This window comes from Synchiropus splendidus, chromosome 2, assembly GCF_027744825.2.
Source record: "Synchiropus splendidus isolate RoL2022-P1 chromosome 2, RoL_Sspl_1.0, whole genome shotgun sequence".
Taxonomy (NCBI): Eukaryota; Metazoa; Chordata; class Actinopteri; order Syngnathiformes; family Callionymidae; genus Synchiropus; species Synchiropus splendidus.
In genome coordinates, this window is record NC_071335.1 from 39,311,715 (window position 1) to 39,596,926 (window position 285,212).

Genomic DNA, 285,212 nt, shown 5'->3' on the forward strand with positions numbered 1-285,212 from the left:
GTTAGAGTTTTCAAGTCGACACAACGACTAGTTGACTCGTCTTTACAACCCAGATTGTGAGAACCGAGTCCTGTCAAGCCACCTTCTTGTGAGGGCGTTTTGGCCTGTCCTCACAAGGTTTAGAGGGTTTAAACGTCAGTAGAAGTAATTTATTGTGATCGGGTTTAAGTTTGGCACAGAGCCCTGGTTGAGGTTAACCATTTGTTTGTTTTATGGAGGAAGACAGAATCCTTCCATTTCATCAAAACCAAATTAATTGAATTTTTGGCCAGAGGTAGAGTGTCAGCTGGGGGTGAACGACAACATGGAGTTTCTGAATGCGCTGATATTAGCCTGAATTATGGAGAATTATGTGAATTAGGAAGAGTCCAGAACCATGTCTGGACCTTGTCATGTAAACATCTGCTCTGCACTTCGCTCTCATTATTGCTCTGCATGTGATAATGACTCATCTGTCATTTCAGTTAGGTCTCATCAAAATTACATTCCAAATAATTTGTTATTCAAGCTTATTCAAGCAAGGGTAAGCAACACTCATAACATTTATACCTATTTTCTTTAGTCTGCATTCCTAACATGTTCTGCCATAATGGAAACAGACATTGTCATAATTTTTTGTATGTAATAAGTATGTAATATTTGTATTCATGGTTCTATGAATGGGCTATGTGTCATAAAATATTGTAGATAATAATAATAATAATAATAATAATAATAATAATAATAATAATAATAATAATAATAATAATAATAATAATAATAATATATTGTGATATATTGTGATATACTGGTGATTATTCATAATTTACAAGGGAATATTTTCTTAGGATATACTCTGCACTAATATAGAGTCAGACTTGAATACATTAGTTCTTGTGCTTTGATGCACAACAGCATTCATACACTTCTTCAGTTAAACTAGTTGTTCATTAAACTAGTTGTTCATTAACCATGATTGCTGTGCACCAAGTGCAATATAGTTGTTATAGTTGTCTCTGTACATGACGATTCAACTTCAGTTGAGCTGGAAGGTCTTGCTCTTCTATCTTGATGTTTTCATTATAGTGTACAGAACCAGAGTCAGGTTGGTATACGACAATTTTATTTTTCATTAAGAAATTATTTAAGATAAGGATTTTTCATGAGATTATTGAATAAAGGCCCTTATTGTATACTTGGGGTCACCAGTTATCTAATAATGTACCAGACTGAGTACAGGTATGAGTACTGACGTATGACTTACTGATACTGTGAACTGATGAAGTACTTCATAACACCATTACAAAAAACGCTGATTCCACAGAATATAACGACAGTAGGCATCAGGTGCTGTCATGAGAGAGAATTTGACGAGTACGAATACAGCAAAATAGGCCAGCATCAGTGTGAGTATTGATGCTAGTATAAATGTCGGGTTGTCCCTAGTCATCACTGTTGCTGCTGTGATATGAGGAATTTCCCCTCTGCGGGACAAATAAAGGATATCTAATGGTGTTTTCATATTTCTTTAACAGTCCAAAATCCCGTAGTCAGACTCTCCAGATAGCAAGGCAGAGTGACCTTGGCAGCAAGCCGAGTTCCATTCTTGACATCATGGCAGAAGAATGGAATGACAGAGCAAGATCCCAAACAAGTGTCAATATAGGAGATGCATTTACTTTACTTTCTACTGGACTTGTAAGTCAATTTTGTGTTCACTACTGTCTCTGTTGTGTTGCCAAATCATGAAACAAATGTGTACATGCTTGTTTGTGTTTGTGTATGTATATATATATATATATATATATATATACCTCAGTCTCATAGAATGAGACAGGTGTGCCAAATGGTCAATAGATACAATAGATTGATATTTCCAGTGTCTGGACCTGCACATAGGTCCAAAGAATCTGGCAGGATCTCATGATATCTCCTGGATACTAGGCTATAACATCCCCTGTCGTCCTGGACTCTTCTTCTTGGTGGACACTTCTCCACTTGTAACCAATTAAACAATACAGCTGAACTGAAAGACTCAGACAAACATCAACAAAAGTTTAGAAAAGTTTACAACTAGATTGTACAGTTTACTGAAACAATGTCTGTCCCCATCAATAATAAACTATCTGATCATCATCATAAACACTCCCATCTGCCTGATTTAATCCCAAATGGGCACAGAGTTTGAACTTTGAGCCACTTAATGTCTGTAACATGTTCACATGTTCCAATATAGTGATTAAGAAGCTCACTGATTTGGAATAAAGGAATTGCTCAGTGCTCCCTCCAGTCCAGATTAGGCAAAATAAAGCTCATGTCCTTTTGCATACAAACCAGCTCATATGTGCACATTGGATAATGCACGCTATCTTAACTTCTTCCACAATGAGGTCAGTTAACATGGCAGGTTTGTGTGTGCATGATGGGATAACACACAGTTTCCTATAGAGCCAATGGTTGTGGGCACAGGACTGTGTTTTTTCTGGGGTTTTTTTTGTATTTTTTTGGAAAGATTTGGCGGTGTTATCAGCAAAGCAGCAGGAAGGTTGTGCTTCATACAGACAGCTGCTCCTCGTTATACATGACAAAGAACAGCTGTTTGTTTTGCACATTATTGGGAACAAGCATGACATCATGAAGTACCAGGCAAAAAAACAAGAATTCTATTAGCCCACTTTAAACGCCTTAGTTTAGCAAAAAAAAAAAAAAGAACGTAAAATCAGTGTTTTATTTTCTTTTGACGACCAATTATATTGAGAATGCATCAGTTTAATTACAAAGCAATCATATCAGTGCACTTTAGTGTTGGGGCTACAGTTAAGACAGCATTGAGACCAGAGCATAAAGTAGTAAAAAATAAATATGTCGCCACTCCGCCCCATTCGTCTGCGTCTCTGTTTGTTCTGGTCCCAACACAGTCTTGACATGGTCTTGACTGTAATACTACTTACTTACTTATGACAACCTCTCTCGCCTTGATGTTAAATTTGAAATAAAATATAACTGTGTTCAATTGAGATTCTTTATATAGTTAAAGACTTTGCTTTCTCGTTTCACATTGTTAAATTCTCAATTCTCCACCAGGCCACAATCATTCCAGACATAGCTCAGCGCAGGAATCAGAGACCAAGCGCATATGGAACCCAAGTGTGTGCAAACCAGCAGCAAGCACACTCGACAACAAGAATAAAAAGTAAAGGTCCCATATTAAACCAGTTTTCAATCTCCATTGTGTTTTACTTATTTGTGTAATCGATTTTCCCCAATAAATAGACCACCCTCTTTCCTCTAATTGATCTGCTGTGATGTCACAGAAACCCCACAACTCAGGAGTTAAAAAAGATGCTAGTTCTTGTCACCCAGCTACCCCTGGTCAACTGTAAGCTGCTACCAACGTCACACAGACAGTACAGACAGTGAGGAGCATTTTACAGCCATGCTCAGCTGCATTTACAGGCGTCATGGAGAACCATTCGCACACAATGAAGGCGGTTCAGACCTGTCTGGATCTGAAACTCTGACTGAGGTCAGAATCTGAGCAGCTTTTCACTGAAGCTGGGGATGTTGTGATTTTGTCATGTACTAATAACCAATAAACTCCTTTAGGTTGAATAAAACAGAACCTTTTTGTGTCCATGACGAGAATGAGGCTAAATACATGAACTGAGGTGTCTGCACTCGTAAACAGGTGCAGTCAACTTCATATTGAACTGCTGCGTCTGTGTTGTTATTTACAAACCACAATATATGAGCATGCATTGCTCTGCAACACGTCTTCCTTCATGTAAAATACACCGTCATATGTGTGGGTCTAGCTGAATATGATGTAGATAGAAATGCTCATGCTGCTTCAGTGGCGGGAGTTTGTTTGGCGTCACATGATTTCGCAAGAAGAATAAATTCCATGTAAAAATGTCAAACCAATAATTATTTTTATTAACAACAGGTTCATTTCAGTTATTAGCATCTTCCAGTTCCAGTAATTGACATCAGCGATCATTTGAAACACAACAATTCTTTAGTTATCAACTTGATCTGAGGGATTGAAAAGGAGCAGAGAAAAGAAAAGGTCTAAAAATACCCCCCATTCTTTATTATTTTCTTTTCCCTGACAGTTTTAGCATGCTCATGCTCCATGTTTCTAGTTCTTTGTACTCTAGCTCATCATTTTGTAAATGTTTGATATCCTGAACTTTATTCAAACTGTATCACTTGAGAGCTAACTTATTTCTTTCAAGTTCTGTATGGCATAATACTTAGGAAACTGTCTTCTATGTCTTCTATAAAGCGTTATACAGATGGATTATGATGTCCAATGAAAATACAAATAATGTATTAGCGATGACACCTTTAAATAAAGTCGAACCAATTACACTAAAATGTATACTGTGAAAAACCGCTTGTAGAACTGAACTTCCAAATGTGACAGTTCTCTACACCACCACGTTGCCACGCCCTTTGTGTGACTACTTAGTGGACATGCTGCTTCACTGTTACCTCAAGTTTGGACACAATCATGTTCAGAACGACAGTGTCGTCAGATGCTCCTGAACATGAATGTGGATGAGTGAATCATAAATGATCATAGAGAACAGTCTGTGCGATGAGGAAATACATTTGGTGAAATTATCAGTGCCTCAGAAGTCTAATATGTGTGCACTTGTGAATGACCCATTCCAGTTGACTCCAGGGCAGGCCTGGCCAACCTGTGGCTCCCGAGCCACATGCGGCTCTTTTCCCAGTTTCATGCGGCTCTTCACCAAACTTTGTCATTCCCTAAACTAAACGTATGGCATTTGTTTCACCTGTTATTCATTGTCCTTACATATTTGTAGGATCTGGCTATTTTCAGCAACAAAGTAAAACAATGTGGCTCTTAGCCTCTAACTGGTTGGCCACCCCTGCTCCAGGGCAATATCTTTCTACGCATCTCAATCACTCACATAATCCAGTAAAAGCAATGAATATTTTAGAAGTGTTTTGTTTTCAACTGAGTAGATATCAGATTTCAAATAGGTGATTTTTGTCCATTGGAGACTCCCATGGGTCTCGTTTTTTGGACATTGGGCCACATCCCATTTGTGTTGTCTTTTCCTTGTTCCTTGTTTCCTTGTTGTTAAATTGTGCACATTGGACTGTGCTCGTGCTATGCCAGTTTCCACTTCCTGCTCTCTTCACGCTCCTCTGACCCCTCACATTAAAAAAAAAAAAAAAAAAAGAAGAAACACTGAACTAAACAGTACCTGGATTGGAGAGGAATTCATTTTCACGAGTAACGTTCAAGGTGGTTCCGAATTAAAAGACTCGAGTCGACAGCAGTCTGTCGAATGGTGAATGTTTTTATTCTCCAAGAACTCCCCCAAAACCAACATCCTACAATTAATATGAATGATATATAAAAGTACCAAAATACCAGAATATTTCCAGAATAGTGGATCACCATAGTCGATCAACTTTCCATCTCCTACAAGCGATTTGTGCTAGTTTGCATATAGTGGGAAATTATCACGCAGTTGAGTTGAATTTTACTCTGGATGAATGTAGAATTTAATACTTACTTTTAATACAACTGTGAGGGAGGGTTAACTATCTTAATGTTAAAAAAGACTGTGCAGTTTTGACCAAGTTGACACTGGTGTATCAACACCATTTTTCAATACCATGCATAATCTCTGAAATATGAATTCATTTTAGTGCCTTATACTCATGCATGCAAGCACACACACAAATATATGCAAAGCTGAAATGACACATGGACAGCAGTGGAGAACCATCAGCAAGCAACCATGGGGAATTAAGAGGGGGTATTAAGATGTCTCTCCAGGCCATAACCTCTCTAAATGGTCTTCTGACCTGTTGTCATTAATTATCTAATAAGGTCCATGATAACAGGCCTGTTTAGACTTCAGACAGGAAAAGGCAGCAAAGGAGGAATGGTCTCTGTGTGCATGTGTGTGTGCGCACAGGAGAGTTTAACATGTGGTTTTTGATGACAACTATTTAAAGGTGTCAGACTGGAGCCACAGCAAATTATCAAAGGCACTCACACATATTCAAGTGTGTGTGCGAGAGAGAGTGAGAGCGAAAGAGTGAGTTTAGTTGTATCGGGTTTCTCAGCCCTAAAATGACCTTGCTTACTTTATGTCGCAAAAAAGGAGCCCCAGTAACTACTTGGGATCGTCACACTTGGAGAAAACAACCCACAACATTTGATGATTGTCAAATGCTAATACATTTTTAGCACTATAGCCTCTCATGAAACTGAAGTCAGGTCAGGGTTAGCCTTTTTTTTTGACTGTTGAGTAACATTTTTTGTCTTTTCATCCTTTTTTTCCCCCGCACAGCAAAAATGCGGATATCATGAACTAGTGTCCCTCGATTGCTCACAGCGAACCCCCTAATTGCACCTGGCGCCTTTCGTTTGTGGCCTTTGCCCTGGCATTTCCAGCCATGGCATTAATTTTTTTTTTCTTTTTTTCAAATGAACTTAAGGGATAAAAATGTGTGTTTATTTCAATTTAGAAAAGAAGTTGTAGTAAACAAATACAAATAGATATATTTTGCTTTTAATTATCTTTAAGTTTACTTTTAATTCTGTCATTGAATCTCATACACTTACAGATTAGCTTAATATCAAAATAGAATTTTAAATGTTTGTAAGTCCAAACTGAGACAATATCTTGCAGCGTTTAAAAAGTTGCTTGGTGAGGTTCCTGTTTACAGGGAATGGTGTGTCATCTAATACCATGATTGTTCCCAGGTCATATGAATATGCATTAACTGAAGAGATCACAATTGCTCTAACGCATTTTGCAGCCCTGTGTTTAGAACTAAATTACTGCGAAATATATGAACATGGTTTTATGAAATATATGAACACTTTTACCATCAACCAAGGTGACGTTTCATCTTATGAACACATCTATAACTCTTAAACCACTTTAAATCTTAAAATGGTTCACACGTGTAAAAATAGTTACCTCGGTGTAACTTCATTTCTATGAATACGTGCAGAGCCCTCTAATGGGCTTTGCTATTGGTTTATCCACTCCGAGGCTCTGTCTCATGCCTGAGAATTCTCTCATCTAATTGACTCTCCACCCAGGTAGGCTCTGCATCTCCCTATAAATCCCCCTGTTACACAGCGCTTGTCTCCTTTTAGGAAACTCAGGGGAAACTCCTGCTGGGAGGACCGTAAGAGGGCCCCTCACGTATTCACAGAACTGAAGTTACATTCAGGAAACTATCATTTCTATGTCATACGTGTCTTGCCCTCTAATCCACTTTGCTATTGGTTCAACACCTTGGCAGAACCGTAGGGATAATGGCCCTCACCTGAAGGACCCGCAGGGTCAATTTACACCAATCGATGAAAAATATATATACATGTCCACCTCAAGGAGGTCCCGTGATGCTCTGTAGAACATATTCTACTGCCTTCTGCAGCAGTGTGACACTTAAAAAAAGATGAATATGGCTAGGTAAGTCATGGGATGGCCAAGCCCTAAAGAACACAAGATGTTAGGATTGAGATAGAAATTATATGTTTGCGTTCATACAGTCTTACAGTTTTCCAAATTTTCAAATGCAGTGTTCGTTCATAGTGATAGCGAAGGGACTGTTTGAATTTAGTCCAGAGTCAGAACCCATACTGGAAAACTTCATTCTGCACATACTAAAAAATTCGAATGTCACTTTCACTACCATAAAAAGCTCTACCAGCAGTGACGTCATGCGCTTGAGATTCACAAATGAGAAATACTGCTTGCATGAACAATATTTCTTGCTTGTTGTTCAGGATAGACTTCCTGTTTCCAAACAGAGGCATTTTCTTTTTGCGACAGCTGGTCTGTGTAGGTGTGAGCCTGTTTCCCTCTCCCAAAACAAGATTCGGGTGCCGGGCAGATGCATTCAATAAAGACCAAATATAGATGAAAACAGTGATGAATTGTTTTCATATCTCCTTGTCACAGTTGGAGGCAAAGAATTTGTATGATGTGAGGCAGCTATATGGGCTACAATGTTGCCATAAAAACAGTGCAGAATCACATAAAGTCCCCAAGAGCTGTCTGCAGAAATGATTTTAGTTTGGCCGATATGAATTGCTTGTGTGTGGTTTTGTAGTTGTATCACGTAGCCAAACATCACATCTGTTTCCGTGGATTAAAATCAAGCAGAAACAAGAGTTAATGAATTTGATGCAAGAAAAATATACTTTTAACCACTGCTTCAACTGAAAAAAAATCAACAAAATTATGCACAAATGAACAAGAATACATGGTCAGGTGGGTTGCATTAGGGATATCGATACTAATCCCAATTAAGGTCTAACTGAGAAATCCTCAGCTGAACAAAGCGACTAGATCTTTACCCAGACACCAGGTCCCTACCAGATGTCTGCAACATTTGTACTTCAGTTATCTTGACGCAATTTAAAGGAAGTCACCAACAATGTGACTAAGGACATCTATCTCACACAATTGTATTGTTTATACTTCATATTAATTCTTTTATAGAGATTCAGCAAAGGCAACAATGACATCGCATTGTGGCCTACAAGCAGTACAAGTGTGCTCAATATCAGTGAACCACTGCAGTGAGATGTTTTAGTAAGTTTGCAATATATTTTTTGTTTTGTTTCCAATCAGATCAAATAAGGACTTGGAAAAAAACATAAGCAACTTACAACATCTGCCAAAGAATGTCTTTTTTGTGTGCATTCAATCAACAAAGGATTCGAACAAGTGTTGGAAAGTCCTTTACATTAGGAAGCAACAACTAGAAAAGGGGGTGCAAATGTCCATCAAGAAGCTTCAGTCCACCCCAACACAATCTCTCCATAACAGATAACAATCATTTAAAAAAATAAAATAAAAAAATCCAATTATCCAATCTGACAGAAATCTTAACGTTGAGCAATCTTTTAAACCCTTCTGAAAAATCAGTTAAAATAATCCACGCTATTATCAGGTTCACTCCCAAAATTGATGTGCGGATCTTGATGTATATAGAAGGTTAATACTTGCTGGGTCAGAGGAGTCCCTTTACACACACGGCGTGTGATGGACTGCAAAACTTAGCTGGGGTTGGTGGCGAATCACTACAAGAGCTCATTGACTACCATTCAATGCACAGTGCACCTGCAGGTTCTGCATGACCCGGTATAGGGGCATCCCATCCCATGTGCATTGACTTCTTTTGGCATCTGACATCGGTGTTGACCGATGCTAGGCATCATGTGACATCACCGCGAGCTGTTAGGTCCCCCTTGGGCATAGACAGCAGGCTACATTGTGGTTCCACTAGTGTGCAAGGGCATATATAGATTCGTTACCATCGATAGTTTTGTCAGCGGCAGCTGTACCTGGCTTAAGACAGTGATCGCATGGTGGTCATCCTGGAGGAGGCCAGGTAGATCATCAGGTACTGGAAGTTATTGTGTCTCAAGTCAACTTCCCAAGTCTTTAACTGACAAGTCAAGTTGAGCTGACTTTTCCATTGTCTTTGATTACTGTGTTATTTTCTGTTTATTATTGTTTATAACTTTGTTCTTCTCATGATGCATGATGAAATAATTGTTGACGCCAATTTTGCTGGTTCTTTTAACCATGTGGAACGCTGTGTCCTAAGAAGTAAACGAGAAATGCAAACACAGAGAGCACAAGAAAAAATCCAAATCCCTGCCTGATCTATGATTGAAATCCATGGTCCATCAGTGAAGTCACATAGCTGATGAGCTTTATTGCAGTTTTATCAGATTATTTCATCAAGTGATGGATGCATCCTATGTGCTAGGACGTTGATTTGTGTAGCAAGTAATATGGCTGGTACTTTTGTGTCTACTGAGGCTTTACCGATGAGCCATTGACTCTTGAAGCCTCGTAACAGACGGTACCATGTGACCATTTCATTTGTTGATTTAGGCAACATCTAAACTCACCAGAGTTGCCCCATATTCAACAGCATCTACGATGTGGAAGATATATGACTGAGGTTTTACAAGACGAGCATTGTGTTCCCACCAAGATAACACAATCTTTTTTTCCTTGATTGAGTGGCAGTGAAAACATATGTGGCAGTGAAAACCCTGACTCAAACCAATGCAAGTTGCGCTTTCCTGCAGCTCTGGAACGAGTCCAGGTTTCTGTACCGAGCTTGAATGAGGCTGCACACATCATCACTCAGTAGTGCAAGAATGCAAATTTGCACTATATGCAAATACTCTAACAAAGGATGACAAATACAAAATATCAGTGTTGTGTTGACAGTCACAGACAGACTTAATACATGCTTAGTATTATTAAAGGGCAGAAAAAACAGTATAAAGTCTACCGTGATTAAATGCCCTCCATAATTTCCTGACATGATACTGTTAATTGATTGCATTTCAAAACAATTTTCAACTGATATATGCCGTTCAGAAGGCCAACTTGCCTTGGGATCTTGATCAATACATGAATGTACTGGATGAATTTTTATGCCTCTATTAAATCCAGGAGGAAGCATTCTAAATTGGCAATAAATAAAATTAGGTTACTCCATTTTTACCATTTTATTTTTAAGTCACTTTATATGTCTAAATAATTATCTAAATAATTACCAATTTTTAAGTTGACTACCATTTAAAAAACCAGCAACTTCAAAAAGTGTATTGGAGTTCCTTGCTGTAGCTCAGGTGGAGAATATATACAGTATGATGCTCATCAGCAAGGCACAGCACTTTTGTTCCCTCCACCTCGATGCTGGCTTCTCGTGGTCAGATCTAGGGACAGTCTGGTCACCAATAATGGCAATCCTCATTACCATTTATTCACTTCATTAATGCTGACCTTGACCACTTCTGAATTCAAACGATCAATGAAGATTAGGGATGCTCTGATCGATCGGTCACTGGTCATAAATTGGCCGATTTCGGTGTGATCTGTGAATGCCGATTACTAACCATCATTGCCGATCACAACAACTGATCACGTGTGACAGCCAGCACTCTGATAAAGCACCACTGGTTGAGATGTCCCAACTCGCTGCTCACTTGGCAGCAGTGAATCAGCTCTGGAGGTTCCGTCTATCTGTCATTTAAAGTTTGCATCCTGCAGCACATGCACGTGAAAATGCTGTGCAGGGACGCACGTTAAAATTTAATATGCCATTTAAAGCACCAGCACTTGACGGGGCATGGAGAGTTTTCCGGGCTCACGAAAGTGAGACTGCTGTTCTTCAGCAGCAGGCAGCTACCACTTTGCAGTCCGAGCATGACATTCGCAACGTCACGCAAAATGCCCAAGAAATAAACAATAATTTCACAGAGCTAGATGACTTGCCTTTCTCAGGTATCATTTACGTGGAGACGAAAAAGACTGAATACAGCGCTGTTGAGGAGTCGGGTATAGCATTCGTTAGCCACCGGAGTCTGAAACCTTCATAAATGCAGTGCTCTCTGTCACAGAGTCCCGCTATGTAAATATTTCAAGGACAAAGCCTCTGGAGATTGACCAAAACTGTGACGTCTCACATCGAATTACATGTTTTTCAGTCGTCCACTTGACAGAACAGATGTTACATTCTGCAAGGTTTTTCTATTTTTTGCCTCTTTGAAGAGGTGTATAAAAATGTGTCTGAATTAAATGTAATGGTTCATTTTTTCACATCATGTACACATAAGGTCTCATCATTTTGACACAAATTCATTGTCAAATCCATGTGATCGGTATCAGTGATCGGCAGCAAAAATCCTGATCGCAGCATCCCTAATAACGTTTTTTTTTTTTTTTCACGCACTCACACAAACCTGCATTTTATCTTTCAAGAACATGAAATTACTGACACCAAATTCCTCTTCCTTCTCATTAAGGTAAACCACAAGGCAGCAGGTAGCTACTCGTCTGTGCGCTTCTATCGTATTGTGGCATACGTTTCAAAATAATTCTGCAATGTTGGGTGACAGCCAACAAAGGTGCTTTTCAGTCTTTAGTCCAAAGAATTATCTGACCTCAAAAAGAACTGTCTGATTCTCACTCCTGAAGCTCCTCCTCATGATGAAACCACATCAGTTTCAAGTACCTGTTTATTCTCCTGAACTCTTTCATCAAGTCAAGTCTTACGATTAGTAGTTGTATTATTTGTTAGTAGTTACACAGAATTTATTTGTACAAAACCATATTTTTCAAAGAGAAACAAACTCAATTAGTATGACCTCAGAAATATAATTGTATCAGAGAAAATATAATCATATGTAGAGATGTATTTTTTCACAAATGGAGTTTCAGTCTAATCCACTGCTCGGTTAAGTTTTCGGCATAAATGTCGTGGTGCAACATTTCACCAACTTTCAGATATGCATAAAGCCTCGACTGGTCTTATCATAGTCAACAAGCACATAGTGAAATAATTGTTCAATTAATTATAACTTACCATGAAAGTCTGAGAAATGTGTTCATCTTGCAGGTCTGATAAAAAAACAGTCTGACCATCACAATGTGACGAGTAAAATCAAGTTATCAAACCACTTAGAAGAACATGAATTTTGTCATATGCCTATTAATGATGACATTGGAGTTTAAATTACAAATGGAAATAAGTTGATATAAGCATTAAATGCATTGCAAATGCAAATGCATTAAATCAAGTGGTGACAACTGGTCCACTGAATTTCTTTTAAGTGTACATCAGATGATGTTGTTATTGTTCGTTTTTAATGGTCGGAATTATGATTGTCATCATTGTACTAGAGGTGTATGAAAGCCAACAAAGGGCCATTTTCACGGCATGTTTTGAAAATGTTCAAAGATGATGTTGTTGCATGTGATGTGTTGTCAGACACCTTTAAGATAGTGTATGGAAGTTGTGGGCCTGTCCAAGGGAAGATACAATATTTAGCTGCATACATTCTCACAGAGCCAACAGCACTGTCATAATGACTGCTATCAAGTATCAAATGAGACAGACCATCTTTGTCCTGCACCATGACACCTGCAGTGTCAAATCCACTGTCATATTGACGTATCAAGTGTAGAAACATAAAAATTAAAAGTACCGCCATGGACAACCAAGAAGCGGTGTGTGACTTCTGTTGAAAAACAATAAGGTGTTGTGGCAACACAACAAACATGGTGAAACACTTTAGGTTAAACCATGCATTTCAATACGATGCATAAATAAAGTAACGTGATAAATTATCTAAATAATAATAATATAATAAATAATAATAATTAAGTAGTAGTATGTGTATCACTGAAATAATCTCACCCATCCTACCTTCGTCCTAGATTACTTCATGTAAGGATTCCTTGGCAGTTCCCCATTTAAAGTCGATTTTTTTTAATTATACAGTGCAATGACAATAAACATATATATTTTTGTGGCAAGAACACCAATTAAGCTACCCGACCTGAGCAAACTGTCAGTGAGATACCAGGGAAATACTGCAACTTCGGTATCTGCCGAGAGTCTTTTCAAGGCAGGAGAGGTTCTGAGTAAAAAAACGGAACAGACTAAAGGGGGAGACATTAAATATGCTATTGTTCCTTAACAAAAACCTGTGCGTGAGGGAACATTGATAATATTGAATGCTGTCATTGTTTTCATGTTAACATGTTTATGTTGAATTACATTTATTGTGTTTGCTAATGATTAAAGAATTATTTATTTTAATGTTTTATTTTTTCAGAGTGAATAAATGAACAAGTTACTCATCCTTGTATTCTTAAGGAAGCTATGATTAGGTGTAGTCACATTCGTGTAGATATCGGTATTGGTATCGGCATCGCCAGAATATTTCTCAGTATCGGATCGGAAAAGGAAATCAGTGGAATCGAACATCACTACTGTATATGTGAGTGTCTGTCTGACTTGCTGCGCTCCTTCCCAGGTGGTTGTCATTGGCTGACTTCAGCTGTCAATCAACGGCAAACCTGAAAGGGGGTTTGTGATTGGCTGGTCTACACCATCACAATATATCAGATCTCGTCTTGGCTATTTGACACTTCAACGCTAACATAGTTGTTATACATTCCTCCAACAACGTATCACAAGAGAGTTCCAATATATGGCCTCAACACTAAATGTAAGATCAAAATGGTACCCAGTATACCTCTGTCTGAAATGCTGTGTACTGTGCAAATCACACTATACAGATACTGTCTTGTTTGTTTAAATGTTTTGTAAACAAAAAAAGGTGAAAATGTTAATACACAGTAGCACTTTATAGTGTCCTTTTCGTTCATTTACCTTCTCTTCCGCCACATAGAGTTGGAGGAGACATTTGTTTAAGGGCCTCAGAGGTCACTAGAGTGCCAGAGTGACAAATAGTTTCTTTTTCATGAATTACAAGAAGAGTAGAAATCAGTAGAAATCACAGAAATATACAATTCAAAAACCTCCAATCTATGTATCAAAGATTCTTTTCAGAACCAGATGGGATTAACGATGAGTGCAGATGCCGTCAACATAAGAAGTAACAATTCTCAGCCGGGACTCTTAAGTGAGTGTGTCCTGTCGCCAGTATAGCCTCAGGCTTGTTGTGCTACCTCATTAAGCCCTTTCAGAATTGCCAGACCACCCTCATGCACACAAGCGTGCATACTGCTCTGACAAAAGAAGTCATACACAGCTGCCTGTTATGCCTGATAGAAGATGCGATTACTGTCCAAGTCTCTCATGTCCTTGACTGAGAAGCTGTTCACACACACAGATGACCTGTGTGCTAAACGCTGATGTGATCATTTTTCTTCATTAGTGTTTAACAGATCCATGAGGGTTGTAGAATGAGAGACACAATGACTCCTTGGAAGCTTAAACACATTACTGACTGACTGACTGTAGACGTAGTGGCAAAGAGGTGGAACACTCCACCATTGTGAGAAAGACCAATGTCTTGTTCGTTGTTTTTACATTTTGTTGTGTTTCACAGAAAAAAAGAGAGATGAAGTACAGATGGATTTAACATTATTCAAATAATTTAGTGCGATATGTTCACATTTGAAAAGTTTTCTCACTTTTCACAAATTAGACATCTGTCATTGTTTTTTTCAAAGTTGTTTTTTTCTTTTAAAGTTGTATTTATTTAATTTTTTTAATACAAAGAATCTGTCTCTTAGAATGCATGCACCACTAACCTTAACATGGCAGGAGGAAAAAATGTTGGCACAGGAAACCATATCTGACATTATCGAACAGCTTACCAACAGCAGTACTAAAAACCAAACTACTGCTCTTTTTATTATTTCATCTCATGCTTTGGTAAACGGTCGATTAAAAAAAATGAATGGAGCAGTAACATAAAGGATCTCCAACAGACACAGAGGACTCCTCCAATCATCGTCGAAAATAAATTATTCTTTAATGATTAACAACCACTATGAATGTAATTCATACATCCGGATCCTTGAGGGGGCTGTAAGCGACTGGCTGAAGGAGGGAGATGGAATTGTGGGGTGGAACTTTAAGGATGCTGGGAGCTTTAGACGAACAGCAGAGAAGTTCACCACACAGTCCACCTCTAATGGACGGATGAAGCGAGGAGGCAACTTTCAGGACTCACCTGCAGGTGGAGGTTATGAGTCGATAGCCTTACTCTTCGCCCAGGTTGGTAGTGTGGAGCTGGAACCTGATGCCTATCCACCAGACATTGATTTCTCTGTGCGGTATGAGAGACAATAGTTCTGGAGTGCAGTTCTGACTGACCCTTAGATTTTGGGTGGTCTCCGGAAGAGAGGCTGGCAGATGCACTGACAGCCTTGCAGACAACCCGCAAAACTTGAGATATGAACGGGGATCTGAAACAATGTCTGAAGGGAGTCCACGGTCCTTAAAAACATGAAGCACCAGAGGTCAGCAATCTCCATTATCGATGGAAGCTTCGGCAGGGGAATAAAATGAATCACCTTGTTTAAGCAATCCACCACAGTGAGAATCATTGTATTACCTGCTCACAGTAAAGACAGAGACCGTGGGAGAAGCAGTGGCAGTGCTCCTCAAGGGTAAGCCGGGTGTCACCGTGTTTTATGGGTTCAGGATCAGTTGAGCAAGCCTCTGGAACAGGTTAGTTGACAGCTGGAACTCATGGATCAGTATGAGTACTCTACAATGCTCGAATAACCTCTTGTCTATCTGGACGCCCAAACAAATTATCACCACCAGTGACTGGGGCTCGTGACTGTGGCTTTGAAGTTCAATATATCCTTTGATAATGGAATGAGGCACACACATTTTGAACGGCTATACACTATTTTAAGGTTGATATATGAATAACAAGTTGCATGTCCAGGCTAGACTGTGCGACCACCCGTCTAATTAAGCACAGAGATTGAGAGATTGAGAGTACAGGGACCTGACGCAGGACTTTGTGGACTGGGGCTGAGAATCTACCTCTAGGTCAACGCGGGTATAACCAAGGAGTTGGTGGTGGACATCTTTAGTTTAACAACTGGACTGGACCAACAACAGAGGTGCACTTTTCCCATAAAGGCAAAGCAGACTTCTAAGGACGTCATGTGACGACATGTCACATCCCCACTCTCTCCCATGATAAAACAGCAATCTAGGCAACAGAACAAACCAAAACCTTTTTGATTCATTCTTTGCTAGATTGGTTTTGAACCACAAGATGACAGTTAAACTGTAAAGCAAACATGATGGTGACTTTTGGTAGTGAAGTTTTGAAAACGTGCAAAAAGCGGACATGAATATTGTGTCGTGAATTACCGTTATTTACAAACACTGATCTGAAATATGTGTAAAGGAGTAGAAATTATAATGGTTATAACGGTTGTTCACTCCCTTTCATTCTCCGTATTAAGTAAGCAAAATTATTGACTGGGTTGAATGCAATATATCAACTGGAAGACATTCACACATCTTCCTGAAGAAATACATGTTGGTTCAGCATAAATGTTTTTATTCTAAAGAAAAAAAAGTCTGTCATCAGTTGTGTGCGAATAATTTTTTATCAGGTTTAGAGCCAAAAAGTTGTGCTCACACGATGCACTGTTGACTGGGAGGGCTATGGTGATTTTGCTTTCACTTTTAAGTCATAGCAAACGTTAAGCAGTATCATAACTTGGTTTGAGGCTGAGCTTAATCTAGGTAGTGCAACCAGTGCAGTGGAGCTTCTCCTCCGCTTTTAGCAGCTACTTCGTCATGAAGTCCTCTTCATCTTGAGTCACGTAGTTGTTGTTTTACAGATGGTAGGGATTGTGTGTGGGACTTAGTCGAATAGGACACTGACGTTGTTCCGTGGCGGCAGGTTAGATTTGAGAGAATGTTATAAATAGTGCAGGATTTTTCATTATCTTTTTTTTAATTACTGTCTTTCTTTTTTTGGGTCACATTTTTTTTGTTTTTATTTTTTATTTTTTTCATTTTTTTATATTTGTCAGATGCAGAATTGGAAAGGTTGCGCAAATAACGGAACAAAAGAGACCATTAAAAGCAAGCAGCCTGAATGTTATTTCAGAAATTTTAAAGTAAACACATGCTGCTGCTCGCAGACCTCTCCTTTTAGACAGATGTCAGAAATACCTGAATCATTTCCTGCTCACTATCACTCAGGTCAGAGCGCAACAAAATGAACTCAAGCAGAATGGACACATAGTGTGTAATGATGCACCCATTGTGTGGAGCAGTGATAACGTTACGGTTTTCAACAGCAACAACATTCAGATATGGCCAATTCAGTGTCACATTATAGAGCTGTCAGGAAAAGATTTTCAAGAAAACATGTATACTATGCCTTTTGTTTGGAAGCAGTAAGTCAAAAATGATCACTTTTTAGACAGCTTCTTCATCACAGCACTGAAACAAAGAATTAGAAACTGTTAGATTTCAATGGTGATAGCTCTAAGATTATTGCTATTGATCAATGCTGTCCATTCACCCACGTGTAAGGGTCACGAGGGCACCAAGGTCATTCTGGAAAGCTTCTGAATCAAGGTAATTTTGGTTGTTTTATGCACTACCTGCTGTCTTGTTTTGTGATACTGGAATCATCTTTATTTGTTTTTGCACATGCACATGCTCCTGAATACCATCAAAGTAACTCGGATAGATTTTTTTGACTGATGCACTCGGTTTGTGGATTGGTTGATGGAAAAAGCTGTGCGTGTTCACATCAAGGCTCCATGAAAGTGGATGTACAATGACCGTAAACGCGGTATGTCAGCGACAGGAGCCGATGGACAGAGGCAGCTCAACAACTCTCAACAACTTGGTATTTAAGTAGCTCTGTACACCAGAAAGTGATCACGGAATGTAAATTCATTTCCATAGCAGTGTGTAGGCGCGACACCATACTCCACCATGTTCCACCACGCCGTGCTTCAGTCACGACATCAAATTCCATCGCACACCACTTCAGAGTCACGATCGCGCCTTCATAAGTTACATAATTAACATTGCTTTACATAATTTGAACATACATGTGTGATTGAAAATAGAGAAGAATGAGGAACAGGTCTGATCACATGGCACCTATTCCTACTTTTCCTTATTGTCCTTATTTTGCTGTAAGCTTTTTATTTTTATTTTTGAAATGTAAGCTTTGTTTTTCAGTGTTACTCTCGTTGTTGGTCTGTGTCATATACTTGACGTTATGTGTAATTTCTGTCTTAACAAATGTGACCAGTCTGCTCTGTAAAAACATTAACCACCACCATTTTTTCAATGACTTCACTGTTGTATCCCCTTCATGTATCGCCAAATCAATACAATTCTCCACCGGATGTTTTCTGTGGTAATCAATGATTATACAAATGGGTTGGTCTCTTGAATGTTGATGAAAAAAGAGCCATCATTGCAGTCCAGACATGAGCGACGATGAAGGGGAAGATTTGATTGCCGTTCATTTAATTACTTTGGCTTAAAGATAATTAACTGCCAGTGAGCCCCAGTATGGTTTCATGCCAAGAAAGAGCACGGAAGATGTTGTTTGCAAGGAGGACTTTTTTAGAGAATTAGAGAGAGGGTAAAAAATAGTTGTGTCTTGGTAGATCTACAGAAGCTTTATGACTGCAGCACCCTTTCAAGCATGTGATATTGCAAATGCGTCAAGAAAAAAAACTGTCTCAACCAGGGAGAAACCTAAAGAGAACCAGACTCTTGGCAGGCAGTCTATACATTTCATGTGCAGCCCTGCTCAGAGATGTTTATTGTCACATGTAGGCCTAAAGTAAAGGGGGAAGTGGAAAAGATAAAGGGCTGAGGAAACTGGGGTGTCTATATGTTTTTGTGTGCACGTGTGTATGTGAGTATATGTGTTTATATTAGTGGTGGGACTTTAACAGGTTAACTACGATTAATTAATTACAACATTATTACAATTAATTAATTACAGAAAAAAATGTAATTTAATTTAACAGTTTGCTCTCCAGACAACACAGAACCTTTGTAAGTGCACAAGGTCCACTGATCACACAAGACACGTTGCAGCTAGGATGATAACAACAACAACAAACATGGAGGAATCCCTGAACAAAAGCAAACTAAAGCAAGATGGATGCATGTCTCTCCCCTGTCAGTCTGTTTGAAGGTGATTTGAAGATGGAGATTAAAACAGAAAAGGGAGTACAGGCTGTAAATATCTCTCCTGTCCTGATCCTGCTCAGTGACATCTGTTAATGGAGGCTACAACTGAGATCAGTTTAAACTGAGCTCCATATGCTTTGTTTTTTCTGCATCTGTGCATGTCTGGCAGGCAATCACATTAAGGTCGCAGTGCACTTCCAAAACCAAAAATGTTTCCTGTATCAAAACAATATCTACTGTACGTACACTTTAGCTCTAGGGAGTTATCCTTTTCCCTGTGAGTGTGCATATGTGTGTGTTGTTGAAGGAAATGAGACATTGGGTGAAAGTAAGTGGACGACTGAGGCATTGGGGTAAACATAATTGGCATAGAAAACAGTAAACGAGAAAAAATTGCTCCGTGTGTGGACTGAGAGTGTCTTGTGGCTGGGAACTTCAACCATTCCAATATGAAGACTGTGCTTTCGGCCTTTCACCAGCATGTGGACTCGTGGGGAAGACCCTGGACCTGGTCTACACCAACATCAAGAAGGCGTACAGAGCTGTCCCTCGTCCTTACCTCGGCTCCGCAGATCATCTCTCTGTGTTGCTGGTCCGTGCATACCAGCCCCTGCTCACTAGAGAGAAACCAGCGGTGGAGACAGTGAGAGTGTGGCCAGAGGGAGCCATGTCAGCCCTGTCCGTAGCAGCATGTTCAAGGATGCTGTTATAGACAGTCAGCAAACAGACGTGGGGGTGGCTACATCCAGTGGTGCATGGAGGGGGTCACAGTCAACAAGACCATCGTCACTCGGGCCGATCAGAAGCCTTGGATGACGAAGATTATTATGATTATTTAATTTTATTCAGAAAATAATTCCAGTTTAATCCAGAGATCAGCTGGAGGAAGTGTGTTTGACGATTACAGCTACATTACAGGGATGGCGGTCAACCATTACTCTGAACGGCTCTGACTCGTCAGTTGGACTAGTTGATCGGTCAGTACAATATAACCGTCTGAAACGGCTCCCATCAGTTACCTGTTAGGTTTGCCTGTTCTTCTCCATAGTAGAACCATAAGAGCAACAGACAATGTAACCAGACCTGGTCCTTTGGCCCAAATCCTGAGTTTGACAGTTCCATAGGTAGATGTTAAAACCTTTTGTCAATTCTGACAAGTTTAACCATTTCAGGATGAAGATTCATAATTGGGTCATGATAATATTTGAGGATGAAGACTTCAAAATCATAATTATAAATGGGTTTAAGTTTGGTTCAGAGTCCTGGTTAAGCTTAGTCATTATGTTTAGGGCAAGAGGCTGGGGAAAGCATTATGTCAAGCATTGTGAGGCCCTCACAATGTCCACACAAGGACAGAAATACAAGTGGGCATGTTTTGCCATACTAGTGACTACTTAGTCTTGACAAGCCACCTTCTTGTGAGGACATTTTTCTTTTTGATGACATTTTGGCCTATCCTCACAAGGTCCAGAGGGTTCAAATCCCAGTAAAAGTAGTCTATTATAAATAGGTTTAACTTTGGTCCTAACTCCTGGTTGAGGTTAGCCATTTGTTTTGGATGGTTAGGATGAAGGCAAAAGGCTGGGGAAAACATTATGTCAATGAGAGATCCTCACAAAAATTAGCAAAACAAACGTGTGTGTGTGTGTGTGTGTGTGTTCTTGTACTTCTATCTTTATGAGAACCAGTATGAGTGTCATTCAAGGAGGCAGGTTAGGTAGGTCTTTAAACCTCACTTTGAGGGTTAAAATTTCAAAATAACCAGGATATCATAATTTGGTTTTAGTTTGCTTCAATGTCCTGCTTAAGGTTACCCATCTGTTTTGGATGGTTAAGTTAAGGGTGAGAGCATGGTGAGAGGAAAGTGGTATAGCAATGAGTGCCCTCACAAAGATAAGAAGTGTGTGTGTGTGTGTGCATGTGTGTGTGTCATGACACCCACACAGCTGCATGTAAATTAAATGGTCTCTGATTTACTTCACTGCAATTTGTCTGCTGATGTCTGAGGCTCAAGAGACACACAGAAATGAGTGCGTGATATCTATATTCTTTATTGTAACATGGAGAATAAATACACTGTTAACTCCTTATTATACAGTACGTTTGTGATGAGCGTCCCAGCACCATCATCTTGCTGTGAGAACACCGTAGACAACCCTTCAAACATAGAATTAATAATCATATTGATCTAATCTAATCTAGATATAGATACTACAACATGGGTGTATAAGGCTAGCAATACTTTTATTCCAACAATTGCACAATGAGCATTTACAAGTAAAATAAACCATTAATCAGAATGCATGTCCCTAGCAGCAGTTATCTGATATTTTCAAAGTTTCGTTTTTGTTCGTCAAATGTGCAAGGAACTTCTCTCTCCCTCTCTCACCGTGTGTGTGTGTGTGTGTGTGTGTGTGTGTCTTTATCGCGCTGCGATTGTGTCTCCAGGCTCTCGACTCTTCATGTCATGTAGGGCGGACCAAGTACACCACAGTACGTTTGGTGATGGAGGGAAATCATAATCCCCTTGAAGGTGACCATGACGATGTGCCTGTGATGACACAGCCTGAGGGCGGGTTTTTCGGTGCAGTGTGACCGGTGGGTCAGCAGCAATTTGCATACCGGAGATGTAAAACAGCTTTCTTCTGAAGAGACGTGGAGATTGTATTGAAACATAAACATCGAGGAAGGAATTGTAAGTTTTACTTAACGCTTGCTGTATTTGCTAAGGACTCGCGCGCATGTGCGGGCGCTTTTGCGCTGCGATGAGTTTGGTGTCCGGGTTTCCTCAACACCCGGCCATGCACCATCACGACAGCCACCACTACTCGCTACATGCGGCTACAGCGACTCGTTGCCAAGAAGACAGTGCTGCGGCTCCTCAGTATTTCACCAGCTGGTTCATCAGCCGCGCGGACATGCCGCCCACTGAATACAAGTTTGCGCCTGGATACAGCCCGGACTACCATGGGAACAACGGCGCCGGCTCTAACGGAGGCCTGGACTCGCACTACCATCATCACTACGGGCCCACAGCTTTGCTCTCACATGGGGTTCGTAACTCAGAGACTGGAGCGGCGATCGGGCTTCAACACCAGACACATCCCCGGTCCGTAAAGCGCAGACCCACGGCTAACAGGAAAGAGAGGCGACGGACCCAAAGTATTAATTCGGCATTTGCAGAGTTGAGGGAATGTATTCCTAATGTTCCCGCTGACACTAAACTCTCGAAAATAAAGACATTAAGGCTGGCCACCAGCTACATCTCCTACCTGATGGACATCCTTGACAAGGACGGTCAACAGGAGGATACACACGCTTTTAAGGCCGAGCTGAAGACGGAGGGGAGACGACAGAGGGAAGCGGTAAGGCAGACGGACACGTTGATATAAACTTTGGCGAATACTCAAATGTGTGCTCCACCCATGAACAATTACTGAGTTGGAAATTACTTCAAATCAAAGATCAAAGTCGTTTGTTGTGAATTCGCACAAAGTACAGAATATATGTGACATGGATGATGGATATTACGAGTTTTCAAACATTAAATAATGTGCACTAACGGTGCACGTGTCGTAATGATTGAATTACGGAGATCATACAACTACTTACTTGATATGTATTAGTTCAAGATCTCGCGCGCGCACACACACACACACACACGCAGTGGGGGCACAGACGAACTGAAGAAAAACACTACTCTTGAGGTTATAATGGTTAAAAAAAATGTGTCGCCCGGATTATAATAGAAACATACCAAATCATGGATTCAGAAGTAGATGTATATGGATAATTTGGTGGTGAAATTGTGGATTGTGATTGTGATTATTTCAATGAACGTAATAGCAGTCTTGAAACGATAAATCAACTACAGAACAACAATGTGTTCCCTTTAACTCGTACTGGATTCGACTATTTTAATTCAGGATTTATTCAAATTCTATCACACGGAAGCAGCAAGTACCTGAACACATAAATATTAATGCAAGACTTCTCAATAGATAAAACAAAGGACATTTTAAAATGAGAACACCATTGGAAAGTATTTTCGGTAAGATGAAGTTTAAGTGTGTATTATAGCTGTAATTACAGCAATGACAACCAGTGATTTAATTACAAAAGAAAACGTGTTTCATGTATTCAATAACGTAAATTATCCCCGTAATAATAACAACGTTGCCTATCCCGTCCCGACAGTGTAATATATATATATATATATATATATATATATATATATATATATATATATATATATATATATATATATATATATATATATGAATCCTGCGCGCTGCTTTATAATGATCGTAATGTGCGTGGTCACGTCCTCCGCAAATATTAATAGCAATCACAAAAATAGCAATTATTTAAAGTCACCAAATGTATTCACTTAGCGTTACCTGAACGAAACATTTCGTTTAATTGGAGGAACCTCGGATTTTGTACACAGCATTTTCCAAGGACGAAGTCGGAAACGAAAACATAATTGAAAACAATTTAATGAAAATATATGTCCTTTCATCTTCTGAATATATGATCATGTTTGTCCCGCTCTTGCCGTGGCATGTCTTGACAACGTCTCCTCTGAGGTAGGCTTGCTTACTGTCCAGTAGAAGTTTTTAATGCGAAGTGACACTCTTTACGTTATTATTGGCTGAACCTTGTTCTTGGCAGCGTCCCGTTCTACACAAAATTGACACGAAATTAATTTACTTTTTAGACGCATATATTTAATAATGGATCTCAATGAAGGTAATTCAACATATACGAGAAAAAAATGAAATTACCAACACAATACAAGCTTCTCTCGCGTTCATCGTAGCGCGTTCCTTTTTAATCTACGTGCAATAAGATGCTTACCTAAAATGGCTTTGACACGCACACTAACGTTCTTCTGTGTTCTTAGGTGGACATTTTAAAGACAACATCGGCATCGTCGTCACACGTATCCTCAATGCCAATGGGTGATAAGAAAACGAAAGGAAGAACTGGATGGCCCCAGCACGTTTGGGCTTTGGAGCTTCATCAGTAGTTTTCAGTCGATCATTTAATTCCACGCTGTTTTCTTTGGGATCCAAAAAAAGTGTTGTCTCTGTGTTATTATTCTTTGTTGAACTATCTAAGAATTACTGCGGCGTCTGATGTATTCACCGAACGACCACCAGCGTCACCCTCAACAACAGTTGATAATAATACTAATAATAATTTGTGGAAACAATATATGATCAATTATAAGACACAAACACACGTGCGTTCACAAGCCTATTTTATTATTTAGGCAATTTTATGTGCAATCGACAAGCTACTGGAAACTGGACATTCATAAAATGCAGTTTGGTTGATACAGAAATGTGTTTTTCTTTTTCTACTGCTGTTTGTGTTGCTGTGTTCTGCGTCCTCACCCAAAATTCATTATAAAATGAAGACTTAAAATTGAATTGCGTTTTTTGTTGTGCAAGGGCATGTGCCGAGTCTCTCTCAAACAAGTTCATGTCTCTTTCAGGAGTGTTACATTCTCACTTAGTCACAGGTGCCTTACTGTGTACCTTGAGGGGGCTGCCTCTTGGCATGTAATGACATCTATTAAGCTTACAACAGTCAAACTGCAAAATACATATGCAATGACTGTTTACTTCTTTTTAAAAATGTATGTGCACCACCAACATGGATCGCTCCACCCAGTCAGGCTGTCATAGTTAGGAACTGGATTTTTGTTGTGACATATGTAGATGTTTATGATATGAAATAAAATGCTGTCCTACATAACTGGCTTAGTTAACTTCATTAAGGAATGTAAATTTGGACACTAGATCGGTGACATTCTCTCTGTCAGGAGCCCAGTCATATGCTCCGCCACTCCATTCATTCTACTGTAACTCCGTTCTACTGTAAGTACCATCTCACCATACAGTACCATACCATGTCAGTACAGTAGAAAGACATTTAACAAAATGAGCATGGCATAACTTGCAGATTCAAGGAACATATATAATTCTCGTTCAGCTATAAGGGCTTAAATTACGAAAAAGAAATGAGAAATATGTTTCTTGTTCATAAACCATGATCTCTTTCTCAGTTTCTTCACCTGACCAGCATGCTGTGTGTAGTCACTGCACTAGCAGCAACCAAGTGTCACTCTCATGTCTCTCTCATGTGCACACTTAACTTCAACCTCAAGCATTAAGCACATCTCCCTCTCCTTTATGCTCACTGTGACCAATCATGCAAAACCTTTGACGAAAAAAAGAGGAAAAAGAAAGAAAGAAATCTTTGGAATTTGGAACATGTTTATGACAGTCCTCTGCTACTTTCCAAACATTATAAACAAGACAAGACAAATAACGACAACAATAAATAATGGTCAACAGATTCACTAACAATAAACTGCCACAAAAACATCTGGCTCGCTGGCAAATTCAGTTCCAAACTAACCTGTGTCCCAAATGGCTTATAAAGATGAAGTTATGGCCAGGGCCTTATTCCTCAATTGGGTTACCATGTTGTGCAGGATTAAGAAGCTCTTTCTATGTTCCAGAAACCGCATTGCTGCTGTATTCGCGACTGCATTTCTGACTGTCCCAGCAAGCCTGCAGTCAGCTGTCCGACCGGCATCCCCTTCCTTTGCACTTCATGTCCCTCACACAGTGCCGTGTCAAGCAGGGTCATCTGGCAGGCTTCATATCCCTCCTTCATATCCAGGCACCTGAAGAAAAGCAGAATTTTTTACATTCTTATGCCCACCCACAAAAGAAATGCCACCTTGGCCGGCTGCCTGGTTCACACTTACCTAAAATTGGGCCTGCTGATAGCTTTCTTGTATCTTTTGCCAAGTTCTCATATGCAGCATTTGGGGTGAGGGTTTCAATACGTGCAGCATTTTGTGACATAGAAAAACATGGTTGGCGATAGGATGAGGACCCGAAGAAGACTGAGGGCCCTTGGGGTCAAGAAACACCCCGCCAATGAGCAAGGATAGGAAATGGGATGTTGCACGCCAGTTTACCACAAAACAGGAGAGACAAATAGGCCAAAAAAGGGCGGTGTTTTGCTGCTGAAAGACACAGCATGTAGATTTTTTTTTTTGCTGAGATGTGACAGAAATGGCAGAAATTTGAAAACGAGTGAAAGCCTGGAAGACCAAAAGAGGGTAGATCATTTCATTTATTGGGATAGTTGTTCCTCTGCTTTGTTCTGCTTTATTTGTTCCTTCGTTCTACTGCAGGTGGCGTTTATACCTCTCATGCCCTTGTCTCATTTGAATTGTGTACGTCTTTCCTGATGCATGCACTTTTTCTAAATAGCATATACTGCCATCTAGTGAGTCTGGCGTGCAACAACAAGGGTCTTTCTTTCATTTTAGTCACAAGTTGGCTCGCTCCTGGCTCGCTTGTGGCAGATCTCCTGACTCACCTGATACACCAGGAGTTGCAGCGACATTCTCAGCTTCGACAACAAGCAGTGAAGTAGAGGACTTTTACTTTTCATAGTTCACTGCCAAAGTTGGGTGCTGGATTATAGACATCCCCTCGGCTCGGATTATTATTATTATTATTATTATTATTATTATTATTATTATTATTATTATTATTATTATTATTATTATTCTACTCAGGCCTGCACCATTTTCTATTTCATTATCACATTGCCAGCTTTTGTGTGAGTCTTTGTAGGCTGACGATGATAAATGAAAGAGAAAGTTGTTTTGTGATCTAGTTTAAATCACTTCACAAATTTCATGAGGTCTGTACGGTGACATGCACAGCCTATCCAACACGGTCAGCAAACTCCACCGGGGAATAATAGCACTAGCAACTCATCTAACTTTACAAGCACCTTATAGAAAATCCTTGACCAGCGGGTGGCTCCTGGCTGAGAACCTGCCAAAGCCCTCATGTCCCGCAGTGATTGCTGGAGCGAACACCCCGGGACCTGATCTGCCCCCGCGTGTGTCAGGGCCCATGGCACGTCTGGGAGTGGCCAGGGATCTCCTCCTGACAATTTGACCTAGTCCGGAAAGTAGACTCCCTGAATATAAAATATTTTGGCTATGGAGCACGAAGTACACTTGCACAAAGACAACATTTTTAATTGCCTGTTCAAGGACTAGGTTAAAAAAATAGAAACAGATAACCCCTGCACCACTACTATTTCAATGGCTTTATTTTTAACCAGCAAACATATGCGTCCAGCAAGGTGAAAGACTTAACTCTCCGAATAGATAAAATGAATGGCACAATTGCAGCGAATGTGCTGTTCTGCATCATAAAAACAAACCAAGAACACTTTTACTTGTTACCTCAGTCCTTCTTAGTCTTCAGTCCAGTACAGGTGGTTGTAACGCAGCAAGAGATCCTGTTCTAAGTGGTTACCTGTCATGCAGTGTGAAGTTAGCGTTATTAATTTCATATCACATTTCAGAACAAACTGAATAAATGTGTGTTTATTTTACATTGTATTCTAATACAAACTGCATTAAAATGCACCACCCATAGCATGTCATCAAAACAATAGATCCAGTTCAAACTCTATACTTTTACTTAATACGAAGGAATTAGTTAATGATGAGCACAAAGGCAGTTTTAGCACATTTAGATATGATTATTTGTGCTTGTGGGTAAGTTATTTTGTCATCAACCACCAACTTCAGTTGGCGTGGTCGTCAGTTTAAGAATGAATCTCTGGTAACACCAGCTTACAATGCATCAGCTTGTGTGCAAGTGCACATAAAAACATAGTAAAAGTCATAGCAATTCTGCATCGAAAACACTAAAGTGACACATTAGGCAGGCAGCTAGGTAATCACAACCAAAACAAGGTACCTGCAGTCACTTTCAAAAAGTCACTTACTTGAATGGACAGGTTGAATGTGAAGCCTTTCTAACTGGAGAGCAGCTCGGTTCCTGGGAAACAGAGTTTGCTTTGCGCTGTCACCTTTTTCCCATCCCTTTCCTCTTTCAGTTCAACCTGGTGCTTGAATTTCCAAGCCAGAAATACATTTCTACCTGTTTCTACACCACTGGCTCTGTTGTACCTGCTCCAAGCTCATTGTGCCAGACACAATGTAAATAGGACATTAACATGAGTCAGCGTGGGCTGTTTTAACTGCTGTGACAGAGACTGCTACAGCTGTCATATGAAACGTCAAAGTACTACAGAGTAATTTCATGTTCAACTATTTTTTTTATTTATTTATTTTTTTTTATTGTTTTTTTTGGCAGAACACAAAACAGCAAAACATGATATCAAGGCCATGAGGTGAATTCTGCCAAATAACAGAGTAGAAAGAAAAAGAAGAAAAAAAAAACTAACAAAAACAAACCACCAACCCTCTCTCCCACCCTCTTATGGTACATTAAAAATTATGAGCATTGAGACAACCAACGCGCATGGTGTTTAAGCAGAAAAAAGTAATATTAATGATCATGCAAATATACAGAACAGTAGAAAATAAATTAATAAATAAATGACAAATAATTTGACCTCAGTGTACAAAATTATGGAAACCCACCTAATTGTCAACAGCTTCTGGTTCAAATGTAAATTCTATTTTATTGATTAAAACAAAAAAAGGTTTCCAAACTTTATTGAACTTCTCCAATTGTCCACGTATAGCCAGCCTAACTTTCTCTAGCTTCAAAAAATATAGAACATCTTTTAGCCACTGTGTGTGTGTAGGAGGTAGATTAGATTTCCGTCTTAACAATATTAATCTTCGAGCAAGAAGAGTGGTAAAAGCTATGGCATCTTTTTGTACGGAGGAGAGGCTGAGTGAAGGTTGTGTGACCCCAAAGATGGCTGTCAGTGGGTTTGGTGGAACTATGATACCTGTCAAATTAGATAGAAAAGAGAAAATCTCTCGCCAATATTTGGATAAATGTGGGCATTCCCAAAACATGTGGATGTAATTTGCTGGTGTTTGATGACAACGATCACAAGAAGGAGACACATTCTTAAATATTCTTGCCAGTCGCTCTTTTGTGAAATGAACTCGATGAAGAATTTTGCATTGAAGAAAACAATGTCTCGCACAAATAGAGGACTTGTGCACTCTCCGTAATATTTCACTCCAAGTGTCTTCAGACACTTCCATTCCTAAACTAGCTTCCCAAGTTGTTTTATAAATGCCCAATGAGCTGGATCTAAGTGCCTGTATATTAAAATAGATAGACGATATAGCACCTTTAAAGGATGAAAGAGCACTCAAAAATATGTGAATTTCAGAGTCAGTGGGTAAAGCCGGAAAGCAAGCACATGTTTTGGAGACAAAACTTCGTACTTGTAATTATCGAAAAAAATCCCTCTGAGGCACAGAGAATATATTGACTAATTGTTGAAAGGTGGCAAATGTCCCATCTATGAACAAGTCTTTGATACATTTCACTCCCAGTTCGGCCCATTTTGAAAAGGCATTATCCATTAATGAAGGAGGAAATAAATGATTGTTATTGAGTGGGCATTTAGTGGACACTGATTGAAAGCCAAAGTAGCGACGAAACTGCACCCATATTTTCATTGATGACCTGACAATGACATTACTCGTATACCTGGAAATAGATGAAGAAATATGGGAGTGCAACAAGGATTGTAGTGAGGCTGGGTGTACGGAGTGTGCTTCTATAGTAAGCCACATCGGTGGATCTTCAAGAGAGTTGTACTGAATCCAAAGATTTAAATTCCTTAGGTTAACCGCCCAGTAGTAGAATTGCATATTTGGAAGCGCCATGCTTCCCAACTCTCGAGCTCTTTGAAGAGACTGCAGCTTTAATCTCGGTGGCTTTTTGTCCCAAATGAATTCTAAAATAATGCTGTCTAGTTTTCGAAAAAAGGAACGGGGAATAAATATTGGTATGCATTGGAACAAATACATAAAACGAGGCAAGATGTTCATTTTTATTGTATTGATTTTGGCCGCAACCGATAATTGCAAAAGAGACCATCGATCAAAATCATGTCTAGTTTGAGCCAGTAGTGCACTGAAATTTCTTTTAAATAATTTATTATATGCATCTGTGATATGAATACCTAGATAACAAAAGCCTGTCTTGGCAAGTTTAAATGGTAAATTTGGCGAGGAATCATCTTCTGATAATCCATTGACAAAAAATAACTCACTTTTCCCAAAATTCACCTTATATCCTGAGATTTTACCAAAGGAATCAAGAATTGTAAGAGCCACTGGAATAGACTGAGCTATATTAGACGTAAATAACAGCAGGTCATCGGCATATAGAGAGATCTTAGCTTCTACTCCATTTCTGGTAATTCCTGTAAATTCTGGGTGACAACGGATTGCAATGGACAAAGGCTCTATGGCAATGGCAAATAGAAGGGGACTGAGTGGACATCCCTGTCTTGTGGATCGTTGAAGTGGAAAAGAGGCTGAGTGCAAGCCATTAGTCCTTACAGTAGCTTGTGGTGAGGAATACAGTAATTTAACCCAATTTATAAAGTTAGAGCCAAAGTTAAATTTCTTCAAAATGAAGAATAAATAATTCCATTCCAACCCGTCGAATGCTTTTTCCGCATCTAATGAGACAAGAGCTTCCATAGAAATGTTTGAATGGCCATTATACAATACATTAAACACCCGCCTCAAATTAAAGAAAGAATATCTACCACGAATAAAACCAGTTTGGTCCATTGATATGATTGAAGGCAATACGTCTTCCAGCCGTCGTGCGAGCAGTTTTGAAAGTATTTTATAATCTGCATTAAGTAGACTTATTGGGTGGTATGATCCACAGAATAACGGATTTTTCCCTTTTTTTAATAGTAAAGATATAGTAGCCTGGGACATGGTATGTGGAAGAGAACCTTGATCAAATGATTCAGTAAAAACCTCAAACAGCAGCAAAGCTAGTTTGTCCCAAAATATTTTATAAAATTCAGATGGAAAACCATCCGGTCCTGGGCTCTTGCCAGATTGTAGGGATTTTACTGCCATTTCAAGTTCTATTATTGTAAGTGGTGATTCCAATTTTTGAAATAAGTTTGAATCTAGAGTAGGAATAATAAGTTGATCACAAAAAGCATCTAATTCAGTTATTGTAGGGTTGACCTCAGATGTGTATAGAGATTTGTAAAATTCTTTGAAACTATTATTAATTTCTGTGGTATCTGAAGTTACCCCTGATTTTGTTTGAATTTGAGGAATTAATTGTGAAGATGTTATTTGACGGAGTCTATGGGCCAATAGTTTACTCTGTTTGTCACCATGTTCATGAAACGTTGATCGAGACTGTAGCAATTGCTTTATAACGTGTCATCAGTGAGTCATACTCGGCTTGTAAGATAATTCGCTTTTTATACAAGTCAGGTGATTTTGATATTGAAAATTCTTGATCTAGCTGCATTATTTGTTGTGTTAGTTGATTCAAACTCTGTTTCCATTTCTTTTTTTTGTGTGTCTCAAAGGATATAATCTCACCACGTATATAAGCTTTCATAGTCTCCCAAAGTAAGGAAGGAGAAATACCACGGGTCCTGTTAAGTTGTAGAAAGAGATCTATGCGATTTGATATCAATTCAACAAATTCTTTTTCTAGAAGCAGAAGAGGATTTAAACGCCAAGGGGTGCGTACTCTCAGCAATTTTTTAACATATGTATTCATGGATAAACATGCATGATCTGATAAAACTATTGGTTCATATTTGCATTCTGATATTAAATTTAAGAGACGCTTATGGACTAAGAAAAAATCTATTCGGGTATATGTATGATGGACAGGTGAAAAAAAAGAAAACTGTCTTTTTAAAGGATTCAAAGTACGCCAAGGATCTATCATTCCAAATTCTTCCATGAAACTTCAAATTATTTTGGCTGATTTAGAGATTGAAGTTGGAGTACTGGATGATCTATCCAGACTAGGATCAGCCGTATATCTGGATGTCTACGCTTCACAGGACTGAAAGCCGCATGCTGCTTGGCCACCGCCGACGTAAAGTCCGGGAAAATATGGATCCTCTTCTCTCTGTACATCAAAGGTGAAGCTTTACTTGCACTTTGTAGAATCAGATTCCTGTCTTGGAATCGGTTCATCCGAACAATAAGCGGGCGAGGAGGTTCGTCATGTTTCGGCTTGGCACGCAACGTGCGGTCAGCCCGGTCTAAAAGCGGCTCCGTCTCCAGCCCAAGCAACTCCTGTAGTAGACTGGCGATGAAATCAGTCGGGCGAGGTCCTTCTGTCCCTTCAGGCAATCCAATGAGTCTGATATTGCTCCACCTGGAGCGCGCCTCCAAGTCCTCACATGTCTTTCTCAGTGATTCGACGTTGTCTGTCAATGAAGTCACCTTAGCCTGTAGCTCCGCCAGCTTGTTATCATGCTCATTAGCACACCTCTCCAGTTCGTCGACAGTGCTCTTTTGTGTCATGAGCTTCTCCTCAAAAGATTTCACAGCTGACTTGACTTCTCTTTTAACAGTCTCCGCAATGATGGTTTCAAATTTCGAAATAATTTCAGACCACATATCTTCCAAATCCCACCAATGAAATCTGTAACTAACAGAATACAATCACTCAGAATTTGTATTCAAAATACGTTGGTACATGTATTCCATTTCTCCCCTACACTGGCTCAGTCAACCAGCAGACACGGTTGTCGGTTGAACATCAACTCGTATGGTGAGTAACCAGTGACCAGTGTTTCTTGTGCAGTTGTGTGCATCTGTTAGTGGTTTGACAGGATTGCCGTGTGAATCGTGCTGTCCTGTTTCTGTTGAAAGGAAATCCATATCAACAAGTTCAAGCAGTCTGGAGGGTTTGATATTGACAAGGGGTGCAGCTCACAGGTTGTGCTTCTTATTTAATGCATCTCTCATATTTCATATTTCAGTACATATATTTCAATATTTTCTTCCTCAAGATGTGACCCACATTGGAAGATGGGTGACAGAGTGGTGACACAAAAGTTGAAAAAATTAAACATTCTTGTCCATTACATACTGAGGTCATTGGACAAAAAAAAGTTTGGGAATTTATTTTTTAAAAAACAATGTACATAAATAACCATCATGGATAGTGCTGGTTGGATAAGTGACATTTTCAAGCTTTCAAAGAAAACAGATCCATGAAGATTGTTTAAAAACTTCCCTATGTTAACTGACTCATTAGTAGTTCTGCACAGATTCATTTCCCATTAGCCATTACACAATTCCACTAAAAGAAAAGAAGTATATCAAGTAACATAATTTGACACTGACGCCTGCTCAATAACTCAGATGTCACTTTTGCTTCAAGTAAAATGAGCAGAAACATTGAGAAGGAACGTTAAATTCCCAACACAAAAATGCCATGTGTCTACTGCAAGCAAGCCTACCACCAACGAATGAGAAAACACTGTACTTACTACGTGTGGCAGAAATATGGTGTCCTATTTGACACACAGATGTGTACACACATACATACACATTGACACACGGGCATGCACACACCCACACAAAGCTACCGTACATGTTGCCAAGAAAAGGATAGGCTGACTAGGAGAACAACGATTAAAAAGCGAATGTAATCAACTTGAAAGTGAACAGATAGTCCCCGTGTCTTGGGCACTGGTGGAAACGGCATCGAGAGTGGGATGATTCATGGTGTCTTCTGTTCATTCAAAGCACAATTCACTTCAAAGCAGATGCATTTTCAATAGGAAAACTATTCTGTCTTTGTGACATTGTTCTGTGTACAAATAAAAAAAAAAAAGTTTGTGTCAGCCCCTGTTATGAGGACCCAACAACGAGTCTGATTACATTTGGAACCTCAACTGTTGTCTGGGTTCCACTCAGGCAAAGTTGGATGGTTAGCTGTATGCTGGGCACCTTCTAATAACTTCAAGCCTGAGTTGAGTTCAAGTACCAGGGTGGAGACGCAGGCTGTTTGATATATAACTCTCATTTGTTTAGCCCACAAAGGATAAGCACATTTGCAGATGCCTGGGCAAAGGACAGAGAAAAAATAGACAGAAATAATTGGATAGAAAAGAGAAACAGAGCCAGGGAAAAGGCAGATACACATACATTTCAAAACCCAAATCATACATCCCAGCTCCAGTGTGTCAGGGTGTTAAAGGTGGCACTGGAAGTCATCTGTGTTTAAAGTAGGTAAGAATGCTTTCCTGACAGTCAAAGTCTAAGGGATTCCTCTATGTTATCTCTTCCCAATCTCACTCTGCCGAAGAAATTGTATATTGTTCACATTATCTGCAAACTCAGGATACTGCTCAACAGACAAGACATAGTAGCCATCGTACCCCAAAACTTTTCCACTGCTAAGCAGCTGCCTCTTTTCTCCCTCTGTCCACAGGCGAACGCCCTCCTCTCCATCCCTTACTCTTTGCAGCTCACGACCCCATGCATGGGATAGAACCCTTTGCCTTGCATGCTCCAGTATCCGTGCTTTCTCCTCATCTAGTGTAGTTCCATATCGGATGTGAAGCGACAGAGAACCATACTGCATTTCAACATCAGCAAAACGCCGGGTTCTGCCATTCATCACTGTTGTGGACTGAGACACTGTTATGTTGATGCCATTTTCCAGTGAGCGCCTACCAGAGGTGAGGTGCAGCGTGCTTAGATCACTGTCAGGCAGACTTGTCTTGATGAAGTAGTGGGTGTCCCTGCCCTCGACAGTGAAATGTAGATCTTCCAGGTAAAAAGCGTTGTTCAAGACAGAAGCTACTTTGATGCAGTCCTCATTAGCCACATTCAAGGAATTGGTCACAACTCGGCCCTGGATGACAGCTAGCATTACCCCCTTGCCAATGAGAGACTTGACAACGGCGAACCACAGCCAAGGTTTGTCATCATCCGAAGGATGGCAACCTGAGTGAAGCGGTGCGATTCGTTCGAATGACAGAAAAGCACGAGATTGACTGGTCACTTCCTGCTGGACGCCCGAGATAGACTGTGAGGGGGAAAAAAGTGGTCAAATGGCATCAAGGAAAAATCACAAAGGTTTGATAATTAGTTCTAAAGATTACACTCACTGGAAGATCATCCCAAAGCTGGCTCTTTCTCATCTCTAGCGGAGGTCTACTTGGATCATATTGAGGAACTGGGAATCCTGGGATAGCGTTGTGGAGATGGAATCCAAATGTTACCAACCAGATGTTAATATCTGTGGAAGAAGTAGGAAGATATTAACACCTTTGACTGTGAAAATGCTTTCATGAAAATATTGTACCGTTAATAATTCAAGCTATCGTTACCTGTTAGATACTCTTTGACCTGATGTACTTTGCTGATTGGATTGTTCCCTCGAAACATGTACAGGTTAAATGGATGCGGATCTTTTCCCACCCGTGTCCATGTGCTGATGTCTGGAGTTGTCCATCTTGCAATACACATTGATTTTGTTTTAGACACAAAACATCAATTGCAAATACGAATTATGCAATCAAATAAAATTCCTGCCCACCTGCCAGCAGGTATATCATAGTCTCTGTCGCCAAAATGTAGCAGTCTTGACAGTGGATCATATAACCCACCGTGGAAACCAATCACCAGCACAAAGTCTGGATTGGAATCAAAATACACCTCACCGTACGATGTGTATTGCACCTACACACACAAACACAATGTTTTTTTTAGTATTGCTACATTGAGGCAAGAGCAAACCCAATCTTGCTTCCACAGTGGCAATAAGGATTATTTTAAGTGGCATTTTTGTTCTATGCTGATGCCGAAATCAGCCTTCAGCATTTTATGTTGACGCCCAGCCGTTTAAATGGAATAAACATTTTCCTGTGAGACATTCCAAAAGGGGAATTTGGGATTTGGACATGATCAGGGGGTGATGATTTTAAGTTCTTTACACAACAACAAGTTGGATGCCACTTGGTCTATATAGTCCCTTTTATGTCTCCCCTCCCCTACTGATGGTAGATTAGAAGTCACAGAGACTGAAATGCATGGCTGTTTGAGGAGCCTTTTACATACTAATACACCTCATGCTGTATAGAGAGAAAGGAGCACCATCCCATGGCAAACCTAATCTTCGTCTATCAATGCTTTCCTCATCCTCTCACCCTTAACTTCCAAATTTCCACCATCCAAAACAAATGGCCAACATTAACTCTGAACCAAAGATATACCCAATTATAATAATTACCGTTACATTTGACCCTCTAAAACCGCAAAATTTCATTGCCTTGTCAAGACTTGGAAATCACCATTATGGCAAAACATGACCACAACAACACTCATTTATTTCTACACAGCAAATGCCAAAGTGCTAAAATCTCAGAGTTTTGATGGCCAGAGTCGAATTTATCCTCTTTGGTGTTAAAGCGGCCCTAATTACAGCAGTCGGGGTTCACCAGGGGCTGCGTGGGTGTTATCTTATGTCTTATTATCTTATGTTGGTATAGAGTTATTGAAGTGTGTATTGAGGGATGACGAACTCCCCCAGAGTACATCTGCTGGTTGAGACTACCGTCCGCATCTAAGCTTAAGTTTTGTTTTCGTAATTGGGCCATTGCTCCTTTCCATCGGTTGATTCAAGTCTTGTGACGCCATCCTTCGGTGTGATGGCAGAGAGTGGCGTTTGACGAGAGGAAAAACAAGACGACGAGACACCGATGGATAATTGTAAGTGAGAACGCTGAAGATTCCTTGTTTTTTTCAGAAGACAAACGCGACTGTTGACTTCAACTTTCTGTAGCTAATTTGCTGTAACAATAGTGACATCAAACTTTAGCATATTGGCTAACTTTGGCTGTTGGTACTGATATTTCCCGCTACGTTTATCCCGAGCATTAAGTTCTGCATGTTGATATGACTGGTTTATATATATTAGCATGTGTGGCTTATATCAGGTGCAATCCCAGTATTCAGTATTCAGTATTATTGTATTTTACACGGACATGCAGTGTTTCTTTTGACATTCGCATGACCCAGTGCGGCTAATTATTAAGTTTGCAAGTTAATACGCAGTTAGACAATGGCGAAAACATTTGCCATGATCTCAAATGTCACCAGTTTGCATGACATTTCAAGCAAGACTAAACTAATATTGCTTTGTGCAGTGAAAGACGTGCAACAATGCTTTTCAAAGTGCAGTACAATGGAAAGAAGTGGTACATTAAGGACAGATTAAGTCTCAGACAGGATCATCTGAATGTAAATATCTTCCATATCTCCAGGATTTACACCGGTAAAACCCCACAAATACCAGAAAAAGTTTTTATTAATGTAATGAGGAGACATTTTATAACAACTTCTTAGAAGTCAGACTTCAGCTGAAGTTCCATGTTTAATTCTTCAGAATGAATAGTGTGGAATTTTTTTTGGTGATGCAGGAGTTTCTTTTCTGTGTGACCCCATGTTGAGGCTTCTGATGTATTGTGTCCTAATGATTTTGTTCGTATCTTACAGTCAGTTGGGACAACAAGAAAAAACATCCAGGAATACTACATTGGATGGAGAAATCCTTGCCAGGTCGCCCCGAGGTACATTATGTGTTTGGCATCTCCTATGACCAGGCCTTAAACAGCATGTACACATTTGTGCAGACCACCATCTACATCATGAAGTTATGGACCTTAGGGCTAAGATCCTCAACTGATGCTTTGATATAAACATTGAAAGATGCTTTGTTTCAGTGTACACTTTTTTTTATTTTGCGCTGATTTAGAAACTAATTTTATGTTAGGTCAAGTTGCAATCGTTTTCATCATTGGCATGAGTGAAACTATTTAAAAATGAAAATATAGTGATTTCAAGAAGCCATTGTGTTGAGTGGTCATTCCTTAAGTTATGGTAATTCACAGTGTTGGGTGTCCACCTGTTACAGATGACATTCTTATTCTCCAAGTGTATAATAACCAGCTCTCCAAAGAGCTACATAGCAATGATTTGGAATATATTTTTTATAGTGGTGGGATTAATTAATTACTCGTAATTCACGCGTTAAAATATTTTCATCACATTTAATCGTTTTAATTTAATTTAATTTAATTTAACAGTTTTCTCTCCAGACAACACAGAGCCTTTGTAAGTTCAAGGGTTCCTGGTAATCATAATTAATGAGTTAAAATATTTTAATCGCATTTAAGCATCTCTTTGCTTATGTTGAGGGATGTTTTTCGCTACACAATGGTCAGGGTTTCCACTACTCTGAATGTATTTGAAATTCTTATAAAATTTAAATTCTTATATACATATATATACAAATATATTCAAGACATTTAAAGAGTTTTAGTTTGAATAAGGTTATATAAAAACTTGAATATAGCCACGACCCACTCACACACCTGTTTAAGCAGCAATCCATTGTTGTTAAAGACTGCCAGGGGGGTTCCAGTGTTGTCACACGCAATATAAAACTCATTTCCGCTGCTGATCTCCATGGCAAACACGTGACCCTAAGCATGACAAACATAAAGTCATCACCTCTTAAAATATAAAGAATTCAAAATGAACTCAATGTGACCATGGTAAAAGACAACAGTTCAATAACAATAAGTGTGTGACATATTTCATGTACATAGAAATATTGACTGAGTTGCATGCCATGTATCGACCAAGAAGTGTTATATAGTGACAACACAAATGACAAAACCTGTCACTTAACACATTTCCTACATACCCAAGGATTGAAATAAACATTAAACATTCAAGACTGAAAACAGATGCTTCTTTGTGTGTATCATGACATTTACCTGCAAGTCATAGTAGAGAGTGGTTATTTCGGTGCTGGAGTGATTGTAGATGTGAGTGATCCTGGTGGGGTAGTTGAGGTCAGCGTAGAAGAACTGCAGGTGCTGACCTAAGCTGTTTCGAGATGCAACTCGCCTGCTTAAACCGTCATACCGGTATTGAATGGTCCAACTGGCAGCTTTACTGTAGACTCTAACCAAGAGACCTGAAGCAATAGAAAAATCTCTATGGATTTCCCTCCTCACTTTCTGATCCATCCTCTTGTAAAGAAACACAGTCAAGATTCCAATGAATAACTACAGACCAATCTTTAAACGTATTAGTTCTTAGCTAAGGTCTTATACAAAAAAAAAATACTGTCTTCTCAAATTGTAGAATTCATAAATCAGTTTCAGTAAAGGACATCAGGCGGAAACAATCTCAGAACCAGTGACCTTCACTTAATAGCAAAATTTTAAAACTGAATTCTAATTCTGTTAGATGAGAGTGCAGTGCTTAACAATGTTGACCATGGAATTTTAATGGCCTGCCTTCACTCCAGAGTGGGAATCGAAGACACTGCTCTTAGTTGTTTCCTAGTCTAAAATCAAACCTGTGCTCTCACATGCCGAGTTAGAAAAAAAAAAAAAAAAAAAAAAAAGAAAAAAAATTTTTTTTAAAATATATATATATATAAATATATATATATATATATATATATATATATATATATATATATATATATATATATATATATATATATATATATTCTCACCTAGCAGCAAGGGAACAGACTCAAACAGACAGCAGCACACCACCCAAGTGTATAGCTTCTCTGCACTGGCTCCCTATCCACTTAGAATTGGCTTTAAGATGTTATTGATTACTTTTAAAGCTCACCTTATCCTGGCCTTCGACCACATTCTAGGACTGCTCACCCCATACGAGCCAACAAGGACCCTCAAAAACTCAGGTGAGTGACTATTTTTTCCTAAATCTAGACTTAAATCTAGAGGTGACAGAGCCTTTTCTGTCAGAGCTACTCAACCCTGGAACAGTCTCCCAGAGGAGATCTGACAATTCTCTGCTGAAAATTCACTTCTATCGGCTTGCCTTTCCTCCAAACATTTTGTTTGTTCCAACATTCTTGATAGTGTATGCTATGTTTGGTTGTTGTAGAAGAAGAAGTTAAATTTACATACAAAAATATCAATGTTGATCAATATCAAGAAAACTATGACTGAATGTGATCAATCATGATTACCATTTTTACTCCATTAACAGCACTGTTCAAGATTTATTCATATTCTTCTGGTAATTCTCTTCACCAGATTGCTGTAGCCTGTTGCAAGAGAGGCTGGGGACGGGAAACAGCCTGGACAGGTCGCCAGACAGTCAGGACAAGCATCTTCTCACATGCACCTATGGATAATTTACACTCACCATTTCTGTTAACAAGCACACTGTTTGTTAACAGAATGTTTTAGTATGTATAATATGCATTATATGCAAAATCAACACAAAGCTCAGATGGGTGATTTTTGTACCAGCAGCAACATAAGGAAAAACAAAATCCCATAACATGAGGGTCTTTGGCAACACTCCAAAACCTAATTTTATGTCAATTTTTATAAACCCTACCCCAAAACACCAAATACAGATGAAGAGAATAGATCTAGATTAGATGTCTTTTGTATTCTGAGACCAGCCTCGAGGAACACTAAATGGTTACCTTTGGAATTATACTCAAATATTTCAGCCCCTCTTTGTCTGAGAAAGCCATCCTCATCCAGTTTGTACTGAACATCTCCCAGGCGGGTTATTCTGTCTCTTAGGTCGTAGCGGAGAGGGGTGAGACGACCACTGATCCCTGGGTTGAAGAGGTGTAGGTTTCCATTTAGATCATAGTTATACCTGTAAAATAAAATAAAATAAAATAAAATAAAATAAAATAAAATAAAATAAAATAAAATAAAAAAGTGTATATGTATAACAAGCCAAGTATGAACTTCTGCATCACTTTACCTCCACATCATCTTTTCATTTAGGGAGACCGTCTGGAGCTGTCCATCAACATCATATTCATAACCATATTTGGTGGTATTGGCAAAGGGTCCAATCTTGATTTCCCGCTTGGTGACACGGCCCATGTTATCATACTGAATGGTGATCCAGTACATTAGAGATCTAAAGATTTCATACTGAATCTCCTTGATGCGACCATGCTGGTCAAAGTGTTTGGTGTATGTCATCGCTGCTGTAGAGATGATCTGTAAAAAAGAAACACAGTGATCACTTGGAAAAAAGGCACTGTAAGGTGCCTTTGACTTGTGGCAAAGACTTGGGCTCTCAGTTATTGGAAGATTAATTCTGTTTTTAACACAGTTTTATTAAGGCTTGCACACACATATATGCAGGGGTTTGTATCTTTCGTGAGGTTAAGCTATGAGAGAGCAACAAAAAGTTTGAATATAGCATTCAGGCCTGGTATAGATTCTAACCTATATGTTATGTTGATGTGAAATAACTGCAGTTAGCGCTTACCATGTTAATAGACGGTTGAATACAATGCAACATATAGAAAAGACCTGTCACACATTTGTTTACAATGGTGAGATATGAATGGGTCCACACACATGCTTGATAAATGGATTTATCAAGCACGAGCTACTTATAAAAAATTGCGAATCCTATCTGCAAAACTGACACTGGTGTATAAAAAAGGGCTTCTCTGGGATCAAAACAATGTAAAAGCCCCAGAAATGAGCATTAATAATAGTAGCATTTGTAATAATTAAGACTGTATCCAATTGTGCTCCACACACAACGCTTAAGAGACATGAACCATTGATGAATTCACATTCCAGGAGGTAACCAAAACAGAGCAACATTAATGTGGATGAATCAGAGACCAGTTTTTGATACTCGTACCTGATTGATGTCGTAATAGATGACTCCAAATTTCCCAAACTGCTCTACCTTGCCCGATATATCATCAAATTGGTAGAGATCAATAGGGAGCGGCGTCTCATTTATCACTGCCTGCATGCTTGTAACTCTGAAGTTGTTGTCATAAGTGTAGTCAAAGCGGGCATTCACCATCCCATCCTCACTGAAGCGAAATATCTGCCGATCCACCAGGGGGCCTATGTGCCGATAGCGAATTGAGCAAATGAAGCCTTCGCTCTGCAAGTTGACGGTCTTCAGAACGCCAGCAGATTCATCATACGTGAAACTAACACGGGTTGAGTCATAAAGGATTTCTGCAAGCTTGTTCTGATGAAAGAAAACACACAATTTGACATTTATGGGGATATGACAGTACATAACAGTACAAAATCACATTTATATAAAGGTCGACTATCCAATGTCTTTCCAAAGATGTGTTTATACGAGGTATCTTTTTGCTTTCATAATGAACTTTGTGGCTTAAAAAAAAACTACCTGTTTGCGGTATTTGTACAAGATGCAACGGCCAGTTCCTAGATGTACAACCCTGAGGAGCTAGAAAAAGAATACATCATGTTATAAACAAAAGTCAAGTAATCAAGCAATCTGACTTGACTTCCTGTCGCGGAGCAAGGAACACACCTGTCCATCTTCAGAAAAATCAACCGTCACTGATGCGTTGCTCTCTGGTGGAGTGTAGATGTTCCGGTAATATCCAATGGAACGTATTGTCTGCATGACATGTCGAGCCACATTGGGCATTGTGACAGCAGCGAGGCGATGCCCTGAGCCGTAATTAAATATGTATTGGTTCTGGCTTTGCAGTAGCAACACTGTTGACTGTGAACACAGAGGAGAAACTTGTGGCTACAAGATGGCATTGATGGATTTTTTTCAGTTTCAGTTTAAATCAATGCAGGTTTGCCAAAAAATGTAAACCCAACATATCATATGATAAAAGGGGAAATACCACGAACCCACCTTTGCTACATCATTTTAATGATTTTGTTTCTTATTGTCGTTAAACAGATTCCTTACATTCTTCATCCATCATGCTCCCTGTTTCTCATCCAAACATGCCGAAAGCACCTGAGTCTGGCCTCCATTCTTTGACACCAAATATCTCCACATGAGCTGACCCACTGGTTTCTAATCTTGTGCATCCGAGTCACTCCCAATGAAAAATTGAGCGTCTTCCACTCTGCCTCTTCCAACTCTTTTTGTCAGTCTACTGTCTCTAAACCAGTGATTCCAAGCTAAAAAATATAGTACTATCATTCAACTGACAAATGAATAGAAAAACAGCCAATATTTGTTGTATATTGAATTTGCTTCAATTCAATATTGAACTGAATTTGCTTCTTCCCGAACATTTAGTGTATTCCATTGTCTAGGTCAGATGTGGGCAATTAAATTTCCTAATGGGCCAGGTTATATATTGCGACCATGAGGAGGGGGCATCAAACCCAAAGAAAGGACGGTGAGTGAAAATCAGAAATTTGGGTTTGCTGTGTTATATTTGATTTAAACCACATTCCATTTAAAGATTCTCCACGTGTCTCATACATTTCAAAATCTACTTTGAATTCAGATGTATTTTAAGAAATGCTCCGCAATTAAAAATAATCAAACGAGAAGTTATGTTTCCCTTGCATCATAATGAACAAAAAACAATGTACAAGACAAAAATGTCACAGACAACAACGTCAATTTTATAGTTTTAATCTGACTCCAGGAGGGCCACATAAATACAGTCCAAGGTTGTCAATGGAATGGTGGCATGATATAATGTCTGAATACGCTAGATGCCACTTGACTCACTATAAACAAGAGTGCACTCGTCCCACCAGATTTTAAGCAAAATCATATCTTCTTCTAGCAAACTTTATGACATCAACAAAGTGTGTGTGCATTTACAATGAATACTTTTCAGAACATATTGAGTCTTGTACATAAAGCAACATACTGCTGTGGACAATAGGGATCAATATAATTTAAAATGACACTTCATCAGATAGGTCTCTTCAAATTTGGTGATGAGATGCATCAAACATGACATTTATATAGATTCCAATGGTCTTCAACAGCACTGCATTAACATGCACCACTACAAGTGATTCTGACTAGCTGTCAAAGAAAAGGATCTTCTGACCATGTCATGGCCCTATTCCAATGATTCCCATAGGCAGAGAGTTTAAACAGCAAACAAGTGTTGGATGCTGCCGTTTATATATGTGTATATATATGTTGTTGAGGCACATACTGTCGAGCCACATCATGTTGTTGTGCACTGTGTACTCAAATTTAACAAGAAACATTTAATCTTTTTTTCCCATTTTTGAGGAGTCTGAGATTTCCGTCCAGATAAATGCTCTTTACTGTTAATACACATAAATGGATCTCACTCTATACCTTATCCTGGTGAGTATAGCTCCACATCATTCCATCGGCAAACACTCTGGAGATAATCCTTCCCTGACTGTCGTACTCCCATTTTTCCGTTGTTGGACCCCTCTGCAGGCTTGTCACCTGACCCATGCTTGGGACACAAACAAACACAAACACAAGATGAACCCAAATTCTAATGTAATCAAAAATATGCTACAAAAACTTTGTTTCCAGCTCACCTGGAGTATGTCAGGTTTATAGAAAGTAGTTTACTGCTGGGTACCCAGAGGATCGGGTGGCCCTGCGTGTCATATATGATCTTGAGCAGAAACTTCCGGTGATCATCATAAATTTTCTCTGTCCTAAGGGTCCGATCATAATCCACTGACAAAATGTTTCTGCCGTTCACCTGAAAATGAGAAACCAAAGTCATTAACAAAGCAAATGGATCTAATTTCTGTTGCAAAGCATTACTTGATATATGCATCAAAAACAGCCCAATGTGTTTTAGAATTATCATCAGAATTTTCCTCAGATAAAGGTCTGTTATCTTTAAAATGTACAGTACATAACTGGACAAAACTGCAACCCTAAAGAAAAAGAAATGTGTTTCATTATAATTCACATATCAGGCCTTCGACAAATGATAGTTCAGCTTCAAATATTCAAAAGTCATTTCGGTCGTCATCTTTGTGTCTTAATTCATTCATTTTTATATTCAGTTTCTTGAAGCGCTGTCAATCGATTCAATTTTATTATTTTTTGCATCTGTTGGTTTTTATTAGTTTTTAATTTTCATCAAATTCAGTTAATTTTAATTTGTTTTTAGGGTGGGTTGGCTAGTTCTAATTACTTTCAGTTTTTGAAAAAATTGGAAAGATGGCATTTATGCCCAACTACCGCCATCACATTAGTCAGCATTGTGGGTCAGGTCATAAACACAAGTGACGTTACAGGCTTGACATACCGCACCTGGCCACCACTGTCATAAAACCAGCATAGGCGAAGTAAATATCATCAAAAAAAGTGCTTGACTAGATGACAAAAACCAAGGACAATTGTGCTATAATTTTGAAGTGTTTTCACAATGCGGTTTCAGTTAGTGATCATGAAAAAAAAAAAAGGTTTTATTTTTATTACAGTGAACAAAAATGATTTGCAATTCTAGCTTGCAGGAGCATGACTTTTGGGAACCAGCATTTGTCATTAGAGCGGCAGACACAGTCAGATCTCATCATGTCCTTTATGGCATACAATAAATCTACAAGGTGGACTACAAGTAAGCCTAGAGTTGTTCTTGACTTATACGAGAACAAAAACTGACCATTCTAATTAACAAAGAAATTATTTTGGGAAACAGGGCTGCAGAGCATGTTAGCCTATCAGTAAAGCTACTCGTAAGTGAAGGTCCTCTTGGATCATTTTTGGTTCCAAGAAGTACCAAAACAAGACAAAGGGTCATTCAAAATACACATGCACATTATTGAATGTCAAAAAAATTCACCTTAGTTAAAGCGGAACTAGGTAGTTTTATCAATACATGCTTTTTGCTGCGACGCTGGTAAATGGGTGTAATTGCAAGCTGTGGTAAAGCTGGGTCTCCAGTCCCGCCCCCCTATCCCACGTTTATGTTTATGAAGAAAAGCCGTGGCAAAACGGCAAAAAATGTAATCATGACAATGACAATATACACAACACAGTCAAGCTTATACTTGCAAAGGGAACTCTGCAGCCAGCGAGGAGAGCCAGGATCCAGCAAGAGGCTGAAGCAGCAGCATGGCCGACAAACCCAGATAATAAAAGTTTCAACTGCAGTTTCAACTGACATTGGTGACAACAAACCGCTATCTGCCAGTTATGAGAAATAAATCTATAGATGCAGCCGTCATCACGGGTCTGTCTCCTTCACATGTCCGGCTGGAATGCACTACTTAAGTTTGGTGAGCAACGGACCTCACTCATAGTGATGTTTCTTTCAGGATTCTTCTGTGAGAAACATACAGAAAGCCATCATGTTCATCTCCACCTGCATGATGTGTAATGTGCCAAACAATGTTTCCAATTAAACAAAGTGGAAACATGGAAAGTGCATCTCCTTATTGGAGATGTACTGATAACAGTACATCTCCAATAGAAGATAATTTTTCTGATGGCCTGGCAGCTCAAATTTAAGCCGTGGTGGTGCACAACCATTGTTTATAGCACTGTAGAATAATGAAGATGAAGGTCAAGCTTTTTTCCTCTCCAGCATTTTTACATCATGACTCGTAAGGAGCATACAATGATCAGAGCGTGAGCATCAAAACGTCCGTTCACACTTTTATTTCAAGTTGACTGTGGAAACAGATGTCACAGTTAGAAATGATTCTTCTTCAATAAGAACAGTAGTGATGATGAAGTTTGGCGCTGGTCACGTCTCTCACTGGCAGGTCTGCAGAACAGAGGACTCAGCTGCAGCATCTATAGATAGAAGATGTAGCATGCTACAAACCCGATGGACCATAAACACGGCTAATGACGGTGAATCAACTATTTTTTCTGTCAGATAAATGCTAGTGGATGTTAGAGGCTAATGTTTGAGCTAATCCATTTTGCTGTCTATATCTACATTGTACTGTAATAAGCACAATAAAATGAGTAACGGACACTTACAGGTTTGTTAGCATCTTAAAAAGAAGTTCCCGACATTTGATAACACACCCATGACCAGCTGTAAGCACAAAGAATGACTTAAAAGTCGAATAGAAACAACAAGCCTTTCGTGGCTCTCAGTTTTTGCCATGTTGTAAATGCATCTCCTATATCGACTGTTGTCCGGGATCCTGCTCTGTCATTCCATTCTTCGGCCCTGATGTAAACAAAGGAACTCAGCTTGCTGCCGAGATCCCTCTGCTGTTCTGCCGTTAAGTGTTGTGGTGGGGGTGCGGTTGGGCTGTATTTTTGTATCTAAATGTTACACATTGTTGCTTTAAGATACAGACAAAGAAAAGACTGGAGAAAAAGTGAAAAGCTGGTTGCACACTTACAGATTTTGTTATACAAACTCCTGCTAGCTTTCCACCAATCACATTTATTCATCATTTTTTTTTATCCTGCCTATTAGACAGAAATGCGGGCATAAATAAATGTTACAGAAATTAAAGTAAACAAATACATGAATTAATAATATGGGAATGCGACACCTTGTTTGACGTGTTGCCGTGTAATTGTGTATTCCGGGTTCCATTGTATTCTTATAATTAATATGAACTCTACTTTCTGAAGCACATAATTTTTCACAATACTTTTTAAACTCAAGATTAATTTTAGAGGGGTCAAGTATTAAGTCTCCATTTTGTGATTTAAGTATATATATATATATATATATATATATATATATATTACTATTGGTGTACAACACTGCAGACTCACAGGGTCGGCATGACGCACTCATACATTTCAAGTGAGTTAATTCATAAATACACTCCGCGATGTTCTCAGCAATGGCTCAGTGTTGAGTGACTGCAGCAGATCTAATTAAAACTTTCTGGTCAGTATGTAGCTATAATGGGATCCCGGATGTTAGTATCTGCGTCAGTCCGTTGGTCTGGTGAAATTAAGCAGTTATTCCGACAGAAGGATGTGTATCATTCTTCATGTGTTCTCATCATTGTTTTAATAAAGCAACACTGTTAACAACTGTCATCACACTCTCCTTACCCTGAGCTTTCTTCCATAGACACTGACTTTGCCCCTGGCCTGTTCCTTGCGGAACCGCCACTCCACCAAGTTTTGACCATTCTCCCCAGGTAGAGACATGTTGCGTCGTGCAACTGTTGGGCTTGCTGCACCTGAATTAGGAGATGAAAACAAAACAAAACGAAGTTAAAACATAAACCATAACAAAATCACCTATTTATGCATATACAAATCAACTATTTATGCATATACAAAATGAATATGGTCCATAATGCAACTTTGAATTGCAATATTTATATGAGCAACATTAGACATATTTTACTCAAAAGCAATGTTACCTGCTAGTATATGTGGCTCCGTCTGAAAGTGTGTGTCCATCCCATTCGCATAAATAACTCGCAGTGACTGGTCTTTTCCAATCCGATAGCTATTTCGAAGCTGGTCTGTTGTAGTGACAAAGTAGAAAGCAAGACAAAATGTTTTAAATAAGTCTCTGGACAATCAGGTTCTTGTATTCCTCTGCTTCTCTCAATGGCCAGTATGATATACAGTATATTGAAATGGGCTTCCTTTAAAATGCTTTGTATTTCAGTTGGTTTGATTGGTGCCGAATAGACACCTGATGAGAGTAACCCCCTATCCATATCCTACCCCAGAGCCACGGTGTTTATTTTTATTTGGTTCTATGTCATATATGCTTCGCCCTCTAACGGCCTTCGCTATTGGTTAATCCACATAGAGGCACTGGCCTCGGCCTGGGACTTTGATTGATTGGCTCTCCGCCATGATATCTTCACCTTCTACTGTCTCTTTTTCATCCTCCTCGGGCAAAACAAGCAGCCAGCCTGGGCCTAAGCGTCAGGCCACTCCCTCTGCCCAGTTTTTCAATAAAATGTCTAAACGCTACTCCCTCACGAGTGTGTTTATACATTGTCTGACAGTTTAATTGCGGTTCCCCCCGCTAACTCCACTCCCTGTGACAGGGAACTGACGTGTGCATTTAACTCTGTGTCCCAAGGCCTGAGCGAACCCACACCCAAGGAAGCGAGGCTAAAGCCTGGCCCGCTATTCTCATCTGTGCATTGAGCTTCTCATAAAAGTACCCAGCATACACCAAGTGATCAATTTGCTTCACATACATCTTGGAACTCTGGATGTAACCCCAGACACGCTCTGTCAGGGGTCTCGGCATGTTTTCCCTTGATAAATAAAGGGAAAGGTTGGCTAACACCTGATGAAGCAACTGTGCATTGCCATCTTGCTCAAGTTCTGAGTTGGACTCCAGACACGCTCTGTTTAGGGTCACTGCGTATGCTTCCCATACGAGGCCAACTACAGGTCATCACGTTGACTGAAGGAAGTTTACAGTCAGTCACTCCCACAGGTTGGAAGCTCAACAGCCAACAGTTCTGCCGTCGTCCACCCCCATTCGACGGGATTCTCGCCTGATGAGGACACGCCTCTTGGACGAGTGTATGACGGTCCTGATGGAGCTAATCCCCATCATGTGGAATCAGGTGAGAGCCAGCGAGGTGATGACACTCTTGGGTCCCATAGCAGCGGCGCACCCAGTGGTGAAGCTGGGCTTGCATGCCATCGTCTCCACCCGGTCCGGGACAGGAACAAACGACAATGCCTGTTAACTCAAGCCCATGCAGGGGCCACTTTTGCAGCACATCAGGGAACAGAAACTCGCCAAACAGCCCGAACACAAGATGGTTTCCGCACCTGGTCAGCCAGATGGTGGGACCTCCAAGGCCAATCCCGTATGTTACCGTAGCATTGATCCAAACTGGAAGAGTGTGCCGAGCCCACCCGGTGATAGGACGCCCACTCTAGGTTTTTGCTTGGTGCTAGATGGATCAGGCCTCCTGTAAGGAGTCTAACTCCGAGGTGGAATCTGCAGGTGGTCCTAGAAGGCGTGCGTAAACTTCCGTTCGAGCCCCTGGCGGAATCTTTTCTGGACGCTTTGTCTTCAGCTTAACGGGTGAGTGATCTGACAGCATTATCAGTCAACCCTAACTGTATGTCATTTGGTGGGGGAGGGGACTCAGTAACCCTTCACCCTAACTCTGCTTTTAGACCGAAGGTGATCACCTCGGCGTACCGGTCACAAGTGATCATCTTGAGGTTGTCCCATCCTCCCCCTCATCAAAATGAGCGTGAGACGAAACTGCATCTTTTGTGTCCAGTTTGTGCCCTTGCGGATTACGTTGACAGAATTGGGGCCTTCAGACTGTCGGACTGACTGTTTGTCTGTCATGGTGGGAGTCTGAAAGGGAGATTGGTTTCTTCTGAGTGGCTGGCAAACTGGGTGTGCTCAGCCATCAAGAAGGCGTATGAGGCCACAGGAGCTAATGTCCCAGAGGGCCTCAGAGCACACCCCACAAGGTCTATCTGTGGCTGTTTGGCGGAGCTTCCATGCAGGATGTCTGCCAGGCAGCGTCCTGGTCATCTGCATCGACCTTTCCTCAAGTCTGCTTGACATGGTGGACACCTTAGTTGTCCACACTGTCCTTTCGAGAGTGTCAAACACCTCGTTCCTAAGGTATGGTCTTGTTTCTTACTTAGGCCATGCTGGGAGGGAGCTAATCCCAACGGCCTTCACCGTGGTTTTTAACCAACAGTGAAGGCTGTTGGAGGGCGAAGCACATATGACATAAAATCCTGATTACCTAATGTAACCACAGTTCTATGAATATGTGCGGAGCCCTCTAACTGGCTGCCCAGCAGGCCTGTCTTCGGTGGATGCGATGGCCATTAGAGGGCATAGAACTGCGGTTACACTAGGTAACCAGGATTTCACTGTGTTTGTTACATTTTCATTGAAACCACTACTTGACAAACCCGATCCGACTCGTTATTATAAATATAATTGTAATATAATTGTACTATATTTTTCAAGTTCATAGCATTTTTGGTAACACATACAACTATCATGCTGTCATTCAGTGATGTACTTATTTTGGAATCATAGAACGCACAAATAAGGGATCAAGTCATCATCAATAACCTTTTTCCGAACAGAAAACACTAACAAAGGGACGGTATATTTATTCTTCATTCCACTCCATTTCAATCCTGATATCACATTTAACAAGTTCTTTGTCCAAATGTGGAATTATAACAATATCACTACTATAGGACGGATGGGACGCGGAAGAGTTATGTGTAGTTTGTGATAAACAGGTTGTAAATCTCAGGGCAAGCTCCAAGGCCAGGCTTCATGTTACAGTCAATTGAGATTCACTGGATGTGGTTCACTGATGCAGTAAACCTCCAGAGCATTGAACAACACCGTGGTTGCACCTGCACTGGTGCAGTTGTGGCTGCTGGCATGTGTCATAGGAACATTCAGATGCTGCTTGGACCCCTTACCTTGTACCAGAGTGTAGAAAGCGTCGATGGATGACAGGTTGGTTGTTATATAAACATTGTCATCTCTCACTGATGTCTCAATGTCCACAGTAACAGTCCCTGAAGACATGTCACCATGTAGATTCGTTACCACACCCGTGGGGAAGGTCACATTTGTAAGACGGCCCTCGTTGTCATAACTGTGGAATAGATTTTTAGGAAGGAGGTGCAAGAATTATCACTCTTCACTTAAACATTCACTTGATGATCAATAGGTGCATTCCATATGATGTCCACACCCTGCATACTTTGAACATTACAACGTTCCAGAAGGACGTTCACTCATGAGGCTCAACCCACTAAAAGTTGCAGGTTCGGACAATGTTTCCCCCGTCAGCATATAACATTGTGCCAGCCAGTTAACTTCAGTGGACTTTTCGACTCATCCATGCAGTCATTTCTAAGCCTGCTTAAATTCTCCACCATCCTTCCTGTGTCCAAGAAACCAAGAATTACAAAAGTGAATAGGCTGGCAAAGTCTGTAAAGGAGAGTCATGGAACTCACAGCCCCTGCATCTCTTCCCCCTTCTGGAACTTGGTACCACCATGACCCCTCAAAGTGGGTGTCCCAGTGTTCCGGAACATATTTCATATTTGTCTTTGCTGAACTATAACCAATATATTAAAATGATGCTAAAATGATGACCTTATATAAAGTTATACAAAGTATTTGAAATATGTAATGTTGGAATATGTTGCAAAATACTTTTGGGTGGCTGTATTGGAAGTGTAGTGGAATACATTTTCACAGTAACCCTCCCAACATTGCTGATTCCTAGTCTGGGGATCTTTTTACTGAGAATGGCAATAAAGCTATTCTGATTCTGAAATTATTATGTCAATAAAAGTGTGTTGGGATTTTTATTTATTTATTTTTTTCAGCCATGTTACGGCAATGTACTTGTGATGACATTTTATTGGGAGGGGAAAAAAACTTAAGTACAGCTTACGTACTGAATGATAAAAAAACAGCTTTGTATCTTACTCATAGAAAGTTGTCCAGCCTATTTTGGTGCTCTTTGTGGCCAGTAAGCCAGTGTTGCCGTGGCAGGTATAGAAGACCAGCTCTTGACCATGAGCACTAAGAGACTTCAGGCAACCATTTGTTCCGACTGTCAACCAGATGACCTGTACCATAGTGAGACAGAATAAAGTGAATAAATAAAGTTGAAAACATACATATTTTCTTTTATTATTTAAAGAAAACCCACTTGATTATTTGGAGCAACTACACGCACTGGAAGCCTGTTAGTGTCTCTGCGGATACGAAGCGTGTTCCCGCTGCTGTCCGTAACTGCAGTAACATCCTTTTCATTGCTAGATGGGATGAGGCAGCAAGTGCAACAGAATCATAAGAAATAGTGTGCTGCTGTATACTGATTTGAAAATGCAAACCAACCTGTAGGTAAAATTGTATTTATAGTCACCCGTTACAAGTGACAGGGTGAACTGGTGCGTGCCATTAGAGTCAAACACATAGAGCTCTTGAGAAGATGGAGATGCAACTTCATAGGAGTCACGGAGTGAGGCCAATGAACCTGATGGAATGGGATATAAGGAACGTTACAAGTGCTGATGATGATGCTCACAATTATTCAGATACCAAAATGTGTTTTTTTTACACACATAAATATGACATTTCATGGTTCATGATTTAAAGTGTAATATATGCTGAAAAGCAGTGATCCAAATTTAAAATTCACTGATAGTGTAACAGTCAATACAGTGTGCCACAAACATAACCACTTACCCTTTGAGTGGATATTTATTTTTTTCCATTAAATATTTGATATCACTATTTTGAGAGGCTGTTACTTGAAAACGGTTAAAGGCGAAGGTATACAGTGAAACAGAACTACTGTAAGACCCAAAGTAATTTGCATATTATGACAACCCCAGGGACTGGCCATAGTCAATTACATAACTTTTCTAGCTTTATCTGATTCACTAGTGACCACCTTCCTAATCTTTCAAGCAAAAACGATAATGATGGGTGGCATCAAGCAGGAAATATTCAATGACACTGCCAATTAAGGAACAACAGTGCTAGGTGTTTTAGACAAGAGAATGTAAACCAAGCACTAGAGCCTACAGTGTTGTCCTCTGAAAGCACAAATGTATTGCGTACAAAATGGCCTGTATTTGTCTGCTGACTGTTGAGCTGTGGGAGAAAAATCAAGATAATCTGAAATAAAACTCAAAGAAAAGAGAGAAGTGGGGATCTTCTATGTATCTACACCCTCACAAATTAGCCATTTCCAGCCGGAATAGCGATGTACATATTTTTTAGATTAATTTATGTTGTCCCTATCGTTCCAAAATTCTAAGAAGGTAATTATGCAGATCTTTGGGAAATAGTACTATATATACTCATAGTGCTAGTTGGCATTTTGCGCACAGATATGTAAATGGCCAAACAGACACTAGTGGAAAATGTATTTTACTGTACCGTTATTTATACACGCAGTGCATTATGGAGCACATATATTTGCAGCACATCATTTAATGCGTAATTCATTAAATTACAGTGTTATCCATGATTATCTGTGAAGAATAATATTTCATCATAATGGAAATATCATCACAAGTCACATGACACAAGAAAACGTATATTTTTTTGATGGTGTGTAGGGTCCATAACACAGGCAAAAACAAACAAACAAAAAAAAAATCCAAAACGAAACAAACAAACACAAATTAAATCAATTCCAAAGCGCGACATCTTATAAACATCATTGGGACCCTAAAGCTCCTTTAGCATACTTAGAAGAAGCAGGCATATGTTAAGACATCACAGTATGCTGGGCACAAAATATAGAGATACACACCAGTTGGCTTGTTTTGTTGGATTGCCCGAATACGGATGTTTCCTAGGTCAGCAACGTACAAAGTCCCATCAGGGGAAACGACCAAAGAAGACGGACAGTTAAGACGGCTGTCTTTGGCATAACCATCTCCCATTTGGTAACAGTCGCAGTTAGCATCGTTCTGCGACAGAAAAAAATGAGTAAATAGGGGGTGACATGAAAGTTTCTCAGTACATATAGCAGTGGTCACCAAACTGTTCCACTAAGGCCTCCATGTCATTCTGTTTATGATATTCATTGTTTGAATAAACATGTACCTTGCAGTCACAGTCAGCTGGTGCACCAGCCAGATGAGTAATTTCACCATCCGTTGACACCTTGCAGAGAACACATTGGAAAACATTATGGAAAGCATAAAACTCTTGTTAAAACACTATCCGCTTCTGTTTGTCAATCTTTACATTGGGGTGTAAGAAAGTTCCCACCGGAAGCTGTTTAGCTCAAATGTACCTGACGAATACGGTGTGTTTTCTTCTCATTTGTTTCTGCAATGAAGAGGACTCCGCTGTAGGACAATGCAATTGCTGTAACACCCTCCAACATGGTCTGTATAGCTTGTTTTCCCAATGAGTATTCTATACCGGGTATTTGGCAGTGCATGGGACGCCCTGCCACAATACGGACCTGTATATCAACAGAGACATGCAGTTGAAAATGTTATACAATAATACATTCAGATTATTATTCGTCATATGTTCGGCAAATGCATTTTTAACTTTCCGTTTGTGTTAATTGTCTCTTACCATCCATTGTGTTCGTGGGTCTGTTTTGAAACATCAGCAAAACATATACATAGTGTTTGAGAAAAAACAAAAAAACAAAAACTTTTTACTGTGAAAGCCACAAATAAATGAATGCTCATCTCCTGTGACACATTGTAAATACCTGGCAAATTCTGTGACATTTGTATGTCCAAAAAACAACATGGCAACATTGCATACAATTCAGTCTCGATCGCTTCTTTCATTTCACAGAGATTAAAAAGGAGCCTCTGATTCCCAGTGGTTGTTTTCATTTGCTTTGTCAGAGAGTTCCACATTTTTACCTCCCACCACTACAATGTCTACAGTGTGGACATAGTATATGGTTCGAATCAAGGAGTACGTGTAGACAATACCTGCTGATTCTCAGTAATCTGAAGCACCACATTGTTGTCCAGGACGTAGATGGAGTTATCAAACGGATTGATGGCAAGATCTGTTGGCCATTCCAAACGAACCTGGACAAAGAACTGCGCTAAATAAACTAGAAGGGCATGCAAAACAGTGCATACTGCCAATTTGACACAGCTCCAACAACACACATAAACCAACTTATCAATGATCGATCGGCCACCAATAATGATCAGCCGATATCAACGTGATCATTACCAATCACAAAAAAAGACAGTGACAGCTGCCACTCAGATGAAGACCCGCTGGTTGTGATGCTTCTGCTCCTCCCAACTCGCTGCTCACTTGGCAGCAGCATGTCTGCTGTGGAGGTCTATCATGTTAAGTTTGCAGCGTGATATTCTCAGATGTTGTTTACATGGAGACGGAAACTCCATCGCCATTTTGCAGTCGGGTGCAGCGTACTTTAGTCACCTGAAGCTGAAACCTTTGAAAACGCCAGTAGAGGAAACTTTCATAAATGCAGTGCTCTGTCTGGTAGTCCAGTTAGCGCTCGTATGTAAATATTTCACGGACATAGAAAAGTCTATTGTGATTCACTAAACTGTGACGTCTCACATCCAATTAAAAGTTGATGCATTCTGCAAGGTTTTTCTATTGTTTCCTCCTTTAAGTGGTATATAAAAACACGTCAGAATTAAAATTATTTAATGGTTCATTTTTTCACATAATATACAAGGAAGGTCTCATCATTTTGACTACAAATTCATAATCAATTCATGTGACTGGTATCGTTGATCAGTGGTGATCGGCACTATGGCTGATCAGTATTGGTGATTGGCAGCAAAAATCCTGATCGGAGCATCTCCAAATACAAGTGAATGGTAAATCCTTCAAATAAAAAATCCAGATGATTACTTAAGTTTCATTTGTTTTTGAGTTATTCTGTGCAACACAATTGTGTTACAGATGTAACTAGATCATGTTTAATGATAATTATGTGCATTATTATTTGGTCATATTCAGAAAAAATCTTAAACAATAAAGCAAAAGCGAGTTAAGCTCATATGCATAAAAATGTTCATATTTGTAAAAAGGGGACTGTGGGATTTGGAAGACCAATGGTCCACACACGGACAGATTTACTAAAATTGGGCCACATGCATTGGATTTTCAAAGTCTTTATTGATTTTGTATTGTCAAAGACCCTATTTTGTCTCTGGTGTGTGCCGATAATCTCATCCTCGCACACCACACACATTAAGATTTTGCCTCACCACCGATCAAACGAAGTAGAAGCATCATAACAAGCCACTCATAACAGTGCCGGTTGTGTTTAACTGAAGACTCCCAAAAGAAAACAAAAATATAAACAAAATAACAGGAATAAATTTTTGGCCAGTGGAATAAAAGTTCCCACTTGCTTACCGGACATCTGAAGGAATGGAAATAGATATCAAAATCACTCCCTTGTTTCATTGTGGGATCACTGGCAACATTCCATTCTACATTATAGTTGAAATCGGGAGTAGGCAGCACTCACCACACACAAAAATAATGAACATGTTTAAAATTTGTGACTTGTTTTCGGAGCTAGGTATCAGGAGAAATTCGCTCTTAACTCACCAACATTGTCTAATTGGATAATATTTTAAGAGTTCAGATTATCAGGTGTCTGGCATACTTGGGGACGTCAAGTCAAAAATCACGAGAGTAAAACCACCCAATAATCATGTGGCACCCTTAATAGTTTGCACATACTTAAACAAAGAAAAATGTATGAAGCAAATAACCAAGATCTTAAAAAGGGCAGAATATAATGTGTGGCCAGCAGTACCATTTGGTACCATACTGGTACTTTTCTGCAATTTTTAGTGTGTTTACAGGCTATTTATTGTTTCCTGAAAGAAGAAAATGCAAATCCATATATTCACTACGCACTATTAGAGTTATGAAGCAATGTCGTAGAAATGGCATCTTTATTTAGCATGTTCTGAAGGTAACATTGTATATGCATAACTGTGCAGAGCTGTGGACTGTTATGACTTCACAATTTTTATGACTCAAGAACTATTCATTAATTACTTTCAGTAACAACCTTTGTGCCCGGATGATTATTCTGTTTGTGTTTCTCTGGACTGATATGCTGCAAAGCATGACAAACTCTGATTAAGATATAGTGTCTTCCACAGCTTTCACCTATTGTACACACAATCTCCAATTCCTTCTCCTTCTCATAATTTTGTGAAAAGAATATTTGAATTACCTGTGTTATGTGCATAGTTGCATCACAGGTCAAAGGTTGGGCAGATGTCAAGTCATGACTGCCCAACAAGGTAGATATTATTCCATTTTGATCCACTTTCCTGATCATGGTCCCATCCACGAAGTAGATTAATCCATTTTTGTCAACTGCAATTCCTACAGTAAAGAAATAACAACAGATGATGAAGGTTTTAATTTATTCTGCCTTGCCATAGTGCTGCATGGGTTTTGCACTGCTTCAGAATCCACTGTCATGTCAACAATACATGGATTGTTTCCCTTAAAATAAGGAGTGTACCTTTGGGTCCAAGCAGCTGTGCTTCTGTTGCTTTCTTGCCATCTCCACAATGTCCCTCATCAAACGGTGGGCACTGTTCACCTGTGCCAACCACCACTTCTACATTGCCTAACAAACAAGACAATATTGTGCAAGACAAAAAAAAGAAAATGGCACCAAGTCACAAACAGGGAATCCTTACTGATTAGGTCTTCAGCACCACTCAGTACTTTTGGTCTGTAGATTTTCCTGGAGTTGGTGTCGGATGCATAGAGCTGGCCAGAAATTGGGTCTATAGCCAAGTAATAACGATGAGCTGGATTGTTGCTTTGGTGGTAGGAGAAAAAAAAACAACAACTAAGAATCGTAGTACCTGCAACAGTAAAGAATCTTAAATAGAAGGATTCTTCCAGCTAGACAGTTCAGTGCATTCATTTTTCCACTTTCAATGGCACAATGGAAAACCATTTTAAATGAGTAATTCTAAATAATACAGATCAAGAATGCATTTGATGTTGACATGTGAAACACAGATAATAATAAGTCTTATCATGTCCTAACTGCCATGTACACCCGTGGAAATATCCATGTTAGTTGAATCCTGTTCACATTTCTTACAGAAGATGATCACAGCCAATTGAACAGAATTCGACAAACAGAATTCACATACTTTGTGAGTGAAAATGAGAGACAAGGAAACCAAATTTTAAGTACTGTATACCCATGGTTGCACATATTGCTCATGAGTCAATCATAGAGCTCTAGGCATGTGGGCACAGTTTAAGCCATGCCAATGGAGAATGGAGCAAGGGAAGTGGCAGGACAATTAACATATTTTACTTCTTCGTGTGATTTTTTTTCTAAACTCAAATAGATGTGGAAAGTCACAGCCATCAATACAGGCTACGTTCGGACTGCAGGTAGGAATTGTAGTGTACCTGTAGTGTAACGTCTATACCTCGTTCCCTATGATAAATGATTGCATTTGGTGATTGCGCCACCAAAGTCCAACCCGTTGAGCAAACTTCACAAACTTCCAATACAGGGAGGAAGAATTGTGAATAGGGAACAAAATATGAGGGATGAAGTATTGATGACATAACTACTGTATCTTCACAGTTTCAAAAACTAAAAATAGGAGGAACAGAAGCTATATTCCACAGCTAAACCTTTGCTCTGACGGAAGGAATGGTAAGAACAAGCCAATTCACCATGGAAACAATGACTCCAATACATTTCCATTCTGTTGACATTGTATGTAATAAAACAAGAATTAAAACTCTCGCGCCGTCAGTTATGTAACTGACAAGTCAAGTTTGTAACCTGAAAATCTGAAACCTGACCAGTTGGACAGTTTTTCCGATTCGTTGTGAAGCACCCTTCGTTGGAAGTTTTGGTATTTTTGTTGGACAGCTTTTTGTATCTCCCCTCTGGTGTTCCCTTTCTTCCTGTTTATTTTTATTAAACCGCCATTTCGGATCTTCATGTGGGTCCAAGCCTTGGGTGACCTTAATACATTTTTTCCAGACTTCTAACACTCAAACAGTGTAAAATGTAGAATAAAATGTCCTCAGTGGTTATGGGAGTAGAATGAAAAGATTGAATTATTCACTCTTACCTATGTCTGAAATCTTTGTTTCTTAGAATGAGCAATGGTGAAGGAAGAAGAGATAAAGAGTTAGTGAATAGTTAATGTTTATGATTATTACCTTTGTCCACAGAATAACATGAGATGGACCACGAACGAACGAACGAAGTGATTGGGTTCTTTAATAATCAGACCATTCACATTAGTCTTACCTCACCTGTAGGGTATTTATTAAGTTTATTACATGGGGTCTATGATATATTCATTAAACCGCGAGTAAATTTATGTAAACCTCTAATTCTCCAGGAAAGCACCTTATCTCATGTTCACTGCTACCTTTTCAAAATAGTTTTACTCACACACGATGTTGTCGCTGCTACTCAACTGCTAATTTCATTGTTGAAACCAAGACGACATCAGCAAGATTTTACTCTCACCTACCTCAGCTCCATGACACTCGTCACATTACCAGAAGGAAAGATCCTCCTGATGTAGTTGAAGTCTCCCACATAGATGCTTCCATCTGCTCCACAGGCCAAAGCTAACGGTGCCAGCAGCTTGTTACCCTCTGCCTGTCCATTACAGCTTGGACAAGAAATGCTGCGTCGTCGTCCATTTCCTGTCATCAAAGATTCATTTGAAAACAGGCATCAACTAAACAGTCAAACAAATTTGATGACTTTTATGTTCTCAAAATGACAATCTCTACTTCAAATTACCCATAATGCTGCTGATGACTGGGGGCTGCTGGGAAATAAAAACATTTTCACCATTTCCTTTGTACAGGATTCCTGTGTAGTGTTTCAGAGACAAAATATTACACATGGCACAATGGAGAAAAGGTTTAATGACATGAACATTAATCACAAGAAAATGCCTACCTGCTTGCAGACAAAATCCAAATTAAAATTAAAAAAAAAAAAACTAACAGACAACAACTAACTAAGAACTAACAGAAATGCTTTTTTATTGAAACTCTGAACTGCCTTGTTTGTGTTAATGCATGATCACACTATCGTAGAGGAAAAACACATTAATACGTTGGATGTAGGATGACCAGAGACCCCTGAGCTGATTCTCTGACAGCACCTGCTTCACAATGGACGGACGCTCTCGTGCTCTGCGCAGCTTCTTACGAAGCCAAGGACTGTCCTGACCATTTAGAAACTGAACTGATGTTAATTCATCTCATTGAGTTTGGCCTGTTGGCCAGACTGTCGGATCCACTTTTCGATGACCTGCTTTTTACCTGAGCTGTTCGCGCTTCTATCAGCAGTAAAAGAACACCCACGTTTATAATATTCAATGCAATGTGTGCACGTCAGGTGCATTAGACAAGAAATATCACTAATGGTTGAATCTGAATGAGAATCAGGATTAGAATCAGAGTCAGCTTTATTGCCAATGTCAGTGAGGATCCCACCAACAACGAAAGTGCTTTGGAATAACATGCAATAATAACCAAAAACATAACAACAACAATAATAACACATTATGGAGTTTCAGACATCATGAGTTGGGATGGAGGAACTGTGATTCTCCTGAAGCCCATGATCATCTCCACTGTCGTCTGGGAGTTCAGATCCAGGTTGTTGTGGCTGCACCAGGACTCTGTGAATGCCTCCTTGATGTTTGTGTAGACCAAGTCCAGCATATTCTCCCCTCTAGTAGAAATCCACATGCTGCTAAAAGTTCAGGAGCACAGTCTTCATGTTGGCCTGGTTAAAGTCTCCAGCAACAGAACCATGTGACAAGAAGTAACGTGGTCTGGACGACAATGATGCTGGTGTCCAGGTCCAGATCAGCTGGCAGACCAAACACAATCACACCAGGGTGGAATCCTGACGGCTGCAGTGTGATGGAGAGCTGGAGGCCGTGGATATAATGTCGGCTTGTTGCGGACACGTACAACAGGAGCCTGAAACAGGATTCAGACTTGAAACAGTGGTGTGATGCAACATGTTGATAAACACTTGAGGAAACTGACCAATGTTTTTTACACTCAACAACACATCCAGGGAAGCTTGAAATGTTTTATTCAGAGTGAAACCAAAGCGTTTCTTCCAACTTACGTTTCTCAGAGATGGAAAAGGAGCAGGGAGAAGAACAGTTCTCATCAGTCCTGCCCCTCAACACCACTTTTCCTGAATTTTCCAATTCATGATTTTATCATGAAAGAACAGAAAAGAAAATCCCTTCTTTACACTCTGGGATGACCAACAGCAGATCTCTCCAGAGGTCACATGCGATATCACCTCAGAGGTTTTCTTGGACCGAAGATCTGTTTCACCAACTGCTGCATCCACCTGAGAAATAACGAGAGAAACATCATAAGGAGTGAATATTTAAAAATTATGAACTGCTGCTACTCTTCATTAGAGATCACTGCATCAACTGTCCTCACCTGGTCCAACCTGTCTACACTTTCCTATTCACCTCTTTAATTCTGTCCATCAGTCTCTTAAACTTTAACTTTTCACTTCTTCTACTCCCTCACCTTCACCAGGCTTCCTGCCCCTGTCTCTCTCATGTACACACATTTATTGTTCTGCATCTACAGAGCTTCATTCCTCTCCTTTCCAGCTCATACTTCCACAGCTTCCCCTCTCACCACGCCATTCCCGGTGTAGTCTTAGGAACCACTTGAAACCTTCCCAAACTCCTTCCTGCATACCTCACCACTTTCTGTCCTCATAGTGGCCCTTGCATGCCTCTTCTCTTAGGAACTCTGGGAAGCTTCCTCTTGAACTACAAAGAGCAGTGTAACTCCTGACCTTCTCTGTACCTTGCTATAAACAGCCACAGTGTAAACACCACATGTCAATGTTCTATGTCCTGAGGTAGTCTTGGAAGACCTGTCCCTCTCCAGACAAAGTTTGCATCAGTTATAGAAAGGTGCATCAACTAGATCAGTGATTCTTAGCCATAGGGCCGGAGCACATGGTCGGACCACGAGTGCCTCCAAGAGGGCCACTTATTTTGGTTTCCACCTCTGGGCCGTGAGACGGTCAGTTTTCATACATAAGCCACGTATGGCGGCAGTATTGTGTCACTGAATTGACTTGACAGCTGCAAATCTGTGATAGTTAACAACTATGGAGAAGTTCCTAAAAAGTGATAAAGTGATGCCCCCCCAACAGTAAAAACTGTTCACCTAAGCACCTGTTGAAGCAGTTTTGAAAATTAATTAGAACATCTTATGGCGATACTTTCATTTACACTTTACTTGTATCTTCCTCAGAGTTTCAATAAATTATATTATTTTTATTTTATGCTATTTAGACATGGTTTAATCGTTTGCATCAAGTTTTATTTTTTAGTAAATTTGACATGACTTGCACCTGGTTCTGCTGCTGGTTGGACTTTTCTATGACAAACATTTGCATGTCATTTCACAAGGTTTTGGTTCGTTTATATGTGAGTAGATTAAATATGGTTGTTGATCACAAATGAAAATAAGAGTAATGAATCAGTTCTGTTACTTGAATAGGCCCCGGGCCCATTTGTTCTGGGAAAAGTGGGCGCCCTGATCAAAAAGGTTAAGAACCCCCTGAACTAGACCATGTATAAATAGTCTTTCTATCTTAGTGAAGACCGCGAATGACATAATGCTTTCCCCTTGCCCAGCCTCCAATCCTTCACTGAACCATCCAAAACAAATGGTTAACCTTAGTCTTGCTAAAATCGCTCGCTTTATGATGACCTGGTTCTTCTAAAGTTATTTCCCTTCAAAATGAAGCTTGAAGAAGCGAGGACCTGCCAATGCAAAAATAGAACCTAAAAAAACTCATAACGCTACACTGGCACACAAATACAAGGTTCTACAACGGTATTAGAGCACTGAAATCATTTATGTTAACATCGGTGCAGTACAACTTACCTGCTCAGTAGATCCGCTGCTCTCTCTGTCCCTGGGGTCCTTGAAGCGTCACGCAGTAGCATAGTAGCCGATGACAATGCCTGTTTAAAAATTAGTTGACCGTACCTTCGTGCGTGTGAATGCATGCACGGGGAATAAGTTTCATATATTTCCACGAAAATGTGGCGCATTCACTAAATTGATTCAGACAAATTTAAACCTATAAAATGCAGGTCCATATTATGAGTCTGCGCTTGTTTCTGTTTCTTGTTCTCTCGTGAATTTGTCGGGAAACAGAACGGAGAGCACTCGGGAACGGGAGAATGAATAAGAACCATAATCGAAGTAAATCTGGTGAAATTAGTGACTCGTCTGGCTGTCATGCTGTAACACGGGTCAGAGAAGCTCAAATAAATTGCAGCAGTGCAGCGTTATAGCGTATGAATGAATTTTTTTCGTGGTCCTCTACACGTAAAAAAAGCGTTTTTCACGACTCCATGCACAACTCAATAGATTAAATATTTGTGACCACATGAACAAATTGCCTTGAGACCAGGTTCGGAATACACATCGTACGGTAAACCAGAAATGCTGTTGCCTGAAATGGTCGCCCACAGTTAATGTATGCAGGGCCTCAGTTGTTTGGTGAAAAAAAAAAAAAAAATCATTTGAAACCAGTTTCCCAGCAAGCTGTTGATGCCTGCAAAGTGCACTGTCCGACAACTTCCTGCATGCACCGTCAACACCAAATGAAGGAGTTGAGTTAAACATTTTTCGGAGCACTTGCATTTGTGCAGAGCTGTAAAATTGTGTTGTTAAAAACTGTAAAAGCAAATTAAACTACATGAGAACAGTGAACCAAAATAGATGCTGCAATACTGATATGAAGGTGGACTGAAGAAAACACAGGCATGCCTTAAGTGTATACATTTTATATTCTCTACCTCAACATTGGTTCAATTGACAGTTTTTGACTGGTGCATAGCTTGTTTGAGAAAAGATAAACCACAAACTAATTTAAAATAAAATGTACTTCCATAATAAATAACGGAAACTCTGACTTTCTGCTTGGGTAGTAGGGCTGGCATCATACAACCATAGCACTTTCCTAGTTGTTGGCTTTTTCACTTCATACACTTCCTGAATGCTTTATGGTGTGATGAAGCGTTGCTGAAATGTGTCAGACATTTTAAGATTGGCTGCTGAATGATCAACTTGTGAGCAATTCTGTGTGAAGTGTGGCTTTCAACTGTTCCCTTTTTGGGATTGAATTTGTGCACATGCGGTCTAAAAAGTCAACCAATTCTTCATACTTCACCAATCACATCCTCCTTCAGACCACTGTTCACAAGATCGCTTTCGTCTTTGCTGATGAACAAAAGCAGTCACTGAAACATGCCAGATGACACATATTGTTCACCAAATACCAGAGCAACCACGAAAGCTGGTGCAAATACGACCTGGAAAATATTGTCCTGGAATCCTTTGTAAAGAATCTGACCAATGTATTTACAGTCTTCATCTTTCCTCTTTGAGGAAAGTATCAGAATTCTCTGGTTGGTTTGTTTGCTTTCAGAGCATGGGGTTGAAAACACAGAATCAAGTGGCTGACTGGTACTTGTGGAAGGTGGCATGGGTGTTTTTGAGGTATACAAATGGATAGACAGTGTCAGGGTCCAAATGCCAAGCCTGAGGTTTACCAACATAAGGGCCAACTGAGAGCTCAGATGTGATGGACGAGGGTGAGACATCATTGTCTATCTAGCAAAAGACTGTGTCATTTGCTCTGTGGTTTTCAGTTCTTTTTGTGCAAAGATAAAATCTTAGCATCCCTATTTTGAGGAGTGAATAAAGCTCTCTAACATCTTCATCCAAGACAGCTTCTTCTTGACAATCCACAATGTCAAAACTGAAGTCTTCCACTTTTCTGTTTTTCGATTGTATGACACAATATGGCAGCTTTCTTTGACTCTCTGTGAAGAGCAATACTTCTTTCCACCTCCTTTTATCTTACGCTGCTGTTTTCCTTCATGAAGTCAGCCCAACTCAACTCTCCTTGTTCGTCTCTGTGCCCAAAAAACTGTCCTCAAGACAATTTCATATTCAGTTTTTACCTTGACAAAATCCAATGTAAAAACATCGTAGTGTCCATTGTTTTGTTATGCATACTGAATGTTTTGAAAATAGACAATGAAAATAGACATGTTCACAACACCAGAAGGGGGACACTTTGCGACATTAAATGAAGCATAAATAGCCACTATAATCATATTTATAACTCTGTTTACGTGATAACATGATGTCTCTGGCACATTGGAGGTTATTTACATGTTCAACCATTGGTTATATTGGTTGTCTAATGCAGCTGCATTGAGTCATGTGCACACATTAAATTGAATGGCGTCATTAGAAGCGCAAACAGCTCAGGTAGGAAGTAGGTCATCGAAAAGTGGATCCGCTTTCAAAATACAACACCATGTGCCATCTGATTTTACACTTTTTTCAACCTGCGACAAGAGCAGGTCGCCGACTAAGCATTTAAAAGCCAGACTGTCCAACCAACAGGCGGGTGAATGGCCACCTGACTTTAAAAGATTCAGCTGCAGTTTCTGCTCTGCAGCTGACTTCAGACTATAGCTAAATTGCATGAAATTAATTAATGACATGTGTTTGATATTGTCTACTTACTTTGTCATCCTGGAGCTTCTCAATATGGTCTTCTGACAGTCTCTGGCCTATCAAGAAGCTGCACAGAGCGCCATAGTGTCCATCCATTGCAAAGCAAGTGTTGTCGGAGCATCAGTTTGGGGGTTTGTGGTCACCTCACATCCAAAGTAGGAACTGTTTTTTCTTTTTTTTTTCTCGTTGAAACTTTCTTGTACAAAAGTGTTACTTTCAAGAGCATACGAACGTGATTATTATTCCGAATGAACATTTTATTTTTGTACGAACAAGATGCATAAAAAAATAACATACCATGGCATTTCAGACCTGTAGTTTTAAGACTCAAATCAAATCAATGATGCAAACTGTATTTTCATTTTCTTCTTTATCACTGCTTATTCAATGAGAGAATTAAAATTAAGAAGAAAAACACATTTATGATTTGATTTTCAAATGTCGCAACGGCAAATAAAGCTGCATATTTTAATTCATAAATAAAACAAACAATCAATGGTTTAAACTGCATTTTCATTTTCTTTCTCATGATGGTTAATTCTGTAAAATTATTCAAATGAAAAAGAAAACTACAATTAAGATTTATTCGTCAAATGCTACAGCAGTAAATAGTTCAGTCAAAATCAATTTGAGTTCAGAAATTTGAAATCTTAGAGATTTTTTAAACTTTTGATTCTTCGCTTTTGCCAGTGAGTGAATGTGCTTTTCAATGACAGAAAACCTGGTGTGCAGGACTCCGACGATCTACCATTTTATTCATGACATATCATCCCCATATCATCATAACTAGTGAAATGGTCAGGGAATCGACTGATGGAAACTGTATGTCTTCCGCAATAAATTTGGATCATGAGTTACAGAGTAGTAGATCTTGCTCCTCGCTGGAACATCAATATGAGAGGGAACCAAAATTTTAGACCAAACATGAACGCTGCATATTATAATTGGCCATTATAATTTCTAGTTGACCAGGATGTTCTCTGCAGAGCGGTGAGCGACACCATTTGAAGTAGGCATAAATGATCGACTCCATCATACAAATGAGAGTCAGAACCTTCCGCGATGGCTGTGGCTTCTTTCCTGCGTAGATACTCGACCCAAGACTCGGCGTACTCTGGGGTAACAGTTCGCATTGGCACTAACTACAAATAGCCTTGTCAAAAGAAGCATCTGGTGAGGCTTTAACACTAAACCTGAAAGACATGCACGTTCTCTCATGTCAGAAATATTAGCAGTGTTAGATTGACTGAGGTTAATGCATTTTTAACGAGTGAATTTCGACAGCCCTAGTTGTAAATATAGTTTACAACCATGACAATACTGAGAGTTGCCAGCGATCTGGCGCATGTGCAGTGTGTTTCATTTCAGTTCCACTTCAATATTGTGGTTATTTTCAGTGATGCTGTCACATGTAATTGTAGCCTCAGTGATTCCACATTTCTACCTCTAGGTGTGACATAACAATCCTGCTCCAATGAGGTGATTTTGTTTGGGCCCTATTGCAAGCAATGCAAAGTAATGGACAGACCAAACAAATGCTTGAAGCTAATAATCTATGTTTTGAAAAATCTCAGCTCGACATACTGTACTCAAAAAGCCTGATAAAACACAACTTTTAGTTCAGTGGAGACAGAAAGTGAATTTGAGCCATAAAGTACAATTCAGAAAACATGCTTCCTGTCTCATTATATAATTCAATGGCACTGAGACAGTTTGAGTCTAGTCGTATTGTATTAAGTTGTGTGTAGCATTCTTACCTTCTTGAACATCCAGGATGTGATGTTTATCCAGTGTCCATCCTCCGATGTTGGACGCATCAAGCTCATATCCTTGTAATAGGGCAGTTCTTTTTTCCCAGAGAATCAAATCTAGACATGATTCATACTCAAACCCTACAGATACTGACAAACACACACAAGTACTCAGAATGACACAAGGAGAAGAAGCAAGGGTCCTCCAGTGACCAATGTAGCGTTCTTCTAGAATCAACAAAATATTTGAAAACAACAACACCTGTTTCCATTTTGTGTTTGAGGATATCTCAGACTACAACCTTGAGATTGGAGCATTTAATCTTGCAGTACAATTCATATTTGACCAACATTTAGAGAAATGACAGGTTGGACTGTTGCACAGACCTCATATTATGAGCCATGGACAGATTTGTCTGATATTTTGGAGGAGTCACATTTACATGTATCAAGATGTGTGTGATCACCAAGACTGCCTTTATTATCATTTCTCACTTGATCATGCAACCATATTAAAGCTGCATTTGCTTTTTCATTAATGTAAATTCTGTATTGACAGCAAACTTACCCACAGCTTCAGTAAGCCCAAACACACGTTGACCATACGCATCCGTCTTGTCCCAGATGAACGAGTAAGACAAGTGTGGTTGTGCAGGGAACCACTTTTGGAATAGCCGACCCACCACAGCTATCATTAGATGAACCTAGAAAATGGAGGAGATTTACCTCTTCTGACAAAATATGACCAAAGACCACCAGGATCAATCCCAATATTTATCAGTAGCAATGTAATGGACATGATAACGGACAAGTCGCCAACTACCAAGTGATATGCCAAAACTGTACTGAATAACGAACATAGCAACATGCAATGTTAAATATTTTATTTTTAATTGCATAAATGTGGTGATAGTTGTTTTCAACTTGGATTTCATTTTGAGTGCATGAATTACTTTAACAACAGTGTTTTAGTGCATCAAATCATCCCTGAAAAAAGTTATAATGAAGGATTCTTTGGCACGTTTTTCTGTTCTTGTACTGCATTTTCTTGCACATTGTTTTCTAAGCTCTTATGTATCGTTTTTTTTTTTTGCACTTTATAATATTTCTTTTTAATTTATTGTGATATGTTCTGTACAGAGCATGTTATGAACATAATTTCTCTTGGGTTTAATAAAGTTTTCTAATTCTGATTTTGATTCTGAAATGCATTATCTGTACATCATACATCTGTCTGTACAGCAAATAAGATGAGAATCACACGTATCACCTTCATCAGGTTAAATGGAATGGACAACCGGGTCATTGTCACTTTGAGGACAGGCCTGTATCCTGGAGCTCGAGAGCTGAGGTAGACCAGTTTCAGTTCACTGCCAGGAATCAGAGTCTGCTCTTGCAATACCTACAATGGCAATCACATAAGACACTCCTGTGGAATATGGACAACTGAATTGTCAATATTGAGAAAAACAAACAAACAAACAAACAAACACAACATTTAAAGTCTTGTGATAATTGACAAACAAATAAAAACCCACCAACACACCCAATAGTCACTAACCCACCAACTTAAACATTCATTGTAGAAATGCCAATCATCAAGAGCATTTGTTCATACCTGTGTTTCAGGAATAATGGGTCCATCCTCAGGAGAGCTTCTATAAAATGTGGATAACGGGGAAACTACGATTAGAGAGGCGGGTCCGATGAATCCACTCAGGTCACAGCTGGGAATGTCATTCTCCTCCTGTACACATTTTCATTAATTAATGAAATATTGACTGCTTTATGCATCAGATTTGCAAAGTAGACACTCTTGGCTGACGTTGCAGGCCTTTTCTTAGTTCTTCTTAGTTACCAGAAATGGACTGGTCTTGATCTCAAAACCACTTTTTTAAGGATCTTGGATCTTGTCTCGAATGCATTTTTACTTTTTACTGGTCTCTATCTTGGACTGAACTCTGAGATTTCTATTCAAGACTGCTCACGACCAATCCAGAAAATTGTTATAATTGGTAAGCATAACTGGTCAGGCCAGCAATGTTGTATGGTTCGGAAACAGAGGCACTGAGGAAAAGACAGGAGGCAGAGCTGGAGGTAGCAGAGATGAAGATGCTGAGGTTCTCTCTGGGAACGACCAAGATGGATGATATCAGGAACCAGTATATCAGAGGGAGAGAGATTTATGGATCTGGTGAAGGAGGACGTGAAGTTTGTAGGTATGAGAGAAGAGGAAGCAGAGGACAGGGTGAGATGGAGGAATATGATCCGCTGTGGCGACCCCTGAAGGGAGAAGCCGAAAAAAAAGATGAAGAAGAAGAGGTTAGCATAATTGATAAAAGAAAGATTCTAACTTTTTGTTCAAGTTTGTAGTGTTTTTTCTTTGATATTTATCAGGGATTTCAAACTGATCCTGTTGGTCTTGATCTCCAAATGTGTCTTGGCTCAGTCTTGATACTCTCCAGCCTTAGTCTTGGTTGGAGTAGTCTTGACGAAACACAACTTCTGAGTATTCAAACTTTAAAGTAACCAGCACAGATATCAATTAAATGTGCAGACCAGTGTCTCTGTATTGGACATAGTTGCTAGTTGAGATTATGAAAATGAAAACCACTTGGCCATGTTTTTATTTATTTGAACTACATTATTCACATGTAAATCTTTGGTGTTGCTGTTGTGACACAAATAATTCCCCCATACTTAATTTGGAGGGACAAATACAGGATATCAAATCTAATGTAATGTATGGAGTTGAACTTACTTTTTTCATTGCCAGTGTGTCCATCACGTAGAACTTGTTCCATGGTACCCACACAGTTCTATACTGGGTGAGGAATGGAGCACGTTCAAAACTCAGTGTCAGTGATGCTCCACCATTGGCCAGCAAATCAAACCTGTACCACAGAAAATATTAACAGGAGCATAAAACAAGCCAACACGTGTTAAAGTATGTTAGATATTATGTACAGGAGGTCAGTAAAAGTACTACAATAATACTACAGTAGTACTACAATAATTAGTACAACACTACTTGCTATAATGAATGTAATTTACAGGGGGCCCAGTAGAGTAGCTTCACACCAAAATAAAAATGGACACTTATATTTTCATGATCATATCAAATTTACATCATGGCCACCAAATGTAAACAGTTTTTACAAGGCCAATGTGCCATAAACCCTGCATCCGCTCTGGTTTCAACGACACTAAAAGACAGACAGACAACTTCAGTAATGGCTTTAGCAGGTTCCATAAGGGAAATTAGGAATAATATCAAACACTGAAGCATTTAGTCCATCTTAAAGAAACCTCTTTGTTACCAATGACCTAATGGACTGATGTGTCATCTTAGTAATGTGCTTATTGCTGCATTTACTGACTTAAGGACCACAGTTTCTGTGGAATGTTCTCCTACTCTCTTAATCCATATTTTTTTCTCCTTGTTGTCATCAACAAAAAGTTAACTACTCTCTCAAAAGTGTTTGGTTTGGTGTTTTCAGAGACACAGCTCTGGTGGAAGACGGGGAGATCAACAATCAGAACCAGTTCAGATCCATGTGTTCAAAGGAGATTATTGTCAATTAAAAAAAAAAAAAAAAAGATAATCAAGTCTTGCATATGAATAGAACAAGCTTCACAATGAGCTTCAAAATAACAATTTTACTGTTTGAATGTTCAATACACACATTCCATCTTTGCGCGTCACTGTGAATCCATGTTCAGGGTAGTGGACAAACGACACATTGACTCCAATCAATGGGGTGCCGTCTGCCGTCAACACCTGACCTCGAATCACTGACACCAAGCTAACAAAAAAAAGAGAGACAATTAGGTTTGGAGAGCAATTAATCCTTTGCAATATTTTGCTTTTGCTGCCATTTTTGAAATCATTATATTTTCAAAACCAGAAAACAAAAACAAAAACTTTTTTCTGTCAAGTCCTTCGAACACGCACACAATGCAGGCACAAACACGCACGCTCGTACACACCCACGTTTGTACCTCTATTTTGAAGGGTCCGCTCATTGCCATTATGCTTTCCCCAACCCCTCACCCTAAACCTACGCATCCAAATCAAATGGCTAACCTTTATTAGCGGCCTGCTTCACAAAGCCGGTTCACCTAAGGCGGCGAGTCATCCAACTCTGATCTGCACAACGTTTTTTGGATTCTGAACAGGGGTTAATGCTTCGTTTAATCAACCTAAAGTCAAAGTTGATCCGCAAACAGCCCATTTTTGAGGACGTCAAAAGCCCTCATCAATGGAACACAGATTGCAGGATTCACCATTGCACGGTGGTACAGTTTTCAGACACTTAAAATTTTGACACATTTAAATTTTACCATTCCATTTTTTTTAACACTAAATTCTTGACAGTTTCAATATGACAATTCTCAACATTGTTGGGACCAAAGTCAAATAACAAAAAATGTGTTCAAAACTGAACAAAAATAAATAAGCCATCATCAAATGAATATTCAGTATTCCTTTAGTCTGGGAAAGACATAAATTCTCAAAATCTTATTATTTTCACGACAATATAAATTGTCCATGTTTAGCAAGTGGACGATAAGCTGGAGAGGTGGAGATATGCCATAGAAAAGAGAGGAATGAAGGTTAGTCGCAGTAAGACAGAATACATGTGTGTGAATGAGAGGGAGCCAAGTGGACAGATGAAGTTACAGGATGTAGAGATAAAGAAAGTGGGGGACGTGGGCTCAACTGTCCAGGGCGATGGAGAGTGTGAGAAAGACGTGAAGAAGCGGGTGCAAGCAGGATGGAATAATTGGAGAAAAGTGTCAGGTGTGATGTGTGACAAAAGGGTGTTGGCAAGGATGAAAGGGAAAGTGTACAAAATGGTGGTCAGGCCAGCAAAGTTTTATGGTTTGGAAACAGTGGCACTGAGGAAAAGACGGAGGCAAAGCTGGAGGTAGCTGAGGTTCTCTCTGGGAGTGACCAGGATGGATAGGATCAGGAACCAGTATATATGAGGGACAGCACATGTCAGGTGTTGAGGAGACAAAGTCCGAGGGGCCAGTTTGGCCATGTACATAGGAGTGATAGCCAGTACATTGGAAGGAAGACGTTGATGTTGGAACTGCCCGGCAGAAGGTTAAGATGAAGGCCAAAGAGGAGATTTATGGACGTGCTGAAGGAGGACATGAGGTTTGCATGTATGAGAGAAGAGGAAGCAGAGGACAGGGTGAGATGGAGGATGATGATCCACTGTGGCAACCCCTGAAGGGAGAAGCCAAAAGAAAAATAAAGACGATAAATTATCAATGTTTCGTCCCAGAACATTTGGGAAGACAAGCTCAAATGTGTCTCCTGTTTAAGTTTGACACTTGTGACAAACTTTTATTTTTATTTTTATTATTTTCATTTTTAAGTATTGACGAAATGCATAGAAAGGACTTGTTGCTGTAATATGCAATTTAAAATTGATAAATCATAATCACAATATAAATGAAATTGGGAATTGGACAATGAATCACGATACATCACATATATATATATATATATATATATATATATATATATATGTATATATGTATATGTATATATATATATATATATATATATATATATATATATATATATATATATATATATATATATAATTACAAAATTAATCTCAATTAATTGCAGTTTAATGGTATTACAATATCTGCCACAAGACGCCACATTTGTCAATTTCATTGAATTTGGTATATTACTGAATCAAATGATGGACTCATACATACATTTAAACAACAAAATATTGTTTATTTTGCATCAGTTTGACAATGGCACAAGTTTTTGTAAAACCTTTTTTAAACTAAAGCTCCTTTAACGTCTTGAAAATATATTCAATATGAATTTCAAATGATTAAATGCCATTAAAATATTTTAACACTATTTATTAATTAATCGTAATGAACTCATTAAAGTCCCGCCACCACTATATATATCATTCATGTTACCTTTTTTTAAATGGGTTTTCGCCAAAGATGACATGTGTGGATTCTGGCCCAACTAAGAAGTGGACGCGTTGGTAGAAAGACCTGGCTACCTGAAACATGTATAGATCACTGGAATTCAGGATACAAAAATCATTGCCAGTAGCATAAGAAGACATTATGACATATGCCTACTTGCTGCACGGCCAAGGTGGATGGGGACTTCTTGAGTATCTCCACAGGTTCAGGTGACCCTCGACAGGATAATTCATTCTGACAAATGGGCTGCAGACAACAGTCTGGATCCATACAGTCCTCTAATCCATCTGAAACACACACAGACTGCTTGGAAGGATGTCCCTTCGACGAGTGATTCTTAACCATAGGGCCGAGGCCCAAGTGCCTCTTAGAGGGCTGTTACCAACTATGGAGAAGTTCTTGAAAAGAAAAATGATAAAGAAAGTCATGCTGCCTCCCCAACAGTAAAAGCTGCTCATGAAAGCACTTGTTGAAGCAGTTATTAATTCTTAATCTTAGTTCTGAACACAAATGAAACCTGGGCCCATTTTCATGGAAAAGGTGGGCCCCGAGATCAAAAAGGTTAAGAACCCCTGCCTTACACAACTGACTAAGGAAGATGACCATTTTACCCGGTATATTCTGTCATATAAATCATCACAGTATGTGCAACACAAAAAGAAAGCAAGATACACTGGAACGATATGCTGGAACCACACCGCAAAAGTGAACGTGACAAAGGGAATGAAAAACTGAACCAAGATGTATCTGACACAGAAACAGCAAGATTACTCTGGAGAAGAGACTTAAAAGAAACTGATAGCAAAAAAAGATGGCACTGGGTCTTCAGCTGTGTGTTGCAGGAGCTCTGTACCTCCTTTTCCCACTTTTCCTATTTGCCATTGCACATAGGCAGTTTTCATTGTTCTTTCTCAAAGTAGGTAATTTGGGTGGGTGCACATGGGAAACCTATTTTTGTTACACTTGTATTTATTTTTGCACTTGTTACTTTCACTTTTTGGATCCGCGTTGGGGGGGCCTTCAGCAACGACTCAGAGCATGTGAAAACGTACACACGAGACAACACTCCATGGTCTCTGTGGTCCGGCTCTGCTCTACGCGGATAAACCTGATGTGCCCGCAGTGATATGGAGGAAAAGATGAGACCAGGCAGCAGATGGAGCATTGGGACTGTAGTCTCTTGTGTTTCTCTGAGACGTGGCAGAACTGAACTTACAGTATACCAGACTTTTCACACTTGCACGCGTGGACAAGGGTGTAGACATCTCCTGCCCAGTGGACTTTTATGACTGTGGTGGCCTCAGCGTTCTCCTGTGGGTCTGGCCCCGGGCAGCACAGAGAAGGAAGAGACTTAACAAGCTGGACAGGAGGGCCATTTCTGTCCCAGGCTGTGCATTGGACTCTGTGGAGAAGGTGAGTGAGAGGAGGATGTTGGCCAAGATCAATTCCATCATGGACAACAGCTCTCACCCACTGCACCAGAGCGTAGCAGCTCCTTCTGTGGACGACTGAGGCACCCTCGGTGCAGGAAGGAGCGCTAACGCATCCCCACTGCTGTCAGACTACACAACTCTACTCTGAAGTTAACACTGCATAGTTACCAGTCTGATATTGTGTAATGCACATAACACGCCACGCCATGTCGCACGACGACATTGTATATTTGTCATGTTATGACTACCTATTTGCACTAACCACTTACTTATCTCTGTTTTTTGCACTACCAACTATCAATCTATCTAACTGACCTGACAGTAGCACATTGCACAACATGACAGGACATCACACAGAAACAAGATTCTATTCAGTTACCGATAACCATAACTTTTCAATCTCTGTAGAAGAGATGTTGACTGCACAGTATGTAATGCATATGAAGCAACGTGAATGTCGTGGTGTGGGTAATACAAATGTCAATTGTATTTACATGTATGAGAGAAGATATTATATAACATTCATTCATTCATGCTGTGGTATGAGATTGTCATTTGAAAAGTTGATACTGATTTTTGTATGCTGATGTGTGACAAAAACCATGATAGGAGTTACACAACACAACTATCACTATATCGGTACCACATTTTACTAATTTGGTTTTCCCCCAATGTCTGACTGATTATTTTTAATAGGCGTCCATATATAAGTTTCTGCTAGTCATTTTATTGTGTTTACTAAACCATAGTGGAGACATACTAGCAAGGTTAACTCCGACGTTAGCCGCTATTGGCTAACATCTGTGGCGAACATCCACGGCTAATGTCTGCAAGCATTTGTCATACAGAAAGATGAGCATTGCTGTTTCAATGCCACTAGTAGCGTTGATGGACTATCTGGTTTGGGAAACTGGGAGATCATGCCAAGTATCACAACTGTGTCCCAGCAGCTGCCGCAGCTGACTCCTATGTTCTGCAGACCTGCACCAAGCTGCTGAGAGACACGACCAGCGCCAACATTTGCATGTCCCTGGCAATGGTTCTGGAACTTATTGAAGGAGACTATTTTCTAATTCTGAGGTCTGTCTCCGCTGTCAACTCAAAATAAAAGTGTGAGTGACATTTTGGTGTTCACGCTCATCAATGTTTGTATGCTCTGTAGATGATGTAATAAAGTTGGGCAGGAAAAATAAGCTGCACCTTCATCTTTATTTATCTATGTTCACATTCTTTTGTTAATAAAGCAATTTGTGAATATGCAGTCGAAATAGTTAGTTGTCTGGGTCAGTCGCTCTGTCAGCTGCTTCAGCCTCTCAAAAGATCCTGGCTTTACTCACTGGGTGAATGACTGAGTTTGAGTCCTGATGTCGATGATAGATGTTTCTCGAGTTCCCTTTGCAAGTATAAGCTTGACAGTGTTGTGGATATCATGTTCTTCTTCTTCTTTTCCTTTCGGCGTCTCCCTTCAGGGGTCGCCACAGTGGATCATCTTCGACTCACTCCTCTGCTTCCTCTTCCCTCAAACCCACAAACCTCATGTCCTCTTTCAACACATCCATAAATCTCCTCTTTGGCCTTCCTCTCAACCTTCTGCCTGACAGTTCCAACCTCAACATCTTCCTATCAATGTGCTGGCTACCACTTCTCTGTACATGTCCAAACAATCTCCATCTAGCCTCTCTGACTTTGTCTCCTCCACACCTGACATGTGCTGTCCCTCTGATATACTGCTTCTTGATCCTATCCATCCTAGTCACTTCTAGAGAGAACCTCAGCATCTTCATCTCTGCTGTTTCCAAATCATAAAACATTGCTGGCCTGATCACTGTTTTGTGCACTTTCCCTTTCATCCTTGCTGACAAACTTTTGTCGGACATCACACCTGACACTTTATTCCAATTATTCCACCCTGCCTGCAACCACTTCTTGACCTCTTTCTCGCACTCTCCATGGCCCTGGACAGTTAAGCCTAAGTATCATCATGGCAAACAAGAAGGGGTTCAGAGCTGAGCCTTGATGCATCCCACTCGTTCTTGAAGAGGGGATCATCTCACTCTTAAAGACCTTAAATGTTCGAGTCAAAAAGTCTACTGCCACCTCTCCTTAACACTTCCACACCTCCACAGGTATATCATCAGTGCCCACTGCCTTTCCACACTTCATCCTCTTCAATGCCCTTCTCACTTCAGCCTTACTAATCTTTGCCACGTCCTGATCTACGATGGTCACTGCTTCTACTCTTTGTTCTCCCTTTTTTTCTCATTCATGAGCTCGTCAAAGTATTCTTTCCATCTCAGCAACACACTTCTGTTATCAGTCACTTTTGCGGGACCTCCCTGTATTCCTGTCTACTCTTTTCTGTTCTCTCAACATACCATTTTTTCTTAGCTAACCTCTTCCTTTGTACACACTCCTTCTTCATTCCACCACCAAGTCCCCTTATCCACTTTTCTTCTAGATGACACTGCAAGAACTCTTCTACCTGTCTCCCTGATCACCTCATTCATCTGGAAGTCCTTCTTGGCCACTAATGCCACCTTCAATCCCTCCCTGAAGGCAACACAAGACTCTTCCACTTTCAGCTTCCAATCCTTTGTCTTTTGCTCCGCCTTTGCCCTCTTCACCTTCCTCACCACCATGGTCATCCTGCACACCACCATCCTATGCTGTCTGGCCACACTCTCACCCACTAGTACTATACAATCACTAATCTCCTTCAAGTGACATCGTCTATAAAAGATGTAATCCACCTATGTGCTCCTACCTCCACTTCTGTAAGTCAACCTATGCTTCTCTCTCTTCCGGAAGAAAGTATTGACCACATCCATTTCCATAGTTTTTGCAAAGTCTACAACCACCTGACCTTCAGTGTTCCGATCTTGGATACCAAACTTTCTCCACTTCCTCGTCATCTTTGTTTCCTGCACCTGCAACGTGTCCATTGAAGTCTGCCCCAATGAGCACTCTCACCTGTGGGGCATAAGCACTAACAACAGTGAAGATGACCCCTTCAATTTCTAACTTGAGAACGATCACTCTGTCTGATACTCGGTTCACTTCTAGAACATTCCTGGCAAACTCTTCCTTCAAGATGACTCCCACTCCATTCGTGCTCACGTTGGGATTCAAGTTAATTCAGCACTTTCAGTTGCCCATACTGTAGGTGTCAATGTGTCAGTGAATGGTTATTTGTTGGTCTGCATGTGTGCTGCCGTGTGATGAACTGGCAATTTGTCCTTGGTGCGCCCCACCTTTCCCCCGCGCCCCTCCTCCGGAGGACAAAGCGAAATAGAAGATTTATGTAAATCATTAGAATCATCAAAACTATTTACAGTAGTACAAGAGCAAGAGTAAAGATAAATGGGGACCATTCAGATTATTTTTGTCTAAGGAGAGGAACCAGACAAGGTTTATACCGTGCCATTTATTAATATACAATATATAAATTAAAAGGTTTGGAAAATTGTCTTGCTATTACCTAAATACACCCAAAACACAGGTTCTGACCTTAAGTGTGACCCTTCCCTTAGTCATCAGAAATGGTGATTTATGCATCCCTTTGGTTAGATTTGGATTTATTGTTTTGCTATAATTTCTCACAAATAAAAGAAATAATAATAATATGAATAATAATTTTGTTTCTGTTTACTCTGCTGCTTTGATTGAAGTTGCAGGTGTCTGCCATCTGCTTGAGTAACGGAGTAATTACATCAGGCGTCAAATTTGGAGCTGGTCTAACTTAAATGCTACAATGCGGTCCATTGCAACTTCGGCACTCAAAGCTTTAAGTATGGCAGGGTAGAGCTGCCATTTAAAAAAATTAAGTAAAATAAATCAGGTATCATGTTATTTCATGACACTCTCATATAAATTACGTGATTATGTGATAGTTAAGTCTTATGTAATAACGTGATAGCCCAGCATTACATAAAAATGAAAGAAATGGACTCGGAAACACTCCATGAACACTTCCGGGTTGGTAGAAGGTAGCGTCCTTTGAGTAACGGCTTGCTTGCTGAGCCAGATTTGGATGCAGACAAACAGATGAGGACTCAAAGGTGTTCTTTGGAGGACATTTCCAGCTCGGTACTAAGATACTGCAACCATGACATGGACATGTGAAACACCAAGGGGACGGCACAGCAAGACAATGGTATGATTTGTTTAGTTAATTCTGAGTCATAGCTCTGAATAAAATAAACTGAGACTTTCTTGTTGAACAAACAGTTTGCTGAGCAGAGCTCTCGTTCTGTGTTTTAGCTGTCAAGTTTGTTAACTGAGCAGATCAACTGATCTTGCTCGTCTACATATGACTACTTTAAGGACTGCTACCAACCGGAAGTGTTAACAGAATGTTTCTGGGTCGATTCATCATGTAAAAACGTATACTGAACTATTAACGTTTTTACATGAAACTGAAGCATTGTCCGACTTCCATCTGCTCATACATACTAGACTCGACGGCCGAGCAGAACATGCACGTTCCAAACAGAGTTCTGCTGCTGTTTATGTGTGCATTTTCACGCAGTTTGTGTCACAAGTCTGAAAATTTTCTTGGAGAAATGGCCTCATAAAAATAAATAGGTGGAAATGGTAAAGGGATATTTAAGGAAGCCATTTTGTATTTGTATTCCTGTACATCAGTTTTTATAATTATTGTATTTCCTCCTCCCTCTCATTCTTTGGAGAATTTCTTTTTTTCTCCTCTTGTATTCACCTATAATTGGTTCTCAGGGTCCTCAGAGTGCAGGGAATCATATAGGGCAGTATTTGAGACCATCACTTGTGGTGAAAAACCTATGCAAATAACAAAGGTGTGGGCCACACACTGGCTTTCAATTGAACCTGCCATTGTGCGTACCTTGGACCAGTGGGAGGAGCTCAAGTTGCACTTCAACACCACAAGGTCAACGGAGCACTGTTACATGGCCGAGGTCTTGTACAACATCTACAAGGACCCTCAAAATGTACTGTACCTGACAGTCCTGAGTCAGTGCTTAGAGAGGTGCAGCAGGCCATAAAGGCCTTTGAGGGAGAGGAGACAGACCCAGTGAAGCTCCTTGATTGCCTCATTAGTCTGATCAAGTCTGTCAGCAGCAGAGTGCGAAATCCCTCAGCAAGAGTGGATGTACTCACAGAACCCATCGATGGGTTTATAAGTCCCAAACCATATCTTGGTTACCTTTTTGAATCAAAGGCAGCTGAGGTTCGTTTGGGAGAAGATAAAGTGAGTGAAGTCAGGAAGAGGTGTATAAACTTCCTCATCTCCCTGACCAACGAACTTCGGGAGAGACTGCCCAACAACATAAAAACACTGCAGGGCATGTCAGTGTTGGAGGGGTCTCTAAACCACAACAAGGGCTTTGGAGAAATTTTGAGCACGATCAGGCTCCTTGGGTATTCTCCAAATGAAACTGACAAAATAGTTCAGCAGTGGCAAACAATCCATCACAGGACACAGTGGGCTTTTGGACTGAGGTGCATCAGTTCAGGGATGCGGATGGCAGCAACCTCTATGTGCGCTATAGCCTGAAGTTGGTGTTTTGCGGCAGTTTGGCACATCTGCTGCCTATTCATTCTAGGCAGCACCTTCTGCTGCCACAGGCGCAGCATCATCTTCCCATTCCTTGTGTGTTGACCCCGGTCCACGTTTGGCTTCCGGCGCCCTTAGTTCCTATTATTGTCTGTCTGTATTATTTATCTGCCATCTACGATTAAATCTTTAATTTAATCTCGAGTCACTGTGTCTTCGAACGAGTGACTGCTTTTGGAAAGCTGTTTTTGTGGAACTCCATCTAGTTTTCCCTGTACATTTTGTAAATAGCCTCTTTGTTGCATTTTTTCCACTCTTTGTAAATAGTCACTGAGATCACTGCACTTCTGGGAGAAGACTGAGTTTCTTTAGACTACAGGATCATTTTTTTTTTTTTTGGAGTCTGGACAAGAACCCCGTGACTCAAATAATATTTAGTGCCCTTTATGCAAGAAGCCTTCAGCTACTTTAAATCTGTTCTCTTTTCCTCTCCCATCCTTGCAGCTCTACAAATGGTTTGATCATCTAAGATTCGAGTGATGTACGTGCAAGAGTCCATTGCAATATATGCACTCAACACTAGATGGGAGAAAGCCTCACACAGTGGACCTTAAATCTGTCCTGTTTGTGGGGCGCTAACCCTGTGAATGGTGGTAAAGTAGATGGAATCAGTCTGCCGGTGAGGAAGTTCACAGATAAAGAGCCATTGCTACTCACTGTTGACATGCTATTAATGTTCACTTATGAGAAGGGTCAGCTATTTGTCCTTCGAGTTCACTTGAATATTAAATTCAGCAACCACGGAAATGGAGAGGGATCATTTTAGTCAGAACATTCAACTAAAAGAAAAATCATTTTATTAAAATATTTACGTATACAGTACAATCACATATAAAACTGAGGGGAAATTAATTTCAAGGTTATATTCACAGATACAGTCATCCAGCGACCACTCCACTCTTAACATTGAATCTAAATTGGAGACAGAAGCAAATATACTGTATCTCTTAAATGAAGAAGATCGGCAAAATATTTGCATGTATCACTGCACCAGCTCCAGCTCATGCCAGAATTTGCTTAGAAGGAATTTGTTTAGAAAAACATGATACATATTTTTATAACTCATGGAAGAACATATATTCTTAGTGACAGGACCGAGTCTGGAAAATGTTGACAATGCAATCATCAATCAGTCAATCATTTCCACAAATATTGAGAATGTCTTCTACAAATGTCTACTGGCAAGATAATTGAGAAGAACTTAATCCTGTGTTGGATTTTAACCATGAAAGCAATTTTAGCTTAGTATATTGATGCAATATACCCACTAATATTGCCAGAAAGGACAAATACCTAATTAAAGTATTACTTATGGCAAGAGAAAAGGCAGTGACAAAAAAATGTCTGACCAAAGAGCTCGAGGAGCAGAGGGTGGTTGTTAGACGCATGTTGAAAATAGAGAAAAGTGGGAAATTTTTTTTTTGTTTTGTTTTGAGAAATGCCTTAAAATAATGTCACTGTTGCTTAGTAATAGACACCCCGAATAGAAAATAAGTGTTTTCAAGTCCTTTTTTATTGTTTTATTTTTATACATTAATGTTCTCTCGGGGACTGAAAGTAGCCGCCAGCAGTAAGTGTAGCTTTTCCCTGAAGGTTTTGATGATTGTTTTGTAAATGTTGTAAAAAAGGAAAATTTAATAAAAGTTGAATACAAAAAAAGCAAACAACAAAAATAGAACAACATAAGAATAATTGTAAAGCTAACAAATACAAATATGATATCAATGATGATAGCAACAATCAAATGCAATATACACCCTCAAATCAATTATTTAAATAAATGCGTGTACACAAATGTGGTCCTTTTATGTATTTTTTTTAATTATCTTTTTGTGCTCTCTGTGTGATGTTTGGTACAACAACTCAAGTACATGCTGACATCTGAGAACTCACTTTTTCTAGTACCCAATAAGAGAACATAAGCAGTACATAAGTTCGAAAACAGCAGTGTCTTTTTTCAGCTGCGTCAGTTGAAAGCTGAAAACAACACATATTTGGGTTGCGAATCCGGTATTTGAACATAAAAAAACATCTTGTAAGATAACTGTGCAAGGTCTCTAACTAATCAAACCATTCAGCAATTGGTCAAATATTCAGCGCATGAATAAATCAACTTGTTGGGCAAGTCAGCTGGAATAGAAGTCATTGTGATCTGCCATTGGCACTATCTGCTAGGACGCACACACATTCGGCTGATAGGAGCTCCCACCCCTCTGTCAATATGATTGCTTAGCGCATCTTCCAAAAGGGCTGGGTATAATATGCACCCAAAACGAGGAGGAGGGAATCGACATGGAGTGAAGAGGGACAGAACAAGTTGGTAAAAGAATAGTCGGGAAATGCAAATGTGGCAAATAAATCTGACATAGGGATTTCCTTATTTATATTGACATATCAGTGTGTATTCATTTCTTTACAGCCAAATAAATTTATGTCAATTTGACCATATTTCAAAATATAATTCCACTCTATCCTGTTGGTTTTATGGTTGGATTTCCAATTCCTTCTTTGTTATTTAATTGCGGCAATCCAGGCATTCCACAATTCAGATGCAGTAGCCGGCCTTGGTTGGTTCAGAAAATATGGTAAACATGCACACACAAATAAAGTCTCACACAAAACATACCTCCTTCGTTGTCCTTGCCATCTGTACAGAGTGTTTCCATCTGTACATGACACCCAACTCCCCTCCAGCCTGCTTGACAGATGCAGCGCCATCCATTTGACTCCAGGGCACATTGGCCATTATTGTTGCAGAGACCAGGGCAGCCCTCTATGCAAATGGAAAAAGAAAAAAAAGCAATCGTCACAGTGTAGGGGAAGGAGACATCAAAGGTGGAGGCTGACATTATAGGTGAAATATGGATTTTGAAATTTTTGGACTTTAATTTAGCTCTAATACATTGATAATGAGACTCAATTGAACTGTAACGGCCTTGACTACTGGTATTTGATTACAACACATGGCATGTGATACGTTTTCATGCGTTCATCTCTCTAAATCATGACCTCACACCTACGTGCACTGAAAATTGGAAATGTTTTGGGCTATTTTTTAAGACATGCAACTACTATGTATAGGTTAAAGGCAGCTGTCGGAAACCAATGGCTAGTGAGCCAGATGAGGCTCTTTTGATGACTGCATCTGCGATAGATCTTTTGGCCTGACTCTGGCTTAATCCAACATCTTCTCTTAACGGACCCAGCACTTGTTAACACGGCACTGACATCAGGGCTCAATGAAACTGACAAAACAGCCTCCAAAATGGTAAACTTTGGTCTGACCCCAATGTTGTGTAACCACTGCAGAAATAACATTGGCAGTGGCACCGCCGATTTTGCGCATGGCAACTAGATAGATATCCTGCTGCCCATGGGTCGGATTCATCACAGCAGCAAAGGACTAAGTACAACATATTTGCGTTATATTCTCCACAATTCCTGTGAGAGTCAAGGAAGACATTGATGGACACTGTGATGAAAGTGGATGATGTCACCGACTAGCGGTGATTGATTCCATTTAGTTGTAGCCAGTAAAGATATGTACGCCTCATGGAAATGCATTTTATATGAGGAAAATTTTTTGGCTCTCACGCAAGGAGGTGGCCCTTGTTTTAAAGGGAGGGGCCATGAGAGGAAATTGCGAAACACAGTTTAAAACAAAAGGTATATATTTCAGCTATATATTCGACTGTGTCACATATAAAATTGCTAAAAGATAGCGGTTGTTGTCACCTAAACAGTAAAGGTTCAAACTCCCCCCTTGGTTTCATTCTGAAAAGTGCTGTCGAAATTAAGTTTTATAATCTGGGTCCTTGGTTTTGCAGCTGCTTCCACCTCTCACTGGATCCTGCCTGTCTTCACTGGCTGCATGACAGAGTTCCATCTCTGATGTTGAACGATAGATACTTCTAGAGTTGCCTTTGCAAGTATAAGCTGGGCAGTGTTGTGTATATTGCCATCTATGATTACATTTTTCGCTGTTTCGCCACAGTCTTTCCTCATAAACAAACGTGGAATGGGAGGCGGGACAGTAGAGCCAGCTTGATAACATCTTGCAATTACACTCATTCACCTATAGTGTCGCCAAAAGCGCATTTTCTCATCCTACCTACAGCTGCTTGAACAAGTTGCTTCTTGAACATCTTTGAGTTGTTAAAAGTAATTATTAAAACAAAAAATTTAAAGAATAACCAAACAGACAAACACAATGACTGTTGTATGTTACATATCTTCCAAATGTATACTTTTAGTGTAAAGAGAGATGTACAAAGTAGAGGCACAGAGAGCAACATACAAATCAGACAACACTGTTTTATATTGATTTATTTTTTGATTTGATTTTATATTGATTGATTTAAGATTTTGTTTCATTGCATCAAGTCATGCATCTGTCTATGAGGAGAGTCACTCATGATGTCAAACTGCTTAGCTGCAGTGTGCTTCACCATTTGTGCTGTGTTTTGGAGCTGACAAAGATTAAGATGAGATTTAAAACCATTTAATCCAGGTCTGTGAGTCTGTATGGATCCGAAATATGTGACTACTACAAATGGGTGACGGTTGTTTGATATATTCACCTTTGTCTCCCTCATATACGCAGTCCACATCACAGGTTCACAGGGAGTTTTGAGTCTGTACTACTGCGATATTTGCTCTCATCTCATTAACTCTCTGCCAGGTGAGGACCCAGCTCTAGATAATCAAGGCAAGGAGAGCTACGGGTCATGACAACATCACTTCCTGGCTTCTCAAATTATGTGCAGAGCAGCTGTGCGGAATTGTCCAGCACATGTTCAACCTGATCTTGAGGCTGGGCATCATCCCTCAGCTGTGACAGACATTGTGTCGGGTTCTGGGGCCAAAGTCCCTGCTCATGAAGAACCACTACAGGCCGGTAGCTGTGACATCTCATCTGATGAAGATCCTGGACAGACTCATCATGCCCACCTGCATCTACTGGTGAGCTTCTTGATGGATCTGCTCCATTTCTGACATCAGAAAGCTCAGTTATGCTAGTGTGGACACCCACCTCACAAATTGGACTTTGGAGTACATCACCAGTATGGGAACCGGGGGCTCCTTTCCTCTTCATGCTCGACATCACACACTTCGCCCACAATACATAACACCTGCCAGTACAGGGAGATAACTGCAGGCTGGTTCCAGAAAAAAGCAACACCTATGCAGGCTCCAATACTCTCCACCTGCACCTGTGGACATCCTTGGTATTGTGTGGGTTTCATTATACAAGAACCCGCGTGTTTACCTGGATAATAAACTGGACTAAATGAAAAATTCAAGAAAGGGCAGAGCAGACTGATCCAGATCATCTATTTTTTGTCTATTGTCTTCTTTTTATGTTGTTGATTCATTTACGCTGGCACTTTGCAGTTGTATAAAAGGTGCATAATAATGAATCTGTCACTCTTAGAGCCCGCTGCTTATTTGCATTTTACGTTATGTTCCTTTCCCATCGTTCCTTTTTCCTTGTGTGTGGAGTTAGTGTTCGGTCACTGTTCACGTTGCGTCGTGGTTCAGCAACACTCATGCATTTAAGTAACTGAGCGGAAGTAAGTTGAGTCGTCCTTATATTAAGCATGATGTTGTGTGGATGCACGTTTGGTCGTAGTTTATGTGTCCAAAATGTCCGTCACCGAGTCCCAGTATTGTGTAGTCCCATGTCGGTCGCTAGGTGTCGACATTATACCGTTTATAAATCTGTGTTACTTTTGTTTGTGTGTGGATTTAGAAATGTCTGCATCCTTGTTAACTAGTGTTATTAACCTGACGTGAGTTGTGATTTCTTACTTCATTACAGACTAATATTGATGCTTTGCTGAGTGCTGCGAATAAGTAACATTGAATCAGGACCTTCTCCTCATCTCTTCAACCTCCTCCTGTATCCTGACCGATACACTATCTTGAACTGCCGTAGCACCTAATTGAAATCAATGCAACCATGCCTGTTTATTGGTCCTTCAAGTCGGACACAGCGTCCAAGATGGATTCAGATGGAGAGATCCACCCTGTCGTCAGACCTCGGTGACGAACACGTCCTCTTGCCAGACTTCTAGACTTTGAAGTGGAGTATGCAGGCCTCCCTCACAGTGGACATATGGGATTAACATTATCACTTATCACTTATGAGAGAAGATTCATCGTATACAATGCCCTGCTATTCAAACCCTGCTCCCTACAGTGGACTTTCAGGGCATGTTGCTCAACCAGAGACCCCTCGACGAACCCCAGCTCATCTTCAGGGAAGAGACTGGTACTGTCCTGATAAACCTTCACTTTCCTACTCAAGTCATGAGCCCTATTACTCCGAGCTGAGAGCCATCCAAGAGGAGAATGCTAATGCATACACAACAAGTTTTTCAGTCTGGCGTGAGAGCACTGGACGAGATATGGTGCGAGATTAAAGAGCTCCTCCAGGTGGCCTCTTCACTGAAAGCCGACATTGGTCAAGCTGCTAAGCCAAGCTGGGGGAGCCAAGACCTGTCTTCGGGAGTTGTCAATCCTATAGAGCTACAGATGAAGATGAGGAAGAGAACTGGCCTGATCCTCCACCCTGGCCTTCTGCTGAGACCGACCTCTACGACGGCATTCACAACCTTCAGATTGATCATCGACGACCTGCTGGTTCAGTTTACTATGCTGACAACTCTGCTGTCTACCCTCCTCCCCTCCATCGCTGCTGAAACCCGGCCAACTGGATCTCTCTGCTGGTTCTGGATCCTTTCCCTGAAGACAACCAACTTCCTCACAGCCACAGCCTACTCCCTCCTACCCAGGCCGAACACGCCCCACGTCTATACCAGCCTATCAGCTTCCAACAGTCTATGCAACGGCACCCAACGCGGGTCGTCATGTGCTTGAGCAGTTATATAGAGGCCCACAGCGGACCATCCCAAAGTTCCTGCACCATGACCCAAGTGAGTTTGTGAGGCTTCGCATAGCTTTGGAAAACCATCTGCCAGTCGATGCTACTGAACTCTAAGTACCAAGTACTGGTTGATCATTTAATGTTTGATGAAGCCAAACTCATAGCTGATGCTTATTTGAACTAGCCAACCCCCTACACTCACACAATGATGGCCCTACATGACAAATTTGGCCAACCTCATCACCTGGCTCTAAGAAAAATAGTGAGCGTATTAAAGGCCCCTGAAGTTAGGCATGTCGGCCTGTTGCAGACCCTGGGACCTGAAGGTGAAATTGAACTGAACTGTGGCTCTCATGTTGCTCAATTGCTGAGCAAACTACCTCCAGAACATTCGTAGACACCAGTGCAACCAGGAGCTGCCCAAACGTTGTATGAGCTGTCAGAGTGGCTCCGTTATGAGTCATGGTGTCAAGGATTCGATAATCAGCTCGGGGGAAGAGGAAGTCGAGATAGAAGCTATGCTAAGAGTGAGAGCCCCAAGAAACAAACAACTACAATCCTGCATGGTGCTGAAGAGCCGCCAGGGCCCCCCATATAGCCAGGTAAAGATCAGTAAAGAACCGAACTAAGACAACAGCCTACTGGGCTTACTGTGAGAGCACAGAGCATTGCTTCAGTCAATGCAATGATGTCGCCCAGCTTCCCAAAGATCAACTGAAAGAATGGATCCGGGCTAATAATCGGTGCTGTCGATGTGCTCGGAACCATCAAGCAGCACATTGCGCACTGAAGAAAGCCTGTAACATCTGCCAGAAGAAACACCTATTGGCCCTTCACGAAATAAATACAAGAGCAACAAGTGGGAGCATGAATACTGCAGTTAGAGAAGAAGCCTGCCTAACTAGTTGTACCTCAGATGCCCTCTACCTTGACCGAAATTGAACCAGGAACAGAGTCCTATTGAAAGTTGTGCCATTGCTCGTACAGTATGGAAGCAAACTCTGGACATGTTTGCCATTCTAGGTGATGGGTCAGAGAGAACTATGCTTCTCCCTGCGGCAGCTAAGTTCTTTGGTATGAAGGGCCTTCCTGAAGATCTCCTACTGCAGACAGTACGTCAGGATATCCGGGTGCGCCATGGCCATACAGTGTCTTTCAGCGTCTCCCCAGCTACCAACCCTGAGAACAGATACACCATTGAAGGAGCATTCACAGCTAGCTGTCTCAGCCGGCCCATCCTGTTGATCGTCTGCAGAGGAAGTTGGGCCTGCAACAATCCAGATGTTCTGAGTCACCTACCTCGTGAAGCCAGGTTCAGAGAGCCTCGACCTGTGGCTTGCACAGGACAAGTCAAACCCCCTTAAGTCAACACTTGGCCTCAGTTGGAACTGGAGACACCCTGAGTTACAAACACCGGCCAGTGACCTATGAGATCCCCACCTTGAGGAACATCTATTGAGTCCTTTCCTCTCAATATGACCCTTTAGGTCTCCTGCTGCCCTTCTCTACTTGAGCCAAGCTCATTATTCGGCAGCTGTGGGACAAGCAGCGCAGCTGGGATGATCCCAACCAACCTCCTGAGCTCCTACAGGCCTGGTTGAGCTGGGAGGCCGAACTGCAGTCCCTACCCACCGAGAGAAACACTGGGGGCTCATATTTAAATGTATGACCACCAGAGCTGTGCACCTGGATCTCCTTAATAGCCTGGATGCTGATGCTTACCTGATGGCTTTGCGGAGATTCATTGCAAGACAAGGTACTGCTGCAGAGGTGTGGTCAGACAGAAGGACCAACTTCAAAGCTGGAGAAAGAGCGCTTTTTGTTATTTATGCGTTGTGAGTAACCTCTGAGTGCGTCTTCTGTTGTCCCCCTTAGTCAGGTTTGTTATTAATCACCTGTTTTCTGTTTTCAGCTTTTTCCCTGCCCGTGTTTCCTCACTCCTGCGTTTGGTGTAATGTCATCAAGCACCTAGGCCTGCAGACTGTTTTGAGAAACATTTGTGAAACAATGGGCCGCTCTCAGGAGCTCCGTGAATTCCAGTGTGGAACTGTCATAGGATGCCACCTGTGCAACAAATCCAGTCATGGAATTTCCTGACCCCTAAATATTCCACAGTCAACAACAGCAACTCAGCCACAAAGTGGTCGGCCATGTAAACTGACGGACAGGGGTCAGGGCACATCGGAAGAGGTTGCCGATTTTCTGCACAGTCAATTGCTGCAGAGCTCCAAACTTCATACGGCCTTCTGTTTAGCCCAAGCACAGTACACAGAAAGATTTATGGAATGGGTTTCCATGGCCAAGCAGCTGCATCCAAGCCATATATCACCAAGTGCAATACAAAGCGCGCGTGGTGTAAAGCACGCCACCACTGCACTATAGAGCTGCACTATAGAGCAGTAGAGACGTCTTCGCTGAAGTGATGAATCACGCTTTTCCATCTGGCAATCTGGTGGACAAGTCTGGGTTTAGAGGTTGCCCGGAGAATGATACTTTTCAGACTGCATTGTTCCAGGTCACAGACAACACCATGTTTAGAGCCAAGGTCCTGGAGATGCTGGAGAAGCTGGAGGCGAAGATGCTGTCTATGCAGCTGAACAACCACTTCCAATCCAAGCAGTGTATCCTATCAACGGCCACTTCTACCAGCGCCATGTCATTTACAGTCAGACAATAAATCTCCCTCTGGCGGCTCCCTCCCGCCTTGAGTGCATTGATCTGCACCTGCACCGTGTGCTTCCGATGAGGCGTATCAGTGCACATCTGATGGCATTTTTGTGTTGCACACCCGGAAGCTCTGGGTGTGATCACAGATGTGCGCTGCCGGGTGCTGCTACACATGCTGCAAAAGCATACGTATACGTTATGTGCAAAGCCCTCTAACTGGCTGCCCAGCAGGTGTGCTTTCTGTGGCTGAGTTCCAAAAGGGGCTGAGCAGCGGAAGACAAAGATGTTATAGGTGGTGGGTGGTGCCTATCTGGGTGGTGAGCAAATCATTCGAATTCTCAGGCCAAGGACAGTGCCTAGATGTGGATTAACTAACATGAAGGCCGTTAGAGGGCTGTGGACATATTCATAGAACTAAGCTTTTTCTCATGCAGGGAAAAAGTGCTAGCACTCAAGCACTACTACAGGTCTTTCTGTGCATGTCCCAGAATCAAATTATATTATAAATCACCTTTAGTGTCACTAAGGAGAATAAATGTGGACTGACCAACATGTTGAATGTTTTCTCATCCATTTATTCTCGCAGTAGGGCTTCACAGTATTCATATGTCTCATGTGGAGGAACTATGTAGCATTACTGTGTGAGCTCATTACACTCTGAATATCTGACATGAAATGTATGGATGTACTCACAATGTGGATACAAATGAGTGGGCTGAGTGCTTTAGATTTTTTTCCATTTTTCAGTACGCTCAAACTTTGGTCCCTTAATGCATTTTGGCCTTCATTCTCTACTGCATGGCAGCAGTGAGTGCAGGTTTTTATTCCAACCAGTAAACTTCACACCAATCAGGTGTCCAAAGACTGTAATCAGTTGATCATGAGTCCGGTGCCGTTTGTTTCAACAGCCCCTTAACTGTGTGTGTTTGTTGGAACAAAACTCTGTACCCACTGTAACCCCTTTGTGGATCAGTTTGAGACCCCTGCTCCACTAACACAGTGACACATCCACCCACGCGCACACATGCGTTCATGCACTCATGCAAACAAGTGAATAAAAACAAACATTTTTACAAGTTGGACTTACTACAACTTTGCATGAATTACCTTTATATCCTTAAAAAAGGAGAGGGCACAAGGAAGAACGGAAGGAAAATAAGGAGGGGAGTGTCAATTGCACAAACCAACGTTGAATGAAATGAAAACCATGAGGAGGGTACAAAGAAAGGGAAGACAAGAGGAGTGGCAGCCATGCGTACAACATGTAATAATAAGTTAATATTTTTCTGTTTATGAAGACCACACTGGTGTTGTGAAATAGAAGTACTACCAGACAAGTAGAGCAACAGAATAGAGACAAGAAATTCTTCAAACTGATGTACACTCTACATGACCAGCATCACATTGCATGGCGACTAGTGCAAGAAGCTGTTGATCAATTGGAACTAATTGATACCAGTATTTAATGTAAACTGGTAGGAAAATGCTTTATTTTTTGTTTAGTAATTGCTCCAAATTCTGTAGCAATAAATAAATGCTCTGCATGTACACATTTAGTCATTTTCCCAGCAAATAAAAAATTACGGAGAAAAAAGTCTAAACTTTTGCATATTTTGTTCACTTGTTCATGTTAATTTGAGTCAACAAGTATAATTGTTTTTGAAAACAAACAAACGAAAACAACGTATGAAATCATTTTCGTGGACAAACAAAAAAGTTGTTGAAACACTTCAAGCAAGGATAATGAGAACAAGACAGACACCTATGGCCATGGAAACAGAAATTAGTACAATACCTTTAACTCTAACATCCAGATTGTGTGCTTTTAGAAAGAAAAAAGGGGATAGAAAGAAAAACAAGAACCATCAATGGCCATTTTTTTTCATTTTTGTGACAAAAGATGCATAAAAACTTTAAGTGGGTTAAACATAGAACAGTTAGGTTCTTGAAATATTCTAGTCTTGTTTTAGATCAGCATATATAACAGAAAGTAACCAATGGCCACTTCTGTGACCTCATCAGACATCTGTGAAAGCTTACCGATGCTTTTAGATCTAAGTGACACTTCTGATACCAATCATGTGATCTTTCTTCTAGATCTTTCAGAAGCTCTCTTCACAGACTTGCCCTCGAAGTCAGTTGCTGTTTACATATGACTGATTGCGTGTCACTGTTCCTTACTGCCACTGTCAGGAAGTCGCCGACTGATACGGACAGCTGTTAAAGGAATATTAGGTGATGGGTGGTACGTGACCCCCCAGAATTGGAGACGGGCCGATTTTTGTCCTACACCCACAAAAATATCGCAGTGATCTTAACTTGTGACTTCATATGGAAAGCAACACAGTGTGCTGCCACTGGCCCGCCTCCTTCTTTTCAGCAGACAGCAGTTAGAGCAGCAGACAGCAGGCAGTCTACTGACAGAAAGTCCTCTAATCAAAGTAAAACATTTAGTAGGGAACATTATTATTATACATTACAAGAATATATCATGAAAGTTGAACAAAATCTTAGAATAAGTAACTTCAACATTTACTCTCCCATTTAATAACGAAATGCATAATAGCTGCCTGACTAGATGGAACATGCAGAGGCATGTAGCGCATCAGGCCATTCAATGCAGTTTTAAAACACTGTCTGCTGCTAAGCAACGTAGAAGATGTGGTTTAGAGAGTTCAGCCTCCTGCTTGACACAACACAACACAACACAACACAAGCTCTGCTTGAAGACAAGCTCTGTCAGATGAACGTGCCTGACTCCCTGTGCATGTGGGTTACGGATTTCCCGACCTGCCGTAGCCAGTGTGTGCTGTCTTGGACACACGGACTCTCATCATTGGGTCACCTCAGGGCTGTGCACTCTCTCAGAATCAGATTTATTATCAACTGGGAAAGTGCTTTGGAAAGTGCAGTCAAAAATAAAATAAAATAAAATAAAATAAGATAAAATAAAATAAAATAAAATAAAACAAGGACAGATCACAATTTCATTAATCTCACGGCCAAAGGGATGAAGCTGTTCCTGTGATGGGAGGTGAAGAGAGAACAAACAGTCCATGACCAGCGTAAGAAGAGTCGGCTCTGATCCGACCTGCACGTCTCTGGGTCCTGGAGACATACAGGTCATGAAGAGGTGGCAGTCTGCAACCGATCACCTTCTCAGCAGAATGCACAATGCACTGCAGTCTGTCCTTGTTCCTGGTGGTGGCGCTGCTGTAGCAGATGCAGATAGAGGAGGTGAGGATGGACTCGATGATGGTTGTGCTGAACTCCACCAACAACTTCGTAGGCAGACGTAGTTTCCTTAGCTGCCGCAAGAAGAACATTCTGTGCTGTGCCTTCCTGATGAGGGACCTGATGGTCAGCTCCCATTTGAGGTCCTTGGTGATGGTGGTTCCCACGAAGCAGAAGTCCAGAGTCCACAACGGGAATGGCTGAACCAGACAACATGAGAGGTGATCCTCCTGAAGTCCATGATCATCTCCACTGTCTTCTGGGCGTTTAGCTCCAGGTTGTTGTTGCTGCACCAGGACACCAGCCGATCCACCTCCCTCCTGTAAGCCGACTCATCTCCATCTGAGATGAGCCTGATGATGGTGGTGTCATCCGCAAACTTGATCAGCTTCACAGACTGGTGTCTGGAGGTGCAGCAGTTGGTATACAGGGAGGAGAGCTATGGAGAGAGAACACAGCCCTGAGGAGACCCGATGTTGAGGGTCAGAGTGTCGGAGACAGTCGTCTGCTGCCGCACATGCTGGTCAGAAACTGGTCAGAAAGTCAGCGCAATGGCTCTTATCCCTGTACACCAACTGCTGCACCTCCAGCCATGGGTTTGAGGACCCGTACCGGATTCTTTCAGTTAAGCCTTGGTCACTTGAAAGCCAAAATGTAACCCACAAGCTCACAAAATGAGTAGGAAACAGCCATTTCTTTGCAAAGGGGAAAAGGCCCAGTGAAGAGTCATAGGAGCCGACTTCCAAAAAGAAGACAGTTTTTTAACAAACAATGACATTTAAGATGCTGAGTTCTACACAGCTATTATCGAGTCTATCCTCACCTTCTCCATCATGGTGTGGTCCAGCAGCGCCACCTCCATGGACAAGGGCAAACTACAGCGCATTGTGCGTTCTGCTGAGAAGCAGATCGGTTGCAGACTGCCACCTCTTCAGGACCTGTATGTCACCAAGACCCAGAGATGTGCAGCTCAAAGCCGACCCCGCTCACCCTGGTCTTTGACTGTTCGTCCCACTTCCCTCAGCCGTCAGTCTGATGAATTTGTGATCAACCCTTGTTGTTTGTGGTTTATTTATTTATTACTTATTTCTATTATTTTATTATATTTCTTTTTTTTTCTGTTCACTACTGCACGATGTACCAAAGCACTATCCTAGTTGGTTGGAATAAAACTGGTTCTCATAAACATCTATAGATTAAAAAATCAATTATCTCCTTTTCACAACTAGCCAGATTCAGGGACACGGCCGGCATCATTTTTCAATGATGCAACATGACATTCTTAGAATATGAAAAGGAATGCAGACACAATACTTGTGTACAATACTGTCTCCAGCTTCATATAGCATGTGAATCTGACATATTTAGTAATAGTAGCATTAATATTGATGTCAGCATTGTTAATAATAATTGCCTATAAACAAGGACATTCTTTTTTCTTCTTCAAGTTCATTGCTATGGAAAAATCACAAAAAGCTTGGTTTGGAAGAGATTAACATAGTGCATCTTAAATACAGTGACTTTCATTTAAATACAACTCAACTGGATTAAATCCAGCAATTCGCACCAATGCAATGTAACACTCAGTGAAGCATCGTATGTTCCTCAGATTTTCACACATAATACTCCACAACTGAAACTCATTCATGTCTTTGACATATCACACCTGGAAAAAGAGGGATTGGTTACATGAAAGTTCTGCTCACCAATGTTGCAGTGCTCTCCTGTCCATCCCTGGTTACATTCACACTTTCCTTCCTTACACGCTCCGTTTTTGCTGCAGAGAGGTTGGCAGGCCTTCTGGTCACACTCCTTTCCCATCCAGCCTTCCTCACAATGGCAAATGCCTCCATGGCATAAGCCATGGCTACCGCAGTCAACTTCACACACTTCTGATATGGGATAAGGAGAAAAAAAATACAATCTGTCGCATTCTCTGTTGTTGAAACAAACTGAATGTCAATAGAATATGATAGAGAACACAAGTTCACTCATATCACCAGATGTTAACAACGTGCACTCATCGCTAATTGGAATATATAAGAAACACTCTTCTTGATAACAATAGAGAGGAGATTACAAATGATTCTCCATATATGCGACCCAAGGGGCCAAATTGGAAAATCAGAGATTTCACCTCTGCATTTTCAAGTGTGTGATTTTTGAAAGCGTGATGCAAGTTCATGTCAACGATTTATATTGGCCTCCATCCCTATCACTTTGGTGTATTACACAAGTCCTGACAAACTCTCCTTCTCCATCCCCATTTCAATCAGAGCACTTGTATAGTGGCAACACCATCATGATTGCATGAGCTATTGTATTTTCGTCTTGTATTGACACACATTTGACTGATTTATTCTCTTGCATTACGTGGTAGACTGTGAGGTGATATTAAATTCCGTACAGTGAGTCAAACAAAGCTGCCTAATTTACATCTCCTCATTAAATGTTCGCAGGGTTCCTCATGACGTGTACACAGCAGATAGTCCATGTTTCAAATTTTATCACGATCCTCCGATATTTATATCAATATCAAGGCATATCGATTTTAATATTATTTGTGACATTTTGTTGATGTTTATTGTTGTTTATTGTTGCACACTTCCAGAAAAGGGTATTTTGTATCCCTACAGTTTGCATACTACTTTATGAACATTTTTACAAAATGAATGAATTTCAGGATTATTCCAATACATATGTGCAGATTAAGGTAAATGTCATTCATTTGCCCCCCAGGGGAGAAATTCAAAATGATCAGGATCAAGCTGTTCACATTTTCTTCAACATCTCTTGATTTTGATTCTATTGATTGCATTTAATCTGGAGTGTAATAAAGTACTGTATTTGATTGTTCCATGAAGATTCCCTCCATCCGTCAGATTGAGTGGTAGTTTGCAGAGTTTTCTTCATTTAATCGGCAATCTCTTCACCTACTTCTTTGGAGCATGTCTTTAACATAGAATGTAGTTTCATTTTTAAATTCCATCAGATATACGTATAATGCAGATTCTGCTTTGGTAATAATGTTATCATATGACTGCATCAATAATTTAATTTAAGTTTCTTCCTTTTTTTTTTAGCAACCTAGCTGACATATGTTCTTGACTATTCATTTGTATGCTTTCATTTTTTTAACCAGATCTTTTGAGTTGCTCATGTCTGAGAGATGTGAGCTTCTTGCAGAAAGTGAATTTGAGTTTTTTCCTTTTTAAGCTTATTCGTGACTTTTGATCTCTTGACAGATTCATTTACATTTGGTAACAAGAGCTTTATGGTTTTAGTATTTCGTAGATGTTTTTAGGTCGATCAGGCTTGTAGTAGGTCCCACAACCCTACAATAATAAGTACACAATATGTACACAAAAAACATCTGCCAAAGAGAGACGCCAACAACTCTGAACTCTCTTCACCCATTGTGGGGGTAGTCGAATAGAATAGAATAGCCTTTATTGTCATTGTAGCAGATGATACAATGAAATTCAGTGGCATCTCCCTTGTGCAACAGCATAATAATAAAAAAAATAGGTGGTAATAAAGTGCAGCGCAGTGTAAACAAAAGATGCTGATATGTACAGGAATTAAAAAGTTAAAAAGTTAAGGAGGTAGATGTAGTACACCTGAAGTTACCACTTCGTGGCAGCACCTGGAGGTAGGTATAATGGCTGGGTGTACTGTATCTCCCTTGGTGTTCACCACACCAATGGAGGTCATAATTCCGGCCTCAATATGGGTCGTAGGAAGACAAAGACTTGGCTCTGGCCAGCGCCTCCCTCCCCTCAGAGCCTTCATGGATGACATCACCACCTTGCCTAATACCATCCCATGCACCAGGAGGTTGCTCAGAAAACTGGAGGAGAACATCAGCTGGGCCCGTATGAAGATTAAGCCATCTAAGTCGCGCAGCATTTCAGTGGTGTAGGGAGTGCTTGCAGACCTGTGTTTCTTCATCGGAGACGATCCAATCCTAACTGTTTCTGAGCAACGAGTCAAAAGCCTCAGAAGCCGCCATGATGAAAGCCTGAAGTCTAAAGATCAAGTGAAGCAACTGCGCAACGACATCAACACAGGCCTACTGGCAATTGACCATACCCAACTACCTGGGAAGTTAAAGTCCTGGTGCTTCCAGTTTGGTCTACTACTATTATAGCCCTTGGCAGTCAATGAGGTGCCGATCTCAAGAGTAGAGAAGCTGGAAAGAAGGGTCACTGTCTATATCAAGAAGTGGCATGGAGTTCCATGCTGCCTTACCACCAGAGGCCTTTACGGAGACAGTGTCTTCAAGCTGCCCTTGACCAGCCTTACGGAAGAGTTCAAGTGTGCCAAAAGTCGTCTGCAGATGACCTTGAACGTATCTAAAGATTTGGTGGTTAGGAAGAATGCACCAACCTTGGCTACAGGATGCAAGTGGACACCAGCAAGAGCAGTGGAGGAAGCAACAGCAGCTCTAACACATGCTGACATTGTGGGGAATGTTCAGAAAGGAAGAGGAGGTCTTGGCCTAACAGCTAACCGTCCACCTTGTAGAAGTGCCACTGCACCAGCAAGGAGAAAGATCGTGGTGGAGGAAATGCGGCGTCAGGAGGAGGTGGCAAGATGGGCCAAGGCAGTCACCCTTGGTAAACAGGGCCTGTGGACACAGTGGGAAGGAGTCGAAAAGAGGAAGTTGAGCTGGAGGGACGTATGGGCCATGGATGCGAGAAGCCTGAGCTTCGCCATCAAAGCCACATACGATGTCCTTTCAACACCTACCAATCTTCACCAGTGGTTTGGTGAAGATCCTGCGTGCTCCTTGTGCACCAAGCCAGCCTCCCTCCATCACATACTCAGAGGATGTAGAACCAGCCTCACCCAAGGATGGCATACTTGGCGCTACAACCAAGTCTTGCTTCTACACTGGAGAGGAAACGATCCAGCATCAATGACCTACCTGTGTCAACAACTAATGCATGGAGAACTGCTTTTGTCCGTGAAGGGGCCAGAGCTTGCAGGAGCAACTCTACACCATCAGAGAGAAGCCAGCTGTGGCCAGCATGGGACTGGAAGATGCTGGCAGATGCCGGCAAACAGATGGTGTTTCCCCCAGAGATAGCCATTACCACATTGAGGCCCGACCTAGTGCTCTGGTTCCCTTCCTTAAAAAAGGGTATACATAGTTGAGCTCAAGGTACCCTGGGAAAACTCCATGGAGGAGGCATATGAGTGGAAGCACCTGCGGTATTCTGAGCTGGCCACAGCAGCTAGGCACCGTGGCTGGGATGCGGAAATCCGCCCAGTAGAAATTGGGTGTAGAGGCTTTGTGGGAACATCAGTCATGAAACTTCTGAGGGCCCTAAGAGTCAGGGGCCGCAAAGGTAGCTGAAAGAAGTAGCCAGTAGCTCTGGCTGAAGAGGAATGACCTAAGTTGGGTCCCCAAGTAGTATGACAGGTATCCGGTCAGCCAAAGCGGCTCATAATTGGTCTTGGGATGCAAGCTCGGGACTGATCATCCTGCAGCTGGCCGCCTCTGGACCGGGCGTTTAGTGTTAAAGGCCAAAACACCCTATGACCCGGAGGAACACTACTGATGATGCATACCCATACATTTTATCCCTTCTTCAAGCATACCATCCTCCAGTCTCCGACAACTTCACCAATTGCATGTGCTCGCACAAGAATAACATCTCATTCTGTGTTTTATGGAATCAGCTGTGATGTGGATGCCAAGATATCTAAAAGAGTCCACTCTCTCTACACATACACCGTTGATGAACAGGGGTGAAGGAGCAGCTCTGTGCTTCCTGAAGTCCAGGATACGTTCCTTGGTTTTGGCAGTGTTCAGTGTCAGCTTGTTCAATGAGCACAACTCTTCCAGACAAAGGACCTCACTCCAGTAGGCTGCCTCACTCTCCCCTGCTATCAGACCCGCTGTCACTGTGTCGTCAGCAAACTTGACGATGGTGTTCTCAGGGTGGGCGGGGCTGCAGCCGGATGTGTACAGGGAGTAGAGGAGTGGGCTCAGCATACAACCTTGAGGAGAGCCGATGCTGAGAGTGCGGGTGGATGAGAGGTGGAGACCAAGTTTTACACGCTGGGGCCAGTTCATGAGGAAGTCCTTTCCAGGCGCAGGTTGGAAGTGGGATCCCCAGATTGAACACCTTGGAGACCAAGATGTCTGGGATTATGGTGTTGAATGCAGAGCTGTAGTCGATGAAGAGCAGCCTGCCGTAGGTGTTCGGATGCTCCAGGTGGCTGAGTTCTGTGTGGAGGGTGGTGGCTAAGGCGTCCTCTGTGGATCTGTTTGAACGGTATGCAAACTGGCGCGGGTCCAGGATGGGGGGAGTCAGTCTTTGATGTGGTGCAGAACCAGTCTCTCGAAGCACTTGGTAATGATGGGGGTAAGTGCTACAGATCGATAGTCATTGAGGCTGGTTGTGGAGGGCTTTTTTTGGGACTGGAATGATGGTTGCGGATTTGACGCAGGTCGGAGTGGCAGCTTGGGCAAGATTGAAAATGTCGGGGGTTGTTGCTGCGAAGGTGTTCCTCCACTGTTCGTCTGTATTCAGCTTTGGCCTCCCTGATGCCTCTCCTCAGATCATTACGAGCGGCCCTGTAGTAGGTTCTGTCGCCAGACCTGAAGGCTGTATTTCGTGCCCGGAGGAGCGTGCGGACCTGGCTCGTCATCCAAGGTTTCCGATTTCGATATAGCCGAATGGTCTTATCCACACTGACGTTCCCAAAAGGCGTATTTGATGAAATCCACTACAGTCTCTGTGAATACAGCCAGGTCCTCATGGTGGAAAGCATCCCACTGGGTAACCTCAAAGCAGTTCTGAAGTTGGGGGAGGGCATCCTCAGGCCAGGTGGTGATGGTCCTAATTATGGGCTTCCTTTGATGGCAGTGGGGGGTGTAGGCTGGGGTGAGGAGCAGGGAGAGGTGGTCAGACAGTCCCAGGCGGGGGAGGGAGGTGGCTCTGTATGCATGCTTGATGTTGGAGTAAACATGATCCAGAGTGCTTTCCCTTCTAGTTGGACAGCTGACATGTTGGTGGAAGTTTGGCAGAACAGTTTTCAGGTTTGCCTTGTTAAAGTATCCTGCTATGATGTGGACACCATCAGGGTGAGCCCGTTGTTGCTTGTTGATGGTGTGTAGGAGCAGAGAGAGTGCTGTCTTTACAGTAGCGTCAGGTGGGATATAGACAGCAGTAATTATTACAACAGTCAGCTCTCTGGATAGGAAAAAGGGAGAGCAGTGTGTCTCCAGCACCGTGCTGTTGTTACACCAGCCTTCATGCACGTAGATACAGAGACCTCCTCCTCTGCTCTTACCGGAGTAAATGTTTCTGTCTAAGCGATATAGCATGCGGCTGGGAAGCTGCAACGTAGCGTCGGGAATCTTAGCATGGAGCCAAGTTTCCGTGAATAATAATACGCAACAGTCCCAGACGTAGCGATTACCCGCCAGTTGTAGCTCCAAATCGTGTGTCTTGTGAGTCAGGGATCTTGCGTTGGAAAGGTAGAGGCTCTGCAGCGAAGGTCTGAGTGGCTGCTTCTTTAGCCTAGCCATTAGCCCGGATTGGCAGCCCCGCTTTTGTTTACGCTCCTTCTGGCGTTGCAGCGCCTGCCATGTCCGACAACAACCCACGGAGATCCCACTGGTGAAAGTTGGTGGAGATGGTCAGTTGGTGTTGTAATCCAATGTCCATTAGTTCCAAACGAGTATAATGTGAGGGAAAACGTACAGCTGAAAAGCAGTAAAAACAATGGAGAGCCAAGAGCCGCTGCACTCGCGCGCGCCACCACCAGTCCCACTGTAGTAAATAACAGTCACTTGGCACCAGAATATTGATATCAATCATCCCTTCTCTGCCTAACTTAGCGGTTTATGAACTAAAACTTACTGTATTACCAATAGATCCTCACTCCCATGGTCTCATAAACTGCCTTTTGGAAAGTTGCCTTTCAAGTTCTATACTGACGAAAAAGGCAGCCTTCAGCGTTGCATGTTGACACTTTGGCTGCACGACTGCTGCGTGAAGAAAGGGTGGGGTTAGGGTAAGCTATAGGATGCTGCTCCATTCATTCTACATTTAATAACGTGTCACATTGTAATGTAAAGCCCATCAATCGGCCGCATGGTGTCACTAAGGAGGAGAGCCAGTTAAGGGGTGATAAATCCCAACTAACATCCAGTCTGATTCTGTGAAGAGAGCTTCAGTATGTCTCCCCATTGTATGGAAGTGAAACTTTTTTTTTTGCTTCCCCAAGCATGATACTCCATGTGACCCCATGCAACGCACGACCCACATGCGTGGAACATTACACTGAAGGAAACGTCAAAACACCTATGCGTATGCTTCAACACGCAACTCCAAAGGCTGCCTTAGTCGTCAGTACAGGGTGATTTGATATTACACCAGACCAAATTGAAGCTCATTTCCCCTGTATGTCTTGATTCAGGTGGATTTGTTATCCCTATTTGTATTGTTGTTCTTACGTTACAACTCAGTGAGTCGTTGTTAAATTATTTCGTATAGTTCTGGTTTTAGGTTGGTGCACTGAGCGGAGGTTCTTTCCCAGCTGTAATTTTTGAGCTTCTGGGGAAGAAGTGTCTGATATTTTAATTTCTCTTCCTCAACCATGGTAGTTGCATGTCTTGTGTGATTTGGTTCGATGACTAATTTTGTTTGTTTGTTTTTTTTTAAATTTATTTTATTTTATTTAAATTTTTTTACAACACTGAAATTAAATGTTGCAAATGAGTTTTAATCACGCTTGAATTATCAGCAGGCTAGACAGTGAGAAAAATGTCCAAAAATCCAGAATGTGGCTCAGTTTGCAATGCATCATTGAAAGGTAGATTGATGGCAAGGCTGGACAGAGAAGGAGCAAAACAAATTTTAATTCAAAAGACTGGTTTTGACAATGTGTTTTTTTAATTGATAGTTTGTTTTCTTGGTAGTGCCTAGTATTCATAATGCTACTATACATGGTGCATAGTTATTGGCTCAATTAAGAAAATGCTCCTAGAAGCTGAAAACTTGGGCGGCACAGTGGAGCAATTTAAGAAGGTACAGGGTTTGAATCCAGCTCCGGACCTTTCTGGTTGGTGTTTGCATCTATATCATTGGCACAGGGAGACATTTAATAAAAAAATAAAATAAATGAATAAGCATCTGCTGGCATCTGCTGGCCGTGATCGTAAGTCGAGCAGGTCGTAAGTCGGATGTTACTTGTACTCCAGGTTCCTCCCAAAGACATGCTCACTAGTTCCAGATAGAATCCAACACTCCCCAAACCCAAAACTCTGAACATGACTATGCTGTGGTTAACTTACGACGTATGCATGTGCATTATCTCAGTTGTCTTTGTTTTTAGCAGATAACCTATATATTTCAAGCTGATTATGGTTCGATAAGAGTCACTGCCTGCTGGTGCAAAAAGTTGTGATTTACTATACGTATGATACGAGTAGTCGACTATCTCTCAATTCGCATTTGTAATTTCTGTCCTTGCACTGAGAATTGGAACAAAAATTTGCAATGGTCTGATGTGCAAGACTGTGCAATGATGTGCAATGAATACAAAATGGCTTTAACACATGGTGAAATCGGGAGCCAAACATAAGGAAACTTTTTACACACAAACTGATCATGGCCATCAAGAGGGTCTCTCAAAGCAGTGACATGGATGCATCAAACATTTATTTCAATTGTCTCGGATTATTAGTTTCAATGTAAGCTGACTCTTTTGAAGCCGATCATACACTGTTCACAGTGATGCCACTTTACTCTTCTTTTTCAACAAACCTTCCTGCAAGCTTCAACAAACTTGACGTGAGGTATGAGACAAAAATTGACAACTGAAATTAATGTCTAATGTTTAGACAGCCTACTGACTGAGAGAGACAAATATATACATACCTAAAGAACAGTCCGGCCCAGTCCAGTTCCGGTCGCATTTACAGGTAATGGTTTCTGGGTCGTGGGTACCATGACCTGAACACTGGTCTGGACACATGGCCTTGGCAATCTCACAGCTGCTCCCTCCCCATCCAGGTTGACAGTGACATTGTCCGTGAATACAAATTCCGTGAGCTGAACAACCGGGGTCAATGCAGTCCACTGGGCAGGAAATTATTTATTAATAGTTTATCAACTTTCATATCAGTTCTCGAGCAGTTCAATTAATTAATGACGAGACCTCCAAGGTTGATTTCATGTTTTGCTCAGAATTTTAATTTGACAAGATGACGAGAAATCAACATCGTACAACAACTCTTTCGTCTGTTATGTAGTTTTATTCAAAATATATTTTGGTCACCAAAAGTATCATCCTCTACTCCAGGGGTTCTTAACCTTTTGGAACTTGGGGCCCACCTTTCCCAGAACAAATGGGCCCAGGGCCCATTCAAGTAATAGATCTGATTCAGTAGTCTTGATTTCATTTGTGGTTTATAACCATATTTAATCAACTTACATGGAAACAAACAAAAACTTTGTGAAATGACATGAAACCAAGTGATTATTGCAAAGATATTGGTCATAGAAAAGTCCAATCAGCAGCAGAACCAGGTGCAAGTCATGCTCATCAAATTTACTGAAGAAAAAAACGAAAAAAAAAAAAAAAATACACTTGATGCAAACTGTTGAGAAATTTGGAAAAACTGAATACAATTCGGAAATAAATAAATAAATATATATATATATGTATATATAAAATTTTCACTGTTGGGGTCGGTGGCATTATTTTTTATTATTATCACAGATTTGCAGCTGTCAAGTCAATTCAGTGACACACTACTGCACGTGGCTGAGCATCTTGTGGCCCTCGCAGCTCATAAGTGTAAAACAAAAAACTTCTCTAGGGGTGGGCCAACGGCCAAACCATGGGACCCGGCCCAATGGTTAAGACTCACTGCTCTACTCCATACCTTCCTCACAGTTGTCTCCTTGATATCCAGTGTTGCAAATGCAGGCACCCATGATGCAGATGCCATGTCCTCCACAGTGGATGTCGATGCACTGGTTCGATGATACGTCACATTCAGTGCCTTTCCAGCCACTAAAGCACTGGCATCTCCCACGGGAGTATTGTCCATTACCACTGCACAGTACTGGACAGGCAGCTGGAGGAAATAGAAGCAGGTTGATGTAAGTAATGGTTTGTTAGTCTGCTCTTTAAACCCACAATACACATGTGCATTACATCCACAAAGAAAAACAAAATACTCTGTAGGTATTGGTCAAGAGGAAACCTTCAGCCCACCTCCGCAGACATCTGCAACCTGGAACAGCGTCCACATGAAACAGGAGTTTGTCACTATATTGTTCCTTATCTTTGCACACTTGGTTAGTTACATCACTCACAGACGAAGCTCGACGTCCTCTTTAGTCCAACCAAGCTGATATGAAGAAGTTTATTTCAATACCACATCACATATACAACAATTCTCCCATCTCAAAGTGATCTGAGTGGTCAAACATGAGCTGTGAGAAGAATTCATCTAATAATTTCAGCCCTTTTGTAATGCATTGTCTTTGTCAGTCAGCTATAGATATTTATTAATGAAGTCCATTTGGATTTCCATAGTCCTGTAAGTCAACTTAAATTTCGATTTCTCAATACACTAAGAGCACATTGCTTGATTAATGACATCCGCTGATAGCGGTGGCCTCCTCTTCCGCGTCCCCGATTAGGGTTCACTGATCGCAGACACACTCCTACAGGCAGCGCAATTGCTTGCTACAACTCTCATCACCTCGCATCAGCTGGGGGCCGTCAGCAAATTCTGATTTGGTCAAAGTATGAATGTAAAAAAAATAAAAAAATAGGAGAGAGAATTGTGAAAAGATTTTTCATCACAATAAACAAAGGACTGACAATTTTAATAATGACTTGGGGACTAAAATATGACTAAATGATCATTTTTTCAGATCATTTGTAATTGTCTTCAATAGCGTCAAGGAAATGTGTACACGGTCCATCGTAAAAGTAAACTGTGACACATGAAATACATTGGGGACAGCAAACAGACGGCTCAATTTAACCACTAAACAAAATGGGCAGCAGTCTGTCAGACACAACCGGGTTCTGCGAGAGATGTGTGTGGCCTTCCTACCAATGTACTGGCTATCTCTCCTCTGTACATGACCAAACCTTCTCAATCTAGACTCTCTGGCTTTGTCTCCTAAACACCTGACAGGTGCTGTCCCTCTGATATACTGCTTCCTGATCCTATCCATCCTGGTCGCTCCCAGAGAGAACCTCTGCATCTTCATCTCTGCTACCTCCAGCTCTGCCTCCTGTCTTTTCCTCAGTGCCACTATTTCCAAACCATACAACATCGCTGGCCTGACCACTGTTTTGTACACTTTCCCTTCATCACACCTGACACTTTTTTCCAATTATTCCATCCTGCTTGCACCCGCTTCTTCACCTCTTTGTCACACCCTCCATTGCCCTGGACAGTTGAGTCTAAGTACTTAAAATCCTCTACCTTCTTTATCGATACATCCTGTAACACACAATGGAACTCCTTCTGACCTTCTCTGTACTTCTCCATGAACATCCTTAAAGCAAACACTTCATCTTTAGTGCTCTTTTATTGGCATGAAGCCAAACTGTTTCTCACATATGCTAACTTCTGCCCTTGGTCTACTTTCCACTACTCTTTCCCACAACTTCATCACATGGCTCATCAACTTAATCCCTCGATAGTTGCCACAACACTGGACATCTCCTTTGTTCTTGAAGATGGGCACCAGCACACTTCGTCTCCACTGCCTTTCCACTCTTCATCCTCTTCAATGCCCTTCTCACCTCAGCCTTACTAATCTTTGCTACGTCGTGATCTACGATGGTCACTGCTTCTACTCTTTGTTCTCTCTTATTTTGCTCATTCATCAGCACTTCAAAATACTCTTTCCATCTTGCCAACACACTTATGTTATCAGTCTGAACATTTCCCTCTCTATCCTTGATCACCCTAACCTGCTGCACGTCCTTCCCATCTCTATCTCTCTGCCTTGCAATCCTGTATCATGTCATAGGCCTTCTGTTTGGCCATTGACACTACCTTCTTATGCTGGGCCTCCCTGTACTCTTGTCTACTCTCTTCTGTTCTCTCAACATACCACTTTTTCTTAGCTAACCTCTACCTTTGTACACAGTCCTGCACTTCGTTCCACCACCAAGTCTCCTTGTCCACTTTTCTTCCAGATGACACACCAAGAACTCTTCTACCTGTCTCCCTGATCACCTCAGCGGTATTTGTCCAGTCATCTGGAAATCCTTCTTGGCCACCCAAAGCCAGCTTCAATCACTCCCTGAAAGCAACACGAGACTCTTCCTCTTTCAGCTTCCACCACTTTGTCTTCTTCTCTGCCTTTGCCCTCTTCACCTTCCTCACCACCATGGTCATCCTGCACACCACCATCCTATGCTGTCTGGCCACACTCTCACCCACTGGTACTTTACAATCATTATCTCCTTTAAATGACATCATCTACACAATATATAATCCACCTGTGTGCTCCTACCACCACTCCTGTAAGTCACCCTATGCTCCTCTCTTCTGGAAGAAAGTATTGACTACAGCCATTTCCATCCTTTTTGCAAAGTCTACAAGCATCTGACCTTCAGTGTTCCTATCCTGGATACCAAACTTTCCCATCACTTTCTCGTCACCTCTGTTTCCTGCACCAACGTGCGTTTGTAAAAATAGATGTTTTCAGCTTCTTTACAAAGCAAGTTGTTCAGTCAGTCATTGACATGGTGTGTCAGCAGGGGAATGGGTTGGGTGTGGGACGCCCTGTTTCAAAATCCTAGCTATAAGCAGGATTTCAAACTGTCGTAAAGTGAGTTCCACGTCACTGCCCACCATCCCACGTTTATTTGTTCATGAGGTAAGACTGCGAAAACAGCAAAAAATGTCACCACAGATGGCAGTATACACATCACTGTCAAACTTAAACTTGCAAGGGGAATTCAAGAAACATCTGTCATTCAACATCGGGAATCGAACTGTGGCAGAGAAAAAGTCACAAGAACCACTATTCCCCAAAACCACTGATAATTGCTAAAAGATTTTGATTCCTCAATAGGAACCAAGAAGAAGGGGAGTCTGTATCACAGTTTATTAAAGAGGTTATTGACTGAAGGTAACTTGAGATTGGAAAAGGCTTTTGAGATCAACATGTCAATAGAAATTGACATGTTGAGAGCTGTTGGAGAGAAGTCCAACAGCTAAGTACATCCGTCCAAGTGCATACGGTCACATAGGAGACCATGAAGAACACCGCACCTGGTCAGCAATGTTACCGCTGTGGAAAAGCAGGACATCAAGCATCAGAGTGTTGGTGTAAGGGCTTGGATTGTTAAAACTGTGTTTACAATGGTCACATTGAACAAGGCTGCAGGAAAAAGATGCTCAACCCACCAAAGGAAAAGAAAAGAGGATTTTTCAGAACCAAGACGAAACATGTGAATCGGATGGAACAGGATCACGGTGGACTGACTGATTCAGATGATGATACTGTACACATTTCATCTGTTATGGATAGTGATGCTGATCACACACCACTACTGGAGAACAAACTGGTTCGCATGCAGGTGGACACTGGTACTCGCGTCTCCATGATATCTGAGAAAGTGTACAAAGAAAAACTGCATCACCTTCCCCTGTGGGAGACAAGGCTCAAGTTGAGGACATATAGTGGCGAGCCTGTTCCAGTGTTAGGAGCGGTGAATGTGAAAGTAGAGTACAACCAACAAACAGAAACTCTTCCTCTATAGATCATTGCAGGAAACCACCCACCTTTACTTGGACGCAGATGGCTAAAGAAGATAAAATTGAAGTGGCAAGAAGTATTCATGATGAGCGATGGAGAAACAAGTTCTCTTTGGGAAGTTTTGAGAATGCATCGTCAAGTAGTTGAGATAGTAGATAGCATGAAAGATATCAAGGTCAAGCTAACAGTTAAGCAAGGAAGTACAAGAAAGTGTCTGAAGGCGAGACCAGTACCTTACGCTATAAAACCAAAATTGGAAGCTGAATTAGAGAGGTTATTGAAGTGTGGAGTACTGAAACAAGTCAGAACCATTGAATGGGCCATGCCTATAGTTCCTGTGTTAAAAAAGGACGGAACCTTAAGAATCTGTGGGGACTTTAAAGTTACGGTAAAGCCAGTGTTGACAATTGTTAAATATCCATTACCTCCCATAGAAGACTTTTTCTCTAATCTGGCTGGAGGTCAGAAATTCTCCAAGAAAGATATGTCTCATACTTACCTCCAGATGCATGTAGAGCCTCAGTCACAAGAGCTGTTAACTATTGTGACACACAATTGTACAGATTGTACAGATACCAGAGACTTCCTTTTGGTATCACGTCTGCCCCAGCATTATTCCAAAGGGCCATGGACCAGATTTTGACCAGTCTTTTAGGTGTACAGTGTCACTTGGACCATTTACTCATCACAGGAAAAGATGATCATTCTCATCTGCAGAATCTGGAGGCAACCCTGAAGCGACTCGAGGAGTACGGATTGAAAGTGAAGAAAGACAAATGTGATTTGTTCAGGCCGTCTGTCGAATATCTAGATAATATCTATCTATGTGATTGACAGCACAGGTCTCCAAAAGTCACAGTTGAAGATGAAGGCTATTGTGGATGCTCCAGCCCCGACAAACGTGAGTCAGCTGAGATCTTTCCTTGGGATGTTAACTTACTATGCTAAATTTGTTCCAAACCTCGCGAGTAAGTTGATGCCACTCCATGAACTGTTAAACAAAACATCAAGATGGGAGTGGACAGTAAAATGTGAAAAGGCCTTCAATGAAGGACGATGTTGTTCTGCTGGCGACATCGGACCGGGACCTTCAGCATGCACTGGGGCGGTTTGCAGCGTGTGCAGAGTGTGAAGCGGCCGGGATGAGGATCAGCACCTCCAAGTCTGAGGCCATGGTTCTCGACCGGACTGTATCACTCGGACCCTCAACATCAGGTCTCCTCATGGCTGTGTTCTCTCTCCATTGCTCTTCTCCCTATACACCAACTGCTACACCTCCAGCCACCAGTCCGTGATGCTGATTAAGTTTAAGGATGACCCCACCATCATTGGGCTAATTTCAGATGGAGATGAGTCATCTTAGGGGCTTTTCACACTGCAGGTTTTGTCTCGGGTGGCCTGAGTTCGATTCGCCTCCCTGCTGTGCAGCTTCGCACCTCTGCGCTTCAGGCGATGTCCCTTTTTTTCTCCTCAGCTGGCCACAATGACACACATCTACAGGAAGTCGCCATGAGTCACGTGACAACCCACCACCAGCTTAACATCATTATTTCTGTCAATTCTTAGTTCTACGAGTCGTCATCACCTCAGATATTAACTGATGATGGACCTCTGCCACGGCTGCACAGAATGTGACGTTTCACAGCCAAACCTAAACATGAAAGAGTGTTGTCATGTTTGAAATAGCAGAAAAAAACTGCGTTATACAGAGCGTCTTGATTGACTCATCATTTAAGTACAGCTCCATCAAACATCCGCACAGTCCTGGACCACTGCGCTCCTGTTGCCAAGCACAATTTTCCTGCAGCTCTCAGCTGCACACCGCTGTGTTCTGGGAGTTTGAGAAGTTGTTTTTGAAATATGTTGTCTGCCCAGACATCGATCAGACCCTTTTCTGGCCAGCATTGATCATGTTTGTGTGAAGTTGTGCTGTACACGTAGTTTCTGGCATCTGGTGCCAAGTCGCCTGAGGCGAGAAGCTCACTACCCGCTGAGAGTTTCGCGAGAAGTGCAAGTGCAGCTCTGCAGCCGGGATCAAACCCGACTTGCTTGTGTTCACATCTTGGACTTTTGAGCCGAAAGAGCTTTGTCTCAAGACAGAACCCGCAGTATAGAAACGCCCTTACAGGAGGGAGGTTGACTGGCTGGTGTCCTGGTGCAGCCACAACAACCAACCCACAAGACAGTGGAGATGATCAATGACTTCAGAAGAATCATGGCTCCTCTGTCCCCTCTCATGTTGGCTGGTTTGCCCATTCCCATTGTGGACTACTTCTGCTTCCTGGGAACCACCATCGCCAAGAACCTCAAATGGGAGCTGACCATCAGGTCCCTCATCAAAAAGGCCCAGCAGAGAATGTTCTTCTTGCGGCAGCTAAGGAAACTACGACTGCCAACGAAGTTACTGGTGGAGTTCTATGCAGTCATCATCAAGTCCATCGTTACCCCCTCTATCACTGTGTGGTACAGCAGCGCCACCTCCAGGGACAAGAGCAGACTGCAGCACATTGTGCAATCTGCTGAGAAGGTGATCGGTTGCAGCCTGCGACCTCTTCATGACCTGTATATCTCCAGGACCCAGAGACGTGCAGGTCGGATCAGAGCCGACCTTTCTCATCCTGGTCATGGACTGTTTGCCCCTATTCCCAGCGGCAGGAGGCTGTGGTCAATCCAGACCAGAACCTCCGATCACAGGAACAGCTTCTTCCCCCTCGGCCATCAGATTGATGAATTTGTGATCAGTCCTTATTGTTGCACGTTGCTTGCTTAATAAGGCTGATAAAGATTCTGATTCTGAGTAGACACAAGTAAGCCCCACTCTCACCGCAGATTTGAGTGCATGCTACACCTTAGCTCTTGCCTCCTGGTAAAGCGCTTGGACAGTGCATGTTTGTCGTACGCCCGCTGTATTGTATGTACCTTCTTCTTCACCCTAATTTTCAGCTACTTGTGCTTGGAGTGCCCCCAGAATGCTGGACGACATCTAAGACGATGAAAGAGTGGATAACAGCTGTACTGAATTAATAATAAAAAATTGATACGCAACAAGATCAGCTCCCATGATGTTGTGCAGTCCAGTCCAGTCAACCAATCGCAGTTGTTGATCGCTACAATATGGCCTCCACAGCCGGTCAGGTGAGCAGCACAGCTCTCCGAAGAGAAGTGGGAAAAAGACAAAGCTGGAATACATGCAGACAAAAACAGCACATTTTAGCACTTTAATGTCAACAAAACGCCCATAATTTCACTGGTCTGAGGTGACGCAGTTCAATCTTAGCAGCATGAGGCTCGTTTGCCCGCAAAATTCCATAATATAGTGATCAACAACTGGAAGTCGCTGCTACTCAGCTTGCTGTTGAGGGTGATGGCACCTCTTGTACTACTGCATTCTAAACGGTCGAACAGGATGGATAAATCGGAATGTAGTCAGAGAAATTGCAGTTCTATGTCATACGTGCTCTGCCCTCTAACGGGCTTCGCTATTGGTTACCTCCACTCCGAGGCTCCACCTCTCCCCATAAGACCCCCTGTTCGCATTTATGTGTCCTCCTTTTTCACTCAGCCTGAGAGTGTATCGTGATCATCATCGGATACTTGGAAGTATGGAGACTTTGAAACGCTACAATGTGTGTAAGGCACAGATGCCTGAATTTGACGACCACGCCATGTGTCAAGTGCATTGCCATTTTTCATCTGCGTGATTTGACCTCTTGTCCGGCTTGTGTGGCTCTGCCTGCTGACGAGCGAGAGAAGCGAGCGTCCATCGTGGAGGACAAAACCAAGGGATCCAAGAAGTTCTCCAAACCATGGGATGAGAACGATGAGTCGGACGAGAGGAGAAGAGAGAACAGGAGAATCCAGAGTCCCTCTTCACAGAGGAGGACGACGACCCCAACGGCAACGCCAGACCTGTCTTTAAGAAGGCTGTCACGAGCCCTGGAGGAGAGATGCCGCCTTCCCCAGATGATAAGAAAGTCGCCGATTTTTCCTACTCCATCTACGGCCCTGGGCCGACACTCTGTCACCATATGTCCTAAGATGGAGTCCCTCTGGAAACACTCAGACTTGGACATGAAAAGGCCCCTCTCATTTAAGTTATCGGTAAGCTGACTGTGTGCTTGGTGTCACTGATGGGGTGAGACGTCAGGAGCGACTTTCATCTTCCACACTTACCGGTAAGAGACCGCTCACACCACGGCCGGACGAGGGCGTGTCTTGCCGCTCGACGAACAAAAGCTAAGCTAACGAGCGCAGGCCGCCCACTATATTGGCTCGGTGTCCGTGTCACTGAAAGTTCGACCCGTTTTTGGCCCTGCGACCCCGGAAGTAACTGTGACGCATCCAGCCGATTCTGGCAGCCATTTGCAGAGACCAGCGGTTCGTCACAACGCTGTCACCAACGTCACTGCGGCACAAGGTAAAAAGCGACCACTTCAAAGCGGCACTTTGTCACTTTCTTTCTTTTAGAACTAGATTAAAGCCTCAAAGTATATCGAGTGAGGTGTTACATGTTCACCAGCACTTTCATGGTGGGCCCCCCGTGTGTGACGAATTCGGACGGGCTTTCTACCAATCCAACCGTCCCGCAATTGACTTCCACGGAGAGTGGGCGGTCCGTTGCGGTCGACTGTCACCGTGGATGGACAGGATGGTCAAGCGTGGCTATGCCATGCAGTTCTGCCGGCAGCCCCTATGTTTCGCTGGGACACGATCAAGTCCCCCCTCTCCACAGGAGAGAGAGTGTTTAAATAAGGTACTCGCTGCCCTCCTACGTAAGGACGCAGTGGCCTCAGTAGCCAAAGAAGAGGAGGAGGAAGCATTTTACTCCGTTATATTCAGGATTCTGCTCCTGAATATGACATCTGCAGAAATGGGGGACAAGCCCAGGTTAGTAACATTGTTTGGACAAGCCAGCCAGGATCTCACATTCTGGGACTCGGCAGAACGACTCAGATGCATCCCACGTCACATAAACGTGCAACTCCACAGTAGTAGCATATCTGAACGGCTAGGGTGGGGTGAGGTCCCCAGCCCTTCACCGAATGACAGCCAACATTCTGCGCTGGGCGGACAGACACCTTCTGTCTCAGAGAGCCCGACATTGAACCTTGAACGTCAGAGCAGACAGGATGTCCAGAGGGGGAGTTCTAATGGATGAGCGGGAACTCTCCCAGCATATAGTGGAACAGATCTGGAGACAGTTTGGTGTTCCTGTAGCGGATCTCTTTGCTTCACGAGCGGATGTGAAATGTCCCCTCTGGTTCTCTCTGAAGGCGTCACAGGGCCCTCCACTGGGGGTAGACACGTTTGCTCACCCAGTCTGGCTCGAAGGGCTGCTGTCCGCTGCTGCATTTCCCCCACTGCAGTTGATGCTCCCACTGCTGCACTGCGTGAGGACGCAGGGTCTCTCTGTGTTGGTGGTGGCACCAGAGAGTCCAGGCACCAGATGGTTCCCGGAATCGGCGACGCCGAGAGTTGGGGACTTGGCAGCTTTGTCAATCAACCCGACATGTTTGTCTTTTGGGGATGATGGGGATTCGTTCACCCTCCGCCTGAACCCATCTGATATCCCTAAAGTGATCACATCAGCTTTTAGGTTAGGGGTCATCTCTTTGAGAGCCTTTTCCCCTCCGCCACAACAGGATGAGCAGGCGGCGTGTTTGCACCTGGTCTGTCCAGTGAGGGCCCGGGGGGCCTATCCGGACCGTACCAAGGGGGTACGAAAGTCGGAGAGACTTTTCATATGTTTTGGTGGTCAGTCAGCCGGGAGGGCGGTGACCACACAGCGCTTAGCTCATTGGATCTGGGCAACCATCTCTGCAGCATATGAGGCCAAAGGAGCGGAGCCTCCAGCTGGGTTGAAGGCTCATTCGACTAGAGCCATCTCAACGTCAGCTGCTTTCTTCAGAGGTGTTTAGATGCTGGACATCTGTGAAGCTGCATCATGTGCATCAGCTTCCACGTTCGCCCGAGCATATCTCAGGGATATGGCGTCAGGGTCCGTGGCCCATTCAGTCTTGCAGACGGTTTCAGGGCCACCTTGAGGTGGGTCACTGATTGTGTTTGGCTTCTGTTTCGGCTGGTTCTTCGGTTGAGGGCCATGCTGGGAGGGAACTCATCCCTACGGGCTTCACCGAGGTGTTAAACCAATAGTGAAGCCCGTTAGAGGGCAAAGCATGTATGACATATAAATAATAGTTACTGAACGTAACTTCAGTTCTATGCATACGTGCGGAGCCCTCTAACAGTCTGCCCAGCAGGCACTGTTCTCTCTGAGTTTCCAAAAGGAGACGAATGGTGATGAACAGGGGGATTTATGGGGAGAGGTGGAGCCTTCCTGGGTGGAGAGTTAAGCCAATCAATTCTCAGGCACGAGGCGGAGCCTCGGAGTGGTTAAACCAGTGATTTTCAACCACTGTGCCGCGGCACACTAGTGTGCCGTGAGAGATCGTCAGGTGTGCCGTGAGAAATTATCCAATATCACTTTTTTTTTATTAACATTTATTAATAATTTTCTGCAAATATTATGTCATTGTCCAGTGTCCGTGCTGTAAAGGCTGGCAGAGTAATGTAATATTTGTCCGTGTGGCAACACGTAGTTGATTGCTGATTGTTCCTCCAAGAGAATTAGTGATGCACCTGAGAGGCCGTGGTGACAGTCATGGAGAAGTTTTTAAAAAGGACAACTGCAAACTCCGAACTGGGCCCTGGACAAGATTCTGACCCGGATGAAGGCCCTAGTATGAGTGGTGGGAAAAAGAAAGCAAAGACGGTGAGCTCAAGGCAATATAGTGAAAGCTGTCTTTCGTTTGGATTTACTTTCACCGGGGATGAGACGACACCTATTCCGTTATGCCTGGTGTGTGGCGAGAAGTGATCCAACAGCGCCAAGGTGCCAAGCAAGCTTAAACGCCATCTCCAAACGAAACACCCGTCGCTTCAAAACAAGCCGATAGACTATTTTGTTCGCCTGCGTGTAAACACAGAGAAACAGGCAACGTTTATGAGAAAAACCACAAAGGTAAATGAGAAAGCGCTCAAAGCTAGTTACCTAGTCGCCGAACTTGTTGCTAAATCAAAAAAGCCGCACACTGTGGCAGAGACATTAATACTACCTGCCTGTAAAGCCATTGTCAACTAGATGCTCGGCCCTGATGCGGTTAAAGACATAGCTAAAGTCCCGCTCTCTGATAACACAATTGCCAGGCGTATTGATGACATGTCTACAGACATCGAAAGCCATGTTTTGGAAAAGATACGCATCAGTAGGAAATTTGCGTTGCAAGTTGACGAGTCTACGGATATTAGTGGACATTCTCAGCTCTTGGCCAATGTGCGTTTTGTGGATGGAGATGCCATTAGAGAAAACTTCCTATTTTGCAAGGCACTGCCAGAAAAAACAACTGGAGAGGAAATTTTTCGGGTCACATCGGAATATCTTGACCAGGGAGGACTTACGTGGGAAAACTGCACAAGTGTGTGCACTGATGGAGCTGCAGCCATGGTCGGGTGCAACAAAGGCTTTGTGAGTAGAGTGAAGGAAAGAAACCCAGATCTGATTGTCACGCACTGTTTTTTGCACCGTGAGGCCCTCGTTGCTAAGACTTTACCAGCAGAACTGGTTCCTGTGTTGGACGATGTGGTGCGCATAGTGAACTTTGTAAAGACACGACCTCTGAAAAGCTGTATATTCGCATCTCTGTGTGAGGAAATGGGAGCGGAGCATAAAGCCTTATTGCTCCATACGGAGGTCCGATGGTTGTCGCGCGGTAAGGTGCTGACCCGTGTGTATGAGCTGCGAGAGGAACTTAAAATGTTTCTGACAAATGAGAGGTCTGATTACTCAAATCTGCTTGCAAGTGATGAGTGGTGCGCAAAACTGGCATACCTGGCTGATATATTTCATCATCTTAATGAACTGAACACAAGGATGCAGGGCCGAAATGAAAACCTGCTTACAAGCACAGATAAAATAAATGGATTCCATTTAAAGGTGCACCTCTGGCAACAACATGTGCAACGTGCCAACCTGGAGATGTTCCCACTCACAGACAAACGGCAAAGCAACACTGCTGCACTGTCTGAGGTAATAGGTAAACATTTGAAAAGTCTTGAGGAGAAGTTGTCATTTTATTTCTCTTCAGCCTCCACTGAATGCTTTGACTGGGTTAGGGACCCATACAGCTCGGCATCAGTTGTTGGAGAGGACATGACTTTACAAGAGCAGGAGGAACTAACTGAACTGAAACAGGATCGTGGTTTAAAACTAAGATTTGCTGATCTTCCTTTGGACAGTTTTTGGTTGACTGCTGCCAAGGAGTTCCCCATTCTGGCCAACAAAGCTGTTCTGACATTGCTCCCATTTTCCACAACATATCTGTGTGAGCTGAGCTTTTCAAGCCTAACTGCTATAAGAACTAAAAACAGAGAGAGACTGAGAGCTGTTGAAGAAGAGCTTTGTGTGTGTCTTTCTTCTATTCCTGCCAGGATATCGGCTTTGTGTTCATCTAAACAGGCCCAGGTTACACACTGACTGAGTATAAATAAATTGAGAAATTATATTGTAATTAAATATACTATACAGAGTGTCATTTTGTAACATTTTTGGTTAGTGGTGTGCCACAAAATTTTTCCAATGTAAAAAATGTGCCGTGGCTCAAAAAAGATTGAAAAACACTGCGTTAAACCAATAGCGAAGCCCGTTAGAGGGCTCCGCACGTATTCGTAGAACTGAAGTTACGTCCAGTAATTCAGTAATTATTTCCTCACAAGTGTGGCTAGGATTTTGCTGTCTGAGCTCTGATGTCAGAAATCCATTCAAATAGCACCTCTGTCATAGGTTCCTGACCCCTGTCCTAGCATGTCTTGATGATGTCACTAAGTCCTTATAAAACTTACAAAAACTAAATAAAAAAATTCACGTGCTCATATTCTCTCGCATATGAACTTGACAACTCCGCATAGCAAAACCGGGCTCCTCAATGCACAGAGTGTGCGCGCTAAGCACTACTTGGCACAGAAGCCGCTCAGACAAAACAGTATGAACTCCAGAGCAATGATCAAAGAATGATTGAGGTATTGGCTAGACAATTGTTGTAAGTGCTCTTGATACCTCACTTTCACCATTGAAAGTCTTGGCACTGTTATCAGTGTTGTGTGTGTCATGTTCTGATTTTTGCTTCATTGAATCACCATTTAAACGAACCAGTGCGGCGAGGCGACCCTTCGCAACATTCATTTATATGACAACTATTGATAGTCATCAGGCGTTTGTTACTCAAAGTGCAGAGATCCCAAACAATCTGAGCACAAACAAGGCTTTTCTATTGATCTGGAGTCACTGTCCAGAACTTAATCACGCTGATGGGGTGTTATGTCACTGACCGTCCTCACTAAGACAGAGAGACTAATGTGTGTGTCTGTGTATGTGTTTATTGATATATGGTCTAGTTGAAGCACCTTTCTCTAAAACCTTAACTCATTTGTTTTCACTTCTGCTTCCTCACCTTCACCAGGCCTCCTGCCTCTCTCTCTTTTGTACACCCATTTATTATTGTGCATCTACGGAACTTCATTCCTCTCCTTTCCAGCTCATACTTCCACAGCTTCTCCTCTCACTACGTCATTCCCGGTGTAATCTTAGGATGCACTTGAAACCTTCCCTAACTTCATCTACCTCACCACTTTCTTCCTCATTGTGGTCCTCGCATGCTTCTTCTCCTTGGAACTCGAGGAAGCTTCCTGTTGACCAGAGTAACTCCTGACCTTCTCTGTACCTTGCTATCAACATCCACAGTGTAAACACCACACTGCCGACACATTTCTATCTACGCCGCTCGATATTTCGAGGAGGATCACTGTAAAATGTGTGAATTTTATATATCATATAATAAATGCACAAGAGACATGCCGAGTGCGAACCAACAACCATGTGACACACAGGGATATGCCTTAACAGCTATACTGCCGCTAAGTCACATGACCAGCTGTTCAGGCCACACAGCCTTACATATTTGCAGGATGTGGCTCTTTTCAGTAACACAGTAAAACAATGTGGCTCTTAGCCTCTGACTGGTTGGCCACCCCTGCTGTATAGCCTTAAAGAGCATGCTGCGCCGTACATAAGAAGACATTTTGGATCAGACCATCGTTTTGCCAAGGGCAATGATCGAAAACACACTGCTGCTGACCATGCATGGTATCTGATGGTATCAACTTGGTCAAAACTCCACCATAGTCATCAGACTTGAATGAGTGGATCTATTAAACTCAAATGAAAAAGAAATGAAATAACGGAGCATTGAGCTTCTGTATTAAAATGAAAAGCTACAGATACAACGGCACACCACCATTTGCAAGATTTGACAATGGAAATAGCATGAAGAAGTTGTCTTATGAATCCAAGTTTGCCACAGACGGGATCCTCAGGTAACCTATTCCTGAGACATGGGACTCTTCACTGAGTGGAGGGATGATGTATGGAGCCCTAAGTTTACATTTTCAAAGTTTACAGTATTCAAAGACGTACTGGGAGTTGGCTGGAACTGTGGAAATGCTCCGACTGTACATTCTACAAGATTTCAGATGGGGAGAACTGATAAAGCAATAACTTAAAAGTGGAGCACCATCATTATTAGGGGCTTACTATATCACAGAAAAGAGGATTTCAACACGTGAAACTAGCATGAGTCAGGACATATATATATATATATATATATATATATATATATATATTAGTAAACCTTTTATTTGTTTCTGTCCGAGGCAAACACTGGGCTGAACACAAACAAGATGGAGGGCTTACTTTTGAGATCAGGACTAGAATGAATAGAACTAAAACTAGAAAAAAATACATCTTTTGCTCACAAACCTCGGGTGCAGTCTGGGCCCAGAGATCCAGGAAAACACTGACACACTCCAGAGACACAGTCCCCATTTCCATGACAGTTCTTCGGACACTCCAGCAACGACTCTGAGTGAAAGACAGAGGTAGTCTTGTTTTAATTGCTGGCTTGGATAGTCTATGGCATGGGTGTTATCAACAGATCCCATCACCCCACTTCCTCTGTGTCACTCATCTGGCACTGCACTGCTGGCTCTGTGCCTTACAAGAGTGGTCCTCTCCTGAGGATGCCATTTTTGACACTCACACACTTGTAAATGTACACAAATAAAAGATGTGGCTTGTACTCACCTATGACGAGTGTGTTGTAAGACATTTGCTCCATGTTGCAGCCGTCATTGTAAAATGCCAAATGCCAGATGCCAACGTCAAGGAACTGTATGAATCCGGCTTCATGAAAGGTCACTGATCGAGCATATCGCACTCCTAAATATTCCTTATCATGGCCGCCAATGCCACCAACAATTTTCTCTTTTGAAGTGAAACGACTGCCATCCAGCAGTTCCACAAAGTCATACTAGAATGAAAACATAAATAAGTTACAATTGGTATAGAAAACCATTATATGGTAGAGTCCAGGAGAGCAGATGTTTCATTTGATTTTTGAACTGAAGGGGATGGACATGTCAGCAAATGAGTTCTCAATGAGTAATTGTGTAATTTAACTAGCAACCCAGTACTTTTGTAGTAGCCTCTTGGCTACACAGTCAAGACTTGATCGTGATCAATGCCGTTGAATGGCCGACCGACGTAAGCGGATTACTACACCTCACGCCAGCGATACAGAGAAAACGACAGAGGGAAAAAGAAAGAGACTACGACACCCACGATAAGGAAAAGAAAGCAGATCGCCTTAACCCCGTGTTGGATTACTGTACCCTCAAAGAAAAAAGACGCATACTATTTTTTGTCTTTAAGCAATAAAGTTGATTTATTCATTGTATTTTAAGAGTACAGTTTTTTTTTCCCAACACGATTACACACGATTAGAGGTTACAGGTTTTTCCATGAATTAATAATTTCAGATTTTCTTGTAATGCTCTTTACAAACCGACAGGGTACTGTTGTATTGTTTGGATGGGCAGACGCCTCTTTTTCCCTTGAGATGTTGATATTTTTCATCTTTATACCGTCCGAGTGCTTGCTCAAAAGATAATCCGCAGCCGCGTTGGTAGAGATAGTAGATGCAGTGATGACCGCAGAAGTCTGATGGGATATGTTGCAGCTGAGCATCATGATACTTGATCTCTTGAGAGTGTTTGTCCAGAAACCTTAGAATTGATACGGGATAATGCGAGAAGTGGGGTGGAAGACCAAAAGAATGCAAGAAAGTGGCCTTCCCATCTTTTTCCAGGATTAAAGCTAACCAATGATCGCCCGGTTTATGGGAGGGGTGAGTACTGACGACAAAATAGGCAGGGGTTTTGAATGTCAAAGGGAATTGATTCGAGGCCGACACCCCGCAAAACTCATACCCCAGCATCGCTTTCAGAATTTAGGCTGGAAGGCTTTGGCGGGGATCTGTCTCCCATCTTGACAGAGAGCCAGTTATTCTACATTCTGATGGTGCAAATTGAACGGAGAGAGATCTCTTTTTCCAGTGAAGGTGTCATGATGCAGTTCATCTCAGCAAACTTGGTCAGAGCATGGCTCAAGAGACGGAATGTGATGTTTTTTGTTGCTTTCAGGAGGACGTCCGATATCCAACCGTCCACCTCCTCCTCCTCTTTCCCCATGGCTGGAGATGGAATAGTCTGGGTGAGGAGAGGAGAAGGATCCTCAACCATCGGATCGGGGGTCGCCCACTGATAGTAGTTCACAGTCAGATCATCTGAATCGGATTCGAACGCGGGTCCCTTGTTGCTGGATTGGGAATAAGCTATCCCCAACACGGGGTGGAATGGCGATGAAACATGGGCCTCAGCGCTCATGGTTGAAGCGGGGCCCAGATAGGTGGAAACTAGTTGTCTTTTCCCTCTCATGCTTGGTCCGAGTTCACACCCTGTGTACGTGTGGAATGGAAAATCCATCTTGGGTGATGGTTTTTTATAGTCGTGCGCCGTACACGGGGCACACATAGAGCGCTTAGTGCACGTGTTACAAAGGAGGTGAAAGGCCGTAGTCTGAAATAAAAGGGAGGAGTTATGAAGAGAGAGAAAGTAAGAGAGAGAGAGAGGGAGAGGAGGTGGATACAAAAAGAAAAGTGCTTTTTTCACCATCAGAGTATCATTCCACTTCCAGCTACTGTTGAACGTCTCCACTCTCCCCGCTATTTCCTCCATCTTGTCGATCCACACCGACATCAGGATGCTCAGCAGAGTACAGAACATTCCGCATTTAGTGTTGAAGTATTCCAAGGTCAAATATTCTTCCTTGATCAATGACGGGTTCGTTAGTCTACGAGTAGCTTTGTAGAACCAACGGCCTGATCCAGAGTTCTTACATATCCAGACAATAGCAAATTCACCGGGCTCTTTCTCTTCTGCTCGAAACTTGGGGATCGCCAGCCGTAGAATACTCCAGTCACTGGATGATAACACACCTTGATAGGTCAGCGGCGTCAGAAGCTCTTCCACCTTCAGTTGGTGCAGACGCAATTCACGCGCCTCATACTTGAATACGTAGCCCCATTTGCCTTTATGACCGCAGGACTCCCAAGACCATTCCTCCTGAAGAACGTCGGTCGGCGGTGGCGACTGGGTTCTTCGAAGATACAGCATAGATTTTTTCGGGGCTCCTACCGGCTCCTCTCTGACCGTCAAAGATGTCTCATTGATAATCGGAGTTTTGTTTTCCGAAGCCATCATCTTCCATCTGTTTTGCGGCTGTTGACTCGCGGTCATGGTTCCCACACACACACACACACGCCCACCTTGGCGGTGGTGACTGGGTTCATCGATGCACCCACCCATCTACACACCTCATACACTTTTTATTTCTATTTCATCTCTTTTTTTTTCTTCATATCCACATCGTTTTCACTATCACTCGATATCATTTTTATATTCACATTATTTTAAGAACTTTATATCAATTTGATATTAAATGTATATTAATTTTATATTAAAGAGACAACTATAACCTTAACACCTGTCAAGTTTGACGAATTGTCAGGTATTATATTTTTTCATAGAGATTATAAAGAGTTACAGAAAGGTGCTTCAACTAGACCAGACCAGACAATAAAACAGTCTTGGTGAAAAATTTAGAAAAGATGAATAAAACTTAAGTTTAGCTGCCAAATATTGTATTATTTCCAATTAATTTTCCCCTGTTAAAAGGGTTTTGGGTAGTTTTCTTCCCACTCAAGTAATGAGAAGGTTTTGCATTATGTTATTATTGTTTTAATCATTGATAAACAGGAGGGAAATGTAAAAGAAATTAACCAAACGTTATGTTATCTATGATTAAATGTCACAATGTCACTGTGCACTGCTGAAGAGAACAACTGGAAACTGGGCCGACTAACCGCACGTTGTGGATGAGGCGATTCAAGTGTAGAAACACAGATTGTGAACACCCGGGCGAGAGATATTGAAACCCTCCTGGTAATTTTCCATTGTAATATGATTCGTAATCTCTTGCTTCTAATCTCAGATTTTTTTCTTCAATAAAAGATCAAGGAGGGTGAGTGCTCACTGTCAGTTCCACGACGTCTGTCTGAGACTCTGGTCTGCAGTAGCGCCTCTGACCATCGTGAGTGAAAAAGACAATCTTGACTGGTCAGAATTCTGTGAATTTTGAATTGCTATTGAAGACTAAAGGGGGAGACAGTAAATATGCTATTGTTCCTGAACAAAAACCTATGAGCGAGGGCTGACAATGTTGGATGCTGTGTCTACATATTCAGTGTTTTCATGTTAACATGTTCATGTTGAATTACACTGATAGTGATTGTTAATAATTAAAAAAATGAATGTCTTATTGTTTCAGAGTAAATAAATGAATAATCAAGTTACTCATCCTTGTATTCAAGGAAGCTATGATTAGGTGTAGTCACATACATATAGGTATCGGTATCGCAGATACCAGCCCGAATATTACTCAGTATCGGATCGGAAAGGAAATCAGTGGAATCAAACATCACTAACTTCTAGCAGTGCCAGAATGTAGTATCGGGGTAGTTTAACCAACAATGTTTGTCGCCTTATGCTATGCCTTCTGTGTCGTGAGTTTGTTGCGAGTGTTTATGTAGTTTACCTGAGTGTGTGAGGGGGCAACACTCTTACGTCCATACACTCCAACAAGAGCATCTTTCTGAAGAGAGATGTTGAATTTCAAGAACTGGGGTTGGTCAATATGCAGCTGGGACCTCCAAAACACACCTAGGTGATGCGTGAACAAAGGTATCAAATCAATTTTCATTTTGCTGCGACATAACAGATTCCAACATTGACCCAGGCATGGAACTTCTAGAGCAATTTCATAATGAATATTTCAATATGATTCATTACATGGGGTTCCTCCAGTTGGCATTTTCCTGGCCTTGTGCCCCACAATGTGGTTGGGAGTATATTTCAAATAAAGAAATTAAGAAACTCACAATCAAATGTCTTTAAGTCTCTAATAGACCTTGTTGTCACAATGAGAGAAGGCTGTAACAAAGATAAGGAAAAATGGCAATGTTCTAAATTAGGAAAGGAAAAAAAAATGCTGATTTGCATCGGAGCAGACAGAAAAATTAACAGAGGTGAGAGTAGGTCAGTTGAAGTCATAGCTATTCTCAAGCATTTACAAGTTAAGTCATTAAATTATATCGTTGGAAGACAACCGTCTTAATGTTTTAAGACCCAGTATTTTCTTGAGTTTCATTTTTTGAAATTTGAGATCGGAATTACTTAGATGGACTAATAACTGAACTTTGGAAAGTTGTTTTTGCAAAGAAGAATGACCTTGTTATAATTTACAATTACTATCTGGCCTCAGGCAACTCGCTAGATGCTGGAAACTACATGTACAGCTCGACTCCACACAAACATGATGAATGGCAGCATGCTCTGCCCTGTACCAAATGTCTATGTCCCCTCTGACTTGCTTTGCATAGGAAAAACAAGTTACTCACAGTAACAAATTGATGGCGATCGTCACAGTGACTGAGAGGCTTTTCACTCTGCGGTTTCTGTCTGGGGTGGCCTGAGTTCAATTCTCTCCATGCTGTGCAGCCTTGCACCTCTGCGCCATCCTCACCTCAGATATGAACTCATGACGGACCTCTGCCACGGCTGAAACGGAATGTGGTGTTTCACAGCCAAAACTAAGCATGAAAGAGTGTTGTCATGTTTATTTTACAAGAAAATAGTAGAAATAAACTGTGTAATACAGAGCACCTTGATTGATCTATGTCACTCTCAGGTACCAATCCAGACGTCAAAAATGATCAATGAGTAGACTGGTGATCTTCAATAACTTGGGAAAAATCAGCGTCTTTCCTCCTCGTAGTCCTCCTTACTGTAGGCAGCATGAATCATTTAAGCAAATCTGTTTATCAGCCTAATAAAGGCGAAAACGTGAGTTCTATGTCACACTGCGCCGCCCTCTAAGGGGTTCACTATTGGTTACTTCCACTCCGAGGCCCCACCTCGCCCCTCAGAATCGAATGATTAACTCTCTGCCCAGGTAGGCTCCATCTCTCCCGTAAACCCCCTCATAGCTGCTGCTCGTCCTCTTTTTTCACTCAGCCTGAGTTAGTATCACCATCGGGTGCTATTGGATATATAGGATTTTGCAATTTAAAGGATGGAAACTTCAGCATGAACAGTTTGCAAGGGTGAGTTGGCCACGTATTACACTCACGATGCTTCCCGGCGAAGAGCCAGACAAGCAGACGGCCTCCTTGCTGTCAGGGCAGTCGGCTCAGTCTGCCTCCCCTCCACCAGCCATGCCAAGGACGGGCAAACCGAGTCCGCCCCTATGAAGCCCTGGGAGGACTATAATGAGGAGGACGTCCATAGGGTGTTTGTTGAGGAGGACCCGCACAACCTCTTTGTGGACGCGCCAGAGGAAGAATTCGATGAGCTGGACCCAGAGCCCACCGTCAGACCGGCAGTCCATATGTTCCCTCTGGACGACATGCCCGGGTTGTTCAGAACAGCAGTCGAGCGTCTGGGAGAGAAGATGCTGTCCTCTCCGGTGGAGGAAGACGAGGAGGACTTCCGGACCCAGCGCATGACCACAACGTGCCCAAAAATGGCGACGCTCTGGAGGCACTCTGAGGTGGACAAGTCCGCTAACCTTCTAGTCACCCGCCTCAGCTTACGCCGCCTACTGCAACGTGGAGAGGGTGGACTGGAGGAAGGGGGTCCCCTCCCTGGGCGCGGAGTGGGTCTCCTCCCTTGGTCCATCACATTCCCCGGCCTATCGTCGAAGCACACCCTCCCGGCAGAACATGACCGGCTAACGTCTGTGATGGCGGACAGGAGCTTCGCGTGTGACACTCAGGTCGGATCCCTTGATCGCCTTGTTTTTGGCAAAATTTCCTTTTCGGAGGACGACATCCAGGAAGTCCAGATCTCGGCGGCTGGACTTCTTAGGATGTTCCAGGCATTGTTGAAGGACGGGGAGGCGTGTGTGCGCGGGGCGCAGATGACCATGTGCAACCTATGGCTAGTTGGGATGGGGCTGAAAGAGAGTGAGCGCCGGCTTGTTATCGGGGCACCCATAACGCAAAAGTCACTTTTTGGCGCAGTGGAGGAGCTGGTGAAGCTTATGGACGGTGTTAAAAAGCCCAAAGGTGTACTGGACGAATTCCTGCAGAAGCCATCTCCTCCAACCTTCCCTAGCAGGTTGGCGGAGCGCAAGAGACCGCGCAAAGTTTGCAGCAGCAGCAGCGGCGGTGGTGGGGAGTCGTCAAGAGCAGGACCCTTTCCAAGGGGCTCTGGGCTGACCAGACCAGGTCCCTACGAGAGGTCCAGGAACGTCACACCAGAGACCGGGAGGCTCCAGATCGAGGGGCAGAGGCTTCCCGACACCCCCGAGCATAATGTGAATAAAAAATAGAGAAACTATGTTGGTGTCGCTTATACTGCTCTGATGTCCGTCCGTGGTTCGTACTACTAGCTCAGGGTTTCACCAGGGCTGGTTAGTAATGTGGGTAATTACGTCTACACGCTTGCAAGACCCGGAGAGCTGCAGCATCTTGCTGGGTAAGAGACTCACGAGAGGAGGGGGCTTGTGTATGAGTGATGAAAAAAGCTAAGCAAACTGGTGCTATGCCGGAGACCCACCATATTGGCTTCGTCAGTGGTAAGTGTAGTCACCATTTCATGCATCTCCCGTCTCACAGAGCGGGTGCGTAACATCCGGGACGTTCGGGCGGCCATTTGCAGAGTCCAGTGATGCCTCACCTCCCAAGATGCAACACCAAAGATGGCGGCACTTTTACCAGCGAGACCCGGCAACAACGCAGTTTGTGCAGCGGTTTCTCCCTCAATAAAGGCAGAAAGGTTGGATGTTACCTGCGTTATGATCAGGGGGGTTGAGACCCATTTTTGATCTCAGGGACCTAAATTACTATATCGCACGGTGGTCATTCACAATGCTGACGACCCGAGTTGATACAGTGCGTCAGACACGGCGATTGGATGACGTTGATTGATCTGACAGACACTTATTTTCATGTTCCCATCCTTCCCCGTCACAGGCAGTACCTCCGTTTTGGGTGGTGGGGAAAATGTTTTCAGTTCAATCGACTTCCGTTCGGATATTCTCTGGATTCCATTGGATTCGCGGGGAAGGTCGGCTCTGCTATCGAACGAGAGGATGGCGTCATTGATGGAGCATCTCGGCAAGGTATGGGACAGCCCCTCAGTGAGGACGCACAAAGCGATGTCACTGCTGGGTCTGATGGCTGTGGCGCATCCGGTAGTGAAGTTGGGGCTGCTCCACATGAGACGACTTCAGAGCTGTTTTGGTCGTTTGTCATTGCATCATTGTCAGGGACAAGCACAGACGCTTAATACTGCCGGCACAATTGGCCTGTTGGGACTCCCTGGGTCTGACGGAGAGAGGTGTGAAGCTGGGTTGCATTCCACGTAACGTTCATGTGTTCACGGACGCGTCTCTAACAGGTTGGGGAGAAACCTTGGGTCAGGCCAGTATCGGAGGGACTTGGACGGGTCCCCCGCGACAGAATACATGTTTTGGAGCTGATGGCGGCGGAGAAGGTCTTTCATCATTTCTCACATCTGGTGGCAGGGCAACATGTCTCAGTCAGGTCAGACAACTCCACGGTAGTTGCGTATCTGAAGCGCCAGGGCGGCGTGAGGTCTCTGGCTCTTCATCGGGTGGCTGCCAGCATCCTGACGTGGGTAGACGACCAACTAATGTCACTAAGGGCTCGTTATGTCCTGGGCCTCCTGAACGTGGGAGCGGACAGAATGTTGAGGGGGGGAGCTCTCATGGACGAGTTGGAGCTCTTGCAGGAGGTGGTAGAGATGATCTGGGATCGTTTCGGTGTCCCAGTTCCAGATGTCTTTGCTACTTGAGCAAATGCTAAATGTCCCCTCTGGTTCTCTCTGAGATCGTCAGACATCCCAACGTTGGCGGTAGACGCATTGGCGCATCGGACGTGGCCGGAGGGTCTTCTCTACGTTTTTCCTCCTATATGACTGATGTTGCCACTGTTACACCGTGTGAGGATGCAGGGTCTCTCGGTACTGGTGGTGGCGCCGGAGAGTCCGGGCACCAGATGGTTCTCGCATCTGGTGAGTCTGACAGTGGGGACCCCTTGGCCTGTTCTAGACCTTACAGGGGTATTGTCTCAAGCTGAGGCAAACCATCCGCTCTCATCCCATATTAGGTCATTCTCTAAAGGTTTGGAAATTGAAAGGGTGAGATTGGGCTCCCTCGGATTACCTCAATCGGTGGTGGACACAATACAGAGTGCTAGGGCACTGTCCACCACTAAAGCATACACCTCACTGTGGAATCTGTTTTGAAAATGGTGTGAGGAGAGACACTTGGTGGCATCATCATGTCTGCTTTCAGGGGGTCTGGTCTTCTTGCAAGACCTCTTTGATAAGGGACCGGCAGCAGCGACGCTTCATGTGTTCACTGCTGCTATCACTGTGGGCCACCAGGGATATGGATGTTTCTCGGTCAGGAGCCATCCAGTGGTGAAACACTTTGTATTGGGAGCGAGGAGGATTAAACCTCCAGTCAGGAGTATCTTCCCACACTGGAGTCTTCAGGGAGTGTTGGATGGCTTGTGTGGTTCACCTTTCGAACCACTGGTGTTGGCCTCATTGGAGCTTTTGAGTCTGAAGACAGCCCTTATTTTGGCTCTTGTCTCAACTAAGAGGGTGAGTGACTTGGCTGCTTTGTCAGTGAATTCACCCTGCATGGCTTTTGGGGCAGACAGAGATTCTGTTACTCTGTGCCCTAATCCTGCGTTCAGACCTAAGGTTATAATGCCTTCTTTTAGGTCAAGAGTGGTGTCTTTTCGGGCCTTTTTTCGTCCTCATCATCAAGATGAGAAGTCTGCCCGGTTGCATCTGCTATGTTCGGTGACAGCTCTGGCTTGCTATGTGCTCCATACTCAGTCTCTTCGTCGTTCGGACAGACTGTTTGTATGCTATGGTGGTCGTTCTGCTGGGATGGGACTGTGGCAGCTCAGCGACTGTCACATTGGATCTGTAATGCTATTGTCAGGGCTTATGAAGTTCGGGGTTGATTGAACCTCTGGTGGGGCTGAAGCCTTGCCCTCTAACGGGCTTTGCTATTGGTTACATTTATCAAACTTCCATACACATCACGAGTCCCGGACCGCTGCACTCCCGTTTCCGAGTTCTGACAGTCTGCAAAGTTGTTTTTGAACAATGTTGTCCGCCCAGACAGTGATCAGACCCCTTACTGCCTGGCATTTATCATGTTTGTATGGAGTCGATAAAAATGCATGCATCTGCTTTTCAGTGTAGAGAGCGTCTGAACCTCTTGCCCCTGTTCTGGCTGCCTTTGTCATCAATGTAGGATGCAAAAGTCCAGTTCCCCAGGTAACAGCATGTCTCTTAAAACATCAGTAATATACGCCTGGAACAGAACCACAGTGGTGAGGTCCAGTAGAAGTGCCTTTCCAATCTGGAGGTCAGTTCAGTTACTCAGTTTGGTATCACACTCAGAATTTCCACTGACATGGCCATTTGTTCTGAATTGTGTAGCACATTCCAGCCACTACAGTTGAAACTGGACCCACATGAACAGGATCAAACGCCTTATGAAGCTCAGTGCAGAGAAGGATAACAACAAATGGTTGAAAAGTATGTTCAAGTTGTCAGTATATCTTCTCTGGAAAGTTCTGAAGAGTTTTGGGTTCAGAGCAGGTTTCAAAACTCAAATCGAAGTATTGTACTGCAGCATCTTGAAACTCTGATTTTCCTGGATTTTTAATACACTCCTCAGATACACTCTCCGACAAGAGTTACTTTAGCCTACAACATCTGGTTTTACCAGGTTTCAATGAAAGTGTGGTTATGAATATAATTCACTTTGACCTGAAAGTGCAATTTTAATACTATGAAATGCCACAGTTTTGTGGGCGATTACTCATGTAATTTTTAATTCTTTTGATGTAATGTATGCAAAAAAATATATGTTGACTCCATTGCGTGTTTGTATGTGAGTGTGCATAGCCACAAACCCGGCGGAACATCTTGAACAGTTCGTCTCCCTATGTCCACTTCACCTGTGTCTATGGTGTTGTTCTTGACAAGATAAATTTTACCTGTTGACACACAAACAGCAATGTGAGTAACTGTTCCACAAATTCCAAAATATGAAGTTGTAGTCAGGTGGTGAACATGAACAAGTTTGGGTCATTTTTGGCTGGCTTAAAGAGGATGATGCTGATTGCCACATCTGAGACTTCAACTCGTCCAGTTCAGCTAATGAGACAGTGTGATCGCCTCTCAACCAGAAAGTTGTAGGTCTGTGTCCAGCTTGAGGCAAGATTAATGAAAATGTGCCTCCACTTATAAAAGGCAGAGAATCTGACCAGACATATGGGTTTGCTTTTTCATCCAATTTGGGGTTGCTTTTCACCCAGCAATTTTGATAGTGAACACTCAGCAAGGTAAGTCTCAGGCAATTCTCCGTCATCTTCCTTTGCTCATGCAGCAGTGACCCCCCCTTCTGCGGTTTGGTATTTTTCCACTTTACGTCCTGGAACTAAACATTTCAGCTTTGCAGGAAAGATGATGAGTCCCTTTGTCTTATTTCCTACGTACTTCTTCCTCAGTCATAAAATTATTTTACTGATGACAAAACTGAGATCTAATATTGTCACGTCCGCATCTTTTCTGTTTTTTGCTTTGTGTTCTCTCCGCGCCCCTTCCTCATGCTTTTATGTTATTACCGTCTCTTGTTTCCGTTTCCCTTTCACTATCCCACTTTACAGTAAAACGCAGCTGGCATTCATCATCTCATCAGTCCTCCCGTGGATAGATTCCTCCCGTCGCCAGCTACATTTGCCAGTTGGTAGATTTTCAACTCTCCACACAGATGCCTCTCTTAAGACTTCTGTGATCTCATTTTTGAACCCTTGAACTTTCTAAATTCCTTCCGCGCGGAATCCCTATTCTGTCGCCGCTCAGCGTTCTCCCGTTCTTCCTTGCAACTCCTTTGTTTACCCTCAACCCATCCCGCGTGTGAGCCGCTTTAAGTCTCACTTTCCAGTTATAAATAGATCTGCTAAGTTTAACCCTCATGTGGTGTGAGTGTGAATAGCCACCACCACCGAGTGCTTTCTGCTAATTGCCACCTGCTCGAGCTTAACTCCTAGTGTGTTTTCTGTTCTCCCATTTTGTAGGCTTGTGATTTCTAATCCGCCTTTTCTTGTGTTCCAGATTCTTCCCTGTTCCTGCGCCCTTAGTTTCTTCATAACTTGTCTGTGTATTTGTTTGTGTATATATATATATATATATATATATATATATATATATTTATATATTTATATATATATATATATATATATATATATATATATATATATATATATATATATATATATATATATATATATATATATTTATATGTATACACACATATAATCAATTAAATTGTTAACTTTAGTCTCGATCCCGTGTCATCTGTCGACCAGTTCCACGAAAGCACTTGGGTCCATCCTTCCACGAAAGCATGTCAAATATAGTTTAATAGTAACCGTTCAGCTGTACATTTAAGCTGTCTTCTTTTGATGTGTTGCAAACACAAATTAAGCGAATCCATTATTATTATTATTATTTTTAATTATATTCATGCATTTTTTACACCTTTATTTTGACTTGATTTATTTCCTGAATGGCTGTACATGTTCTTTTCCTAAGACATACTTTCATGCTGCAGCATTTGAAAACCGTAGAGATAGATCTTTATTTTTCAATTACGCTGTGTTTTCATTCAGGATCTCAGACTTTTTAGTTTCATTTGTTGTGAGAAAAATAAATTCACCATTGTGTGTAGACACCAGGAAAGAGTTAATGGCTGTCACTCTCCGTCCATTTCCGCTCTCAAAGGCTCCATTCATCTCGCTGTCATGTAGCTGCCAGTTTAGTCCAAATAGATGCATGGCTATAAGAAGTTGCAGGAGAAAGCAAAGAGACACATGAGTGAGAAGGAACACAAGCAACAAAGAACCATAAAAACATATTGATTGATATGCCTCCTGGTCAGTTTCAGGAATTTTCCTGCAACCCATCCAGGGTAAATTTTGGTTTATGCTCATCAACCACATTCGAAAGTAAGCTGCTCAGGCCTGATGAAGACTACTGGCCAATTTAGTGACAATACTAGTTACAAGAAGTTTCTTTGACATGTTTTTGCATTGTAAATAGACACGTACTCTGTTAGTTTTAATTATGGAGTCAGGATAACTGAAAATATGAAAATATGACGTAATTTTGCTGCTAAGTTTGGCCTTTAGACCATCCCTAACTTCAAGTGTTGAAACATCTCCAGTGTTATTTGTTTCAAAATAGAGTGCAGTTTTTTCTTCAATGTATTCCACAAATATGAAAGTAGAGTGTTGTTAAAACGGCAATGAGTGGGTCTACTCTGTCGAAAACTGAGGTACGTTCCATCCTGGAATTCGCAAATACGCTCCCCGCAGCTTGGAGCAACTTTCTAACACACAAGGAGCACTTGAAATATCCAGCACAAGCGCCACCTTGTGTAAACATAGGGCTGAGCTCTCTGAGACAGAGAGCTGATCGCTGTTGCTTTGTGCTGTTCTTACAATTTTAAAGGAGGAAGCTCAGTCTGTGTAGTGGACTCATTGTGCCTCCCAGAGTGGCTTCCTCAGTGTAATTTTCCTGAAACACACGTCTCACATCTTAACAAAATCAGTTTCTCAGCCACACTATGGCTAATCCCGTGATATTTCGCGTTAAACCTTAGAACCCGTTTAACCATTAAATGCCACTATTCCATGTTTGCAGAAGGCATCAGCTTCCACTGACTACACAAAGTTCCAACACCATGTGGGTCATGATAACAAGTCATCCCCAAGAACATGCATCAATCTCTTCCTTTACATAGAAAGCTCTGGCTTACTATGTAAAAGCTATCCAGCCTGCATCACCAGCATCATCAAGTTTTGGCCTCATGCTACTATCTGACTTATTAAGCAAGGTTAGGAGAACATGACGGCTAATTTCTTTTTCTGTGAAATTAATCTGCCTACCTATATATATATATATATATATATATATATATATATATATATATATATATATATATATATATATATATATATATATATACATATATACATATATATATAGATCCATACCTTCTCATTGCATTTGAATTAACACTAAATTGTACCACATAGGTTCAGATGTGTTACATGTAATGGCAATTTACCCAGTAAGCAACCTAACTGTACTGTTAAAACAATAAAAATAAAAATAGTCTTCACCCTCGGAGGAAACTTTGAAGCTTCACACTGCTTTGTGGACACTTGGTATAATGTTGAAATGTGGTAGGGTTTTTTGCCTATTGAAGGATGTATACATATATACATATATACATACATACATCTTCAGTTAACCACTACTTAATCCTGTTCCATTCTTTTGTCTGTTAGTGTTTCTGTTTGTAAGTGTGTTCTGTTTGAATCCCAAATGTGCAGTGATAAGAATTTGCTACAATTTAAACTTTGGCACATCTAGTTGCTATGTACTATGTACTACATATACCGTTGAAATGATTAAACATTTCATTCTGTATAATACAGTTCCATCTTAATCACTGAATATTTCTACTTTGAGTATATAATTAGACTTTTTTTGTCTTTAATGGAAAACACTGAGAAAGTGACATACATGGCTGTACATAATGTGGCAGTATAGCATGCACTCATGATGCCTCTTTATGTGGGTCAGCTGCTATTTGATGTAAGAACACACTTAGCATGTATTATAAAGTAATATATCTTGACCTACACGGTATGAGTTTGCGTTCAATTTCCAGACAGAGGAGTCATCTACTCTGAGCTGCAGATGTAAGAACATGGCTTTCACAAGTATACAAGCAAGGCTTTCACTTATATAATGGAAAATTATTGTTATTGTTCAGGCTAATGAGAAGTTACTGGTAAACACTGCCTCATTGTTTTTGGTTGTACCATTTCTCCTTGTTTTCAGAACTCTGAGAACACACTGAGCATCTCACTGATGCTCAAGGTTATTGCTACATTCTTGCTTGTTACCTGCAATGTTGTTGTCTACCCCTCCTGTCCAGTGATTAAAGTAATGCCCGGTGACAATGCCTCAGTGTGAGTGGCCACTTCATACTATGAACATTTATTCTCACTCTCTTTGCAATGATTCTTCAGTAAATATTCATAAAAGACAATTCTTTCTCTTAGATCTTTATTGCAGTCCGGAAATTCAAAAAAACTTACAGTACAGTTTTTGTTTACTTACTGGGTAGATTACCATGTATTACATAGTTAAACATCTGAACCTACATGGTCTAAGTCTGTTTTTATTTTCCAGTCGGATGAGTTATCTGCTCCAACTGGTTATTATATGGAAGCAAGAAAGGCTTTCTTTTACAGTGCATTACATAGTAACATATCTGGACCTACATGATATAAGTTTGTGTTCAGTTTCCAGTCACGTGAGATATATACTCCTACTCCTATACATGCAAGAACATGGTTATTACATGGATACAAGCAAGGCTTTATTTTACAATTTACAGTATTTTACAGTTTTTTGTTTGTTTACTGGGTAAGTTAGCATGTATTGTCTTTTTCATTTACTGGGTCGATACTGGCGAATAATCCCCCTCCATCTCACCCTGTCCTCTGCTTCCTCTTCTCTCGAACCTCCAAACCTCATCTGCTCCTTCACCACATCCATAAATCTCCTCTTTGGCACACTTCTTGACCTTCAGCCTGGCGGTTCCAACCTCCACATCTTCCTACGAATGTACTGGCTATCTCTCCTCTGTACATGTCCACACCATCTCAATCTAGACTCTCTGACTTTGTCTCCTAAACACCTGACATGTGCTGTCCATGTGATATACTGGTTCCTGATCCTATCCATCCTGCTCACTCCTAGAGAGAACCTCAGCATCTTCATCTCTGCTACCTCCAGCTCTGCCTCCTGTCTTTTCCTCAGTGCCACTGTTTCCAAACCATACAACATTGCTGGCCTGACCACAGTTTGTACACCTTCCCTTTCATCCTTGCCGACACCCTTTTGTCATCACACCTGACACTTTTCTCCAATTATTCCATCCCAGATATTTCATCCATGCTATATGTCTTGTACTGTAGCATATTTGACAATAAAGTTACCTAACCTAATCCTGCCTGTACCGCTTCTTCACCTCTTTCTCACACTGTCCATCGCCCTGGACTCAACTGTCAACTGGATTATAAGTACTAAGGCTCAACTACCGTAGTACTTATAATCCTCTACCTTTCTTATCTCTACATCCTGTAACTTCACCTGTCCACTTAGGTCCGTCTCATTGTTTATGTCTAAATATAATCGTTAACTAAGAGTAGAGAAGAGGAATTCAATGTTTCATGTCTCTCGTAGAACCCCGTCATTTTATTTAGGGGGTTAAATAGAGGCGTCTGGCTGCTGTATCTCAATAAATGATCATTTAGTCATATTCTATTCTAGAAATCATGATACAAACTGACAGTCCTTCGTCTTGTGTGATCAAAACCATTTTCACAATTTTCTTTTCTAAAATGGTAGTTTTTTTCTTTGCCTTATTGAAGATTTCACGTTTTAGAATTTGTTGATGGTCCCTAACTGATGCCGGGTCGTAGCATTAGTGCAGCCTGAGTGAGTGTGTCCGCGATCAGTGAATCCTAATCGAGTACGTGGAAGAGGACGCCACTGCCAGTACCAGAGCGGATGTCCGTCAAATATCCAACTATTTTCACCACAGTGTTTCACCAAGGCGGCAGCGCAGCGGGAGACCAGCATGTGTCTTCTTATGAAAGTGGTTAATACATAGTAATGCATCTGTTTTACAACATATTAACGGGGTAATAATCTATTAGGGGACTGTAGCTACTTGCTTATTACTATCTTATATACAATTACCAAAAGGTTACCACTGACCACATTTACGTAGTATTTACATCTTTATTATTTCTGGGCTGTCATTTAACTGAGAGGCCATCATGTCACTGAGAAGAGACATCTGGTAAGGCACCAGCCAGTTGTGCCAAAACTCCAATTGCTTTACAATTTGTTTGTAATCGAATTTTATGTTGCATGCAGTTTTAGCAACCTACACCATCACCCAGCTGCAGAGTCAGTGACAACAAAATTACCATCCGCTGTTGGCAAAATCTGAATCTGAATGTCAGTGACTTCCCAGGAATTAAACCTTACAATGCGTCACTCTATGATTTCGCATTGCACTTTTTCCCTCCAGAAAAAAAAAAAAAGATAAATTTTGCACGACTTAAATTCTGTCAGTATTATTTTGGGGTGACGCTATGTGTGTGATGGAACACATGTAATGAGATTTGGTCAAGGATAACACAACACAACAATTAACATAGGCCTGAAAATGTATTGAAGGAAGATTAGAATAGACAGAAACAGAAAAGGATATGTAGTTATAAGGAATTAAGATGACCTTGTCTATCTCTTTGTAAGATCTGCTTAAATATGTGGTAATTCATGATTCACTTTTACTTCAACTAGTAACTTCTGTTTTGTGTTTCTCTCTCCCACTTGGTTTATGGCACATGATTGGAGTCAATCATCTCAACTTCATCAAGAGCTCATAAGCACCTGGACTGCAGCAACGTGTGCCAGATCCACTCCATTTCTTCTAGGGCTGGTCGATTATGGCAAAAATGATAATCGGGATTATTTTGATTCATATCATAATCACGATTATTCAAACGATTATTGAACGACTCAAGATTTAGCTGCGATTAAACTTTCAAACTTGATTGAACAATGAACTACAATAAAACAATGTGTAAAATTGAAATAATAATTTAACAGTTATATTTAACCGTCTTCATGTAGGTTAAATATTTCTCTCTAGAACTGTCGCCAATCAGTATGGTCAGGCTTCAGAGAAAAGAGGAGATGGGACTCAATTCTTCGAGCTGAGCAGGCACTTGGCAGGGACGCAAAGATGTGATGTCATATTCCAGGTTTTTTATTCATTGATTCATGATAGAAGAAGTCACTCATTTTATTATAAAATGTACATATTTAAGTGCTCTTCCTGCGTCTCAGCAGCATGATGAATGACAAGGAGCGCCTGATTTTATCACCCCATCTCAGGTTGAGCGCAAGCGATTGTTCTTATGCATTTATCCATTTCCAAATAATCACAGATTTTTGAAACATCGCCAACAAGCAGCTAGCATTGCTGTTGTGATTGTGAATGCTGGATGAGCGTTGCTCCTCTGAGGTTCTGAATACCATGCCGCCGCTGTAGAGGCAAAGGAGTTGGTAGCTAACAGTGGCTAAAATTAGCGTCCCCCACTCCATGTAAATAGAGGCTCAGGCTCTCTCGCTGAACAACGCTGATCAACCTGTGCACAAAGATAAAACTTGGTAGTCTCCCTACAGGGACAGAGTTGGTCCCACGAGCAAAAAGATGTAACTTCACTCAGATCTGATTACCTGACCTGGTAGAGTATGTCAGATTTGCGCCTTGATGAGGAGTTAATCTAGTAAGTACTTTCTTGACAAAGACCTGCACTCAGGTTCAGTATCTTTTTACATAGAATGGACTTAGGTGCTGAACAGCTGACAGTTCAGGAGAAATGGATGGCAAAGCAAAGTTATGAAATTTGCAAGAAGCAATAAACTTTTGGAGAAGCAGTTGAGAAATGTTTAGAAAAAGCGCAGCCAAAAATCATGCTGATCGTAAAGTTGGGGTTTTCATGCTATCTTTAAGCTTACTCAAAGATATTGCTTATCTGACCTTTTATTCACAAACTTACCAAAGAAGGATTCATTCAATGTCTGACGGGCCATGCACCTGGATTAATTTTGACCTCAAATAAGCCATTTCTACTGCATTAATTCAATATCATTTACTCCATTGTCTGTGAGTGCCTGTGTATGTACCGTGCCCGTGTGTGTTCATTTGTATTTACCTATACAACAACAGAGCATAATTGTGAGAAGCACAGACAGTCCAACTGCACTCAGGGCTGTACACCTGAAAAGAAAAAAAGAGAAACAACAAAATCTGTTAATACCAGATAACAAAGAGGATTTCTATTGCCTCATTCTGGTACACTCTATCTAGAGGGATTGACAAAATCACCGCAGAGCTGTCGACAAGCTTCCCAACTTATTTTTCTTCCAAGTCATTAACTGCTGATATATACAACAATACAGTAATAATATAATTATAATGAATAATTGTGATTGGACCTCATGGAATGAAGAGATATGATCATCTCTTTTAACACCAACGGATATGACACGATGGGAAGCAGCAATTTAAACAGGCAAAATTTTGGTACCAGCATGTAATGGGTGCAATAGAGGGAAACACTTTGCAGAAGTACCCAGTCTTGCAATTACAGCAAAACCTAGCTAACAAATTGCTGCCTCGGCATTTCTCATATCTAATGAAATACCTCCACACCGCAGAGCGGTCATCACCAGGCGATCGCGCTTGGCCATGGTTTTTGCTTGCGTGGTCTGCAATTTTACAGCAACAACAATGTTGCTGCTACTCTGACACCTTGTTTTGTTCTAGTTTCAATGAATACTCCTACTGTATGATCAAGCGCAAACAGCTTTCATCAATGTCCCTTTTGACAACCTTCACACTGAAGTACTTCACCTCAGCAGAAAGATCAAGCATTTGAAAATTACTTTAAGAATGGCCGTTCTTCATGGAAGCAAACAACTCCCCAAAGTACAACAACATCTCTGTACCTTGCAGGGAAAGAGCTTAAGGAATGTTATAAGTCAAACAATCTCTTTTTCCACTGATTGGAAAATGGAAAGAGTACTTTGAAGAACTGATGAATCAGGAAAATGAGATAGAACAAATAGTAGATGTAGAAGCCATTGTAGATCATGACTTAGCAAAGATTAGTCAGGCAGAAGTGAGGAGGGCATTGAAGAGGCTGAAGAGTGGAAAGGCAGTGGGCCATGATGATATACAGGATGTTCATGGCGAAGTACAGAGAAGGTTAGAATGAGCTCCATTGTGTCTTTGCGGACCTGGAGAAAGTGTACCAGTGCCAAGGCAGGAGTTGTGGTATTGTATGAGGAAGTCTGGAGTGGCAGAGAAGTATGTTCGAGTGGTGCAGGACATGTATGCCAGGTGTAAGACAGTGGTGAGGTGTGCTGCACGTGTAACAGAGGAGTTCAAGGTGGAGGTGGGACTGCACCAAGGCTGAGCTCTGAGCCCCTACTTGTTTGCGATGGCGATGGACAGGTTGACAGATGTGGTTGGACAAGAAGCCCATTGGACGATGATGTTTGCGGATGACAAGTAGAAGATAAGATGGAGAAGTGGAGGTTTGCCTTAGACAGGAGAGGAATGAAGGTTATGAACACGTGTGTGAATAAGAAGGACCCAAGTGGACAGGTGAAGTTACAGGATGCAGAGATAAAGAAGGTGGGGGGTTTTAAGTACTTAGGCTCAACTGTCCAGGTCGATGGAGAGTGTGAGAAAGAGGTGAAGAAGCAGGTGCAAGCAGGATGGAATAATTGGAGAAAAGTGTCAGGTGTGATGTGTGACAAAAGGGTGTCGGCAAGTATGAAAGGTAAAGTGTACGAAACGGTGGTCAGGCCAACAGTGTTGTCTGGTTTTGAAACAGTGGCACTGAGGAAAAGACAGGAGGCAGAGCTGGAGGTAGCAGAGATGAAGATGCTGAGGCCCTCTCTGGGAGTGACCAGGATGGAAAGGATCAGGAACCAGTGTATCAGAGGGACAGCACATGTCAGGTGTTGAGGAGACAAAGCCAGAGAGTCTCGATGAGATGGTTTGGACATGTACATAAGAGAGATAGCGAGTACATTGGTTGGAAGATGTTGAGGTTGGAACTGCCAAACAGAAGGTCATGAGGAAGGCAAAGAGGAGATTTATGGACATGGTGAAAGAGGAAATGAAGTTTGTCGGTTTGAGAGAAGAGGAAGAGGACAGGATAACATGGAGGAACCTGATCCACTGTGGCAACCCCTGAAGGGAGAACCCGAAAGAAAAAGAAGACGAAGAAGGAAGATATTAAGCACTACGGGCACAATTTATAAATAGCACTGCTCTGAGAAATAATTTATATATATATATAACAATTTATATAGACAACAAGGAGTTCAACAATTTCACTCAAGCTTGGTAAATATTTTATTTGTTTCTATGTTGTGCTCTCGAAATATTCTTCTGCTTATCTCAGAAAAGAGCATGAACTCCTGACCCATCTTGAGAGTGAATTATTAAATAACTTACAGAGACTATAAATATTTGCCTCTTGGTTGTCTGCGCCTCAAAAACAGAATTAGTCATGTTCTTTTCCTACCTCCAGGAACAGGATCTAGATGACTTCTTAAACTTGAAAGCTGATTGTGGCAGGGCATTCCGATGCAGAGGTCTGGTTGGTGGGGAGTACACTGAGCCTGTTGCCATGGTGTAGCTCGGGGTTGCAGTGGAAAAAAGCGGTGTGGTTCCGGTGTTGGTTTTGAAAAGAAAGTGACTGAAAGGGAAAGGGACACAGACTGCTTAGATGCAATTAGATAATATTATCAGAAACAGCTTTTATGGCAAGTATAACAACAAGTGATATTCTGAATTCTTTCCTGGGTGATGGTGACTCTCAGCAATTGCAGGAAAGTATCACACCATCACGCCGTTATTGATGCACTGCCAGACCAGTCATGCTGGAGGATGTTGCAGGCATCAGAACATTCAGATTTGCCAATCTTGGTTGTTCTCTGACATTTGACAAACCTCCCGTACACTGTTGGCCTGCAAGCACAATCCCCAGCGGTGGACGTCAGGCCCTCATATTAGTCTCATGGAGTTTCTTACCATTTAAACAGACGCATGCACATTTGTGGCCAGTTGAATATAATTCTGAAGGGCTCTGGCAGTCCTCCTCGTCTTCATCCTTGCATAAAGGAGGATGAGGAGGAGTTGTCTCCTGGTAGCGTCTCCATGCCTTGGACACTACTTTGACAGTGACAGCAAACCTTCTTGCCACAGCTTGCACTGATGTGCCATCCTGGATGAGCTGCATCACCTGAGCCACTTGGGTTGTAGACTCAGTTTGATGCTACCAAAAGGGTGAAAGCATCGGCAGCATTCAAAAGTGGCTAAAACATCATCCAGAAAGCATAGAAACGAAGAACTGGTCTGGGGACACCGCCTAACCACTCCTATATAGTCTTACTAAATGCTTCTGATTTCTACCTGTTATCTATTCCATTTGCATGACATTATGCGAAACTGATTTCAATCAGTGTTGCTTCCTATGTCAGGATCTAACGGTTACTGGTATAAATGGGATACAGTCAATTAAATTCTTACAGTCAATACAATTCTTAGACATCTTCGAGAAGACCAAGCGGTTGAGGGAGCCTGCTAATATAGAGCGTTACCCAGCTCCCTCACTTGCATTCCGCAGGTGAAGCCCACTTTGGCCAGAGTGACCGTCAACAGGTCACGGGGGTCTTATGGGGAGAAATGGAGCCTTCCTAGGTGGAGAACCAGTCAGTCGCTCTCAGGCAGTCGGGGACTCAGAGAGGAGGTAACCAATAGCAAAGCCTGTTGGAGGGCAGCCTATAATCCTCAGTTCTATTGACGGTCATAGGGGACAGCTGCAGTGTGTCATGTCCACTGTCATTCATCCACAAGTCATCACTTGGTTTTTACTCATTGGGAACCTGTTAGTGGGCAGAGGACGCATAATGTAGAAACCCATGGTTACACCCTCTAAGCCTGGTTAGCTAACTCTGCTTTTAGCTGTGTCACTGTTTAAGCAGAGATGAACGTTGTTCAGTGCAGTTTAACGTGACATTTTCATCAGTTGGCTGTCAATGCCTTCCACCGCACCGAAAAAGTTAACGTTATCGACGTTGTATTATGAAAAGGCTACCAATTGAAATAGATTGCGGTTAGTCATCCAACAACGCTGGGGAAACCGCCAATTTTATGTTATTGGCAAAGCAATGAGGTCCAGGAGGTGACTCAACAGTATTAGCCACCAACATGTCATTACTTATTTAACTTAAAATAAATGTTTATCATACAGGTGTATCGGCTTAATGTAACTCAGTTGGAAGCAACGGTCCCAAATACAGATCAATTAATAAACGCAGACACATTATTGTGATAAGCTAACTAAGTCCCTTTCTGTGTTCTTCTATTGCAGGTTACAGGCCAAAATGCTGTGGATGTGTAAGTATTTTAACTGTGAAACGATAGCAGAGTTATTTATTACATTACATTACATTATCAAATAAAACATGGATGTTATGCAAGAACAGCATCGTGTCCCTGTTTACATCAGGAATGTCTGTGTATATTTAAATCACTAAATGTGCTAAAAGTACACTTGTCCCGCCTTCATACCAAAGCTCTGGAAGAGCAACCAAGTGCAGATGTTTCAGTAAAATTTTGCTGTCATGTGGGTTTGCTCAGTCTTGTTCTGAGACTGACTACTTAACTCACCTTTACTCACCATGTACTGCACACTTTAAAGTAAACCATAAAGCCAGGTGTCCTGATAAAGATTGTAACTTTGAAAACAGTGTCTACTCTACTTTCAAAGTGCACAAGAGTAGAGTACACAAGGAACAGAATTGGAAGAAGTTCAAGTCAGAAATCATTGGTTGTAATTATGTAAGCCACGTGGAGGAGTTTGAAGAGATGAGTGAAGAAGCCAGTGAGAATGATCTTTGTGATTTAGAAAAACAGCTTGAGCACAACCTATCATCCGTTCTGTTAAAAATGCAAAGTGTTCTGCATGTACCTGAGAGCAAGAAGTAATACAACAGCTGTGTGAAATTGATAGGCTGTCACAGCCTCTTCTGCTTAACAGAGTGAGAGCTGTAATGAAGAAATGCTATGCTGACATGGATGAAGTAGTTGTCAGAGAGGTTACCAGGGGCATGTCAGGAAGTTACTTGATTAAATTTTGTGCCAAAGATGGCTCCTTAGGAACTGCTAAAAGAATAGCAGCATATGTATACAGACAGTTTCCACTGGTAAACCCCATAGAATAGGTGGTGGAAAAGGGCAAAAAACCACTTGCATATGTTCCCATTGATCCCATGCTCCAGAAGCTGCAAAACAGACCTGATGTGTTAGACAAAGCCATGTCAGAAAAAGTCCATGCCCTTTAGGAATACAGATCATATGTAGATGGGCAGCACTTTAAGGAAAATTATCTTCTTGCAAGGGATGAGTTCACAATTGCTCTTGGTCTGCCTTGTAGTCTGCCCTTAACTCAGTCCACCTTGCTTTACTATGCAATACTTCTACAGTCAAACAGCATGGTTATGCAAAGGTTCCGCAGTCTCTTGTCCATGATCTCAAGTTATTGGAGCAAAATGTTGTTTACCCGGAGCTACTAGGTGCAAGTGTGAAAGGCACACTCCTGTATGTTGCCTCTGATAACCTTGGTGCCCACCCTCTTGCAGGATTCCTGGAGAGCTTCACTGTTGACAATTCTGCAGATTCTGTTTGGCAAACAGTAGGGACATTGAAGAACAAGAGGTATGTTCTGGATTCTTTCAGCTCAGAAGCAGAGACAGAGACATGCAGGCAGGTGCAGGACGTGAAAGAGGACTCAGGATTGACTTGTGGTGTAAAACGGGCATGTCCATTAACTGAGAATCTCAAACACTTTCATGCAGTCACCGGTTACCCTAATGACACCTTACATGACATCCTAGTTAAAACGTTTTTCACACTGGATATGCTAAATCAGGACATAACGTACTTCGTACTTCAACTACACATTCACTGACAAAACAGACCGACCTCTGATTATTGGAAAATGATTTTCCACTAAAGGAACCATTGGCGGAAATGCCCATGAGAATTGGTGTCTCCTAAGGCACCTTCCTTTTCTTATTGGTCAATGTGTCCCTGAGGGTGCTTCTCAAAGACATTGTTGAGCTAGCTGTGGCACCAAGACATACTGAAGAGACACTACATTTCCTGGACTGTAAGATAGCAGAACACAGACATCTGCTGCAGTCAACTTTTCCACATTTTCGTTTAAAGCCAAAGCATCACTATGTGGAACATTACCCTCATCTTGTATGGAAATTTGGTCTGCTGGCAGAGGTTTGGAATATGCGCTTCAAGGCCAAGCATAAGTTCTTTAAAAAGGCAATTTGCAATGCACAAAATTTCAAAAAAGTTGCCATGACACTTGCTACAAAACATCAAAAAGCAGCTGGTTACCATCTTGACTCTAGCTCATTTTTCAGACCATCAGTTCAGATCACAAAAGTTACCCTGCTATTGCTTGCCTCTTTCCGTTTGAATGTTTGGAGGGCAATCACTAAAAACATTTCAAAGGCAGGATCAGTTCTTGAGGCATCAACTGTTTGTGTGGATGGAATCAAGTACCATCCCAGCATGATACTCTTTTCTGGCTCATGCTCAGGTCTCCCTGAATTTGCCCAGATTGAAAAGATTGTTGCAGTTAACACTAAAATTATATTTGTCTGCCACAAAATGACAACATGGTATTGTGAGCATTGTAGATTTTACCAACTTCTCTATAGCGATGTCCCCTCTATGTGTGCGCTTAAGAAGAGCTGAATGATATCCTCCTGTTATCAGCATTCAGGGTGCAAGGAGAACTTATGGTAACATTGAGGCGATATGTCATTTGCTAAATGCCTATTATTTTTTTCCTCAGATGGCTGTGCAACCGAAATTAACCTTGAAGATTATTGTCTCTGAGGCAGATATAAGAAAGATAACAATGCCAGCATGACCTGACACACTTGAAGATTTGATTGGCTGGCTCAAAGATGCACTCCAAGCAAACTACAGCTTTGCCTTACAATACAAAGATCCGGAATTTGACAACGCGCTGTGCAATCTAACTAAATCTAGTCATTCCAATGATTGATCTTTCACCAGTCACTGCGGAGAATGCCAGGTCCTGATCAGTGAAATGACGAAGAGAAAGCCAAACGAATCCCTCATTAAGAAGGAGATGGATGTGACGTTTGCTCTTCGGAGAAAAGAAGTTGTCATAGACAAGCCGGCCATCAGCCAGATAATACATCGATGGCCAGATCTTTTCACAGAAAGCCAGGTTTGTGTGACTTTACAAAAAATGATGATAGCTTTCTGTGGTAAAATGACAATAAAGAACGTCTAAGTCTAAATGTAATGTTGAATAAAATTGTACATTGTTTGCTTGTTTCAGGTATATTATGAGTTCAACAGAGTGATGGGGAAAAATCTCAGAGAGAACTTTTTGGACGCACTTGACCAGTTCTAAGCTTTTACATCAGACAAAAGTGTGTTGACCTCTGCTCTCCTTGTCCCTCTCCTCTCTTCTTCCCTTTTCTCACCTCTTCCCTTTCCTCTCCATTCTCAAATCTTCTCATTTCCTCTGATCACCTGACCTTTCTACTTTGCTGTCCTTGTTTCATCCTTCCTCTTCTATCCCTCTCCCTTCTCCTCTCCCTCTTTTCTGTCATGTAATGTTGCAAAACTGTGCTTTATGCCCACTATCCTCCAGACCGCGGAACCAACAGACATCAGGTGCCTCTGTCCTCTTCATCTTGGGGGATGATCCATCTGCTTTTTTCATGACCTCCTCCGTAAGTAACTTTTATTTTTTTCTTTATTTTTTTGGTGCTTATTTTGCTTTTCAATTTCAGCCATTAATGAAGACCTGTCTGTCGCTTCTTTTCAGAATCATTTGAGCATTTGAGTGTTCAGTGTCTCACAGACTTTTATTTTAAAGCCACATTTTAACTAATTCATTTTTCATACATCCATCATTAATTTATGACAACATAAACTGAAAAAAAAAAATACTGTTCTCTTCTTGTTAATCTATTTTCTTGCTGTTAGGATGTGACTGACAAGGACTCCTACAGCCAGACTCCAGTGGTAATCATCTGCATTGGTCAAGTCCTGAGCTCAACCCATCCAGAGTGGGGATCATCTTGGAGGGGAGTGTGGTAATGGTGAAAGTGAGCTGACACCCAAAATCCAAACATTGAAAAACCAACTCTCAGTGTAAAACAGGTTTCTGAATAGGTAAACTACTGCTCCACTTATTCAGTGCACTTCCACTGCTGGAATGTTCTCAATCACCAGCAAAAGTTATTGTTCATCATTGTTTAATTGCGTCTTCACACATTTTCGGTCTCTCTGAAACAAGCAGATGCTTTTAGGTGCCAATTGTCTTCTGACTGCTCATTTTCAAATATTTTTCTGTGTTCAAGTCAGTAATTGTCAAATGTTCATTGTGACCAAACAGAGGCGTTACTGTGTCCACTCACAATGTATATTTTGCAAAAACTGCTCAAACACTGTGAGCCTTTGCACTGTGTTTATTTTTCATGATTAATTTCTTTTAGATTTGGATTTTTTTGTTTTTTGTTTTTTTTTCAAAGTTTTGTGTTTTGATTACTTGAAGATTAATTTCACTGATACTTCTAAAATAAAACAGAAAAAGAATATACTTCTGTTTTGCTTTACTTTAACTTAAGATACTTACTGGGGTAAACGGGCAAAGAAATTGCTAGGACAAATCATTTTAAGTTAAATCTATTTTGAATTTAGTGCAATGAACTTAAGGTTAGTAAGCACAATAATTGGGTAACGTACTTGATATTACAAAGGATTTTAAGTTAAATTGACTTGGCACTTAGCGTATTGAACTAAAATTTTTAGTTAAATGCACTCATTTAACCATTATACATTACTGTTTTTTTACGTAACCGGTTTCCTCAGATTTTTTGAGTAGAATCAACTTATCCAGGCTTACAGTGGCAGCTGTGGCAGAACTGAAAAAACTGCCTCGACCTGGGAGAATGCTTGAGAGAACCAGGCAGAGAGTCACCGCTTTAACTGTTCAGGCCAGGCGCAGGGATGTTTACTCCACAGGAACGCACAACCTCATCATTCTGGAGCTTTAATCACAGTCCACTGAGGGGTGAGCTGCCATTAAAAAGTTTCTCGATGAAAGCAAAGTGGCAAGTTTCTGCATAAAATGAACTATTCAGTAATGCAAGCTGTAGTTAATTTATTCAGATTTGTGGTCAAATTCACCTTTATTACGATGTCTGATGTAGAAGTAACAGTATGAAGGACACAAAACTCTCTTCAGAAGTATTTACTGAACTAAGGTGATTTGTAAAAAAAAAAAAAAAAAAAAAAGACGTCATTTTATAAAGTAAAGAGAGTGAAGACCTCCAACAAGGTTTTGTCCATTTTCCTTTCTGGATACAGATGGTGCTCCAGATCAGTAACAACACTGAATCATCTGTTCTTCAGGCCATCATGCTGAAAAAAAATTCCATTTCCTGGAAATGCCACAAATTCTTAGTCTAACGGCCGAGGGGAAAAAGCTGTTCTTGTGACGGAAGGTTCTGGTTGGATTTACCATAACCCCCTGCCAGCGGGACAAATAGTCCATGACGTGGCTTAGAAGGGTCGGCTCCGATCCGACCTGCACGTCTCTGGGTCCTGGACATTGCAGGTCACGAAGAGGTGGCAATCTGTGACCGATCACCAGTTAGGTATAGATGTAATAAAAGAAAACACTTCCGCATTATGGATGAAATGTTGACTCTGCTGCAACCTCAGACAGTTGCATACAAGGAGGGCCCAGGTGAGATGATTAGCATAAGTGCTTCTCCGACCACTCCTGACTTCCGGTTCCCTCAGGATTGGGAAGTCAGTGCTGTGAGTGACAGCAACCTCAGCAACCCCAGATACATACCACCAAGGGAACCTAAAAGCACAAATTTGCTTTGTTGAAAATTTACAAAATACCTTTCAATTTGTGAAAAAATGACGCCACAGTACTGATACTGGGCTATGTTGGAATTCTAATTGCAGAAAAAAAAATGCAGTCAATTCATGTGTTTTAGAAAGTTACTGGACATGGATGGGCCATGAGGCAAAAACATAAAAATGTAAAAATGTGTTTTATATGTGTTTTGTATTAAAATATATTTTATTTTCTGAACCACTGTTTGATATGGTCCCAATGTCACATGAATGTTTGTGACATGTTGTGCATGTGTCTAGTCAGTGCAGCCTTTTCTGTGTGTAAAGCAGTCCTTAATAATAATAATAATAACAATAATAATAATAATAATAATAATAATAATAACCTGACAATTTAGGCCATTTTTTATGAAGCCAAAATTACCACAAGATGAAAATGGTGATGATGTCATTCACTGTTCATGACAGTTTTGCACTGCACTCTCTATGCTCTTCACACATTCGCACTAACTTTATCCTGTATATGGCATACAGGTGTGTACATATTGTAAATATCCATCATTGCATTTTATTCTTCATGTGTGATACTTCACAGCAATTACTGAGAGTCACCATCAGCCAGAAAAGAATTCCTGTATATCACTCGTTGTTACAATGGGGATTAAAGCTATTTCTGATTTTCTTATTTCTGATGTCAACAACAAACTGAAAGGACACTTTTGCATCAACAACAAAACGGTTGTTTTAAATAAACCTGTTGATTGTTTTGCTTTCATCAACAAAATAATTTTAATGAATGAATGATTTTTTATTTCAAATACAAATCAAACATAAATTTCACAACAATGCATTAATTATCAACTTCAGCTAAGGGATCAAAAAGAAGAACGATTATAATTTCTGCACCTTTTTTGTATTTTATTTTCCCAGACAGTATTAGTGTTGTAGAATAGGACAGTTTCTCAGTACCAATGGAATGTTGAACAACCCACTCTGTATTCCAAATACACCAGAGATAGCTAGGGTGGGATAGCTAGCTGGGGTGAAGACAGGAATGCCTGTCCTGTCTGTTTTTGTCTGTATCTGGTACGAGGAACACCCTTGAGCCAGTCTCAAAACTGAAATTGCGAGTAAAATATTTAAACACATATTGCCACAATAATTGCACTGGTAAATTAATATAAATTGTTATTCAAGTTATATATATAACACTCAAATGCTATATATATATATATATATATATATATATATATATATATATATAGCATTTATATAATTTTATATACATTTTTCATCAACGCTGTTTTATATGTCATGTTCCCTGTTTTCTGTCATGCTTTTATTTTGTTTTTGTCTGTCCATTTCTGTGTTTCTGTTGCCCTGTTTGTCTCCAGCTTCCCGAGCGACACGGCTGAGATTCATTTGTGAATCAAGCTCACATGGATTTCAACACCTCTGTCCCAGCTTGCGTCGCCAGATGATTGCTTTGCGTCCGCACAGAAAACTCCTTCGATCCTCACTTCTCTTGTGCTCCTGTCATCTTGACGTCTTTTCACAGTCGCTGCCTTAGTTATTCTCGTTCCTCTGCTTTCGTTTATTGCTTCTTGTTCCTGCTGCGCGTGAGTGTTTTTGGTGAACTTTTTTCTGTTTCTCCATGTTGTAGTTATCCTGGTGAATAAGCGATGAGCACGTTTTGTTACTTGGGCCTCGTGAGCAACCTCTGAGTGCATCTTCTGTTGTCCCCCATAGTCAGGCTTCTTATTAATCACCTGCTTTCTGTTTCAGGTTTCATCCTGCCCATGTTCCTGTTTTCTCACTCCACTTTGGTGTTGATGTCCTTGGTTTATTGTTCCTGTTTGTCTTTTGCATTTATATTATTTATCTAAATAAATTATTAAATTATCATCACTCTCCCAAGTCTTCTGTAAACTTGCACCAATTCAGCCACTGGGTTCAACCTCCTAGAAAAAGCCATAACAGAACCATCTGGCCATGTCTCGGACCCAGCTGTTGTTGTGGGTTTGCAGAAGGCTGTTGGCATCCAGTGTACTAGAATAGCGACCCTGGAAAGAGCTACGCAGTGTCCTGGAGCAGCTACAGAATATCTCCACTGCCCTTGAGCGCATGTCTGTTCCACCCACTGCAGCCGACTCCTCTGTGTCGGTTTCAGCAGGAGTTTCTGTGGCTGACGCCGTACAACCTGTTGCCGGCTGTCGTGAACCAACCATCCCCACGTTGGAGGTTTATGCAGGTAAACCAGGGTTTTGTAAAAAAAAAAATCATTCACTGCAATGTTCGCTCGTCTTCAACTTACAGCCGTCTCACTTCCAGACGGACTGTGCCAAGAGCGCATACTGCATGAACCTCCTGCGCGATAAGGCCATTCAGTGAGAGCTCTCCTTATGGGAATCAGACCCTGGCAGACCTCTACTAGACCTCTACCTAATGCTTTTCAGCATTTACTGTGAGCTACGGGGGGGTTTTGACGCTCCTTTCATGAGCGGACCTAGATCTTCCAAGTGTCTTATCGCGCTCGCTCAGGACTCACCTCATGAGTCACAGGAGATACCTCCATTTCCTGATGAGGAAGACATGTTTTCAATTCAACCGTGTTCCCTATGGGTACTCCCTGGTACCAGGGACCTTTACTGGGGTCGTGGAGGCAGCGCTGGAGCCGCTCTGGATAAGTGGGATCAGGACGCTCATCCATCTGGACGATTGATTGATTCTAATGTCATCCAGGCAGGATTCGGAAGCCCACACCACTGCTGTCCTGTGTCAAGTGTCTGGAATTTGTGGTGAATCTACAGAAGAGCGCGCTGACACCCTGCACCCAAATCGGACAGCATTCCATGAGGATGAAAGATGGTGTCTCAGTCCTCCACCTCTGTGTCCACGGGAGTTGGCTCTCCTGTGTTGGGCCATTCGTTTGTAGAGAGGTTGTTTAGTTTTTGTAAAGGTCTGGGCACTCATGGCTGCAGTGGACTGCATAACATTGCTCCTTTTGTGGGGAGGCGTTTTGTCCTTGGGATGGACGAGTTTCTGTCTTAAGGTACGTTCACACCGAACGCGACTTCCGTGAGCGACAGGACTGATTTGCATACAAAGTCAATGGAGTTGGGCGATTGACGGCGATCAGCGGCGACCAACATGGCCGCGACATGACTGGAGTGTGCGACGCTACGCAATTTGAGCTACATACGGTGATTCCGGCTACTCAAGACGACACAACTGGGCTACTGTGACAGTTGCAGTAGTTAAAAAAATTGAACTACTGCGACCAGTCGGCCTGCGTTGACAAATCAGACACCAGATCCGCGAGTGACGTGTCCCCCAACGTCTTCCATGTCCAGATGCTAATCGCTGTTGTTGTTGAAATAACATTTTCTAGCATTACTCTAATTTTTTTATTAAATGTTATTGTTCTACATCATTCAAGCACTGTCATAGTGACATGACTTGCTTTAGGTTAACTATTGCTGTCCTATACAGATTTTATTTATTAGTACTCATCACTATGGCATGTAATTGAACTCAACTTTCATTATGTGCAGGACACCGAAGGAAGAGACCTTCAGAGGAAGGGGTCACCAGATGCTGAGCTCAAACGTCTACTAATGTACTCCCTCCACAAACCCAGCTCAGAAGACGGGATAGTTTTCAAGGTCCTCGTTCCTTCCAGGTTCCACATAAATTTAAAATGTACATGTTACTTTACCAAGCAAAACAACAGTTGACTGAAATGTGGATCATTTGGATCCTTCATTTATTTTCTTTGTAGCCACAGTTTCATTAAAGAACCGGATGCCGCCCCACTTCCTCCGCCTCTCTTGACCCTCATCCCTCTGGGGAAGATCTTTCAAAACACACCTACGTAGTTCACTTCAAGTTTGACTGTGATTCTGTGTGTATTGAATGAGTATAAATGAATGAGTTACTTTATTTTTGCATTTGTTTGACCAAAAACACAGCTTTGTTTTATTGCAGAGATGAATTATAGGTGCAACAATGTGGACCTATGCTTTGTTAAAATACGTGGCTGACTCTTTAATGAGCAAAAAGGAGAAGCCTCATCTGCGACGAAAACATATGCGGTTGGTGGCCGTGGTCCTCTGATCAGCTCCTGGAAGTGGACGGTCACACCAACACTGAAGCAGTTGGTGATGAGTCTCCTGTTACCGAATACCTGCAAAATATAAACCATACATGGATATGTAAACATACAGTATATATATTGGTGATAATTTAACAAAGTATATATAAACCATACAACAGTGCATCTACCTCACAGGATAAATACTATCGTCACAATGCATTTAACTGTTGCATTCATTGATTACCACAAAGTGGCGCTAACTGAAAAGACTCAAAGGAAATATAAACATTGTTTCAAATAGTCTAGTTTTAGTGTACAAATTATTGACGATGACAGATTACATATCTCCTAAAATTACTTCAAGTATACAGCAGATACGACTGCGGAGTTCATGAATTGATGACAGTTCAAAAAGACTTGGACACAAGTCGCCGTACATAACGACACATCGAATTGCTTACCAAGGACAGACCGAGGGCACTTGGTGTCCTGTATTCGGCCTCTGATCCGGACCAACAGGTCGTCCAACTCGCGGCAGTTCCGCCTGAAGTACCGCTCGAAACGGCCGTATCCCGGTGACGCTGCTGGAGGAGGAAGTTAAATTCACCAGTGTGAGCGGCTCTCGCAAATGCTACGAACCGAGAGACATCTCTTTTTCCATGTTTTCATTTAATATGTAGTGAGCACCGGCTCCGCCATCTTCAATCCACTGTCCACATCCTGAGACCACGCCCCCCGGCGATTGACCTACTTTGCCGACGTGTTCGAACCGGGCAGGTGGCAACTAATCACGACCTGAGCAAGCTACCTGCTACTGACGACTGGCGCTACCGCGACTGAAAAGTCGCGTTCGGTGTGAACGTACCTTTATGGTGTTGCGTGGTTTGAACTGAACCCTGACCTCATGTTTGCTACAGATTCTCGGAGTTTCTCAGACACAACAGCCACGTAGGGAATAACAATGCTGTTACGGCGCTGGAGATTGTTTTCCTTGTCCTTTGTTTTCCCTTTTCATGTTTTGGTAAAGGCCTAGTTGGGGTAGCCACATTTTTGAAGAGCATTCCTGATGTGAATCTGCTCCTTTTCTCTCCCCTTAGGTGAGCTGGGGATGTTTTGGGCTCGATGTCTCAAAGTTCTGATGACTCCAAGTTTTTGTTCTAGTGGGTGATGCGAGTCAAACTGGAAGTATTGGTCGATGTGTGTTGGTTTCCTGTACACTTCGATGTCGAGGCTCCTGTCTGCTTCAATGTTAACAGCACAAGGTCCAGAAAAGGTAGTTGGTTGTTTTCCACATCTTCTCGGGTGATTTTGATGTGTCCGTCTAAAAAGTTGATGTGTTGTGTCAAGGGTTCCACTTCATCCTTTTTGATTAGGACCCAGGTGTCATCAACATATCTGAACCAACAGCTGGGTGGTGTGCTCTTGTATGAGCAAAAAAGCAGCTTTCTCAACGTCTTCCATGTACATTTTTCGCAACTATGGGTGACACTGGGGCCCATTGTACAACCATGTTTTTGTCTGTAAAAAGATCCATTTTGTAATGGAAGTAGGTGGTGGTGAGGCAATTCACATATGTTCTCTGGTGAGAGACTGGTTCTGTCAGGTAGACAGAACCAGTCAGAAATTCAGACAGAGATCGTGGCTGAGTTTCCTTCTTACCGCGCCGACCACTTTGTTGGTGGGGATACGTGTGAAAGGGGACGTGACATCATATGAGACCATAGTCTCATCCACATCCAGTTCCCTGTATCTTTTGTGCAAAGTCTGTTGAGTTGATGATGTGGTAGGTGTTGTGCCCTACCAGCGGTGCCAAGAGTGTGGCTAGATGTTTGGCAATGCTGTATGTCACAGAGGTAATGCTGCTGACAATAGGTCTTAAAGGCGCTCCTGCCTTGTGAACCTTAGGGAGACTATAAATGCGCGTGCTGTCTTCCCCTGGGTATAAGCGGTAGTAAAGGAAACAGTCCAACGATTTGGACTTCTCAAGTCTTTGCAGACAGTCAATTGCCATCTTCTCATACAAGAAGATGGCAATTGACTGCAAAGGAGGTAATTGAATAAAATGCTACCTTGAATTACATGGTATTTGCCACTAGGACTGCACAGTATTGCATGTCAAATGTTGGATTGATAACTCCCCATCTCTAACATCTAGTAGCAAGTGGATTATTAGTCGGTGCATCTAAGTGTCATCTTTTTCTGACCTATGAATTGTTCCACTCTCATCCACTCCAGATTTAACTGAGGACAGTGAGGAAGAAGATTCGATTGGAGGTGATGCCTCTGACGATGCAGATGATCCTTGTGATGGTACTGACACTGGTCATTATCTTGCAAGCCAAGTTGGGCAAGGAATGGTTTTGTTCTGTAATTTAATTTCCATTGAGACAAACTATTTAACTGTCTGGTGGTCCATATTTCTGAGTTTCCCTGCCTTAATTGCTGACTTCAGGGATTTGCAAAGATTATGAAACAATTCATTAATATCCTGTGTGAAAATGATTCATATCATCCATGACCTTGCTTCTGCTGAATTTAAGTGCTAGATTAGTGAAGAACTATTTCTAGCTGTTAGTTGGTAGTGTCGTGTAAACAAGCTGTAAAGCTTCCATATCAGTGAAGGCACACCATAACATTGTGTGGAGGCTGGGGATTGTTGTTGCTCTGTTGAACATGTAAGCTTGTTCATATTACAAAAAGATGTAGATCTTCATAAAGAATTGTTGAAGCACAGAGGGACAAACCAACGTCATCTTTTGTCCCCAGTTAAGTTCACGTCAATCAGTTTCGAGAAACCTTTCATCATTTAAGGTCAGTACAGCTTCTGAAACTGACAGTTATCTCTGAAGTAACCAACAGCTCAAGATGTCAACATAATAAAACAGCTCAGAGGTGCAACAATGTCAAAATGCACACAGAAAAGTTCTATTATGTGTATGCATTGTTTAATACAATTCAGTGATCTGGAGGTGACTGGCCCATCACTAATCCATGAATTCATGTTGGGAAAAAAATGGGACTGCACAGTTTCTTTAGAATCAACTCGCTCTCTTTCATGATATGATCTTTTTTTGTTGACAAAATTGAGCACTCAAATCCTTACTGATGGCCCCTTTTCGCTTCAGTGTACTCAGCCATGTCACTGTATATTTTATGGTGGCATGTGGAATTATTTTATTCATAATTTTCATCGACTTTTCAATTCATTTTTTTCATATGCAGTCATTTTCGTGAATGTCTTGTTTTATGTATTTTATCCTTTAGAGGGTTCGTAGGGGGAATAAGAATTTCATGTCGATTATAGCACTGTCTATCTGTAGTTGAATTCTTGCCAATAGCGATGTTTTTATTTGTTTCAGATGTTTCCACCAATCTAGTGTGTACCTCGATGGAACCTGTAACCTCAGCTAGTGTGATCTCTGGAGAAAATAGTATTATCATCTGTAAGAAAAAAAAAAAAAAAAAACTTGTTAGCTGCTTGTTAAGTGGTTGCAAGCGTAACACATCTTCATTCATTTATTGAGACGAGCCCCAGTCGCTAGAGGATCTGATATGTTTTGCCGTCCGGATTGACAATCAGTTACGCGAGCAGCATAGAGAGCATACGTTCTCCAGCTCACAGCCCTTCACTCATCCTTATCCCTGAGTTCCTACTGTCAACTCGCCTGCTTCAGAGACTCACTTAACCAGTCCGGAACCCATGAAAGTGGGTCACACCCGCCAGACCATCGAGGAGCGCAATCACTGGTTCTCCATCGGTCCCTGCCTTTACGGTGGACTGATGACATTTTAATATTTTCTAGAACCCAGGTAGAACACATACTCTATGTTCACAAGGTTCTACAACATTTGTTAGAGAACTGTTTATTTGTAAAGACAGAGAAATACGAGTTAGGGGTTTCATCTGTGAGTTTTCCTCAGTTTCATTCTGGGACAGGGACAACTTCGACCAAGACTGAGGCGGTAGCTCAGTGGTCCGTTCCCACTAACCGCAAGAATTTGCAGCAGTTCCTCTCACGCTGCTGACCTCACCCCAACGTCCTTTTGTCTGGTCATTGGTGGCGGACGCTGATTTCAGACGACCACGGCAGCTCTTCTCCTATGCTCCTATCTTTCGGCACACGGATCCAGCTCTGCAGTTCATCGTCGAGGTGGACGCATCTGCCACTGGAGTCGGGGCTGTTCTCTCCCACCATGGCCCATCTGATAACAAAGTTCATCCCTGCGCCTTCTACTCACGGAACCTCGCTGCGCTTCAGGAGTGGAGGCACTGTCTCGAGGGGGGTGGATACACCGTTTATCACCCTCACGGACCACAAGAACTTGTTCTATTTAAATATAGCTAAAAGACTGAATCCCCAGGCCAGGTGGTCATTGTTTCTCGGACGCTTTAATTTTTCCTTGCCTTTCCGTCTAGGTTCTAAGAATGTCAAACCCAATGCACTGTCCTGCCATTTTGCTGCAGTAGAAGCCTGCTCCTGATACGATCCTACCGGAGTCCCGTTTTATCTGTGCTGCTACCTGGGATATTGAGAGGGTTTTATTGGAGGCTCAGACAACAGAACCAGGTCCAGGTAATGGACCCACTAATCGGCTGTACTTACTTTCTGCAGTTTGCTCCCAGGTGCTACAGTGGGGACACACTTCAAAGCTAACCTGTCATCTGGGGATCCACCGCACTCTCTCCTTCCTCCACCAACACTTTTAGTGGCCCAATATGTCCCGGAATGTTAAGGACTTTGTATTAGCCTGCACAGTTTGCTAGAGGGAAAAGTCTGGTCACCAACCCGCAGCAGGACTTCTCCAACCGCTTACTCTTCCAAGGCGGCCATAGTCCCACATCTCTGTTGACTGTATCACTGGTCTTCCCCGTCTGAAGATAATACAGTGATTCTCTGTCATGGATCGTTTTTCGAAGATGACACACTTCATTCCCCTGCCGAAGCTTCCATTGGCATTAGAGACTGCTAATCTGCTGGTGCCTTACGTTTTTAAGAACCATGGACTCCCCACAGATGTTGTGTCTGACCGTGGCCTTCAGTTCACACCTTAAGTTTGGCAGGCTTTCTTCAGGGCTGTAGGTGCCTCGTTCAGCCTCTCTTCTGGATACCACCCACAGTCTAATGGCCAATCTGAACGAGCAAACCAAGAACTTCAGTCAGCTTTGTGCTGTGTTACTGCTCGTCACCCCACATCTTGGAGCGCTCACTTACCCTGGGTAGAATATGCTCACAATTCCCTAACGTCATCTGCCACTGGCTTGTCTCCCTTTATGGTGGCTTATGGCTACCTGCCTCCACTGTATCCTTCCCAAGAGCGCAAAGTGCTCAGGCTCACATTCGCCACTGTCAATCCATCTGGAGGCACACCAGGGCAGCCATCTCTCGTACGGCCCTGAGGAGCCAAAATGTGGTGGACAGGTATCGGTTTCCTGTTTCACAATATGAACCTGGGTAAAAGGTGTGGCAGCGACCTTCCCCTGCAGGTCAAGTCCGCAAGTTGGCTCCACGTTTAATTGGACCATTTGAGGTGAACGCCTCCGCAGTTCATCTCAAGCTCCCTGGATCCTTAAAGGTCCACCCTACGTTCCATGTGTCCCTCCTGAATCAGCTGGCTGGACAACATAAGCTGCCTCTTTTAGCAGTCTTTTTTGATTTCGACAGTCCTGTGAGTAAACTGTGTATATTGATGGATACAATAATGACACAGATACTGATCATGTTAACATTTATGAATTACAAATCTTTTTATCCATATTGCTACACTTCCTTGACAATACATACTGTTTTCTGAATGTTTCTGAACGTGTAATTCTCAGTCAATCATACTCCTCATTGCTTGCTCCCTTTGGTGATCTGGCAGTGGGCATAAAAAGCCTGTTGTGTAGATCACCCATGACGCTCTTTGAACTTAAGCCACTGCTTTGGAAGGGAATGCGTGCCTCAGTCATCAATTCCCAGAACCTCTTTGACATTAACACTTGCTTCATCCTATAATAATATTATAAACCCTTAGTATGTAATTGTGGTTGAATGATATGGTCATTTCAGATTGTTGACTTTCATTTCTCCCCGTTGGAAATTTTACAAGAGTGGGGCATGGTCTGGCATCCTCGACGGGCATATGGCCAATCCTATGTGCAAAGCCGATTACAAATGTGGTTAGTGCATAGTGAATAGTGTAGAGGTTGAGGATTGTTTTGGTTTTGTATCTTCTATTATAATTAAATTGTGAGTGAAAAGAATGACTAAACTGTTTTGACTAAAATGCATTGAGTTTTTGTTTGACTAAAACTAGACAAAACTGTTGTGACTTTTAGTCAACTAAAACATACACATAACATCAACAGTTAACCACCTCCCCTAAGAAAAATAATATGTGGCATGAGATGAAGACTAAATAGGTGACAAAATGAACACCAGTTTCACACTGCAACAATGGAATCCTAACTGAACATTTATTTTATTTTCTCTCCCTTGGTTACTTCCGCTTAATTTGTCGTCATCAATATATTCTTTGTATGTTTTCCTAATTCTTCCATCATATTCTTCATTTCCATTTGAGTTTGATCAATTTTGGTTGTGACTTGCAACTATGCATTATAACATAATTTAAGTGCACAAAATCTAAATAGCTGATTGAAAATAGTCAAATGAAAATGCAAACTCAGCTAACATAACTACCTGTTTCAGTGGAACATTTTTCGACAAATAAGATCAACGTTTGGGACGTTACGTTTGGGACACATCACTGGAAACACTAGAACGACTGGAGCTAAAACGAAAAACAAAAAAGGCACACCTACTGAATCCACATTTATTTTGAGCAGGCACCGATGATCACTTTAGGCAATAAAATAGGGCATACTGTTGCAATCCAAGTTGCATGGCAGCACATCTCTTGGGTGGCTCACATCAAGTGGAAGGCACTGTGGATATTGACTGTGAGTTAAATACAGTTCACACAGTGATCATAAACAAAAATGTCCCAAACTTATGTGTCACCTGCTTTCTCACTAGAGAACCTATGTCTATGGAGTGAGACAATATTTTGAGCTAAGGAGGCACTTGGCTGGGATGCAAATTTTTTCTGTGGTTCTGATGTTATTTTCATGAGAACAAGAAGTCTTCCTGAGTCTCTGCAGCGTGATGAATGACAGGGAGCACTTAATTTGATCACCCCTGTGTCAGGTTGAGAGGGAGCGATTGTTCTTATGCATTTGTCCACTTCCAAATAATCAATGGTTTTGAAATATCTCTAGCAAGCAGCTATCACTGCTGTTGTGAGTCAGAACACTGGATGAGCATCTGCTCCTCAGAGGTTCTGACGCTTTATACCATGTCACCGTTGTACAGACGAGACCAAGCCTGTAGCTAACAGTAGCGTCCCGCACACTGTCGTAACAGAGGCTCGAGCTCTCTCACTGATAGGCAGAGTTTGGCGCTGAGGGGCTCACTTTGTGTAGCAGGCTCACGGTGTCCACCGGTCAATTTTGACAGGGATAAGGCGTGGTGCAGTGTTTGGTTTCATTGGGACAGAATGAAGCAAAGGGATCCTGGTTTTCCCTCTCGGACTGTACATTCGTACAGTGCGGCTACCAGAAATGAAGCTCGAGGTGCCACCAAAGATGTGAACTGTGGACTGCAGTCTGAGACAATGTCCATAGCAATGCCATGGAGGTGAAAAACATGACTGATGACTTGGTCTTCACTCTCTAAAGTGGGCAAATGCTTGAGTCAGGCGGCAAAGTTCACCATCTTTTCAAATCTGTCCACAATACTGAGGATGGTTGTGTTGCTGTTGGATGGGGACAGCCTAGTGACAAAGTTGATAGCAATGCGGGACCAAGGCTGCCTAGGGATGGGGAGCCACCACATGTGTTACATATATAATTACATAAGCGCTGACAATTCGGGCAGAAATGCCTCCACAGTACAAAGACTTTTACCACCAAAGCTACATCACCAGAAACAGAGTGCTCTCTCTCTCTGTATATATAAAACTGCCTGAAGCCGCAAATCCTTATGCAGGATGTAAACTTCTGTAGGTACATGACGATGGACGACCGGATGGAAATCATAGAGAATGGAACAGATGCATCGATCTATAAGGGACATCTCTGACAGAGTGGACTGATCAAAAGCAGACTCTTCGTCATGATGGCAGCAACTCCGGAGTCATCAGAGTTGGCAGACAGGGTCATGGCAGACCCGAAGAATGCTAATGAGCTGACCTGAGTAGAGACATGAGGAACAGACTAAAAACAACTTCAGATATACATAATTATCTGCTGTGGAGTCTATTGTTATTATTGTGCAATCTAAAATAAAAGCAATACATACATGTCTGCCAATCACGGCCCTTGGTTCACCTAACGCGGAAGTGGGAGGACCAATTTGATAGGGGTGAAAACTCCTTCAAATATGCATATTTCCCATGGCAAATGAATAAAGCTGTATCTGGAGGTGTATAAGTGACTACTATGGGGTCTATTTTGATTTTTGTGCAATATAAAATAAAATCAATACCTCATACACGTCAGCCAATCACGACACATGGTTCACCTAACGCGGAAGTGGTGGGACCTATTTGGTTGGGATAACAACTCCTTCATAGATGCACATTTCCCCCTGGTAAATTAATATATCAATAATAAATCATGTGGAGTCTATAGTGATTTCTTCAAAGAAAAACAGAGCTCTGTACCTGTCAGCCAATCACGATACATTGTCATTAAGACTGCGGAGAAAAACGGACATAGACGATCCAATGACAAACATCTGATTTTGTGGAATTAATGTTTTGCATGTGGTAGAAAGCGCCATGAAATCATTTATTTCAATTTCCTCTGACTCAATAAAAGAAAGAAAAAAGCACCAGACATCAGGAAGGCCATCCAACTCAAGAAGGAGTCTTGTCAAGACCTTGATGTCTCGTGGGACTCCTGAAGCAGTTACAAGGTACCGGTTGGACCAGAGAGCTGCTGCTTCAGCTGTTGCTCAGGCTAAGCAGCAGGTGTGAGAGGATTTCGCAGAATCCATGGAGGAAGACAGTTAGTCTGCACCAACACGCTTCTGGAAAACGGACAAGCATCTCAGACTGGGGAGACAACAGAATATCAAAGCTCTTTACAGTAAGGATGGAACACCGTTGATTTAAACTAAAGATGGAAATTGCCATCGGAAACAGCACTTTGAAGAACGGACGTTCCACCCTCGGTAAGGGAGACAGAGCTGGAGGATGATGTGCAGTCTTCATCGATTTCTCAGGCTGATTTGCGGTTTGGTGGCCTGAGAATCCAGTCACTGCTATTTGCAGATGATTTGGATCTCATGGCTTCATCACGGTGCGACCTTCATCTCTCACAAGATTGGTTTGTATCTCAGTGTGAAGCTCAGTGTGGATCAGCAAATCTCAGTTTGAGGTCATGGTTCTCAACCGGAAAAGGGTGGATTGTTCTTTTCAAGTACGGAATGAGTCCCTGCCTCAAGCAGAGAAGTTAAAGTATATTCTCGTCTTGTCTTGTTCTCGAATGGGGGGGGGGGGGGGGGGGGGGGGGGACACCGCAACTGAAAGTTCTCCTTGGCACGGAACAAATCCAACAAAACTCAAACTTAACCTAGAAGTTATATGTCATGTTCTGTCATGTATTAAAATTATGTTCTTCCACAAATTGTTTAATAGGTAAGTGGAAAACGACACTCATTGTGAATGCCCAAACACAGACAACATTCAGATAACAGAGTTTACCTGGTTTCCAGAGGAACATTGCTGCCCTGCGCCCAGCTGCCCTGTAACGGGGCACTTCCAGGGCGTGTAGTCGGCAACTTGGCTGGTGATTGACCGGCAACAGGGGCCGGGCTTCCACTATAGGTTGTAAACTGGTGAGTGGACGTCAACAACTGTCCAGTGGAGCACAAAGATTGGTTGAGTGATGTTATGGCGGCATGCAGTCCATGCAAGGTTGGCACGGGGAGCAGTGTGGAGTTGTGGTAATTGGATGGTGGCTCTGCAAACATGAAGAACACATATGTATTTATATATAAAAAAATGTCTGTCTCTACTTGATTCAGAAATAAAGTGAAAGATACAAACTATTAAAATACTGGATTCTTGCAAAAGTCAGCAATATCTCATTAAAAAAACACCTCATGCATTTTTTTTTCTAGTCAATGACATTTCAGAGAATACCGCCAGAAATACATGACTCAACTTCTGTTCGCTTCATATTAATGCAGAAACATTGCAAGGTAACCTTTGTGTGAACCATACGAAACAACCAACTCATCTTACTTTGGCATCAATAATTTCTTGCAACAGCACTAACACAACACAAAAGGAAGAATGCTGGCCCTCTCAAGTACAAATACCCTTCTTTTAGAGTCAGTTAACACATGTTTCAATGAGCTCTATTCAGATCCTCTCTGCATCATCGGAACTGTATGTGACCTGTGTAACGCGAAGGGAGGAAGGTAAATAGCGGCACACATGGATGCGTAAAACGGCAAGACAGAGAAGCACATTGCAAAGACAAATATGAACACAGTTAACATTCAATATGTGCCATGGCAAGCCTTGTTTTGATAAACAGTCATGTTTAATTAAAGAAAATATTGTCTATATCTCTCAACAGTTGCACTTGTTCTGAATGCACTTAGTTGTAGTGATCGTATGACTAAAAGTTACACTGCATATACAGTACCTTAAATGCCCATTTTATGAGAGAACATGTTTAATTTCATGTTTTTTCAACAGGCCGCTCAGCCAATTGGTCATTATTTGATTTCTGAGTGAGGCAAAATCTGAAAATGATACATTTATTTTTATTTAATTTCATGTTTTATTACACATTATCGAAATGTTAGCGATAAACACATATTCAACATTCATAAATGTTGTAGTAATTAATGATAAGATCTAAAAGTACTACGACTAAATATAGTTGTAATTGTCATGATCTGCTTTTATTTTGTCCCGTTTTGTTTCTCCCTCCTTCCTTCCAATCATCCTCTAATCACCTGTGTATAAGAACACCTGAACTCCAGCAGCGTGTGGCAGATTGACTCATCTTGTTCCCGTGGTAAATTGTCTCTCCTCGTTCATTCTCGCTTTTTGTGCGCTTGTTTACTTATTTTGATTAATCTTTCTGAAACCCTGGTGCCTGAGTTATTGGTTTGTTTCTTCCTCTGTTTCCACGTATTTCCTGGTTTGTTTTGTGATTGACTATATCTCTTCATTGTGTTTTTGTTTATCTGTTTATAGATTTAAGTTTGTTTGATTCTCCCGATTCGGTGACGCTTTCTGTTATTCTTGTTTGTGGACTTCTGCCGGTTTGGTGACTCTTTGATTTTGGACATTACATTCTGACTTTGCTTTGTTTCTCCTGGTTAGGTGACCCTTTCTGTTCAGGTTTTATTGAACCATCTTCAACCAAAACAGTAATGCCTTGGTGTTTGCACAGAGTTGATGCCATCAATGCATCATTGCAACTAGATGTCAAATTACCACATTAATTGTGATTAATTAAGCACAGACATGACTTGTGAGTCATTTTTATTTATTTATTTTTTAATTGTACTAGTGGGGCACAAAACGGACAATACATGCAAATCATGGTAATGCCCCTCGGCACTACCATGATTTGTCAGCAACAAGACCCAAGATGAAGACAAGTTCATTTATAAGCAGACAGAAATTAAATTATGAATCAGGGTTACTGCCCCGTGTAAACAGTCGTGGTGCACCACCACGGCTTAAATGAAAGCCGCCATGCTTCCAGAATAATGTTCATTTAAAGCTAAAGTTTAAAGTGAAGAGAGAGCCTGCAGCCAACCAATCAAAGGAGAGAACAGCAGTGATGCAACCATGTGCCCAGTGCTGCAGTGACACACACATTGCTCAAAGAAACTGTCTCACTGTGATCTACAATTATACATTTTATATTTACAATTCATTGGTAACACTAATCCCTGGTTTCCACATAATTTCAAATAACCAAGGATGTTTTTTCGGCGTCGATTAAATAGCCATAGTAAAATTGTGACAATGTGCAGGTGTGTGGGTGACACAACATACAACATACATACTTTCAGTACTTGAAGAATGATGGCAGTGGTGAAGACAGATGCTGAATAAGTGTGTGAAGACAGAAACTGACAAAAGCATGAAAGCATTTCCATGTCGATGAAGAGACAAACACGGTATCCTGTCTTTAAAGCCATAAATATTGCCTCCTCATCATTATAGAACATGCTCCATCGCAGGCATCTAGACTAGAACTGTGGACCCCAAACAAGGTAAATACAATGCGACTTCTCTGTTTAATACTGATCTTTCTTTTGCCAATAAGTGCCTCATGAAGTCATATGAATTTGATTGAACTTCAAGTGCTCAAATCCACACATTTCATCCATGTGTCTCCAGTGTTCAGCTCGACCACCATTGCCCGTCAGCTGAGCAGCTTGGCGAACTGGAGCGGATTCACCACTGTGATCATGACACAGTTCGTGAGCTTGTTGGAATCAACTTTTCAGGTTTACAAACAGATGTTATCCCGTCAGAACACGCCGCTGGCTCAAAATTGTGAGCATAATCCGAGACCGGCACAGAGCTGTGTACATGTGATTGATTCAGAGGGCTGCAGAGCATCATGGGAACCATACAGTTTCATTTCACATCACCATACCCGTACTGGAGATTATTGTCGAGAGTGACTGACATGCCAGCTATTGTTACATTAGTAATTCTGCCGGTATGTTGTCAGTGACATTTATTATTATGCCGCATTAAAAGACTGATGCAAACAGTTCTCCTACTTGGAAAGATGAAACTGGACTATAATTGTCATCAGTGGTACACTTCAACTATGAGAGATGGGGTGGATACGAGTAAGGGGTGCAAACCTCATGCTTTGGGTCTGTAAAAGGGACATGATGACTGATCCGACGGTGAAATGTTAAGCCAAACCTGCTGCCATCATAGAGAGTATTAAAGATGGAACATAGTTGGCTCTTCTAGCGTGACAATGATGCCAAGCACACCAGTTGGGCAACAAAGTGATAGCCTCATAACATGACTGCTCTAGAGCAGATCTGAATGGAGGAATGGGCTACAGTGTGTGCAAACATAACTCAAATGAGGTTGTGTTAGATAGAACTGAGCTCAACTTTTGTCATTAATCAAATACTTATTTACCATCATAATTAAAAAAAGTTCTTTAATAATTCTACAGTGTGATTCCCTGAATCAGTCATTCATCAGACATCACACACAGTAAAACAGTAAAAACAATCAAGTAAATAAATAAATCTGAAATGGAAAGCAGCCAATCAAGAAGCGAATTGAAGTTTTGGCATTTATTGAAATGGTGACTACAAAAACACTAGTTTTACTAGTCCCCTACGTGCAGTTTCCCTCAGCTGGTCCCTTCATATGTCTGGCCGGATGCACGACTTCAGTTCCATGAGCTGTGGACACATTACCATCATTTTGTTGTGTTTCTTTTTGCATATTTCCATTAAAAATATGCTTATTTTGATGTGTGAGATTTCATTATTCATTATTTCGAGGGCATGATGGCTCTCATTTAAGCAGTCGCGCCGCGCCACAATCATTTACATGTCGCCGAAATCCTGAAATTGCAGACCCATTGCAGCCTTTAACTGCTTGCAGCTTCAGCTTTTGCAGTAATTCTCCTTTATACATTTTTTTGAAGCCACAGGGGTGCAGTGACTAGAGGATAATTCAGCTTTCTTGTGCAGTAAACGAAAACGAGAAGGGAGTATTTGTTTATTTTTTATCCCCATGTAAGACGCTTTAGTCTTATTTTTATTCATCAGTTATTACACACATTCACACAGTTTATTGTTGAATCAGAATTATTTGATTCTCATTGTGATTGTTATTACAGTAGGAACAGTTCAACTGTTCTCCTCTGGCACAGTTCCAGCCACTGGAGTGACCCCCCTCTTCTTGAGGAATTGTCTTTAAATAATGTAAACTCCACCTATTCATTGCGCTACGGGGTGCGAACTGAAGGTGGCACTTTCTCTTCATACACACAGCCCAGAGTGACGAGTGAAAGCTGGTCTCACACCAACTTCAGTTGTGTTTTGAGACAACTCTAGAGAGTAATTAGGGTACCACACATCATCTATCCAGTCAGTAAAGAGTCAGGAATAGGTTACTTGATGTCACTTGAAGAAGATTAGTGATTGTAAAGTAGTAGTGGGTGAGAGTGTGGCCAGACAATGTAGGATGGTGGTGTGCAGGATGACATGGTGGTGAGGAAGGTGAAGAGGGCAAAGGCGGAGAAAAAAACTAAGTGGTGGAAGATGAAAGAGAAAGTCTTGATTTGCTTTCAGGGAGGGTTGGACGCAGGCTTTGGGTGGCCAAGACGGACTTCCAGATGACTGGGCAACTACAGCTGAGGTGATCAGGGAGACAGGTAGAAGAGTTCTTGGTGTGTCATCTGGAAGAAAAGTGGACAAGGAGACTTGGTGGTGGAACAATCAAGTGCAGGGGTGTGCAGAAAGGAAGAGGTTAGCTAAGAAAAAGTGGTACATTGAGAGAACAGAATAGAGTAGACAGGAGTACAGGGAGGCCCAGCAACAGACAAAGGTAGTGGTGTCAATGGCCAAACAGAAGGCCTATAAGGACTTGTATGCAAGGTTGGGCAGTAAGGAGGGTGAGAGAGATTTGTACAGACTTGCAAGGTAGAGAGCTAGAGATGGGAAGGACGTGCAGGTTAGGGTGATCAAGGATAGAGAGGGGAACATTTTGACTGATAACAGAAGTGTGTTGGGAAGATGGAAAGAGTACTTTGAAGACCTGATGAATGAGGAAAATGAGAGAGAACAAAGAGTAGAAGGCTGAAGTGAGAAGGGCATTGAAGAGGATGAAGAGTGGAAAGCCAGTGGGCTCTGATGATATACTGGTGGAGGTCTGGAAGTGTTTTGGAGAGGTGGCAGTAGACTTTTCAACGAGAACATTTAACAGTCTTTGAGAGTGAGAGGATTACTTAGGAATGGAGGAAAAGTGTGCTCGTGCCCATCTTCAAGAACAAGGGAGATGTGGAGTGTTGTGGCAACTATAGAGGAATAAAATCAATGATCCATATGATGAAGTTGTGTGAATGAGTAGTGGAAAGTAGACTAAGGACAGAAGTTAGCATGTGTGAGCAACAGTCTGGCTCCATGCCAAAAAAGAGCACCACAGATTCAGTGTTTGCTTTGAGGATGTTCAAGGAGAAGCACAGAGATGGTCAGAAGCAGCTTCATTGTGTCTTTGTGGACCTGGAGAAAGCGTTCAACAGAGTGCCAAGAGAAGAGTTGTGACATTGTATGAGGAAGTCTGGAGTGGCAGAGAAGTACGTTGGAGTGGTGGACATGTATGCCAGGATTAAGACAGTGGTGAGGTGTGCTGCAGGTGTAACAGAGGAGTTCAAGGTGGAGGTGGGACTTCACCAAAAGCTGCAGTAAGATAGATGACTTGTGTGAATGAGAGGGACCCAAGTGGACAGGTGAAGTTACAGGATGCAGAGATAAAGAAGGTAGGGCATTTTAAGTACTTAGGCTCAACTGTCCAGGTCGATGGAGAGTGTGAGAAAGAGGTAAAGAAGCGGGAGCAGGCAGGATGGAGTAATTGGAGAAAAGTGTCAGTCGTGATGTGTGACAAAAGGGTGTCAGCAAGGATGAAAGAGAAGGTGTACAAAACAGTGGTCAGGCCAGCAAAGTTGTATGGTTTGGAAACAGTGGAACTGAGGAAAAGACAGGAGGCAGAGCTGGAGGTAGCTGAGGTTCTCTCTGGGAGTGACCAGGATGGATAGGATCAGGAACCAGTATATCACTATTCTTTACCTCTAAACCCTTCACTGAGCAACTCTTCCACAATGCCCTTCAATGCAGACAGCTGCAGCCTGTAATCAGTTTAACCCACATTCTTTCTTGTTATTGAAGCCCGTCTTCGACCTAGCTTCCTACGCCAATGTAAGTAACTAGACTATGGCAAGTGGTTCCTGCGCAGATGGACTATAATGTTGTCCAATCCACGAGTGATTTGAGTGATTGAGTTAGATATTGAGTTAACTGGCCTTCTCTCAAAAGTGAAGCATTTGAGTTCTTGACTCCTGCTCTTCTTGTGTTAAAAAGACAATTCTCTCATAAAAAGCAAATTTAAGAACTTGCAGTCAATGAAGTGTGAGTGGAGTAATGATCTATTCAGGATGCTGTATTGTCTTTCTGTTTCAATAAGGTGTTTGCAGAGCTCCAACAGATCACAAAGCAGAACCTACCCAACACTTTCAATGCTGAGCTTGACTGCGATCTTCCACAACTGATGTCGTTAATCAGCCAGAAGGCTTCCAAAACTGGGATGATTTCAGATTGTTTGGCTGAAATTTTGAAAGTCCATGATGAGCAGGTGAACAAATCATACACATTCTAGTAAATCACACATGTAGCAATGTTCAGTCATTATTTTTTTTCTGGATTGTGAAGCAATTGTGTTGTTGGAATAAATACTTTTAAAATGCTATTCATTTACATATGTATGAAACTATTACTCAGTCATCACGCTAACAGTAACATCAAGTTTCACGTACCACTGTCCTTCATTGCCAACCTGTGTTTTTGCGTGAGGATGCTTCTGGGTTTTTCAAATCTGAAAAATCACTGAATGTGGACAAGACCAAAGAGATTGTTGTGAACTTCAGGAGAGCTCACGTCCAGCATGCAACGGTTCTGCAGTGGCGAGAGTGAGCGGTACTTAGTTCCAGGGAGTTTCTGCAGTTCGCAGAGGACCTCTCCTGGGCCAGCGACACCTCATATCCATGTCCAAACTTGTTGATGTTTGAGTGTATGATTCTCCATATGAAGACTGCCAAAATCAGTTCACATCAAGCTGCTTACCATGCTGTGATGTCACAAAAGATGGCCCTTGTAAAAGCCAGATATCTCAAGCTGCAACACTTCACATTCAGTATCAAGTACCATGAAGCACTCAATTTCTCTGCGATCATCTGCAAACCACACTTTTTCATATCGACGTGGTAAGTGCCAAGGAATGTCCCAGACTTAAGGAACTCAAAGCTAGATATTTGCACAATGCTTGAACTTCTCAATAGCCTTATGTTCCACTGTTAGATTTGTAATACACACCACAGAGGTTCTGCATTGCTTTGTCAGTATGAAGTTATACAAAGTTTATATCCTGGTCCCCACTTGGCAGGCTTTTAGCTAGGATTTTGAAACATGGAGTCTACAAAACCAATTTTGATCCCAATTACGCTGTGCAATCCTTCGCTCCCTGGAGTGGTTTGGCACTGGGGGCGGGAGGAGGGAGCTGCGTGAAAAAAAAAAAAAAACGAAAGCACCAAACTTCAGACAAACAAAATTCCATGTCAATTCAAAAGATATTTTTAGGATACAACACCTACAACTCTTCTTTGTGTTTTGCTGGAAAAGAGCCCCGATATAACAGCAACACAAAACAAATTTTCCCGGTTGCAGCAGTAAGAGAGCAATCCATTCAGGGAAAAAAACAAGCAAGCTCAAAAATTCAGATAAACACCACCTATGAGGTCCCTGTCATAGAGATTGTTTAGAACTAGTGGCAATATCGTCACATGTCAGCGCTCACGTTAAAAGGAGTTTAAGTTGACTGTGGTACAGTTACCAGCGACAGGATCACAGCCAATCAGAGGCAAGTGTGCACATTCAGACAGTTTCCATGGCATAAGTATGAGAAAAATCAAAATAATACACAGCTTTTTCTCTAAGGAGTGTAGTCAGAGCATGGCTGGGAACAGTGCATTCACAACTGGAGCAACAACCTTCATAATCAGGACGTAGAAGAAGCACAACAAATCCGAAAAGCATGACATTGTTGACACTGCATGTCATTTTTTTTTTATTTTTCAAGTGAATTTGAACAGTACAATTCCGATTTTTTCAAATCCGAACCAAAGCTCTTTCATATGGAGATAAAAATCAGATGTCTGTCCGATGCAACTGCAGTCTGTACAACCAGGTCACATTCATCCAACCTACGCATCATCAACAAGCGAGAGAGTGGAAAAAGGGTTGGTACCCACAAACTGACATTTCTTGTGATACGCAAGTAATGAATGAACTCTGTGTTAGCAAAGCAGCAACAAAAAATGTTTACAAGGAACCAGTTCCGCCACTATCAGTGCAAGGTTTTTTTTAATTTCTATACATTGTGTTCTTATTGAAAAATCATATGAAAATTAGTGTACACAAAAAATTTGTTTTGGTGCACCTAAAACAAATACGAACAAAACAAAACCAAAGTTGAAAGGCTGTGATGGCTTGGCTATGACACTAATGAATGTTCAAATGTGCGCAAGCCAGTGACCATGAGCTTATTTCATTTTCTTAGCCACACAGGGATAATGGGAGGCATGACTAGAGATTCCTGTCGTTGCGTGTGTGTATGTGTAGGCATGTTTTGCCATACTTGTGAGTACCAAGTCTTGACAAGCCACCTTCTTGTGAGGTCATTTTGCTTTGTGAGGACAAAGTGATCGAGACACAACAATACACAAAAATATACCAGTATGACGATATTGTTTTCATTTCTATAGGGATAAATAAGCCAGCCCGACGTGATGTGCAAAGGAAGAGATATGATTACTACATTGGCAGGGACTTTGGATGTCCCCAGTACAAATGGTATACCATGCCAAAATTTGGAACGGCTAGTAATAAATATATTTTTATATATATATTTTATATATATATATATATATACATATATATATATATATATATATATATAGTTGCTTATTGCGGTCTGAAGAATGGGAGAGGGCAGCCAGAATGTGGGACCAGGTCTCCCGGCAACGTTGAAGGTGGTCATTAACCGAGGGGGGCGGTGCTCTCTGTCACCTGGGAGGGAAAAAGTGGAGGCTTGCAACCGTAGGCGACCAGTGGAGGAAGGGTTAGAGTGTGCATATTCCACCCAGGGGAGATGGGAGGACCAGGAGGCGGGATGCTGCGCAAACACAAATCGTAGGGCAGACTCCAGATCTTGATTGGTTCTTTCAGAGAGTCCATTTGACTGGGAGTGGTAACCAGAAGTTAGACTAGGAGTAGCCCCCGGGGACTTTACAAAGGGCCGCCAGACTCGTGATGCAAATTGTGGTCCTCTGTCGGAGACCACGTTGACTAGAATGCTGTGTCAGCGAAAAACGTGAAGTACCAACAAGTCGGTTGTCTCAAGTGCAGATGGGGGTTTTGACAGAGGAATGAAATGTGCCATTTTAGAGAATCTGTCCACTAATGTCATGATCGTTGTCTTCGTTGTCAGGATGACAGACAAGCTTGGAGGAATGACCCCCCTGGATAATCTGGGGTGTTGTGGGTTCGGGGACGAAACAACGACCCGGTGGACCGGAGCTTGGAGCAGGGTGAAGCTTCTGAGCTTGCAGGACCGCCCTCTCGATGTCCCAGCAGGCGACGCAGATTATGTCCGTAGAATGGTCTTTAGTCCTGCTTCAGAGGGTTCGTGGAGTCGAGAAAGGGCATCTGGCTTTGTGTTGCGACTCCCAGGTCTGTACATGATGAAAAAAACGAAATCTCCCTAAAAACAGGGCCCACCGGGCCTGGTGTGAGTTCAGGCGTTTGGCGGTCTGGAGCTACGTTAAGTTCTTGTGGTCCAAAATAACCATGAATGGTATCTCAGTGCTCTCTAGCCAGTGCCTCCATTCCTGCAGAGCAGAGACTACAGCCAACAACTCACGGTTACCCATATCAGAGTTTAGTTCAGCGGGAGACTTACACACAAGATCAGTTGATGAACATCAGGACTATGACTCCGTCAGGTTTACTACCAGTACTTCTGGTGTCAGTTAGTTCACCTTTTGGTTGGGCGGAAGAGACTGAGGAGGAGAGGGAAACGTGCCGGTGAGCTTGTTCGCCTTCGTCGAAGAAGATCGCACACTCCGCTTCCCTGGATAATCCTCTCCAACGTCCGCTTGCTGAGCAATAAGATGGATGAACTGGCGCTGATGTTCAGACGGAACAGAGACTTTTCCTCCTCTTGTGTTTTGTGTTTCACAGAGACGTGGTTGAGCGATCTCTTCCCGGACACTGCGCTTCATCTGGAGGGATTCCAGCTTTACCGCGCGGACCGGGTTCCGGAGCTCACCGGCAAAACCAAAGGCGGAGGACTGTGATCGCTGGTGTACGGATGTGACGGTGATCTTTCAGCACTGCTCTCCCTCTCTGGAATGTCTGATCGTGAACTGTAAGCCATTTTACTCCCCACGTGAGTTCGCTTCATTCATTCTGGCTGCGGTATATATCCCGCTCAGCGTGGATGTACATGAAGCTCAGAGTGCGCTCGTGGATCAGGTTCGGCATGTGGAGCGAACTTTCCCGGACTCTCCTGTGATTGTGCTTGGTGACTTCAACAAGGCGACTCTGAGCGAGGAGCTTCCCAAGTACAAGCAGGTGGTAAAATGCCCCACCAGAGAGCAGAGCGTGCTGGATCACTGTTACTCATCGCTCCGCAACTCTTATACCGCCCTCCCTCGAGCTGCACTGGGATTCTCTGACCACTTGATGGTTCATCTTGTTCCCACGTACAAGCAGAAACTGAAGCTGGCAAAGCCTGTTGTGAGGAGCACGAGGATCTGGACAAGTGAAGCTAAAGCAGTCTTGTATGGAGACCACTGACTGGGAGGTGTTCAGGGCTGCTACCAATAATCTGGATGAGTATAAAGTACAGACACTGTGACTTCATGGATCAGCTACTGTGAAGAGTGCATAATTCCAACGCGCACCAAGGTGAGTTATGCTAATGACAAACCTTGGTTCACAGCAAAACTCAGCCAGATCAGACAGGAGAAGGTGGCAGCTCGCAAGAGTGGGGGCAGGAACTGCTACAAAGAGGTGAAGTATCGGTTTCAGAGAGAGCTGAAGAAAGCTATGGCCGCATACTCTGAGAAACTTACGCAGCAGTTCTCAGCCAATAACTCAGCCGCGGTGTGGAGAGGGCTCAAGGTGGTCACTAACTACAAGCCACGTGCCCCCCTACTCCGAACAACCTTGCTCTGGCACAGGACATGAACAACTTCTATTGTCGCTTTGAGCAACCTTTTTGCACCAACACCTCTGTGGTCTCTCCAGCCCCATGTTCCACTTTACAAAAAAGGACTATGCTGTCTCTTAGTGACACAACTAAGACGAATGATGTCACTGAGACAGCAAAGTCGATCACAGTCACTTTTGATGAGCCACCCACTCACCTCCCCCCTCTCTCTCTTGACATCATGGAGCAGGACGTGCTCACTCAGTTCAGGAAGCTGAACCTTCGGAAGACTGCGGGTCCGGACAGAGTTTCCCCTGCCATCCTGAAGCATTGTGCTACTGAGCTTGCTCCAGTGTTCATGGACATCTTCAATGCTTCCATGGTGTCCTGTCATGCTCCTGCCTGCTTTAAGTCCTCATCATTCCTGTTCCCAAGAGAGCCAGGATCACAGGACTGAATGATTACAGACCGGTGGCACTGACGTCTGTAGTCATAAAGTCCTTTGAGCGCCTGGTTCTCTCTCACCTGAAATCTATCAATGCTTCTCACCTGGACTCATTGCAGTTTGCCGACAGATCCGTGGACGATGCAGTGAACCAAGCCCTTCATTTCCTTCTGCAGCATCTGGATTGCCCAGGAACCTACGCCAGGATCCTGTTTGTAGACTTCAGCTCTGCCTTTAACATGATTCTTCCAGCTCAAGTTTGCGGATGACACCCCATCATCGGGCTCATCTCAGATGGAGATGAGTCGGCTTACAGGAGCGGCTGGTGTCCTGGTGCAGCCACCCCCCCCCATGTTGGCTGGTTTACCCATTCCTATTGTAGACTCCTTCTACTTCCTAGGAACCACCATCACTGAGGACCTCAAATGGGAGCCAACCATCAGGTCCCTCCTCAGGAAGGCCCAGCAGAGAATGTTCTTCCTGAGGCAGCAACGAAAACTACAACTGCAGACGAACCTCCTGTCACAGGAACAGCTTCTTCCCCTTGGCCGTCAGACTGTTGAATTTGTGAACAGCCTCTGAAAGATTAGTCGTACGTGTTCCTGGTGTTCCTCCTGCCCCCTCGGGAAAATCATCCAGATACACATACAATAAATGATTGATCATGTCTCTGAGAACATCGTTAACTTACGTTTGAAAAACGTCCTGAGTGTTAGCAAAACCAAAAGGCATGACCCAATACTAAAGTGTCCCAGGGGTGTCTTAAAAGCAGTCTTCCACTCGTCTCCCTCATATGCAAAGCAAGCGATAGGCATTTTGGAGATCGAGTTTGGAGAAGATTGTGGCCTGATTTAGTGGTTCAAACGCTGGGTTGATAAGAGGAAGGGGATACTAATTTTAGATAGTAATCTGGTTGAGACTGCGGCAGTTGATACAGGGGCGAAGAGTTTTGTCCTTCTTATTAACAAAAAAGAAACCTGCTCCCAGAGGAGTGGAGGAAGGACGGCTCAGACCTGCTGTTAGGGATTCATTCATGCATCTTTCAAGAGCTGATGTATAGTCTGTTCGGGGGGAGAGGAGCCCCACAAACCAAATCAATAGCACAGTCATATGGACAAAGGAAGGGAGGGAATGGGCTTGGACTTTACTAAGCACCTTCCCAGATCATGGTAGCAGGAGGGGACTTGTGAGAGGTCGGGGGGGACTGGAGGAGGGGAACGCGAAGAAGAATAGAGGCTGGTGGCAGAACATAAACAATGGGAGTGACAGTAAGTGCTCCAACCTAAGGGAGGACTCCCAGTGCAGATATCGGAAGGGTAGCTGCTGCCATATAGGCGCAGCCATTTTTCTGCCCTGAGAGGGAGGGAGGCACAGTGGGGGCCAAAGACGGGGGGGTGAAAGCCAAGGGTGAAGAGTCACTAAAGGAAAGGGAGGCGGGGGCGGAGCGGCTTGTCTGCAAAACTTCCAGGAGAGTTGAGCGACCTGGGGTTGCCGGTTGTATCTGGGAGCCAATAAAGATAGCTGGTTTTGGGTCAGGCTGATGCTGGAATTTTCCATCTGCCCTTGAGTCTCTCTGAGTCTCCGGGTGGCTTGTCCGAATTCGATGGTCAGATTCAGCCAAGCCGAGCTGACATTGTTATCCACTTTGCGAAGGTGTTCAGAAATGGCCTCCAGCAAGCGGCTTAGCTCAACTAACGTTTGAGTCTGAGTGCTGGCAGCCCTGCACAATCCCTCAGACATGACTGGCAGCTTCTCCATGGCCACATATGCTGCCAACGGTTTCCGAATTTTGTGACAGAACTGGTAGCCACTTAGACAAATCAGCAAGAAAACCTGTGTGTGGATGTCCACATAGCCAACATGTCCCATTATGGTTTTCCTGTCTTCTTTTCTCATCTTGTGACAATGTCTTGACTCAGATGGGATATTGTGACCTGAAGAATTTGCAGAGAAGCCTCTCAAAACATGAGCGGTCGACCACTTCACATTCAAAGTCAGATCACACTAAAAATGTTGTGGTTGTCCAAGATAGACTTGGCTTTGGATGAACAGCGGGGACTCATTATCGGCATCCACATTGCCAAGGTAAAAGAGAACCGGGAGATTTTAAAAGATCTACTTAATGCCACGTGCTTCCTCGCCAAACAGCAAAAAGGTAACACCATAACAACGTTTTTTGTTGCTGTAGTTTGTTTTTTGTGCTTTTTTGTATAATACAGTTTGTATGTCAAAAAGCTGACGTGAGATTTTCAACATAACCCGTTAACTGCTGCCAATCAAATGGTGAATAGGCAACTCTGTAGGGTTCATGTGTTTGTAAATCTGATTGTTATGAAGTCAGTGCCTCACCAGCCATAAACCTCACAGCACGTCACTGCACAGGTCTAATATTTCAAAAGACGCTTTATCAGCAGGATAGGTATCCTTTAAATCTTATCTTACTCAGTTAATTCCTGAAAATTGTTCAATCTACAGCAGATCACACCACAACCACAAAAAAGACAAAATATTGACTACATTTCTATCCATTCTGCTGTTTCACGGGCAACCCTTCACTATGCATGTAAGTGGTTGAGCAATGACTTAAGAGAAGGGAGAGTAGATCGAACAATGTCAGGTGAAATAAGCATCTATTGTTCTGCATGACCCGCTCTAAAAAAATGACTCAACTTTCGAAACAACAGTGTCACTCAATACTATGAGTTAAACATTCAGTCGCATGGACCAGTGAACAATATTAACCCATTGTCATAAATGTTGCCTGTACAAAACACAAAAACTGATACTGACTTTCTAGACCAAAGTGCAGATACAATTAACGGAAGGGGGAAAATTATATTCCCAAATATTGATGTCAGAATATTTTTGTTCGTTACAATGTTATATACAATAGTATCCATTCATAAGTTCACATCCCAGTCAGCTACCAGCAGACTTCCAATCAACTCTCAGCATTTTAATTTGTACGTCTGATCTTGTTGCTTTTTTCAAGTTTATTTGTATATGGATTTATTATTTTTTATCTAAAATGTTTTGCAATGGGCATAATGTACCATGAGTCACTTGTAAATAAGATGCATGGTGGACAGATTGTGGACTGCAGAAAAATAATGTTTTGTTTTAATTTTATTTAGTATCATATTTACGCTGACAGTTAACTGTAAACATCAGGAGTCTTCCTTCATTGGGAGACTTTCATAACTTTTCACTACTCTTCTTTCACTGCAGTCTCATTAGTTAGTGACCATCAACAAATTCTCAAGCGGTCCAAGTATTACTGAAATCGTCAATAACGCAATGACAAATAACCATTTTAGGACAGAGAATTGTGAAAAGGTCTTTCATTACACAAGACAAAGAACAAGTTTGGATAGTTACTTCAAGAATAGAATATGACTAAATGATCATTTATTCAAATTATTTCTAATATTTCTTACACTGTTAACTATTCTATTTAAACATAAATAAATAATGATGTTGCAGACAAACTCCACTAATAAGTTTTAATTATAACAGTTTCAAGAGAGACTGTAGCGTCCAACACATGGAATAAAATGAAAATGGTTTTATCGTGATAATTACTGTAATCGCTGAAATTACAAAATTTATCGTGATAACTTTTTTTGTCCATCCCTTATATGTAATTATATGGTGTACAGCTGAAATAAACAGCCATCGTTGATTCATGTTCTAGACGTTGTTATGATTGTAAAGATACAAATGGCTCTTCAATTCGAAGTCATCATACATCTTGTAGATTTGTAAATATTATATATTATACAATAATAATCTACAACAATGTCGTCTTGTGGCACCTGTACTGTTCTGTGTTAGTGTAATTGATGTGCCCGCAACACACCAGTAACTACCTGGCCCGTCGTTTGATATTAAGGACATGCTGTGGACCCTCATCATTATTCATTCATCACAGATGAAGCAGTTCAAAAGTTCCCGGCTGTCCATGGTGGCTCCATGAAAGATTAGTGAAAGGTTTGTGACTGGTACATGACCGCTCCTTCCATGGACCCCTGCAGCTCCACAGCGGTAATTTAATCCCGCTCATAAACAGCCTGAGCTGCAATGACTTGTTTATCCACAGGGAGGCGCGTGGACACATTTGGCCCTCAGCGATTTCAATAATCGAACTGTACCTTTCTGCGGATCGCATACCAAACAAAATAACACGTGACTGTACCTGTATGGATTTGACAGCCATGAGTCGCAAAATCGGGTTCCTCAATGCACAAAGCGTGCGCGCTAAGCACAGCTCGGCACAAATAAAAAAATAAAACAACGGCACATTGAACTTTTTAATTCAAATCAAAAGCTACAGATCACACAATCACACTCTGGAGTTGTCTCAAATCGCAACCGAACTTGGTGTGAGACCAGCTTTCACTAGTCACTCTTGGCTTTGTGTGAGAGAAAGAGCCACCTTCAGTTCACACCTCGTAGTGCAATGAGTAAGTGGGGTTTACATTATTTAAAGACACTCCCTCAAGAAGAGGGGGGTCACTCCAGCTGTAAGTCGGCTGGAACTGTGACGGGGGGGGGGGACTATTGAAATGCTCCTACAGTACACGAGTAAGTGATTTTGGTTTTCTTGGTCAGAAGTGGGGCTGAACGATTTTGGAAATAATCTAATTGCGATTTTTTTCTCTCAATATTGCGATTGCAATTAAATATGCGATTATTTTTCAAGGTCCTCTTCTCATGTATTTTACAACAAACACAACTAATAAATCAATCTGTATTATAATAAACTATATGTGATTTAGTATATATAATTGTTCTCCCTTGTAGGCTATTCTTATGTTAAGATAAAGGCAAATGAAGCATGAATTAAAATGAAAGATGGTTAATTTGTCTACTTCAGTTACAATTCTAGACTTACTAAATACTTCGACAAAATATGACACGTGTTGTGTAAACATGAGTATACTGTAGGTCTGTGATAAATCACACAAACTAAAGTGCATATTACAACAATAATGCAATCCAACATATGGCTTTACCACTCTAAGACGTCCAACTCTTCATGTGAAGGTAGACTGCATTTTTTAAGCACTGTCTGAACATAAACAGCCTATAAATAGTAATAAAAAAATGTAATAAATGGATAAAATAAACTAATATAAAAAATAAACATATTTCTGTCCAGTCAGTAACATCACACATACAATAATGCAAGAAAGGTAAGGAGAACAAATACCGGATTCAACCAACATTTTTTAGATAAATGAATGAAAGTCTCGATTAACACAAACTCAACTGTATGTTCTTATTAATCTTAAGAAGGAAAGTAACATTTTGAATACTAATATGTTCTATTCACCCAGGAACAGCAGCACACAACAAACTGGATTGGAAAATGACTATGGCTGTGTCGGCCACAGTTTCTTTTGTATAATTCTCAGAAACTCACAGATTTTTTGCAAGGAAAACCAGCATGTCCACTTTCTCTGGTTTAAAAGACGAGCAGGTGCAAGTCACTATATTCCCTTCAGCACCAAAAAGACGCTCTGCGGGAGCACTTGTGGCAGGTACACAGAGATACTTGCGGGCCATGATGCACAGTCGTGGAAAAATTCTGTGCACGTTCCACCAGGCCAAGGGGTCCTCTTCTCAGTCCATGGTAGGGGTCATGAGGTAACTGTTTAACTCTGCCTCAGTTACATCTTCAAGCTGCATGGGAGAAGTAGGAGAGGCCACAGCAGTCTTGAAGAAGCTGCCAAGAAACTTTTTCACCTTTTCCCCAGGTGGCTGAGCACTTTGCGAGCCTAGAGTGGTTTCAGTACGGGACCTCTTCCACCAGATACAAAAATAGCAATTAGTATTGAAGTTAGATTATAGATAAATAAAATCAAAGTATGTTAGTGATATAGTTAGATAATTGTTACTAACCTGGTTATAAGCACGCCATGCTGATTCCAGCATTTCTATCTTGATTCAGGTCTTGATGTTAGGGACGTTGTCAACAGTGATATACTGGGTTTTGAAACAGGGGTCCAGGAGGGATGCAACATCCAAAAGCTGCTGGGTGCTGGGGTCACTGTACTTATCATAAAGGTATGCCAGGACCTTGGTTTTGATTGACCTAGTCAGGTCAGTGTCCTCTTGATCTTCAGCCAGGTCTGATGTGGACAGAAGGTGAAGAACTGGCTTGAGGTATGAGGTGCTCACATACTCCTGTCCAGATAGAGCATCTGTGAAGTCCAGAAGAGGATGCAGTGCCTTGTGAACAGACTCCAGCATCTCAATATCCTGCTAGGTTGGGATCAGGGTGCGTGCATATCGTCACCTGACAGAACTTGAGATATGGCATTGAGCCGCCCAAGCACCCTGGCAATCATCATTTCTTTAGATCCCCATCTTGTTGGACACTCAGTGACGAGGCTGTGCTCAGGAAGTTTGAGCTCTCTTTGGGCTTCAATCATTGCTGCCTTCTTCTTCCAGCTGTGAGAGAAGTGCCCCACCACTTTCTTGCACAGCCCAATTGCTCTTGACACTCTGTCATCTTTAAGTGCATGTCCTGTCATACAAAAAATACAAGGACAAATACAAGGACTCCCCCATTCTACAAAGTTGTTTGCAGAAGTTTTGACTGAATTCCCACTCCTTATATTCCTCCAATTAAAAGACTATACAGTTTTATTTTACACAAGCCGCATGATTTTACAGTAGATATTTAGTTTAAAGGGTTTGTGAATTTAAGGTTTTATTTTTAACAAAATCAGATTGTGTTTGTTTTCTTTTTGACAGTTTAATAAAAGCATATGCATGAAGAATTGTCTAATGTAGTCTGGTTATTCAATGAATTTTTTTTTTTTCTAGTTTTAGAACTTTTTTTGAGCTCTCAGTTTTTGAAAGCTGCTGTTGTGGTAGTAAGACTAGAGTTAATAGTGAGATAAGAAAGAAGTCTGTGAGGTCAAAAATGGTAGCTGACACTGTCCAGCATAAATTGAGCATAAACAAAGGTGTAGACAGGTAGGATTTGGACTAAAAAGGAACAATTACTAAGAGCTATTATTTAATATAACTATATAAGACATTTGAGGGAATCAAAACAACACAGCAAAAATATAGCATTTATTTTATAAAATAAACGAATTACTCTCTGAAATTTTACTGTTTTGTGTTTATTGTCCCCCCAGCACTGAAGAGAGATTTTTGTCCCAGCTCGCACACACAGTCTCACTCCCACACACATTGACTGTACACGCGCCAAAATATACATCAAGATACTAATTTTATGTACCGATGGCAAGATGTAATTGATGCCCAAAACACTGAAGTCTGGTCCATTCATTTAGCTCTGCTGCCAACACCGTATTTGATGCGTTGTCCGTCGTTATGCAGTCGTGGTTTTCTTCTTGTAGACCCCAGCTAGCAAGGCCCTCTCTCAAGCCAGCTGCAATGTTTTCCCCGGTGTGGTCATCCGGGAAGTAGGACGCTTGAAGACAGCGAGCTTTGAGATTTAAGTCTTCATCAATGTAGTGTACCGTTAGACTTAGGTATGGCTCCGCTATACGGCTTGACCACAGATCTGTAGTTGTTGCAAAAAACTCCACAGTTTTCATCTCTGCTGCTACTTTCTGTCTGCATTTTTTTGTATAGCTCAGGTATGGCTACCTGGCTAAAATGCGTGCGTGAGGGAATTTTATACCGCTTTTCCAAAGTGCTTATCAAAGCCGTAAACCCAGGCTTAGTCACTATACAAACAGGCATCAAATCTTTCGCTATTAACTCTTCCGCGTGTCGTTTTCGAATTCCGTTCATAAGGAGTTATGGATTCAAACAGTTCGGTCAGTGATCCTTGTCAGCTGGTAGGCCTACTTTGCTTACTTGAAGATGAAGCACTCACTGGCATTTTTGCCATGCAATTATCATACATGGCTTTGTGGTTTATTTTTAAGTGCTGCAAAAGATTTGTGGTGTTACCTTGTGAGGTTGCAACAGCAGCAAGGCAGGTTTTGCAAAATACTCGATGTTGCGCAGCATCTCCCTTTTTAAATCCGAAATAATTCGACACAACTGACGCGCTGCCCCTCTTTGGTAACAAACTTTCAGTTTCACTGGTGTCAGCTACTGTTGCGCCTGAGGCCGCCATAGTATAGAAGGCTAAAGCCGTAATTTATAGCTCAATGGCTAAACGCTCACCGTTACATTGCTCCACTAACATGGAAGTCACGTGACCAGTCAAATCGCAGCCTTACGTTTAGAAAATCACGTTTTATCATACTGCGGTATAATCCCAAATGCAATTAATCATTCAGCCCTAGTCAGAAGTTGCTCTGTTGAAAACAAACACACACATCATTATATACAGTGCAGAGTGCAATTAATTAGATAGACATTTGATATAAAAGCAAAATGTACACCATTGTCATTATAAAAATACTGAAATTAGGGCAGAAAAGCATCCCCCAAGTTGATGAACTTCGTCAGATTCTTCAACCACCGCTTGTCGAGGACAATGGCAACAAGAGCCTGTTGAGCTGCTGAACCTGCAGTCACACATCTGAGAGATAAATAAACTTCCATGTAAAGCAACAGAAAAATCCCAGAAAATAGATCAGAATTATCTAGTTTAATCCATGTTTTTTTTCCTGGGTATCATCACCCAGTGGCTCATATTCATAAGATCCGGTGGCCCATGTATACTAGTAACAAACATGTGTATAATAGCATGCCACTTGATCTAGATAACTACAAATTATGTGAATGTTGGTGTCACAATGAAACTATGCCTCAGTTTACAACAATTTATTTCCAACAGAAATGCACGACAGAGGATGATGTTTAGCACAGTAGCAGAAATGGTTCACAATGTGCCTGATCCAAGGCAAGATGTCAGACTGTTCTCACACCATCAACTAAAAATACCACAGCATTGATTGACAGAAACACACCTGGCCTCAACATTTTGAGGACACCCTGAATCACGACAGAAAAGAGATCACTTTGAAAATCACTAAACATTGCCCAAAACAAACACATACAAGCCCTAGACAACACAAAGTACCCAATATGGTCCGACTCATCAGTAAAGCTGGAAACTATGGTCTGCAGTGGTTGCAGGTGTTGCTTGTGAAGAGTAGAAGTTAAGTTAGTAGAAGTTAGTAGAAGTAGCATGTTAGAAATGAATGTTGATAAAAAGCATTACAAGAGAAACACTAATTAATACACAGTGGAAATACAGGCACTAAATGAACATTACACAATGTTATAAAATGTAACCTGTGTGTATATACTACATAATTATAACATAAAACAAACAATTAGCAAAATAACATGTGAAAAAAAAGTTTGTGTGTGAGAGAGAGACAAATTGCAATTATAAAAATGTTTTATCAGAATGACTTCAAGTTTACTGGCTAACTGAAATTGTTAGTTCAGACCTTCAAAGTGAATTGATTGATGCCAATGAATTGCAGTACAAACAGACCCTTCCAGACTGAATTAATAAACGTCAACTTTTAAACAGCCACACTCGGGGCAAGGTGCTATTGATAAGCAGGACCATGAAAAATCACATTGCACACCGGTACTGTACTGGTTATTTAGCGCAAGCAATATGATTTGACTTATTTGCAATCACTGCAGTCAAATCAATAAAAACACAACAACAAAAACAAAAAAACGTTTACAGAAACCATTACACAAAAATCATGGGAAACTAGTGTCACGTAAAATACAAACTCACACGGTAAGACCAGCAAGAGTGTGGCTGCCCTTTTCTTGTTAGTTACAAAGCTATTTGTGTCAGAACTCTGAAAACTACTTACTTGTCCAGCGGCAACAACGCCAAGGCCAAGAAAATCCTACTCATCTCTGAGCTCACGCCAGCGTGTGAAAGCGGAGCCAATGTTGATCCTTGATTCTTTTTTTGTGTCCTCTGACAAAACCTTCCGCTTCCTCATTGAAGAAGTAATGGTGATTAGACGTTCGCAGCTGTCATGGCGCCGCAGTGTCCCTGAGCCATGTTTTGCGTTTCTCCCTCTGTTCCTTTGGCACACAGCTGGAGCCGATTAACCCCTGACGAACTGTCTTCAAAAACACCTGGGCTCCAGCAACGTGTGCCAGATCGTTGTCTTTGTTTCCTGCCAGTTCTCCTAGTCCCTGTGTGTTTCCATGTTTCCCTGTGATGTTTCCTCTGGTTCCTGTGATTTTGGACTCCTCTCGTTCCCCATGGTAACTCCTGGTTCTCGTGTCTCTCCCTGTGTTCGGCTTCTTGTTCTGTGTGCTAGCTAGCTCGTTTAACTCCTGGTTCTTCTTGTTTTCGGTCTCCTGTTCTGTTGGCTAGCTTTTTGGATTTCTCTGTGTTTGAACTGAAGTGCATGAGTTAGTGTTTCAGTTTTCTTCCTCTTTTCCTTGTGCTTCCTGATTTAATTTGTAATTAAGTTAGTTTTCTCCCGGTTCGGTGACGTTTTCTGTTGTGTTTCTGTTATTTGTTAATTATTAAAATATTATTTGTAACGCGTTCCTGCTTTCCTGTGCCTATCTTCTATACGTGACCTTCAGTTTCCACGTCCTCTATACGTGGTCTTTAGTTCCCTCGTCCCTCGTACCGTGACAGCAGCATGTTTAAAAGTAAAAAGCACTGTAGTAAAAAGAATTCTGGAGCAACATTTCTATCGTTTTTATAGATTTCAAGGCTTCTGAGTGAGGCTTTCCCAAAAATGGAACAGCTTCTTAGTGGATGGCTGCTAAATAAAGCAACAGGTGGTGAAATGTTTGTTATATTTGTCCTCAATGAACATTGACTCACCATATTATGCAGGTGGCAGTGGCCGACAAAAACTCACGGTCATCCCTCCTGAAGCAGAAGGTTACAGCGTGAAAGCTTTGCGAGCTATGTCAGGAGGTGGTAAAGCTATTTTTTATATTGTGCCAATCCAAGAGACCTTGGACACCACTCCTCTTCCTCTGGACTCTCACCACTTTGCAAAGATGCCAAAAAAGAAACCAGTGCAATCAAGTCATGCCTCTACATGTTCTGGTGATTACATTGATTACATTGGCTCCGCTTTCACGCCAGCATGTGAAAGCTTATGAAGGTTGAATAACTCTTTAGTGTTTTAACTGTGGAGCCACATGCTGACATACACTCAACTTATTATCGTGAATGCAACTTAGTACATTATCGTGAATATTCCGTCATTTTGTTTACATTATCGGCACGCTACTCCTCAGAGCTTTCGTCGTAGATACAGTTTGAGTCCAAAACGTACGGCCTGACCAGGAATCGCCTGCTATTACTTTTCTCAGACTTAGGTGCCAGAATTCCAGAGATATTCCAGGTTTTACCAATTTTTTTCCATTGAAAATAAATGAGAAGAGGATTCCCCACTCCAGAAACTTGTCTCTATTTCAACTGCTCGCAGCTCCCTCAAACTTTGGCCTAGAAATTCTGCGAAAAGCGCAAAACGGAGCCACACTCACCCTCTAAGCCAAGTCGTGTCGCCCACAAAACGGGCTCAAAGATCCCGAGATAAAAAAAAAAAAATCAAAAAGTTAGTGGGCAATTAAGCTGGTTAGAGTGGAGCAGAGGAAAAAAAAAGTTGGTTTTGCGTTTCTAAACAGTGATCGTGGCCAAATGGTGAGGCACAGAAACATGGGAATCTCCAGTTTTGTAGTCAAACTTGTCCCCTCTCGTAAAATGTGCTCAGAATTACTGTAGCACTTGGCCAAACCGTAGACTGCAGACACAGGATGGGCAATATGGACGACAGATGTTGTAATTTCTGCAACAACGATAACTATCACAATAAATACATTTTAATTCTATTCCAAGTGTTGGACACACTGCACCCTCTATTTGAAACTGTTTATGATGAGAATCATTGGTGGAGTTTGTCTCCAACATCATTTGTTGTTTCAACATAATAGTTAACTAAGAGTATGGATCAGAAATTCAATGTTTCATGTCCCTTGTAGAACCTGGTCATTTTACTTGGGGGTAAAATTTAGCCGTCTGTCTGCTGTATCTCAAATGTTCATTTAGTCATATTCTATTCTTGAAATCATGATACAAAGTCAGTCCTTCATCTTGTTTGATGAAAAACATTTCACAATTCTCTCTTCTAAAATGGTAGGTTTTTTTGCCTTATTGAAGATTTCATGAATATAGAATTTGTTTATGGTCCCTAACTGATGCCGGGTCGTAGCATTAGCGCTGCCTGAGTGAATGTGAGTGTTTTTCTATTTTTAATACTGGAAACCTTTGACAATGACATTGGTCGACTCTGAGTCTCTGGATTTCATTTCATTTTCATTCATAAAAATGGCGCAAGACAGTGGAAACAGCGCACAAAATCCTCAGGAAAGTCATAATCTTGAAAGTTTTCTTCACGTAGGGATTTGTTATGAAACACATAAAATGAATCCAGATGTTTAAAGATGCACGGTCCTCTACATTATGCTAATTAGCCCCATTGATGACATGAGAAGTTCAGCAACAAGTTAGGCCGCCCTGAAGCCAAATGTACGATTAAAGGAGTCAGGTTTGCTATTTGGTTTACATTCGTCTCAAATCAGTTAATGCAATATCGTTTTTTTTTTTTGTTTGTTTTTTTCAGGGAAGCAGCACAGTTGAGTCAGCAGCCAGGAATCTTGTGTCACTACTGCTGAACAGTATGTCCTCTAACTCTCCATCTCCAAGGGACACAATGTCAGGGTCTTCTTCTGTCCATACTACTTCTAATACAAGCCTGCAACAAGAAATGACAAGGTTGGATGTTCATTTGTGCATTATTCAGTATATGTGCATTATATTATAATCGTTATATTTTCAAGAATTGTTTTAATATTGCTAGATTTGAACATGAGCAATTTGTACTCTAGTATTTAACCAGGTTCTTATTGCTTCTATGTTTGTACTTTTATTCTCTGTTCTCTTGCATGAGAGACAAATACACACACAGTCACTTCAGAAACATTAATAGGTATATTTGAGTATCCGCTTCATGTCATGGTTCACAATGACAATGTTCTTCTTTTCCACAGGTCATTTCCAGGGTACTTTAGACCCAACATTAATCAAGGAAAAAAGGTGTTCACCCATCAGACATATTAATTCAAAGAGGAAATTAGCTTTTAACTTCTATCTTGTTGCCCATAACACCTCACATACGCCTATGACATCTGAGGAGCTAGAACTTCTTCAGGCTGGACTTGGAAAGCAAACAGTATCTTTTCCAGACGACGGTGACCATGCAGAGATGTGTCCCTCCCACCCCCCCATTGCTGTAGTAAAAAGAATTCTGAAGCAACATTTCTATCTTTATTTTTATAGATTTCAAGGCTTCTGAGCGAGGCTTTCCCAAAAATGGAACAGCTTCTTAGTGGATGGCTGCTACATAAAGCAACAGGTGGTGAATTGTTTCTGTTGTTATATTTGTCCTTAATGAACGTTGGTTGACTCAACATATTATGCAGGTGGCAGTGGCCGACAAAAACTCACGGTCATCCCTCCTGAAGCAGAGGGTTACAGCGTGAAAGCTTTGCGAGCTATGTCAGGAGGTGGTAAAGCTATTTTTTATATTGTGCCAATCCAAGACACCTTGGACACCACTCCTCTACCTCTGGACTCTCACCACTTTGCAAAGATGCCAAAAAACAAATGCAAACCAGAGCAATCAAGTCATGCCTCTACATGTTCTTGCGATGCATGTGAAGAAATGTGAGGGAGAACAGTCAGTGATAATTGATGAGGTGAGACCAAATAGTTTTCTGATCACTGTCAGTTGACTTATAACAACATCTGTATTGCAAGTCAACTGAGCAAATCGGATCACTGCTGAACAGTGACACAACGCAACTTTAAAATTCTTCATAGACACCCTGTCTTTCTTTAAGGTACTGGTTACTTGCCCTATTTGCTGCAAAGCATTTCCAGGTGATGACATTTCTGTCCGTGCTGGCCTTTGTGGAGAGAGGTAGTAATTCATTTTCACCAACTAGTTGTCTTACTGATCAGTTAATGTATTTCATGCGTCATGTGTTTAGATGACATAAAGCATTGTTCACCAATAGAGGAGGAAGGACATGGGGATGATCCACCAATTAAATCAAAAGGGTACATTCGATTACAGATTAACAGGACATGCATGCACTTGTAAATTGTGATTGTATTATTATCCACGTTAATATACCTATGGAATTGAAGTGCATGCCTTATATTCTAGTGCCAGTGCTCTAAAGATTGTTTTTATAGGAGAAGCGGGTGTAGACACTGGTGCTCTGAAGAAGGAGTTTCTGACAGATGTGATTAGTAATAGTCAGTAATTGGAAAGTTACGCTTCATAAAATGTGTTGTACTATGTTATAGTCTCGGAATATGAATCACATTTTAAAGAATACTAAAAGTAAGTAATGGTAGCATCTTTAATGAGAAAATTTACTTTTCTCTATTTCTAGAAATGACTCATGGGATAGAGGAAAGGTTCTTCGAAGGCGCTGATAGTCCTGGAAAAAAATCCCAAGTACGACAATTTCAGGTTATCTACAGAATTGTTGTGGCTGTGAGCATTGCACAAGGTGGCCCACCACCTGCTTTCCTGAAAGAGTGGTGCTGTCAGTTCATCTGCAGTGGTGAAGTGAATTATAGTTCACTGTGCAAGGAGGATGTGACGGATTCAGAGTCCCACCTTTAACTCAAGAAGGCAGTCTTTCATCCACTTTATGAGGTTCAATGCGCCTTTGTCTAATTTTCATATTCATTTACAAGGTGGAGAGCAGTGAAGATGCACAATCACTGCTGTTGTGTGGAGATGAAATTATTAGCTGTGGCTTCACAAGGCAAATCACTTTGGAAAATAAAGATGACATAATCCGGTAAAACATTTTGAAATTAGTTAACTAAGCTCATAATCGTCTAGGAAGAGCTAAAATTGCTCCCCTCACTGCCAGCTTCAATTTATTAATGGGGAAAATGAAAATGTAGTTAATGTTTTGATACATTTTGATAATGTTTTGATTTCAGTCACATGCTGCTCCTCTAAATTAAAGTTCTTCTCAATGCAGAATTGATCCATTGTTCATAATATTGCCTAAAATGCCTTATTTTCCAAATTACTTTATGGTATGTTATGATTTTCACTGTTTCGCATAGCTTCTAAAAACTGGAAATACAAGTCTCGACCACATGTTTGAGACTCTGTAAGGGGATTGATCCTTCTTTGAAGTTCTCCCAGAACTTCATTGTTCAGTGGGCGTTCGCATTCTGGAACCACAAGTGCCTCACGAGTGTCAAGTTGCTGTACAGCACACTCCCAGTCGATGCCTGGATCTTGGAGTTCCTGCAAAGAAAAAAATAAGTATGAATTCTTCTTGTCTTTTGCTTCTTTTCACAAAATTATCATCTGCGTCACTATTTTCTTTTCTAGGAATGGCAGACATCTGGACAGATATCAATCAGGCCTGCAATTGCAAGTATAAAAGATTAATACATGTACATGTATAAGACAAGATACATGTGAATATTCTTTTATCTCAAGTCTTTCCCGCTCCTGAAGATTTTGTAGATGTGCCACACACCAAAGCTGTTCTGGAGTGAAACCCTCTTCTGTTCGAAGAGGATGGTTATTCCATCCATCAAGAAACCATCTTCCTCCAAAGTATGAAGAACGTCATAATATTTGCTGGTGACTGCAGCCCAGACGCCACGCCAAAGGCGCTTTATTCTGTAAAGAAATTTGCATTACATCAAGACTTTGTGGAAAGCAGCCACAAGAAGAACAACCTCTGATTGTGGACACTTTCCCGGAGATGAAGCTTGCCCTTCCTGTTCCTCGAGTGGCAAACATGAATCCACACATCCACATTCTCAACTCCGTGATCACCTCTAACCCTTAAGAGGGAGACAATCTCAATCAGTAGTCAATCAGTAATATCAGGTTGAAGAACATTAAACACTAATCTCCAGTTTATTATTTATTCTTGTTTCCAAGAATATGTACAAACCTAGTTCACACGGTGAATCTGGGATGCCCTCAAGAAGAGTGAGAATGCAGTTGATGCTTTGTTGCTTGTGTCAGCATCCAGATACAAAATCTTTGCAGAGAGAAATCACTTATTTATATGCTTTATGGTTTTACATTGTTTTTAAACTTTCTCTTTACCTTCCTTGAGTAACCAGCCACACCACCGAATATCACAATGTTGCATCTATTAAAGGAAAGGAAAGCACAATAAGCACAGTGTAAAACTACAATTATTTTCACAATCAACAGGGGCATTCATAATAACTCTGAAAAGCCACCTACTTCGACATGGACAAAGGTGAGAGGGCCTCTGACTGAATAACATCTTTTGAATGACACATCCTAGGTTTGTCAGCCTTGTGAGGATCCCAGCAGCGTCAACTCGATGCATAGAAGCCATCAGTCTATTCCACTGGATTGTGGATGCCCATTGACACTAAAAGGCCCCTAACCATTCAATACCCTGCATTTGGCATCTGTTGCTTTATTCGAGAAATAACATTGTGTAGTTCTTGGTCACTCATTGTGCTGTATGTTCCTCTTGCAGATAACCCAAATTCTTGCATTCTCCTGCAAGTGGTTCTTTCTGACACACCCAGACATTTAGCAATGCAAGGGACTGGGAGGTGTGTGTCTCGCAAATATTCAGGTTTTTCTTTCTCAATAATTTCATGTTTCCATTTCCAGTTTCACAACCGGTATCAAGTTGGCAGTAAGGTCACATTGGACAGGTTCATGTAGGTTGTACAGTGCCTCTGTCGGCCTCTGGTCGTAAAATGACCTAAATAGAATAAGATCATGGCGTGTAGAAAGTCCATATAATCCAAGTTGATTGGTTGTTGACTCAAAGCCGCTTGCAGTTTGTCAAGAAGACTTTCTGTCAGCTGATGTCTGAGTATGTTCTATCGGGTGAAATATTCATTTAGAAAGCATCAATAATGAATATGGACAAACAAATATTTGATATGAAATAAACATTTCTGTTTTTCATTTCTCTAGGAATGCCTCAATATCACTTACACGGGGACGTGATGGGTTATTGTCAGGCTCTTCTGACATCAGCGGAAAAGAATCAATAGAACAACAGAAGAAGACAGAATTAGTTACTAATGGAATGCTGGCATGAACTCTTCAGCGAATCAGAAACAAATCTATATTAATAAACTGCTTTGCAAACTAACTGACTGACAACAATCTGATTTATTTCTATATTAATGACACATTTGATGATCATATGAGGAAAATGTGAAAATACCTGGTCTGTCCAATAAATCCAGTAAAACTGCCTGTCCTGAAAAAAGGGGTTAATTTTTATACAAATGTAAACCAAATAGCAAACGTGACTCCTTTAATCGTACATTTGGCTTAAGGGTGGCCTTATGCTAACTTGTTGCTGAGCTTCTCATGTCATCAACGGGGCTAATTAGCATAATGTAGAGGACCGTGCATCTTTAAACATCTCCATTCATTTAATGTGTTTCATGACAAATCCCTACGTTAAGAAAACTTTTAAGATTATGACTTACCTGAGGCTGTTGTGCACTGTTTCCACTGTCATTTTTATTAATTTAGGATTGAGTTCCAGCAGGACCCGCCTTCCCCGTCCACTGAAACGTCTAGTGAATGGTGAAGAGGTTCAGCCAATGAGAGCAGAGGACTTCAAGTGGCAGCTCAGTGATTGGCTGACTTTGGTGTCAGTCTTGTGTACTCATGGAGTTGTGCGAGCAGAGCAGACTGAAGTTGAGGGAGCAGCAGTGGTGTTGAGCGCGCGTGTATGCGATGTTGAGCGAGCAGCCAGAGGTTGACCGCGCGTGTATGCAACGTTGAGCGAGTAACGGGATGGTTGTGAGCGCAGAAAACATGTCTTGAGTGTACAACAACCAAAACACACTCGCTCAAGTCGGTGGCAGGGATCTATCTCCATACATCAACACATACAGGTCTCCCGCTGTACTGGTGCCTCGGCGAAACACTGTGGTGAAAATAGATAGATATTGGGTGGATGTGAAACTTTGAATTTCTCATCTCTACACTTAGTTAACTATTATATTTAAATATAAACAAATAATGATGTTGGAGACAAACTCTAAAAAAATATTTCACTGAACAGTTTAGAGAGAGACTGTTGAATGAAAATGTATTGATGTCTTGATAATGATCGCCAGAATTTATCACAATAACCTTTTTGGTCCATATAAACCATCCCTGGTATGGTACAATCTTCTCTTCAGTACATTCAAGTTGAGTTCAATTTAATTGGTAAGAAAAAAAAGTTGTTTACATAAATTAATGTCTGTGTTTGGCAGTGAAATAAGAGTTGTAAAGAATGGGGTTTCCAAAAAAAAAAAATAGGGGAAAAAACAGAACTTAAAACCATGATATATGATGCAGGCCCGCAATCACTGAAACAATTGGACCCAATATTTTATTGATAAGAGGCATTCCTGCATTTTGCTATTGCACATAAACAGTGTTGTGCGAATTTACAAAGGATAAATAATACTCTTCAAATCACAAATATTATATGCTTCAATCGAAACTCAGCGAGAAGGTTAAAATTAATTTTATATACTGCCCAGCTCCAGTTTTCTGGGCAGTTTTTTGTTAAATATGTCAATTATGGTGTTGTCTTAACAACACAACATTTGCCACCAGCTACAATTATCTCTGGGAATTCCAGCATGCACACACACACACACACACACACACACACACACACACACTAGGACAATAGGACCCCAAATTAAAAGTGACAGAGCACATAGATCTTAAACAGAAATCATGAACAAGTGTCCTCTGGTAGTGTTGCTGCCACAGTCTTAAGAAATCCTGGAGGAAATCCATCAAGCTTTATTTTTGAAAATTTTCATTGCACAGACATTGCATAACTAATTGATGAACCTAATGAATCCTTCTCATGTGAGATACTTTGTCCACATGAGGCCACCCTAGCACTACGTGCCTGTTAAAATGAACAACGAATATGTTTCTTTCAGAGACTACTGTACACTTCCAATTCTTTCTCAAGCTCTTCACCTGACCAGCGTGTCGTCTCTGAAACTGGTGCCGCTAATGTCCGTCTTTCTTGTTTCTCTCTCCCTGTGCACGTGCTTCTCCACTGCGTATATGTGTCACCCCTCCATCCCTAATTTGCTGACTGTACAGCTGGATAGGGTCCAGGATTAAGTGGTGGTTAATTGAAGGTGTATATAATAGCCATTTATGAGAGAAAAATTATTACCCAGCGCAAACAACAATCTGTTTACGTTACGTAGAAAATCACAAATACGTGCGTTCATGCAGCTCATACAAAGCCAGCCATATGAAGATGTCGATTCCCCATAGCAACATGAGCACAGGCATCAAATCAGTGAAATCCAGCCAGTCTTGTTATGGTTGACTGGTCACATTGTCCGTCTCAGCAGCCAGTCCTTAACCACTATCATCCACTCATTCAAAATTGCATCATATGTATTAAAAACAGCAGTCATGCAACATTGATTTAATTTCTATGTGAACTCTTCACTTAGCTTTATGGGACATTGCAACACAGATTATTTCTCTGCTTGACTGACTGCACTCGCTCTCACAGAAGTCAGTCCCAATCTCACAGGTCCACTGAGCTACTCAACATTCCAGAGAGAAAAGGCAAGGGTCTGTGCTGAAGAATTAGCTCGACAGACATGATGCACATATACTCGATGACAGAACGATGTAAAGGCTAACTATTTAAGGTAGGCTGATTCAATCATAAAAAATAAACAAGCGCTTGCAATTTGATGTATGTTTTTTTTATGAAACATTATTTAGGGCTCATAAAAATTTTCATTTTCATTCACATTTCTACTCTCACAATCTGTCACACACATCCACATACACAGATGTTTGTCTTCTTATCTTAGTGTGGACCACCATTGACAAAATGCTTTCCCCAGCCTTTCACCCGAAACCTAAGCATCTAAAAGAAATAACTATACTTAACTTTTACTCTTGATCAAACTGAAACCCAAAATGATAGCCTAGCTATTTTCTCATAACTCATAAGGGTTCTCACAAACATAGAAGTACAAGAACACACGAACACAGACACACACTGCAAACCGGTGTGGAAACAAATAAAATAAAAAAATTCCCAGTTCTCTTCAAAGTATCATCATCAACGTTATTGAATACAGAATTGACATACTATGTGAACTATCTGTAGCCACCAAATCCAACACACACTAAAATATAGTCAGAGAGGGATTGAGACAGACAATTTAGTCGTGCGTGTGATTAAACATTTGGTATTTAGAAGCACATTAATATTACCTGTGGCATTACAACAAAACTATTAGCTTCCTTTAAATGTGTTTGGACATGTTTTCCCATACTTATGAGTACCAAGTCTTCGTGGGGACCTTTTGCCGGTCCCCACAGGTCCAAATCTCAATTTGAGGATGAAGACTTCAAAATAACTAGGTTGTTATAATTGGGTTTCAATTTGGTTCAGAGTCCTGGTGAAGGTTAGCCATGTGTTTTGGCAGGTTAATTTAAGGGTGAGAGGCTGGGAAACGTGCGTGTGTGTGCGATTTAATGTTTAGTATCTAGAAGCGCATTGATATTACCTGAATCATGACGATGAAACCATTGTAATCCTCCGTGTGTTTAGGATGGATAAACCTTTTCAGTGCATGTGTGTGTGATACTTAACATTTTGTATTTAAAAGTATTTAATTGTTACCACTGTCATTAAATCTTCCAGTGTTTGCGTGTTTGTGAGAGAGTCATTTAACACGTAGTATGCAGAAGTATATTATTGCTACCTTTTTGATGCAAATAAAATTATTGTAATTCTATGAATATGTGGCTATCATGCAACAATTTATTGAGTTTTTTTTTTGTTTTTGTTTTTTTTAAGCAAATACTTTTTCATTTAATTTTCATGCTCGTAATTTTATCGGCGCCACGGACCATCAAATACGTCAGGACATTTCATTCTACACAGCGTGGACCTCTGGCTGAGGTTCTGATGGACTGTGTCGATCACACACAATTTTAATTAACTCAAATATGGTCAGTGCTGCACATCACACGATTAAATGGACTAGACTTCAAGCACGCAATGCTTAGAAAAGAACGTCCTACCTCGTCAGTTGTCGCCTGTACTCCAGTTTTCGCTCATAATAGTCCAATCCGTCATGCATGAGGCAAAACAAACCAGCAGCAGTTTCCCCTGTCTTTCCGGACTTGAAGACAGCAATCCTTGAGCGATTGTTTATAAGAGATGATGAACAAAAAAGACAAATCTTCAGATGCTGTGCGTTTCAATCTTCAATCTCCCCGCCGAACAGAAAATGTATTTTTTCCTTTACCTGGTTGCCGTCCATTGAGCCGCCTCTCCAGCGTATGTGTGAATTGCAGAAGGCTCCACAGTCAACGAGAATGAGCGTGCATGCCCTTCTTTGTGATGACATTCGCCTTCACTGCAACTTTGGGGTTCTCTCGCTGGTGGAGCGAGGAAGGGGCGGGGCTGCAGCCAGTGAGGGAGAGCTGTCTGCGATGTGATTGGTTGACGCCCAAAAGCGAAACAGATAGAAGAGAGAAGAAGAAGAACTGTTCTCCTTAATTGTTTTTTACAGAGAATGAGGCTTTCTCTGCATTCATGCCGAGTGAACTCATCATTTTAAAATCTCTTTTAACGATATTGTGTATGTCTGCCGAACGAGTATAAAGGGCAAGTTCAAGATGCTCTTACAGAGAGATAGAATCGCCAGTGTCAATGCACATACTACACATACTACAAAAAAGTCCATGATTCTATACCTGTCTGACAGCAACCGCTTTAACAGACTGTGACCAGGATGGGAGCAGTCTCTGGTAATGTACTGAGCCATTTTGAGGCAATAGCAGCCTCCAGTGTAGGAAGAGTTCAGCCAGTGATTTTTACTGCTGAGTTTGATGATCTTCTGGAGGGGGTCCTTTTGGGTTGCTGTGCTGCCGCTGTCCCAAACTCAAATGCAAAGTGGTAAGATGATTTGAATAGAGAATCAAGAGTCTCTGGTGGGCCTTTTTCACCAGCTCAGCAGTGTTGAACGGCGAGCGATAGTCCAACGCACTATTTCACCTGTTACATGCTATTTATATAATCAGACATTCTCAATTGTTTCAATCAAAAATTGTATCTTGAATTAACACATAAATTAATGCGACTTTGCTAGAAAATAAACACATTATTATTATTATTATTATAGAAGTGTTTGATGCAAAGGCATCTTGAAGTTCTGAGAAAATCTGTGACGGTCGCAGCTATTGAACCTGCCATATCGATTTAGATAGAACCACAAAGATGACAATGCAAGTCGTAACAAGGTGTAGCATGAGTGAACAAAGAGGAAGCCGTGGGGGTACATTTTGTCTATGTCAAATAGCTTTGAGAACTCATGAGCACTTCAGATAAGTAATGTGTGCATTTCAGAGAAAAGGATAAGATGAGTAACAAAACACAATTACTAATTTAGATTATAATTATATCGTGCATAAGTATACATGATACAATTATAATAAAAAAAATAATCAGATTAGAATCCTGCTGTGTGTGTGTGTGTGTGTGTGTGTGTGTGTGTGTGTGTGTGTGTGTGTGTGTGTGTGTGTGTGTGTGTGTGTGCGTGTGTGGTGGGAGGTATTCTTGTGAGGACTCGTCAAGGAAAAACACTGGTAATTTGTCTTAGTTACAAGTTTAAGCCTGAAATTGGAGATTAAAACATCAAAATAAAAAAAATAGGTTTAAGAGTCCTGGTTAAGGTTAACCATTTGTTTTGGATGATTAGGTTTAAGGTGAGAGGCTAGGGAAAGCGTCATATCAATGAGAAATTTGACAATGACCTTGCAAGGTTAGAGATGCGATCCTATGTGTGTGCACATGTGCATGTGCATGATTTGTGAAGTATGCTTTATTAGCATCAGGTCAGCAGTTCCCTCCTTCACACAACCCATTGTTTGTCCCTAAGCCATTTCATTTCTTTGAAAGGACTACCCCTACTGTGTAAGTTCACAACCTCAAAAGATCCAGCACAATCGAAAGGAGGCAATGGTGTGAGAGTGAGGAAAATGAATAAAGTAGTTTAGTAACAGTAGCATTTTTTCTTAAACCTTCATTCATCAGGAATTTGAAGTGATGAGAGACACTGCGCAGCACTTCCCATCAGTGTAAGTCTGTGAGTGTACAGACTTGTGCAGGCGGACAAACACATTTCCAAGTGTCCCGTGTGTTTTCTGATTCTGATGTTTGTTTCGTGGGACTCCACTGGTTGGACTCCACTGTCTTAACACCAATGTCACTTTAACATTTGTTCAACAACTTAATAGATGGCTTTTGAATCTTTAATTTAACATTAAATGTATTTGATTAGACCTTTTTTTTAAATCTTGGATCAAGAAACTCTGTTCCTTTTTTTTCTCACTCACCTCATTTTATGGTTCATTTTAATGATTTATTGATTGTTTATATTACAGATTCCCACTGAAGCCATCAAAGCTATGAATGAACACATAAGGAATTATGTAATAAACAAAAACAGTGAGTATTTACTAAAAACATATTTTCTATTTTAGATTCTTCAGTTATCTCCATTGATTTGATTACTGTTTTGCCCTGTTTTGGCATTCTTGTGATGACCTTCATTAGGTTGTCACCTGAAATGGATCTACTGACGACTGATCTTGTCGTGATCATGAAGCCCAAGTTAAGGGTTTGCAGCTGTCAACAAAGCAGATCGTAGTAGCTTGAGCAAAAACATTTATGGATTTTTCTTTTTCTTTGCTACATAAAGTCCATATATAGAGCTTCATGTGCTTCAGTCTCTATCTGCAATGTAGATAAAATGAAACAAAAAAAACAAACAAAAAAAAAAACACACTGAATGAACATGGTGCGACCCAACTTTTGACTGTTAGTGTACGTCATTTGTACTTTGATCAGCTACCAAAATAAATGCCTTGTAAGACAACAATCTGATTTTGTAATGTGAACAGATCCCAGCAACATTTAAATGTTAGTTTACAAGCAATTGCAATACCTTTTAGTATTGCGTGAAAAGGCCTTGACACATATGGGGTCTTGTAGAAGGTGAGTATAGTAGCCTCCTGGTCTTCTACACTATCCCCAATGTCTACTTTTATGTTGAGAGTTGTCTCAAGCTCTTTCTCTTGTTCCAGCAACTATCTGCATAGAATACAATAGAATAGAATAGAATAGAATAGCCTTTATTGTCCTTGTACAGTGTACAAGAAAATTTGAGCGCTACTCCCTTGGTGCAAACAATGTAAAAAAGAATATATCAAAAACAATCAAGCATGCAGAGAACAACAAGTAGGTACTAATAAATATTATACACAAGTAGCAGCAGTAAAAGAGCGTAATGACAGAAAATGGCACTTATCCGGATGTAAACTTGAGTGATTTGTTATTGCACATAGTTATTTCTTTATTGCACTGTGATCAATGTGGTCAGTAATACGGAATTTTGTAGACTGTTTTATCTGGTTTTGTTGTTTTTGTTCAATACTGAGATAGCTTTCGGGAAGAAGCTATCTCTGAGTCTATTTGTCCTGGTTTTGTGTGACCTGTACCGTCTGCCTGATGGTAGCAGGTCGAACAGAGAGTTACTGGGGTGGGTCGAGTCCTTGATGATGTTGCCGGCTCTGCTAAGGTAGCGGGAGTTGGCGATGTCCTCCAGGCTGGGCAGAGAGAAGCCAGTGATCTTCTGGGCCGTGTTGATGATTCTCTGCAGAGCTTACCTGTCTGCCACTGAGCACCCTGCATACCACGCTGTGATGCCGTACGTTAGGACGCTCTCTATGGCGGCTCTCTAGAAGCCTCTCCTCCAGGTTGTTTCTCCTGAGCACCCTCAGGAAGTGGAGACGTTGCTGAGCCTTCTTCACCACCGCTGTAGTGTTTGCAGGCCAGGAGAGATCATCAGAGACCTGCACGCCCAGGAACCTCATGTAGTGGACCCTCTCCACACAGTCACCGTGGATGTGGAGAGGGGCCGGGTCCGCTCTGCCCATTCTGAAGTCCAGGATGAGTTCTTTTTGTTTTTTTTTTCTTTTTGTGGTGTTCAGCTGAAGGTTGTTTACTGAACACCATGTAGTCAGTCTGTTGACCTCATCTCTGTAGTGAGACTCATCCCCCCCGAGATGAGTCCAACCACGGTGGTGTCATCCGCAAACTTAATGATGATGTTTGAGAGATGGGTCGGGGAGCAGTCGGATGTGTAGAGCGTGAACAGGAGGGGACTCAGGACACATCCTTGTGGGGCCGGTGATCCGGCCCCAGTGCTGGTCGATGAAATGAATGATGGATGTACTGTACAGCATATAGACAACAATCATTCAAAGCAAAAAAATAAGACAATAATAATCAAGAGAATGATTAATTTGTTCACTTTAACTAGCTAATTATCTCCATTCTTAGTTAAGGCTTACAATTGCAATAGCCTAATGGTGCGGAAAGAATTATGAAATTTTTTTTTTTCTTAGACACGATTGGTTGATCATAAAAGAGCTCATATGTTGATTTTCCTGCTCACCTCCGTAAGTTCAGTCTGGTCATCCAGAGTAACTGTTCGCCATTTCTCGGCCTAAAAAAAAAGAAAGAAAAAAATGTTCTGCTGTCCATTGGCTCTCATCTGACGGGAGACAACTGCCGTTGCTGCCCGCCACGCCTCATATGTCACCGGGTAAACCCGCTGCACCTAGGGCTGTTGTCCCGGGCTCCAGAACCTACCGAGACTCAGGTTTCTGTCCTATCAAAGGTTGAACTAGTGAATGCAAGATCTCTGACCAACAAAACATTTGTTCTCCGTGATTTTTTTCAAGTCACGTCATCTGGACTTTCTCTGTGTGACAGAGACGTGGATGGCAGCTGGAGACACCAGAGCACTGTCAGGACTGCTCCCTGTAGACTGTGACTATTTAAACTCCCCTCGGTCATCAGGCCGGCGATCGTCTTTAACAAGGATTTTAAGTGCAAGAAATTGTTCCTGAGTGACTTAGTGAGCAACAGCTTCGAAGTGACTTCTTTTGCAGTAGGACACAGCGGCAGGACTGCCGCAGGGCTGAGCGCAAGTGGAGGAAGGACAAGCAGGAAGTGTCTAAACAGATCTATCGGCAGCGCTGGCGAAATTATCAGGTTTCAGTTCAAAGGACTAAAAGGGACTATTTTTCACTGGTTATTGTACACAGCCAAAACAATCCACGTGTCCTGTTCAGAACCTTGGATTCAATTCTGAATGCTCCACAGGCTGCCTGCTCAGACTCAACCTCTAACACCTGTGATCTGTTTTCAGAATTTCTTATGGATAAAGTTGCCACCACCAGGGCTTTTATTGCGATCCCAGAGGTCAATCCTTCTCTTGATGTTGTACCGGCTGTTTTTAACCAGTTTGAACCTATAACTATGACTACTCTCAAAAAAGTGGTCAGACAAATGAAACCTTCTGGATCTCCCGATGATGTAGCGCCTCTATGTCTACTCAAAGATGTTCTCCCAATGATGGGTCTGCTGGTTCTTCAAATTATTAACAGCAGCCTGGCATCTGGAGTGGTGTCCAATTATTTTAGGCATGCCACAATACAGCCACTGCTAAAAAAACAGGTCTGGATCCCTCAGTCCTGTCAAATTACAGGCCTATCTCCAAGCTGCCTTTCCTCTCCAAAATTCTGGAGAAAGTAGTTTACTTGCAACTACAATCCTTTTTTAGATGATCTTCATATTTTAGAGGCTTTTCAGTCTGGTTTTAGGTCTCACTACAGCACAGATTCTTCTTTGTTGACAGTTTTTAATGACGTACAGTATTCTTAACTTGTGATGCGGGAGAACCCTGTGTGTTGATTCTGCTGGACCTTATTGCTGCTTTTGGTACAGTCGATCACAACATTTTAATTTCGTGCCTCGTCCACTCGGTGGGCATCGCTGGGTCTGCGCTAAAGCGGTTTAAATCGTACTTGTCCAACAGAACTGTGTCCACTGCGTCTCTTTCCTGTGAAGATCCTCAGGGTTCCATCTTGGGCCCGCTGCTGTTCTCACTCTACCTTGAGAGTAGAGTGGAAAGTTTTTCAGCTCAGCCCGTGCATGAGGAAAACTAAAGGCCCTCCCTAAAGCAGCACAACCTAGTTAAAGAATATTTGTTCTTAGCTGTGTTGCTGGAGAAAAGAGTAATTACAAACTGTTGTAAATTTGAGTCTTCTGACCCAGTTGATAGCCCAGTGTTCATTGAAAAAAAGGTGCTGTGTTGAAATTCTACAAAATTCCTTCCAATATGTAAAAGCTACAGTATGTCGGTATGTTCTTCACAGAAAATGATTGGCCAAAATTAATTATCTGGCAAATATTACAATTGATGGCCTTTTGTTTTATTTATTTATTTTAATTCACTCTTGCAACATAAACATGAAACGTAGTTAAAAAAAAAAGTGAAGACATGACTGTTTGCTTTTTTCAGGGAGAGAGACTCAGCAAATGAGGCATCTATTAAGGACTGACCTTCTTGACAGAGATGAGTGGAGGACGGGGACCTCTGGGACGGATAGGACAAGCACGAATGTTATGACCTGGTTGGCCACAATACAGACACAAACCACGAGAGACAGAAGCTGTCTTTCTTGTGGCGTCAGTCTCGTCCTCCCCACCTGCTGGGTTCTGTAAGATCCCCTGGACAATCAGAAAGAGGAGGCATAGCAGGTGGCGAAGACGGGGCTGGAAATGCCACATGACGAGTGGACTGTCTCCGCTGGGCATGCTCTCTTATGCGGTTGTCTATCCTGATGGCCAGGAGGATTGGATCCTCGAGAGAGTTAGGCTCATCTCTTGTTGAGAGTTGGTCCTGAATCACATCCGCTAGGCCGTTATAGAATGCAGACATGAGCACTGGCTCATTCCAGCCTGCTTCAGCGGCAGCAATGCGAAAGCATATGGAGTAATCAGAGACCGACTCACCTGTAAAATCTTGAGATAATGAAATGAGTTGCTTGGAACTGGCACTGACGTCTGTGGTTCTATCCCACCTGAAATCCATCACTGCTCCCCTCCTGGACTCAATTCATTTTGCTTACAGAGCCAACAGATTTGTGGACGATGCAGTAAACCAGGCCCTTCATTTCATCTGTTTGTGGACATCAGCTCTGCTTTTAACACAATTCTTCCAGCTCTGCTTGAAGACAAGAATCACCATCCGGTCACCACCAGGTACATTTTGTTTTATTTTTGTTTAGTTCATGACTGCACTATATTCCACGCTCTTTCCTAGTTGGTGGGATCCCCACTGACCGTGGGAATAAAGTTGATTCAGATTCTGATTTAACAGTAAAATCCCAAAAGAAACATTACAATCAGAAGATGTGGCTTGACAAAGTAAAGATGATTCATCAGAACAAATTACCTACAGTATTCTGGCCCAATGAGTGCTGGGATCACTCCCCATGAACCTGAAAAGGACTAAGTTAACTGAAGATTTATGTATATATTCCTAATATTTAGGCATGGTTGAAGATAATCAGCCCAATATTTGGATAAATGGTACACAGATGCAGTGTAGATGTCGGCAGCCCATGGCACTAACTACTGATGGGTGGGTCGTGACTGAAATGCCTTTCAGCACTCTAAATGAACAGTATGTACTGCAAAAAACGATTTTGAGAAAACAAAGAGAAGAGAAATAAATATAATTCAAATTATGTATTTGTAAAACATTAGTGGCTCTGTTGAACAAAACATAAATGGTGCGCATGCTGCTGAGAATTATGCTCGTAATGGCTATGCTACTTAAATGGCAGAATAGAAACATTGCAAGTAGTTTTGTTGCAGTTACAATGACTGAGTAGAAACAATGCAAGTAATATCTGCCCATTTCCATATAAGAATCATGCTTTTCTTTTACGTTGCTAGTTATGGTAATTAACCACTAGTACTCTGTGTATGTTGTTGAGGCCTTGCACATAATTTGATGTATGTGTTTTTGTTTTTTGTTTATTTTTCATTAAATGAGTGACGCAATCGTGACGCAGGTCTGTAGTTACTCACGTTTTGCTTGTCATTTCTTTGAGCAGGGGCATGGCCATCTCAAACTTTGTAGGTTACCAATATATGTCAAAGGATCACAGATGCAGTCTATTTGTTCTACAGCGTACATGTCAATGCTATTGCTGTCAATGAGGTCTTTTTCTCAAAACTTACCACATCCATAATCGCCTCCTTAACTGCTCCGCTCATGTGCATGCATCTCCTACTTCTCCCACTCCAGCTTTCCACTTGACAAATATATTATGCCTGCACTTGATTACCGTGTGTTGGTCCAATGTTCACAAAAAATAATAAATAAATAACAATAACAGTAAGAATAATCACTAAATTACTCCAATATATCCTGTTTTCCTTCTATCTTAGTTCCTCCATTGTTGATGAAATTTGGAAGTTGTAATTTGTCTTTTTAATTTTCCTGCATTCTGTTGAGGAGCTACAGTGTCTCCTTATTGTTATTCTTATTCTGCTTCCGTTTCAGACTGTGATACTCTTACTCTGTAATACTGTCCTTTTCTTTATATCTGTCAGTTTGGTCTTTACACTGCTTTACTCCTGTTTCAGTTTTTTCATTTCTTCTTGAGATATGTTTTATTTATTTTTTTTTTTTAAATAACAAACTTGTGTGGTAATGTTTATCATACAGTTTGCTATATTTAGCAATAAAAGTATCATAAGCGTCATTGCCTATTTTGGTGTAGATTGATTTCTAGTCTTCCTGCTACTGAACTTTTCTGAAGTTGTCAGTTCCTACATCCATATATAGCAGTCCACTTCTGATGTTTTATGCGGATTACATTTGGGAAAATATTATTGATGACCATTGCACTGGTTCTAGTTCTCGTCAGTTTTGTGATTAATGGGGGTGTAGTCCTATGCCACAGAGTGTATCCCGGATGTTGTCATATGGGGAGTTGACTCCTGCACCGGTTCTCCATCGCCACATACTGTAACATGTATGTTTTATTGTATTGTGCTTTATATGGGTGGGAATCTTATACTATCTCAATTTTTGGGATCATGAATTCGATTCAAAATCTATTGTTGATTTTACCTATTCATAATGATTTCTGGTCCGATTTCTGATCATGGCCAAATCTAATCGCCTTTGCAAGACAGAATGACACAAAGAAAAAATAACGTGTTTTCCTCATTTATTAAGTTTGAAACATGTACCCATGTATACATGGAATTGTTGCAACTGTTACACAAAAACAATATCACATGCTGCGTAAGTAACATAAATAGAAAGCAAAAAAAAAGTCCTATTTAAAAAAAAACAAATAAAATAAAATAAAACACTGCTACTAATAATACTAAATAAATAGCTCAATTAAACAGTTGCTTTTTTAATTCTGAGGAACATATCGACCAGGGACTGTTCTCATGGTCTCTCGGTAAAGCTGTGGGACAGCTGACTCAGTGAAAAAACACGTCTCTGTATGCTGAGGATTTAGGCAATACACAGCTGATTGCGGTGTGTCTCTGATCCCTGTGAGGTGTCATGATGTACGTGCGTTGCATTTGTGTTGTTGCAATGCCCGCACTATGTTGGTGTTTGCGGACATTCAGCAAAACCCGAATAGGACATCAAACACTCGCCTTTAGTGAAGAAGAAGCTGGTGGGATGTCTTTCCCGGCCATGTTTGTTTTGGTATTGGGGCATCACACATAGTTTCAAAATGGCTGACTGCCAGTGGACATTTAGACTTTAGTGACATTTTAAATTGTTTTTGAATTGTAGGAAAAGAGAATTGCAATTCTTATCCAAATCAATTTTTTTTGGTACAGCCCTGGTGGTTTTATCATGGCTTCCATTGTTGAACAAAACATAAATGGTGCGCATGCTGCTGAGAATTATGCTCGTAATGGCTACACTACTTACTTGTGCAAATGGCAGAATAGAAACATTGCAAGTAGTTTTGTTTTGTTGCAGTTAGGAAGCTACACCAGTTTCTTGCACAAATGACTGAGTAGAAACAATGCAAGTAGTATCTGCTCCATATAAGAATCATGCTTTTCTTTTACGTTGCTAGTGATGGTAATTAACCAGTCGTACTCTGTGTATGGCGTTATCTCAATTTTTGGACCATGAATTCGATTCGAAATCTATTTTTGATTTTACCTATTCATAATGGTTTCTGGTCCGATTTCTGATCATGGCCAAATCTAATCGCATTTGCCAGACAGAATGACACGAAGAAAAAATAATGTGTTTTCCTCATTTATTAAGTATGAAACATGTACCCATGTATAAATGGAATTGTTGCAACTGTTACATGAAAACAATATCACTTGCTGCGTAAGTAACAAAAATAGAAATAAAAAAAATTAGTCCTATTTAAAAAAAACAAACAAAAAAAACACTGCTACTAATAATACTAAATAAATAGCTCCATTAAACAGTTGCTTTTTAAATTCTGAGCAAAGTATCGACCAGGGACTGTTCTTATGCTCTCTCGGTAAAGCTGTAGTACAGTTGAAGCAGTGAAAAACACGTCTCTGTATGTCGAGGATTTAGGCAATACACAGCTGATTGTGGTGTGTCTCTGATCCCCGGAGGTGTCTTGATGTACGTGCGTTGCATTTGTGTTGTCAAAGTCCATGATCTTCGTTTTGCAATGCCTGCACTATGTTGGTGTTTGCGGACATTAAGCAAAACCCGACAAGGCCATCAAACACTGGCCTTTAGTGAAGACGAAGCTGGTGGGATGTCTTTCCCGGCCATGTTTGTTTTGGTATTGGGGCATCACACATAATTTCAAAATGGCTGACAGCCAGTGGACATTTAGACTTTAGTGACATTTTAAATTGTTTTTGAATTGTGGGAAATGAGAACTGCAATTCTTATCCGAATCAATTTGTTTGGTACAGCCCTAGTGGTTTTATCATGGCTTCCATTAGTTCCGTAATAGCTTGTATACTATGGATACAAAGAATGAAGGAACAGCAGCTGTACGAGAAAGCATATTGCTGTCATTTATTCATGCCTCTCAGGGTTTACTATTGGTGGGCTTTAACCATCTGAATCCCACAATTTCCAATCTATAAGCCACTGTTCCAGGCCTGAATTTATGAAAAATCTTTTAATGACCTGCATAAACCAATGTTTCTGTCAAGTGATAGCAAAAATAAATATCACTTTGTGCTCTGAAAACTGGTAAACCTCACATCTCCAGCCAATAAAACAGGGAATATTCCATCCAAGACGAAGATTTGACTTGATTTTTCAAGAAGGCCTATATGAAAGTATTTCCCCAGGTGGATCTTTATCTCTGGCCATGTTAATGTTAATTGTACGGGTCATTTTTCAGGTACCACTGATACTGTACCATGTCAGACATGTTGCATGCTTTAATAAGAAGGAAGAAAATAAATAAATTAATAGTGTTTCTGTTTTATTTTTAAAAAGGCACTAGCTATAGTCAAGTTATTTTACTAATATTTTTTTTCTTCCATTTGCACAACAATTTTTATTATGACTGTTTTTTTTATTAAGTGCAGAACGTGTTAATACCTAAATTAAGATGAATTCAGCTTAATCTATAAAGTTCTAGTTTTAAGAGACATTTTGATTATAAAGGGTCTTAATATACAAGCTATCTTAAAGAATTCTAGCTAAGCAACATTTGTGTACCCCATTGGCAGATTTGTCTTGCTTATTTTACTTGACTATTTTACTTAATATAAGAGTGTTTAGCGTATGAAAACCTTTTCCCCTCAGAGAGCTGATAGGGACATGTGTTGCATGATTTTAAGCTACCTCATCCGCCAAATCAAGTGAGTGAAAATTGAGATTATTTATTGAATAGTGAAAGATATGGAAAAAGAAATATTTTCCATATATATAAATATTATCAATGCTTGTAAAATGGATTTATTAAACTACCAGACACAAAGTTATTTTCATAGTTTAGACAGGAGATATTTAAACAAATTGCATGTGCGTTGTTTTCCTGGCTCTACTCACTTTTTGTCCTGTCCTGTGCGAGGTGACACTTCTGTCGTGGCTGCAGACCTGTGCCAATCTTGTTGATTAACTTCCTCGACTTGGCTTTGTGTGGACCATTATTAATGTCATTGAAAGAAACTCACGAAAGGGGTCAAACGTATCGCTCTGCACCACGTCACTTTTCGAAGTATTAGCTGAGCACCTTGCATCAGTAAAGTCCACTTCACCAGTTCACCAGTTAAGGCAACATCAAACTGTATATTTGTTCTCCACGTTCCAGTGGTAGAACTGGGCTGAAGTTTTCCGTCTAAATAAAGCGCATTGGGAGCGCTCAATTGTGCATGAGGGGAGCACGGGATGATCCAAGTGCACAATGTCCTTTCTTAACAGTGAGCCAACTCCTATTTCTGTCCTCCCAGTGAAAGATAATGATCGGCCAAGCTATGCAGAAACGGAATGGTTGGGGGGTCCCCTACTGTGGCCAATCCCAACACTGCTGCAGCCCACATGTACTATTGTGTGGTGCTCAACGGTTGTGAGTGTGTGGATGTTAGGATGATGCGGCAGCAGGCGTCCCTGTGCCCTCACAGTGTGACTGTCATGAGGGGGGTTATACTCAACACCTCACTCCTTCAAAAGTAGTGTGGCTTCAACAGTTTAATTCAATTCAGCAAACATTGCTTTGTTATTACAAAGTAATAAGTAAGTAATGAAAAATACATTTCAAAATTCATACACACTCAGCAAATCCAAGGTAATTTTAAGGGTGATCTAAACTGAACACATTTAAAAATAATAACACTTTATGTAAACAATATTGTTTGACCAATCAAAATAGGACTCAAATTGTCACAACCTCTGACGTCACCGCCCAACCCAACTAGTCACATCCTCACCTGCCTCCTGAAGGTTCAAATACCGGACCGATCTGCCAGTCTTCACCTGTTCAACCCTTCACGGTTTGTCTCCAGCTGGAAACCCGCTGTTTGCCACTGCCTGCTGGTATCCTTGCCTGAGCTATTTTAACCAATCTCCTCTGTCTTAGAACCTCAACCTGCCTGCACCACACCTCTATAGCCTGCACTCCTTTGACTGCATCACTGGACTCCTGGACCCTCACCAGCCACTCATCTGGGATTTCCTCCACGGCACTAAAAGCCGACTCTTGCACGATGAAAGATTCCCCTGTCGCCTGCTTCCAACACGTCACACAAATATTAAGGCATTATTTTTGCAATCAATCTTGAGTTTACTGAAGAAAGTCAAACCCTATACTTAAAAAAACAAAATGATAAAATTATACTGCAACTACTACTACTCTTATTAAAGATAATAATAATAATAAAGATAGATGTAAACAACAAACTGTAGGAGAAGAGAGGAAACAAGAACATAAAAGAGGAGAGACAAACAGATGAGGGGGGAGGACGGGAGATGTGAGAGGAATGGTAGAGAGGGGAGAAGAGAAGGCAGAAAACAGCATAGCCAAATGAAAGACAAAACACAGATACCTTAACAAAGGGTGAAATCCCTGTTATTATTGCTATTTCCCTAATGCCTGGGATCACATATCTAGACACAAAGTTAGAAATGTTAATTTTTCTGTGAAATTATTATAACATGTATGGCCATGTAAGAGTACAATTTTCAGGTCTTTATATCAACCGTTTTGTTTGGTTAGTCAGCCCAGAAGGAGACGGTATCGAAAGGTGAACAGAGGAAAGGATGGAAAAGCCATGAGTGAGGGTAGGACGCTAAATACTGTGGCATGGCCAGTCTTTATAAAGATGATATCTTAAAGCGGCAATATGTAGTCTAAGAATATTTGCTTTATTTTGACTGCACAATTCAGAATGAAGCAAAGGGGGCATTTTTCACATTTATTGAATTGGTGACAACAAACAACAATAAGCTTTTAGTGATGAGAAATAAATCTCTAAGATGTAGCCGTCATCACAGCTGTCTTCTTCACATGCCCAGCTGGAACGCAGTTCCGTGAGCAATGGACATCAGTCATTGTGATGATTCCTACGGAATTCTTCCGTGAGAAACATGGTGAAAACCGTCATATTCATTGTGTGCTGTCCGTTTGCTTCATGTAAATACGTTGTAAATACGTCATGTAATCACGTAACGGTACATCTCCCATAACAGATCATTTATCTGATGACCCGGCGGTTCTCATTTAAGCCCTGGCTGCACATTTTTTATCATCTCAAAAATAAGTTCCCCACATTTGATAACACACCCTAGACCAGCTGTAAACACAAAGATGCCTTACAGGTCTGGTACAAACACTGTTTTGACTAACATGAGCGCGATTATTAGCAATGATGTTAATTGGTTTGGCCAGCTGCATTTGTTGGATACTTAATTATACTGACAAATGTAAATAGTACAAAGTAATTGGAGTGTTTTTTTTATTTTTTATTATACATTATGATAAAAACCTTGGGCAAAAACTGCACCACAGACAAAGTCAGAGCAGTCCAGCTTCCCTTAGGATTATTAAAGATGCATCTTATCATGGCCAGACAGAACCAATTTGGACATACCTTGTAGTCTCATATCAGGTCCCCAGCATGTTCTCCAAGGGCCCTAGAAAGGGATTAAGCAGCATTTGCTTCTAGTTGAGTTTTTGCCCAAACTTTAAATTTGTTCGTTGCTCAATGCTTATTGCTTGATGACTTGAAACGGAGGTTTCATCTGAATCACGTCTGTAGCTTGAATCTAGGTCACTGAAATCAGTTGTGATACTGATTCCGAATGACAGCAATATCAAGAAAAATCGTGTTTGTATGACGTTGATGGTGGTAAGATCCCTCGTTGAGAAGGTTGAGTTCAAGTCAACAGATGTACCAACAAGACGTCATGCTAGTGCAATCTGATGCCTCCACTGCTACAGGTGTATTTGACCTGTTCAATGAGCACCTCAGCAGTGGCAGGTCCATCCTCTTGGAGCAAGACGAGGAGTCATATAGGATTTGCCCTAAGGAATCCTGGATGTGTCTGTAGGACAAGAAAGTTAATTAAGCAGCCATTTAACATTTCTAGAAGAATGAATTGCATGCAAATGTGATTTATTTGTCGATAAAAAGTCAAGAACTTAAACTTCAATATACTTCAAATGCACTCCCCCCCACAATGTACACCACCATTGCATATGGATCAGTCAGCTCATCAGGCAACACAAGTGTTATAGTCTGTATGTTGGTAGTGCTGTTGGAGAATAATCTGATATGTCTGATTAGAAACATGTGCAAGTTAAAATATGATCTGTCTACCCCGAGGGAGGGCGGGTCCGCTCCTGTCCACTTTGATTGAGAAGATACTTGGTTAGGGACACGCCCTTCATTTTCACAGTCAACCTCCCAGGTTCCGCCGCATCACGTGGACCCGGGTGAACTCAGAGAACCAGCGATAATGTCTGAAGGAGGAGGTCCGCGCTCTCCTGTCAACGACCGTAATCAAGCTGGTGCCAAAATGATCCTCACAAACCGGGTTTTGCTCCAGGTACTTTCTGGAACCCAAGAAGATAGGAGAGTGGAGACCTATTCAGGACATCAGTCTCCGCAACCAATTCATGACCAGACGGCGGGCTAGAGGGTCAGGTGTATCAGTGCATATGCCTACCCTTCAGCTACTCTCTAGGGCCTCGCACCTTCACCAACTGCGTGGAGGCGGGGCTTGAACCACTAAGGAGAGAGGATCTGCAATTTCTGACGTACTTGGACGAATGGTTGATTTTAGCCAGGTCCAAACAGGAGTCACGAGCGCCCATCAGCTTGTTGTTGGAGCACATTGTGCTGTTGGGGTTCAGAGTAAACCTCCTGAAAAACGCACTGAGTCCCAGTCAGAACACGACCTTCCTGGGAGTCATTCTGGACTCAGTCTCAAGTCAGGCCCGCTTTCCCCCAGCTGGTGTTCTCCCCATCAGACAGCTGACATTGTTTGTTTTGAACGCCGGCCCAATGGGGTTTCCTGCTCACTTTGTGATTTCTCTCCTGGGTGACATGGCAGCAGCCCATGCCATGGTCTGGCTGGGTGTGCTCAACACGGCGGCCTGCACCTTCACCCGACTCGTGATCAGGACGCATTTGTGTGCCCTCCGCTTCAGCCCAGAGAGACCTTCCGTTTTGGAACAACCTGTGGGCAATCCAGGGGGTATAATCCCATTGCAGTTACTTTTTCTATGCTAAAACCATGTTGATGGTGCATTGTGTATGTGACCAATAACATTCTTGTCTCTCAGACCCTGTTCCTGTGGGGTGTCAAGGAGGGTGGTGCAGAACCTGTTCCATGTGCTAAAGAGAGTCATTTGTTTTACGTTATTCTTGTTTGTATGTATGTTTTGAAAAAAAAAAGTTTTTAAAATCTTCCTCTGTTATTTTATTTATCTTCTAACATTACAGGCATCAGAGGCTCTGAGGTTGGACATTTATGCCATGCAGTGATGTCCAACCACTTCTTCATTCAAGCAGTAAATTATATACAGTATGTCTGAAAACAGAAAATTGCAAAATTTGGTCAAAATTGTTCAACAGCATGCCATGTTTGACACTTTGTTTTATTTGTAATATGTTGGTAAAGTCAATTAAAGTGATGTTAAAATCCAACTGCAATACCAATTCAATCGCAGTATTGCATGTCACCACTAGGTAGCGAAACAAAGAACTGTAAGATTAAAAAAAAGATTAGTTCTTTTTACTGAACGAGAGGTGTTGCTTTGTAAGCATGCTGGAGTAGACATGATCCAAAATATTTTCCCCCTTGTAAAATGCACAAACTGGGTGAACTTAGGGAGCACAGTCTTTAGGCACGTCTGGTTGAAGTCACCGGCAACAATAACAACCCCGTCGGGATGGGCGAGCTGTTGTTTGTTTATGGTATGAAGCAGAAGGCCAAGAGCCGTGCTAATGTTAGCGGTGGGATGTAAACAGCGATTGCAATAACGACTGTAAACTCCCTTGGGAGATAGAAGGGTCCGCACGAGACTGCCAGAACCTCTAAATCAGGAGAACAGTGAGTGTCAATGATCCTGCTGTTACAGCACCACTCGATGTTCACATAAACACAGAGCCCCCCCTCCTCTGCTCTTACCGGAGTCTCTGTTCCTATCGTGCCGGTGTAGCGTACGTCCTGCAAGCTCGACTGCAGCGTCCGGGATCAGCGGGTTTAGCCACATCTCTGTGATGAATGTAATACTGCAGTTCCTTACAAAACTCGTAGTTGCCATCTGTAGCTCCAATTCGTCCATTTTGTTCGTGATGGATCTGGCGTTAGAGAGGAAGAGGCTCGGTAGTGATGGCCGATGTGGTTGTTTACAGAGCCAAAAATACACTCAAAAAAAGTAATAAAAACGATAAAAAACAAGCACCAAGTTGGAGAGCTACGAGCCGCTGCACCCGTGCGTGCCGCCATCTTGTCTGTGATTATAGTCTTTCAGGAAGTGTTTTTCTTTCCCTGTGATCCTCCTGGTCCAGATCTCCAAGATTCTCTCGGCCACCCGGGTAAATTTAGTTGCGCAATAATTTGACCTGTGTCGTTGGGGTTACAATGATAACTTGTTTTTCAGTACCAATGGAATGTTGAACAGATCTCCACCCGCTCTGTATTCCAAATACGCCAGAGATGGCTGCCTTGTAGTGAAAACAGGAATGTCTGTTTTGTCTGGAGCATCCAGAAGCTCTTGTCTTTGTGATTCAGCCAGGAGGCCATGCAGGACATCATTCAGCTCCGGCCCCACCGCGTCCACCAGGTGTTTCAGGGTGAAGGTTCCAGACTGGATGAGTGCTGACGTCAGGCTGGGAGTAGTGTTGTTCATGACCAGTGACCAGTGGCCCTGTGGTAGAGCAACCAGTGTAGAGAATCTGCTACGAAACATCTTATCTGATTAAACAGATTCCATAGTTTAAAAGCACTTCTGTAAAAAGGAGGCTGCCCAGTTAAATTCAGCATTTTAGAATCAGTTAAAAACAGAACATTATCCAACCCCAGGTAACTGGCCCGCCTCAGGATGCAGCTGGTCACACCTCTCCAAACCAGATCTGTCCGGCTGGTCAGGCACCTCTGTAAAAACTTTGTTCTAAAAGTAGCAGCCCAACTGGCCAGGTGGACAAGGCCCTGTCCCTTCTCTCTGGCTAAAAATAGCACCCCCTGTGGCACCCAGTGTAACAGTCTCAAAAGAAGAAGAAAGAAAAAGCAAACAAAGCAACACCTGTTACCTGGAGTATCTTCTTGATCACGATCCATGCACTCATACATGGAACTATTAATCCAAGAACAAAAACAATACCAGATGACCATCTGAGACATGAGCAAGCCTAAATTGTGGGTACTTATTTGTATTAGAATATGTGTCTATTTTACAACAAAACATTGACTGCTTTAGTGGGAACCACCACCACAAACAATAGAAGTTTAGTTGACAGGTGATCATAAGGCTGTAAATACCTATGTGTATGTGACTTAAAGGCGAAATTATTTATTGGTGCTCTTTTAAAACATACAAAAAAACAGTAACCAACTTTGCTTGACCTGAGATTTGTTTGCATTACACTAGTACGCATTTATAACGTACGTACCAGTAACAAGTACACATTTATATTCTGATGTGCTCAATGAGTGTCATTGTGCAAGGGGGAGATTGTCAAGTAAATAAAAATGTAAACTTCTGATGGTTGTTGCTCGCTGTCCCAGCAGGCTGTTGGTGAAGGGGACAAAATTGACCTCCATGTGGCGAGTGGCTGTGTGCAGGAGGAGAGGGAGAATGTCAAGTTGACCCTCCGACCCGAAAAAGGTCCACCTCCAAGTCGTTCACCCTCTCGTTGCCGTCAGACCACGAAGTAAAAGCAGGAGTTGGTGGATCATTGTGCCGGTAGGCTAGCTTTAATGCTCTTGTAGCAAGTGGCAGAAGAGGAAGATCTGGAAGCTGGAAATCATCTGATGCGTCAGCGTCAAGCGGGATCCGAACCCAGGATCTCCACATGGTAATCGGTTGATGAATCGCAGCACTACCACTAATCCTAACCAACTGCAGGGACGGTGTCTCAGCCCAAGCTCAACAGGAGCTGGTTGAACTTGGCCATCAAAGCAACACTCCCCAATCAGCTTTTCAAATTAACTTCCACAGTCAAAAAATGAGAAGGTGAACACACGATGAAACGCAACGCTTACTTCGGCACAATATCGAGACTTCTTGATATTCTGATATGGTATATTCTTGTTCCCATATCAGAAGGCCTTGGTTGAATGTCTAGACAGGTGATCTCATCACACCCATAACTCAGTAGTTGTCCACAGCGTCACGGCATACTTCGAAGAGAAATTGTTCAAGTACATGTTGTGATGTTTGTCACAAGCTTAGGAAGAAGAATATCAGCATCTACTGGTTTGCACTTAGTGGAAAATCAGATCAGCGAATAACACATTCTTAACAATTGCCACATTAATGACGATTTTATCATGATGGGTTGTCCTGACTGAAGCCGAATGTGCTGTTTTTGCCTTTTTACCTGATAGTTGGGATTCATTCCCATCAGTTTCCCAAAACTCCACATATGTTGGGATGACCTGAATGAGGAATATCATATATACACATACAAGTGCCCACCCTTTTGGCACCCACAACATTATTTTGCTCTACCACAATACCACCAAATGTCAGATATTCAAGCCCCCAATGTATCACTCTTTTCACGGTTGGTCAGAATGTAGTTATTCTGCAATGAGAAGAGTCTTGATGACCCAGGAATTTAGTATTTGTATTCTCAACAATGTGGTTTGGACTGATGCAGGTCAGATTTCTTTTAAATTGCGGGGATCATCGTAACAGATAAGTTTTGTCCCATGTCTGGCCCTCACGCTTCACATCTTAATCTTGAGACATCATGTTCAAACATGCATGACTATTCAAATGCATCCCCTTGTTTATCTTCTTCACTGTGCTCGTCACTGTGGCTGGGATGATAAAGTTCTAATTTCCTCCCCTTCCGCAATTGATGCAATCATCAGAACTGTGCTGAGCTTTCTGCATTCTTCTGCCAGCAGCGTCATTGTTTCTATCCCGAATGGCCTTCTTTCACCCCAGTTACAGACCCATTATATTGCAATTGATCGTTTAGTTTTACCAAATCAAACCTTACCACCGGTGAGCTTGGTTGTATTGGTGGTGGAGAGTTGCTGTGGATTAGATGTGAAAGTGTTATGTTTTGTGTCCTGTTCGTGCTTTTAATTTGTTACTTCCTGTGTACCCAGTTTCGTGTTTCCTGTTTTTATCTGTTGTGTGCCAGCTTAATGACGAACGCAGCTGAAACTCATTCCACTGATTGTCCGCACATGGATATCTACTCCCGGGTTTCTGCTTGCTTTCACCCGATAGTCCGTTAACGAATCCTGGTACGCTCTTTGAAAGACTAATCCGATTGCGTGTCCCTGGTTTATTCTGTGTGTCTGTGATAGTGTGTTCGAGTGCTATTTTAGTTCTGCCTGCGCGGTATTTATTTTCCTCGGTTTGAGTGTGTGTTTTACCTCTGCCGAGCGTCCTTAGTTTGATTATAGCTTCATGAGTTTTAGATCCGAGTGAGATTTTCTGTTGTCCCGGTTTTCTCAGGTTTGTATACTTACAACTGTTTTCTGTTCTAGATTTATCCCTCTCCCTCCGTGTTTGTCCCTCGCGCTCCACTTTGGTGTCTGTCGTCGCCTTCAGTTTTCATTATTGTTTGTGTACAGTTTTCGTGTTTATTGTATTAAATCATTATTAACTTTTAATCTCGCTTGTCCGAGTCTTCTGTGGGTCTAAAATCATTTGCCCTTGGGTCTAGCTTATTTGACAAATATGACAGAAAGCCTATATACTAAATACTGCTAATGACAGTGAATCGGCTGAACTACTTTTTCTGTCTGATAATTGCTGGCGGATGTTAGCCACAAACCGTTAATGTCTATACTATACTACACTCATTTCAGCATCTGATCTCTTCCTACATCCTTCTCTTGCCCTGTCAGATTCATGTTTTCTCTTCTTAGACTATTCACTGTAAACTCTTGCCTCTGCCATGATGGTAGGGAATACTGCTCAGCGGCTGCAGAGTTAGCATGGCTACCTCACACTCATATGTGGTACATATGTGGTCTTATGTGGTACATTAAAGTCACCACATAATATGTAGGTTTTATTGTATTGTGGTTTCTGCACGTTGTAGTACATTGTACGAGTACTATTTCTTTGCCGTTTTTCTTTGTTTCCCTTTCAATAGCTATGGACTCCATCAAGCCACCTGTACTCTTTATCTTGCTGTCCATACATTCACTTTTTTGTTCCTTTTGTTTTTTGAGAGGGCCTCACAAAAATAGAAAAGCAGACTTTATTTACTCCAGAGTTTCCGGTTTCCAGATCAGCATCTGCATCTAGTTGTCATTGGTCAGCATCACAGAAGTCAGACGTATTACAGACACATTAAATAGAGAGTGGACCAATGGCGTTCCTCAAATCCATGACACCATATATACACAATACACAATATTACACACACAAACACATGACCATATTAAAATGTCCGATACTTAAGTGTTACGTGCTTTCCCGAATCCACGACGCTTCGCTGGACTTTTTACTTAGATTATTCGCTTTTACTCTCGTTTTTATCTCACACAACGTCATGAATGGTTGCGAGGATGGAGTGAGAGAAATGAAGAAAGGAGCAAATACTTATGAGACAATGAAACTGAAAAAGATAGATGTCCTTTTAATCCAAGAAATGCACAGTGATTTTAGCAACGGAGCAGACTGGAGGAGGGAGTGGGAAGGGGAAGCCATTTTAAGTCATAACACTTCTCTTAGTGGAGGAGCAGGCTTCCTCTTCCTCCTCCAGGGCTTTTGAACTCAACTCACTGGAGTTCCAGAATGTCATCATGGGGAGGTTGCTTTTGACCAAAGCTCTGTGTGACCATTTTAACTCTAATCTCTAATCTAATCTCCAGCAACCGGTGCAGAGAGGAGGCAGTTTTTTATGAACGTTAATGATGTTTTAAAAAATTGTAGTACGGAGGATTTTTCATTCTTGGGTGGGGATTTTAACTGAACAGAAAATGAGATTTTAGATTATAATCATGCAGAACCTCATCCACCCTCAAATCACGTCTTAAAGCAGCTGGTCCGCTCCCACGGCCTGGTGGATGTTTGGTGAAGGATGCACCCAGATTGCCAACAGTTTACCTGGTCCACCTAAGAGAGAGCTGTATCTCCTCAGCCAGACTTGATCGTATTTATTGTTTTAAACACCATTTTAATGTGTTTAACTCGTCCCACATCCCACCTGCTGTTTTTACTGACCATTGTTTTTTTTTCTTTTATGTGACATTTTTATCAGAAATGTTTTACCGAGAAGTGCATACTGGCATTTTAACTGTGCTATTACCCACGATGAGAGCTTTAAAGAAGCATTTGTTTATTTCTGGGATATTTTTACACAACAAAAATGCTTTTAGTAGTCTTAGGCAGTGGTGGGACCATGGTAAGGTAAGGTTGTTAAGTCAGCAGCACACCCTCAATATCACAGGTGACATCACCAAATCTATTAAAGATCTGGAGACCGATATAGTGGAGTTACAAAGGCAAGTTCACGAATCCACAAGAAATCGAGAATGCATTGAAAGCCTCAGAGTCAAAAAGACGGCTTTAGCCAGCCTGTTAGACAGGAAAGTACATGGTGCACTTGTCAGGTCCCGGTTCCAGACCACCAAGTAGATGGATGCTCCAACGAGCCTCATCTTCGGCCTGGAAAGGAGGAACGGGCAGGGAAAAGTGATCAATGCGCTGTTATCTGACATGGGCCAGGAACTCACGGAACCACGCCAGATTCGGGAGCCGGCGGTGAGTTTCTTCTCGTCACTGTACACCAGCGAGCATGCTCAGGGGCTCACACCACTGGAGAGGTTCGGTCAAGAACTGCCTCAGGTGTCGGTGGAGCAGATCTCCGACCTACAGCGATCCCTCCGGATGGAGGAACTGGAAGCCTTGTGTGGATTACAGACTCCTGTCCAAGGTCCTGGCCTGCAGGCTGGGGGGACTCATGAAGCATATTGTCCAGCTGGACCAGACATAAAGTGTCACCGGCAGGTCAATGGTGGTCAATATCCACCTAATTCTGGATGTTTTGGATGCCTCTAGTTCACTGGTCTTAGATGCTGGTTTGATTTCCCTGGACCAGAAAAAGGCTTTTGATCGTGTTGAACACCAATTCCTCTGAAAAGTTCTGGAGAGTTTCGGGTTCAGCGCTAGTTTCATAGCTAAGATCAAGGTGTTGTATAGTGATAGTGGAGGGTACTATATAAGCCCTCCATAAGGAAACAGATGGGTGACTTCGAGTGGAGAATTTTACATGGTGCAATTGCAATGATTGCCCTTTTTGCCACCAACGACTGTTTATCATGTTTATATAGAGTGTGAGAGACTCAGGAGCTTCTTCTCTCTTTTAAAACATGTTTTTAGTCTCTTTAATGTAAATTTTACCGAGGGAATTTTTATCATGGGGCAGGGTACAGAGCAAAAGAAAAAGAAAATTGCAAATGTTAAATTTTATTTCAGGAGAGGCAAAAATGGCAATTTTTAAAAGCAGAAAAAACAATATAGAAAACAGGGAAGGTCAGGAGGCCAAGGCAATACAGCTCATTAACATCAAGGCAAGGCTTTGGCTGGAGTACAGGTTTTATAAACATGTGAACGATTTTAATGGTTTTAAATCCATACGGTGTTTAAAAAATCTACTGTGCAATATTGAAAATGAAAAACTGCATTTTGAACACTTTTTCAATAACCTGATTTTAGTGTGGATTGATTTTAATTTGTACTTCCCACTTTATGAAATTTGTTATGTAACAAAAATGGAAATAAGGTGTGTTTGAAAAATCAAATCTCTCTCCTGTGCACGTACATGAACTCCCTGCGCACACACACACTCAAAGTTGCACAAACACTCAGTACATATGGGAGGGGTACACAGCAGAGGCAATGCGCTCTTCCAGCTCTTCAGCAACTTCAGGGACAAGAGAAACTCTCTCTCCCCCCTTGACCGCACCCAGCCTGCACAATTCCACCTGCGTCACACAGGCTTAACTCACTTTTCAGCCTCAAACATAATAAACCTTTGACAAATTACACATAAAGACACCAATATATTTAATTTCTTATAATTTCTACCCTTGTCTGTTCTTTTACGTTCCCAGAAATTCTACCCTGTTTTGAGAGTTACATATTTGGATTTGGACACTAGTGTCCCTTTCCTCCCTTTTCAATAAATGTAATCATTCAATTTGGCCAACACATTCTGTTGAATTTATATTTCTTGGTGCGCCTTCACATACGCATGCACATGCCCATACACACACACAGCTCTGTCCGTCTTATGCCAGGAATGTTGCAGACATTTGAAAGCAGATTAAGAGTTGGGTTTCACACAAAGATATGCAATGTAAACCGCACGCCCTGATTGTGCACACATGTTTACACACACACACACACAAAATAACAAATCAGTCTTGGGTGTGAACGTTTGGTCACCAATTATGTCGCCCTAACGGCGCTTATGTTCCCGCACGAATAGGCACTAATAATTTTGTCCTCTCACTGGATCGGTTTGCATCTGAGTGTGAAGCTAGGGCAGGCTAGGATCTGAGGCCTGGGTTCTCAACAAAACTGTGGACTGCTCTCTACGGGTAAGGAATGAGTCCCTGCCTCAAGTAGAGAAGTTTAAATATCTTGGGGTCTTGTTCTCGAATGGGAGGTAAGTGAATTGGAGATTGGTCAGCAAATTGGTGCAGCACAGGCGGTATTTGACATTTGGTGCCTATTTTCTGAACCTCAGTGGTTTGGGTTTTTTTTTTTTTCTCATTTTATTTTTTCCAAAATCACTCTCTCGTGTGTCTCCTCTGGCTCCATCTTTTTTGTCTTCATTAAACTCTTTATTTCAATTTTGTGATCAAACTGCCCACCACAATTGTTCAATAAGTTGAGTTAAAGGTCATCATGTTTTCAGTAAGCAAGTTACCCAGTACGGCTTAACAAAAGTTCTTACCATGAATAGCCACAAACTACAATGAAACATAATTTGAATTTGACACCAATCCATATCTTCATTTGACAAATATTATCTGGGGTTGCCCCAACAAATCAGGATCCTATAGGATCCTTATACACATTTCCCTGACCTATCCACCTTCTTCATTGTTGTCAGATCTATGACCCTCATCTTCCTCATTTCTTTGGCCGTTTATCAGTAGATATCTTAACTGACCACATATTCTACTTGGAGTGACCACACTACCAACATCTTGGTCCCAATACCTAGTACCAGATGCTTTTATTTTCCCCACAGTGGGAACAAACATCTCAGAGCAACCATACATTAAAGGCAATCACACAACAGAAACAAAAAACATTTAGGAATCAGCACATAAACGAGCCGCATACACATAATTTGTGAAACTAATTTACGTTCAGTCTTGCGTGAGCCTAAAGTAAATTGAATAATTATCATGTTATTTAACGCATCTATCTATTTGTGCCAGTGTTGTTTTTTGCTGCTATTGTGACTGTTATTGTGAAGTCTGTGGTGTGATGATGGCATCATCAAAATGACATTCCTGCAGTTCTATCCATGCAGATTCTTGCTACTGTATTTAAAATTCATGAAATCCCCATGTATATTTTATAGTATGTCACCTCAGACAATGAGCAATGCAAAAGCTATTGCAGAAGTCAAATATATATATATATATATAATTATTTTTTTTTATTATTATTTTTTTTTTTTCACACCAAAAGCATCAAAAGCTTGAATTATAGTTATCTTCTGTAAATACAAGTGCATGGAGCCAAATAAATCAAAACAGTGATAAAACAAAATGAAATTGAGTGTAACATTTGAGTTGAGCAAATGTGAAAAAGAGCAGTGTATTGAATCTGTTGGCCCTACTCTGACATTTGTTTGATGATGACTATTTTCACCCACTTTTTTCCACCATTGTAGTATGCAAGAAAAAAATAAATCTAATCAAAATGGTATTCAGAAACAATGTGAGGACTGTTTTTAATCACATTAACAAGGTACTGTGATATGTGGAGCTCCAGCACTTGAAACCCTATGACAAATGTCAGTGACAAATGTGAGAAAGGGCAGAAGAGAATAAGAAAATAAACACAGGACTTGAAATGTGTTCACACATGTTCTTGCTCCCCATTTTTTTTTGGCGTACATGCAATGTTTTAGCCAAGGAGACAACAAAAGATATATATAAAAAAAAAATTATGGAAATTGAACCGAATACATTCTTTAAATTGTTTTCAAAATTTTCTCTTTTTTGTTATTTCTCTCTAATTCACTGCAATTATGAGCTCTTAAAAAACCCATGAGTCACTCACACTGCACACTTAATGAGAATCATGTGTGGGTTTTGATCGATTTTGTAATATTGAAAAATAAAAAGAATATGTTAATGTTAAAACAGATTTTCTTGAATCTGAAACTACTATTTACTGCTGATGTTTGGACACATATTTAGTTAAATAAAATGATATTATTCATTATAAATGAGTAATGACAGTGTAGCAGGGCCAAAAATCGAATTTAATTTGAATATGTATTGTGACGCTGAATTGTGTGTGGGGACATGTTTTGCCGTATTTGTGAGTACCAGGTCTTCAATCCACCTTCTTGTGAGGACATTTTGCTTCCTGAGAACATTTTGACCTGTCCTCACAAGGTTTAGAGAGTTAAAACTTATGTAAACGTAATATAGATTATTATATTTATGATTGAGTTTCAGGTTAAGATTAGCCATTTCTTTTGGATGCTTAAGTTCAGCGTGAAAGGCTGGGGCAAGCATTTATGCTAATGAGAGGTCCTCACAAAAGAAAAAAAAATGGCGAAAGAATTGTGTGTTAGTGTGTGGAGAGAGGTGATAATCATTGCCAACATCAAACATATTCATATTCAAAAATACTGAATTCAAGTAAAAAATAAGTGCAGAATACCTCTTCAATGGCACTATCAAGATGGATTACAAAACAAAGTATGGCTAGTCCCACCTTCAATTCAAAAGAGCCTACACAAGTGACAGATGTCTGTCCTGACTCATCATCTTGGTTGTCTCTGTATGACACGAGAAACAATAAATAATGTACCTAATCACTGCTCTGTCTGACCAAATGCTGGTTGATGGAAATGAAAGACACAATTCAAACAGATGTTTGTAGTCACGTCTATTCTTCATTTGCCTTTAGCCCTTGTGTGGTGTTCGGGTCTGTGGGACCCGTTTTCATTCTTTATTAAAAGAAAAATGATAGAATGAATTAATTTTTCAAACTGAAACTCACTGGCTTTTGCTCATTTTCTGTGAGGAACATATATCAGAATACATAATTAATAATCACACACCATACACCCCTCCTACACATTTCTATTACATATAAAGGCTAATAGAAGTGTGGAAATTGATGTTCTGTGTACCATACACACACACAGAGCATGCCTAGACAGGAGGAGGACAGAGTGTAGGTACACAGAACATCAAAGGGTCAAATGTGCGAGAAAATGAGACCTTGTGACCTTGTGTGGGAATCGCTAGTACAGAAACACAAAAGTGTAGTTGCCACAATTTTTTTGCACATTTGACCCTCTGACTTGTGGGAATGTTTATTTTCTCACTCTATTTGCTACAAATTGAAGGCAAGACACTATAATTACAGCTTTGCCAGTGTGGTTTCTTATCATAACTGATCAAAATGGCCAAAAGGTACTCTGTGCAAAAGAGCCCTGGAATTGATTTTGGAAGAGAGAGACATTTCTGACAATGTTGTAGAGGGAGAGGATTCAGAAGAAGAGGTTTCAGAGTTTGAGGATCACATTTCTGAAAATTCAGAGTCTGACAGTTACTCTGAAAAAGATGATGTGATTGAGCATCAGCCAGTTCTAAAAAAAAGATGCCATCCAAATGACAAAAAGATGGCAAAAAGATGGTTCCAGGGTCCAACCGAGTGAAGCTCCAGAAAAGACAACTCTTTCTTGAGGATCTGCGAAAGGCAAGTGCAAAAATTATATCTGCAACACACACACAGTAAAGCTCTGCCCCTCATGTATTGTATAGGCTAGTGGCTAAAAGCCATGTGTTCAATGGGGCTGATGTGTTGTCTTGACGGATATGTTTACTTTATTCATGTGTTCAGCTTGTGTTGTGCAATGGTTAAAATTTCAAGTTCAAAGAAATAAAAGTGAATAGTTTTGCAAAACCTTGCTTCACTTGTAAATTTGCTTCCACTCATATTTTAATTTTCATTGATTTTCTTCATTACGTTTTAAATAATAACTTGTAAATTTGACCTAACAAAGGTAAAGGGCAAATATTAACAATATATATTATTTGTACTGCTTGTAATTGGGATAAGGTAAACATCTGTTCAGTATTTTAACAAAAAGTGTTTCATTGTGAAGCATTAAAAGCCACAGAATGCAACAAACATTGTGTAATGTTCATGTTGTAACAACAACATGAACATTACACAAGGGTTAATAGTTTCTGTTCATTGTTTCTAAATGAATGGACATGGGAAACTCAGTGGGCATCACGACAAAACTACAGGGACACCCAGCTTTCTGCTATGTGCCATGGTATGTAATGGTTTTCCATGGCACACTGTTGTTGTAGCACGACATGTTCTGAACAACAAGCAAATTACAGTAGAGCATTTTCTGAGCAATGGGAATCTTTACTTTCATGTTATTCCTTTGCAGCGGCAATAAAAAACAATCAGTTTAATATAGGTAATATTATATGTGCAGTTACAGTTTACTTTAGTACTACCGTTTACTTTGGACATCATATACTTCTATTCCTGGGTAACATGCACTAGATCTCTATCTAATGAAGAGTAAAAAAAAAACTCAATTTAATTTAGATGATTTGGAGAAGCAGAATAGAGATTGCCCTGCCACCTTTTTCCTGTCATGTGTTCATTTAGGTTTGGTATATATTTTTAATGCTTCCAGTCTTATTTTGGCACCTCACATAGTCCAATACTGTGTATGTGTCAAATGTAATGACATGCATACACCTCACTGTGGTCGGCCATTTTGGAACCCTACCATGAGATGCGTCCCCACCCTCCACTAGCTACTCTGTGGCCTTTGTAAGGTCTAGTGCTATTTCACAGTCACTGCTCACACCATAGGTGGCACTTTGTCACTCTAACTGAATTGAGTTTGAAGCACTCACCTCCTGAGGTGTTCAACTATCTACATGTTCAAGGATACTGCATGCCATCTAGTCATCTGGAGCCATCCACAAAGCACAAACCCTTTTTCAGTAAAAAGGAACAGAGAGCAGGTGAATAATCATTGTCAATGGGCTTATTCTTATTATGCTTCCAAATCTTGGCTGTTAAATGTTTCACATTGGAATCTGTGCCCATATAGGACCTTCTTGCTTTGTCTCCTGAAATTTAATAGACATCATCTTCATAAGATTAAATCATCTACCTGAGATGACTACATGGTAATCTACACTGGCGACTGTTCATTACTGTTGTTCCTTCTGAAGTTAGGGGGATGATTTTCATGTGAATATTATTAACTTAAATTCCTGAACTCAAAAGGGAATTAGGGATCTATTTCACATGTGCTTTGCCCTCTAACAGCCTTCTCAATTAGTTAAAAACCACGCTAAAGGCAGTTCCCAGCATGGCCAACAATAAGACGAGAAACTGCTCAAAGTTCGAGTGGTCGAACCTGAACCCTCCTGTCTCCCAAATAAGAGTTTTCTACATTTTCTTATTCACTGCAATTAGCAGGCCTGAGCCATCAGTCATACAAACTGCACACTTAATGAGGATTTTGTATCATTGAGAATATGTTCAAAAAGATTTTCTGGAATTTGAAACTGCTATTAACTCCTAAAGTTTGGATTCATAATTTGTCAAATAAATTGATATTATTAATTAAAAATGACTAATGACAGTGTAGCAGTAGCTTCTTATAAATAAATAAATTTAATTTGAATCTGTACTGTAAAGCTTGAGTGAGTTGGTGTGTGTGTGTGTGTGTGTGTGTGTGTGTGTGTGTGTGTGTGTGTGTGTGTGTGTGTGTGTGTGTGTGTGTGTGTGTGTGTTTCAAGCGTACATGCCTGCAGAAGAACTCACTATTTTCAAGATGAAATCTCATGTCATAAAACGAAATAGAAACAGTCAAACAAGCGGAAAATACCATCGGGATGGACATTATGATGAGGTTTTTCAGCATGTTTAGGAATATGCCCAACCCTTTCCACAGATCACAGAACTTAAGTCTGCATCTGACCGGACAAATAAAGAGACTGAACGGATGAGGAGAGACATTTAATTTTGACGTGAACCTCCCCTTCTGATTCCCTCTTCGGAATTCCTGCGTTCCATTTCTTAAAAAAGTATACAAAAAGGCTTGCATCGATAAAAAAGGCAAGGAGTCAAGGTTCTGCACTTGAGCGGAAGAGACTTTATGAAGAGAAAAAAATCTGTATAAGTGCAAATTTTACATCGCATACATCAGCCTGAAGAGCATAGCAACAGCTAATGCTACATTGTCAAGATTTTGTAAGACCTCGATAGCGTCAAGGACAATTTCAATGTCATCTGGTATATCACTTGAAGCCTGTTCCTTAAGAACATATATCCCAATAGTGGCGCATACAGTAGCCTGATTAATGGTGTTTTCATTCATGCCCCGTACAAAACAGAGGAACGATAAATGTGTCAAAAAGCCATATCCTCGAATAATGGTAGTGAACTGGGATTGTGGTATCGACTCTCACAGTTGTAAAAGTAGGGCCACTGGCTGATCCATATCATCCTGAAAAAAAATGAATGAGAAATCACACACTAATCACATTTACACAAACAAACTCTGACAATTTGAGTGCAATATACTGTAAATAATTATAAATACACAAATCTTACACTCATGTTCATTCAGTCCACTGTTTACTTAATGCCAACCACTTGAGTTTTTTTGCAGTTGATTTTTTTTCCTTATCCATTCTTTGAGACCCTTAAGATACAATTGTTTGCAAACAAAACAACTGTTCTAAAAATGTAACAGTAATTCATATTTTCAATCTTTCAGTTACACTCTGTTCTTTCCAAAAATACTAAAATTATTTTTGTTGGTTTCATAAATGTATTGGCAATTAAATATGGCATGCACCCATGTTTTGAATATATATATATATATATATATATATATATAGGTCAGTGCTACAGGTCGATAGTCATTGAGGCATTTTTAGAACTGGGATGATGGTTGCGGATTTGACGCAGGTCGGAGTGGCAGCTTAGGCAAGAGACATATTGAAAATGTCTGTGAAGACTTGAGACAGTTGTAGAGCACAGGCCTTCAGCACTTTCCCAGGTACACCATCTGGACCAGTTGCCTTCCTGGAGTCAACTGACCGAAGTATGGGTGTGACCTCCTGTACTTCTATGGTCAGCATGGAAGATGTGTGGATACTCTGCAACTGCTCCAGGACGCTCTGCGTTGCTCTCTCGAGAGTAGAGATCCTCGAGCCCTGAATGCCTCGAAGCCTTCTGTAAGCCAGCAACCACTGCTGAGTTGGAATTTTGGCTGGATGGTTCTGTCATAATTGCCTATGGATGGACCCAGGTGCAGTTAATTGCAGACTTACAGAAGTAACGGACAACGAGATTAAATTAACAATCACGAGGACCAAATCAACTAAAAGTGCTACGTGGAGGAGAAACACTCACAAGAAGGAAAAAAAGACTATAATAATCGTTAAATGAAAAGTGAGCTTAAGAACCCTCACACGCGGTCTGGCTAAATATTGAAAGAGACGAAAACAGAAGCGGAGCGAGGAGGAAAACGAAACTAAGCGCGCACATGAATCTAGAAAATTCCGAGAAACAACGAGGAAGGTTCGTCGCGGGACATTTACCGAAAGACACGAAGTGACCATCTCGCAGCTTGCTGACTGGAACCCACAAAGAGACATCCACAAAGCCGCTGATGACGGAATGAGTTCCAGCTGCGCTGCCATTTAGCTGGAGGTAAAGAAGGACACGGAAACTACAGGGGTTAACAAAATAAAAGCACGATGAAAGATGCGGAACAATACACAAAGTGAGAGCATGACAGGAAGATCACTCCGTAAAAAAACTCACGAAATGAAAGCACTTGCCAAAATGTCCACGGTCCAGAGATGGATTATACAGGCTGTCGAAACAAACACATGTGACGAATTGACGCCGATCGTCTTCTGACTGGCGTTTAAATGTCGCACGTGGAGATTGTGGAATCGGGTTCCGGTGTGTGTGTCTGTGGCGAGAAGAAGCGACCCTCAATCGTGGAAGAGAAGAGGGAGAAGAGGCGGGAGCAGAAAACTGGAGAGACCATTGTGAACCGAAGGACAACTGAATTATTATCATAATCTCTCCAGCGAGTCCTGGGTCTTCCCGGGGGTCATGGACATTCCCGGAAAACCTCCACAGGAAGGCATCCAGGGGGCATCCGGATCAGATGCCCAAGCCACCTCAGCTGGTTCCTCTCGATGTGGAGGAGCAGCGGCTCCCCCCGAGCTCCTCCCAGATGACCAAACTCCTCACCCTATCTCTGAGGGTGCGCCCAGCCACCCTGCGGAGGAAACTCATCTCAGCCGCTTGTATCCGCGATCTTATCCTTTCGGTCATGACCCAAAGCTTGTGACCATAGGTGAGGGTGGGAACGTCGATCGATCTGTAAATCGAGAGCTTCGTCTTGTGACTCAGCTGCCTCTTCGACGGTCCGATACAGCGACCGCATCACTGCTGCCACTGCACCAACCCGTGTATCAATCTCATGCTCCCCTTTTCCCTCACTCGAGAACAAGCCCCCGAGATACTTAAACTCCACCACTTGGGGCAAGAACCCTCCACCGACCCGGAGAGAGCAAACCACCATATTCCGGTCCAGAACCATGGCCTCAGACCTGGAGGTGCTGATCCTCATCTCGGCTGCTTCACACTCGGCTGCAAACCGCCCCAGTCCATACTGAAGGTTCCGGTCCGATGAGGCCAGCAGAACAACATCGTCCGCAAATAGCAGAGATGGAATTCTGTGGTTCCCGAACCGGATCCCCTCCGACCCCTGGCTGTGCCTAGAAATTCTGTCCATAAAAGTAATGAACAGAACCGGTGACAAAGGGCAGCCCTGGTGGAGACCAACATGCATCGGGAACAAGTCTGATTTACTGCCGGCAATGTGAACCATGCTCCTGCTCCGGTCATACAAAGAGCGGACAGCCCCTAGCAGAGGGCGCCGCACCGCATATTCCCGGAGCACCCCCCACATGACACCGCGAGGGACGTGGTCAAACGCCTTCTCCAAATCCATAAAGCACATGTGGACGGGTTGGGCGAACTCTACACTGTTCCTCCTGGATCCGAGGTCTCCTCTCTAGTACCCTGGAATAGACCTTTCCAGGGAGGCTGAGGAGTGTGATCCCCCTGTAGTTGGATCACACCCTCCGGTCCCCCTTCTTAAACAGGGGGACCACCACCCCGGTCTGCCAATCCAGAAGCACTGTCCTCGACTGCCACGCGATGTTGCAGAGACGTGTCAGCCATGACAGCCCTACGACATCCAGGGATTTCAGATACTCAGATCTCATCCACCCCTGGGGCCCTACCACAGAGGAGCTTACGAACAACCTCGGTATAATGATAATGAGAGAATCGTCTGAGTCCTCAGCCACCGCTTCCTCAATGGAAGACGTGACGGCGGGAATGAGGAGACCCTCGAAGTATTCTTTCCACCGCCCGACAACATCACCAGTCGAGGTCAGCAACCCGCCCCCCCCGCACTGTAAACAGTGCTGGTGAAGCACTGATTCCCCCTTCTGAGGCGACGGACGGTTTGCCAGAATTTCTTCAAGGCTGACCAATACTTCTCCTCCATGGCGTCTCCGAACTCCTCCCAGACCCGAGTTTTTTCCTCCAAGACTGCACGGGAAGCGGCACACTTGGCCTGCCGGTACAGGTCTGCTGCCTCAGGAGTCCCACAGGCCATCAAGACCCGATAGGACTCCTTCTTTAGCCTGACGGCATCCCTTACTTTCGGTGTCCACCACCGGGTTCAGGGATTGCCGCCACGACAGGCACCGGAGACCTTGCGAACGCAACTACGCGCAGCCGCACTGACAATGGAGGAGGAGAACAACGCCCACAGGCCATCAAGACCCGATAGGACTCCTTCTTTAGCCTGACGGCATCCCTTACTTTCGGTGTTCACCACCGGGTTTAGGGATTGCCGCCACAACAGGCACCGGAGACCTTGCGACCGCAACTACGCGCAGCCGCACTGACAATGGAGGAGGAGAACAATGCCCACGTAGGCAATGACAGCAAGACTTGGAGGGGCGTGATTGGGAAGAATGGCCTACCCGATCTGAACCTGACCGGTGTTCAACTACTGGATTTCTGTGCCACCCACAGTTTGTCCACAACAAACACCACACCATTGAGCACAAGGGTGTCCATAAGTGCTCATGGCACCAGGACACCCTTGGCCGGAGGTCTATGATAGACTTTGTGATCGTGTCATCTGACCTTCATCCACTTGTCTCGGACACTCGGGTGAAGAGAGGGGCAGAGCTGTCAACCGATCACCACCTAGTGGTGAGTGTGATCCGCTGGCAGGGGAGGAAGCCGGTCACACCGGGCAGACGCAAACGTATTGTGAGGGTCTGCTGGGAACGCCTGGCGGAACCCACTGTCAGTGGCGTCTTTAACTCCCACCTCCGGGAGAGTTTCTCCCAGATCCCGAGGGAGGTAGGTGACATGGAGTCTGAGTGGTCCATGTACTCTTCCTCCAGGTGAAAATAATTTTATTGTATTTGTTGCTCAACAGAAAACATTAATTAATATGCAGATTATCTTGAGATTTTTTTTCATCACCGTCCCAGTCCTTCAGATAATCGTACAAAGGTCTGGAGCAGGGTTGAGATGTGGTTCCTCTGTTGCCATTTGAGGTTGCTGTTGTTCAGCAGTCATCGGTGCATGTCAGAGACCAATTATGACGTTCAATTGTTGCCAACCATTCTCTGGTACAGTTTTCTCATCAGTGGTATGATACAACATGCCACAAGAAAAAAAAAATAAATCAGTTTATCCAATTCTTGCAATTATTCTTATTTTAGAAAATGTGTGTGTCACTGACCTGGTCTTTCCTAAATGTTTGCATGTCAGATTGGCAATTGTGGTTGTCTATTGTCTAAATCATTCACTCATTTGCCGCAATCACGAAGAGAAAGCGTCACCTTCAGTTCACATCTCGTCGCGCAATAAGTAGGAGGAGTTTACATTAGTCAAAGACACTCCCTCAAAAAAATGGGAGGTCACCTGTGGTGCTCATGTGGTTCCCGTTCGTCTCACCGTGAGCATGTCTCTTGGTGGAAACCAAACCAGACACTCGTTATTACAAATAAAATGTTTCATCGTTTATCTTTGTAGCTCATCTTTGTTTTGTTGCCTATGGTGCAGTGATTCAGATGTTGCACGGTCGTATTGCCTTGGCTTGGACAGCAGTTGATCAGAATCTGTTTGTGTCTGGCAAGTAAATATCTCTCTTCCTTTTCTGGCCTGAGTGTCCATTTGTCATGGTCTAAAGCCCATCCAGTACTGTATCTTCTTGGTAGTTACCTAAGTCCCTATCTAGCTCCTGAATAACCATTTTATTAATTACAAATCCCGAATACATTCTTAAATAAGCTAGTGGTGGACCAGTGGGACCCCCTGATTTCTCATTGTTTTTATTTCATTCAACGAAGCAATACTTCCAGTTTTCTTATTTAGAGAGCTACAATGTTTTAGATGTCTGACATATAGTGACCTGTTTCCCTGAGCTGGGAGCTGTCATACATTGCATCTGCAGAAAGACAAGAAAGATTCTTGTTAATATCTACATTTGCATAATTTTCAAATTTTCAACTGTTTTTTCAACAGAATGTTCCATTTCACAGAGCATTTAGACCACTTCCACTGTTGAAAATGTTGTATTCGCTTGTGATGGGACTTTAACGACTTAATTACGATTAATTAATTACAATATTATTACCATTAATATAAATATACATATAAACTTGAATATATCCACAATTGTCATTTATTGTGCTATTGTCAAACTGATGAAAAACATTCAATATTTTAAGTTTAAATGTATGTATAGGTCCATCATTTTATTCAGTAAATATCAAATTAATTCAAATTGAAAAATGTGGCTTCTTGTGGCAAAATATTCTGATACCATGAAACTGTGATTAATTGAGATTAATTATTCACAAACTCTCAAAATAACTAGATTATGTTTTTACTCCAATACCACCCCTAGCAAATATGTATTCAATCTTATGTGCCTCTGTTTTAGATGTTGTCTTAGTAGTGTCTTCTGTAGTGATGGGTCGTTCTTTGAACGATTCGTTCATTTGAACGACTCTTCAAAATGAACTGAGAACTACGTGTCATCTCACGGAGTGAGTAGTTCACTTTTGCGCATGTGCAAATACGTATTCCTCCTTTTTGTTTATTTTGAAAGGCGCAACCGGACGTCTTATCATGACTTATAAACAACGCTTAATCGTCCGCTGTTGCTCCAACAGAAGTGCTGGATTCCTCTGCTTTGTTGTTGGATTAATAGTTCCTAAATATGAGTGATCATGATCAAGAAGATATTCCAGGTAACAGGCGTTGTATTGTTTGCTTCTCTCTTTCCCTACACTTTCCGATGGAGAGTTTCATTCAGCTCTATTTCCCGTTCAAAGAACTGCGAATAATTAGTTATTTCGTTCAGTTCTACTTCCCGTTCAAAGAACTGCGAACTGCGAACGATTAGTTCTTATGTTCAATTCTACTTCCCGTTCAAAGAACTGTGAACTGCGAACGATTAGTTCTTTCGTTCAGTTCTAATTCCCGTTCAAATAACTGCGAATGATTAGTTCTTTCGTTCAGTTCTATTTCCCGTTTAAAGAACTGCAAACTGCGAACGATTAGTTCTCCAAAAATTGTATATATATATATATATATATATATATAATTTCAATTTAGTACCACTTCTGTGCTCCTCCGTCTCCTCACTCTCTAAATTTGGTTCTTTCCCTGTGAGGTCAATTCTGCATCCAGCACTCACCCAGCAGCATGTGAGTGGATATTGCTAACTTGTAGTGCCAATTCTTGAAAACATCTCCTTGTGAGGACCTTTTGCATCAGTGGGGACCATGTGAGAGAGATGAAGGATACTCCAAAATGTCAAACCTGAATTGATTTATGGACTTATGGCCCCCCGGGAGTAACATGTTGAGGAAAAGAATATATCTTACCTTATCTCTTACTTCATGGCACCTTGCGCGGTAAGGATCAATTATGTTGTCTGGCCAGTGGGTTCTACACTCAGGGCGCATGGGGGGACCACGGGGAAACACAGATGTCGTTGGATGCAGACGTCAGTGTATTCCATATCAGCATCAGCATAACAGCATCTCTCTCCATCAAATTGTCATTGAAGTCACAGTACACATACACACTACAAATACAGACACATTAAATAGCGACTGATTAAAGGGCATTCCTTGAATCCATTACAGCAGTGATTCTTAACCATTGGGCCGCGAGCGCCCCCTAGAGGGCCGCAAGAAGTTTTTTTGTTTTATACCACTGGGCCACGAGGGCAACGAGCGTCCCCTAGCGGGTCGCTAGAAGTTTTTGGTTTCACAGCACTGGGCCGTGAGACGCTCAGTTTTAATACACTTGCCACATGTGGTGGCAGCAGTATGTCATTGACTTGACAGCTGCAAATTTGTGGTAGTTACCAACTATGTTCTTGAAAATGTTATAGAAAGTGATGGTGCCTCCAACAGTAAAAACTGTTTTTAAAATGAATTACAATTGTAAGAAGTTATATTTGTTATTTGTCTCTGTCACTACACGTGGTTCCGTTTTATTTTGGAGGGGTAACGGAACAGACACTAAGTTCGAACGCCGTGACCATAACTACTCAGGCAACGTTCGCATCGAACTACGCCGCCCTTCGAGGAGCAGGGCTTCCCATGCTGGGTCCGACAGTATGAGGTGGCCGTGAGTGCGTTGGTCAGGAATAATGACCAGGAATGTGAAGATGAACTGAGTCGCATTTTACCAACTCGACTGACGAAAGCTGCCTTCCTACTGTGGGACAGCCTACTGAGGGCAGTGCGGAGGGACTATGCGGCCATGAAGGCGAGATTGATGGAGGCGTTTGGTCATGGCTACTTTCTGGACCGCTTCAGAACGAATTTTTTTGGATGTTTATGCAGCGGACATTAGTCGACTCGTGCATGAAGCATTGCCAAACTATGGACAGGTGGCACAGAGGGAGGAGAAGTACCCCCTGTTCTTAGTTGGACTTGACCCGGCTTTAAGAGCGAAGTGCCATGAACAGGGGTAAGCAGATCTGGAAGAAGCTTTGATGATCGCGAGCAGGTGCGAGATGGCCAGGTAAGCTCTAAAGATGGATTACGGGACCCCTTATCAACGCTCCTCCCCTGTTCTGCAATCAGCTGGTACTGTGAATTCTATTTGTACACAGTCATCATTGGATCGTTTACTGGACGAGATGAGGGAAATGAGAGTGGAGATGAAGAAAATAATGGAGGAAAATGACAGATTGAGAAGGCAGGCAAACAGGAAAGAGTGTGAGTGGTCAAACTGTGGACGAAGGTGTAGATGCACTTGTGGAGAATTGGACTGTCAGTCAACTTTTTCCGACCGGCGCTGGAAAGGAACCGGGAACCCAGTCAGGAGAGAGTGCATAATGCTGGAGACCGAGGCCGGTCCCTCAGCTGGCGCAGTCCAGAGGCGACAGGTGGAAACACTCCGAGACAGGGAGGTGTGCGTTTTCCCTCTCCCAGGAGAGGGGAAGCGGCCAGTCAGTCGGGAAATGCTCAGTTGTTGTGTTGTTGACATTTTTTTTTTTTGTTGATGTTGTGGGTCAGATACCAGCTACGGTCACCAGGGGCCCTGAGTTACATGGAGACCTGCATCAACCCTCCAGGGAGCAACACTGCTGCACGTCATATATTAGGGGCAGTATTGAGGGCACTGAAGTGAACATTTTGGTTGACTCTGGCTCCACTGAGTCGTTCATTCGTGCAGATTCTCGCATATCAGTTCCTTCTTTGCGCAAACGACCCCTACAGACTGCTGTTGTGGCGGCTCATGCTGTGAATGGACAGATGCTGGACACATTATGCTCAGTAACTGTGACTCTGCGCATTGGTGAGCACTCTTGGCAACAAAGGTTTTACGTGCTAAGAAAGTCATCCCAATCTGCAATACTTGGACTGGACTTCCTTATTTTGAATCACGCTCTTTTGGATTATACCCATCAAAGACTACAGTTATGGGATGTGGTCGTCCCCCTTATGCAGGACAAGGACTTGATCCCTTTATGTTGCAATGTCTCAGTATCATCGGATGTGACTTTGCCTCCCCTCAGTGAGACACTCCTGCCAGTAAGTGTTTCTGCTGCTGTGGGTAGAGATAAGAATATGGACTTCGTGGGGTATCTATCTCCTAACTTACCTTCTACATGTGAATGTGTTGTGTCTCGTACTGTTACTCATGTAAAAGATGGAGTCACCACTGCAAGAATCTTGAATCCAACAGATCAAGACATGGTGTTGAAGAAAGGCATGCACCTTGGTGAGTTTTTTTCAAGGAACGAGACCAAAGTGCTGTCACTTCCACAACCTCTTTGTGTGGCTGAAGCAGTGATGACAAATAAAGACCGTATTACGGACTCATTACAGGAATCTCCAGCTGAGGGGCATCATAAGATCCAGTTGATGGAATTACTTGAAGAGTTCAAGGACATCTTTAATGTATCGAAAGCTGTGTCAGGTAAATGTTCACTGGTAAAACACCATGTTAGAACTGGTGATCATGCTCCACTTCATCCAGCAGCTTATAGAACTTCACCGGAGAAGAGAAAGGAGATTGACAACCAGGTGGCGACCCTTTTGTCTCAGGGGGTTATTGAGGAGAGCTGCAGTCCGTGGGCCTCACCCGTAGTGTTGGTGAAGAAAAAGAATGGTGACTGGAGGTTTTGCATTGATTATCGTCACCTGAACAGTATCACTATAAGAGACTCTCATCCTCTTCCCAGGGTGGATGATAGACTGGATGCATTGACTGGTGCTTGCTGGTTCAGCACATTGGACTTTGCAAATGGTTACTGGCAAGTTGAGGTGGCAGAAGAAGACAGAGAAAAGACAGCATTTTCCACTGGCAGGGGCCTCTATCAATGGCGCTCGATGCCTATGGGCTTGACCAACGCTCCTGCTACGTTTCAACGCATGATGGAGTTGGTGTTGAGAGGGTTGCCGTGGCAGGTGTGTATGGTTTACCTGGATGATGTGCTGGTGTACAGTCCTACCTTCGAGCATCACCTGTGCGTGAGGTATTGTCCGGGATTCAAAAGGCAGGACTGAAGCTGAATCCTAGCAAGTGTCATTTTGCACAAAACCATGTGGTGTTTCTAGGATATGTGGTATCGAGTCAGGGGCTCCAGCCTGATCCCCGTAATGTTGAAAAGGTCTGTTAATGGCCCACACCCCAAAATCCTACAGATGTCAGGGCTTTTGTGGGATTATGTTCATATGTGGGACTCACAAGTTTAGGCACCCCTCAATTATTATTTATTTGTATAATGTTTTGTATTATTTTTGTTAAATGAAAGTGCTTTTTTGGATGCATACACAGATTCGCGAATAGGCGCAGATATTTAATCAGGCATGTCAGGGACGGCCCAAGGCTGCTCGGGTGGACTCTTGAGGTCCATCTCACTCATTTGCGAGAATGAACCTGCAGACGTGTGACGTGTGTTGCAGGTGAGTGTGGAGCGAACTATATGAAAGTGGACGTAAGTGTTGTTGGTGTACATGGGACGGTGTATGTGAGGCTGTGTACAAGTGTTGTGCGTCCAAGTCGTGTGGTTTATCCTTATGGTGTCACGTGTGCAGTGTGCGTTTGACGGGAGTATGTGTAAATGTGTCCGAAGATTGCAACTGTTTTGTATTTGCTGTGGAAGAAAGTGGAAACATGAAAAAAAAAACGATTTGCGAGAATGAACCTGCAGACGTGTGACGTGTGTTGCAGGAACGTCAATAAAAGAAAACGCTGCACATGTTTGGACATTGAGTCGTTTGTCCTGAAGAACTGTGTAACAAATCTGGAGGCACTGCTGGGATTTAACGTCTTCCGAAGTGTGGTTCGGAGGGAATTGTGATGGCATCTGGTTCACGGAGCGGGAGCGGCACGCGCGCCCGCGGCATCACGGCAGTCACGCACATGGACGTGGAGGAGCTGGCGGAGACCGGGACAAGTGGACTGTGGCGTCTCGACCTGGAGCAGCTGAAAACGGTGTGTGTGAAACTCAAAATTCCCTGTGAAAATCTCACAACAAGAAGACAGTTAATTAGAAAAATGTCAGGATCAATGGACAGTGTTATTGATGAAGAAGAAGATGATGTGGCAAAGTACTACTTAATGGAGTTGCTAACAATGGTGGAGGACATGGCTGACGAGGCTGGAGCTGAGAAAAGGTCGACAACTTTAGAAGTTAAAGAACAAACAGAGGAGTGGACTCTATCAGAAAAGCATGCTCAGCTTCAGCTTAACAGTGAAGCCCCGCAGGATGAAGTTAGGAGGCTGCGTGAGCGAGTGAATGAAACGTCCAGCCAATCACCACAAAAGCTTCATCCGCTTGGAAATAAAAATCTGGAGGTGACAATCAGGAGAGAATTTAAGATCTGTGGCCAGATTGGAGAAAGAGGACAAAAAGAAAAGCTCTCATACACCAACCTGGTGCACCAGATTGACCGAGGGCTCCTGAAAGGACACAGTGAGGCTGAAGTGATGGAAGCAGTCATCAAATCCATTAGCCCTGGATTGAGTCTTCGAGATATGTTGGAAATTAAAAGAGTTCTGACTCTTTCTCAACTGAAGACAGTACTGAGGGGTCATTTCAAAGAGGACAGCGCCACAGACCTCTATCACAAGCTGGTAAATATAACTCAAGAAAGTAGAGAGTCGCCTCAGAACTTCCTGTTCAGAGCTATTGAGCTAAAAGAACGATTATTACTCACTTCCAGAGAATTAGGGTCTGATGAGCAGTACAGTCCAGATCTTATGCAAAAGAAGTTTCTGAGGTCAGTGAGTACTGGGTTAATAAGTGACAGCATCAAATTCCAACTCAAACCATATCTTGACGACCGGGGAGTAACAGATGAAGTGCTCATTGAAAAAATGAATGAAGCTGCAAGTGTGGAATCTGAAAGGCAGTCCAAACAAAGAAAGAACACAAGCAGCAAGATCACGAAAATCAATGAACTTCAGACAGCCATGCAAGTGAGTCAGCAGGGTGAGGTGGCAATTACAGCTAAAGTTGGGGCCCAGGAACAGTCATCAGAGGGTGCTAGTGTGAAGAATCGCAGTCTGCGTGGTGCTGCCACCCCTCAAGAGTCAGAACTGTTTGGAATAGTTAAGTTACTGAGAGACGAGATCGCAGAACTAAGGAAATGTGTCAATACTTCACAACGAACGACCCGCCAGGAAGCAAATGCAAGGAAAGGATGCAGCGTGTGTCGGGAGCAGGGGAAAGGTGATGCTTGTGAACACTGTTTCAAATGTGGACAGTCTGGACATTTTTCGAGGGGCTGCAGAAGACACAGTGGGTCAGCGGGGAAATCAGATGGCAGGCATGTACAAATTCAAACAGTTACACACCCCGAGCCTGGCGAACAAAGCAGTAGAAAGGTGGATGAACAAACACACAGTCTACTGTGTGAACGAATCCGGAAGCTGGAAGCAGAAATGGAGAAGAGAGAGAACTCCAACCAGATTGTGGGTGCTAGCTATGCTAGTCATCTTTCCCTGAACCACCAGAGCAAGTTGAAGGCTTTGATCGGAAAGAAGTGCCTGGTTGATTGTTTTATTGAGAACGTCGCTACACAGGCTCTCTGGGACACAGGTTCGCAGGTGACAATCATTAATGACAACTGGAGGAAGGCTTGTATGCCTCACATTGAAGTCCGGAACATGGACGAGATTTTGGATGAAGATGTGACTCTAGTTGGACAAGCAGCCAACCAGACCCCTATACCTTTCGCAGGGTGGGCAGAGGTGAAAGTCACATTTGGATTACAAGATGGACAGCTATCAGAAATAGTGCCAGTTCTTGTTTCCATGGATCCCATGATGAAACCCCAATCATTGGGTATAATGTGATTGAGCATCTTGTCACTCGTGGGATGAGAGAAAAACCAGATGTGATGACCACCATGGTCAAAGAAGCATTCTCTTTTGACTGTAAAAGAGCTGAAGTGTTTATCCATCTAGTGCAGAGCTCTGGGAAAAGTTACAAAGACGGTGTAGTCAAAGTTGGGAAACTACGCACTGTCATTCCAGCCGGTCAGACTAAAGAAGTGAGATGCAGTGCAAGGGCAGGCCCACTTGTCAATCGTCAAGAAGTTCTGTTTGAACCGGAGTTGATTCACAACTGGCCAAGCGGAGTAACCATCGCTGAAACCTTAATTGACCTGCAAAAGGGAAAGTGGTCCAGAGAAGTCATCCCAGTCACGAATAATAACTCCTATGACATTACTCTAACTCCCCGTACAGTGATCGGCCGCTTGCAGCAAGTTTATAGTTTAAAACAGTTTATCCAGCTGATGTGAGACCAGCTAAAATACCAGAAAAGACTGTCACAAAGATTGAGGAGGCGACTAGGAGCGAAAGCAAGACGACTGTGACCAGGCTGCAGGAAGGAAAAACCGTAAGCAGTCATGAGTTATGGGATCCTCCAGTGTCAGTTGATCACTTGAATATAGATCAGCAACAAAAAGTTAAACAAATGCTTAGAGAAGAATGTGCTGCATTTTCCAAGGATGACAGTGATGTGGGATGTATTCCGTCATTGCAATTGAAAATCAGACTAAGTGATACAACTCCAGTAAGACGCACATACACCTCAGTTCCAAAACCGCTGCATAAGGAAGTCAAAGAGTATTTGGAAGATCTACTGAATAGAGGGTGGATTAGAAAATCCCGATCCCCATATTCATCACCCATAGTGTGCGTACGTAAAAAGGATGGAAACTTGAGACTATGTGTGGACTATAGGGAGCTTAATCAGAAATCCATCCCTGACCGCCATCCCATCCCCCGAGTGCAGGACATGTTAAACAGTCTGATGGGAAGTACATGGTTTTCTGTACTGGACCAGGGCAAGGCATACCATCAAGGGTTCCTGGAGGAGAGCAGCAGACCACTTACAGCTTTTATAACACCTTGGGGGCTGTATGAGCGGGTCAGGATTCCATTTGGTCTGTATTCAGCCCCGGCAGAGTTTCAACGTAGTATGGAGGAGTGCCTTGTTGGGTTAAGGGATGAAATTTCTCAACCTTACCTGGATGATAATCTTGTCCATAGCAAAACGTTCGAGGACCACTTAAGCCACATGAGGGAGGTGTTGCGCCGCTACCAGGCACATGGTGTAAAACTGACTGCAAAGAAATGTGAAGTGTTCAAAGACAAAGTAAGGTTTTTGGGAAAAATTGTCTCTAAAGATGGCTACTACATGAAAGCGCCCGTACAAGCCCTCAAAGAACGCAGACCAGGGACGGTGGGGGAATTAAGGAGAATGTTGGGCTTTCTGTCATACTATCGCACCTATATCCCCAATTTCTCTCAGATTGCCAAACCATACAGTCTGTTATCAGTTGCGAAAGGTTCCGCACTGAAGAGCCAACAGAAGACAACACATAAGTCCAAAGACAAAAAGAGATCCGAACAGTTGCCATCAAGCAGTCCAATTGTCTGGAATGAAGAACATCAACAGGTGGTGTGTCAGCTCATAGACAAACTTCTGAATCCACCGATCATGGGTTACCCTGACTTTGAAAAACCATTTGTGCTTCACTGTGACGCCTCACAGGATGGACTTGGTGCCGTCCTGTACCAGCGACAGCAAGGCAAGTTGGTTGTCATAGGTTTTGGGTCAAGAACATTAACTTCCCCGGAAACCAACTACTACCTTCATTCTGGAAAGTTAGAGTTCCTAGCCTTGAAGTGGGCTGTCTGTGAACGGTTCAAAGATTATTTGTACTATGCACCCTCCTTTGTCGTTTACACGGACAACAATCCCTTAACTTATGTACTAACAACAGCCAAACTGAATGCCACAACCCACAGATGGATCGCTGAGTTGGCCGACTTCAATTTCTGCATTAAGTACAGACCAGGCAAAGTTAATGGAGATGCTGATGGGCTTTCTCGAATGCCGCTCGACATGGAGAAGTACATGGAAGCATGTTCAGAAGAGATGGGACCTGAAGTGATATCCACTGTGGTAAAATCAGTAAAACTTCAAGCTGAAGAACGCACTCCTTGGTTATGCCCTGTCGGTAAAGTGGTGAAATATGTTGCAACAGGAGAGTGGCCAAAGCTGAGAAGAAGAGATAGAAGAGACGACTTATCAAGTTTTGCCGGAGAGAAAAGTAAATTGTTGGTTGATGACACCGGAGTGTTATACAGACAGAATCCAACCAGAAAGCAGCTGGTGTTGCCGCAAGAATTTCATCAGTTGATCTATCAAGAGCTCCACGAGAAAATGGGACATCTTGGGGTGGAACGGACTCTCAGTTTAATCAGGGAGAGATTCTATTGGCCACATATGCAGAGGGATGTTGACCACTTCGTGACCAAAGTGTGTAGTTGTCTGAAACGTAAACGCCCAAACAAGCCAACAAGAGCCCCACTGGTTAATATTACGACAAACTATCCATTTGAGATTGTCTCAATTGACTTTTTACATCTGGAAGTCTGTAAAGGAGGCTACGAATACATTCTGGTGGTGATGGATCATTTCACGCGGTTCGCTCAGGCGTATGCGTGCACCAACAAATCGGCCAAGACTGCAGCAGAAAAGATTTTTGGACACTTTGTTCTTAAATTTGGATTTCCAACTAAGCTGCACCATGACCAAGGGAAGGAGTTTGAGAACAAATTATTCCACAAAATGCAAGAGTACTGTAACATCTTAGGCTCCCGCACAACACCTTACCACCCCGCTGGAAATGGTCAAGTGGAGAGGTTCAATCGAACGCTGTTGTCTATGCTGAGAAATCTGACAGAGGATGCAAAGTCAGACTGGAACACATCACTAGCCAAGGTTGTGCATGCATATAACTGCACCCGTTGCGAAGCTACTGGTTATGCCCCGTATTACCTTCTGTTTGGGAGGAACCCAAGGCTTCCAGTAGATATTATGTTTGGTTTGACTCCAAATGACCAGAGTGCTTCCCACAATGATTATGCAAGTAAGTGGAGAAGGCGAATGCAAGAAGCATACAAGCTGGCTTCAGAAACCATTCAAAAAGAACAAAGGCTAAAACATATCATGACCAAAAAGCACATGGAGGAGAATTGCTGCCAGGCAGTCGTGTGTTAGTTCGAAACTTCAGAGAGCGAGGAGGTCCAGGAAAAATTAGGTCCTACTGGGAAGACCAAATTCATGTCGTCAAAGAAAGGAAACACAAAGATGGTCCAGTGTACATGGTTTGTCCGGAGAAAGGTCAAGGAAGGCCTAGAGTTTTGCACAGGAACTTGTTGCTGCCGTGTGACTTCCTACCGCAAGAAGAAATTTGGCATGACACAAAGAAAACGAATGAAAGAGATTCAAACGCAGCGGAAAAATAAAAAAAACTAACAAGGAAACGAATCAGCAAGAATAAGTCAGACAGTAGTTCTGAGGATGAGGACGAATGGTTGTTGATTGCCACACACCCTACAACATCTGTCGATCCACTGCGAAGTCAGCTCGGAGTAGAGGCAGAGGAATTTCAACCAATCGCCACTCAGAGGCGGACAGGAGCTGAGTCAGAGGGCTATGGAGGGTGAAGAGGATGAGGACACGAACCAACGCCTGGAAAGTGAAGGAGCGGCAGAGACGGTCTCAGAGCCGTCTACCGATGATGAGAGTCCTGCACAGTGAGTGGTGTCATCTGCGGAAGCTGAGGAGGTGGTTCCAGAGCCAGCGTCGGCAAGAAAATATCCTTTTCGCCAAAGAAACCCACCCCAAAGATTTACGTATGACACTCTAGGTCACCCTTCAGTAAAACGTCCTCAGTATGGTTAGTTTCAGTGTTCATGCAATAGCGGCACAATGATTGTTGGTGTAGTTCATGAGTAGTTTAGGGTTTTGAAAAAACAAAAAAAAATTCATTTGAAGTTAAGGGTCCGGAGTAGAGTACCATAGCTAGACCACAGTCATATATTTACGTTGAAAAGTGTTTTCAAATGTATACGGTGGTCTGAGCGGAAGTTTTGATGTATATCTGGGTTAACAACCTGTCAATCTGAGATTCTGCACCCGCTGTGAGCGGAGTATTGCATCAGATGTTACCTGGCCAGTGACGTCTGCTGCCTCCACTTGACGTGAGATGGGAGATGTGCGTCATGTGTCAAGACTCTTGGTGAACTGAATGTGCAGAAGTTTGACTCCCTCATCAACGTCAGAAGTCGAAGACTCTGGGAAATGCCGGGACAACATTTATTTTGGCGGGGAGAGTGTGGGACTCACAAGTTTAGGCACCCCTCAATTATTATTTATTTGTATAATGTTTTGTATTATTTTTGTTAAATGAAAGTGCTTTTTTGGATGCATACACAGATTCGCGAATAGGCGCAGATATTTAATCAGGGATGTCAGGGACGGCCCAAGGCTGCTCGGGTGGACTCTTGAGGTCCATCTCACTCATTTGCGAGAATGAACCTGCAGACGTGTGACGTGTGTTGCAGGTGAGTGTGGAGTGAACTATATGAAAGTGGACGTAAGTGTTGTTGGTGTACATGGGACGGTGTATGTGAGGCTGTGTACAAGTGTTGTGCGTCCAAGTCGTGTGGTTTATCCTTATGGTGTCACGTGTGCAGTGTGCGTTTGACGGGAGTATGTGTAAATGTGTCCGAAGATTGCAACTGTTTTGTATTTGCTGTGGAAGAAAGTGGAAACATGAAAAAAAAAACGATTTGCGAGAATGAACCTGCAGACGTGTGACGTGTGTTGCAGGAACGTCAATAAAAGAAAACGCTACACATGTTTGGACATTGAGTTGTTTGTCCTGAAGAACTGTGTAACACATATTATAGACGTTTTGTGAAAGACTTTGCTTTGCATGCAGCTCCACTTCATAAACTGACTTGCAAAGACACACCCTTCAATTGGACTCCCGAATGTGATGCTGCTTTTCAATATCTCAGAAAAGTGTTGACGCCTCCGCCTGTTGTATTGATGCCTGACTTTACACTTCCTTTCAATGTGTACACTGATGCGTCTTTGATGGCTGTGGGGGCAGTACTAGCTCAGGATCATGATGGGTTAGAAGAAGTGGTTGCTTATGCTAGTCAAGCACTAACCTCCACTGAGAAACGCTGGTCTACATTTGATAGGGAGTTGTGGGCGATTGTGTGGGCGGTGCGTCATGTTTAGACATTACTTGGGTTTGGCAGAGTTCACAATCTTCACTGACCATAGACCACTGTTGAACCTTCATACTATGGCCATTGATAAAGATCCGTCTGGAAAGAGGGCTAGGTGGATTCTGGAGCTGGATCCATTTAACTGGGTCATCAAATACAAAAAAGGAAAGTTGAATATTAACGCAGATGCTCTGTCGAGACGCTCTCAAGTCAGGTCATGTGTGGGCGAGGGTGGTTTCTCACCACAAGTGTCATCAGGTGTGAATTATGTCATGACTCAACCGGATGAGGAATCTTCTCCTGTTGATGCGGCATTATTGGACTCCTCAGCTGATGCTTCGCTAAATGCAGAGCTGAATGCGGATGAACTACAGCTAACAGACATGCCGAGTGGAAGTTCTTTCCAACAAGAACTTTCTATTGACAGAGATATTCTGATTCAGCGCCAACAGTCTGATTCAGATATCCGAATCATTGTGAAATGGATTTCTGAGAATGTGTCGCGGCCTATGAGGTTTCAGATGAGGGGCAGTTCACGATGGTTGCGTAAGTTGTGGACAGAGTTTTCACGCTTGTCACTCCAGGATGGTCTGCTCTGCCGGTCTTTGACATCTTCACTCACTGGCGAGGCTCTCTGCCAAGTAGTAATTCCCTCCTCAATGGTGGAGGAGGTATTAAAGCAACTACATGGTGGTCCGTTAGCAGCACATTTTGGGGCTGACAGAGTTCGGGAGAAAGCGAGAGTCTCCAGCTACTGGCCTTACATGTTTAAGGATATCCGTCAGTGGTGCGAACAATGTGTTCCCTGTCAGACTCGCAAAACTCCTACACCGAAGCATTGTGCGCCCATGGGGGGTGTACAAGCAGGATGGCCTTTTCAGAGGGTGGCACACGGAAGGGAGGCTAGAACACCCATGGATATGCTGGTGCCAATTAGTCGACAACATCAAAGGCTGACGCATCCTAACTTTGTCACCTCATTAGCATTGAAACTTGACACTGCATTCAAGGTGGCCCGGCTAAACAATATGGTCGCCCATGAGGAACAGAAACTGTATAATGACTCAACAGTTAGACATCATTGCTGTTGGGGATTTGGTGTGGTTGAACAATCCGACAGAGGGTCGTTTGAAACTTGCTGCACATTGGAAAGGTCCATAATCGTGTCATGTCTGTATGTGAAACGCAGGGAGAAACAGGATTGACCTATCAAATCTGTGATGCATTCGAGCTGGACAGTCGTACTCAAGTTGTTCATTATGATCGTCTAAAACCATATACATTGCCTGTTCCTGTTGCAAACCGCATTGTTTTTTTTTGCCTTCACAGCAAAGCGAGCAGGCTGAGTGCGTTGAAAATGTTGGGATGGAAAGTGATAACCCCATTCCGGAGAATGCCACTAGGGGGCCTCCTCAGGCTGTGACTCGTGCAGTGAGACGAGTTAGGGTCCCATCCCACTTTGATAACTTTGTTATGTCTTAATGGTGTTCTGTTGTTCTGTTAAAATAGAGTTATGCTTCATGTCAAACTTGTCAGACATATTTAGACATTGTTTTATTATACATATTTTATTCAGAATTTTATTTAGGACAGCTTTTCCAATTTTCTCAACAGGACATTACTTGCATGTGGTTCTGCTGCGGTTTGGACTTTTCGATGACAAATGTCCAAGGTTTTGGTTTGTTTACATGTGTGGTTATTGCACTCAAATGAAACCAGTCATTCTGAAATCAGTTCTATTCCTTGATTGGGCCCCGGACACATTTGTTCCGGAAAAGGTAGGCCCTGAGATTAAAAAGGTTAAGAAGCTGAAGCTGATTCCCAGTTTTGTGCTTGCTTCCATTTCGTTCTAATGCCAAATGCTAGTATTCTTCAATTTCAGGATTACCGCACAACCCTCGACTCAGGAAACACATCCAATTGTCCGTTCTCAACAGGTAGTTCATTCATAAGTATGATATTCAAATGAAAAATTGTTTAAAAAAAAAATTACATTTACATGAATTTAACTTAGCTGCCCAACAGAAAATGAGTACGTAAATAAAATAGGGACCAGTAGACAAATAGTAAAAGGTCATAGTTTATCTAGACCTCTTGGGTTTTTCTAACCAACATTGCACAAAAGTAAAACACTGCATACTGCCAAATAAACATGCTATATAGATTATAGTTCACTGTTGTTAGTAGCCCCACAAAAAAGCTACATGATTCTTATGGAAAACCCATCAATATGCCAACATGCCAATTTTCATACTTAGTCTCCATACTAATATATCATCAATCATACTTATCAGAACTCTGGTCAGTCTCACAACTTGAGAGGAAAATGGAGGTTGTGTCTCCTTGTTATAAAAGAGAAGGCTGAGTCTCTGCTGACATTTGAACAGAAAGTTGATTAATTTTACTGACCAGCAAACCAACCAGAGGTTTGTCAAAAGCAGCAGTCCAGTCAGAGGGCAAAGTACACTGAAATAGAAGAGTTTAAGGTATTAAAGGCTCTAGACTTCACTCAGAATACTGAGAAGATTCTGCAAGGAACGTTGTCCAGGTGTGGGCATTTTTGAATAAGACATGGTGTCAAATTGTCCAGTTTTCCCTTTCTTGCGGTCACCCAGATTTTTTTTTATTTTTATTTTTTCGATCGTAACACTTGTTCATCCTCCTCAGTTTCTCTCATTCCATACCACCACACATTTTTACAAGATAATTAAATTAACCCGCACAGAATCATCCCACTCTTGTTCAGTGATTTCCACGCTCATTTTCTTTAAATAAGGCTCTCAGAAGCATCCGCCATTCACCTGATAATGGAAGATGAAGTGATAGTGCCTTTGCTTCTGTCGCGAGTCAAGACGTGGAGCGGGACCCAAGCGCAGTGGTGAAAGTCACAGGAGGCAGGAGCGAGTCAAAAATAATATTTTAAATAATTAAACAACAAAAATCACAACTAAAAGCATCACCGAATCCGGGAGAAACAGAAACAGAGCAAAATCTGAATGTCCAAACTAGCAGAAGTCCACAAATATGAGTAAGAGTCCAAACAGAAAGCGTCACCGAACCGGGATCTAAAAACAGATTGACAAAAGCACAATGAACAGAGATAGTGACAAAAGAAACCAGGAAACACGCGTAAACAAGAAGAAACAGAACACTAACTCAGGCACCAGGGTTTAAAAGGTGGGGGTGTCATCATGTATGTGAACAACCGCTGGTGTAACCCAGGACATATCTCCGTAAAGACAATCACTTGTTGCCGGGACCTCGAGCTGCTAGCTGTTAGCCTGCGGCCATATTATCTGCCGAGGGAGTTTAGTCACGTGATCACCGTCTGTGTTTACATCCCTCCGAGAGCGGACGCAGCCACTGCCTGTGAGAAAATCCACGCTGTCACAGCAAGGCTGCAGACACAGCACCCTGATGCACTCATGATCATCTCTGGGGACTTTAATCATGCAACTTTGCACTCTACTTTGGCTGCTTTTAACCAAGTTGTAGACTGTCCGACCAGAAACAACAGGACAATTGATCTACTGTATGTTAATGTACCGGATGCATACAGAGCGACTCCCCTCCCCCCACTAGGGAAGTCTGATCACAACCTGGTTCAACTACAGCCACTGTATATCCCCCTGGTCCAAAAGCAACCGGTTGAAACCCGATCCATCAGGAGGTGGTCCCCTGAGAAGGAAAGTGCCTTGAGAGACTGCTTTAACACCACAGTCTGGGATGTGCTGTTGAACCCGCCTGGTGAGGACATAGAGGAGATGACACACTGTCTGACAGATTATCTTAACTTCTGCATCGACGTGGTCTCCCCTGTCAAGACTGTCCGCTACTACCCTAATAACAAGCCATGGGTTACGCGGGAAGTCAAGACTGTCCTCAACAAGAAGAAGACTGCCTTCCGGAGTAGAGATAAGGAGGCCATGAAGGCAGCTCAGCAGGAGGTGAAGCACTGTGTGAAGGAAGCTAAGGACAGCTATAGGAGGAAGGTGGAGCAGAAGCTGAGGGACAACAACATGAGGGAGGTCTGGCAAGGTGTGAGGACCATCACGGGTTTCAACACAAAGTCCAGAGCCGGCGGGGGGACAGTGGAGAGGGCAAACGAACTGAATGACTTCTTCAACAGGTTCAATCAGCCCCCCCCAACCCCCCAACCCTCACCACAGCCATCCCACCCTCCCCCCTTCACACAACAAAGCACAACAACACCCTCCTCCTCCCCCATATCAACACCATCGCCACCGCACCTCACCACAGACCAGGTCAGAGGAGAGCTGAGGAAGCTCCGACCCAGGAAAGCTGCAGGCCCAGACAAAGTGTGTCCAAGACTACTGAAGACCTGCGCTGCAGAACTGGGGGAACCAGTACAACGGATCTTCAACCTCAGCCTCCAGACTGGGAGAGTGCCAACACTCTGGAAGACATCCCGCATTGTTCCAGTTCCGAAGAAGAACCGGCCCAGCGAGCTGAATGACTTCCGACCAGTGGCACTCACTTCACATCTGATGAAGACGCTGGAACGGCTCTTCCTCAGCCTCCTCAGACCTCAGGTACAGCACGCCCAGGATCGCCTGCAGTTTGCATACCAGCCAGATGTTGCCGTGGAGGATGCCATCCTCTACCTACTCCATCGAGCCCACTCCCATCTGGACAAGGGAAGCGGCACAGTGAGGATTCTCTTCCTAGACTTCTCCAGTGCCTTTAACACCATCCAGCCTTCTCTGCTTCGGGACAAACTGGGCAGGATGGGAGTGGACCCCCACCTGGTGGACTGGATCTCCGACTACCTCACTGGCAGACCACAGTACGTCGGGCTAAAGGACATCACGTCTGACACTGTAGTCAGCAGCACAGGAGCCCCCCAGGGCACAGTGCTGGCCCCTGTTCTCTTCACCCTGTACACATCAGACTTCTGCTACAACTCAGAGCTGTGTCACATTCAGAAGTACGCAGACGACACAGCCATTGTCGGGTGCATACGTGATGACAGGGAGGAGGAGTATCGGAGACTGGTCAGGGACTTTGCTGCATGGTGCCGCACCAACCACCTACAGCTCAATACCTCTAAAACGAAGGAGCTGGTTATTGACTTCGGGAGGTCCAAACCAAGACCGCGACAAGTCCTGTTAGAGGGAGCTGAGGTGGAGACTGTGGACTGTTACAAGTACCTTGGGCTGTGGCTGGACAATAAACTGGACTGGACAACACACACCAGCCACCTGTATAGGAAGACACAGAGCAGAATGTACTTCCTGAGGAGACTGCGGTCCTTCAACATCTGCAGTAAACTGCTGCAGATGTTCTACCAGTCTGTGGTTGCCAGCGTCCTTTTCTATACCGTGGTGTGCTGGGGGGGCAGCATATCCAAGAAGGACACTTCCAGACTGGACAAACTGATCAGGCGGGCCGGCTCTGTGGTCGGCATGAAGCTGGACTCTCTGGTGACCGTGGCAGAGTTGAGGACTCTGGACAAACTGCTGGATATTATGGACAACACCAGCCACCCTCTGCACACCGTCATCAGCAACCAGAGGAGCTTGTTCAGTGAAAGGCTGCTGTTCCCCAAGTGTCGGACCAACAGACTTAAGAACTCCTTTGTACACCACGCCATCGTACTCTACAACTTCTCACTTGGGGGGAGGAAGTAGTAGGGTACACTATGCTTTACCACATAGTAATGGACACCTGCTTTTACAATGTGCAATACCCATCTCAATGTGCAATAACCATCCCTACGGTGCAATAACCCTTTTTAATCTAGTTTAATTTTTAACTTTTTTATTTATCAAAATGAGCTAGCAAGCGCACAGACCGAGAGAACGAACGAGGAGAGCCAATTTACCACAGGGAACAAAGGAGTCCAACAGAAAGAGTCACAGAACCAGGAGACTCAAACAAACTCAAATCACAGGGAACTAGAGGAATCGATCACAGGAACTAGAGGAGCAATCACAGGAAAGGAGTCGATCTGGCACACGTTGCTGGAGTCCAGGTGCTCTTGTACTCAGGTGATCAGGGGTTGATTGACTCCAGCCGTGTGCCACAGGAACAGGAAGAACGAAGGGAGAAAACAAAACAGGACTCGCGGGACCAAAATAAAAGCGGAATCATGACAGCTTCCTAAATTAGAATAGAACATTTTGTTGAAAAATTACTCTAAAGTGTGCCAAAATCAAATCCTGTGATAGAGCCTGTGTGAATATGTATACGATGGTGCTGAATTATTGCCAGTGTGTGTGAGCGTGTGATGATCCTAACATGCAAATTCCTGCTGATTTTCCTATGCTGTTGGAAGGCAAACGTCAGCTAAACAGCTAAACAGTCATTAACAGCAGAAATCTTTATCCATCTGACCCCTGCATGAAACGTCACCCTGCATCAGTGTACCTGTGTGGTTCCATGTGGTTCATAGAGAGAGAGATAGACTCTGAATCCAGCATTTATTGGCCATTAGTACAGACTGAAAGTCATTACAGCTCATTTTGCTGCCAGCTTGACGTTTTATTGGAACAAATGCAGCTTTTTGGATACATGCCTGGGAGTCTCTCTGTGTGTGTGCTTTTGGTGGTTATAAATAATTTATCATGTGAATACGTCTGAGCAACGTTTTATCATAACAAATGTCTCCACAGGGATGGAGGTTGATGCTTACAGTATATCATAGAGGCAGCATAAAAAATATAACAATATGAAAAGACAGAGACAAAGAACTGACATGAGCGGGAGTATGCACGCCTGTGTGCACATGTGTATGTGCATGTGAGTGTATATTGCTTGTAGGGCCAATTCTTGAAAACATCTCCTTGTGAGGACATTTTGCATCAGTGGGGACCATGTGAGAGCGATGAAGGATACTCCAAAATGTCAAACCTGAATTGATTAATGGATTTATGGCCCCCTGGAAGTAATAAACACCTCCCCCTTTTTTATATCAACAGAAAATTAAAATAAAAACCCTCTGCCTTGTTTTATGAGAGGAAGGAAGGAAAATAATAAACCCTACCCCCCTTGTTTTATGACAGGAAGGAAAATACTGAAGGTCGAGGGCGGGAAGCTACATCCTGTGTGATGCATGGGAGGGGTCAGCTGCATCCTCACAGCCGCAACAAATGGTTAGGCACGGTAGGAGGTCAGGTCGGGTCTGCGTGAGGGAGGGGTTTGATGTGGCTTCGTGGGAATACCTTAAGGGTGTGGGAAAAAAAGGATGAAATTGAGATATTTGAAAGTAAAACATTAAAGTTTCAGCATTAGTAAATGTTCGAACTATTTCTGCATTCTATACTATATAATCAAAATGTGTAAGTAGCTACAATATTATTTATTATTTATAATATTATTGTCACAGATTAATCAGATGTTACAGTCTGAGAGGCCTATAGAGTGGACTTGATCTCAAGATTACTGCACCAGGAATGTCAGGACAAGCTTTTGTTGGTATGCTTGAGCAGCGCAGCTCTTTGGTCGGGTTAGTATGTCATTGGACTAGTTGCCTGCAGCATTGAAAGAGTTTTAGAGTTTGTGTGAAATAACACACATTAGACAATTATACAAAATTATACAAATTACAATAATAGACAAAAACATGTCAAAGAAACCAATTCTCATTCCGTGGGAACGGGCACCATCGTGTGGTGGACAAACGCCACTACACGCACACGGTCCATTGGATCATGTGACCACTTAACACGCTGCAAAGGGCGATGGCTAATTGCTGGAGCGTCCTTCCTCGACGACGGAGCTACTACAGCAAATGCACACAAGGCAACGCACACAACTACGGACTAACCAAACACTGAAAGGCAACTACGGTGGAAACAAACACTTACTTTTGGTCATGTACTTGAAACTTAAGACAAAAAACCAGGAGGACGAGCAGCAGCCAACTACTCTCAGAGCGAACTCCAACCACTACTGCGCATGTCAAAACTGCCACGGAACGTGTGACATCATCTTAAAGGGAGCCTTCTGTACACCTGGAAGGGTCGTACACAAATGTGAAGTTGAGAGGCTGTCTGAAGTCGATCAGTTTCGGTGCCCAGCCTGCAAACCCTCAAAGTTAGCAGTCTCAGTGGATGGGAACCGCAAGCTTTATCGCTTTAAGAGCCATTCTGGGGTATATATAAGTTGTTTCTACTGCATGCAATACATGGAACCTTGATAAAGGTCACCCCTGCTTTATGTCTTTTAGACCAAATAGCTTTTTCGAAGGTGTCTTCTTGGCCAACAACACAGAGGTGACCTCCTACGTCAACCACATCAGGGCATCAACAGGACATGTAAAGTTTATTTAAATTTCACTCCACGCTTCGCCCTGTCTACAGCTGTTTTTCTTCATCTTGAACAGAATCCTGGGAAAGGCAGGTGTGGTGGAAGCGAATGGGTGGCTGCACGAGAGTCCTCCAACAAGTCTGCGACTAAAGTAGATGAGGAAGGGGTCGAGGTTGTCGTGTGTCGTCATGGTGTTTTACTGAAGGGACTGAACATGTTCCGTGGGGAGATATTTGCACTTCCTTTATATCTCCAGAAACTGCTTGTTTCAAACAATGTTCAGATTTTTGCTCTGATGTGGTATGCAAATATTGACCATATTTGCAGAAGGTTGTTGGCCACTGTCCTGAGTTACAGGTCTTGTTGAACATGCAGCCCTTTCTCTCCATCATGCACGCTAAAGCACATTCATGGATGTGTGAGGTAATGATTGTCAGGGGCTTTAATTTCACATTATTTCTCTCCGTCCTTGTCCAAATGGCAACATGCATATTTTTTTCAGTTGGAATGGGATGGACGTAACCAAGAGGGAGCAGGAACAACAATAGGGGAGGAAGTTGAACAGGTGAACAGCTTCCTTTCTTGAGCAGCCCTATGTTCCAAGTACATGTCAAAAGCTGGTAAGTACATTTTTTTTTTTTGTGTGAAAAAAAAGTTACAGCTAAAGTTGTACAAATCAACTAGTAACATAAACGTGTGTCCATTGTGCATTCAGCCCGCACAGACATCCTTACCACCCAGGCCATTGGCTGGAACAAGCGGAAGACAGAAAATTTGGACCGGACTTTGGCCAAACGATACATCAAGATAAAGACCACACTTGTGTGTTTCATAGTGCATTAGACTAGTTGCAATTGTTTGTTAATCCAACATGGGTTTTCACAGACTGTGCAGAGGATTGCTGAAGCGTCTGAGGAGCTCAAGAAATTGGCTGGAGAGTTGTCTATTCAGCAAGACACTGTTCAGCAATGGGTGTCTGATGTTCAACAGTGGACTGCAGGTGAATACCTCAGTGTTTTATGTACAATTCAGACGTAAAATAAATAAACTTGAAAAAAACATTGAAGGACTGTATCTCGGCATTAAGCAACGGAAATATCAGCTGTATCGTCAGGCTGGTAAGAACAGAACGAAAGAAAACAAGTTGTTGATAATAATGTGTGGCTGAGCACATATTCAGTATTTTCTGTTTAATATTCTAGATGGTAACAAGAGAAGACATCTGCTTAGAAAAAAGATTTCAGTGGAAAAGAGATCCTTAGAAGATGCCATCACAAAATACAATGCTGTTGTGCCGGAAACTGGCAAACTCCCATCTCCCAACGAGCTCCTGGCTGAGGAAAACTATTCCTGGCCTTGGGAATGTAAGTACATCTAGGATGTGTTCAGTTGTCTTCATATCTATAGACTATCTTTAATTACATTGTAAAGGCTTTAGATGAAGCAATCACAGGTTTGACAGAGGTTTCTGTGATTGGATCAGACAAGCTCCAGAGACAACTTCCTTTTTACTTTTGAAAACTGAAAGAGACACTCTTCTATATAATTCTGTCCCATGGGAGAAATTGCCTGGTGTCATTAGGAGGAGATTATCCAGTGTAATAGAACCCACTTTTGAAAGTATACAGTCAGTATTCAGTTAAAGGAAGAGTTAAATGTTCAACAATTTTAACCCGGGAAGACATCTTGTGTTTTTCTGCCCTCTGTAAGAATCACTTACCCTACATGCTTTCTACATGCCGATATATGATGTTGCAATATTCAATTGACAAGGTAAGTGCAGCATCATAACTTGGTTCAATATTTTCTGGAATGTATTTGTTCATTTGCTGGAGTATTGAACATCTGGATGTGCCACCGTATCTTTATGACTACTTCTGGATAGGAAGGGTCATCTCATTTATCTCTGAGTTCATGTCTGAATGAAAAGGGCCAACAGGCTTCATGTATTTGTTAGTCCTCACTATGTTTGTTGAGCTTGTTGGCGCCCTTTTGATGGGAGGATCTGACAATTGCTGAGACGGGAATTCTCTTCTACTCTCCCCGACTTGGGAAGGCAACTGGCCATGGAGGCAAAGAAGATAGCTGGAATATCTCCTTTGCATAGCACATACACAATTGACACACAAATTCCTTTCTCAACTATCTTTGATCTGTGGTCCTTGATAACACTGGCACCTTCTCACGAAATGTAGTTTTCTCAAGTCTCACAATCTATCTATTGAGCTTCCAGTCTTGAGGTTTTCAACCAATATAGAAGACAACAGTTGCATCTTTCATAGGATGTGCCAAGGCTCAGGGCATTGGATGTATCAGCCCATCAGGTGACTAATTTGGAGATACAAGATGATTATTGTATGAATGAATATTAAGACACGAATGTTTCAAGTTTAGTGTCAAATTATACTCATAATACTTATATATTAAATATATATTTAAAATATATATAATACTTCATTTGCTCATGAGAAAAAAACGCACGAGAACGAGCTATTGATGACAGAGAACCTATACGAGATTTAAAGCAAACATTTATTTGAGTGTGATTGCCTCGTTTAAGGTGTTGACACTATACATTTTGAAAATTTAAAGGTATTTTAAGATTTAAGATGATATGTTTTTTTTTTAATTTTTTTTATTCTACATTTGGAACAGTAGAAATTAAGGAATTGTGGGTAAAAGCCCATCGTGTGCGCGTGTGGACTGCTGGGTGAGGTGGCCTTTACAGAGGAAAAAGTTTCATACGACGAACTTGCTCTAAATATTGAAAGGTAAGAAATTATTACGCAAGCTGTCATACATGGCGAAATATATAAAGTGTTTGCCATCATTTCGGACAACCATCTTTTCCATGTTTGTAACTGTCAAATTCGCGGTTTACAGTGGATGCTGTAACTGGATTACTCCACGGTAACATAAAGAACAATAAACGTTGTCATTGCAGTACGCTACAAGTGATTGCTTACATTACATTATGACTAAATAACTTCATTTTAAATTATTAAATGAATTGATTATGTCACCTGAAAGGGATAAGGTCTAATATATGTACGTGCGTGTGTGTGGCAAAATGATATATGGATCATACATGAGTGAGATGAAGGATACACCAAAATGTCAAACCTGATTTATGGCCCCCCGGTGGTAATAAAACCCCTCCCCCTTTTTTATATCAACAGGAAATTAAAATAATAACCATCCCCCTTGGTTTATGACAGGAAGGGAAATAATTAACCCTATCCTCCCTTGTTTTTTAACAGGAAGGAAAATAACGAAGGGAGGGGTTCGGAAAGCTGTATAAACATCACCCTGTGTGTGTATATATATATATATATATATATATATATATATATATATATATATATATATACCCTTCAGACCGTTGCAAGGAGCAAGGAACCGTCGAACACAACCAACTCGCTATGTCTGTCCCTACACCGGAGCGTGGATCACCAGTGATCAGCGAGACAGCTGTGACTGTTATTGAGGACCCGTGGATGGGTGCGGGGGCTCCCCGTAAATCTGTAATGTACCTACGGCGTACGCAGGCACCGCCCAAGGAATCTTTGCAGGATGAGTGGTCTCCAGAGCCTTACGGACGCCGAGGGAGATGGGGGTTTAAGTATGAAACAGCTGAATTGTACATTTATCAGCTGGATGATGACGAAACCTTGAGTGCCTACACGAAGATGGCTGTGTTATCGTCTAACGACTGGGGTGTGCTGAGAGAGGTGAGGCCAGAAAATCTTCCAAGGGCTGAAGAAGAAGAAGAACAACAACAACGTCAGAAGGCTGGAGCCATGTATAACAAACCTGATCGAATGGAGAAGAAGCCGTCCTTCATGGCTATTTGGCTGGCTAAAATGTCAGGATCAGGACGATGGTCCTTCAGGGCCATCCATAAAGTATCAACAGGAGTCACGGGTGAAGAAGAAGAAGATTTCATCTTGGAGTATTTTAATTCTGATTGCAGTGTATTTCGTGCTCCATACCATACCAATGGATGCTTGGAGTGAGAAAATTTAGGAGATTTCTCCGAAAATCTACGGCCTCTTCTACCATAGCCACTTATGGAATGATGCCCTTGTGCTGAAAAAAGCACTGACCTTTTAGTCCTGCCCCCTTTGGACCGCCTTCTCACTGATGGCTGCTATAAAGAGGATTTTTTCCAGAGCGACACCCTGCAGACGTATCCGTTGGAACAAGTGCATCCAAGACAACGATGAGGACCGAAGGTATTCCGAGACTATTGCCACTATCTTTCTCGGAGCTGCTATAGGCGGCACTGGGTACGGAATGAACAACTCCTCGACGACCCCTCTACTTCCTGTGGTGGAACACGTTACCGGTGACAGTCATGAGTATGTCGGTTCTAACAACGACACGAGCCTGTCCTTCATTGACCATCAAAGACGACACAGACGACTCTGATGCAACTGAAATGGAAGATGTGGATGATGAGGAGGAACCTGTAGGGAGAGCAACAAACTCCTACCCCAAGAACGAAACTGTCGACGTGCATCCGCCTGCTTCATCCTCAGCTTCTCAAGACCAAGAACCAGCAGCTAATGATGAAACGGATGGATGGATAAGCGGTTTCTTCCTGAAAGCTGTAAAGACAGTTGTATTTCATCTACTAGGTAAAACCATGCGCAGGTATTGGAGGGAGATCTGCTACGGTTGCCAAGTAGACCATCCCAGCCAACTACAACACAGCTGCCTTGTAGAGATGGAAGATGATTTATACAGTCTTAACTTCCACCCGTTGATGAAGAGACTCTGTAACAAGAACTTTCTGCCTGCTATACAGCATTACTTGACTCTGAATGATGTACAACCAGAGAAAATGAGAATCAAGGCTACAGCCGAGACAGTCTTGCTCGAAATGAGGTCTCCAAAATCAAGTGTATGGACTGAATACATCAAAAATGAGCCAGAGGATCTTCTAATTGAACGTCTGGAATCAGCAAGTAGAATCTGGAATAGAACGCCGGTCCTGGGCGATGTCACAAACACGAGATTCCCTCGTATGTGATACTTTTTTTTTTTTTTTTCTTACTCTCTTTGTATAACATTATGTTCGAATCCTGACATAACCTGTTTCATAAAAAACATTAAGAAGCATATTCGGATCTCAGCTCATTCATTTCTCGTTTAACATGTTGGTGAAACACATCATTAAAAGAGTTTATTACAATCCTCTTCACCCCGGGAGCAATGGAGGTGTGGATCGCCTTCGTCGAGGGGTGCAGGCTGAGACTGGAAAACCAGTCAGTTCTAAATCTATTAAAGATTTTTTATCAAAACAGTATGCTTACACCCTGCATAAACCAGCCAGAGTAAACTTTCCGAGAAACGAAGAAAAGTATTTGTTCACAGGCCTCTTCAACAATTCCAGGCCGACCTATGCGACATGCAGGCGTTGGCTAGATATAACGACGATCAAAATTACTTGTTGACCGTTATAGATGTATAAGAAGGCCTATGTACGCGTTTTAAAAAGAAAGACTGCGATTGAGTCAATGAAGGCGTGCTGGAGGAGAGTGGGACGCCTGCAAAGCTACAGACGGATGACGGGAAAGAATTTTTTAACAAGCGTTTCCGGGCATTGATGGAAAGGAAGGGTATTAATCATTTTTCAACAGTGAGTGATGTTAAGGCCTCTGTGGTTGACAGATTTAACCGCACTCTAAAAAATCGGATGTGGAGATATTTTACAGCTAAAAACACTCTACGTTACATCAAGGTTTTGCAGGATCTAGTAAAGAGTTATAATCACAGCTATCACAGTAGTATAAAAATGACACCGATGGAAGTAACTAAAGAAAATACTCTGCAAGTGTCTGACAATCTTTACATTATACCGTCGAAAGGTCGACGGAAGCCAAAATTTATGGAGGGCAATCATGTTAGGATATCAAACTGAATGTATAACTGAATGTATTCACCGCACCCCGGCTGTGTATGTAAGGATTTCGATGACGAACCCATCCAGGGGTCATTTAATGATTAAGAATTACAAAAAGTACAACTCGTAAAGGATAAAGTATTTCACGTTGAAAAGATTCTCAAGGAATGCGTCGTTAAAGGAGACAGATAAGTCTTTGTCCAGTGGAAGAACTGGCCTGAAAAATTCAACAGCTGGGTAAAAGCTTCAGATATAAAAAATATATAAGACGATCCTCCTTTACACCAGGCATCATATCATCATGTACAGCTCAAAGAACACTGGCTTCTATGTGACTTTACCATCAAACGCCAGTGCAAAAGTTTTTAAAGACAACTGGATTGGTACTTTCCGCTTTGATTTAGCACAACATATTGATTTAAATAGAAAATGGGAGGTTGCTTTGACGGAGATTACATACCCTCACACGTGGCATCATATTCCGGAGGATGCAGCGTCATTTTACTGGAAACCGAACCCTAGAGGACCTGATTCCAACACAAACACGGCTCCCCCGAGAGGATCAGATTGAGATGCTAACACGACACGGCGTTATAAAGATGAATTTCATGGAGCCATGGCAAGACTTTGGGCTCCGGAACCAGACGGCAGCGCCTCAGCTCAGAGGAAAAAAGACGAATCGCGAGGGGTTGATTGACATTTCAAAACTGTGGGAACAGATATTTCCAAACTGAAGATCAAGGGTGGATATTACAGCTCTATTAATCAGATTACAACCGAGTTGGAGCAAACCTTTAAAAAAACCAATAACAATATACGCTTCCTGTTGGACGGTGCACGGCAAAAAAATGATCTTCAAGGAGATGGTCAGAACCTAGTGCTTTTTAACTCGCCTTTGGCTTACATGCTAGGTGTAGAGCCTGGTAATTGGATCAATTTTTGCGAGTTCAGAGCACCCCATCCAGTTGATTTAAAAGCGGGGTTTTACCATCTCTACTGTTACAGCGATGTTGTAAGACCGCAGCTTGTTGGGGATCCATATGCACCGCTTTTAGGAACGGTGGAAATCAAGTTAGTTACTCAGATATAATCACACAGCATTTTATCCCTGCTTACTATTTACCGGTTGCCAAGAACCATATTGAAAATATTCAGATACAAATTAAATCAGATCGTACCGTGAGAGGAATGAGCGATCAACAGAGACAGGAAGGGTCAGGAGGTATAGCCGTCTTATCACGAAGGACAAATAGACACCCTCCAGGACGACGTGTAACCCAGAGCTCAAATAAACGTACCAACAAAAAAGGAAAGAGGTCAGTTGACAGAAGCAAACGGGCCAAGAGGAAGTCCAGAGGGACCTCTGATATATTTTAAAAAACGTTATACACAGTAACATGGCGCTCCTACACCAGAAATCTGCTGAATGCACATTAGCAGAACTGGACTTATTCATGCTGCCGCTTTCCATCGAGGACAAAATTTACACTGAAATTGCTCCAGTAGCCGCTATCAGCGAAGGAGGACCGATTGAGTGTTTTATACCAGGAGACGAAAAGTATCTAGACCTAAACGACACTCTTCTACACGTGCGTGCAAGAATTACTAACGCCGATGGCACACCGCTGGCTAACGACGCAGCAGTCGGTCTCATCAATTATCCTCTAAACACAATCCTTGATCAGTGCGATGTGGTTCTGGGTGATCGAATGATTTCGTAGTCCAGTTCCACTCACCCGTACAGAGCTATGATTGAGACACTTCTCAACTTTTCAGGCGACACTCTTAAAACACAGTTTAGTGCCGGTCTTTTTTACCAAGACACACCTGGGTCGGTTGACTCGATCATCACTGTAAACGGTCCCAACGCAGGCCATAATAAACGGGCAGAGTTCATGAGCAGAGTACATCTTCTCGGTCCTCTCCACAGCAACATATTTTTTCTGTGAGAGACTGTTATTAAACTCGGTCGATTTAAGAATTAAACTCACCAGGGAAAATGATGCCTTCTGCAGCGGGTTTGTTAAAAGGAAATGCTCTCTACCCACTCTCACGAGTCAAAGTAAAAACATACTCCATTCCAGAAAACTCGAGAATATGTACCCAGGAGAATTTATTTCTGGGTTCAATACCTAAATACGTGGTTTTAGAGATGGTGCATCATGAGGCATTTACCGGTAGAAGAGATCTCTCCCCGTTCTGTTTTCATCATTACAACACTGAATATCTAGTCCTCTGTCAGGATGGCCGACAGAACCCCGCTAAAGCTTTTCAACCTCAGTTTAATAACGGTATGGCAGTCAGAGAGTTTTATAACATGATTCTAGCCACAGGAAGACATTTGAAGGATCTCCCTTTAAGCGTTGACCGCGAAAGTTTTAACAGTGGTTATTCACTGTTTGCTTTTAATCTCAATCCAGTCGACGACAACGACGCTCTCTCCCCTGTCTCAAATGGGAATTTAAGACTGGAGATGAGATTCAGAGTACCCTTACCGAACACCGTAACACTGATTGTGTACGCTTGTTATGATTCCATTCTGGAGATTGATGCAACAAAAACAAGTGCTGGTGGACTATTATTAAAAAGTTATGGATAGTCTCCAGTTACAGAGGCTGCTGAGAGGTCTCTTGGGCGACACATTTTACGGTGTATGGCCGTCGGATAAGTTGCCTCAGTTGACTCACCCCCTCAGACTGCCTGCATATTTCATCGTCAACACACATCCGGCACATAAACCAGGAGAGCACTGGCAGGCTTTAACTTGAAGAAGACGGTAGAACAACATTCTTTGACTCATTTGGAATGGGGCCCTACTTTGCACATTACCCTGAAAATATTTTTAAGTTTCTCAAGAAACATTCAGGCGATATCAAGTACAACAATGGTCAACTACAGCACCCTCTATCGTTTGTATGTGGTCATCATTACGTCTTCTACCTCTGTCATCGTGCTAGAGGGCTGTCTATCGAAGAAGTATTAAGTCTATACAGTGACGATACCTTAAAAAATGACCTAATGGTATACAACTTTGTGAAAGTACATCAACAATGTCTAAAAAGGTGTGCACACTGTCCATGGAAACAACACAACTGTTCTCTTCTGTATTTTAAGGACTATTGTAACATGTGACTAATCTTATTTAGTTTGTGTGTGTTAAAAAAAAAATCTGTAATCTCAATAAAACATTTTATTGATGAAAAGACAATAATTGTGTACAAGACAATTATTCAGGAAACCCATTGAGGTGTTAGAGACAATTTCTTCCCTTTGGTCACTTCACGTGTCAAGCGTCGTTGAGGTGTCACTTTAGGGTCCTTTGGGTAGGGAGACCAGCTCTCAGCTATACTTTTCTTTCGCGAGATAGAATTCGATTTAAGTCTCTGATATTGAGCCCTCGCTTCAGGATTGGACAGCAGTGTGAGAGGGATGTTTAGCTTTAATAATGTGACGAGAAACTTGGACCATCCCACAGGTAATAAAGAACTTGTTTTCTTATACGATAGGGAAAGGTACTTGAATATATCAATCACATGAGAGCCTTTTACAGCATTTCCTTCATACATAAATTCGCCATTCATATTCCAACCATCACCGTTTTTGGATATCCTCTGGATAATAATCTTTCGACACGACTGTCAGAGTCGTTGGGATGCTCGCTGACTCCGTCTCGTTGTAAAGTCAGAGTTACTCTCCTTTGGTCTCTCTGATCCTGTTTAGTAAAGGTGTGACAAAGTGGCTGAGACTCACCCATTTGTCTCATTTAAAGTTATTGTTGTATGCTTGTTTGGTTGATTTAATTCCATCTTTATCCTGAATCATGCGTTCAAACTATCCCGGGTCATGTTTGTGTTGCATCTTCTGGTGTATCAAAAATCAACACAAAAGAGTATGGTTATGTTAATTGCACGTTTATTGGTTCAATTAAATGTCAGTTATTTAGGTATTGTTTCATATTTGTCAAGCATGTTGGTTGTGTTACTCACCACGAGGCCTTCAGATAAAAAGGAAGACGTGGCGGCTCACTTCCTGGTTTTATCACCTTGGTGATGTCATTAGTGACATCGTGGAAACTTTAAACTGTGGGGGAGGCCAAGGTAGGGAAGTGTTTTGTTTTGTTTTATTATATATGATGGAGTGATGGAGTGAGGTTGAGCGTTATGCGGCAGATTGTGTTCAAAGTATGGTGAGCAGAGAACTTTGTTTCTTACTGCAGAAATGAGTTATGGTTGTTGGTGGTATTAGGGATTTACCTGTTGAGAGGGACAGTCCATATTCAAACGCTTAAAGAGAGAAGCGGGCAGGCCAGAGAAGGGAGGCTGCAGTGTGCAGAGGTGTGCACAAGTGCGTAAGCATAATCTCTGTTAAAATTATTTCAGTCTTTTCAGTTACGCTGAGTTAACTGTTGAGTTTCTTTGCAATCCATGGTTTTTTCCCATCCATTTTTTTCCTGGCTTTTTTTTGCATCCTGGAGCAGCTTGTTAATACATTTCTTTGGTGAAACAAGAAAATAATAAAAAAATAAATGAGAAGATGAACTATTTGAAAGTGACATTTTCACAATTACATGTGACATAGCTAGACTGCAAAGAGATGACCCCACACTTGCAACTGTGTTTTCAAAATGTGTGCCAGAGGCAACTCAGTTGACTGATAAAATGAAAGAGGTGTATGTGATTAAGGAGGACAGGTTGTATCGCCGAAGTCAAATGGGAGATCAGTTGGTCATCCCCCAGGGTTTGAGAACAACTATCCTTAATATGAGCCACTCTGTCCCGTGGGCAGGACATTTAGGACAGTCAAAAACATTTTTGAGAATGCTACCTTGTATTTACTGGCCCCAGCAGTATGGTGACACAGTAAAATAATGTCAGTCATGTCCACAGTGTCAGCTAACTGCACCAGGCGGGAAGGGAGATAGGGCTCCTCTCATTACAATGCCCATCATAGAAACGCCCTTCTCTCGTATTGCTATGGATATTGTGGGTCCATTAGAAAGGAGTAGTGGAGGTCACAGGTATATTCTTGTTGTCTGCGATTATGCCACAAGATACCCAGAGGCCTTTCCCCTAAAGAAGATCAAAGCTCGACAGATTGTGAATTGCCTCATTCAGTTGTTCTCCAGAGTTGGCATCCCAAAGGAGATAATCACAGACCAAAGGACCAACTTCACATCAAATATGCTGAAAGAGGTTTACAATTTATTTGGAATAAAAGGCGTGCGGACCAGTCCATACCATCCACAAACAGATGGCCTTGTTGAACGATTTAACAAGATGCTGAAATCCATGCTGAAGAAGTTTGTTAACGAATCTGGATCAGACTGGGACCAGTGGCTCCCATTCCTGTTGTTTGCATAGAGGGAAGTTCCTCAATCCTCAACTGGGTTTTCACCATTTCAGCTACTTTAGGGCCATCCAGTGAGAGGCCCAGTGGATGTCCTGAAAGAAGCATGGGAGTGTGCCAAGCCACAGCCATATTGTAGTGAGCTCTCTTATGTCCTGAAAATGAGAGAGAAATTAGACTTGTTCCAAGAGCTGGCAAATAAGAATCTGAAATCAACGGCAAGAATTACAAGTTCACATGACAGAAGATCTCTTCAGCCTCAAACCTGGTTATACTCATCTCATGGAACATCAGATCCGGCTGCATTCACCTGAACAGAAACGCATAAGAGACACCACCTGTCGTATTCCGGCCACTCTGGTTGAAGACTTGAAGAAGGAGGTGGATCAGATGCTGGTGAATGGAATCATTAGTGATGTGTTCGCTGTGTCGACTCTTCGGTGCGTGTACCGAGTAATCTGGCAGCGAGTATATGAACAGCGCACCGAGAAATGCTCCAATGACGTAGCTGATGACGTATCTGAAGACTGTCGAAGCCTCGAACTGACCATACCACGTGACCGGTTCAGGAAGTGGATCGAGCAGTTCAATTCCCAATTTAAGTGGCACGAAGCGCAATGGAGGTTCCCCGTTTTGTCACGTTTTGTGAGCATTTCGGAACGTTTTGTGAGCAGCTTTGTATCGATTATCGATTACTGTTGTCATGGAACCATCGAGAAAGAGAAAGTTTTCCCCGGTTTGGGAACACTTCGATCTCATCTCTGCCAACAAGGTAAGTACGATGTATTACAGATGAAATCGGACGTGCAAAAACATTGACGCTGATATTTTCTTCATAAGGTGAAGTGCAGGTTGTGTTCGAAAGAGCTCGGATACAACAACAACACTTCATCTATGTTGAGGCACTATAGGGCCCTGCATGAGACGAAGGAGACCGGTCCTGAGCAGCGTCGCATCGGTGAGCGAAATAAAAATACAGTCTTAAACAATCATTGGAATTGCTTTTAACAATGATAACTTCAATAGCGTAAGTGGGAGTATCGGGATGAGTTGGCGCAGCGGTAAATGCGACTGCATTAAAGTGCGGAAGTTAAGGTTTCGAGTCCCGTTTGAGGCATTTGTGATTAAGTGTTGTTTGTTTTTCCCACACCATAGTGAATCAGTGGTGTTAAAATCCGATCATTTGTTTTCTAAATCAGTGCATTTTTGTGTTGTCAGATGATAGGAGTGGTGTGGACGATGCTTTGGTTGACATGGTCATCCTTGACTCTCAGCCCTTCTCCTTTGTGGAGGACAAGGGGTTCAAGAAGCTTGTTGCTGCTTTGAACCCTGGCTATGTTCTTCCTACCAGACAGGTACGAAGCTGTGGTCATGGGAAGAAAAGGTAATATTTGGTGTTTAAAACTGTGTTTTCATGTGCTTAGGGTTTGAAAGCCATGGTGGAGAAGCGGTATGAGGAGCTAAAAGAGAAGGCCAAAGTGTTGGTGTCATCTGCTCCGGCAGTTAGTCTCACATCAGACATGTGGACGTCCATCAACACAGATGCCTATCTGGCTGTGACTGGGCATTTAATTGACACTAGCACAACGTTGCAAACGGTTGTGCTGGGAGTCGTACATTTTCCACAGTCCCATACAGCGGAAAATTTGGCCCAGGTGAAGTCCAGGCTCATGTTGGAGTGGGGCACCACCGACAGAGTCACTTGTTTAGTGACTGATGGTGCACCAAACATGGGGGCCTGCAGCCGGCACCTTCAATTGCGTCACACAAATTGTGTGGCGCATACGTTGAACCTCTTTATTAAAAAGGCTATCGAGCAAAATCCTGTGCTGTCCAAAATCCGCATTGATGCAAGGAGGCTGGTGGGATATTTTAAGAGCAGCACAACTGCGAAGGTGAGATCCTTCATTTCACCACAGTGTTACTGATTGTATTTTGCTATAATCACACATTCGTGACAAATCTTACAGGAGCGGCTGAGCCAAATGCAAGTTCAGATGGGCCAAACAACCCTGAAACTTGTGCAAGAGGTCGACACTCGGTGGAACAGCACCTTCCATATGCTCCAGCGGCTCCATGATATGAAGGAGCCCGTTGGAGCAGCATTGGCTGGCCTTAGGACCGAGATAGCGCCACTCACAATGGAGCAGCACAATGTAATCGGGGAGACTCTGAAAGTCCTGGCTCCCTTCAATGATGCTACTGTGGAGCCGTTTGAGGAGAAGAGGGTGTCAGGATCGAAGGTGATTCCCCTTCTTTCCATGTTATGCCATTCCCTAGAGGAAGAGGAGATTGGCATTCTTCAAATGCTGGAGTCCAGAGACATGGCAGAGACTCTGAGGCACCAATTAAAAGACAAACTTAACATCATACAAACCATGAGTGTGCACTCACTGCCGACGCTGCTGGATCCCCGATTTAAAAAAATCGGCTTTCATTCTCCCAGCAGAGCAGAGGAGGCAGAGAAGAGACTTGTGGCAGAGTGTGCTGCAGTTCTAAGGGCCACAGCACCTACCTCCTCTGCTGCCTCCTCCTCTCCCACCTCCTCTTCCCCCTGCTCCAGCTCCCCATCATCCCCAACCACACCGGAGGCTCCTCACTCTACAACTAAAGGTATAGATTAAATTTTTAATATTGTGCTTATTTGTTCTATTTTACTTACAATGCTTGTTTGTCTCTCTAGGCAGCAAACTGTGGCAGCAGTTTGACAGCAATGCCAGTAAAACACGCTCCAGCTGCACGGCAGACTCCATTGTGGAGGTGAAAATGTACCTTGCAGAGCCGAACATTCCTAGACACGATGATCCCCTCCGCTATTGGGGGGACAAACAAATGATGTACCCACATTTGTACACTTTGGCAAAAAAATACCTGTGTACCCCCGCCTCATCTGTCCCATGTGAAAGGGTTTTTTCAAAGGTCCAAGAAAAGAAATAGACTAGGTCCAAAAACAGTTGAAAAAATTCTATTTTTGAATAAAAATAATTGAAATTCAATTTTGCTTTGTGTGTGTGTGCACATCTTATCCATGTCTACTCAAACACTATGTTTTATATTGTTGATGACAATCCTACTAGAAGCTTTGGGCAATAGAAGTTCATGCTTGCAGAATCCTATATTTAATGTCCACTTGGTGGTGCCAGAGCGCATATGAACCTTCTTGAAGAGTCGACTCATGAGTCGAACCAATTCTTCTAAATGCCTCAGTGCTTCAAAAAGCTTCATCTCACCATCACTAGGAATCATTGAGCCTTCTGGCAGTGAGTGGTGCAGTCCAGTTGTGCTGGTTCCAAAGATGACAAATTGAGATTTTGTGTCAACTTCTCAAAACTGAATGCTGTGTCAGCTTTTGATCCTTATCCAATGCGAAGGATTGATGAACTGATTGAGCGCCTGGGAAATGCCAACTTCCTGACGACTCTGGATCTCTGCAAGGGATACTGGCAAGTGCCTCTAACCAAATCATCGAAGGACTTCACAACGTTCAGGGTTCCAAGTGACTTGTTCAGATTCAGAGTGATGCCCTTTGGACTGCATGGTGCACCAGCAACATTTCAAAGGTTGGTGGATGAAGTACTGAGAGGCGCTGAGAATTATGCAGCAGCATATATTGATGACATCGTAATATTCAGTGAGACGTGGGAGGAGCATGTTCAACATCTTGGTGATGTGTTTCAGTGCATCAGGAATGCCGGTCTAGTCATCAACGCCAAGAAGTGTCACATCGCGAAGCCTGAGGTTCAGTACCTAGGCTATGTAATTGGAGATGGAGGTATTCGCCCTCAAGTTGGAAAAGTGAATGCGATTGCTGCTTCTCCACTGCCAAAGACCAAAAGGAGGCTACGGTCATTCTTGGGGTTAGTAGGATGGTATCGTCGGCTCATCCCTCACTTCTCATGAAGAGCTGCCATATTGACAGACATGACACGTAAATCCAGCCCTGTTAAAGTTAAATGGACTCCAGAAAGTGAGAATGCTTTCAATTATTTGAGAAACTGTTTGTGTCAGGAACCTGTTTTGCAATGTCCAGATTTCACTCAACCATTTACTGTGCAGACAGATGCCTCTGAAAAGGGTCTGGTAGTGGTGTTACTGCAAGGGGAGGATGACAACCGTTTTCCGGTGCAGTATATTAGTTGAAAACTCTTTCCAAGAGAGTTGAAGTATTCTACGGTGGAAAAGGAAGCATTGGCCATTAAGTGGGCTTTGGACACACTGAGATATTATCTAATTGGTAAAGAGTTTGTTCTTCATTCTGACCATCGTGCGCTGCAGTGGATTCACAACATGAAAGACACGAATGCTAGAATTACTAGATGGTACATATCTCTCCAACCATATCGGTTTCAGGTGCAGTATCAACCAGGCCGTGATAACGTTCTCGGTTTTAAGGGGGGTGGGAGGGTCATGATCCCGGGTCATGTTTGATTTGCATCTTCTGGTGTATCAAAAATCAACAAAGGAGTATGGTTATGTTAATTGCACGTTTATTGGTTCAATTAAATGTCAGTTATTTAGGTATTGTTTCATATTTGTCAAGCATGTTGGTTGTGTTACTCACCACGAGGCCTTCAGGTAAAAAGGAGGACGTGGCGGCTCACTTCCTGGTTTCATCACCTTGGTGATGTCACTAGTGACATCGTGGAAAGTTTCAAATGTGGGGGAGGCCAAGGTAGGGAAGTGTTTTGTTTTGTTTTGTTTTATTATATATGATGGAGTGATGGAGCGAGGTTGAGCGTTATGCGGCAGATTGTGTTCCAAGTATGGTGAGCAGAGAACTTTGTTTCTTACTGCAGAAATGAGTTATGGTTGTTGGTGGTATTAGGGATTTACCTGTAGAGAGGGACAGTCCATATTCAAACGCTTAAAGAGAGAAGCGGGCAGGCCAGAGAAGGGAGGCTGCAGTGTGCAGAGGTGTGCACAAGTGCGTAAGCATAATCTCTGTTAAAATTATTTGTCTTTTCAGTTACGCTGAGTTAACTGTTGAGTTTCTTTGCAATCCATGGTTTTTTCTTTTATTTTTTTCCCCTGCTTTTTTTTGCATCCTGGGGCAGCTTGTTCATTTCTTTGGTGAAACAAGAAAAGTGTTTCCAGCGTCTGCCTCCTACACCTACTCTGGCCTGGATTACCACAGAGCTCCTAAACACCACCAAGACCAGAGAGATGGTGGTGAACTTTAGGAGACCCAGGCCGCATCCAGAACCAGTCACTATCAAAGGAGATTGTGTGGAGGTGGTCCACACTTACAAATACCTGGGAGTGCAGTTGGATGACAAACTGGACTGGACTGCCAACACTGATGCTCTGTGCAGAAAGGGACAGAGCCGCATGTACTTTCTCAGAAGGCTGGCGTCCTTCAACATCTGCAAGAAGCTGCTACAGATCTTCTACCAGTCTGTGGTAGCGAGCGCCCTCATGTATGCAGTAGTGTGCTGGGGGAGCAGCTTGAAGAAGAAGGATGCTGCACGCCTGGACAAACTGGTGAGGAAGGCAGGCTCTGTTGTTGGCACAGAGCTGGACAGCCTAACATCAGTGGCAGAGAGACGGGCATTGAACAGGTTTCTGTCCATCATTGACAATCCCAGTCATCCTCTGCACAACACCATCTCCAGACAGAGGAGTAGTTTCAGCGACAGACTGCTGTCATTGTCCTGCTCCACAGACAGACTGAGGAGATCGTTCCTCCCTCACGCCATTCGGCTCTTCAACATCTCTCGGGAAGGACGATAAAATGGACAAATACACTCTAGACTCACTACACACTCACACTAAAGACACACGTGCACTTTAGTTCATGACACACAGACACATTCACATGCTGAACTGTTGTTATTTATTTTAATTTAATTTTAAGTTTAATTTCCTATTGTAGCATTGTTTTTTTTTTTTTTGTTTTTTTTTACTTGCTCTTATGTTTCCACCTGTCATGCTGCTGGAAATGGGAATTTCTCTTCAGAGATCAATAAAGTATCTATCTATCTATCTATCTATTTTTAATCTTCTCATACGAGTTTAACTGAGAATTATTTAGAATGGTCCTCATCTTCTCATTCAATTCGTCTTAGGCAGTTTCACAGATGTCGGAGGTTGGACGTGATAACTGGTTGATTTGCTGAGGAGAGACGCGATACATTTTCTGGACAGTCTTCATAGTGTTTTACTTCTTTACAAGTCCTCCTATTAGATTTCCAATGATTGGAACGGCAGCTGATAGCAACGGCAACAGGAATCCTTCCGATTGCTTTTTAAGAATCCTTTGTTTATGCATCACGCACGCCTTTTTATTAGCCAGGAGTCTGTTGTTTTTCTTCTGTTTTTTCAGTTTTTTGAACTGAGCCTGCGACAACGGTACATTCCCCTTCAAAACATTCAGGGCGATCTCACCGAGAGCTTGAATAAAGTCCCGAGAACTATGCATCAAAATGTCTTTACGTTTCTTTGATGGAGCATGGTATTGTTCCTTAAGTAAACCTGCGTTTCTTTTTATACACGCTGACATAACTTTGGTATGTACACAGTGTGACGTTGATGAGGAAGTATCCCAGTCCTTAGTCTGTAGCATTCTGGACATGAGGGTGTTAGATCAACAATTAAGTACCCGTGAGTGCCAGCTGTAGCATCTTCAAAGCTTTCTAGAAAGAAAGCTCTTTGAGACGGGTAAACCTGTTGATCAAGAACTTTCATCTGCATTTTATCGCGATGACTCTTAAAGAATACAAAGTAATTGCTATTCAGAGTAATAGTATGATTATATTTACCACGATGAAATAAGTTTTTAAGTTTAAAAATGCGAACAACCTCAGGGTTTTCAGATACTTCAAAAATAACATCGTCAAGTATAATCAAATGTTTTCTATCAGAAGGAAATACATCTTCATTTTCAAAAGATTCAGGTAAACCTTCAATGAATTTGATATTTTTATTCATCTTTTGCAATTCACTGCATATAGGTTGAAAAGAAGTATAAATCCATACAATATTTACATTGACATCATCCATAACATGTTCACAATTTTCAAGTATACATTTTACAAAATGGGTCTTTCCTGACCCTGATGGTCCCACCACTAGACATGAAAATTGGTGTTTTCAAACGAGGATCGAAATTAATTTCTTCCATAATGACCCACTCATCCACCCAAAACTCAGAACCCAAAAGGTTTGGTTGTGCCGTCCGAAAACAATCGCCTCTTTTCGTACACGACCCGGAGATTTTTAGTAACTGATCTGTTTTTTTACTGTGATGTTATTTTTATCCCTCATAATGTTGTCTCCTCACTGGCATCAACAAGAAATATCTGTTAGGCCTCCTGCTGGTCCAGAACTCAAACATCAATCATTGTTTCTCTGAATGAGCACCATTGAACATGTGTAACTTGTTGAATCACCCAGGTTCTGTCGAAACTGAGGATACCACGTATTGTTGTACTTGTTCTTCACAAACAATACAATACAAGGGACCTGCCATGATGTATGGTTTAGAGACTGCTACACAGGCAGACAAGGCAGAGTCACAAGTGTCTGAATTGATGGCCAGGTCGCCAATTTGTGATGGCTACTAGTGAGGAAAGGGTAAAATGAAGTCATACATCAAAGATTTTACAAGCTACTCACAAACATTCAACATAAATATTTGCCTGCATTCAACTTTAAATTTTCAACTTTTTGCAGCCCTTTCAAGAGTTTCTCCCGAACCAACAGAAACACTACATAATTACAAAATAAAACCCAAAAAGTACTGTAGTAACATGCAAACATGAACGTCAGTCTACACTTTGAGGTCCAGTGGAAAAGCTTCATAGAACTTCATATGCAATCTGTGTTCCTTCCTTCCATTTACAGTTCTTGTATGAGATGTTGATGAGATGTTTATGAGATGTTCATACAAATTCTACCAAGAAGAACACACCCAAACCAATAACGAGCATTGTCTAGGAGTCGTAAGTGATATGTTCATCAATTCCACATTTACCTCCGGATGCGTAGATCCAACAAGTCCAACATTTCCCCGCTGTGGGACAAATAAGGGGCACTCTGTGCTCCAGATTCAAGATTGTATTAATCACCGTGGTCACCCTCGACATTTTGGGTGGCTCCTGACATTTACGCTAAATCATAGCAACCGATTTATGGGAGAATGACACACACAATTACTGTAAATGTTCAAGAAAAAAGAAAAAGACAAATCGTAATCTCAACGGCGGATTTTGCCACCGTTTTTAAAAAGTGCATCGAGGCTGATTTTAGGAGCGAGATACTAGTCATTGGCTGTAAACGTTGAACGAAGGCGGCCTGAGTATGATCCGGGACATCTTTCCATAGGATTGGAGATTGGGGTCACCAAGCGTTATCAGGGTGTGTTCACAAACATGCTTTCATGTATTTGCAGACATTCACTCAGTTAAAATTCAATTTGAGTGAAAAATTACACATAATCACACTGTTGCTTTCAAAAATCTTTGTTAGCTTTGTTATATTGTTTTTTTTTGTTGTTGTTGTTTTTCTCAGGGGTTTCTATGGAGTTTCTGTTCTCTCCCTTCTCAATGAACAGAGTTGTTCTTTGAAGTAGATTCTCATATTTATTTTTTAAGATATTTTCTATGTGCATATTCCGTCTTATGCAGTTACACTTTAAAACTCAACTGACTGATGGACGGATGGGTAGATGCAAGTTCATAAAAAGGAATAAAAATTCTACAGGATTCAGCGCTTCATTGAGAGACTACTAGCGTAAAAAAAAAAAAAAAAAAAAATGCTTCCACTCAATTCGTACACCTTGTGAATGTAAACAAATAGAAGATAAAATACTCTTCAACTTGAAGATATGTAAAGAAAATGTAGGTCTAGGACGATTAAAAATGAAAAAAACTGAACGTATGTCAGAAACTACAATGTCAACCCTGTGATTTGTTGTTAGTTAGAATTGGCAGTGAGTAGTATAAAGCTTTACTTGTAAAAAAAAAATCATATTTCATACTATTTCATGAAAAAGCGGGGTTGTGACTCGTAGCGAAAAATAAAAAGTTCTTGACATCTCAAAAGTTATACATCTTTTATTTTTTTAAAATTTGAGAAATAGCTGAACAAATGTAAATAGTTTGTCAATATTTTTAAATAAACTATATCTAGTTTCTAATAATATTCATTTATTTGTCATATCATAGATGGTTGTACAAAAATGTCAGGCTTTAGTTCAGGATTACTAATTCAATTTCTGTAAGCAGACAGTTTCAGGTGAATGAAAAGATTAAGAAGATTGGGAACATGCCAACACGCTCGTACATACTAAAATGGCTTGTTGTCTTATTGTGAGAATGGAAAGTCTTAAATTTGATGCACAAGTGTGTGTGTGTGTGTGTGTGTGTGTGTGTGATGCGTAATGAATGCATAATTGGTTGATTCATCCTGATAATACCTAACAACTATGATATTTATTTTTATCCTTTGGTGCAACTTTTAAAGAGTTAAAACATTCAATTATTTCTACACTAGTTGCCTGCTTTTGAATAGTCACAAGTTACTTTTTAAAAATGCTAAACACAAAATGCACAATACAAAATAATATGTCGCACCGTACTGCTCCCGCATTTGGCTGTTTTCACCTGAAAATACAGAATAAAGACACATTTAAATCAGTGAAAAGTAAATACACATTTTAGCCACTGGTAAGGTAAAAAAAATAAAAATAAAAATAAAATTAAGGGTTGACATACTTTGGATATTTCTACACTACTTGTCTGACTAGGGATAGCATCAAGTATAAATGAATGTTTATTCAATCAATGTTCAGTCTCTCCTACATTGTAGATGTGTTACATGACAAGTCTGCGTTAAATGAACGTCACACAGATGGGTGACGACATCTGTGAATGAAAAGAGATGTGATAAACATGACATAACGTTTTTATAATACTTATATATGTATATGTAGATACATAGATATACTGTATACATATAGATAGATAGATAGATAGATATATTCACCTACGGAGTGCAGAGGAAGAGCATCCATAGCGAGACTGGAGTCCGTTTGGAAAGGAGTCGTATGAAGTTCGAAGGAAGGAAGGTCTGGTCAACAGCAAAGGTTACCCCTCAACTGATGTAAAATGTGGTCTGAATCAGGGTTCCCTAAATACTCCATTTGTGCGGGTAGGGCCTAGGTGATACCTTTGTTGATTTTGGATGAAACAATGTTGGAAGAGCTCAGTGTTTGTTAGATAGCTCAGAGGTGTAAACTTTTCCGCTGTCAAATGATGCAATTTGAAAAGGAGTCGTGTGAAATTGTGTAAGGCCTGGTCAACAGCAAAGGTTACCCTTGAACCATTGTAAAATGTGGTCTGATCGGGGTCATCTAAATACTCCATTCGTGCGGGCAGAGCCTAGGTGATAACTGTTGATTTTTGATAAAACAATGTTGGAAGAGCTCAGCGTTTGCTAGATAGCTCAGAGGTGTAAACCAGGTTTCTTATGGCGGTGTCGAGGTCTCGCGAGGCAGAATTGATAGGGGCCAGATCAATGGTTTGTTCATGTTGTGTGTGTCGAACGAAACATTAGAATATTTCGGTCTCAACTCCCTAGACAGTGATTTGATGTTAATTCTTACCCTAAAGCTTACACTCATGCATTCATCACACATTTGCCACTTCATCTTACAGTAAAACCAACCAAACAGCAACCAAAACAACACAGATATGACACGGGTATAAGTAAACAATCATTACCATTTTTATACACCCGGTAGTTAGTTTCGTATCAGCCTATCCTAATTATTATCCAATGTTTGTTTTTGTTTTTTTGGAGATGTTGGGGTGTGGTGCCGTTTAATTTGGTTTCGGTGAATCCAGTTGTGAGAAGATGCATTGCTCCTGGTAGATTTGACAAGGGGTCCCACCCAATTGATTTGCAGGTCTGACCATGGGAATGCGACTCCCCTGTTTCTTAAGGGACCTCTGTGATTAGGTTGAGTCGGTTGGAACTGACAGCATGCACCCTTTTATGTAGACAGCTACATCTTGATGCATGCATGGCCATTCGGTTACTCGCTGTAGTGTATCAACGGTTGCTTTGACACCTCTGTGACCTGTGCATGGTGAAACATGTGCATATGCTAGCATTACCCCCCTTAGGCTTAGGGTGAAGATTTTGGAGGAACAGGGCTTTGAAGTTGAGGTCTTCTTCCATATTTTGCTCATTTTTGTCACCGAAGAATGCTTGGAGTCGGTGATAGTATTCAGCTGGTGGCTCGTTTGTACCTTGTTTGACAGCGATAGCTGACATGTCACTGGACGAAGGGATGAGGGAGCTAAAAGCCACGTATAGAGGACGTGGATCAGGACCCAAGCGCGAGTGGTGATAGGCACAGGAGGCAGGAGCAAGTAAAAAAAAATAGATATTTAATAATTAACAAACTAAAACAGAACAGAAAGCGTCACCGAACCGGGAGAAAACAAACTTAAGTCACAGGGAACTAGATTTACAAAAGCAGAAAGGACAGATAATCACAAAAGAAACCAGGGAGCACAAGGAAGCACGAAGAAACAAAACACTAACTCAAGGCAGCAGGGTTAAACACAGAGTAACAAAAGAACTAGCAAGCGCACAGAATAAGAGACCAAAAACAAAGAGAGCCACGAGTTAAATGAACTAGCTAGCAAACAGAACAAAAAGCCGAACACAGGGAGAGACACGAGAACCAGGAGTTACCACAGGGGAACAAGAGGAGTCCAAAAATCACAGGAACCAGAGGACACGTCACTGGGAACTTGGGAAACCATGGGAGAAAATATAAGGGTCTGGCACACGTTGCTGGAGCCCAGGTGTTCTTGTAGACAAGTCATCAGAGGTTAATCGGCTCCAGCCGTGTGCCAAAGGAACAGAGGGGAAAAAAGCAAAACCAGGACTCGGAGCCTGGAAGCGGAGCCATGACACAACAGACCTAGTGAGGTTTCGGGGCTGGAGTATTCTCTCAGCATCATTTTGGTAAGGGTGTCGAAATCATTTTGGACAGCCGGTGGCTGCGTGTCAATGAAGTTGCCTACCTCCCGACTGGATGTGATTTTGAGGAGGTTGATTTTGTCTGGGGTGGTTACCTCCGGGAACCGCTGAAGGTGATATTCTATGTATTAGATATGACCTGGTCTCGGTATTACCTCCAGGTTTGGGCACAAACCGAGGTATGTTGGGAGCCAGTTTGTTTAGTACATTTGTGGCCAGGCCCTGTGCCGGGGCTCTGTCAGGTGGGGCTGCGGCTGCATAACCTTCCTGGTGAGGAGGGTTATTAGGCCAGTAAAGGGAAGCAGAGTCATAGTTTGGTTGTGATCTGCTGCTTTCTGGGTGAGCGGTCCACTGAGAGAAGGGATTGAGAGATTTCAAGGGGCTTGGTTGTTGTTCCTTGGAATCTCTGAGTAGAGACCCTGGCTTAGATGAGGCCTTGTGGGCCGCGTCCCTAACTCTTTGGGTTTGGTCTACTGTGTTTTGCAGCTCGTTCTTTGTCCTGTTAAGGTCTTCTTGGAGCTGACTTACATGGTCCTCTAAGGACTTTACATCAGGTTGATCCGCTGCCAGGGTTGTGCTATAACCTGGGCATATTTTATCAGTGAGTGTGGTTAGCAGATGCTCTAACAAATCCAGGTTTTCGTAGTCGACCGGGGATTCTTTGCTTTCAGCCATTTAGTCGTTTGTTTTGTTTTATTGCTGAATTCCTTAATTTTACGTTTGTAAGCTAGTGGAAATGTTTAAGGAAGACATATCTGCGAATTGTTCTTAAGTTATTGAAAACCAACTTAAATTATTGGGATGTTAAAAGTAACCCTTTAAGTACTTGCTATTGTTATTACTCAAGTTGTTGAGATAACCAGGGGATTACTTTAGGTGCGTTACTTTAAGCGGATTTGATTTCTAAAATTTCATTGTTAATTTAAAATTTGTTTGAATCAAATCTCAAATGGTTTAATTGTTTCTACTAACAACTCTTTAAGTTATTTAAGTGAGTGACAAGTAATTTTTAATTTCGAATTCAACAGTTGGTTTGTCAACTTGGATGCAAGATTTAATTGTGTGGGCGGTTTATGGACTTGAATTGTTTAATTAATAAGTAATTATTAATTAAAAAGGCAAGGTTTGTTTTTTGGTCGATGTTTCTAATTGAGTAGTGAGACAGCTATTCAATAAAAATATTCAAGTGTATCTGTGTATAAATTTCTAATCTTAATTCTTAATTAAAATTATTTTTATACACAAGTGGGGTTGGAATTACTAGGTTTGTAATTTCAAATCCAAACTCTAGTTTGACTTTGGGTTGGTGACAACAGGCGAAGCGTGTAAACTGGACAAGTAGAGAAAGACTGTAGAGCAAGAATCTGCAAACACTAAAAAAAACAAATAGACGAAGCTATGCGCAATGGACAAGCAGCACCACAAGCATCAGCAATTTGCAGGATGGCAGAAAGCAAACAGCAAATTTGTGTGCAAAGCAAAACAGACAAACACAAGCTAATCGTGGCAGATGAGCATTACCAGCTATTGCACTTACAGACTGTAACACCGCTAGTGGTGGCCTAGCAAGTAGCACAGCACAAACAAGGCACGGAGGCCTCAACTGTCAACTTAGCAAGTTGGCACTGTAATATAAAATAAGCCAAAGGCTAAAGTTATCCAACCTCAGTACCTTAGTATCTGACGTGGTAACTAAACAATAGCTTTCACCGCAGTAAGGCTATCAGTAGAAGTGAACATCACACACCTTAGCATTAGCAACAACAAATAGCATTCAACGGTGTCAAACCTATTGTCAATGGCAGGCTCGCTGTTAGCCGGCTAGCTTAGCAACAGTTGGTACACTAACGTCACTTCCTTTAATGAGGTGGGACTTCCCGTCCGCCCTCCAGTGATGTGGAATGACTCCAGAGGAGCGCACTTCTTCCACTGGGAAAAAGAAGCTGCAACCACGCATACGCGAAAGTCTAACAAGATCAAAATCCCTGCTGTACACACAGCAAAAAAAGAATAGGTCAATTACGCTCACCACACCCAACACAAGCTCACGTCAATTGATCACTATTGTTCCCGTTGGCAGAAACTCGTGCGGCGGGCAAATATAAGACTCCCGTCCTGTTGGAACAACATTTTAATAACTGGTTAGCTATGCCAATTATTAAAATTGGAGTTGGACGTGAAAACTCACTGATGGTTAGACCCTCGTAACTCGGTCGTGATTTCCGTCCGCAGACCTGATGAATTAATGCGCAGCGTTTTGTCACGAGAGCAAACACGTGTATATTCTCTGGAAGACTTGTAGTCTTTTTTTCCGAGGCAGTAGGTACCATCAAAATAATTTCAGCGCTTTGGAGGGAGGCGTCCTGGTTCTCAGCGAAGTGACTTGGAGGTGATGAGGACCCGCGGCTTCAGGCGTGGATGGCACTCTCGGATCGTCTTCCGGAGCATCGTGGATCTTTCGTCACAGACAGGGTGATCGGAGCTGGCAGACAACGGCGTAGGACCGAAGGCGTATGTTTATCTCGTGCCAGGTGATTCACCGGTGTGAACAACCTTCTAGAGTGGTCGCCTTAATGACACACTCCAGGTAGCGGAAGGAAGTTGGAAGTTGGACTCGCGCGATCGTCACGGCTGCCGGCTGTGATCACGTGGTATGACTGGGCCGTTCCTAAAGGAAGCTCTGGCTTGGCAGACCGCTGGAGGACGAGGGCAACGTGCAACTTTGAAGAAGTTCTTCCCATGTTCTGAAGCTTCCCTAAGAAGTTATGGCACAATGCAGAAAACGCGTATTCAGCCTGAGATAAGGTAGGTTTCGGAACGCCAAACATAAACATGTTGATAACTTTCGAAAAGCTCCTCAGACAGCTTAGATTTGATGCACAACTACTAGAAAGACCCTTTCTGGTATAGTGTGAAGTGAAAATTTCATGTTCTGAAGCTTCCCTGAAAAGTTATGGCACAATGCAGAAAACGCGTTTTCAGCCTGAGATAAGGTGGGTTTCTTAACGCCAAACATAAAAATGTTGATAACTTTGGAAAAGCACTTCAGACAGCATAGATTTGATGTGCAACTACTAGAAAGACCCTTTCTGCTTTAGTGGCAGGTGAAAATTTCATGTTCTGAAGGTTCCCTGAGAAGTTATGGCACAATGCACAAAACGCGTTTTCAGCCTGAGATATGGTGGGTTTCGGAACGCCAAACATAAAAATGTTGATAGCTTTCGAAAAACACTTCAGACAGCTTTGATTTGATGTGCAACTACGAGAAAGACCCTTTCTGCTATAGTCGGACGTGAAAATTTCATGTTCTGAAGCTTCCCTGAGAAGTTATGGCACAATGCAGAAAACGTGTTTTCATCCTGAGATAAGGTGGGTTTCGGAACACCAAACATAAAAATGGTGATAACTTTCAAAAAACACTTAGGAAAGCATAGATTTGATGTGCAACTACTAAAAAACCCTTTCTGCTTTAGAGGGAGGTGAAAATTTCATGTTCTGAAGCTTTCCTGAGAAGTTATCGCACAACGCAGAAAACGCGTTTTCAGCCTGAGATAAGGTGGGTTTTCGAACGCCAAACGTAAAAATGTTGATAACTTTCGAAAAACATTTCAGTCAGCTTAGATTTGATGTGTAAGTACAAGAAAGACCCTTTCTGCTATAGTGAGAGGTGAAAATTTCATGTTCTGAAGCTTTCCTGAGAAGTTATTGCACAATGCAGAAAACGCGTTTTCAGCCTGAGATAAGGTGGGTTTTGGAACGCCAAACGTAAAAATGTTGATAACTTTCGAAAAACATTTCAGACAGTTTAGATTTTATGTGCAACTACTAGAAAGACCCTTTCTGCTATAGTGGGAGGTGAAAATGTCATGTTCTGAAGCCTCCGTGAAAAGTTATGGCACAATGCAAAAAACACGTTTTCAGCCTGAGATAATGTGGGTTTCGCAACGCCAAACATAAAAATGTTGATAATGTCGGTCGGGTTTGGATTTCAAGGTTTTGTGTACAGGGCAATTGGCTATAACATAAACCGTCCCTAGTTCCGAGTACACTACCTCCCTTTACCTTTCTTGGTAAAGGGCCCCCTCGTGTGGTCAACTCAGTCAGCCTATTGTTGCAGACACGGTTCTAAAACTATAATAGATGTATCAACTTCATCTGATTATATTAGTGAGTAGTGTCGGCGCTTCACTGAACGGGTTATTTAATTCGCCCAACCTGTTGAGAAACAGGTTCTTGACCTTACAATGCTACACCTTCTACCGTAGTCTCTTTACTTAGCTTCGTTTAGGGACACATGATTAGATCCTCAATCCATTCCTTAAATGAAATATTACCTCAGCCTTCTGAACTACCACTTTATCATTGACATAATAATTCAGGATGGAATAATGCTACCAGTCGAGACATTCACTACATGTGAACAGGGAAGGAAATCAAACATTAATTCAATCGAGCATTAACTCACCTATAACCCAGTTGATGGTAGTACAGGAGCCAGTCGATTCTTTAGTAGTCAGGGATCAATGCCGTTGTGCCTTTTCAGTACTTAATTCGTACTCTGTTTTATTTTGTTTTTATATCAAAAGTATTTCTTCAAAAAATTGATAAAAAGGATAACAAAACAGTAAAATCAATAAAGAATAAAATTCAATACAAAAATGATAAAAGGATAATAAAACAATAAAATTCAAAAAAGGATAATAAAAACAATAAAATCAATAAACATCAATAAACTCAAGGGTATCGCCAGACGCTAATACCCAACCAAGTCAAAGACACTGCCAGACGCTAGTGCACATACATAAATGTCAAAAAATCCTATAATCAAAATGCGTACAATAAAAAGGATTAAGTCAAAGATCATAAAAAATATATTCAAAGTACATGCAATAAAAGAGATTAAGTCAAAAGAATTGATAATAAAAATCAAATCAATAATAAAAACCATAAGAGAACAATAAAAAGAGTTAAATCAAATAGCCTAAGAGCAAGAGCAAGAGCACCGTCCCAAGTTAAGATACAAGACCTTACTGCAAACGGATGAAGCCAAAAGCGTGGAGCAAGAGAGAAGGGTCAGTTTATCCTAGACATTTATAGCAACATTGCTGATTTCAATAAACAATCCCCCAATGCGTCATTAATGGGTGACGTGTTCTTGTCATCTTCAGTGGAAAGTTTTAATTTTCATCACGTGTTCTAGCTGTTGTCCTTAGTGGAAAGTTTTAACTTCATTAGAGACACCCCTCATGTTTTATGCAAATGTTTTGGATTCATTGAACATGCTGAGTGTTAGTTTCAATGTTTTGATAAATGTAACTTAGTCTCTAAGTGAAGACCGCAATGTTCTATTAATACAACGTACCTTCTAAGCGTTAACCATAATCGCAAGCTTAGCTTAAACATTGTTCTGCTTACAAGTTCACCCTGAGGTTAGAGCATGTCCTGCCTGTAAGTTCAAAAGTACAAAGCATACAGGTTCAATTAGTGCTCATAATAAGTGTAGGCCTTGGTTATAATATTTTCGATTTTCCAGTATATACAACATCCCCCTCCGAAAATATCCTCCTTCACCATTTGTCTAGGTCCATCGATTCATCTTCTTCATCTTTTTCATTCATTCGGGACTCAAGCTCCTTCAAATCTTCCTCCTTCAGCCTTCTCAGCACGTTCATATAGTAATCGAACAATCTCTGTGCAGACTCCTTGCCTCTACCAGTAGATGTCACGCCGTCGTGCGTTGAAGGAGGAGTGAGGTCGCTTCCTCTGCTCGGACGATTAGGCGTGGTGGGATCTGGACTCTCATCTCGGGAGGTGGTAGGAGAGTATTCGTTCCGCTCAGGCGTAACAGGGGTCGAAACTCTGGCGGTTTTCGGACGCACAGGAGATGATGTGTTCACAGGGTCAGCCGACCCTGTGGAGGTAACATTAGCTGGGACATCTGTGAGCTGTTTTGAGTCTGGGAAGACAAATTTGTTTTTTATCATATTTAACCCACATTGATGACAATTTTTCAGGACATGGCCCTCTGGTTTACATAGGAGTAGATCTTTGAGAGTCATTACTTTACCTTCACAATAGTCGCAATTTGTTGCACCGGTGTCTTTCAGAGATTTTGATTGATCTTTCGGATTTTCTTCATTCGTCTCACCTTCAGTTAGCGAGGTGTCACACTGCTGTGATCGGGGAGAGGACTGCAGGTGTACGTACGTTGGTACGGACACGGAGGCCCTTGGATGTCTGGGTGCCCTTGGGGAGGGAGTAGCTCCCGAATCCGAATTAGCAGATGGTCCTTTATCAGGCAGACAGTTGTTCCCCTGCCCAGGAGCCGGAGCAAACTGAAATATCCAACCGCTTCTGGACGTCGCAGCTCTCTCTACCCAGCGTCTCGCCGGATTTGTTCTCCGAGGAGAGGGCCTCCCACCGCGCCTTAATCTCTGCTTGTGCTGCTCGAGCATAGCAGGGCGCTTCCAGTCACGTTCTCCCTTCAACACAGCCAGAGCTTCTTTCTCCTTTCCGCTTATTACCAGTTGGGCAAAATCCTGCCATGAGACTGGTCCTTGAACATGCCACCCCAATGCGGTGGGCACTGTTGTTCTATTTTTCAATAATTTGGTCATCCACTCGAAGTAACCACGGGGGCAAAATCCTCCCTGATGATGGTGTAGACTATATCCCCCATGCCATAATCTACAATCTACACAGCGTCTTTTTGCCATTGAGTCACCATCAGTAAGTTTGAGTCACGGAGGTGAATCTGGTCCCCTGGAGGTCGGTAACCTGGCTGTATGTTTCCCGGCCCCCAAGGTCTAGTGGGACTAATGAACCCCAAATCTTTATCATACACTTTCCCACCTGTTCCGTTTTCAACATCATTCCCTGCACCACATATGGAGGATGAAATCCTCCCTGTTCAATCCAGGATGTCTGCCCAGGTCCTATAGTACAGTGGTACACCCTAAGGGCGTACGTGGTCAATGGGGGCAGCTTATCATCCCCTGGGAACGTGAACTCCCAGTGTTCAGCACATACCACTGGAAGCCAGTGTATTAATCATCCTCCTGGCACATTACCACGAAACGTGGCCATGCCTGGAGGATGAACGGGGTCTCTTTTACAAATGACCACACCATCTTTCTCGTTGGTTTGATTTCGAGGGGCACCCATATCTTTTGGACCTTCTTTCAGTGATCTTGGGTGACGACGCCGCGTGATACTTTTGCTGTAAATCTCATGAGGGGCTTATTCCTCCAATATTCAATCATTTTGGTGGAGGATCCCCAACTAAAAACCCGACGGCGTCCTATGTCTGCAGGGCGGACTTTGGTTTTAGGATCAAGGGGCTCCATGATCACATCCAGGGCTAACAGGACATTCGTCTCTTTTGTGCCCCATGGATCCCATTGATCCGCCTTGTCGTTCCCGTCCGTAATCACAATTGGGCCCTGCAGAAACATTACAAAATGTCAATTTTGAGACGGTCTACAAACAGTAGACGCCATTCCAAACAACCTAATGTCGTTAGGAGTTTTCCATAGTTTCATGGGATAACAAGTCCCCATCAGATAACCTATATAAAACATGGAGACATACAAGGAAGGTCCTCCAGCTAATTTTTTAATCAGGACCCATATCATCAGAATCATCCATTGCCCTGTAAGATTTAGTGCAGCCTTTTTATACCTCCCCAGGGTTGACCAAATTAATGTCAGCAATAAACCTATGAGTATAAGATATATCACCGTCCCTGCTATATTGCCATAGGTGCACTGAGAACCTGTGCAAAATAGTAAAGTCAATTCGGTGTACAAACTGTCCAGAACGTATACTACGGTGACCGCGGTCGGCCAAAGCCACGGTCTCTGAGGACTAAGATTCAATGCAGCGGCTCCAATGAGGCCGAATGATGTGTGTAAAGGGGTTACTTTTCTAACTAATAAACGAATGCATCCTACTACTAATCCGAAGATGCACCCTAGGCAAATTTTTTGCTGTTTGTTGTTCGTCTGGTTGCTTGCCATGCTCAGTGCGACTAAATGTAAGATACTTCCTGCGCAGCTTTGCTTGTGTGCTTGTAGATGGAGGTGTTACCTTGAGTTTCCTGTTGACGTAGATGGAACGTCACTATATCTGCTCCAATGTATGCCCATGTCAGCATCATCCAGAAGATAGTCCAAACACTATCTCCTGGATCCGTGCCGTGTTCAAACAATTTTGGGTGTTTAATGTAGCATGGGTAATAAGCCATGGAGCTCAGTGTATCGTTTTGTAACATTGTGTCATTTTGCCATTTAGTCAATCCTACGGTGATGTCATAAACCAATGCCTTGGCACTGATTAGGATGTATTTTTCTGTTATTATAGTGGTTGTTTCAACCTTTCTCCATTCCAGAAGAGATCTATAAGAACTCTGAGTGGTTAGGGATCTACAAAGAGTAATGTTTGTTTTCTGACACCAATCTTCTCTGTTGGAGAAGTGGGTAATTTTAAGATTAAGTATCACAAATACTATTATAATGGTGCCTAACACCCATATTAAGGTCATAAATTTAATCCTGAGGTTTTCCTTATTCGCTTCCCCCTCAGGTACTTTTGTAGCCGATACCTTGGTCTTCATATCTGTAAGACATAAGCAAGGTCCCTGAGTTAAACCTCACTATAGCCTTCGACCGATGACTTTTTCCATTTTTCTTGTTTCTTTTTCCTTATGTCTTCCTTAACGTCTCGAAGAGCTTTCTTCAAGAACTCTCTTTCTTGTCTTTCTTTTCGTCTGCTGGCTGCACGGCACGGATAGCAGCATATACTGTTAAAGCACCGACATGAGGTGACTACTTTAGAGATTGCAGCAAGACCTATGAGGACTGCTAACACAATAAGTATCCATTTTATGTACCACCACATTAATTTAATGATTTCCCACACGGCGTCTACCGTGTCTACAACTCCTTGTCCTACCCCATATACCGTCGCTTCTGCTACCATACCTATGAATCCTAACCATCCTGCTGTCGGGGTTTTAGTGCGGAAATCACGTACAATATGCCAATAGTCGTCCAATTTTTCACAAGCAAATATATCTTGAGTTGTATTAATCTTAGGGTCACTATAATCTTCACAGACACAACTCCTATTTCCTAGTGGGATATACCACAGGGATGTTTCGTTATAGGATATTTTTGAAAGAATCCTATCATCTATAGAGTATACCTGTGTCCGTGATTTTGCATGCACATTGTCTTTGTGCGTCGGCATCATCTGGAACCATTTGCCATCAAATAAAAACAATTCTCAAATTGTCTGTCTTCGTGTTTGGAGAGAAGGAACGCAATTTGTTGTTCCTTCTTTCCTTTGTGTTTAGTTTGATTCGCTGCTACTATGGCGGCAAAAATAACACTAGATGATAACGATGTGGTTTTTGCCTCTACCTTATGGAACATTCCTTTAGTGCATAGGCTCTCAAGTGTGTACTCCTGCCCTCTTCTCACTCTTCTAGGAGCAGGGTCAGTCGGATCAGTGTTTAACACATCGGGGTCAGGGTTGGCCGAAAAAGGCAGGGGGGCTATATCTAACAGGAGCTGTCCTATTTGATTACTTTTATCCCATTCATCATTTCCATAAGTTTCCGTGGTTGCCCACAGTTCTTGTTCCCATGTCTTATTATCATAGCTGTCTTGTTCAATTCTCTTGATAATCGGGGCATCCCATATATGGGTAGCATTAATCTTCTGACATGTTTTCATCTGATAATACCTATCTTCTCCCATCGTCCAGCCTCGTCTCGTCTGTTGGGCAAAAACTCTATAATGATGGTTTTAACAGGGCTAATGCCGATGGACCATCCAGAGAGTCTCATCTCCGCATGATTTATTAGCTTTACTTTTACTGTTACGAATTCCTTGGATGTGGGTCCATAACGAGATTCTATATCCTCCCAGGTATTGTAACTACATAAGGTTTCGTTCTGCTGACCACACTGAGCCTTGTATCTACACAGCCTTTCATATGCTGCCTGAGATGCCTGAAGAAGCCAGCTCATGAGTCCTTCATCACAATCTGACACGTTGGCACTTTTAAATTGGATATCACAATCTCCGGTGTCCTTCTTATCTGGACTCGCAGATTCTGAAGTGTCATTATTAATTTCAATGTGGTTTGATAATGGGATTGTCTTAATAATAGCAGGCGGGGAAACATAGGTTTCTATTTGGTCGGAGATCAGGGTGGAAATAGGTGTAGCTACAGGATTTGTAGGGGCCGTGGTCGTGACTTCCTGATATTGTCCGTCTGTTATCGCTATGGTGGTGCTTTCAAATTCAGAAGTAGCTGTGCTAGTGGTCATTTGGTCTTGAGTAGAATTGGCATTTTGTTTCTGACTACTCATAGTGGGGGTAATTGTCATGATGGTAGCTGTCCAAATAGTAGCTGCTTCTGTGATTTTGTTCACAGAGCTTTTCACATTCCGGCGCTGTCTCTGTCTGGGTTTTGCGGTGACAGCCCGACCTGTCATTTCCTGTTCAGCAGATTTTTGCTCAGCATATTGACACGTGCCACTTGCAGCTCCGTGTATATTTAAATAGACAGCTGCTTGTCTCATCCATAAAGCTTGATCAAATTGAGTGCCATTTTTCTCTGTTGCAATTGGTAGGGGTATTTCTCTAGTTTCCGGAGTCAGAATGGTGCAGTTTGTACA

At 42.0% G+C, this 285,212-nt stretch overlaps 2 protein-coding genes and 2 long non-coding RNA genes across 15 annotated transcripts; 2 read left to right on the forward strand and 2 right to left on the reverse strand.

The window, feature by feature from the left end:
* Positions 1-22,138: 22,138 nt before the first annotated feature.
* Positions 22,139-25,074, forward strand: LOC128754498 (heart- and neural crest derivatives-expressed protein 2-like). The gene is made up of 2 exons (XM_053857162.1): positions 22,139-22,862; positions 24,404-25,074. Exons 1-2 carry the CDS (start codon positions 22,239-22,241, stop codon positions 24,527-24,529), a joined length of 750 nt encoding a protein of 249 aa, XP_053713137.1. The 5' UTR covers positions 22,139-22,238; the 3' UTR covers positions 24,530-25,074.
* Positions 25,075-32,227: 7,153 nt separating this feature from the next.
* On the reverse strand, positions 32,228-194,890 carry LOC128755059 (teneurin-3-like). Of its 11 annotated transcripts, XM_053858263.1 has the most exons (52): positions 194,769-194,793; positions 194,542-194,658; positions 161,680-161,938; positions 140,413-140,586; positions 138,025-138,089; positions 131,865-131,984; positions 130,057-130,140; positions 123,624-123,748; positions 119,715-119,940; positions 119,391-119,492; positions 104,662-104,856; positions 103,652-103,852; positions 95,456-95,641; positions 92,311-92,337; positions 83,586-83,732; positions 74,090-74,220; positions 73,919-74,007; positions 71,641-71,760; positions 70,716-70,848; positions 69,573-69,701; positions 69,225-69,356; positions 68,523-68,658; positions 67,961-68,104; positions 60,385-60,456; positions 60,107-60,284; positions 59,696-59,716; positions 58,280-58,404; positions 58,099-58,206; positions 57,802-57,956; positions 55,541-55,642; positions 54,874-55,047; positions 54,681-54,740; positions 54,385-54,544; positions 52,956-53,094; positions 52,768-52,873; positions 52,542-52,684; positions 51,518-51,696; positions 48,478-48,582; positions 48,161-48,291; positions 44,701-44,870; positions 44,486-44,612; positions 42,716-42,913; positions 42,569-42,628; positions 42,056-42,400; positions 41,150-41,394; positions 40,857-41,038; positions 39,148-39,350; positions 38,740-38,850; positions 35,904-36,046; positions 35,695-35,819; positions 35,473-35,603; positions 32,228-35,390 (listed from the first exon to the last, which is right to left on the reverse strand). In XM_053858263.1, the coding sequence occupies exons 4-52, from the start codon at positions 140,517-140,519 to the stop codon at positions 34,635-34,637; spliced, it is 7,353 nt and encodes a 2,450-aa protein (XP_053714238.1). In that variant the 5' UTR covers positions 140,520-140,586; positions 161,680-161,938; positions 194,542-194,658; positions 194,769-194,793; the 3' UTR covers positions 32,228-34,634. The 11 variants fall into 11 exon arrangements, 9 of the variants coding, with proteins under 9 accessions (XP_053714238.1, XP_053714233.1, XP_053714235.1 ...); XM_053858258.1 differs by lacking the exon at positions 161,680-161,938 and having other exon boundaries at positions 194,769-194,890; XM_053858260.1 differs by lacking the exons at positions 92,311-92,337; positions 161,680-161,938 and having other exon boundaries at positions 194,769-194,890.
* Positions 186,744-190,596, reverse strand: LOC128755061 (uncharacterized). Of its 2 annotated transcripts, none has more exons than XR_008414017.1 (6): positions 190,435-190,596; positions 189,553-189,598; positions 189,395-189,484; positions 189,174-189,281; positions 188,969-189,114; positions 186,744-188,730 (listed from the first exon to the last, which is right to left on the reverse strand). It is a non-coding gene; the product is annotated as an uncharacterized LOC128755061 (long non-coding RNA). The 2 variants fall into 2 exon arrangements; XR_008414016.1 differs by having other exon boundaries at positions 189,697-190,596.
* A 56,100-nt stretch (positions 194,891-250,990) lies between the features above and the next one.
* Positions 250,991-251,682, forward strand: LOC128754749 (uncharacterized). Its single transcript, XR_008413970.1, has 3 exons — positions 250,991-251,122; positions 251,198-251,285; positions 251,354-251,682. It is a non-coding gene; the product is annotated as an uncharacterized LOC128754749 (long non-coding RNA).
* Positions 251,683-285,212: the final 33,530 nt, after the last annotated feature.

Bases quoted from the DNA above. Each gene is read 5' to 3' on its own strand.
- LOC128754498 (XM_053857162.1), top strand. From the start codon at position 22,239: ATGTGCGGGCGCTTTTGCGCTGCGATGAGTTTGGTGTCCGGGTTTCCT. The intron at 22,863-24,403 runs GTAAGGCAGACG...CTGTGTTCTTAG, and splicing joins GGAGACGACAGAGGGAAGCG to GTGGACATTTTAAAGACAAC.
- LOC128755059 (XM_053858258.1), bottom strand. From the start codon at position 194,600: ATGCATGACGGATTGGACTATTATGAGCGAAAACTGGAGTACAGGCGA. The intron at 68,659-69,224 runs GTGATACGTGTG...TCCATTTTCTAG, and splicing joins TTCCATTTAACCTGATGAAG to GTTCATCTAATGATAGCTGT. The intron at 51,697-52,541 runs GTAAGATACAAA...TCTATTCCACAG, and splicing joins GGCTGGACAACTTTCTATGA to TTATGACAACGAGGGCCGTC.